Below are 272,120 nucleotides of genomic sequence, written 5' to 3' on the forward strand. Positions count from 1 at the left end.
CATCAGAGAATTTCACTAATTACACCTGGGCAGCACTGTGGCTCAGTGGAAAGCAGTGGTGCCATAAGCTCTTAGAGCCCTGGAATTAAGCCCACATCCATGAGTTAGCATATTCTGGCAGTGTCCACAGAGTATTTTATCCAGCTAACTTCCACATCACACAAGTAGAAACGTTATACTGATTAAAGATTTTAAACAACCTCGTGTTAGTCAAACTGGAAGTAGAATTGAAAGAGTCAGCAATGGTTTCTACACGGAAACAAGGGGATTAAGAAAATTAATGAATAAGTCATCAACACTAAAAGCCAGTAAGCTTAATCTGATTCATGGATAAATTAATGGAAGAAATTAAGGAAATGATTGAGCAACTTAAATCAAGAACAAGAGTATTAATAAACAGTGTGGGCTTGCAAGGGAAGATTGTGTTAGACTATTATGGTTGAATTATATGAAGAAGCAAGACAAGCAGACAATCAATCAGACAGGCACATATGATGCAACTTATATGGGTTCTTAAAAGACTTGGAATAAGAGAAGTAAAAAAGTGGGTAATCAAGGTGCAATGTGTAGATGGAAACAAAACTGGCTTAACCACAAGAACACAAGGGTTATGGGGAGAGGAACTTTAACAGAATATGGGTAAATTATAAAAGTGGTGTCCATAAAGAGCTACTGCTCTTATAGTTGTATTATATTGTATATATCCACTTTTCAGGGATGAGAGAGAGAGAGAGAGAGAGAGAGAGAGAGAGAGAGAGCGAGAGAGAGAAACACACACAGGAAGAGTTCTTCATATGTAACGCAGTAAGCCGCAACTGACAGCATCATCGCAGCTTAAAAGTGAGAGGGGATGGACACCATACACTGTGCACATGCATAACACTAAGGGGGACACCGCCCTCCAAAACCAACCCCGTTTGATGTATTATACCCTAAAGCAAACACATGGACAATACAAGAGGTCTTTCACATGTAGCCAAAAATGCTGGCGTCTACACTGACTGTACATAAATAGTAATACCATGAACTACTGTATATTTTCTATATGGTGCTGTTTACAACGTAATTAATTTTTCACAGTAAATACACTATGTTGTGCTAATAAATAACAATGAACTCTATTCTCTTTGCCAGGGTTTTTTCCCAGTAATCATAATATATATAACCTATCAAAATCTGTTCATTGGCATGTTACAGAAAGGTTCCCTTAAACACAGCAATACAATTTTTTTTTTTTTTTTTTAAAACATGTAATTCCATTCTCAAAATCAACTTTTATTGTCTAGCTATAGGGAAAAAAGAAAATAAATTGAAGCTCAAACGTACAACTGACGAAAAACATGAAAAGTAACGCTAGAGTGTACAATGTAATCTAATGAAAATTAACATAATAATAATAATAATAATAAGTAATAATAATAAATTCCATCCATACATTTATCTTTTCTAAAACTTGCTTTATCCTGAGCAGGGTTCTGTAGAAGCTGAAGTCTATCCCAGCAAGCTTAGGGCTCAAGGCAGGTAGACAAATACTCTAAACTCCCATTATTACTACTGATAATCCATTTCATTACAGAAATAATACAGTTCCCTGTAAAACTGTGTTTTGCATTGATCATCAACAAAAGCCAAAGTGAGTCACTTGAAAAAGCAGGAATTGATCTACTGTAGGAATGTTTTCTCTCATGGCCAATTGAATGTATAAAAATATTTACATCAATTAATTGACATCACTATAACTGAGGCCTATTGGTTTAGCAAATTCCCAGCCAAAGCCAGGATCATAGCTAGTGGACATATACACACACACAGTACATACATTATACACATACATATACACAGTCAGGTGTCACTTAATGGTTTCAATCAGAGTGTCAGTTGATTACATTGTTAAGCGATTTGACGTATATTAAGGGTCTAGGGGCATACCTCTGTATCTGACGTTATTTTCATTGCACTGACTTAGGACACAAGGTGCTGTGCCTGCATCGCTGCATTTGGTGTGCAGGATGTGACGAAAACTTAGCCGCACATCAGCAGGAAGCAAAGGCATGCTTTTGTGCCATTTTTAATGCAATGATGTGTCAATTATACACTTGATCTGATGTAAACTACCCTAGGATAAACTAACAATATAATAATACATAAAATTATCACGGAAATATAGTACTACTAATAACCACATTAATACTGTAATACAACCGTTTACGACGGCATTTTGACCGTATGATAGATATTTTTATTACACACACACACAAAAAACCCATAAGTGTTGAGCATAATCTGAACAAAAAGTGTTAGAGAAAGTAAAGAGGAGAATGACCAGGCACAATAGACGAGGTATGAACTGTCATAAAAGGAGTTGACCCATCTACAGTACATGAATAGTCCAATAAATGTTCATTAAAGAAAGTGATTTTAAACTAAGTAAACTCCATGGAATTAAAAGTTTAGTGCAAGAGGTAAACTGCACACCTTCTCAGCCAAACAAAGTGCAATTAATATAAAAACAGACCATTGCTAGTTAGCTCATCCCTTTACGGTGTCAGATACAAATACCTCAGTCATGGATTCCTCCTTAGAAATTAGTGTGCATCACAAAACAGGCAAACACAACCACACTTAACTCTTAACTTCAAACATTCAAAATATGACAATATTCTTTCAACGAGTTTTAGTTGCATATCACAAAGTCTTGCAGAAAGGCTCACCAAGCTGGATGTTCCTGATCCAAACTGACTGCTTGGTTTCCTTCAGGATTTTCTCAAAGTAAACACCTGCAAATCCACTGGAGAAACAGGCAACCAAAACAGCCATCAATCCAACCACCTGGGATCCTGCCGATAGGTCTTTTTGAGCTTTAGCTGGCGGGTCTGTAGGCCACTAGATGAGAGACAGGAAGACAGGAAGCAATTCACACTGGTCCTAATGTGGTGTCTTGAGTAAGAATCTCACCCTCAACTTCTCATAGGTCTTGCAATCATACATAAAGCCAAAAATGTGTCCTCGGGGGAAATTTACCTGAACAAATGCCACACCAACCATGAGCACAAGCAAAGATAGCCACTGATACAGACTTAGTTTTTTCCCAAGCATCGACACAGAGAACAGGGCCGTGGTGAGAATCTTCAGCTGGTACGTAACCTATGGAGACCAAGAGACATTGAAGAGCATTTTGATTATGATAGGTTAACACTAAATTACTGGGCTTTACACAATACCTGGTAGGTGGCAGCATCCAGGTTGGACAGGGCTACATAGAGCAGGTTGTTCTGCAGTGTATAAATCCCAGATGGAATGGCCAGCTTTAAGGTCTCCATGGGTTTGTGCAAAATCTCATCTTGTAGAACTCTGCGTAATGCTCCAAAACTGCAACCTTTAGAAGTCATAAAAAGAACCAAGTCACTTAGAATATCCTACACATTCATCTAGGAGAGGCAGAGGATTTTAATGCCACACAAGATCTGCATCAATCACAGCAACCCTTCTGATGACAATTATGAACAGAAATACCCCCAACAGTCTTTTGATCACCAATAGGCCCAGCAAAGCCAAAGGAGGCCGGCAGAGGGCAACAGACATGCATGCTACTTGCAAACTTCAAAGGAAAGAAAGGTGAAATCATACCATTGGCCTTGAAGACTAAGAGTATGCAGGCGGCGATCTTCATCACCTCAGCCACTACCACTGCAGAGGAAGCCAAGTAACGAGGGCCTTCCTCATTGAGTGTCCGGGAGTAACGCATCGTTAAAACCAGGCTGGTGGTCTGGAAGACCAGGATTCCAAGGGACAGGTACTTAAGCTTCAGTGTCATGCTGCTGTCACTCTGGTCCTGTTGCAAAAAAACAAATAAAAACAAAAAAACAATAATACACAATGAGGTGGAGGGGAAAGGATTGACAGCCAGTTACTCGGATCCTCCAAGGTATCTCACTCAAGTTTACTCAACCTATGCCTCTTGTGAATTACAGAAAGGGTAAAAACCAAGAGGTATTCGAGGTCCCTGTCACTTTCATTCAACATTAAATATTAAGGTACGGGAAACACTGTACTTAAATGTTCATCTGTGTAACAATTTTAGGTTTCCAATTCCATATCTACATTATTCCACTATTTCACTTCAGTCCACTAAAACTCCTTCTTGATCTAATGTCCAATGTTTTCCCTTTCCTTTATTAAATAAAACCATATATAAAATATAATTAAAAGATAAATAGGTTAAGTTGCATTGATATTCAAAATCAGCCATAGTTTACAATGGAATTCCATGTGTCAGCATCATGCATTTAATGCGTGCACCTCACATTACCTTAGAGCACAATACACTTTTCCCTACAATAAACTTGGACTGTTAGACCACCTATCAGGACTTCAGCTGCACATTCACACCGTGGGGGAGAAACAAAAAAGTAATGTTTAATGCAGGAAGAAAAACTGTCAAATTGGTTTGACTCTATAAACTGTGAGAGGTTTAAAGATTTCAATTCAAATCTGAAGGAACATACAGCCATTGTAATGGGATTCATCAAAAAATATCCATCCATCCATCCATTTTCCAATCACTGAATCCGAACACAGTGTCACGGGGGTCTGCTGGAGCCAATCCCAGCCAACACAGGGCCGAAGGCAGGGAACCAATCCTGGGCAGGGTGCCAACCCACCGCAGGACACACACAAACACACCCACAATCCATAATACAGAGTTAATTAAAATTTAAACCAGTATCTATGGAAACCTTCAGAATGAATTCATATTATATACATGTTATTTTTTAACAAATAATAAACTTATTACTGACTATGTATGCACATTAACATGTCTCTCATCTGTCAAAATGCTTGTAAATGCTCTACTACTTAAATTTTACAGCAGGTATTCACCTCTCTCAGGCTGATAGAAGTTTTCTATTTCCCCCCCCTCCTTGTTCGTTCACTGCCAAGCTATTACACCACAACACGGTGGGATGGGAATCAATTAAAAAAATTGACCAATTACATAATTGTATGGAATTAATCATGATTAATCGCATCTAACATTAAAACATGCAATCATAAAATACATAAACAATGAAGTAAATACACACTGAATCAAAAAATTAATGTAGAATCAACACAAAGCAATTTTTTTTTTTTAATTCAATGGCATAGTTTAAACTTAAACAATGACCTGAAACCCAACCTTTTAACAAAATACTACTTGAGTAAGTACAACCTGAATCTGAATGCCTTTCTAAAAGGCTAGTTAAAAAGAAGGCAATAAGAAAACAAGGTTAATGTATTACATTTTCAAAATGGTATGGCATATGAGATGCAGACATGTTAAAGTGAAATTAAACAATCAAAGTGACTGTATAGTTTGACTGCACTGCCAAAGACTGATTTAACTGAAATAAGTATCTTTTAAAATGGGCATACATTAAAACTTGTGTTAAAACTTTGCAAATGCCAACCACAATTGTACATTACCATCAACAACTTTATAATTATACTCTACATTTTTTTTTTAAAACTAGTGCATAAGGAGAGCTACCCGGGTGTGCCACATAGGACCATCTCTATGAGTGGGTAAAGGGAGGAAGCAGATGGGGAAAATGCGTCCAAAGTGCTCATTAAAAGTAGAATTCCTGAAGGCTATGACAAAAATTCATAATCCCGGCCCACCTTAAATCCCTTCGCACCTCTCTATCAGCGTCTTTTGTGTTGTAAATGTGTCAATCGGCACAAGCAGCCTGCTGTACCATGTCCACCACCCCATGTAAATGGAGCTCAGCTCAGGTAAAAAGTTCTCCCAGCTCAAGCCCAGGCACCTAATCTGCAAGTGATACGCCTGGAGTTGTACATGGTAAATATCACAGTACAGTATATCGTTATTTGGAATAGATGCATTTCATGTGTGTTTCGTGTCTACAAAGATCTGGGTAAGTGTAGGATGAAAGGAAATGCGAGAAATGTAAGAAACGCTGAACACATACCTAAAGCAGAAACTTTTTCCATGTTATACTAATAATGACGTGAAGTGTATAATGTGTGAAGACTTTAGTCTAAATATCAAATAAACATGTGTGCTTTTATTCAACAGTATAACCAAAGACGAAAAAAAAGAAAAGAAACAAGCATTCAATTTACATGTTGCTGTCAAGGAGTTTAAAAACTCAAGCTCAAATGTCAATCGACGGTAGTTTACATGTATTCTTGAATAGTGCAGAGGTAAGAACTGCTGCCTTATAACCTGAAGGTCCCTGGTTCAAGACTGGCACTCCGTGTTTTGAGTAGTGAGCTGCTATTATTATTATTATTTCTACAATAATAAAAACACACATTTGATTTGAGTCTGTAACACTCGGTGTAAATATTGGTTACCTGTAAAAGTTAGTGCTTTTTTTTTTTTGTTGTATTATTCAGTTTAATTCTCTCAGTGACGTTCACGTGGTACAACAAACTTGCCTCTCTCTTTGAGTTGATGGCGTTTACCTCCATTCTTTTCACAACAGCAGCACTGTGGTTGATGCCTGCTAAGAACTATCTGTTGTACTGGCAATCAAAGATGTGATGTTCCGTGACCGCTAACAAACTGAACAAAGGCAGGACCGTAACAGACAGGTTCTTCACAGCACTTTCATCAGCTAATAGACTGCTGAAACTCTGCTTGGCACCATAGTTAAAATGGGACTTCCACCTGCAGCTAAAGTCACTTCAGTACACGAGCAATACGCCACACTAGTGTTTAGATCAAACAGCGCTGTGTGGACGGTGTATGTGCCCAAAATTTACACCGGCTGTTAGACTGAAATCAAAGGCTTCTTCTTTTTGGGTTAGTTAGTTAGTAGAGGGGCGGCACAGTGGCGCAATGGTAGCGCTGCTGTCTCGCAGTTCGGAGACCGGGTCCGCTTCCTGGATCCTCCCTGCATGGAGTTTGCATGTTCTCCCCGTGTCTGTGTGGGTGTGCTCCGGTTTCCTCCCACAGTCCAAAGACATACCTGTACAGGTTAGGAGCATTGGCAATTCAAAAACGTCCCTAGTGTGTGGGTGTGTGTATATATGTGTGTGCCCTGCAGTAGGCTGGCACCCTGCCCGGGGTTTGTTTCCTGCCTTGCACCCTATGTTGGCTGGGATTGGCTCCAGCAGACCCTGTGTGAACCTGTGGTTAGGATATAGCGTGTTGGGGGATGGATGGATGGATAGTTAGTTAGTTAGGTTACAGGAACAGAAGTGGCCAATAAAAAAAAAAGGGGTGCAATATTACTTGGAGGACATCCTTGAAAGAATGAGAGCAAAAGGAGTAAAGGAGGTACCAGAATTGTCAGCTGGAGGTGTGAGGTGACTGAGAAAAGCAATCTGGTCAAGCAACCTACCCCATCAGGATCTACAAGGCAAACCCAAACCTGTCACATTCACAGATCTGGGAGCGGGTCTGGTCAGGCTGAAGGGTGCCACAGTAGGACAATCACTTTATTGTGAAATCCTCCTTCAGAAAATAGTTCTCATGTACACATTCCATGCTTTTAATTCATTTTCATCACTCTGTTCTCTGCCTGGATACTTTAAGGACTAATATCCACTATTAAACAGTCTACACTTACAGGATTGGTAGGATTGTTTTCTTCATTTTTGTAAACAGGGAAGACTTTGCAACACTAGAGTGTTTCATATATTATTGCTGTGGTGGACACTTAATATCGTTAATATACCAAAACCTGGCAGGATCTGATCAATATTATTTTAGAACAAGAGAAATAACTATTACCGCATTTAATTCCCTTCTCCATCTCTTATTTACATATATATTTATTTCTCCATTTCCTTTGCTTATTGTTGTCTCATTATAAAGCCCTAAGCAATTCTCCTTTAGCTAAGCTCTCCTTCTCAGCGGTGGGGTTTGATTTGTCTTTAATTTGTTTGGTTATAAATTGATCTATTTGTATGGAATGATTACAATAAAAATTAATTAAAAAAAAAATATCGTTAATATACAAGTTTTTCTATTTTCATAACTTTGTTGTACAGTAATCCCTCGCTACTTCGCGGTTCACTTTTCGCGGATTCACGACTTCGCGGGTTTTTAAATACAAGTGATTGCCCGCCTATCGCGGAAGTTATGTTCCAGACCCATCAGCAACAGAAGAAAATCCACGATATAGAAAGACCATATAAATAAACATTTTTATAGTTTAAGCCTTAAAATACTCATCCCACATGCTTTAGACACATGTAAACTTATAAAACACACTTTGTTAACACATATGATATGTGGATGTCGGGCTAAGGATATGAGTAACATCTCACTATTGTAAAACATTTTAACTTCACGCAAGACAAGACAGTGAGACAGGAAAATTGGTGATGTACAGGCTTAAAATTATTGACACGCAGAGCGACAAGCAGCACAAAGCCAGCACAAAGTCCACTTCTCCTTAGCGTTCATTCAGCTCCCCACCCCCTTGACAATGCGAAGTGGCAGGAGCGTACTGCGCTTCCGGGGAGGCGGGGGTTTGAGCGAAGGTGCGTTCAGCTCTCACACACCCACACACACATACACACACACCCACACACACACTCCTCCTTCCGAACGCGCAGAGTGACAAGCAGGCATTTTGGCAGAAGCAGCACAAAGTCCATTTCTGCTCAGCGTGAGTTCAGCTGCCCCCCCTTCACAAAGCGAGTGCAGACACATTGACGTCTGATCGCTGCGTGCAGTGTGCAGTGTTGGTCTGAGGTGTTTAAGAATGTAGGAAGTGTTTAAGAGCATAGGAAGTGTTTATAAGAGTGTGGGAAAGGTTAACAAGAGAGTGAGAAAGGTTTATAAGAGTGTGGGAAGGGTTTATAAAGCCTTAAAATATGTATAAATAATAAAATAAATATAGGTCGCTACTTCGCGGATTTTCACCTATCGCGGGGGGCTCTGGAACGTAACCCCCGCGATAGGTGAGGGATTACTGTATTTTAATTTTGTTGCTTTGTACTAGTGGTCTGTAGAGAAATAATATTGGCCATCTGCAGATATGAGGAGGAGTGCTGTAGAACAATTATGGTTATTCTTTTAATTGATTTCACTGCTTAAAATTATCAGTCCTATGATAGTTTCTATGAAATTTATAAATTTGTATTTTTCAAAAGTTTTAAATGTTTCCTTATTTAGATGTTCTCTTTTTAAATTGCATTTTTATGTGAAGTTTGCTACCTTAATTGTGTCCAAATTCTGACGATTAATAAGGAGCACAGCATATTACTGAATACTAAAGAGCAGCCGCTACTTCAACACCATTTTTCACGTCTCTTCTCATTTAAGACACATTTAAAAGGAGAAGATCTGTAACTGTGACTCTGAAGTCAGAGCTCCCATTTCTGGGTTGTCAATACTGAGATACAATGAAAGGACAAAACTCTACAGAAAAGAATGAATAAAGGAAATTTAAAAAGAGTTAAAAGCTGTGACAAAAACTTATCTGCTTCAACATTGCTAATAAAAACCAAAATAAAAGGGCATACCACCAAAACAATGAGACTAATTAAAAGTAAGAATAAAGGGGGAAATTTCTTCTAATTTCCTAACTCACTCGCACGCACGCACGCACACACGCAGCAAGACACTAAATGTTAAAAACACAGCAGTTTAAGATGACTGACTGGTTATATGACCACAGTCTAAAATATCAATCAAGCATTTTTATTGCTGAATTCAGGCTACCACTGGATACAAAGAGCAGCAACAGTAGCTTTATATTTCATCTTTTGTCTTTAGAACAGCAGGATTTACTATACAGTATTTTTAAACCAAATGTATAACTCCCACAATTCCATGTTCAAAAAGCACACTGATACAGTATGCCAATATGAATGGATCCAACACCAAGTACCAGCCAGTGGCAGTCCACCCCATGCACTAAAGCGCCATACTGAGAAATACAAGAGACACAGCGATGCTACAGCAGAAAAAGCACCAACAGGCAAAACCCACACATGCCGTTGACCACAGCGTCCTGGGTGAATCAACTGTTTTTATAAACAGATAAACAAACAATTATTTCCCACCATAAAGATCATGCATATCATCTAATTAAATCTGATTGCTCTGGGAGCACAATTTTTTTTATACACAAGAAATATACATATACAGTATTTATGTGTGTAGTCCTTACCCGAAAGCAAATACTGTACACCTGGCTCTACTTTCATTAAAATCCATTTTATTTATAATGCATTGCTCCAATTTTTGAGGTGGTCAAAGCATTCATCAAAATAATAAATCCAGCCTTTCACATCAATTAGAAACGGCGGCAGGGACAAGCACAAAATGACCATCAGTTCAGCAGGGCAGAGGTCACTCAATTCAACTTTAAACCTCTTTCTTCTTGAAAGAGTTGAATTTGAACGCTGGTTCAACGTGCACCTGGCATGTGTCCCAGTCTCATATCCTTCTGGGCTTATGCTTAAAAGCAGACACTGTTAATTTATTATTCACTATGATAAATGTATTTATTTTATATAACCCCTTATGAGAAAAATGTTATATTTATGGCATTACCTTTCTTCTATAATACTAAGTTTCCTGTCTTGGTACCCGGCTGGATCAGAATATATATAGGCCATTGTTCTTTACTTTTAAACCATGAAAAACGGTGTGTGTGTGATAAAATTCACACATCTCTTAAAATAAGAATAAAAATAATACATTTAAAATGTCATGTACATCCTAAGCAAACAGGACTATCAAATAAATTGTGGTCATCTAAGGTATCAACATCTGCCATGTTCCGATAGCAACTAGGTGTAACCAACCTTGTTAAAGGTTTTCTGAATTTGTAATGAATTCCTTTTAAAGAATAGTGACCTACTCAATGGATTGTATAAATAGAGTGCAGAGGACACTTTTCTCTTTATAAAAACACTGCTATGATGCTTTTTGCCTCTTTGGAGATTTAGATAAAGAATAACAATTGACGCTTTTTCCTGCCCGTGTTTTATTGCTTAAATCGGGGCATTCCAGTGGGGGGTGTCTGTATTCATAATTTTCTTCCACACCCTCAATAGAGGACCTTTTATTTCAGGTTTGTCATGTGCATAAAGTACCAAGAAGGTCTTTCTTGCAAGTCACCCAACAGACATGAAATAAAAACTACCACATTTAGCATCATCTGTAGGCCTTTTATCAGGTTAACTGGGCATGCCCTGATGATGCAATGGCACACACACCTGGCCAAGGAACAGCAATGTGGCCAGTCATCCAACTACTTCTGGAGACTACATAGGAGTGCTGCAGTTCCTATACAATTCACCCATTTTTATGTAAATACACTTGATTTAATGTGGAAAGTCTATCATAAAAGCTACGGTTCTGGGGATTTTTTCAATTAATTTGCTTAAATCAATGCTTAATTAATCTTCATTTAATTCATGAAAACATGAAATTTCCATGTTTATTCCCCCCACCCCCAAATACCAAAAAATACAGTTAAACTGTCAAACAATGAATTTGCCAGTTCATAAAAAATGATATGCCTACCAATCACCTCAGTTTGTTCAGCTGGTCACATTTGTACTGTCAGAACATTAATTCAAAGATGGAGATAAGCGTTATTTTTTGGGTGAATTAGCTTACTGCAAACAAAGGCTGTACCTTTAAATCAGTTTTTTGCAATTGTTTTGGATATGAAAGATCTGCTATTGAACAAACTAATGTAACAGGCAAAGTCTGCAAAATGACAACAACAGTTTAGAGTGGCAGCAGATCCATTTTATTTCAGCACTTAAAACGGAACTACACAGCTACTGTAAATGAAATGTGGTGCTGCATGGAGCAAAGATAAAGTCTGTCCACAACTGACAGCTTCAGTGTATTCTTCTCATTTCTTCAAGCATGCGCCACATGCAGCGGAGACGAGGCTATGGTGTGGCGAAGAACAGCCACACTGCCCGTAGCAGGTGGTCAGAAGGCTATTGATGTGCATTTGGAGGAAGGGACTCCTCTGCAGGATGACCACTCCGGAGACCTGTACTTGTAGCAGAGGGAAGAAGCTGGCGGGTGTGTGCTGCAAGCTAAACGGTTTGAGAAAGAGAAAGACTAAGAAAACGCACCTGGGGCTGTGGAGGAAGGCAGTTCTGAACTACAGGGAAATGCAGCGAGAGATGCAACAAAAATAAAATAAATAAATAAAAAGTTGTAAAGCAAATTTCAAAGTTTAAGGAAAGTTCTGTGAAAAGAGTGTGGAGGCCACAGGGAGGATGAAAGAAGGCTGCATACATAAAAACAAAATGTAAAAAATGCACAGAAAAGTCTGCACAGAAAGAAATTTTATTTTGTAATTTTCCTCATGGACAATGAAAGAAATAGATTTGTTTTGTATTACTAAGGAGGTTACAGCTGTGTTTTCAGTTAGAAACAAAACCTAATCATTTTCTATTTTTCCCCGCACAGGAAATGGTCTATGTTAAAATATTTTAATAATTTGTGAATCATCCATATATCAAACACTAAAAAAATTTGAATTTATTATTTTTTTTCTTGCCGTATCATCTAGATCTTCTAAAAGCTCACATCATGTATTCCATCTCATCTCCATGCTTGGGTCGAAAGCCACACTAACACCAATCACGTCACATTCCAAATACTTATGAACTGCCCTGTACGTCACATTACAGTCTGCCGTCCACGGCTATGACATGACCATGTTGACAGTATCTCTTGATGTCAAAGGTCCTCAAATGCTCAGACACCTCATAACACATACAGGATGACAAAGGGACAGGAATATCCGGCAGCAAGGACAGATATATTCCATACCAAACAGGATGAGCTTAAAATGGAAGTGTGGTGATGGGGTCGAAAGTTCACCATCAAGTGACATTCAAAATGTCAAGGAAAGTTTAATTTGGCATGGTGCGTGTTGAGAGAAAAAAAAAAAAATCGTAATCCATCTTAATATCATAAAATTACAACTTCAATCAGAAAATTGCGTTTTTTGTGTTGTGTATAGCTCCTGGATAACTACATTCCAGCAAATACTGAACATTTTTGAACAAGTGGCTTCTGAGAGATCTGCCCTAAATGCTAAGCCCAATGTACAACAATAACTTTTGAAAATATTGACCTAAATTCTTCAAACAAGTTTCACCATGTTTGTCTTGTTAAAGGCTACATGCCTATTGTCTTTGATCCAGTAGTTATCTCCATATCCTTTCAAAAACAGTTTGACTTTTGTCCTATGATGACTTACTTAGAAATTGATTTATTTAGCCAGAATTTTTGCAGCCTGTGCCATTAATTAATGGGACCAGGAATCTTAAGTAAATAAAATGTATAATCTAGTAAAAGTATACATGTAAGCACACTTACACACAATGTAAACTTACAAAGTTATTTTAGCATGACAATGAATTTACAGTGTAGCACCTGTGAAAGGGAAAAAATTCAAACCAACTCAAAAGTTGTCATGTTCAAGGCTGACTGACATTTCTAGGGGCTTTCTTAATAGATGGTCACTCTTGTAGTGACCAAAACATGATTTTAAAGATGATAATATGGTCTGCTTTCTCCGTGTTTCACATTATTTATGACTTCAGTGATGTTCAGCCTAAGACAACCAAATAAAATAGAAGTACACAAAGGAGAACACAGACAGGTGTCAGGGTGTGGCATGAAATACCAACCAGAGTTGAGTAACATAGCAGTAAGCTACACGCTTTTAACGACAGCTTTACTCTGCAATTTCAGCAAGTAGCATTAAAAACAACTGTTCTGGAAATTACACAACGGTACAAACACAACTCTGACTAAGTATTTTTTTCCCCATCAATGCTTAATGAACTCCTGCTTTGTATATTTATTTTAGGTAGAATGTCCAGTGGGGGGCTGTCTGGTCTATTGTCCTGGACCCCTACAGATTTTGTTTACAGATTTGGGATTTTTTTCTTCTCCGGCTTAAATGGAGTGGAGTTGATTTTTTTTTTCCCCCCTACCCATCTGGCCTTGTGACCATCAGACTGTCATTGAGACAATTTAAATATAGAATTGTTTTTTAAAAGTCTCTATTTCAATTAATTTGACCCCTATCTTATCTGTGCATTATTTGTTGTTGCATACTATTTATTTATTATTATTCTTATCTAATTTTAATTAGTCTTTCTTTGCACATAACTTATTTCACATCTTGTAAAGCAATTTGAGCTATTGTATATCCTAACTAATAAAAACTCACCATGACATTCCATGCTATGCATTACCACTGCATCTTCAGCTTTGCATGACACAGAGAAAATAATCAAAATTACCAAATAAAAATGAAAACTATTGTAATCCATGTCTGCAATACTGAAACAAAAATGGCAATGGGGTATAAATTAAATGGAAAACTCCTTAAAATCTCAAATGTATTCTAACACAACAGCATGGAACAATTTAATCTGGTCAGTAAGCCAAACAAACATTCACTAAATAATAACAATAAACAAACAAACAATTTGACAACCAGATCTCTATTTTTTTTTTCCTGTTGTTCTCATTAAGCTGTGCTTCTGAAATTAAACCTCACCTTTGGCTGTATTATCTGAAATAACGCAGAAGGTTTATGTCAACACAGATCCCTTTTTAACTTATCTTTCTCATCCGTATTCATATTACAAATACCCTTTAGTCAACCAATTTTAAGATCTCATTTCAACAAAGGAGTGTTCTGTTGAAACAGGAATTAGAAAAAAAAAAAAAAAAAACAAACTAGCAAAGGAACTGCAGACTATCAGACTGTGACGCATGTAATTCAGGTAAAGAGTATTTAGTAGCACTGTGGTCAGCTCACAAGTATATAGATTTCCCGATAATCGCTATGTGTTCCACTTACACAATGATAAAAATGCAGACGTTGGAGAGATTGACTGATGAAGAGGTGGCTTTGCTACAGGAAGAGAGTCCAGTGGAGAGCTAGCAAAACTCCTTTAAACTCTCTACGTATAAGCATTGACAAAAAGTGTGAGGTGAATTACGGTCTTCACAAACACCTAACAAGATGGAACAATTTCCAGGCCAAAGTGGGGTAAACTAAGATCATTAAAATGGCTTCATACTTTAGACTGCCAGTATCATTTTTGGACGATTTACATATTTTGGGGCGGAGTGGTGGCTCTGAGGCTAAGGATTTGTGCTGGTATCCCGAAGGTTGCCGGTTCGAATCCCCGTCACTGCCAAAAGAGATCCTGCTCTGCTGGGCCCTTGAGCAAGGCCCTTAACCTGTAATTGCTCCAGGGGCGCTGTACAATGGCTGACCCTGCGCTCTGACCCCAAGGGGTATGCGAAAACTACCAAATTCCTAATACAAGAAATTGTATAAGGCAAAATAAAGAACAAAAAAAAAAATTGATCATTTCTGTATAGCACATGAGAAAGAGTTGTGTAAATGTGAATTGTTAGTTACAGACACCCTACTGCTAGTTGTTTTTTGTGGGGGGTCTAGGACTAAAATATTGTCAATAAATGTATTACATTATCTACCTTGTGTTCTGTGAACTCCTGATGACATTTGAAAAACTTATGGATGAACTCGGAATGCGTGAATATAAAAACATCTGCCACATGCCACACTGGCAAACCCAATAAGTAAACGAATCCATTAAAACGAATGCTGTTAAATTCTGCAAATGCAAAGCTGTTTAGCTTTAAAATAAAGCTTTTGTTGAGGCTTATAAAATTGGAGTTCGTCCTCAATTGATTACTCATCCCAAACGGTATTAAGCCCATCCACTCACCCGATGGACATTCCTTCACAAGCCGCCTATCACTTTTGATTTTTTAAATCTGCCATCAGTGCAGTTCCATCCGAGATTTACGTTACAGTGAAGGGCAAAAGGGATCACTCGCAAACCAGACTAGGAGGCTTTTGCTGCCAGCCCTTTCCTCCTCCAAACATTTCTATAAAAAAAAAAAAGTGTTTACCTCTAAAGCCGCCGCACCGGTTGCCCCTATCGGCTCGAATTAGCCACACCACTTGCCGCGACCACTTCTGGGCAACCGAGTTCCCCGGAAACTGCGTGGCCGCCGAAGCGCCCCACCAACAAGGGCATCGCTAGGCTTTGGTGGGTCCCTCACGCAGCGATAGCCCCGAACTCCTCCAAGTTAAGGCCACGTGTTAGGGGCGTGTCACTGACGTGGACCCGCGGTAAATGAAAAAAAAAAAAAAAACAATCCGGCATCTCGAACCCCTGGAGATCTACCCGTCGTCGCCCGCGTGCTTGTTAATGCGGCAGACCACTCGCGTCCCCCAAGCCGAAGCGCAGTTCTCACCTCCTCGTCCACAGCTTTGGTGACCATGTGAAACAGTGCGTATCCGTCCTTCTGTTATAGCGTCCGAGACGCTCACGTCGGAGGAGATACTGTGCGCATGTGCGGGCTTCGTACGCACAGCCAGAAGAGGCGAGGCCACCACTGAAGGGCCACTGCCACCCGAGCCCCGTCAAGCTCACCTGACGTTATCGACTTGCAGGGACGACATCGCGCGCAGGCCTTCCTGGCGGGGCTCCTGCGGAGAGGGGCGGAGCGCCGCACGGTGCATTCTGGGCTTTTCCGGTTGCGGTGCCACTTGACCGTTGTAAGGTGTGGCGCTCGAGATACTTTTTCAAGAAGACGAGTAATTAAAACTGACCCAGCGATATGTGTTAATATTATTCCTATAGAAACAGAACCTCGGTACAGCACTATGGTCAGTCACATAACTAGAAAAAAAGGTTTTAAACCTAATGAAATTGGCAACTCAAAATTGTAGTGTAAATAAAGTAATTATTTTACAGATATACAAGATATATGATGAGATCAATTCTACTGTAGTTACCCCTGTCAGGTATATTGATCAACATCTGAAAGGTGGTTAAAGAAATTGGAGGCAATACAGTCGTCAGCCTTGAGACTGTGGCCTGGAGCTTATTGTGTACATCACAAACGTCAGCGTTGCAGGTGAAGCAAAATGACACCAGCTGAGTAGATTAATAATAATAATACATTTTATTTATATAGCGCCTTTCCCATGCTCAAGGTACTTACAGAATATAATAAAGAACGGCAGTGTATACAGTATAAAGCATTGTACAAACCAGATAAATAAATAAAGAAGATTAAGACAGTGAATTCTGAAAAAAAAAAGAAACAGACAACATAATTGATGGTCTCGCACACACACGCAGGTTACATGAGCATCTTGACAGAGAAGTAAACTGAGAGAAGGGTAATAAAGTCAAGTAGAGCTAAAAGCCTTCCTGAACAGATGAGTTTTGAGTTGTTTTTTAAAAGAATTCATGGAGTCAGCTGACCTGATTAATGTCGGTAGGTCATTCCAGAGTCTGGGCGCTATACAGCTGAAGGCCCTGCTATCACCCATGGAGTGTAGATTAGTGACGGGCACAACAAGATTGCCAGAATCAGAGGACCTTAGTGGGCGGGCAGGCACATAGTGATGGAGAAGGTCACTGATGTAGTTTGGTGCGAGGTTATTTAAAGCTTTGTAGGTTATTAGTAGGATTTTATATTCGATTCTGTAAGGCACAGGGAGCCAGTGGAGACAAAGCAGGATGGTGTGATGTGCTCACTGCTGCTGGTTCAAGTAAGGACTCTTGCAGCTGAGTTTTGAATAAGCTGGAGCTGTGATATAAGATTAGAAGGGGCACCTGCCAGTAGGGAATTACAATAATCGATGCAGGATGTGATAAAAGCATGGACAAGTTTCTCAGCATTAGAGAAGGAGAGGAAGGAGCGAACACGGGATATGTTACGGAGGTGAAAGTAAGAAAGTTTCTTAATGTGATTTATGTGGGTGGAATAAGAGAGGGAGGAATCAAAAATGACACCAAGATTTTTTACAGTAGAGGCAGGTCTGATGAGATCACTGCCAAGATGGACTGGGAAGGAGCTCATTTTATTAAGTTGCATTTTAGTCCCAATTTGCAGGAGTTCAGTTTTATTGCAATTTAATTTTAAAGAGTTCTGCTCCATCCAGGTTTTAATTTCACTAAGGCAGGTTGTGAGCTGAGAAAGCTCTGATGAAGTTCCACTTTTAACACTGAAGTAGAGTTGAGTATCATCTGCATAAAAATGATAACCCAATCCATAGCTACAGATAATATGGCCAAGGGGAAGCATATAAATACAGAAAAGCAGAGGACCGAGCCCTGAGGAACTCCTTGTGTGACTGGCACTGAGCTGGATCTGCTGTTGCCAAGACTAACAAACTCTTGCCTATCAGTCAGATAGGACTTGAACCACTGGAGGGCAGTGCCAGAGATACCCAGCATGTTCTCCATTCTGGACAGTAGGATGTCATGTCTGACCTGAGTGTCAAATGCTGCACTGAGGTCTAACAGAATTAATATGCTGGTTTGTCCAGAGTCTGCTGCCATAAGCAAATCATTGGTTACCCGTAGCAGAGCAGTTTCACAGCTGTGCCGCGCCCTGACACCAGACTGAAAGGGTTCCATCAAATTATTAGAGGTTAGGTAATTGGTGAGTTGGGAAGCTACAACACGCTCAAGAACTTTTGACAGGAAAGTTAAGTGGGAAATAGACCGGAAATTGTTAAGATTGTCAGCATCAAGACCAGACTTTTTTAACATTGGGGTTACAGAAGCAATTTTAAAAGTGAGCGGCACAGAGCCAGTGTCAAGGGATGAGTTTATTATTGTTGTAACAGTTGGGATTATGGCATGAAGGCAGGATTGAAGTAGTGTGCTGGAGATGGAGTCCAGTACACAAGTAGTCGGCCTCATCTTACAAAGCAGGTTATTAACAAACCCAGATGTGACTGGTGAGAACTTAGAGAAGGAGCTGGATGGAGTGGGAAAACAGGGAGAGATATAAACAGATGATGTATTTATGTTAGTTGAATTATTTAGATCGTTAATTTTGTTACGGAAAAAGTGGAGGAATTCCTCACAGACTTCAGTAGAACAGGTAGTTGGGCCAGATGCGGGTTCGAGTAGTTTATTAACTACAGAGAACAGAACCCTTGGGTTATCATGGTCACTTTCTATTATTCTGCCGTAATGGGTGTTCTTGGCAGAAGTTAGTGCTTCTCTGTAAGCTCTTTGGTGGTCAGAGAAAGCCTGGATGTGCACGGTGAGGCCAGTCTGATGTGACATTCTCTCAAGGCGTCGACCAGCTGCTTTCATAGATCGCAATTCTGAGTTATACCAAGGAGCTGAGCGCTTAAAGGAAACCTCCTTATGTTTTAAAGGAGCTGTTTTATCTAATGCTGAATGAAGGGCTGAGTTATAGTAGTCAACAAGACTATCTAATGTTGATGGAATAGGTGAAGACAGTAAAAGATCAGAAATGGATCCAGAAAGGATAGAGGGACAGATATTTTTAAGGTTTCTGTAAGAAATTTGTCGTTTACAGGTAAGAGGAGGGAAAGGCAGTGAAACAGTGAAAAATACTGCTTTATGGTCAGAGAGTCCCAAATCAGTGCTGTAAATGTTGGCAACAGATAGTCCAGAAGTGCAGATCAGGTCTAATATATGACCGCCAGAGTGGGTTGGAAAATCAACATGTTGTGTCAAGTCAAGACAGTCCAGGAAGGATAGGAATTCATTTCTCAGTTTAGATGTAGTAATGTCAATATGGATGGATCACCAAGAAGGATAACTCTTTGAGAGTAAGAGCTTAGGTGGGTCAAAAGTTCAATCAGATCAGATAAGAAGGATGCATTGTATTTTAGATTACAACATGGAGGGCATCTTCAGGCAAGGCCCCTGAGCACCTGACTAAACAAAGTGCCAGGAGAAGAGTGGCACATCGATGTAGTAAATAATTTATTGGATATGGAGGCAGGATTGGAAGAGGTGTTAAAAAAAACAACACACACACACACACACACACACACATATATATATAAGGGATATAGAATAAGGGAGAATGTTGAAGAGCACATTTTGAAAAGCATATTGTGTCATATTGGCATGATTATTTACAGATTTATACAGATGGATATAAATTTCCAGATTTGGGGAAAGTGGGAGCAGCAGGATACATGCCCCAATTCAATATAAACACCATGAAGAGATATTCAGATCAGTCTTTTCAGATTAATTCATGTCAATAATTTTGGCATTAGCTTGAACAGAGGAAATAAGACCATACAAAGTGGTAACTTTTTCAGACTTAATGATCACTAAATGAGGAAAGTAAGTCAGGACATGTATAATCATGGAAATCCTGTATACATTATGGGTTATGTACTGGCAGAGTATTACAGTAGGCAGGGCTCTTGTGGGTTCAAGCACATGTAGATATCGTGGAGATGGAGCGGTGGATGGACTCTTTACGAAGCCTTCAAGTAAAACAGATCTATATATCACTATGTTACTGAGTGAAGCAAATGTAAAAAGTGTCTTTAAAAAGGAAATTGGGAAACTATGGCAAGAAAGATGGGAATCAGGAAATACAGCTAGGCATTTATTCCGAATTCAGTTTATGGCAGTATCTTTGTAGAGAAGCACAGCAGGGAGGATAGTTTAAGTGTGTTAAATATTTATCTACATAAAGTTAATTGAAAAATAATAAATGGAAAGTGAAAGGAATGTGTAGACTACAGAACCATCTTACATGTTTTACTGCAGTGTAAAAACTATAAAATGGAGAGAGGTCTCATGGAAAAGACAGTTAATGTCTTTAGGTATACAAGTTTTAAAAATATATTAGGAAAAGAAAAATGTATGGTAAAGTATTAGGATTTTTAAAACTGTCAGGACTGTATGAAAATATATAGGGCTATTACATCTTCAAGACAGGAGATGGCAGTATTGCACCAGAGTGTAAAAACCGCCGTGAAGAAGAATATGGAGGACTATTTCGGACAAAATTTTTGTCCGAAATAGTCCTCCATAGTAGAATACTTGGGTGATGTTCAGCACTGTGACCTAATGACGTAAAATGTCTGGGGACAGGGATGCAAATAAGAAATAAACTGACGTTATGTTTCAGTTTGTAAAGGCACTTTATAGACTAACCTTGTAGTTCCCATGAAATTCCACCACCTTGTGTTCACACCTGCGTCAGGGTGTGTTATAGTTCTCACTTGTGGCGTCTCACCTTCGTTACATTCCTCTGAATTTCCTGACTTGTTTTAGGAGGAATGTGGGGATGGAATAGGACTCTGGATCAGTTTGTCACTTTTTAAAATTTTTATTGTTGTTCATATTTCAGATTGTTTTGCTTGAGTATTGAACATTTATTTAACGTGTTCAGAAATAAAAGTGAGGCCTAACATTCAGGTGTATTTGAGGACTTAGTTTTCTGATTTGAAAGTTGAAATAGTTAAATTGATTTTATTACTAAATCAGATTTTAAAAAAATTTGTATTAAATATTTTTGTAACAGTGGTAATATTCAAAAATAACCAATGATAAAATACAATTAAATGTGATACTAGACTACATTAAATTCTGTGGCTGCAGGCTTTGATTTTACACCCTCACTCAAATTTTTTTGCCCTAATTGATCTCATTTAATTTGCTGATGTTTTTTTTTTCTCTTTTTCAAAAAATCATAGCAGTTTGGCTTTTTTTACATTTGTATTTGTAAGACATTTGTAAGTACCTGTATTTTTGAGATTTTGGGCTATTTAGTGTTTCTCTTCTGGGTGTTTTTTAAATATCAAAATGTCCTTTGCTAGTGGATACCTGGGGCTTCATGTATAAGCGGTGCGTACGCACAGAAATGTTGCGTATGAACGTTTCAACGCTCAAATCGCGATGTATAAAACCTAAACTTGGCGTAAAGCCACGCACATTTTCACGGTACCTCATACCTTGGCGTACGCAATTTCTCCGCTTGGTTTTGCAGACTGGCGGCACCCAGCGTCAAAGCAGTGCTACTGTTCCTGTGTGGTCACCCTTTCTTTCTTAGATCCACATTCCTGACGCAGCTTTATAAATACACTGAAACTAACTGCATATTGTTTATTAGTGTAATGCATCTGATTGTAATTAACCTGCAGCAATATAATGTCCAGGGAAAAGCCATAGTATTCCAAACACCAGAACTGCTTTAGCATTGTTACTCTCAATGCATCTTCTTCTTCTTCTGTCAGCTACTCCCGTTAAGGGTTGCCACAGCAGATCATCTTTTTCCATATTACTCTCACTGCACCACTCGGAGTATTTATATCACTGTATCTGATTGGGGAATCACAGCAGCAGCTGATCGGAAAGAGAATTATCGGTATACAGCATGAAGCAGACGCTGCCTCAGCCACGGCAAAACGCTTCAGAGACTTTCCTGTACTGACTTCGTGGTTTAGAAAAAGTTTCATCCCAAGAACTCTAAACGCACTCAATCAGTCCATCAAGTGCTCCTTGTAGAACTGTCTGGACTCATAAGTACAATCACCTCACTGTAAACTTGCACTACAGTTATAATATTACACAACCTGCGCCAGTTTATAAAGCGCGTATTTACATATGATGACGATATCATTTTTAAGATGAAATGCAGCAAAATATGTTGATTATATTATACAGATAAAACTTTAACTTCATTTAAATAATCTGTATTGTTAATAATTAAACATGTGAGGACACGGTGCCGCAGCGCTAGCTAGTTCAGGGATTGTTCCTGCATTGCGTTGTATTATTGCTGGTGCTGACGCGACACTGGAAGGATAGATGGATAGAATAATTAAACATGTACTATGAAGATATTTCAATGTTCCTTAAAAGTTTTGAAGAATCGGCATTCTAAGCTTACAGATGGCTTCACGTCTATTACAGAGCTGATTGTGTGGCGATTGGGTATTTGGAGAAAGAAAAGTAAGGACAGGAATTGGAGATTAGTTCATTTGAAAGAGACAGTACTTATGTAATAAATTATTTCATCGAAGGTCGCGCATGGCGCAGCAAGCCTCTTGCGTGAGATACGAACAATCACTGCGCCACCGTGTTCTCATGTTTAATAACATGCTTTAACTCCTATCATCATGAAAAAGATATCACGTATACATCTCAGTATTTTAATTATTCAGAGAGCTGTAATATCATGAATGTAATGGATTCTGTGTCCTGTCGGAGAAAGAGAAAGTCAGTTTAAGAAGCAGGTAGTGATTCACACACATAGAGCACATAGAAGATCAAATACAGAACAAAGCATTTAATGTGCCACTTTAGTTACAATGGGATTTGAGAAACTAGTAAATTAAACGATTTTAAGATGAAGTTTATGATGTTCTACTTTAATGGCAAAATAAACTACGTGATTAAAGTGGAAATTTTGAGATTAAAGTTTACATTTCGTGCTTTTTTCCCACTGTGTGCCTATTTTTTTTGTCTGTACCCTAATAAGCTTTCATATGACACTCAGACGGTGGGCTACGACTCGCCTTTTCACGGCGACTTTGATATGTGACTTCTTTTTTATTTCGGGCACTGTGCAACTTTATGAACTTGAGCCTTCGAGTTTCTCTGACACTCTGTCACTCGATCAACTTTCTTTTGTTGATTATACCACTGTTTAAACCAACAAATTGTACGTTTTTCCTTTGCCTCCACTTAGTATTCGCTGAAATTCTTATATTTTCCCCCGTGCTTTTCCCATTGTCTTTTCACAGAAGGCTATTTATATTGATTTGCATATTCAAAGAGGCGTAATTCTGGGAGGAGTTGGGGCGGGACAGAAGGCACGTGCACATGCGTTACTTTTCACGCTGATCGGGATTTATGTAACGGAAGAACGTGGAAGTTTGCGTACGTACAGATTCCTGCATCTGGATTTTTCTGTGTGTACGCACATTCCCGCTTTTGTGCTTACGCCATGTTATAGTGTGAGTTCTACGCACGGCATTATACATGAGGCCCCTGCTGCCCCAGATGTGCAGAAATGTTGTCTTTTTAACTACGTAGCAAATAGCAAGTGAGTGAATGAGTCAGTAAGCTCCGCATTATATCTATTTTCTGTATATCAAATCCTAATCCTAAAAGTGCAATGATTATATGTGATGTTTTTATGTCACATTTTTTGTCACGCTTTAAATCGGGCTTATTTTAAAACCTACATATATATGTTTGGTATCATTCTTTTCAGAATTTATCGAACTTTAATATGATGTTGTTAGATTTTCAGATTCTTATTCCGTTTTTAAATTATAAACTAAAAAATATCAAGAACTCACGTCCCACGAGACAAGACTTTGTGCCAAGAAATTTAACCATGTCCAGGGAAATAAAACACAAAGAGTAGGACAGCTGCTGTACAGGCTTTTAAATGTTTGGAGCACCATGCAAGATGCAGATCATGCGGCATGGCGGCGGCAGCACCTGATCGAGCAAAGAGGAGGTAAAAAAAACTTTGTTTCCCATTGTATCACCATTTAAGAGGGGGTTTCAGAGGAGCAACCAGGTCTCCTTGGGGTGCGTTCAGCCCCCCTCTTCACAACGCGAGCGGCAGAGACGTGAAGTGGCTGGCTGGCACATAGCGCAGGCCCGGGGGGTTGGCGAGTGAAGCGAGCAGGGAGTGAACCCCCTAGTGTACATATATATTTGTAAATATTTGTGTTTTACTATAGCTTTATATGCTTAGGCTTCTTTTGTTTTTTCATAATTCATTTAAATTTTAACTGTCGTTTCCTAGTAATGGCAGCCCAAAACAAGCAGAGCAGACACCTGGAAAGACAACACTGAGTTCTTCAAAGGCAGCAACTCCTTCACTCCTAATGGATAAAATAACTGCAACACCTAGAAAAACAAAATAAAAATGTTGACGGTAGTAAAATGTCAAAATAGAAGTTAAAAAATGATCCCCATGTGACATGCATAAACACACATTTTAATAAACATTTACCAAACTTCTGCGGTGGGCTGGCACCCTGCCAGGGGTTTGTTTCCTGCCTTGCGCCCTGTGTTGGCTGGGATTGGCTCCAGCAGACCCCCGGGACCCTGTAGTTAGGATATAGTGGATTGGATAATGGATGGATGGATAGTTTGTAATTTCTACACTGACCTGAAAACAAACGGGAAAAAACAACTTGCTTAATTAGGCTATGAGTCCAAATAAAAAGAGAAGTTGGCCTAGGGCTGAGTTTCAGAATCACTGCCTTATAATGTAAGCAGTTCAGATTTATTAAGCACAACATTTTTCAATGAACTTCCTAACTGAGAATTAAATCCCTGTTGAAGTCTCAAGTCTCATGGTAAAATTGTTGGCTCCTTTGGACCATGATGGACTCCTCTGAGGTCTTTTTAATATGCAGGCGATGCAGCTGTGAAGTTGTTTTCAGTGTAATGTAAGTACCAAAGACATTTTTTTTTACATTTACTTAAAGACTTCATTGCCTTTTCATTTATTTTTAGATTATATTTAAGATATTTTAAGCAGCAGGAGACGTGAACTGGGCTACATGTGGCTTGTGCCCGCATGCCAGTACCTGGCATACTGGGGGCTTGTTGGGAGCAGTCATCAGAAAATTTCCAAAATATACAAGATGAAGTGACATTTTATCAAGTTGAATTGAAATGATAAACTAATCTATAGTTGAAGTCAAACAGAATGTCCCTCCTTATTTAAGGCAGAAAATGTGTCGATAGTTTTTGATGGGAGATTTTGTGTTTTCAAAAATTTGTACTTCACACTGTACTTGAGTTATGCCAGCTAAAACTAAACTTGCACAACAAATTTCCCTGAAATATAATGGTGCTCGGGGCTTAATTATTTCATGTGGGCAGATAGATGGACAGACATGCATGATGATGACAGTTGTTGATGCTTATGGAATTAATGCAGAGGCACCTAAAAAGGACCTCAATGAAAAAAAGTACTGATTATGGAAAAAATTATGTAGAATTTTTACATTCTTTATGGAAAGTGCTTTATTCATAAATGCAAATGGTCAAGAAGAACCAAGGATACAACAGTTGAAAATGGAGATTGGAGTTCTACCCATTACACAGACTGAGAAATGAAATAAAAGTTATAAAAACATTACACCAATAATAACCCTTGAAAAGTAGTTTCTTTTTGTAATGAACTTCTCTATTTTGTGTTTTATTTCTTTACTGTAAACATTTTTCTTTGTGTAACAAAATGATTGAATCAAATAAAAACTTGCTCTACACAAAGCACAATTAAAGAAAGCAAACTAAACACATTTCAGCTGTTCTGCATTGCTTCCTTTAACATTCAACCACAAAAGAGATTCACTTACTGGCCCCCTGCCTGCAGTCTCTGTCTTATCAGCTTCCTGGGACCTCCAAACAGGTCAATGAACATTTGGCCGTGCAGCAGGCAGCGTTATCCCTTAACATGGAGAGTGTGGCTCACTTCTGCATTGCTTCACAAATGGTCTTATAACCAAATGCAAGGACCGGTGGGCAAGAAAAAATGAACCTTTTTAAACCATTCGTGGCAATCAAATCAAAGGGTCAAATGCGTTTGCACCCGTGGGAGCGACATTCTACTAACTGCTTCAGGCTGTAACATTCCAGGCTGGCTGCTAACTCACTGCTACTGGAATGTGGTGACCAGCATGGCGGCCAAACGTGATCTGTTAGAGTGATCCTTTAACCTAAGAAGCTGCAGTTACAGGACGTCTCGGTTGTGGGATGTTGTCACCACTCTTTTGTTGCTCTCTTTGGCACTATAATGCACCACCATCTGCAGTGCAGGAGAAGATGAGGAGCAGGTTTAGTGGAGACAGGCTTGACGCTCAGAGGCCTCTTTCTGTTTCCCATTTTACCTGAGGTAGCAGTGATGCCGCAGACACGTGTTCTAGTCAGGGCTGGCATATGGCATTTTGCCACTCTAGGCAAAACAATCACAAATCAGAAGCAATGGTCCAAACACATTGATGTGCTTTGGTCCTTCCACTTGAAACTCTTGTTAAGTATGCAATGTGTACAACATGGCTGTATGTATGTGTGCTGCACATCTACTGTACATTGTTGTTTACTTCATACCATCTGGCACACATGAAAGTCAAGTTCCAAAGTATGTTTTGTATTTTTGTAAATTAAAAGTATACAATTGTGGGATTTCTAAGTTTTATTCCATATCAATGCTCACTATTGCTTATACACAAAAAATTAATAAAAAAGTGTATATAAGAAAAGTTGAAATTCAGCTACGCACAAAACTATCCATAACAACTTGTTAAACCTAAATAATCGTTTTGGGCCGATAAAACAATAGCACCTTTAGTTTTACATAATAAGAGTTCAGCCCTTGACATTTGAAGACTGACAAAAGGTGCCACTTTGTAACTTTTCAGTTCCTGGGGGGGCAACTTCAAGACAAAAGGTTGCGAGCGTCTGTGTTAGAGGACAGCATGAGCCCAGCTGGATTTCCAAAGCTTTAATGGTGGCCTGATGCCAACATCCTGCACCATTGCAAATCCCCATTCAGTGACTCTGGCGAGTCAACAAACTCAGCCTGAAAGTCTACCGTGAAGAAATGGCATACAAAGCAGACTGACAGCTAAAGGCACATTGTCACATTATTGACTTTAGTTCATTCATTAACTGCGCACCCTGGACCTTCATGACGCAAAGATCTTAATATCATAGACACTGCTATGGGTGCTCTTGCCAGGCCGTTAAGTGGGTCTGGTGCTATCATAACATGCTGATCTTTGTTTTTTTGTTAATAAATATCAGTTTTTGCTTTGAAAAAGCATGAAGTCATCAAGTGGAGAAAGCCAATGGCCACCCTGAATGCTGCTCTCCCAACCTGTGGATTTCAAAAGGAGCCCTAGACTTTTTGCAGCACCAGCTCTTTCAGGTCTCCTCTTTGGGTCACTTTAACATGGTGCAAATCTCCACTGATTAAAAATAATAATACATTTGATTTATAAAGCACCTGTCCCATGCTCAAGGCGCTCCACAGAGTCTCATGAAGAAACAGTGGGTATATGTAACATTGGATACAGATGTTTCCTGAATAGAATGCTGAAACAGATAGATAGAGGAGATACAAAGGAATTAAAAAGAATAAAAGACACTAAACTAGAGTAAAATCCAAGATTCAAGACTAAAAGAATAGCCTAGCAAATAACATCATTTGTGATAAAACACACACACACCAAGTATCCTGAGCATATAGACAGAGACGAGACTGAAAGAGAAGACCGAATGTCAGGTGAAGTTTGATGCCTTCCTGGGCAGACGAGTTTTCAGTTGTTTTATTAAAGAATGAATGGAGTCAGCTGATCTCTTTAATATCGGGAGGTCACTCCAAAGTCTGGGCGCTATACAGCTGAAGGCCCTGCTGTCACCCATAGAGTGTGGGTTAGTGAGGGGGACAACAAGATGGCCACAATCAGAGGACCTTAGTAGGCACACAGGAGCAGAGTGATGGAGAAGGTCGCTGCTGTAGTCCGGTGTGAGGCCATTTAAAGCTTTGCAGGTTAATAACAGAATTTTATATTCAATCCTGTGAGACATCAGGGGGCCAGTGGTGGTCAAGCAGGATGATGTGATGTGCTCGCTGTTGGTGGTCCAGATCAGGACTCTTGGAGCAGAGATTTGAATCAACTGGACCTGTGATTTAAGATTTGAATGGAGGCCTGCCAGTAGGGAGTTACAGTAATCAGTGAGTGACGAGTGTCTCAGCATCAGAAAAGGAGAGGAACGAGCGAACACGGGATACGTGGCCACTTTCTGTTATTCTGCCGTAATGCATGTTCTTGGCTGCAGTTAGTGCATCCCTGTAAGCTCTTTGGAGGTCAGAGAAAGCCTGGATGTGCACGGTGAGGTCAGTCATATGTGACATTCTCTCACGGTGTCAACCAACTGCTGTCAAAGACTATAATTCTGAATTGTACCTTGGGTGCTTATTCCAAGTGTCTATCGTTCTTTATGTAAAGAAAAACTTCCTAATGTTTGTGTGACATTTACCCTTCACAAGTTTCCAATTGTTGTCCCAGTGTTCTTGATGAACTCATTTTAAAATAACAGTCTCGATCCACTGGACTAATTCCCTTCATAATTTTAAACACTTTACTCAGGTCACCTCTTAATCTTCTTTTGCTTAAACTGTAAAGGCTCAGCTCTTTTAATCTTTCCTCAAAATTCAACCCATGTAGCCCTGGAATCAGCCTAGTTGCTCTTCTCTGGACATTCTCTTGTGCTGTTATGTCCTTTTAGATAGATAGATAGATAGATAGATAGATAGATAGATAGATAGATAGATAGATAGATAGATAGATAGATAGATAGATAGATAGATAGATAGATACTTTATTAATCCCAAGGGGAAATTCACATACTCCAGCAGCAGCATACTGATAGAGACTGTAGCCTGGAGACCCAAACTGCACCCGGGACTCCAGATGAGGCCTCACCAGTGTGCTTTAAAGCTTGAGCAGAACCTCCTGTGACTTGTACTCCACACATCAAGGCGCTATATAACCTGACATTATGTTAGCCTTCTTAATGGCTTCTGAATACTGCCTGGCAGTTGATAGCTTAGAGTCCACTATGACTCCTAAATCCTTCTCATAAGGTGGACTCTGGATTTTCAGACCCCCATTGTGTTTTTAAACCTCACATTTTTACTTCCTATGTGTAATTCTTTACATTTACTGACATTAAATTTCATCATCCACAAATCTGCCCAAGCCTGTCTGCTGTCCAAGTCCCTCTGTGATGATATAACAGATTTCAAATTATCTGCTAATCCACCTATCTTGGTATCATCTGCAAACTTAACCAGCTTGTTCCTTATATTCCTATCAGTTTTAGAGCAACCTGTGCTCCCATCCGGATGACGTCTTTTTCAGGGAAGGCCTGGCACATTTCAGCAAGACAACGCTAAAGGGCATACTGCATCTGTTACAACAGCATGGCTTCATCGTGCAAGACTCCAAGTGCTGAAGTGGCCAGCCTGCGGTTGAACCTTTCGCCAACTGATAAGAAAGACGAGCCACGACTGTTGAGCAGCTCGACTCCTCTGTCAGGCAAGAATGTGACGCCAGTCCTCTCCCAAATGTCCAGCAAATGGTCTCCTCGGGTCCAGATGTCTATGAACTGTTGGTTGCTACCCAGTGTTCAACATGGCACTGTCCCAACGTTTTTGAGCAGTGTTTCTGCCAGCAAATTCAAAATGACTTTATTCTTTTCTTCCAATGGTACATTTTCTCAGTTTAAACATTTGATATGTTTTCTGTGTTCTACTGTGAGTGAAGTATGAGTTTATCATTGCAATCTGTTTTGATTTACATTTTACTCGGCATCCCAACGTTTTGGAATTGGGGTTGTAAATTAATAATTAGAATATGCAATTATCATAGAATATCAAAATTCAAAAACAAATTATACAAACTGACACATCTTAAAAGCTTAACGCGACTGTGTCACCTCTCCAAAACGGAGCTGATTCTGGAAACATAAAAGGAGTCCTTGGGTGACTGCCACCTCATAATTGACAGTTACTAGACCACTGTGGAGTTTTTAGATTCAGCATGAGTCGTGTTCTCTGACGTCACTCTCTGGCCTCTCGAAAGGGCCATTCTTTATGTCAAAAACCACTGGGGGTCCCAGACCTCATGATGTCACACACACCCCACCACTCACCCGCCCTGGAAAGTGACAAACACAAAGGTGCCAAATGAGGCCTGGGCCACCAGGAGGGACGCTGCCAATAAAGAAAGAATTGAGAAGACAGCAGTTGTGCTTTGGCAGGGAAATTCTGGTGGGCTGAGCGTCTACAAACTGTCAGAAGGGGGCCGTAAAAGGAGCTGTGCAGAGGGTGTGTGTGTGTGTGTGTGTGTGTGTGTGTGTGTGTGTGTGTGCGTGTGTGTGTGTGTGTGTGTGTGTGACAGCAAGAGGCACAAGAGCAGCACTGAGGAAATCTGCTCCACTACTTCAGTCCACCAATGAGTCTCAGGGGTGTCCCCGATTTACAGAGTTGGCGCAAAGGGAGTGCAGATGGTATGGCCTGTAAGCCCAAGCGTGCCAGTGATGTGTATGTGCAGGCATTGGACTTGGCAGAGTAAAGACCAGTGGAGCTGCTTGAAGGAGCTATGAAACGTCACAGTGGCTTCCGACATCAGCAGTGATAAACATGTCAACTGAATCTGTCACACGAAATGAAGATCTAGAAACAAAATGATGTTGTCACACAGTACAACCACCAAAGGTCAGCACTGAAAGGCATCTCAACATCAAATGCAAAGTCGCTGAGCGTTTGGTGGAAGACGGAGCCGCGTGGCATACAGGACTGGAGGCTAAGCTCATTAGATGAACTTCTTCTCAAGTCCCACTTGACATGGCCATCTCTCGTCTAGTGGTTTGTACTCGGTAATGACAAGGGTGGCCACTGGAGCCAAGGCCATTCTCCTAACTGTATTGTCTCTCTGGGGTTTTGTCTTCTATGTGTGTCCTTGTGGGAAAAACCTTCAATTTCTGAACCACATACTGTTTATGTTAAATTTGAATTATTTTGCTCGAATGAGCTAAATTTATGGTACTTTAGTTACAGGCATCGCAAGCATCTCTTCCAGTTGTTTTTTCTTTCAATGATTTTATTAAGCTGTGAATGAGAATTACGTACAGGTGGCACATAACTGGTTTTAATTAATTTCATCCAGAGAATGGATGGACACCATAGGGCTAGGAATTACAGAATTAATTTACCACTCAAGAAAGTAAGGATTGCAGAGACACTTCAAAGATGAGACACTTTGCTCAAAGTCAGTCGTCTTCAGGATGAGATAGCCAATCAAATGTGTGCAATGTCCCATGTCCCAAAACCTCACATGTGCATTTTAACATAAATGTCCAAAGGACCAAAAATGACAGAAGGGTGACATAGGAAGAGACCTGAGACCATCTGATTTGGATGTCAACGCTGATTGCTAAACCAGAAGTCACCCAAGGACAACATCCACCTCTGACCCTTCAGATTTTCAGTAAGCTCTTCTAAGACCTTCAGACTCTGCTGTTTTATTTTCGATTTGATTTTCTTCTCTTTAATATTGTTATACGTCAATAAGTACCACACAGCTTTTATGTTTTCTGTGTTTTGTCTTTTATTGAGACTGATTGAAACATTAAAAGGGCCCCAAGTGTGAGTTTGATGGCCACTGTCTCATTCACAGGCTTTATCGAGTCTATGAAGGTCGTTCCTCAACAATCAGAACAGCTGTAGTACACGTGAGACATAGCTTGGTGGGCTGGTGACATATCACCGACGCCTGCACGTCTCTCAGTGCTGCTCATCGGGAGTCCCTATGTATGAAGGCTTATGTGAAATATGGCGGGGTGACTGGCACTTGGCACCACTCGTGTGTGTTAATGTTCATAGGAGACGAGCCCAATAAACCTTCCTGGTTAAGTCTCACAAACCTGCCGAGAATACAACACTAGATAGATATCTTAAATAGATAACATAAAATAAAATAAAAAACATAATAGATAACATCTTAAATACAAAAAACACACAGAGAAGGACACAGAGAGATAGATAGATAGATAGATAGATAGATAGATAGATAGATAGATAGATAGATAGATAGATAGATAGATAGATAGATAGATAGATAGATACTTTATTAATCCCAAGGGTACTAGGGTGTTGCACTTGCCTGAAGAAGGGGCCTGAGTTGCCTCGAAAGCTTGCATATTGTAATCTTTTTAGTTTAAAAGGTGTCATTTTGCTTGGCTTTTCTCTTAATCCCAAGGGGTAATTCACATTCTCCAGCAGCAGCATACTGATAAAGAGTAATATTAAATTAAAGTGTGATAACAATGCAGGTAAAAACAGACAATAACTTTTTATAATGTTAACGTTTACCCCCCCTGATGGAACTGAAGAGTCGCATAGTGTGATGGAGGAGCGATCTCCTCAGTCTGTCAGTGGAGCAGGATGGTGACAGCAGTCTGTCACTGAAGCTGCTCCTCTGTCTGGAGATGATCCTGTTCAGTGGATGCAGTGGATTCTCCATGATGGACAGGAGCCTGCTCAGCGCCCGTCGCTCTGCCACAGATGTCAAACTGTCCACCTCCGTGCCTACAATAGAGCCTGCCTTCCTCACCAGTTTATCCAGGCGTGAGGCGTCTTTCTTCTTAATGATGCCTCCCCAGCACACCACCGCGTAGAAGAGGGCGCTCACCTCAACCGTCTGATAGAACATCTGCAGCATCTTATTGCAGATGTTGAAGGACGCCAGCCTTCTAAGGAAGTATAACCGGCTCTGTCCTTTCTTACACAGACCATCAGTATTGGCAGTCCAGTCCAGTTTATCATCCAGCTGTACTCCCAGGTATTTATAGGTCTGCACCCTCTGCACACAGTCACCTTTGATGATCACGGGGTCCATGAGGGGCCTGGTCCTCCTAAAATCCACCACCAGCTCTTTGGTTTTGCTGGTGTTCAGTTGTAGGTGGTTTGAGTCGCACCATTTAACAAAGTCCTTGATTAGGTTCCTATATTCCTCCTCCTGTCCACTCCTGATGCAGCCCACCATAGCAGTGTCGTCAGTGAACTTTTGCACGTGGCAGGACTCCGAGTTGTATTGGAAGTCCGATGGCTGAACAGGACCGGAGAAAGTCCAGTCCCCTGTGGCACTCCTGTGTTGCTGACCACAATGTCAGACATGCAGTTCCTGAGACGCACATACTGAGGTCTGTCTGTAAGATAGTCCACGATCCACACCACCAGGTATGAATCTACTCCCTAATAATTAGATAACACTAATCATATCGCCAATTTGCTCATTTTCAGCCTACAATGAATCACACTAAATCTTGGCTGCTTTCTTTCGTTCCTTCTTCATTTATTTGCTTTACATTGAAGAAGAATGAGAAGTTGGAAAATGGAAAACACTGACACAGCACAGAATGGATAGCCTGGTCCACCTTTATCACTTTGTTATAAACAGGCTGCTGCCATCCTTGAGACGCCACTCTGGTCTTCCTCACCTTGAAAGCCACCAATATGAACACTCGGCCCGGCCAACTGCTTGCTCCTGGGGTTTTATTTGGCGTCTGTTCACTCCTGGCAACTACGCACTACGAGGATAAGAAGGAAGGGCGAAGGAGAAGAGCAGAACGCCAAACTAAGCCCAAAGTCGAGGTGGCTGAGTGTCAAAGCCTAAGCCTTAGGCGACAATTGTTTTAATTAACACTTTTATTTTGTTTTTTATCCTGGGACACAATTCATAGACGTAAAACAGAGTGTTGAAGTCCAAGGTGTTCATTTCTAACATTAGTTTTAAAAATGTCAAAAAGGTAATCCCGTTCTCCCTCTGTGGCATTTTGTTTTTTTATTTTTCATGACAGTCGCTATGCAGGGACGACTGGCGAGTGCGGTCCCTGCTGTGTGATGTCACCCTGGGTGTCCAGGATTGTGGATACAAAGCAAATGAAACTGTGGGCACTCTTTGGCATCAGAGCTGTGATGACTTGTTGGGTTACGACCTTGAGTTTGACTATTCTGTCGTTCAGATGTTTTCGAGGATTTTCTTTACGTTGTCAGGTTTCTTTCTATTTCTGGGATGGCGCACCATCTTGGCAGCTTTTCCCCGCATTTCTGATGCGTCTTTCGATTGAAGCAGCACGACTGTTCATGTCCAGGTCATATTTGCAGCCCCTCGATCCTTGTTTGCTGTAGCGTTCACTACACGTAATGGAGGCACCCAGGAATAATAAAATGGCGTGACATCATTTTAACTACTAAAAGAAAATTAAAAATTAGAATGGAACGTTACAAGTAAATACAAAAAACACACAGAGAAGGACACAGAAAGATACGTGAGAACAAACGAGAGCCTAACAGATGAGGTATGACGTGAGGGGAAATTCGTGAAAAGTGGCGCCTCCCAGACCCCCGTCCTGGCCGCTTGTGTACTTCTCGTTGACGGCCCCCTTATTAATGTTGAGGGTTTTCTTCTTGCTACTTTGTGTCATGCTCGACTGTGCATTGCACTTGTTCTTCTTGGCTGTCGCTTCTGTCCTTGGGTGGGACCACACAGCACTAACTGTATGGCCCATGGAGGCCCAGGCTGACCAGCACAGCATTGTTGCTGTGTTGTTGTTGGCTCAGCTTTCTTCTGGTCAGTTTTTTTGGCCTTACCTCCTTGCGGAGTATCTCTGTTATCTCCGGGCCTTCTCACAGTTGCAGTCCAGTGCACCAGTCCACTGGTTAAGCCGGTCTGCCTCGGTCAGGTGAGAGGGTTGTGAACTTTCATTCATTTATCGTAACTCTGCTCTTTCTGGTCAGGGCTGTGGGGCCTTCCTGGTGCTCCATTGCCATTTGAGAACGTCAGTCTTTCTGACAATTGTCTCAAGTGGGCTCTGCCTGCCACCTCACCATGGGACATCCCAAAAACAGGACCCTCATTTCAAGCACACGTAGTCACAATGTCAGTTTTTTGGTCATCATAAATCACGACCATTGGGAAAGTTGGGATGGAGGCTGACCAGAACATTGACAGCTTCTTCTGAAGGATTCACTTACTGAGAACATGGCCACCTACCTGGGGCCCGCCGCTCATCCCTAATCTCTACCCTTAACCTCTCAAGTGGAGGAGCGAATTCTCATCCCGAAAATGGCCTTGAACTGTCCCAGTGCACATCAGAGATCTCAGTCTGAAAAGGCCAAAACTGAAGAAGAAGAAGAAACTATTCTTTATATTTCTGTGCCACTTTTCTCAGTCCTCAGGGCTCTTCAATCAGCACTAATGTGTAGCACTTACCTGGATGACACGATGGCAGCCATTTTGTGCCAGTATGGACACCACATGAGCTGGCCAATTACAGACTGGGGATGGTGGAATGACCAGGCCATGGAGGACAATTTAGGCAGGACATCAGCCCACCCGGTCAGGAAGGGGGGCTTCCTGTTTAGGAACAAGCAGGAGACTTTGATAGGAAACAGATGAGCCCTGCTGCCCGCGTGATTTGTCCGAGTGATGACGAGAGTTTGGTGACGCTGACGTGGCTTGAAGGACACTCGTACTGGTCGGTTCTGGAGGCCAACACCAACAGTTCATTTAGGTCACGGCTATCGTTAGGCGCCTCCTCCATTTCAAGGCCGCTTTTTATTTCCAGTCTATGACCTTCTGCCAGCCTGTTTGGCCAATTCCTGTTCTTTCAGCCATTTTACCCTCGGCACTTGAGCCTTTTGTGCTCGTAGCTGGAGCTGCACTGTTGGTCTGTGGTGGCATCTCAGCCCACAATCCCCTCCGTCACTGTGATGAGGGGGCTGCTTTGCAGGAGCACAGAGTGCCCTTGTGTGTGACGCTGGTCGGGAGTACAAGGAGGCGTGGTGCCTATGCCAAGGGTGTGCCTCCTCCATCATTAAGTAATTGAATATTCCAGGTGGAGTTCGAGCGGGACCCCCACACACATCAACTCGGCTCTGCTGGTATCAGGAGACGTCAGTTTCACCATGTTGAGCTTGAACTTGCCACGTTGCTCCTCTGTGTGTTTTTGGGCCCACCATTTGCCATGCGTCACCACCTGTGCCTGCTGGGACGCAGCGCCAGACAGAACCCCGCAGCACAACAGTCCAATAAATGAGAGACACGCAGGCTCCTTATGAAAAGATTTTATTTCAAGGTAAACATTGCAGATTCCTTCTGATAAACGGCGCTACTTCATAGGAGAGGATAAGCACATGGCAGCGACTACACCCGTGGACGGCGGGCATGCAATGCCCAGCACAGACGTGTCTCGGCAAGCAGGTGGTCAATACACATAAGGCAGCAACGAGACCAACTGTGACGCTGAATGACCCCGCAAAGTTCTGCAAACAGCAAAGTAATACAAAAACCAAAAAATACAAATATAGAAAGTGGTTATTAAAAAAGTGGCACTTGGATAAAAAGGCTCATTTCATAAAAAGGCACTTGAGAATACATTTACAATAAAGGAAATATATATATATATATATATATACTGTATTTATGAAAATAGAATGTCGTAAACAGCAACAATGTACAAAACAAGGCGCACAAACACTGCAGCCAACGGCCGGTTTGGTTTAACACTGTGATTCGTCACCTCTGAACCAATGAGAAGCAGTAAAGCCCACCCAAAGGCCCGCTGCTCACAATCGTACCGACAGGCAGGAAAGCCAAAGAGTAACCGTACCACATCCACAGCTGGGCTGCCTGCTTTGTCCATCATCGTACCAACATCCACGGCACAGCCGGAAACCCGGGTGGTTACAGTGCCAGGTCCGCGGGCGGGCAGCAGGCAGGCTAGCTGGGCCATCGTGGACCGAGACACGGCATAGGTACTGTACCAACATCCATGGCATTGCAGCCAGATAGCTACCAAAGGTGGCGCAAGAGATGGGCAATTACTGCGCCAATGCACCAGGCACGAGGGCCAAGTAACATAGGAAGACAAAACTCATTTCATTGCAAAAGTTCCCTAGAATGCCACCTGAATAACACAGGCTGGTGACAATTTAAAATACTTCAGTTTTCTTCCAGTCCCAAGGCACAAATTCTTCACTGGCAGGACTGGCATTGGCACATGTGGCGCACACAAATCCTTCAGAAATTAAGACTTTGAAAAGCTGTGCTTCACAGAAGCTCCTGGAAAAAATTCTTCATTCTGAGATCTTCATGCAAAAACCTGCATGCCATTCCTCTGCTGCTCAGGAATGTGCAGGACGCCAGGCTGGCGCTGCCCCAGAGGTGTGGGGCTCGTCGTGGGGACATCCGACCAGTCAGAGGTGGAGTGAGGGGAAGAGCTGGACCACTGGTCGGGGGATTCTGGGGATGGGGTCAGGTAGGGGTGCTCGCTGGTGGCGGGCTTGTTCTGATTAGGGGAGCCATCAGAGGTAGACACGTAGCTGTGCTGAGATGGAGGGGTTGGGTACTTGTCTACCGAGCTCTGGAAGCTCTGCTGGGGCACCAAGGTGCCAGGGTGGCTCATCTCCGTGCTCTGATACATGCCAAGGGCACAGTGGCCCTCCACGGATTGCTGTAGGAGCCGTCGCTGGGCCTGCGGCTGGCTGCTGGTGCTGGGCATCATCTGAAAGGTGACAATGGGGGGTAGTGGTTCCCTGGCGACACTCATATTGACAGGAGTCGCCATGCCGCCCTGCTGGAGCATTCTGGGATGCTGATGCAAGACACCAAACATAGGGCCGAAAGCGGACTTGGGTCTGCCCATCCACTCGGGTGAGCACCGTGGCAAAGACGGAGTCAAGGCCCCACCTTGGGAGAGCATGTGGCTGACAGGGGGCAGGATTGTGCCCGTACCCTGGGCATATGCCAGGGGCAGAGCATGCAAGGGGGTGGTAGGAGAGGTTAGCAGAGGTGGAGAAGTGCTGTCTGAGAAGTAGGCATGTGGGGACTCGAGGGAGTCTACCGGGGAAAGGGTGACCGAGCTCTCTGACAGGCGGCCCTTCTTCTCTCCTGGGCATTTCTTGCGGCGCCGCCCTTTGGCATCTTTGGTCAAGCTCTGGATGTTACCAGGCCCTTTGGGGTTATTTCTTCTAGGCTTCTTGCCCTGAGAGGCCTGGTGCATGGAGACAAAGGAGCCATTGGGACCACACACGATGGGAGACAAGGTGGAGCCCATGCCATGGCCTCCGGTGCCATGAGGGCTCTGGACCAGGTTGTACTCGTCCAGAAGCTGCACGATGTCATGGTGCATGCGCTCCTGGGCAATGTCCCGTGGCAGCCGGTCCATGTGGTCTGTGATGTCACGATTGGCAAAGTGATCCAGCAGAGTCTGGGCAGCTTCATAACTACCCTCCCGAGCGGCCAGAAACAGAGGGGTCTCCTCCTGGACAAGAAACAACAAGAAAAAAAATGTTACATGCACAGTGGGGGGGGGGGGCGACATGCAGAGTTTTTACATTTCTTTTCAGAAGTGCCCCATAAAAAGGGTTGTAATGGGACAGTCAAAGAGACCAAAAGAGAGTAAGCAGGAGACAAACCGATATGGAAGTGGTAACCCACTTAATTCTTAATACACATCAGGGGGGCAGCGAGAAGGTTCAGGTCACAGTGACGGACTTTCATCTTGAACTCCCTAAAGCCCCTACTCCTTCATATGTAACCCCTCTGACACTGGTACAGTATGAGGGCAGTAGAATAAGGCAGGCCTGGAACCCTGACTGTGCCAACTTACTTAAGGTGACCAAGTCCTCACGTGCCAATAGGGGCAGGAGCGACACATTCTGACTCATTGGTGTAATTCCATTTTGTTCCAAACTGGTATTTCCCCTAAGTGGAGGGTCGCCCCAATTATCTGACACGCTCACTAATTAACAGGAGCCAACCCTGCGGCTGGAGAACGTCTCCTCAGTGGCACAACTTATCAAGGGTAACTAACAGGTGACACTCATACTGTTAAATAATTACACGTGCCACAACTGTCAGATTCAGCCATTTTAAAAGAAGACCAATGCGCCACCCCCTCAGCGCTTGTCTCCGTCTGCCATGACCTTTCACCTCGGTGGCGTGGTGCTGGAGCCACGTGCTTGCCGTCATGTCGACTGAACTTCGCATTTACGTGAGAACTCCACCCAGAAAGGCGACTGCGAGCAGACATTCCAACAGAAACTGAGACAACGAGCAGCAGGACTATGGGATACGGTGACAACTCCAGGGTTTGTTTGGTGGCCACAAACATTCGCTGGAAACACGGGAGGCAGGTTTTCTTTTGCCAATTCAAGTTTTTAGGCTTTTATTTTCCGGTGGGGCTCCACATCCCACAGGTTACATTATAAAACGCTAGGACTGGCTACGTATTTTAAAACGTCTTGCAAACCGCTTAACTTTCGAACACCAGTTTGTGTGACAAACGCATACATACCATGTTTGTGAAGAAATAACTTCAACCTGAAAAATCCCAAACTAATTCTGGAAGACAACTGATATTTGATTTTGTTTTTCACTTTTTCTGATTAAAAACATAAACTGTAAGTCTACAGCCACATCTGCTGTTGTATGTCTGTGTGTTTCATGGCAGGAACGTAAAGCCCAACTTACAACAACGTGACAAAACCTTTGAAACAATGCAAACATCAAGAGTATACCGAAGCAGAGCGAGCGCACATTAAATATAAAACATAATAGCAGGGTAGCAAAAACTGCAAGTATAAGATTAACAAGTTAAGAAGGAATTGTCAAGAAAAGCGAACAGCCTTTGTCCATTTTGAAGGTTTCGTTGCGAAGTGCTTTTTAACAACACTTATACGGTCACTAAAATTGGTTTTAGAAAATGAAAGGACAACGATGGCATAGCCGGTCGTGTCACAGGAAGGAGGTTTACCAGTCAATGTGTCACTTCCACATTTTGAGAAAAGGGCCATTTGGTGACTAATTAAGAAAGCGGCCAAAACAAAAACCAGCAGCTACTGCGGCCCCCTGGGATCCGAGTTTGACACTCCTAGCTTACATATAACATTTATTTGATTTTATCCAAAGTGACATACGAAAAAAGTGAATATAATCAAGTAAACTTAGACTGGGGGACTGTTTGAAACAAGTATACTACAAGTGATAAAATATAAGATAGATATAGCGGGTTGGATAACGAATGGATGGATGGCTAATAAGTAAAATCTGTTAGAAGATCAAAAATGAGCTTACACACAAAGAGACAAAATATGGAATGCAGTTACACATCAGGTGGTCCTCGGATTACAGAGTGTAATTATGAGACAGACCCAGCACGAGACGACGTCAGGCTAACAGGACACAAACCGAAGCCTTACGGCACACTTACGAGGCGACATTCAGAAGACTCGGTGAAGAAGTTTAGCCTCGACAGAAGCACAGATAACCTTGAGAGGATCTTAGAGACCGATTTCTGGATGGCTGAGCCATGATGGCAGACTGAAGGAGTTCAATCTTATTAGATAACACAAAGAGAAGCAACGTAAGCAGGAGGAGGAGCCTGTGCTGCCACGCCCACCACATGACGAGCCACCTCAGGATCCCAAATAAGGACTTGAGTGCAGTTGTGGAACGGGCGACGTCTCAACATCACACAATAGAAAGCTATGAATGGGAATTTGTATGGAGGAGATAAGTGTACTTAGATATTATATCTAACCCTTCCATAGTAGCACTGATTGAAACTGTTTGAAAGTGTACCTCTCACTCACACACACACACACACACACACACACATTAGAGAAGAGTTCCCCATGCACAGAACTCCAAGACACACTTAGCATCTTGAGGACCTTGACGTTTATCAGTGCTCTTGCACTTTTGAGGCCAGCCAGTTTTATACTTGTATGTCACTGATGTTATTTCACACCTTGTTATCCTGCATGTCACGGTTAGCACCATTCTTCAGCAGAGCCACTGTTGCCTCCACGTTGTTGACAGCAGCTGCCCAGTGCAGAGATGACTTGCCTACAGAAGAGAAGTCGAGAAGTAAACTCGATTGCAGTCTACTTTGTGCCAAACTGGAAAAACACACTTTCTCGTAACGTGTATCTATATATAAATAAATATACGCACAGAGGGATACATGCGCACAAAAACAACATTAGGAACACTACTGACCATGGTCATCCACTGCATTAACATCTGCATGGCAGCCGATGAGCTCCTCCACCAAGCCCTCCACAGCGAGGCGCGCAGCGAGGATCAAGGGAGTGGTGCCGTCATTCATGCGTGCGTCCAGATCTGTGGCCCGATTCCGGGTGAGGATCTGCAATGCAAACAGTTTATTCAGCACATGTGGTTGGCTTAGTGGGAAGCGTCTACATCACTAGGAATATTTCCAGAGAACTAAAGGATGGCTAGAGAGAGCTTCTAGAACACTGAGACTACGGAGAGGCTGTCCAACCTGAAAGACTCCCTGGGCATCAGCTGCCACTGCTGAGTGGAGTGCGGTGCGCCCCATATTGTCCTGCGCATTCACGTCAGCACCAGCATCCATCAGGCGCTTGGCAGCGTCAGCTCTGGCGTATCGCGCTGCAAGGTGTAATGCCGTCTCGCCGGTGCGATCAGTCTGTGCCATTAGGGTAGCTCCCTGGTTGATCAAGTCTATGATGACGTTGCTAGATGCATCTTCACTGTCTTCTTCCTCATCGGTGATGGCTTGAGAACCACCTTGCCTCAGAGAAGCCAGCATGAGGGGCGTGAAGCCATCTTCAAAAACAAAGTAAAGCAGTCAAGTCAAGTTTGCTGCCAGTTCTACTCAGTACAATCAAATCCTTCCTAGAATTTCACCTCAGAACAGTTGACAAGTGTGTGATAAAAATGAATTACATACACATACAGTAGAACCTCTGGCCACAAATGTTTCTGAACACGTACAAATTGGGTTACGATCAAAAAGTTTGCCAAAGTTTTGCATCTGTTCACAAACACATGCTCTGGTGGCGGCCAGTTTCCCTACCGCGCCAATGATTTGCCATTCTCCGTTTCCCATTTTCTTTTGTTTGCGTATACAGGGCCTAACAAAGCAGCTGATTTTGCAAAAGGAGTTACAATGTTAGCCAAGCAGTGCTGGAAGAGGTGGAAAAACTGTTGCTAGTGTGGTTGAACGAGAAGCACCTTGCAGGGGATAGCGTGAGCGAGGTGATCATATGTGAGAAAGCCAGGAAGATTCAGGGCGATTTGCTGAAAAAAAAATCCTTCTTCGAGTGGCGAAGGTGAGGAATTTAAACCAGCAGAGGATGGTGTGAAAAGTTTCACAAGAGAAGTGGCATTTCATTTTTTTTTCCCTGTGCTTAAAACTCATAAAAAAAAGTGTTTACAGCGAGCGGATCGTAAGGGACAAGCGCCAACTCTTACAATGTTAGTTTTCTCTGTTGTTCAAGGTTTTTACATTTAGTTTACTATTACACTGTGTATTCTATGGTATAATTAACTATTTTTGTACTTAAAAAAAATATATATTTACAGTTATACAGTATATACAGTTCATATGGTCTGGAAAGGATTAATTGTATTCACATACAATCTTATGGGGAAATTATGTTTGGGTCACATCCAGAGTTTTGGAATGAATTATGGTCGTGACCAGAGGTACCGCTGTAGCACACAACATACATATATACACAATTATATGCTATACAGGGATACCCGAGTTAATGAAACATTTTAGTTTGTTATCAGGCGGAATATGGATACGTATCACAACAACCCAGAGTCGGAGGGCACAGCGAGGAACATACTATCTGCTGTCTCAGTCCTTAGGTGTCCCATATCACTGCTGTCATGTGGTTCAAAGCCTTAACCACTACACCACAGTACCTGTCCAAAAACACAGGAAGGCAGTGCAAGACAAAGAGCACAACTCCGAAGCTGAAGAGGGCTCAAAAAATGGCTTTCCCATCTCCAGAGTCAAAGAATCCGAACCGCCTGGGTGAAAACTGGGAATCCTGAGCGCTACATACATTCACGCCGCTAGCTGCACATCTTACTTGGACTCAAAGGGATCACCATTTACCTCACTTTCCTCCACTCTGAGAGAGGAGTTTGGCCTGATTGCTCAACTGGTCAGCATATACTTTACAAGCACAGCATTTCTTGAATGGCACATTTCATACTGGATATGTACTGTATACTATGCCTGTTTATTTTATTATTATTATTATTCTAGCTTGGTATTTATGTGACTGGTTTGAGAATTTACTGAACATTATACAAAACCTCTGATCACAACATACTTGTCATGTATGTTCTTTTTAATTTAGCATATTATTACTTATGTCTTAAAGCTGGTATTCTGTTTGTAAAATTGAACTATCATCACTCAATTAACCTACCCATCATGTTAACTGTTATATTCATAAATTCCTCAGTTGCTAAAATGCTAAGTCAAATTTATATTCATCTGCTCAATATACAGTATGTAGTAAATGTCTAGTTTTCTTTGGCATCATTTATTAAAAAGGGACAGAACAGGGGCCACGTATAGCTTCGCCTAAGGCAGCAAAAATGCAACACACAACATTATTTTTCCACTCAATGCTCTCTTTGGTTCCATGGCTCTTGGTATCTTTCTTAACCCACTGCAATGTACAAAACACGAAAAGCTGACAAAGAGTGAAGACAAAGAAAACAGTTTCAAGACAGACGTGACACAGAGTATATGATTGTGTTGGGGTATCTGTGTGTTTTGTTTGTAAAGAAAATGTGACAGGAGTTGTGTGCTGATATGTTCCGGACACATTGGGTGTCCTCAATAAAATGGAGATTGACACAAATCATACAAAACACTGAAGGCAGAACCTGCAAACAGCTGTGAATCCCACCTGGTCCTCTGACATTGACATCCACACAGGTCACTTCTTTCTCTGCCCGAGGTGGTGTTGGGGCCAAGGATGGCGTAACTGGAATATCAGCGGCCTCCAAATGTTGTTGTGTCCACTGACGCCTGTCCACTGCTGCCTCAGTCTCGGAGAGCAAGGCCTGGCCTTCAGTCTGCCAACAATTCAACACATCATCAAGATGGATTCAAAACACCTTAGTAGTTTGCCTCACCCACCTCACAGTCTTACCTTTAACTTGCCAGGATCAGATGTCTCATCCATCCATCGGGTGCTTGGACTGCCATCTACAGTGCTCAGGTTACAGGGGACTTTAGCAATGTTTCTAAAAAAAAAGAAAAAAAAGAAGATGGCATGAGAGCTTGGTACCAACAGAAGACCCATGAAACACAAAGGAAAACACACTAGAACTGAGCGACGTACTTCATTCCAAAGTCATCCTGGCCAACAGGATCTCTCCGCTTGCGTTCTTTCTTTGGCAGGAATCCCTCAGGAAACCAAAGTGCTCCATGCTTACGCTTCCTCTTAGCTACAATGACTCCCAGTGCAAAAATCACCAGTATAATGAGCAGAGCCACTGCCAAGAGGTACAAGAAATGCTTATTCTGGACTTCACTGGGCTCACCTGGCAAAATCACAAAAAGAATGAATTGTGGCAAAGCAAATGACAGCAGTACAAAGACAACCAGTGTAGATAGTAGAGGTGTTGGACACATTTATTACTTAACCACATCATGTAGCCATTTAGAATTGGTGTTCTATGTTTCCTCTAGTTCCCTTTATCTAGTATTACATTTGCTATCCATTGTGATAAATACACAAAAACAGGACATCAGAAAGGGGCAAAAACTTTTTCATAGCACTAATCTGCACACCAAGACTCTGAATATATAATCGGCAGTTATGTCAAGCACTCCAGAGTAAATCCTACTAGCACTTTCATGTCTAATCTCCTAATTGTTTCATACTTCTTGACCATCATATCACTGACCTCCAAGCTCTGCCCTCCTCTCTTGAGCAGAAGAAGTGCCTGGCATGCTGCTTTGTGTTTATGGGAGACAGGCAGACTTCCACAAAACTGAATATCCACAAAGGGGTTCAAAAACTGGTTTATCGGTTGTAATGGACGGCCAGGACTCTTAAGGAAAGGACCCGTGGAAGGAGCTTGCATGGGACAACAAAGGGCAGTCCCCCTGGCTTGCAATGGTGCCACAGGTTTGGAGTGTGGGAGCTCAACCCTGCTGGCTCTTGTGGCACACGGGGAATGGCTGAGCCCTGGTGCAGCACCCAGAAGGAGATTACGGGACACCTGGGGCACTTTTGGGTGCTCTATAAAAGGTGTCACCTCACTCCATTGGAAGAGGCAGAGTGAGGAGGAAGAGCACAAAGCTTGAGGGAGGAGTCGCGGCGGGTTAGACAGCGAGAAGACAAAGTTCTGTATTGCACACGTTGTTAAGTTGCGCTTTATTGTACAGTATTATTTAATGACAGGGAAGTGTTTCCCCACGAGAAATAAACGTGTGTGTCGCTGCGCTTGTGCCAGGGGTTGAGGAGTTGGTGCACTCCCTGCTGGTCACACAGTCTAACTTAAAAACGTGTGCCGTGTAAGCCATGAGGGCTCGCACATTTTCTGCCTTCCGAATGTGGCAGAAAAGACGACGTTTAGAAGACCAGAACTGATGACATGGCCTCTGCAACCTCCTGGTCTCTCAGCCTTCTGTTGATGTGGAGAAAGGGCAGGCCAGTTAGAATTTCAGAAGACTGCGAGCATCTGACCCAACGATGATGGCAAAACATGAACACAACTCGAAGTCTGTGACAGTTTCTTACTTGACACTTTAAGCACTGGGTATGGAAGTCTGTCGATGATAGCCTGGGAGGCCACAAACACAGCAGCCTCATCAGTGGTTGGGAAGCAGTCCTCGGAGCTCTGGAGACATTGGCGATTATCAATCTGTAAGTAAACGGTGGAGCTGAGGAGAGCAACAGAAAAGGAAGGCCATGAGTGTGGGGCAACATACCAGCTTACAATCCAATCTTGGAAATACAAAGTTAAAATTAGCTGGGCAATGAGGGAGACAATGATAAAGTCGCCTCAAGTCACTCCACTGCCCGGCTACTACAAACCAAACAGACACATAGTCAAGCAATGCCAGAAAAATGAAAGGAGCACAAGAAGCTGTAATTCACCAGAATGTTGGCCTTTAGGATCCTAGCCATAAAAAGACAAAGGCTGCTTGGCTTTAGCAGCAATTGCACTTCCAGAGCAGGGAGTTCAACAGCTTTGATGTTGTTTCGAGGTGATGCCCTTTGGTGCCACCAGCCCGTACTCGCCCCCGCTCATTCTTACCCGATAACCTCCTGGTTCAACTCACGGCTTCTCCTCGCCGTGTTGCTCGCATGGCCACCATCCTGCCGATAATATGGAAAAATCATGGCCTTCCCAGTGGAATCTTTCTTGACACGCAAATTGGTGTGCAACAGAGTACCCAGGGTTCGTAAAAACTGGGTCAGGTCCTTCTCAAGCTCGCTAGGCTGCAGTAACACCACAATGACCAATGTGCCCTCAGCCAGGTGCTCCGGTGTGTCACCTGCACAGTCCAGGCCATCCCAGCCACAGGCCTCTGTGTTGCAGCCCTGATCACACACACCATTAGCGAAGTGGTCAGCACAGTAACGGTCGTACCTACAGGACATTCAAAAAGAAGCAATTAGCACAACAGAGGACAGACCACCTCCTGACCAGTCAGCCCCAACGCTACAGGGCCTAGCAAACCAAATAGTGTGTGCCAGTGACTGTAGTGCCCATGGTACCTGCACTGCCAGAAACCAGAGAGGATGTATGATGATAAAGGCTTTCTGCATTGCCAGTGCAAATAGAAAACGGGGGGCGGGGGGGGGTTGGGGGGTTAGGGTTTCATGCAGTGCCCAAATTTCCTTATGTGGGACAGTCTGATGGTATTTCACAGCCAGTGCTCCACAAACTGGTAATCCGTGTCAGATTTTATGACTGCCATGGCAGACCCAGGTATCTATGATATCAGCGGGTGCAGTTTGTTTCTCTGGTATTCCTCTCATTGTGGAAATGCAGCATTGGCACTTAAACCCTACCCATTTTCTCCATTCTGCCCAGGTGCTACTTACTTGCACACTTTCCCATTCTTCACACACTGGAAGTTGTCAAAAAGGCAGGGAGCCGTGTTGCACTGTTCGTCACAAACATTGTTGTTGAAGAGCTCCCAGCAGCGCAGTGCTGGTGTACAGTTCTGCCAAGGGTCCTTCCAGTGAAGCGAGCAATCGCCACCATCCCACTGGCACTCCCAGATGTTGCAGTTTTTGTCACACCAGCTGTCCCCTGCTTTGTTACTGCACTCTGGAAAAGGGCAGGTCTGGAGTGCCTCGCAATTCTGCCCTTCGAAGTCCACCGGGCACCTGCACTTATAGTATGGCTCATATGAAACAGGAAAGCAAGTGGCCCCGTTCAAGCATGGCTGACTGCTGCAGGCACTGCTTTCACAAAACGCACCCTCAAAGCCCCGAGAGCAGATGCACTTTGCACCAGACTTGGTCACCACACAGTAGCCATTGTTCTGACAGCGGAGGTGGCAGGAGATGTTGCTGTCAGCACAGGTGTTCCCAAAGAATCCCTGGCAAAAGAAGAAGAGGCATTGTGAGTCCTGCCCTATGTATGTGTTCCCCATACAGTAAGCCCCTGTGCCACTTACCGGTGGGCACCTGCAGCTATAGCCTGGTGGGCTGCTAATTGTTTTGCACTGGCCACCATTGTGGCAGCGGTTTACAGAGCATGGTTCCTCTCTTGATTCACAGTGACGCCCTGTCAAGAAGGACATTTAAGTTTTGATATGGCACTTGGCAGCGTCCAGAGAAGATGGGTGGTACTGCTGGCAGTAGTGACCTCACCTGTATAGCCGTCTCGACAATAGCACTTGTAGTCATTGTCTAACTGCATGCAGTCCCGGCTGCCACTGGGATCACAAGGGTTAGATAGGCACTCATTCACATCCCCCTCACAGTGGTCACCAGCAAAGCCTGGAAAGCAGGCACAGGTGTAACCTCCAATGCCATCGACACAGTGGCCTCCATTCAAGCAGCGAGGGCCAGAGACATCTGGTGCACAGTCATCAATGTCCTCCTCACACAAAACCCCTGTAGATATGAAGCACACCCCATAAATCCACTTTCAACAATAACAATGCCCATTCCAGCACCTTCAAGGAGGCTCACCTCGTGTTCCAGTCGGGCAAGAGCACATGAAGTGGTCCAGCTGATCGAAGCATGTGCCACCATTCTTACACGGCTGGGACTGGCACTCGTTAATCTCAAATTCACAGTTGACGCCCTGGAAGCCAGGCAAACACTGCAAGAGGAGAGATGCCAATGAGCAAGCCGTGCCCAACGGGGCATATGCTCCGAGCGCTTAACTGGACTGTGTACTTACCTCACATACATAGCTGGCATGGTAGTCCCTGCAGCGAGCATTGTTCTGGCAGGGGTTTGAAGCACACTCATCTATCTCCACCTCGCAGTAGCTGCCAGTGTACCCAGTGTGGCAATGGCATCTGTGGCTGTTTCCCACATTGGTACAAGTCCCATGCAGATTGCACACACTCTCCACACTGATCCCTGCTCTCAACAAAACAGAAGAGCAAGATTAGTCTGCGAAGGCCAACGATCAACTCCGCTCACCATAAAGAGATACCCACCTTTCTTTAATGCCACTTCCTGACATGACACCATGGGCACATCACAGTAGGTGCCTACCCAGCCACTGGGGCACTCGCACCGTATAAAGGTGCCCTTTTGCACGCATCTCCCACCATTCTTACATGAAGACCAACTACACAGGTTTACCAAGGTCTGTACAAGAAAGAAAAGACTGAGCAGCTGAATTTTGTCGACCACGACCTGTAAGACTGCCACGAGGCAAAGTGCTACTCACCTGGCAGTTGCTGCCCGTGTAACCTGCTAAACAGTTGCAATGATAGGTTCCCAATCTGTCAATGCAGGTAGCCCCATTTTTGCAGGGCTGGGATTCACACTCATTGATCTCATTCTGACAGACAGAGCCGTAGAATCCAGCCGGGCAGAGGCAGTGGAATGAGTTGATGCCATCCACACAAGTTCCATTATTGAGACAAGAGCTGACAGGAAACAGCATGTTAGAAAAACTATGCGAAGAGGAATGGCATCTTGCCAGCACTGTCCAGGACAAACGCTGCTTTCCTCCGATATGACCATACCGTCTCAGCCCCTTACCTTTCTGTGCACTCGTCCACCTCATTCTCGCACTGAATGCCACTGAATCCAGCTGTACACTTGCATGCATAGCTGTTGACATAGTCGGTACATGTGCCTCCATTCTGACATGGATGACTCTCACATTCATCAACTTCCAGCTGACACTGGTCACCACTGAAACCCGGCAGACATGAACACATGAAGTGACCAATCCCATCCCTGCAAGAACCGCCATTCTGGCATGGGTCTGGAAACACAATCACATTAAGTTGTAAGACCTGCGCACAGGGCATGACATTCAAACAGCACACTGCAATTCAACTTACTTGGAGAGCAGTCGTCAATGTTGACTTGGCAGTTGTTCCCTGTATAACCAGAGCGGCACTGGCATTTGTAAGAACCTTGAGTGTTGTAACACTGGGCTCCGTTCAGACAGGGTTTAGAATTACACTCATCCACATCTAGAGAGCATTGGGAACCTGCATGGAGAACAAAAGACAAAACTTTCAGCAAATGGCTGACCCAGACAAAGAGAGGTAGCATGTACAACATACAAGGAGCTGCGCTGTGCACCCATGTAATCAGCGGGACACCAGCGTGTGCGAGGAAACATCCACAATGTGTCTTTGCAGTGCTCGCCTACATATAAAGGGAGCGTTTCCTGGGGTCTGAATTATGAAACTTGCGTATGCACTAAGAGAGGCCAGAAATGTGCGTACGTAGCTTTCTATGCAAAAGTTGGGATTTATAAAAGAAAACCTGATGGGGGAACTTGCATGTATTCATAGCAGCTCTGACCCATCTGGGCACAACATTTCAGAGAAAATGGGAAATGACATCATCCTTGATCAAGTGGGGAAATGCAGACTAGCTAAATGACCTGCCTGGGTCAACGCACGATTCATTTATCTTGAGGCAAAGCAGCTTTGGCACACATGATGGTACTGTATGTGGTGGCTGGCCTGCTGGTAAGGTAACCTACTGAACCCTTAGTTGCTCAGATGGCCTATGCTATTCATTTTAACAGCAATCACGCTGTTACATGTGCCAGGTTATAGCGGGTACCTGTTCAGACGCTGGCACCTTACGACTTCCCTGACCCCTAGAACTCCGAGAAGAGGTGCTACAATGCCACGCACGCTCTGGCGCTCATTGCTTTGGTGTACAGCATAGGACTTGGTGTCAAATGGGAGGCTGCCCTACCAGCCAATGAAGTTCTGCAGCTTCAGAATTGCATATGTAAGAGGCCGATTAGCGCAATCCATGAATGTTTGTTTGAGGGTGGCAACCAGGCAGGTTTGGGGTGCGTTCACGGACACACATTTACAAGATGATTGTGATTTATAAAGGGTAAATTGATTAGAAATGTCTGTGTGCCAGATTTAAAAAAAAAAATCAGATTTATTTTTTTGTCGCACGCATCTTCCCGTTTCTTGGCATATGCATACTTTCACGTTAAAATCCATGCAAAATTTTACAAATGAGACCCCAGGACAGCTAAAATTGTCATTTTAAAACTGCAGGAATTCTTCTGGGATGGCCACAACAGACTGCTTTAGTTTTAGTCAAATGAATTATGATGAGCTGGACTTGAACTTTGCAGCTTTACACACAGATGTTCTATAAAGAACATAATGGTGAAATAGTGTTTTGAGTCAATGATTTTTGGTTATTTTCCTTTTTGTGTCACACAAGTGTACAACTCACAATATAATGAACCTTAATCTGTCCGTCTGGTTGCTATAGCTTTGTCATTCCAACAAACGGCACATCACAAACACGTAGTAATGCATTTTATTATCACCGATATTTGTGATTTGCCATCTGTGGGATAATAAAATGGAGGTTGTGGTGTTCAAAAGTTCAGAACCTTTGAGTGTCCCTGATGTTGCTCTTGGACCCTTTGCCATGTACCATAAAGATTCAGTTAGGAACCCACGCGTAGTTACTGAGAGCTCAGTCAAACTCGACAGATACATTTTGTGGCTAAACGCAGCTTTTCCATTTGAGGCTTTCAGCTAAGGTAAAGGCTTTTCTTTCTTTCAGTAATATTGAAAAGGCCATCCATGCCTTTATACCATCTCGTTTGGACTGCAGTATTTGATCAGGCCTTGTTATGATTCTTACAACTAGTCCTGAATGCTGCTGCTTGATTATTGACTGGCTCTTGTAAGTGTGACTGTATTTCACCAATACTGACCTTGCTCCATTGGCTTCCGGTTCGCTTCAGAATTGATTTAAAAATTCTATTACTTCTTTTTAAATGTTTGAATGGAACAGCCTCGCCTTGCCTTACCGATCTTCTTCACTTGTACGTGCCAACAAGAGCACTGCAGTGTACTAGCCCGATGCTCTTAGTTGTGTCGAGGTTGAAGCAAAGGGGGGATCAGGCTGTTGTGGTGGCTACTCTTCTTCTTTGGAATGGCTTGCCCTGCAAGAGGTTGACATTATGTTGGCTCATGTACATTCATGATTATAAATATATGGGTGTGGGTACTGAGAGTTTATCTTTTATGTAATGGTTTGTTACGTTTGCAATTCTGTGATGTGTATATATATATATATATATATATATATATATATATATTTATATTTATATTTTACTGCCTCTTTTACCCTTTCTGGTACAGCATTTTGGTTGAGTTTTGGCTGTGGTAGATGTGCTTTATGAGGTAAGATTGCTTTGACTTAACAAATGTAATACATTTTATTACTGCTTGCTTTAGGACAGCGTTTCTCAACCTTTAAGTATATGCGACCCGAGTTTTCATAACAGTTTTAATTGCACCCCCCTAACATTTTTTGAAACCCTAATAAAATTTATTCCTATATTTTTTGCTGCTGATACACTGCTACAAGTTTAAAATTTTCCTACAAATAGCGAAATTACGCCACATATGGCAACATTCGCACCCCCTTTTCTGTTACTTTACGCCCCCCTAGGGGGGCACGCCCCACAGTTTGAGAACTGCTGCTTTAGAAAATACATTCCAATAGAAGGTGCACTACAAATATGAACACTTAAGTCTACGTTGATTACTTAGCCGTAGGTCTTACACTGCTAGCCGGAGATTAAAATGAATGGTAAATTTACAACTTAACGCTAGAGGAGTTTTCCCAATGGAACTGGAGACACCACAAACAAACAACCCTGACAAGTTTAATGACCAAAGCTTCAGACACAACTGCCCATCACCAGAGTAGTAAGCCAATTATGTCTGTGTATCATAACAATGACTGAAATCCCAAGTGGGGATTTTGGTATAAAAGGACGGACCACCCAAAGGTGAGAGAGAGAGAGAGACTCCATCCAGCTGCACATCGCAGACTACCTCCGTGCATCAGCCTGACTTCTGAACCTGAAATTCATCCAAGACGATGGTCCTTCTGTGATGCTAATGTTTGCTGATCTTCAGCAGGCTTTTTCACTTTGAAGCCACAATGTATTTTTATTAGGTCTTTACAAACAGACTTCACTGTTTTCTATCACGTATTTCATTATTCATTCATTTGCTTTTATTCGGTTTTAATAACTGTACTTTCCTTTTAAATTTCTATACTTTGTCTGAATATCTTGACTGACTAGAATAATCAAGTAGATACAGGACACCTGGTGTGGAGGGACCATCACTTTTTTCCACAGGGCTAGCAGATTGAGGGGGGATGATCTAAAACAGAGAATGGCATGGCTGGGAGTAACGAATCATTGATTGGTAAGTGGCATTAACCACAATGCATCAGTTTCCATGTTATTCTTGGGGACCACCCATCAGCGTTTACATCTAAGTTATATCTGGGAACACCTGTGTGTTGTTCACGCCAAAGCTAGCGAGTCTCTATGAGGAGTACCGAGGAGTGATATGCTGCACTGACATCACTCAAAATCAGTGTTTAAGTAGATAGGATCTGTCTGTGTGTGTTAAGCTTACAGTAATGAACTTGGTGAGTCCCACACACCCCACGGCAATACACAGAGTGAACGGAAAGTGCTTCCTATCTGTGTGTGAGTGAGCAAGTGTTGTAAACCTTATGAGAAGGATTTAGGAGTCGCAGTGGACTCTAAGCTATCGACTTCCAGACAGTGTTCAGAAGCCATTTACAGAATGTCAGGTTATATAGCGCCTTGATGTGTGGAGTACAAGTCACAGGAGGTTCTGCTCAGGCTTTATAATTCACTGATAAGACCTCATCTGGAGTCCTGGGTGCAGTTTGGGTCTCCATAAAGACACAGCAGCACTAGAGAAGGTCCAGAGAAGAGCGACTGGGCTGATTCCAGGGCTACAGGGGTTGAATTATGAGGAAAGATTAAAACAACTGAGCCTTTACAGTTTAAGCAAAAAGAAGATTAAGAGGAGATCTGAGTGAAGTGTTTACAATGATGAAGGGAATTAGTCCAGTGGATCGAGACAGTGACTTTAAAATGAGTCCATCAAGAACACTGGGACAACAATTGGAAACTTGTGAAGGGTAAATGTCACACAAACATTAGGAAGTTTTTCTTTACAAAAAGAACTTTGTGTAACCTGCTGTTTGGTCGAAGTGGACAATGAAATGTTTAATGAGATCACAACAGGGGTCATCAGCCCTCTGCTCTTCTGTATCTCTAGGCTTCCCCTTGGCCATATCATTCGTAGCTTTGGACTACTGGGTTATCGTTTTTATGCAGATGAGACTCAACTCGATTTCAATGTTAAAAGTGAAACTTCATCAGGGCTTTCTCAGCTCACAACTTGCCTTAGTGAAATTAAAACCTGGATGGAACAGAACTCTTTAAGATTAAACTGCAATAAAACTGAACTCCTGCTAATTGGCACTAAAGCACAACTTAAGACAATGGGCTCCTTCTCAGCCACTCTTGACGGTGCTCTCATTGGACCTTCTTCTAATACAAGGAATGCTGGTGCCATTTTTAATTCCTCCCTTTCTTATTCCACCCACATAAACCACATTAAAAAAAACTTTCCTCCTCTGCCACGTATCCCGTGTTTGCTCGTTCCTCTCCTTTTCTAATGCAGAGACACTCGTCCCTCACGGATTACTGTAACTCCCTACTGGCAGGTCTCCCTTCTAATCTTAAATCACAGCTCCAGTTGATTCAAAATTCTCTGCTCTAAGAGTCCTGACACAGACCACCAACAGCGAGCACATCACATCATCCTGCTTGACCTCCACTGGCCCCCTGAGTCTTGCAGGATTGAATATCAAATTCTGTTATTAACCTCCAAAGACAGCAGCGACCTCCTCCATCACTCTGCTCCTGTGTGCCCACTAAGGTTCTCTGATTCTGTCCATCTTGTTGTGTCCCTGAAAATAATGAGATCAGCTGACTCCATTTATTCTTTAATAAAACAACCGAAAACTCGTCTGCTCAGGAAGGCGTCGAACTTCACCTGACATTCGGCCTCCTCTTTCAGTCTTCGTCTGTCCATATGCTCAGGATAATTGGTGTGTGTGTGTTTTATCACAAATGATGTTATTTGCTAGGCTATTCTTTTAGTCTTGAATCTTGTATTTCACTCTGGTTTAGTGTCTTTTATTCTATTTAATTCCTTTGTATCTCCTGTATTTATCTGTTTAGTGTTCTATGCAGAAATATTTCTACCCAATGTTACCTACACCCTACTGTTTAAATAATTGCTTTGGGCATGGCAAAGGGGCTATATAAATAAATGTATTACTATTATTATCTCTCTATTATAAAAAGAAATCCTGTCCTGGAAAGCAAATACAAGGCTACGATACGTGATCATCTCGGAAGACATTTTAAAGACCTACAAGACCAAGAAGACTTGCCATGGTGCGTCTCGTGGGGACCATAAACATGAGACTTGGTGCCAAGAGATTGTCCCAGGGCCGTAGCAAAAAGGACAGCGGCTGTACAGGCCTTAAAAAGATCGAAGGGCAGCGCAACAGCAGCTACCCCCCCCTCCCCGAACGCGAGCGGCATTATACATCCTGCAAGAAAGAATTCAAACACACCTGGGGCCAGAAATAAAAGACAGGTATTGCTTTTACAACGTCACGCGAGACCAGGCAGTGAGCCATCATTTAAAACAAGTCAACAGACCTCAAATCTAGCAGTTGTTGGATTGCTTTTGGCAGACAAGCATCGTGTGCTCGGAGCTCTTAAAACAACGACATGCGACAGGCAGAAGAGGCAGCTAGCAAGCAGCAAAAAGACAGCAAATGATCCAAAGGCACATCCTTAGCGTACGTTCAGTCGCAACACCCTTCACAACACAAGCAGTATTATACGTCTGGGAAGAAAGAGATGGAACCTCACGCGGGGCAGGAAATAAAGAAACAAGTATTGTTTTTACAAAAGTTTTTAAAGTAAAAGTGAAAATAATGCATATGTAACAATTCCCAAGAAAACAACAATCTCTTTAAATTGTAGGTTGCCTGCCGAAGGTAAAGTCATCCCTGATGAATGGGGACGTGGGAATGAGGGGTCCTTTCATCGGATTAGCGCTGTTTCAGATGTGGAATGGCAAAATGGGGGAGGCAGCTTGATGAATGAGGTCTCCAGGACTTAAAACAAATCCAAATCATATTATGTGATATCATCTAATGTGAAATTCTACTCAATATTTGTATACTGTATTGAGGATTTATTCTGTTCTGTGTATTGTATTGACCCCCTTCTTTTCGACACCCACTGCACGCCCAACCTACCTGGAAAGGGGTCTCTCTTTGAACTGCCTTTCCCGAGGTGTCTTCCATTTTTTTCCCTACAAGGGTCTTTTTTAGGAGTTTCTCCTCGTCTTCTTAGAGAGTCAAGGCTGGGGGGCTGTCAAGAGGCAGGGCCTGTTAAAGCCCATTGCGGCACTTCTTGTGTGATTTTGGGCTATACAAAAAATAAATTGTATTGTATTGTATATCCAGTAAACCAAACACGGGGGTTGGCGAGCGAAGCAAGCAGGGGGCGGAGCCCCCTAGTTATTATTATCATTAACATATTTTTTTCATGGACTATATTCATTTTTCATAGGGACAGTGACAGACTGAGAACAATTCCTTGTTGTGTTTCACAAATGTCTTGTATGTTTATTGTATTTCCGTATATAAGCAGTTCTTTGTTAACTCATAATGTTGATTTGTTTCCCTACACTTTCTTTTTAAATAAAGGTTATTACTGTTACGGTACTCAGTTGGTCAACTATGGAAAGTGATTAAGGCGGGGAGTTCTACAAAGTCCAGAGGTGGAACTAAAGGAAGACTTTTAAAGAACAATGGGGATTTCGGATATTTACAAGAAGCTTTTGCACAGCTGCGTGTTAATTAGTTACACAATACATTCATATATTATACATATATAATAAACGGGTCAAGTCTACCTTTCCAGCCGGGTTGACACTGGCACACATAGTGTAAGAAGTCAGCGGACTCTTTGCAGACACCAGAATTCTCACAGGGGTTCGGTTCACAGGGAGCCAAAGAGTTTTCACAGTTCAGGCCTGTAGATGAGACAAGAGATGGTGAGGCGGCCACGGCGCTCCTCACACCAGCCGCACTAATCCCCTCCAGAGCTACTGTACCTGTGTAAGGCAGGGAGCAGATGCAGGTGTATCTGTTCACCTCATTGAGGCAGGTGCCCTGGTGGAGGCAGGGGTTTGAAACACACTCATCGATGTCGCTCTGGCAGGTAACACCTACAGGAGAGTTAAGAGAATAGCATCGGAACATAAGAATAATCTGGACAAGCCCAACAAAGCGTGCCATTCCTATCCACTTCATTCTTCAACAACAACATTCATTTGAGTTTTTCAGGTCCCTAAAGTCCTCCTGTCTACCATACTACTTGGTCGTTTAATCCAAGCGTCTGTGGTTCTCTGTTTAAAGAAAAACTTTGTAATGTTTGTGTGAAATTTCCCCTTCACAAGTTCCCAACCATCTTGATCCACTGGGCTAATTCCCTTCATAATTTTAAATGCTCCTCTTAATCTTCTTTTATTTAAACTGAAACATTCATTGAAACGATACGAGGAGAACCCGGATGAGAAGCCACCTACCTGTGAACCCACTTGCACAAGCACATTTGAAGCCATTGAGGAGGTCCGTACAGGTGCCTCCATTGCGACATGGGTTTGAGTTACACTCGTTGCGTTGCAGCTCACAGTTCTCTCCGGTGTACCCAGGCTCACATTGGCACTTATACCTGTGGAGGACATACTCCACATAATCAGAAATCAACTTGTTTGGACACAGCAGAAAGACTCCTAGAAGAGCTGCCACCTACCCATTTTCATCATCCAGACACTGGCCATGGATGCAGGGGTTGCTGTCACAGTTGTACATTTCAGAGTAACACACCGGGCCATGGTAGCCTTCGGGGCAAATGCAATGGAATGCATTGAGCTCATCCACGCAGGTGCCACCATTCTGACATGGATGTGAGGCACACTCATCAATATTGTCGGTGCACTTGGGACCTACAAGCAGAGATCATGTTACCGGCATGGCAGAAGCTACTGCCAGTGGCCTTGCGATGGGCATATCACACATCTCTAACCTGCTGAGCCTCACCTGTATACCCTGGGGAGCAGACACATTCGTAGCTGTTGATGCCATCTTTGCAGATGCCAAAGTCACATGGGTTGCTGGCACATTCATCAAAGTTGTTTTCGCAGTTGACCCCTAGAAGTGCACAAAGCATTTGAGGAGGCTTTTCAAGGCTAAATGTCTGGGCAGTCAAATGTTAGGAAGGCTTACCCGAGGTACCCAGCAAGCAGTTGCACTGGTACATGTTGACTAAGTCAACACAGCGTGCTCCATTCTGACAGGGCTGGCTCAGACATTCGTTGATCGGCTCACTGCATATGGGTCCCATGTAGCCGGGGTCACAAAGACAAGTAAAGGTGCTAATGCCATCCACACAACGCCCATGGTGACACTGCTTGGGTTCACAGTCATTGATGTTCTCCTCACACAGCAGACCAGTGTAGCCTGAAAGGAAAGGAGCCGGCGTGACTTCCAGTTTCTCTTAGCATGACAAGAGCTGCTGTTTGGGGAATTTAATGAAAGTACACAGAGATATGCAGAATAAAAAGGGCAATGGGGTGATCAGCTAAGAGGCAAGACCAGACTGTTACCTTCAGCGCAGATGCATTCATATCCATTGGGTCTGTCCAGACACTTGGCACCATTGTGGCACGGTGTGCTGACACATTCATCAACATCGACCTGACACACAGCCCCACTGAAACCTACAGCAATAAAAAGTCTCAATAAATTCTACTTATTCAGACACCCCGGGCTACTGACTGGCACACAACTTCACTTACCAGGAGGGCAGTGGCAAACAAACTGGTCCACCTGGTTCTCACACTCGCCATTATTCAGACAGGGGTTGCTGTCACACTCGTTAATGTCAATGTCACAGTAGACTCCGGTGAATCCTGTGGGACATAAAGCAGGATGAGCATGGCTGCCTACCCCTGGTGGGCTTCTTGTGCTATGACAGTCTTACCTGGCATGCAGATGCAGGTGAACTTGCCAATCTGGTCCAAGCAGGTGGCTTCATTCTTACAGGGCATTGCTGAACACTCGTTGATGTCTATTTCACATCGCGGTCCAGTGTAGCCTTTGGAACACTCGCAGCGGAATGAGCCCTGGGTGTTCATGCAGCGACCACCGTGCTCACAGGGGTTATTACCTGGGAAAAAGGAGACATAACCAATCACCCACTGGCCAAGTGACACAGTGGAATACAAGGACAAACTGTCCAATCCCTAGTACTACCCATAATGCCTGTGAAGCTTGAGCTAGAAAAAGAAAGGTGGCCTTTGACATACCAATGTGTTGACCATTAAGCAGAATAAAGAAGATGGCACAACTGGACCTATAAGGGACCTTTACACAGAAGACCGAGCACATCCCTCACAAACCGCACACTCAAAGACGTATTAAAAATAAATCATATCAGGTCAAGCATCACAAATTCATCAAAATTCTTCATTCCAGTCTCACTAGAACCAAAGCCAAGCTGGACAGCAACAAAGTAGATTTAAAAGTGGAGCTCACATACAGAGAGAGATCAAGAATGGATGAGAGGTTTAGACAAGGACAGGCCCTTCAGCTTGTCAATCCTTACTCAGATCTTGGCTTGATGACATTATGCAGATGTTAGGTGCACTTATTCTGTGGATTACTGGTTGTTTGTCTGAATAACGCTTTCTAACAATGTTACACCACTTCCCCATAGCCAATACTCACCCCTGGCATTGAGATTCATTTAATAGCCGCTACTCTAAACAGCAAGGAACAGACTGGCCGCCATATTTCTTTGAGAGATGTGAGTAACGTAAATGTGTTTCTAAAATTAAAACATAATACGAAAGCCATGTAACCAACCCCGGTTAAGTGTGTCAAAGAATGTGATATTCTCATCTTTACAGAGCTTTCAAATCTGTCCCTGGTCTCATCCCATTTGGCTGCAGGAAAAGCCCACAGGGGGATTGCTGAAATTTCTCAAAGCACATCTCCTGGTTCCTTTCACTCTGGAAAATATCTGAACAATTTTGATGAGAACAAGCCATCCAGCCATCTAGCTCGTCAATCCTCTTCACCTATTTCATGCATCTGCGGTTCTTTGTGTGAAGAAATATTTTATATGAAATTTGCCTCAAACATGTTTCCATTTGTTTCCCCTGTGTTCTTGTTGAATTCATTTGAACGCAACAGCTGGATCCGCCTTCTAATTCCTTCATAATTTAAAACACAAACAAATCTTTCCTCGCACACTAGAACAAAAGTCAAAGAGTAAAATAGAGTAAATAGAGAAAACGATTCCCGAAACTAAACTTTTTTAAAAAACAACTTCTGAGGTCATCCACTGAGGGATGCTGAAAACGCCAATCACCGCCAGTTACTGTACACTTGGATGTATAAGAACACACCGGACTGTGACAATCGCACTCACGTGGGAGCCTCAAAGTTTATTCAAAATTGTGGCGCCCATAATGTTGAAGCAGTAATTAAGGAGCGTATATATATAGTTTATATATAAAAAAACCCAACAATATTTATTTATATAGCACGTTTTCAAACAAACAATGTAGCTCAAAGTGCTTTACAAAATGAAATAAATGGAAGATAATATAAAATAACATACAAACAAATGAGATTATGTAATAATATTACACAGTTTGCAAAAAAAAAAAAAAAAAATTATATATATAGGGACACAACTATTTTACAAAGATATGAATACCCACATCTTTTACAAACATCCAAACCTGCTTTCCTAAATTGTGTTGTGACTCAAACACCAGCAGCCATGTTCTCAAGTAATCATCTTTCTCGCCGCGTTTCAAGCAATGAGAGTTACAAAGCCAATGTAAGACGAGTTTGACTCCTTTGAGCCCTAACCCTGTAACCAGCCTGTAAAAGTCCTGAACACGCAGTGCAGAAAGGGTGTTGCTTAGGGTTATTAACGACCTGCATGCCAATGCCGATGCATCAGTTCTTGTCTTAGACATTGTCATGAAGTGCCTTATCAATGGCTCGGTACCTCTGGCAGTGCCATAAACTGGCTTCAGTCTTTTGTAGCGGAGATCGTATGCCAAAAGCCCTGATATTGCATAGTGTGTATCACAGGGATCAGTTCTAGGCCCACCGTTTTTCTCCATCTACGTTCCCAGATTATTTCCAAACACAAGGTGACCTACGGCAGATAAGCAGATGACACCCCACTTTGCTTATCTAAAGCACTAGGTGACTTATGTCCAGGATGTTAGAAGCATAAACGATGGATGAGCAGACACTTCCTCAAACTAAACAAGGAAAAAAAAAAAGATTTTTTTCTTTTTGGCAGAAATTAAAAATGTGAGGGAGTTAGAAATGCAGTTTATCACTGAATCAGGCCTTATTGTGGATCTAAACTTCAAATTGCATATTAATCATATTACTAAGATGGCATGTTTTCACGTTAGAAATACAGTATTACGAGTAGTAACAGTAGTTAGGGCTTCAGCGACAGAGTCCTCATCACAGGCTGTGTGGAAAGTCCCTGTGCTCCCCACATCTGCGCCGTTCTTCTCTGGACGAGACCAGTGTTTTAGGTCCACAGTTGAATTCACCCGGATTAGTATTCTAATGTGTGGACGTGTGCAGGTGCGCTCTATAATAAAAGGGGGACCTGTCTGGGTTTGGGTCCCACCATGCCCCCAGTGCTTCTCGGATAGGCTCCAGCGACATGACCCTGAGATGGACATTTGGGTCACAAAATGGGTGGAAATCACTGTGGTCAATTTGATTGTTCTTGTGAGGCATGCTTCATCTTTGGGCTATTCAGTATGATGGTCCTCACCAGATACAGTGCACAGCCTTATTCGCTGGAACATCCTGCCAGGAAGGTTGTCCCACATGTCTGAGGGCAGATCCTACACAATGTCCACCCTGACCCCACCAGATGGGCAGTAGTGGGATAAGCTGAAGAATATGCTGCTGGAATTCTGCCTGTGCCAACGTTAAATCTCACCGCTTTCTAAAGTCTGAGAAGTTACTGAAAACTTTTTTTTCTTTTTGCATATGTAAATTTTACAATCAATATAAGGCACCATTAAAAAAATCACAGTAGGAAATTTCAAACAATTTTGCAGAGAATGTAACTAAATTCTCAATTAACAGACGTACTTCACATCAACTGAGCCTGTGACGGCTGCCATAGACGCGCGATCTGTCGGAGTCCTCTATCGAGTCCCTGTATCTCCCTGAGCAGCTAACAGCTGTGATCAACACGGCACTAATCCAAAGCGACTTACCAGACTGGTCTGGTTCAAACCAGACAATGTTTCCGAGTGTAGATTCGCATCTTTGAGAATGTGTTCACACTAAATAAGCATTTATGCCAAGTGTTTACTCCAAGATGTACTCCATTTTTGCGGAACTGTGCTGTTACTGAGAGAAGCTCTCCACCATACTACATGAGCCTTATTGAACCCGGTAATCTAGTTATAGGTAGTGAGATTCTTGGAAGAGAACGATACAAACTTCAAGAATTTGTATACTTATTTTATTTCATTTTAATTGAATTTTTCAAAGCTTTAGGTGTTTTCACTTCCAGTTTGTTTGGAGCAATTGTTTCAGATTCTGGAACAGATGTTTGGGTAGATCTGCGGTGGGCTGGCGCCCTGTGTTGGCTGGGATTGGCTCCAGCAGACCCCCATGACCCTGTGTTAGGATGTAGCGGGCTGGATAATGGACGGATGTTTGGGTAGATGTGAACATCCCAATTACACTCCAGGCAGACCAAAATGACAAGATCAAGGTCCTTTGAAAACAGTGCTCCCAGCGCAGTAGTTCACGTGAGGTCCTTGTCCGTGAGACCTATTGTTTCAGCTGAGGGACAACACAGTGGGGTCTTTCAACCACAGCTCCTTCCAGCTGCCACGTCCACAACGGCCTTGTAGTCTGAGAAAGACCTCTTCATATGTGCAATGGCCCCTAACATGGATGATCTGCACTCGGGGAGGTGGCTGACTGGGGACTCAGCTGAAGTCACTGGGAAGCCCACCGCTTGCAGCAGGTCACAGGCGGGCTACTCCTGCACAGAGGTGGGAGAGACTTCTTTCTTGCTCAGAGCGTTAAGGAGCAGCTTCTTTGTGTGTCTTTGCAAGCCTCTGCGATTCCCCATAAAACTGCCATTCACGGGAGATACTCACCACTAGGGCTGTCAGAACGTATGTCACTTTTGGGATACAACTGACACGGCTTAGGGACTACTGTGGCGTTTTCCATGTCACTTCCATACCTATTCTGCCTCGGCCCATTAGTGACACAGACGGCCCCCCGCTTGTTAAACTTGCCCCTCCACAATGCATTTTGGCACAGATTTTCCTACCCCAGTGCTTTGCTGCTGGATCTAAAGTTGCACACACAGCAGATGTCCAAATGCTCCTCCAGCACCCGAAAACTGTCATTCTGCCCTGTTTGCTCCTTAACCCGAGATCCCACACATCCTGCTCTTTAACATTAGAAGCATCCATCACCTTGAGCAAATGCTGGCTCTCTTTCTCATTAAACATAACAGAAAATAAAAGCCGTATTGCTGATATTCCTATTTTTAGGAGCAGAATGTAAGCTTCCTCATCTGATACTCTGCAGGGGGCTTGCTGCTCTGTGAGAAGGGCAGCCCAACTATGTCTAGCTGTTGTTTAGCCGACTACACAAACTCCACCACGGTAAACACATTTCATTTCCCCACTGGCGTGTAGTTCTTTACAAGCTGCTCCAGAAATGTTTGCACCCAAATGGCACCTCACTTGTCTCGAATGAATCCTCCTTTTTAGAGGAATTAGGCCCTCAAAGATACTCCAAGTACCCTTTAAGCCAGGGGTGGGCAAAGTCATTCCTGGAGGGCCGCAGTGGCTGCAGGTTTTTGTTCCAACCCAATTGTTTAATGAGAAGCACTTATTGCTCTAGAAATACTTCAGCTTCATTTTAGTTTTCTCCCTCATTAAGATTTTGAACCCTTATTGCTTATCTAAGTCTTAAACAGCTGCATTCTCGTTTTTTAATTGCTCCTTATTAGCAATAAGATGCAAATGACAAAAGAAACCAGCAGTTATCCATTTTGCTTGTTACCCTTTACACCTGTGTGTATTTATCGTGCACTATTTGGTTTAATTAAATACTTGGAAGGAAAGAGAAGAGAAAAAAGTGAAGGATTGAGAATTACTCATCCGTTTTACACTTCAAAGTATTTAGATGATATCCTTAGAATGGAAAAAAAATTTAGGATATGAGAATGACTTGACATAGCAGAGGTAAAGCACTAAGGTACAGCCATGAAATGTAATTATTGGCAAGGATTGTTTTCTAATTAAGCAACTGGGTTGGAACAAAAACCCGCAGCCACTGCGGCCCTCCAGGAATGACTTTGCCCATCCCTGCTTAAAGCTGATCCCACATGATGATGCCCTGTCACGTCTACCTGCAGAGGTGGTTCAGCTCAAAGTACCCTAATTCAGACGAGGTTCACTTTTTGTTTTTTGCTTAAACTGTCACAGGAATCACAAATCAGTCAATGCCTGGCCCCTCTGCCAATGGCGGTCCTACCAATAGGAGCACAGAACGCTTAACAACATAGCGTCACTGGGTGGGCTTTCTACTGTCTCACAGCAAACTCCTCTGGTAAGGCTAGTCTTGTGCGACTCAGAGGTTTAAGCATCTCATTCCACAGTCGTTCTGTGACATATTGAAAATGGAAGGAGGAAGCTCACTACCACAGAACCACAACAGTAAAACTCAGCCAGCAAGGAATGCGGCTTGCAGTGCAAAGCAATGTGGGAAAAAAAAAAAAAAGGAGTCCTGGCGGATTCTTTTGTATCAACCACACGCTAATTTGCAGGTGTGGTCTCCAAATAATTAACTGAAAAATGTGAGACTTGTTCCATGTAGATTAAGAGAAACTATTGGTAACACCTGCAAACAACAGCCACCATTCAGGCAGAAGGCAACACGCTGTGGGGAGTGGCACTCTTTTCTTTATATACTGGAATGGCGGGGAGGCTGGTCCATTACAGGGCACACTTGCTCTCACTGAGGCATTTTAGAGCCCCTAAGCTGCATGGAGGCAGATATGCAGAACCCACAAAACCCACCGCAGCAGGGAATCTCAGTGCCAGCATGGCTGCCAGCTGCACAGTGGCACCACCAAGGGGGAGTGAACTGCTTGTGTCTTTGAAATGTTAAAGAGCATGCATTAATACCTGCTGCCAAAAAGAAAAGAATTTAAGAGGCACCCAGACATTTAGTCATAAATGTGGGTCAGACATGCAAGACATAATTTCACTGTAAATGTGAACTCTCAGCTTGAACACCACAAATATCCAAATGTCCATTTTCAAGGCACAAGCTTTTAAAAGTGACACTGTATGCTTCGGTGAAGTCCCCCAGACACTCCCGTCAGTAAATGGCCCCTGTTACGATGACTCCCCTACTCTGTATGCTTGCTTATTCCCTTACGCAGATTTGTTTTATGCCAAGCATGTCTTTAGTTCATGTTTTATTCACACATCTTTGTTCTTTAATTTCAGCTCCACTTACCCAACGCACACTCGTCAATGTCTTCATTGCAGGCTGTGCCCTTGTACCCAGAGGGGCAGGTGCAGATATATTTGCCATTGACCGGGTTGGTGTCACACATCGCCCCAGTCTGGCAGGGGTTGCTATAGCAGGCATCATTCAAATGACACAGCAGGCCTGTGACAAAAAGAAATGTACTTACAAATCCCAGCACCATTCCATTCAGATTCATGCATGTACTTGTACTTCTGCTCATGCTACTGCTTCAGGTGAGCCATTCACCTCCTACCTGTTTTTCCAGGTGGACAGATGCAGTAGAAAGACGCCACTCTATCAATGCATGTAGATCCTTCTGTGCAGGAGGCCTCGGCACAATCGTCAAAATTTATGCTGCAATCATCACCAATCCAGCCATTGACACAGACACAGCTGTGCTCACCATCTTGATTGTGGCATGTGCCACCATTTTGACAAGCGTTGGGCTGCAGCTTGCACTCATCCACATCCTCATCACAGAGCTGGCCTGCAAAGACAGTAGGCAAAGTTTTAAGCACAAGTCAAGAAAGGCGCGTCAGCAAACAATCAGCATGGGTGCAGATGGGAAAGGTTGTTGTAAAACCCAGTCTTAGAAAATTAATGTTAATGGTAAGTGTTTGCGTAATTTGAGTAAAGTTTAAGTTTCACATAGTTACACAGATAACGGGATACTCTGGTTTAAGCTAACTAAGGCTCCAGAAAGTGCCACTGCTGTGGAAAACACCCTGCATTGTTCCTGTTCCAAAGAAGGCAGGTGCCACCTCACCTCATGACTACAGACCAGTGGCACTCACGTCTCACGTTATGAAGACCTTTGACAGACTGGTCCTGGACTATACGAGTCCTCTTCTGGTAGACCACCTGGACCCACTGCAGTTTGCCTATCAGACAAAGACTGGTGTGGAGGATGCAATTATCTATCTGCTCCACATGGCTTACCGATACCTGGGCAAAGCTGGCAGCACTGAGAGGATTGTGTTTTTGGACTTCTCCAGTGCTTTCAATTCCAGCCGGCCATCCCTGTTAAGAGGTAAGCTTAGAGATACGCAGGTGGATGAGACTGTGGCATTCTGGATAATGGACTATCGGTTGGGCAGACCACCGTTTCTGAGACTCAAGGACCGTGTTTCTGCTACAGATGTGAGCAACACTTCAGCACCACACGGAGCAGGCCTGTCTGCCTTTCTCTTCTCACTGTACACCTCTGACTATCAATATAACAGCCGCTCAGGTCACCTGCACAAATTCTCTGATGATTCTGCACTTATGGGGTGTATTGAGAAGGATGATGAGATAGAGGAGAGGAGACAGCTGGAGAGCGTTGTTTCTTGGTGCAAAGAGAATTGTCGACATCTTAACATCAGCAGAGCCAAGGAGTCAGTTATTGACTTTCGCCACACCAAAGAGCCTCTATGTCCGGTCCGTATTATGTGAGCCAAGTTTTGTATTAACTTCTTTTATGTTCTGTTAATTAGAAGATATGTTACTTTTATTTTGTAGGTCAAGACCAGTTTATGTTTTAAGAATAGAGGTAGATAGTGCTTCAGTTTTAACGGGCTATTATTTCTTTAAGAAGGGGTGCTGGGTTGCAGCGGTTAATGGGATCCAGGAAGTATTGTAAGTGTGTGCATGGATTGATAAAGCCGTGGAAATGCACCGTTTTCTTAATGTGTCCGTCTTAAGTTTCATTTTATAAATGTGGAAATATATAACATTGTTTAATTTACACAACAACAGAGTGGATAAATGTGAAACAGCAAGGACTGGACACATGCAAGATACTGCTGTTATTTTGCAGCTACAGGTATTCAGGGAGTGGGAGTGGAGGTGGTCCGCATTAACGACATGTTGGACTGGTCTCGGAACACACAGGAACTGTAGAAGAAGCAGGCAGGAGACTGCATGCTTTAAAACAGCTTCTACAACTCTGTGATGGCCCGTGTGGTGTGCTGGGCTGGTCACATCACGTCAGGAGCGAACCACCGCATCCACAAGCTAATTAAAAGGGCAGGCTGAGCTATGAGACACACTCTGGACACCCTGGAGGTCACAGATTAGCAGAGAATGAAAGCAAACGTGAGTGCCATCATGAACAATGCTGGACTTTTAGACAATGAATTATTCAGCAGATTGGTGTTGAGAAACGCCACTGGGGCTTCTTTATACTGACAGGAATACACCTGTATAGCGCCTTACTGGGACTGGGACTGCCAAGGCAGACGTTTTCTTTCTTTATCCTTTTCTTGCTTTTTAGTCATTCTTGTGTGTTTCCTGACCACAGTGTGTGTTTTTATCTACCTACCTATTTGACACAAGGCACATGTGGCTAACTAAGCAGTGTGGTGGACAGGAGGACTTTATGGACCTCCAAAACTCGGCTTCATGTTATTTTTACAGAAATCAGGTGAATAGGATTGGTGACCTTGTGGGGCTTAATGGCCTCTTCTCATCACAATTGTTCTGCTATATTCACACATTGACCCCACTATATAGAACATTCAATATGGCAGCTTTCTACGGGCGGAGGGGTGTTCCATTTATGAACATTACACGGCTTTTACAGTCGTAGACTTGATTTACATAATCTTGGCGAGCTGGAGGCAGTTGCAGCTGTGCCTGGGATCCCCAGTTGTGTAGTATGACATGCCAAGTGACTCAGATGAACTCGTCTTAGACTTACCCCTACAAAATCGGACAGGTTTAATTAAGTCATGGGGATGGGGTCTGTATGCATGACAGCTGACAACCAATGAGTGCTCACCCAGAAGTACAATTCATATAATGCAGCAGTAAGGATTAAGGAACACGGATGTTATTGACCTCGCCAAAAAAAGAGAGACTCGTTAGTCAGATGCTGCGTGTTTTACTTATCATGACAGAATGGAAGAAGGAAATAACAGATCAAGACTGTGGCTGAACTCGCCATACCAGTAAGCCATCACATGGTTACCAGCTCCATCAGGCAGCACGTTATTGGCTATCAGAAAAAGGGGAGAGTTTGAGATACTGTGCTGAAACAGAGTCGTCTAATCCGATATGCCCTGAGATTTCTAAACAGATAACAGGACATTCTCTGGCTATGAGATCCTCAACTGAAGCCACCAAATTTGACATTCTCTTCGACTAGATTGCACGTAATGTGACATCAGCTTAAGTAACACTTAATGGGTTTGTTTAAGTGTGACAAGGACAGGATATGCATGCGTCTTGACAAGTGTACAGTAACACAAGGCAGGGATAGCTTGGTGTTTTCATATGTGGGTGGCTAGCCAATATAATGGATGGAAAGTGTGAGAATGTCTCACGGGGCCACGTGTTCCCTGGTATGTAGACTAGCACTATCATATCTGGACACCTGCAGGCCTGCGTGGCTGTTGTTCTATCAACTGGTAGCCCTGCTCGGGTTCCTTCTGTGCCACTGGAGGGAGCTGTTGGGAGGAGACTTCAGTGTCACATGAAGATTTTGCCTGACCTGGAAGTAGGGATGTCACAACAACACAATTTTAGTAATCGAGACCAATATCAGTGACATTTCCCGATACTCAATACCGATTTGATGTCAAAAACAGAAATCCCATTCAACCGTTTTTTATTAAAAGCAGCTCCATTATTAAAGTGAATAATGTTGTGCCTTTGTCTGTAATAGAATATAAAATATTTAAATAAATGTATGTATTTGTCAGTTACGCCTTAATCCAAGGTGACTTGCCACATCTTCCATTTCTTTTGTTTTTCCAACTGAAGCACTGAGAGGTGAAGTGACCTGCTTGTGCTCATTGGGAGTCAATAGCAGGACTGAAGTCCAAAGCCTTCACCACTATGCCACACTGGTGACCCAGTTACCCAGTCCTAGCACTGGCCTTCATAAATATCAAATTACAATGCAGGCTTCAATGTTATTGTGTGATGTCAAAGGGGGAAATTGAAAATTGAGGGAATTTCAGCTTAGGGTGAATGAAGGGTGATATTATCAGGGCCTACTTGATTTATCTTAGCATGTGCACATTCCAAATTTATTCTCTTGTTATTTTCAATCCATTAACTGACAAACAGTGCTTATTAAACATAAACATTCTAACATTATTATACCTGTACTGCTGAATTAGTGAAATAGAAGATAAATCAGGATATAAACAAACTCTGCAAAGCTGTTTTTGCAGCATTGTACTTTTGAAATATTCTTTGTTCAAGAATCACTCTGTTAGGTTTGTAATGTTTGCTATTGTAACATTTACTGTACACGTGCATCATTAGCTGGTTAAACATGCACTAAAGACGGACAGATGAATTTTCAAATGAAAGCAGGGCTTTACATTAATCCATCATTCCTGAACTCTGTAAAACACTCTTTGTTGAGCTGCCTGGCTGACCACACTTGCATTACACTCACCAACGTCTCTTTGAGGTATGTGACATATGGGCTTTCACTGCATTTGTCACCTTTTAGGGATTATATGAGTGGACATTAGTTTGGCTTCAAAAACCAAATGAATGACACAGCATTAGCATATCCATATTTAGCAATGAAGAATGTTGTTTTGCCCGTCCTGAGAGCTGGCATAATCGCATTATAAATACATTTCAATTTGGAAGTAACAAATGGAGCAGCTCATCACATCGCCAGGATCGTCAAGCCAAATAGCCGCTTTGTTTAGAAACGGGCCTGGACTTTCACATTGCTGGTGTGCACAGTCCTATATGCAGAACAGCGCCTGGTGAATGCAACGTTTCCTCTATGACCTTGAACTGTACAAAGCGTTTACAAAACAAATGGATGTTTAAAAACACACTTCAGTGGATGTGCTCAGCGTATTCAGAGAATGAATGCAAAGCCCCCGTTCCTTTCTAGGGTCTGCGTAGGACAAGGCATTAAAAAGCATTTTGTCTCCTCTTATAACTCTGTGACATTACAAGTTGAACCCCCGATCAGTCACATCACTAAGCCCACAAAGCACGCATGAAGCTATTTATGAACTCACTCCGCAATGGAATAAAAGAGGTAATAATGAAAGCTTGTGTGTGTGTGAGTGTGTGAATGGGTTTTAAATAAGAAGCATAATTCCCTCAGTCACACACTGAAATTCTCCTACCTTGAAGACAAAGTATTTCTAGACAGGACTTGTGTTTTTCTTTTCAACACGTGGTGCCAGAATCATTCACCACCATGAGACATTTTTGTTTTAGTTCTTAGTCACGATTTTCTCAAGAATTACTGTGCTTTCTGGAGTAATTCCTCTTGGTATCGAAAGTATCAGTTCTTTAGACATTCCTACCTGGAAATGCTTTCCAGATGTGCTACTGTTGTAATAAATACAGTGCAAAAAAAAAAATCCCAAAAAGTCCTCTGCCTCAGTCAGGTGAGTTGGGGTCAGGAGACGAGGAGGACAACACTCAGAGTATGTACAGCATGTCTGAAAATCAGAGTGACTGCGTGAGGCAGACATTGAAGTCGAGTACAATGAAGGCAGGCGGTCAGTCAGTGTCAACAGTACACACAAGTACACACAATATGGAGTTCTGTCTGCGTCTGTGAAGAAGACTACACAGAGCCAGGGTGTAAGCACCGGCAGACATGTGACTCATGGCGCAGGACTCACTTGGCACGCTTATGTGAAAGCTGCTATAGGATTCAAAGAGTATGTGAAGTGATGCCAGGCCCTGAACGCCACTCCTCTGTGCACATCACTGAATGTGTATGGAGGAGACAGCATGCACGCTGGACTCACACTGATTTTTAAGAAAGGTCATCCAGTTGCACATTTGTTCTCTTAAATAACAGCTGGCACACAAACCTGCCATTCTTTGCCCTCATGTAAAACAGTATGGAGTAGACTGGACTGTGGACGAGATAACGTGACTATCACCTGAAGCATCACCACTCACCTGTCCACTGTGGTGTACACTGACAGTTGTACGTATTCGGTCCATCAACACAGGTACCGCCATTTTTGCAACGGTGCTGCACGCAGTCATCAATGTTGATTTCACAGTCTGTCCCATTAAAACCTGGGGAGGGAAAGTGTGGAAATGTGTGTGAGAACAAAGTCATCTATTTAGACACGGCTGCCAAACAGCATCAGTCAACTGTGCCTACCCACTGCCACCACTAGGGGGTACCCTTAGATCATTTCATTCAACTGTGCTGCGCTGCGCTCCTGGGTTACTCGGGACGGGACACTATATGAAGACAGCTTCTTGCACAGCTTTATTCCTTTATGTAGATATTTGATAAACCAAACACAGTGCACTCAACTCATTTTTGACCTTACTTTATCTGCCATACACTACTATACAGGCAACCAGAATTAAAAAAGTGCATGCAGACCCAAAACACTTTCCCCCAAAGCCTACCTGGGAGGCAGTGGCACTCATAGGAGAGGGCACCAGTGGAGCGGCACGTCCCACCGTTCATGCAAGGTGAAGGGGAGCAGGATGTGAAAGTTTCCTCACAACGTCTCCCTGTGAATCCAGGGGGGCACTGACACATGTAAGACCCCGGCAAGTTCACACATGTGCCCTTGTTGCGGCAGGTCACTCCGGTAGCACATTCATCGTAGTCCACCTCGCAGCGCGCCCCAGTGTAGCCGTCAAGACAGGCACAAGTGAAGCGTCCCCCAGAAGCGGCAGAACAAGCGCCGTTGTTCAGGCAAGGCTGAGATAAACAGGGGTCCTCCAATTTACACGGTTGACCTTAACCAGAACATAATAGAAATAGGGTCACAGTGTTGCTGGAGGATCTACAGAACACAGGATAGAAACAGCACAGGTTTAGACTGCCTGGGGAGTTATGGAGACATGCAAGAGTCTTGGGGAGAAGTCGCTTCATTGCCAAAGCCTTCAACAGGCAGAGACAACAAAGAGCAGCAAAGTCACACAGTTGAGAAAGTTGAGTTTTTTAAGCCATATAATATCAAAAGGGGGAATTCAGTCTTAGGAAGAGTAATACATGATCATCAGAGATGACTTGATTCACCTTAACGTGTGTATATGCTAAATTTAGTCATTTACATCCTGTATTCAGTAAAAGAAAAAGTGCTAAATCAGTAAACACAAAACCCGCACATATCAGGTTTGGAGCTGCGTCTTATCCAGGTTCCCAAAATCAAGCAGCTACTGAGTTGGCAACGCAGCATCCAGTAGGAGTCAAACGTGTAAGGAAAGAAATTTCTCTGTCTAATAAAAGGGTTAGTAAAAATTCAAAGCAAACAGTTCGCACAAAAACAGAGAAAAAGTTCTTACACAAGCAGGATAAAAGGCAAAAGAGGACAAAAATAATAATAATAATAATATTCATTACATTTATACAGTAATCCCTCCTCCATCGCGGGGGTTGCGTTCCAGAGCCACCCGCGAAATAAGAAAATCCGCGAAGTAGAAACCATATGTTCATATGGTTATTTTTATATTGTCATACTTGGGTCACAGATTTGCGCAGAAACACAGGAGGTTGTAGTGAGGCAGGAACGTTATTCAAACACTGCAAACAAACATTTGTCTCTTTTTCAAAAGTTTAAACTGTGCTCCATGACAAGACAGAGATGACAGTTCTGTCTCACAATTAAAAGAATGCAAACATATCTTCCTCTTCAAAGGAGTGCGCATCAGGAGCAGAGTCTGTCAGAAAGACAGAGGAAAGCAAACAAATCAATAGGGCTGTTTGGCTTTTAAGTATGCGAAGCACCGCGGCACAAAGCTGTTGAAGGCGGCAGCTCACACCCTCTCCGTCAGGAGCAGACAAAGAGAGAGAGAGAGAGAGAGAAAGTTTGTTTTTCAATCAAAAATCAATACGTCCCCTTCGATCTTTTAAGTATGTTAAGCACCGTGCAGCATGTCGCTTAAAGGAAGCAGCAGCACAGAAGGGAGCAAAGTGAAGATAATCTTTCAGCATTTTTTGACGAGTGTCCGTATCGTCTAGGTGTGCAAACAGCCCCCCTGCTCAATCCCCCTACGTCAGGATGAAAGAAAGTCAGCGCAAGAGAGAGAGAAAAGTAAGTTGGGTAGCTTCTCAGCCATCTGCCAATAGCGTCCCTTGTATGAAATAAACTGGGCAAACCAACTGAGGAAGCATGTACCAGAAATTAAAAGACCCATTGTCCTCAGAAATCCGCGAACCAGCAAAAAATCCGCGATATATATTTAAATATGCTTACATATAAAATCCGCGATAGAGTGAAGCCGTGAAAGGCGAAGCGCGATATAGCGAGGGATCACTGTATAGCGCTTTTCTCAGTACTCAAAGCGCTATCCACACAGGGAGGAACCGGGATGCGAACCCACAATCTTCCACAATGTTTCATCTACAAACGTAGCTCTCTCTTGTTACACTTCAGTTACTTTCTATGTATAAAGGTTGTCTTATTCCTCTATGGCAAACTTACTTAAGCTTTACTTAGTACATTCAGTACGTCCTATACACGTGGTATATTCATATGATACGGTTTGAAAACCGTGTGCCCGCCATGCCTTACCAGCCGACTCTAAGGCAGATCATAAACTGGGACTAATCGGAAGTCAGAGGGACAAGAAATAATGAGAATATTTCACTTCAGTTTGGCTTGTGGGGTTATAATAGAATCTCCCATAGACAAACATTTGAACATAACCAAGAAAACACAGCCTTACTAACTAGCAAATGGCTCTTACAGGGTTAATACCAGAGCCACACAAACCTGCACACATGGAGATCGCTCGGGACATAAATCAGCCTGTTTGACACGACACCCTCTCTAATGCTAAGTCTAACTTGCCCTGCTAAGGACCGAGTTATCAACACTGCTGTGGACTGTATGTGATGCCAGATTAACACAGCAAGCCGTAAGGCTGAGAGAAGAATCAGGAAGGGAAGACTTGGGGATCAAGATAAGCGGAATGACCCGTCCCAGCAGCCAACCAGCTCCCCAACAAACACTTCTCTGTACTGGAGCCTGATGATCCATTGATCCACGCAGCCGAAAGTTCCAAATTAGATTAAAGTAAAAGAGATTTCCAGAAGTTTACAGATAGAATTCAAGAGAGAGGCTGAGATTAGTTTTGTGGTGAAGGCCCCCTCACAGAATAACCTCTGCTGGATAAAAGTCAGCGTAAGAGCAGAGAGGGCCAGGAGGAGAAACCCAGGAAACAAAAGGGAATCATTAAGAGAGAGAAGAGAGGAGGAACAGTTAGAGACATCAATCCAGCAAACAGAGACTGGGGACAGCGCCAAGGACCTTAGTGGAATACAAGTGACAGAATCCGTGGCCAAATTCTTAGCACCTTTATGAGAGGTCAAGTCCAATTTGGGTTTTTGGAGAATGGGATGCCACTGGGCTAAAGTGTGAAGATAACAAGTGAGAAAAATTATAAAGGAGGGGGGGATGAAGTACAAGGATATTGGGACCTCATCTGCTTTCAGAACTAACGTGATATGAAGGGAGAAAAAGAAGGAAGCAGGAGGAGCAGAAACCCTGGACCTCAATTACTAGAAGATTCTCAGTCTGGACTCATCATAAATGTCACCTCAATGCCTTGACCGGCCCATGTCTTAAAGGACAACGAGTCAGGAATATGGGGCTTTGGTTGTACAAAACCATAGATGTGGCGAGATGTTTCTCGGATTTCTACCAGATCTGGAGAGTGCATATGACTGTGGGACGTGAAAGTGTAGTGAAATATTTTGTCTCACGTTTGTCCACAAGATGTTTGCTTTATTCGCAGAGTAATGTAAGCATTTGCACTTTCAGAAAATAATCATTGCTCAGTCACACTTCAAGGACAAGGGCACAGGGGTTACGGTGAGACAAAGGCCAGAGCCTGAAAATTGGGACAAAGGGATACGCAGAAACTACAGTAACTGAAACAACATGAAAAAGAGTGCATGCAAAACTTTGAAATGATGGCTCAGTTTTAAATGCTTCTATTTGCTGCGATAAATGATATTTAACTAATGAAAAATAAAATTGTGTTAATTCCATAACAATGAAAATTCTTCCTTTTGTCTTCACACTATGAAAAACCACACAGATAAATGACAGCTAGAGAATAATCACGTAATCAAGTAAAAGCATGTTAACTAAAGTGAGACTGGTGCCCTCAAACAAGTGAAATGCACGGCCTAACACTTCCTCACTCCGTCTGGGGTTATGAAAAAGAGAATTTCTGCAGCGGCTCTAACGGTTCATTACGAACGTGCCTTCGGTGATCTGGCAGCTTTGGACCCAAGTCAGTGATTGGCCGAGTCATTAAAGTAAACAGCAGCTCATTCTTTTCAAGATGTCTGCTTGCACACATTGTGTGGCACTGATACGGCGAGAGCTCTGGTGGCAGAGGCGTGTCGCTACTTCAATGTCGATGCTAACTGGAGAGCACCAGTAACTGCCCTGAGCAGGCCACGCTCTTCCAATGCTGCATTCATGAGCTATCAGACCAACAGAAAATACGAGTTTCCCAGACTGAAATTTTAAAGTGAGTGCCTTACAAAGTGGGCGCTCCTAATGGGGTAATACAGTAAAAATCTGAATTTTCTGACTTGTAAGGTAACATTGACCTTTTACAATCGTATAAAATAAGAACGGCACTCTGTTTAGTCAGAAATTCCTTGTTTGGGGTCAAGTTTCTACTAGGAGCTATGCGATACTTGCCTAACGTATTTAGTTTGCATTTTATTTTAGGCTTATCTTTCTTTTCTAACTAGCCAATCAACAACCACCTCCCACAAGCCTGAGCAGAAACTCCTGTGACCTTAACAGAGCGGGAAAGTCACAAGTGGGAACTTCAAAATGTCTATAGAATGTCAAAACAAAAGCTGGGTGTATTTTACGCGTGGCACTAGGTACCAAGACAATGTTCTTCATCGGCTTCTTCCTTCCCCCAAGCCCATCATCCTTTATTTTGTCACTTTTTGTATTCAACTCCTTAAACCAACTTGAATTTCAATTCTGAATGGTGCATGCAGCATGGTCACAAGCTCAATGATGACAGGCTAACGGACCACTCAGCTCACATACCGCTCATACAGTAACTGTGAGAATACTACTCCACGATTGGGGACAATGTTTCTGAAACAAATGCCCGCATTGCTGCCACTTCACATGGATGCGGCTGCTTTAATAAATGAAGAACATTAACTATTGTCAGAAAACGTGAAGGCATGATAGCGTCTGCCTCTCCTTTCATTATTTCAGACCGCAGTGTTTGCTCACATAAGTGGCCGAGTGTTTTTTTGGTCTCATCTACAAGAAAGTGGCCTTAACTGCAATGGTGAATGCCCTCTACCAGCGTACGCACAACTGACACTTCCTGACTCTTCAAATCTGTGCCAGTTGGGCTTTCACTGAAGCTGCTGTACGCATGGAGGCTCCAGAATCCAAACAGTGTGACAAACTGGGTGTTTTGCCACTTGGTGTCCAGCAGTTCTACGTAACGAACACCTACACAGTCTTAGTGTTTCAAAGCTTCCATGCTGGCTCAGCTCCTAATGTTGCTTTGAAATGACCAACTTATGACTTTTACTTTAGTACAGCTACGCATGTCAACAGGAATGACAGAACTTTGCCTCCATTTTTACTTGCCACTACTGAAGGTCCATTCCACTCAGAAGAAGAATGCAGAGACTCTTGTTTCCGTCTCGAAGCTGAGCACAGCATTAGTTCCTTAATAGTCAGTCATCCATCTCCCTAACATTTGTAGTCCATCTCCCATCCTGACTTGCCAGCTTTGTTACAATAAAAGATAAACTGTCTAGCACTCGCAAACCATTTGTTGCTTACTCTGAAAACATGCACAAATATTGCATTTTTGTTTCTAAACTCACACTATCATTGAAAGAAACTGCAACAGAGCTGACATTTCATTTCACTTTTTGCCATTTTTGAAGTCAAACCAAGTGGAATCTTTAACTAAAATGGGCACTTCTCAAATTCACATCCTGTCTGCTGCATAGAAAGCTGGGGCTTACCTGGCTCACAGGGGGCACTCACGCGGATCTCACAGTAGCGCCCTGTGAATCCCGAAGTACAGCTGCAGGTGGTCCTCACGGTGCCCTTCACTTCAACTGATGAGCAGCTGCCGCCGTTCTGGCAGAAGTCAGGACTGCAGGGGTCTTTGAGTTTGCAGTCTTCCCCCAGACTTCCTGGCTCACACCTATGAAGGGAAGAGAAGTTGAAGCAGAGAAGAGACTGGGTCCTCGATGCCGATGCCTGACGTGAGCGGACTGACTCTCGCAGTCAGCACGCCTCCTGGTGCCTAGTTCTTTGACTCAAAACACTTCCTGATTCACTTTAAAAACGTCAGCAAGCAAACGTACAGGAAGTGACACTCAGCCACCCGCCTATGGGCAGAAGGGCAGCTGTTGGGTAAAAGGCAGTCTGGAAGTTCCAGAGAAGAGGAAATGAACATGCGTAGCAGCTGTGTGACGCAATAATCAAGCTGGCCTGAGACTGAGAGACACCAAGCAAACCCTCTGACTCTCATGGCAATAGGTCTGTGTGCCAGCCAAACCGCTACTTACCTGCACTCACTAGTGCCATTGTCATAGGTGACACATTTACCATAGGGGCACACGCCATCACGACACTGCAGACCTGTGGAAAAAAGAGACAGAAACACTTCAGACCCAGAGATGCCTACACTGGAAGGGAACAAATCACAACAAGCACACACATGTCATCCATGATGCATAGCAAGGCAGTGGTGCTCCGGTATCAAAATGTGACCTCTGACCTGAACCCCACTGAGATCAAGAGGCCTGCCACACTGACCTCAAAAGACAAATCAGATTACACTCCACTGACCCCTCTGAGTTACTGATCACTGAACTTTTGGTGGCGGCGCCGTCGTTAATGTTACCATCTCAGCAACCAGGGGCCTGGGGCTGGAATTCCACAACACGTCGTGATGTGTGTGGAGTCTGCATGTTCTCCGAATGCTTGTGTGAATTTTCCTCTGGTTACCCAGGTGCTCCTACCCCACTTGCCCCCGTGTGAGTGTGCCTTGCCCTGCCCTGTCCAAGGCTGCCAAAAAGATCCATCAGCAACCCGCTTTGGCAAAGTTATGCTTATAAACAGTTCCATGTATTCTGATAAAGTAAGCCATTCACTGGGCATCCACCCAGTCATCTTCAGGACTGGGCCAGTCCAGTTAAGAGCCCATCTTATTCTAGCCACAGCATTAGCAAGGTGGAAACATTGATCCACTGCAGGGCCCACTCATGTAATGTGCTCACACACACACACACACACACACAGACACATACAGCTGACACGGCATCCAACAATCCATATAGTCGATGCAGAGAGACCACTGAATGCGCCGTGCTCTCCATCTCCCTCAACAGACTGTGCACACAGACACAGAACCTCCTCGCCGCCCCTCAATTAAAAACACACAAGCATCTGGAAACTGTTCCTCTCTAATTACACTCCTCAAGGATCCTCCTAAGAAATAAAAGAAAAAGGAAATTTCTTTTCAGATGCCAACTCCTGGGGTCGGTCAGCCTACAGGGGACACTGAGAAGAGAAAGTCTCACTAGCAGCCCATGAAAACATTTGCGACAAAGCAAACAGCGTCTAACATTTCTCTCCTCTCTGCGACTTCCTTTCTCTGCTGCTATTTTCACTTCACTGTTACTTCCTGTCTGAGGGCTCATTTGCTGCATGCCAAGTTCAACTGCAAACATGACAGAAAGATGCATCTTGACAGCATTGGGAACTGGGTGCACTGCTTCTCACAAGATCCAATTTGAGGGGCAGATTGAGGCGAGACAAGACCAGGCTTGTCACACAGAGCTTCGGGCAAACGCACCCCGGAGTGCCTCCTGACCGGTTGTGAAACACGCACAACCGGTCTCTGCTGACAGTGCCGGAGCAGCGTCATCGGCTCACTGCAGAGCTGCTGAAGTTACCACCAGGCCTACAAGCACGGTCAGACTGCTACTGCATCGGAAGAGAAGCTAAGAGCAAACCAGAGACGGGCAGTGCTTTCATGGAGATGTAGGCTAAGGCCGCACAGCCACTCACCGATGGGAGTGTGCCAGTGCCACCGCATCCGCCTCTCCTCTCACTCCTGCCAGATCCCTGAACCTCAGCCCTGATGGCTCCGAGAAGCTCATCGTCTCAAGGCTGATGGAATCCTGACATTCTTCCCGTTACCTGAGCCTCAATATCTTAGCAGTGTCAGTGACACCCATGGCTGTCTGGCCCACTAATTCTCAGTTGCTAATGAGCTTCCCAAGATCCCCATTCCTCAACTGAGCCAAACCAGACTGGACTATTTTGGTCCAATTCAAGCTATTATTGACTCCGGTTCCCTGTATTTCCCACTACTAGATAAGCAACAATCAAAGGCCTTGCAGCTAAACAAAACACCAAGACAGTTTGGCTTCACCACATGCAGGGTCACAGGGAAAAAAGTCAAAACACGCTGCCAACTCTCAATCAATCAATCTGTCATATAGCACCTTTCTCAAGCACACATTACATCAAGACACCTGAGGTGTACAGATAGCAGTTCTAACTGTTGTTCAGGCTGAAGAACACCCAGGTAAACTGATTTGCTTGGGTCAGACTGCACATGAAGGCAGCAGTTGAAGCAGCAACCTTCACCACCACAACACAAGGCCTGCCTAAAAGACGTTTTAAGTCAGCAGCAGCAGCCGCCACTGCCACTATGGCACTAGATACGAATGAAAACACAGAGCTGCAGTGGGCCACCCTCATTAATTCCTACTGTAATCCCCCATGCTCATACTACACCAATCAGTGTCGAGTGGATCAAGATTAGGACTCCATAAACAAAACTAACATTTACCACATCCAGTCTGTTAAGTGACAAACTAAATTTCCACTGCATTTCATGGCAAATGAGTAAGAGAAAAGTCCTTGTTGGGGCACTGCCTCGTTCAAGACAGGTATGGCCACATTTAGTGGTCAAGTTCAAGCCGTACTTCACCTGGAATAGCACCTGGGGGCACAGGTCAAGCACACTGTCGCTCCATGCCCACCTACTCTCTCACTGGTCCTCAGTGCCAATGTGTTCCCCAAGGACTTATTCATATTCCGCAGCGAAACTCTTTCATTTTGGGCCCCATACATCTTACATTTCCATCATCTCTAACAGATCCCCTGAGCTACCCATCATCATCATCATCTTCCTGCTCAGGGTTGATCCCCTGGAGGTTCTGCTTCTTGTCCTGAAGCTCTTCATCTCTCTCTAGCCTCACACTTGGTTAGCACTAACGGCTCTACTGAACTCCGTATCGTCATTTTCTTTCTTTCTTTCTTTGCTCGGTCCCAGAGGCTCTGCCTCTTCTCAAATCTGACAGTGGCCGAAACTCCTCATCTTTCTTTTCACCAGTGATGCGTGCCAAAAGTTCCACGTATCTCCGGCGGCCCGGCTCTCTTGTCGACGGCTTCACCCCGACGCTGCGCTCATCCAAACGGCCCCATCCACTCGACGGCTCACAATCGACGCCCGTGACAAACACCTCCAGCGCCGATGGTGTCCCCGACCGTCCAACGACATCTGCCACATCTGGGCCAGCACAGCCCCGCGCCCGCACACCCGTCGGCCCCGCGCGCATGCAGGGCCTGCCTCGCTCGCGCCCCCCCCCCCCCGCCTCCTACCCGCGCGCCTCGACTCGCGACAACTTCTTCACTCACCGACGGCCAGCCAGATCGCGCTTAAAAGCAGCAAAAAGTGCCTCAAAAGCAGCCCGGGATGGTTCATCGTCTCCGCGCTCGCCTCATAGGGCTCCTGGGGCGCCGCGACTTCGCCGAGAGTCCAGTTCCGCAGATTAAGCGCAAATCTCCAAAAATCAGTTTTCACCCAAAAGAAAGTCAAAGCGAAGGCGAAGTTTTGGGTGCTACGGCTTGTGGCGTCTCCTTCCGCGGCGACAGGAGGGGCAGCCGCGTCGGGACAGGGCGAGGGAGGGGCGGCAGGAGAAGGAGGAGCCGGTGGCTCGGGTAGGGGGGGTCTCCTGTAGGCAACGAGGCACGGACCGCCGCTGACCACGAGATCCACCTGAGGCGGCAGCAGGCCGGCCAGGGCACTCTCCACGGGATACGCGCACTACTTTGCCTCTGCGGAGGAATTTCGATTGTGGCTTGTCGAAGTTGTGGCTCACGTTTAACCCGTTAAGTCGCGCAGTCGATTGTTGACGAGCTCCCGCGCTGCCGGACAAAGCGATAAGACGGCGGACAATCAGCGGGGATCGAGGAAAGTCTGGACGCGGTCGGCGTCAGGTGAGAGGCAAAGCTGCCTGTAGCTGGATATCCGGACGCGTGTCTGGACGGCGCTGAGCATCTTTGAAGTCACCGCTGGACATCCGGGCAGAGGAGCCACCGACTGCCTTGAGCCTGGAAACGATGAGGCGCAAATATTCTTCCACCGAGTAATGAATCCCTGGCTGGACCGGGTAATAACATCCGTGGACAGCAAAAGGCCGCTGCTGGACAGAACGATGCCGGTTTCTTAAAAGACGACACTCCGGCCAACTGCAGTCATCAGGGGTGACCTGCCAAAGTGAATCTCTTCCTTAGTTAACCGGCAGGAGACAAAGAGTACTGATAAGAGGAGAATGGACTCATCATTGGAGTCACTTGCTCTTTAGACGGTCTTTAGACCGTTACGTTTTCTGATTTATTTAATGATTCAGATTCCAATTCTTAGTTAACTTGTGAAATTTGCAGATGGCTGTAAAATTGGAGGAATGGCAGATACTGGGGAGGCCGCAAGAAAATAAAATAATAAAAAAAAGATCGGGAAAATTGTCAGATTTGCTGGGGGTGCTGAAGTAAATGAACCCTGGAGACACGATTGAGGAGATCGTTCCTCCCCCAAACTATGCGACTCTTCAATTCCACCCGGGGGTTGGGGGTTAACGTTAACATTTAACATTATACAAAGTATGTTCACCTGCATTATTATCAATCTTTAATATTATGTATTGTATCTGTATGCTGCTGCTGGAGAATGTGAATTTCCCATTGGGATTAATAAAGTATTTATCTATCGATGTTCATGGCATGATGACATCATGGATGGCACAGAGGCCATGGAGTAGCTGACCAAATCATATTATGTGATATCATCTACTGTTAAATTCTGCTTTGTACTTGTAAAATGTTTATTTTTATACAGTATTGAGGATTTGTTCTCTTCTGTGTATTGTATTGTATTGACTCCCTTTTTCTTTTGACACCCACTGCACGCCCAACCTACCTGGAAAGGGGTCTCTCTTTGAACTGCCTTTCCTGAGGTTTCTTCCATTTTTTTCCCTACAAGGGTTTTTTTTTTTTTGTGAGTTTTTTCTTGTCTTCTTAGAGAGTCAAGGCTGGGGGGCTGTCAAGAGGCCGGGCCTGTTAAAGCCCATTGCAGCACTTCCTGTGTGATTTTGGGCTATACAAAAAATAAATTGTATTGTATTGTATTGTAGCTGACCATTGTAGACTAAAGGAAAGAAAATGTGAGAAAGATGGGGAGCAGATCCTTCTGCCTAGTGTGTGCACAATGGCTGCTACCAAGTCAGCCTCCAACAGAAAACGCACATGTGTCAGAATTTGTGACGATTTCACTTGCATTTCCCCCAAAGATGTGGACTGCTGCCTGCCTCCACGCCACAGGGCTCATTTTAGGTCACCTATTGTCCTTTAATGGATGCAGGCCTGCACCCGCTTGCCCAGTTCACTCCCCTCCAGCGCAGCTGCACATTCCTTACTCCAAAGAGGCTCCCCATGCAATAATTCATACAGCACGACCTAAAGCCAAGAAACCTCACAGAAAACCAGCGTCTGCACCATGTCAAGGAAACCCTCAATCCATCCATTTCATTGTATTAGCATTTAAACTCAAACAAGGCTTTTGCCAAAAATTAAAGATCCATATTTAAGGATTGAGTAACCAACAATAATGCATATTTAAGAATCTGTGCAGTCAGAATGAAAGACATACCTGTACATTTTAAGGGTATAAAGCATTTAAAAAACAGTAAACGGTCACTTGAATGCAGTGGTTCTATTCACGCTTGTCGTAGTACTGCTGTGGACAGAACAGTGATGTTCTTACTCGCATGTTCAAGCTACATGCAACATATATTCACTGTTCAGCACTGTGAGAAACTTCATTTTATTGAACAGAAAACACCAACCGGTTCTAGCTGATGTTCACTGTCACTAACACCTACCAAGTATGCACCCTTGGGGTGGCGGTTGATGAGCAGTTGTCTTTTTCTGAGCACATTTCTACCGTTTCTCGTTTATGCAGGTTCACGCTGTACAACATCCACAACTTCACACCTTATCTGACAGCATGCAGCACAACTTCTGGTTTTGTCGCATCTGGACTTCTGCAACTCACTTCTGACAGGAGGACCCGCATGTGCTATCAGGCCGCTGCAGATGATCCAGAATGCAGTGATCCGTCTTGTATTTAACCAGCCGAGACGGGCACATGTCACTCCTCTCTTTAGGTCGCTACATTGATGACTGCGTACAGAGTAGTCAATGGGTCAGCACCAGAGTATATGGAGACACTGGTGAAGTGCTGTGCTGCTTCTCGCCCACTCAGGTCTGCCAGGGACCAGTGTCTGGTGATGCCATCTCTATGTGGCATTAAGTCTCAATCCACATTGTTTTCCTGTGTGGTTCTGGGTTGGTGGAACAGGCTGCCTGCCTCCATCTGTACTGCTGACTCCCTCAATGTATTCAAGAAGCAGTTGAAAACCCATCTGTTTTAGGAAACAACTGAATAATTGAAAGAAAAAAAAAACTTTGTACTGTGATCATTTACATTCTTCTCCGTTTACAGTAAGTGTAATTGCTTTATTGATTGTAAATATATGAGTTATTCCATCTTTTCACTTGCGGCAATTAATTTTTGTTACCAGTCCTATTACCTTTGCCGAACAAACAGGCCCAGGCCTAATGTTACTCGATTGTTTAACTTTTTTGTAAATCGCTTTGGATAAAAAAACGTCTGCCAAGCAAACACATTTAAATTGTACCACTCCATGTATTTAATAGGACCAGGCTACGTCATGTGCGTGCGCGCACCCGATGCGACTGACGGACACGCGGACGTCGCTTCTACGTCAATTCCATACGTGGTGCAGATTAGTTGAGGAGGTACGCCACCGTTTTGTTAAAAGGTTCTGTGAAAATGGTCCGCAAGTTGAAATTCCACGAGACTAAGCTCCTTAAGAAGGTTGATTTCATCAACTGGGAGGTGGACAACAACCTCCACGAGTTAAAAGTGTTGCGGCGGTATCGCATTGAGAAGCGAGAGGACTACACGAGGTAAGAGCGGTCAGCGTCCTCCTCCTCTCCCCTGACTCTCGGCTAGTGGCCGGGCCCGTCGGTGAAGAGAAGCGCACACTTGGCGAACGTCGAGCACAGGATTTAGTAGGCATTGCTTTTTATAAACTTGTTAAGGTCGTTTCCGATTTTTTCCCCAGGAGCTATGATGCGGTTGTAGATGTGTTAATGAGCGGCAGCAGCTCCCCTTGAATTTGGTTTAGTACGCTCTTACTTGTAAACTTTCTTATTCGGCTTACCAAACGAACCTGTAGAGCTCACCGCGGGGCTGTGGCCAGTATGGCCTCGTATGCAGGTGGCGTTCACGTGTGTTCATGCCCAGTCGAAGCGCATTTCACCGGGGTGAAGCTCGGCCGAGGTCGCCCCACGTGTTTTATTAACGCGCTTGTTCAGTTCAAATCCAGAATGCTTCGAAAGACGTTGCTGTTTTTGTTTAACTATGTGTTTAGGGCAGATTTCAAAATCCTCTTTTTAACATATAAAGCCTTAAATGGCCAAGGTCCGCTTACTTGTCTGAAATTATCATGACCTGCAAACCTGAGTGCACATTAAGATCTCAAGATGCCGGTCTGCTTAGGATTCCAATGATTAATAATGAGAAAAGCCAAGCAAAATGACACCTTTTATTGGCTAACTAAAAAGATTACAATATGCAAGCTTTCGAGGCAACTCAGGCCCCTTCTTCAGGCAAGATAAAGTTGTCTCGAAAGCTTGCATATTGTAATTTTTTTAGTTAGCCAATAAAAGGTGTCATTTGCTTAGTCATTATAGATAGATACTTTATTAATCCCAAGGGGAAATGAATTATGAATGTAGAGAAAAGCCAACACAGAACACCCTAGTACTAAGGATTAATAAAATAACAGTGGGAGATTGAGCTTTTAGTTACAGGGCCCCCTAAACTGTGGAGTGGGGTACTTGCTACTATAAGAGATGCCCCTTCGGTCTCGTCTTTTAAATCCCAGCTGAAGACTCACTACTTCAGTGTAGCACACCCTGACTAGAGCTGCTGATTAACTGTACATAGTCATTGGCACTAAAACATAAGTAACATGATCGTTAGAATTTGTTACTAACCCTCACCTATTTGGTTTCTCTTCTCGGTACTCAAATGTGGCACTCGGTGCCATGGCCCACATGCCAAGTTGTTTTGCCTGCCTAAGGTAAAGTCATCCCTGATGGAGGGTCGCAGGAATCATGGGGTAGAGGGGTCCTTTCATTGGATTGGCTGGCCCAGCGCTGTTTCAGCCGTGGAATGGCCAAATGGGGGAGGCAGCTTGATGGATGAGGTCTCCAGGACTCCAAACATATCCAAATCTTATTATGTGATGTCATCTACTGTTAAATTCTGCTCCGTATTTGTACATTTTTTGTTTTTATACTGTATTGAGGATTTGTTCTGTGTGTTGTATTGTATTGACCCCCCCCCCCTTCTTTTTGACACCCACTACATGCCCAACCTACCTGGAAAGGGGTCTCTCTTTGAACTGCCTTTCCTGAGGTTTCTTCCATTTTTTCCCCTACAAGGGCTTTTTTTTTTTTGGGAGTTTTTCCTCGTCTTCTTAGAGAGTCGGGGCCTGTTAAAGTCCACTGCAGCACTTCTTGTGTGATTTTGGGCGATACAAAAATAAATTGTGTGAGCTGTCGTTGTGTTTTTAGAAACCCGTCTTCTCACTGTTTGTACTTCATTTGCCCAACACAGCCGACTGATTGACGAGCCGTTTGCAAGTTTGGTAAGAATACTTTTTAAAAATGTGAAATGTTGTTTTTTGTTTATTCTTTGCAGTATATTTTGTATGTTAGCCCGTGATGGCACATGCCATGCAGTGTGTAATGTGGGCCGGTGTTGGCTTTTCAGTTGCCAGCTTTTTGTGATGTCTGACCCCCCCGGTGGTCTTGTAGTCGTCTAGTGTAGTGCTTTCCAAACTCAGTCCTGGGGACCCACTGTGGATGCAGGTTTTTGTTCTGACCACATTCACAATCGGCGATAATAAACGGTATCAACTGATCTCATTTAATTAGCTGATCTTTGTTTACTCTTCTGTTATTCTGCATTCAGAAAAACACAACAGTATGGTTTTTATATTTATAAGACATTTACAAATTTTTCTATTTTTTTTTTCTAAAGCTATATAAATACTTAAGTCTCTTTTATTGTTTTCCTATTATCTTCCCCTTTTCCTGTGTAGTTTGCTCCCTTCATTCCCGGTTCCTCCCTGTGTGGATAGCGCTTTGAGTACTGAGAAAAGCGCTATATAAATGTAATTATTATTATTATTCAACCCTAATAGTGACAATTAACAGCCAGCATATTAGACACCCAGGATGATGAAAGCCGCAACAACTTCAGTGTCAGACTTGCTAACTCGAAAATAATCAATTAAATAACCAGAACACCCTTAAAAGCAGAATGAAAATTAGGTTGAAAATACTGTTAACAACTTAAAGAAAACTGCATATTCCCCATATAACTGCTCATTACATTTTAAAAAAATCTACCAAAGTGAATTTGTGTTTTGGAGTCAATGTGGAAATTACAGAGACTGGGAAATAAGGACTCACTTAATTAGGCTAAGAGTCCAATGAAAAATGGAAGCTGCTTGGAACAAAAACCTGAAGCCACAGTGGGTCCCCAGGACTGAGTTTAGGAGCCACTGGTCTAGTGGATATGTCTGTGCAAAATGGCAGCAAGGCGTTTACACAGATGGACGTGCTTTCATTGTTTTCTTTCAGTCATTGTAAACTCTTTCAGTTTTTCATGTTGTGGATTGGGAGGAATTTGCAGTTTTTTGCCTTTGCTTGGGATTCTGTTGTTCATTTTGCTTTGTGTCACAAGGATAACAGAATTGTGAAATTGCACTTGTTATATAAATTCAACACACACAATGTCTGCAGTAGCTAGCAGATCAAGTAAATACAGTAATAATAATAATTCATTACATTTATATAGCGCTTTTCTCAGTACTCAGTAATAGTACTTCAGCAGTGGAATGTCACTGATGTGATCCCTATATGAGTAAAATGCCCCCTGTTCATAACACCTTCGGCGCTGACTTGGGTAATTTGACCAAGTGGTGACCCATTCAAGGTGTCAACTTGGAGCTCATCAGACCAGTGAGCCCAGAAGCGGCCCGCCATCCCCCTTGGATGCAGATGTGCCTGTAATTCACAAAGTTTGGGGAGATCTCACGCTGTGTGCAGCTGTTGCAGTCGGGCTTGTGTACGTTTGCTGTAGTCGTCCCAGTGTTTCCAGTTGGACTTCCATGCAGATTAAGGGAAATGCCACGTCTCCCGAGCACTTGGAGTGAATCATTGTTGGTTGCTCCAGATGTTTGATGCTGACACACCGCTTGAAGAAATCTAAAGCAGGTGTGTGTCACTCAGTTGTTCATCTTATTTGAGTGACAAGCACAAAAATATACTGAGGGCACATCCCATAGTTCTACTGGTGAAGTAGTGTCACATTTTGTGGTTTTAGGTAATGATTTGTGTGTTGTTCATCTGAACACACAACACTTTCATTGAAATATTGCAAAACCCTTTACTCGACAGTAGCTTACACATCAATAGAATATGCAAAGTACAAGAGACTTTTTACTTTCAACAACATTTTTGTGCTTAAATGCCCATTTACCTTTAAACAGACAATTCACTGTAAATAACAAATCGATAAAGGCCTACAAGTTGTAACCGCATAGTGCAATCGGACATTTTCAAAGCCCACAATACCCAACAGGCCGCTCTACACTCGTGTTCAGACTGTTTGCTTGTGACGCACGTGGATTTTTGACCGCCCTGGAAGTCTGTTTTTGTGTTCTTACAAGAAGGGAGCTCCGTGTTGTATCTGTTGTCATTGTCATCCTGTGACTATTTCACGTTTGTGGTGTAATGAGCTCTTGAGTAGTGCAGGTGACGTCTGGATTTCTGTGGTGTTCTGAAGTCTCTTTTTGGGAGGAGAGTTAGTTGTCGGAGCACATGTGGCTGATTTTCATTCCTCATTTTTATTTAGTTTGTAATCTTCATTTTCAGTATTTATTAAGTACCTAAGAAATGTTCCCCAAATGTAACTACGGGCAGAAACTGTCCACTCATCCCTCAGAAGAATATTTTCACAGCTTTGGAAAGCGTGAGGAGCATTAGGGTGCTTCCATTAGGCCTGATTGGTGCAACACAGTAGTCTCGGTGACACATTTGGGGATTGCTTTGTGTTGGTCACACTTATAGAGGTAAAGCTTTATTTGTTCTCGGGGGGGGGGGGGGGGATTTGACATTTTACAGAAGCTTTTTAAATAAATTTACACATAGACAAGTAAAAATAAATATACACAAACGTTTTCCTTAAAGTCTCAAGTCTCCTAAGAGGGGAGAAAAAAAAAAAAAACCTGCTCTGGCCTTTCTTATAGCGTCCCTCGGTGTTCAGAGACCAGTCCAACCTGTCATTAATGTGGACCACCTCTTCACTCACTCCCTGCATAGTGACCAGGCGTAGAGGGTCTTTGGTGCGGTGAAAGTCAGTAAGCCATTCCGTAGTTTGGCTGCTATTATGATGCAAGCAATTCTTTTTGTCCCACGAAACAAAGTTCTCCACCTGACCGCTCTCCTTTGTCTCGTCCCCCCGCTTATCAGTACCCTCCTTGTGGTGCTGCAGGGCTGACATCTCCATCCTGGAGTCTCACAAAAGGTGGTCTGCCCCACAGAGAGTCCGTCATCTAGGACACCACAGGCTCGTCCACCTTGGAGTTTACCTCTCAACAGGGATGGCTTGATGGTATTGAAGGTGCTGGAGAAATTGACAGCCATCATCCTCACAGTGCGCCCAGCTTTGTCTGGGTGAGAGCGAGCCTCGTGGAGCAGATATATTAAGAAAAGGATCTAAAGTCAAGTCAATTTAAGTGTTGCTGCATTTTGTTTTTTGTTTTTGCATTTTCCACACCATCACAACTTTTTCTGATTTGGTGGTGTAGTAATATGGAAGGGCCAGTGTCCGATTGTTACTGTATTAGCAGATGTCACCAAGGCATCTCGGTGAACATTGATATAAAATGCCACCTCTGAAGTTGAGTGTTGTTTTCTATTGGTGAGAAAAACCATGGAAGATGGAAACCTTTTTAAATAAGTGACACTACTGACAGGGCTGTCATTCAAATGTTTCGATGGATAAACGGCAACCATTTATGTTGTCTGTGACTTTTATGGACGCCCACTACCAGTAGCAGGTCATCTAAATTAGCACTCGGTCTTCGTTTTGGCTTCTTGGGGCCTTTAACAACTGTTCTGTTTTACTTAACATGTCTTATGAAAGGAGTAATTGATGCATTTATTGAAGGACAAAATATTCAGCACCAGCGCTAAAATGAGGTGTATTGGCGAACTTTGGTTTAGACAGTGGAGATTGCGTTTAAAAAATGTGCCAGGATTTTATGACAAAGCAGAAAAGAGATTTAATTCTAGTGTTGCTTACAGTGCTGTTTGTTTCAATTCTCAAAAAGTTTGTGAGAATCTGGTGGTCAGATATAGATGTGGAAGTTCACGGTTCGGTGAATAGACAGGAGCAGAATTGACTTAAATACAGAAAGCAGAGTTATAATGCAAAAGAGCGATGACGTTAAAGTGCCCTTCCTTCAATTTCTATCGATCCAATGGCTAGAAGGAAGGTAAATGTGGCCATTTCCTTTTAATGCTGCATTCACACTCCTGGTTTGGACATTTTTCCATTCAAGGGTTGATCTTACGCAGCAAAGGTGAGCTACAAATAATCAAACACAGTGGGACCTGTTAAAGTTTACTGCATTCATTTGGTAAAAACACGGCAGACATTTCATTGGGAATACTTTCAGTACGTTATGCTGATCAGAGTGTGGTAGCAGGGCACCTTTTCATCTTCACCTACTGCTGATAAAGGTGGTGGACCCTGGCTGAAGGAACTAAGTAGAAACAAATCAAAGAAACTCCACAAATTGCAAGTTGCATATAAATTAAAAAGAGCCAACAGGGGACTACAACAACCCACAAAAGTAGCTTGGGTGTGGTGCCCCATTTTAAAAGAGGTGCCAAGTCCTGGAGTGTAAGTGAAAAGTCAGTGGGCCGGTAGACCTTAACGGTTTGCTTAGGCACATTACCGCAATACTGCGCCGGCGCCCGAGTACAAGTCATGCACTCGGTGTAGTTTGTTGGCCATTTCGTGGTGTTATTGTGGGTTGTTCTTTCTCCCCTAATAGTCGTGATTCTACATTCTGTGTGTGCTGGTGGTTCACTTTCAGCTGCTCGTAGCCAGGTTGACTCCCTTGTCAGCAGGTGGCTGCAGCTCAAAATACAGGCAAGTCTCAGATTATGGCAGTCCCACAGATATGAAAACGCACATAACCTCCAAATGTTTCACCTGAATTTCAATTACTTTTCATAATTTACATTTTTTACATATAAATAAAACCAACTAGTTTTGATGCAGTGAACATTAATGGTGAGGAATCGTGCTGCAGTATGAGGACTTGGCTATCATTTTGTACTTTTGTGCACATGTGCTGTTCAATGTCACTACTACTAATAATAATTTGTGCTTTTCTCAGTGCTCAGCAATTGCAGGTTAAGGGCTTTGCTCAAGGGCAAGGGCCCAACAGAGCAGAGTCCCTATTGGCATTTACGGGATTTGAACCGGCAACCTTCCAATTGCCAGTGCAGATCCCTAGCCTCAGAGCCACCATTCCTAAACATGCATTAAGCTCGGTCACAGATAAGCGGCTCAGTTGTCCACTGGCTGTAATTCCCAGTGTCCTCGGCATGCAGCTCAGGTAGTACAGCATCCCTCAGCAATGACTGCACATGTCGCCCAATGTAACCAGCAGCATTCTCCGCCATTCAGTCCGCTCTGGCACAGGTAAGCGGCTCGACTGCCAGCTGGTATTTCACTGAACATTCAGAGCTGCTGCTTGCACATCCCAGCTAGGAGATCAGTCAGTGGGGTCTCTCCGTGCCCTCATTCTGCTGCTTCCTGCTCGACACGGTACTGTGTCATTACCAACAACTGTAGGATGTTTAAGCAGAAGGCCGACATGCTGGGCATACTCCTAGTCCAGTTCAGTTTAATTCATTCGAGTTTTGTGTTTTTTAAAAGTAAAGTAGAATTTGCTATCATTTTATAAATAACTTTCTCTGTTAAAGTAATAAAGCAGTGGGCACAAATACATAATGCTTTATTTCCAGCAACAGACCTTTTCAGCCGAAGTTCTGACTTGCGTACCAAACTGGGTTACGCATGTCATCGGGAACAGAACTTGCTTGTCACCCAAAGGCCACCTGTATGTGCAGCATTCAGATATTTACTGGTCTGTTTGGTCAGATGTTGATGCCAGCAGAGGTCACAATATCCCGATGCAAATCGTGGTGTTCATAAAGCGACTGCACAGAAAGGAGGAGAGCAGGCAGAACACGCAAGAACATGTCAGGTTGCTTGTTGAAGCTGACCTCACGTTTGTGAAGTTTTACTGAGAATATCGGCAGCTACCCAGTTTCGTGTGCACTTTATGTAAAATTTATAAACAATGTTTTTAGCTTGCATTAAACCGCAGTGCGACGCTTTACAATTTCTTTTCAATCCTTCACAGCTGAGCCTAATACAGCTGGAATATTTTGCTGCACCTTCAGCACAAAAAAAACGAAACTACAGGCAACAGTTACTGCAGATTTTTCAAGTTAGAGCTGGAAGTTTTCTTGCACACTTTGAGAGTGCAGTAATCGGCTGGCCAAGAGGAACGAGGGAGTTGGAAATGGCAGTGAGACTGATCAGTGACAGCTCAAGTGAAGCTACGTAAGCAAACAGAATCTCCGAATTCATCCTCTACAGCCATGACAAGTAACAATGAAAAGGGAGCCGAGCCTGTCCTTACTCCAGGGCTGATTTCAAGGAGAAGCTCAAGAAGTTCCAATGAGCACATTCTGAATGTGTGAGCAGCAACTTGGAGATATGCAGCTGTAGGCAGGCCTTGAAATTCAGCATGGCATTGCTAGAATTGTCCTTTATTTAAAAATCCCACATGGTTTAGATTACAGTAGGAAAATTGTACTATTCTTTTAAGACTAAAAGAAAAAGAAACACAAGGCTTTTGTTAGTTGCAGTTTTCATCCATCCATTATCCACCACTTATCCAAAGTCAAGTCGGGTCAGGGGGGCAGCAGCCTAAGCAGGGAAGCCCAGACCTCTCTCTGCCTGGCCACCTCCTCCAGGTCCTCTGGAGGACCCTGAGGCGTTCCAGGGCCAGCTGGGAGATATAATCCCTCCAGTGTGTCCTGGGTCTGCCACATGGCCTTCTCCCAGTGGGGCATGCCCAGAACACCCCCCTAGGGAGGTGTCCATCCTAACCAGATGCCCAAACCACCTCAACTGACTCCTCTCAATGCGGAGGAGCAGCGACTCTACTCCGAGTCTCTCCCAGATAACTGAAATCCTCACACTATCTCTAAGGGAGAGTCCAGCCACCCTGCGCAGAAAACTCATTTCGGCCGCTTGTATCTGCGATCTTGGTCTTTCAGTCACTACCCAAAGCTCATGGCCATAGGTGAGGGTAGGAACGTAGATCGACTGGTAAATTGACAGCCTCGCCTTTTGGCTCTGCTCTCTCTTCACCACGATGGGCCGTTGCAGAGCCTGCATTACTGTGGATGCCGCACCGATCCATCTGTCAACCTCCCATTCCATTCTTCCCTCACTCGTGAACAAGACCCCGAGATACTTGAAGTCCTCCACTTGAGGGTGTACTGTACTCCCAACCAGGAGAGAGCATTCCACCCTTTTCTGGCTGAGAACCATGGCCTCGGATTTAGAGGTGCTGACTCTCCTCCCTGCTGCTCCGCACTCGGCTGTGTACCGCTCCAGTGAGAGCTGGAGGTCACTGTCTGATGAAGCCAACAGAACCACGTCATCCGCAAATAGCAGAGATGAAATTCTGAGGTCACCGAACAAGACCCCCTCCGCTCCTGGGCTGCGCCTAGAAATGCTGTCCATATAGCTTATGAATAGAATCGGTGACAAAGGGCAGCCCTGGTGGAGTCCGACTTATTACCGGCAATGCGGACCAAACTCCTGCTCCTCCTGTACTGGGACTGAATGGCTCGTAGCAACGATTTCCAGTTTTATTCCCCAGAAATAAAAGTTTAATAATAATACATTTATTTGTAGGCGCCTTTCTAAACACTCGAGGACACTAAACAATAGATAAGATTATAAACAAAACTAAAATACAAAAATTAAAATCGGACAGAGCAATTGTAATCAAAGAGAAAAAGCTGACTTAAATGAGTTTTAAGTTTACATTTGAAAAGTGAAAATGATTCAATATTTCTAAGCTCAGAAGGTAATGAGTTCTAGAGCTGGGGAGCAGAGCTGGTGGTAAGAGGGATGAAGGGGACAGTCCAGTGGATGGAGGAAGAGGATCTAAGGGTACAGGAGGGAATGGCAACATGGAGGAGGTCAGACAGATATGGATGCTATCCAGTGACCTGAGATGAAGATTGGACTCCTTTCAGCACCGTGTCTCTTCGGAGAGTCCTTGGGTACTGCTGGTTTGACTTTGTATTCTTTACGGAGTCCCAAATGAGGCACATTACCTGCATTGTGAGGGAGCGTCAGTTATGGCACTACGGTCATGTGGCGCGATTTCCCAAGGGTGATTTGGCTCACAGGACCCTCACCGTTCGGGACCCAAGTGGCTGGACTAGGCCAAGGTGACACCCATGTAACACCTGGCTGTGGCAGATAGATGGTCATTTCCGGAGGGTGGTAGTGGGCCTGCCTGGGGAGTTGTATGATGGGTGTGGCTGTACCAGTGCATGCTCCACACCTGACCTGACGAGGTGAGATAAGTGAGGTTGAGTCCATAATGAGGATGCCGTTCTTTATGAAATGCTCTCTGCAATTCAAGTCCTGATGCAGCTGCTAATAACGAATTAGCTAACAATCTTTTGGAGGTCCTTGAGTTTTTGAAGGTAATTGGCATTCATAAGTATGGCAAGTGAAGGCAAATAGGACATGTTTGAAAGTGACAGACAGGACTGTCACCTGATCCAATGGCTGATATTCGAGAGTCTCGTATTACAAAGGTGTGTTTGTTTAAAGATTGAGGTGACATTCACTGCTGTAATAATGAGGCGGTTCACATGCTTTTAGACATTTTATAAATATTTCTCAGAACTGATAAATTTCATGTTAACTATGAGAAAGTCAATCCTGTCTCCTCCTTTCCCCCCACCCCTCCCCCCCGCACTTGGAGTTGAGGACAAACCCAATCCCTTCAAACTCAAAGACCATCTTGGCTGCATAACAGAAGGTGCAGGCGTCCAAATATTTTATTTATTTATTTATTTTGTACTTCCATGAATGTTGTTTTAAATAAATTGGGCTGTAAAGCAGACTGAAATGTGACAAGTGGTATTGCACCTTGCTTATAATTTTGGTAAACTCACTCTGTGGACTGAACTGTGAATTCCGCAGAAGCTCACATGCTGGCCACATCAGGGGCCTCATGTATAAACGGTGCGTACGCACAGAAATGTTGCGTACGAACCTTTCCACGCTCAAATCGCGATGTATAAAACCTAAACTTGGCGTAAAGCCACGCACATTTCCACGGTAACTCATTACTTGGCGTACGCAATTTATCCGCCCGGTTTTGCAGACTGGCGGCACCCAGCGTCAAAGCAGTGCTACTGATCCTGTGTGGTTACTCTTTCTTAGATCCACATCCACGGCGGCGGCTTTATCAAATACACTGAAATTAACCGCATATCGTTCATAAATTTAATGCATCTGATTGTAATTAACCTGTAACAATATAATGGTCCACAGAATGGTCAAACTACTGTTCCTGTGTGCTCATCCTTTCTTTCTTAGCTCCACATTCCTGACGCGGCTTTATAAATACACTGAAATTAACTGCATATTGTTAATTAGTGTAATGCATCTGATTGTAATTAACCTGCTGCAATATAATGGGCCAGGGAATAGCCATAGTATTCCAAATACCATAACTGCTTTAGCGTTGTTACGCTCACTGCATCTTGTTCTTCTTTTTGCTGTTCCCGTTAAGGGTTGCCACAGCAGATCATCTTTTTCCATATTACTCTCACTGCACCACTCGGAGTATTTATATCACTGTATCCGAGTGTGAATCACAGCAGCAGCTGATGGGAAAGAGAATTATCGGTATACAGTTTCAAGTACACACTACCTCAACCACGGCAAAAGGCGTCAAACCCTTTCCTGTACGGACCTCGCGTTTCAGAAACAGTTTCATCCCAAGAACTATAAACGCACTCAATCACCTCACTGTAAACTTGCACTACAGTTATAATATTGCACAACCTGCGCCACTTTATAAAGCGCATATGATGACAATATCATTTTTAAGATGAAATGCAGCAAAATATGTTGCTTATAGTATACAGATAAAACTTTAACTTCATTTAAATAATCTGTATTGCTAATAATTGAACATGTGAGGACACGGTGCCGCAGCGTATAGCTGGTTCAAGGATAGCTCCTGCCTTGCGCTGTATTCTTGCTGGTGCTGACGTGACACTGGAAGGATAGACGAATAGAATAATTAAACATGTACTACGAAGATATTTCAATGTTCCTTAAATGTTTTGAAGAATCGACGTTCTAAGCTTACAGATGGCTTAACGTCTATTACAGAGCTGATTGTGTGGCGATTGGAGAAAGAAAAGTATGGACAGGAATTGGAGGTTAGTACGTTTGAAAGAGACAGTATTTCTGTAATAAATTATTTCATCGAAGGTCGCACATGGTGCAGCAAGCCTCTTAAGTGAGATATGAACAATCACTGCGCCACCGTGTTCCCATGTTTAATAACATGCTTTCATTCCTATCATCATGAAAATGATATCACGTATACATCTCAGTATTTTAATTATTCAGAGAGCTGTAATATCTCGAATGTAATGCATTCTGTGTCCTGTCGGAGAAAGAGAAAGAACGGAAGCACGTAGTGATTCACACACATAGAGCACATAGAAGATCGAACACAGAAAAAAGCATTTAACATGCTACTTGAGAAACTAGTAAAATAAACGATTTTAAGATGAAGTTTATGATGTTCTACTTTAATTGTAAAATAAACTACGTGATTAAAGTGGAAATTTCGAGATTAAAGTTGACATTTCGTGCTTTTTTCCCACTGTGTGCCTATGTTTTTTGTTTGTACCCTAATACGCTTTCATATGACACTCAGACGGTGGGCTACGACTCGCCTTTTCACGGCGACTTTGATATGTGATTTCTTTTTTATTTCGGGCACTGTGCGACTTTGTGAAGTTGAGCCTTCGAGTTTCTCCGACACTCTGTCACTCGATCAGCTTCCTTTTGTTGATTATACCACTGTTTAAACCAACAAATAGTACGTTTTTTCTTTGCCTCCACTTGGTATTCGCTGAAATCTTATATTTTCTCCCGTGCTTTTCCCATTGTCTTTTCACAGAAGGCTGTTTATATTGATTTGCATATTCAAAGAGGCGTAATTCTGGGAGGAGTTGGGGCGGGACAGAAGGCGCGTGCACGTGCGTTACTTTTCACGCAAATCGGGATTTATGTAGTGGAAGAACGTGAAAGTATGCGTGCGCACAGATTCCTGCATCTGGATTTTTCTGTGCGTACGCACAATCCCGCTTTTGTGCTTACGCCATGTTATAGTGTGAGTTCTACGCACGGCGTTATACATGAGGCCCCAGATGTTTTGTTCACTTCTCAGGTTGGTTGAACACTTGTGTGGTACTCTGCCCGCCCTGGAAGGAAGTCTGAATCTCCTTAGGCTGCTGATATACTTAACGCTACGCTACGCGGACGGTACTGCTACTCGAGCCGCTAGCAGGGTGTTGACCATAACTGTGTGTATCTTTATGTAAGTCTGAAGGATTCTAATGAATGGCAGTGTGAGAAAACAATGTCGGGTTTCTCTGTGTTGTAAGTTGACAGTAGAAAGATGTTAAATATAAAAACTCTTTGTATTCTGATGCTGTTGTGAAGGGGGGGAGATGGCCACAGAGACCCTGAAGATGGTATGCGAGACCTTTAAATGTATTGTCATTACAATAGGGACTCTGCAACACTTGTGTTTGCCTAAGTAGGGCAGAAAACACGAAGAGAATCACGGAATTAATGCATAAAACCAGAGTTTAGATTTAAAAACGAAATTTGCAGAATTTAGAGACTGAAGGGGTGATTGTCACAAAACGTCTGAATAAATGAAATGATTGAGTAATATGTAGTTCTGTCATTCGGACAGTATTTTCTAGTTTGTTGTATTTCAAGTGAACGCAGGTCTTTGTAGAAATTCAGTCGTGCCTCCATCTGTATTTTTTCTCGTTAGTCACGTGACTTAGCCTGCTGTATGAGGCAGAAATGTGAAAGCGAACAGAATCGGATACCCTAAGTACATTGAAAAAACTAAAACACCAGCCAAACTGCAAGTTGAGGGCACAACAACATCCCGGTGACACTTACAGATCTGGACAGCAACTTTTCTGCAAGTTTTGCCAGCACACCACAGACTTGACATGAAAAGATCCTTGCAATGACTACGTCAAATGTAAAACCCATCTCAAGAACAAGGAGACGTTAAGGTCAAAAAGTGAGCCCTTCAGAAAAAAACAACAAGAAGGTCCGATGAAAGACGCCAGTTTGTAGAGGGCTTTGTGGTCATGTGAGTCAGACATCCCACTCAAAAAATGACGAAGATGCGTCCTTTCTTTATTAAGCATTGGAAAATGGGAGGCGCACTGCTAGAAAATGAGAGCCATCTTCATCAAACTCCTTTTCGCCGCATCTTTGAACAACATGGACGCCGTTCTTCAAAAGATCCGTGGCAGTAAAATTTATGTTGTAGTTGATGAGACCACCAATAGGCGAGTAAACATTTGGCTGAATGGTAATTCTTTTATGTAGGCAGTTCTAATTGTACGTAGAATTATATTTAACTGCTATATTAACAGTCTTTCCCTTAGAAAAATGTTATTAGTGAACGGCCCTGGTTAACGGGTTCCCTTTTAAGAATTAACAACGATGTGTTTGGATTTAATAAACGTTTGGCCTGGCGGTGATGAGGCACACAAGGTCCACATTCGACTCATCCGTTATAAACTCGGCCCTACAAACCTGTGCAGAAGAGCAGACGTCTCCTCCGATGCAACAAGCCCTTTTGTTCTGTTTCATTCCCGGATTTAGCGTCTTGCAGATTAGTTTGCTTTTGCTTTGCAATTAATAAGATATGCAGTAGATGAAGCTACAGATGTAGTGATGCACATTTTCAATCTGTGAACATTTAAGGGTTAAGAATCATTACAAATACAGGTACTGAAGACCAGGGGCCTCATGTATAAACAGTGTGTACGCCTAGAAATGTTGCGTACGAACGTTTCCACGCTCAAATCGCGATGTATAAAACCTAAACTTGGCGTAAAGCCACGCACATTTCCACGGTACCTCATACCCTGGCGTACGCAATTTCTCTGCTCGGTTTTGCAGACTGCAGGCTTTATAAATACACTGAAACTAACTGCATATTGTTTATTAGTGTAATGCATCCGATTGTAATTAACCTGTAACAATATAATGGTCCAGGGAATAGCCATAGTATTCCAAATACCATGACTGCTTTAGCATTGTTACTCTCACCACATCTTCTTCTTTCAGCTGCTCCCGTTACGGGTTGCCACAGCAGATCATCTTTTTCCATATTACTCTCACTGCACCACTCGGAGTATTTATATCACTGTGTCTGAGTGGGGAATAACAGCAGCAGCTGATCGGAAAGAGAATTATCGGTATACAGCATGAAGCAGACGCTGCCTCAACTACGGCAAAACGCTTCAGAGACTTTCCTGTACTGACTTCGTGGTTTAGAAAAAGTTTCATCCCAAGAACTCTAAATGCACTCAATCAGTCCATCAAGTGCTTCTTGTAGAACTGTTAGTACTTAAGTACAATTACCTCACTGTAAACTTGCACTACAGTTATAATATTGCACAACCTGCGCCACTTTATGAAGCGCGTATTTACATATGATGACGATATCATTTTTAAGGTGAAATGCAGCAAAATATGTTGATTTATATTATACAGATAAAACTTTAACTTCATTTAAATAATCTATATTGTTAATAATTAAACATGTGAGGACACGGTGCCGCAGCACTAGCTAGTTCAGGGATTGTTCCTGCCTTGCGCTGTATTTTTGCTGGTGCTGACGCGACACTGGAAGGATAGACAGAATAATTAAACACGTACTGTTCCTTAAACGTTTTGAAGAATCGGCGTTCTAAGCTTACAAATGGCTTCACGTCTATTACAGAGCTGATTGTGTGGCGATTGGGTATTTGGAGAAAGAAAAGTAAGGACAGGAATTGGAGGTTAGTACGTTTGAAAGAGACAGTACTTCTGTAATAAATTATTTCATCGAAGGTCGCGCATGGCACAGCAAGCCTCTTGCGTGAGATATGAACAAGCACTGCGCCACCGTGTTCTCATGTTTAAAAATAACATGCTTTAACTCCTATCATCATGAAAAAGATATCACGTATACATCTCAGTGTTCTAATTATTCAGAGAGCTGTAATATCACGAATGTAATGGATTATGTGTCCTGTCGGAGAAAAAGAAAGCCCGTTTAAGAAGCAGGTAGTGATTCACACATATAGAGCACATAGAAGATCAAATACAGAACAAAGCATTTAATGTGCTAGTTTAGTTACAATGGGATTTGAGAAACTAGTAAATTAAATGATTTTAAGATGAAGTTTATGATGTTCTACTTTAATGGCAAAATAAACTACGTGATTAAAGTGGAAATTTTGAGATTAAGTTGACATTTTGTGCTTTTTTCCCCCACTGTGTGCCTATTTTTTTTTCTCTGTACCCTAATAAGCTTTCATATGACACTCAGACGGTGGGCTACGACTTGCCTTTTCACGCCGACTTTGATATGTGACTTCTTTTTTATTTTGGGCACTGTGCGACTTTGTGAACTTGAGCTTTCGAGTTTCTCTGACACTCTGTCACTCGATCAACTTTCTTTTGTTGATTATACCACTGTTTAAACCAACAAATAGTACGTTTTTCCTTTGCCTCCACTTGGTATTCGCTGAAATTCTTATATTTTCCCCCGTGCTTTTCCCATTGTCTGTTCACAGAAGGCTATTTATATTGATTTGCATATTCAAAAAGGCGTAATTCTGGGAGGAGTTGGGGCGGGACAGAAGGCGCGTGCTCTTGCGTTACTTTTCACGCTGATCGGGATTTATGTAGCGGAAGAACATGGAAGTTTGCGTACGTACAGATTCCTGCATCTGGATTTTTCTGTGCATACGCACATTCCCGCTTTTGTGCTTACGCCATGTTATAGTGTGAGTTCTACGCATGGCGTTATACGTGAGGCTCCAGGACATTTTGGCAGATGTTATCTTTATGGAGAGCTGCAACTTTCCCTTCGTTTCAAGGGCAGCAGCACTTCAGTCCCTTCACAACAACCAGCTGAATCTTAATGACATTTCAGCAGAGCTTACAGACAACGCACCATACCAGCCTAACCGTATGTCATGTCATCACTTTGGTGGGAGAGACCTGACAGCACTTGAAATACTTTAGTGAGGCGGTCAAGACGCCTGCCAGGGACCCCCAAGGAAGGGAATAGCAGCTTCAAGTCAGTAGGGTACCTCGCTGAACGTACTCACCTCTACAAAGAGTTCTTGCTGGCTGAGGACACATCAGCTCAGGCTGTAAGAAATATCCTAGGCCTTAAAAGTGAAGTTCACCATCTCGGAAGGATTCGTCAAACTAGTCCGAGCTCTTAGGGCTCATACAACTTACTCTGGAGGGCACTCGCTGCCCAACAAAGCCCGCCAGTCCTATCCACTTTAATCTTCCAGTCTTTGAAAGTCTCCTAAGTCTTACTGTCTGTCTGCTGTCCACCACACTACTTAGTCTCTTATTTCAAGTGTCTGTGGTTCTCTGTGTGGGGAGAAAAAAACTTCCTAATGTTTGTAGAGAATTTACCCTTAAAGTTTCAAGTTCTGTTCCCATGTTCTTGATGAACTCCTTTTAAAGTCACCAGCTGGATCCACTGGACTAACTCCTCTTCGTCATTTTAAACACTTCAGTCAGGTCTCTTTTTCATCTCTAAGAAGGCTCAGCTCTTCTAATCTTTCTTCATAACTCATCCCCTGTAGCCCTGCAATCAGCCCAGTTGCTCTTCTCTGGACCTTCTCTAGTGCTGTTCTGTCTTTATGGAGACCAAAACTGCACACAGGACTCCAGGTGAGGCCTCACCAGTGTGTTACAAATCAACGATGCTGATGTCACGTACCAAAACGCAGACGCGGGGGCCTTTATCCAGTTTATAGCCAAAATACAAAGGAGTTGCCACCCTCAGCCCCGCTCCTGGCTATCTACAGCTTCGCTGATCGCACCTTTCACCAGCCACCTTGCACTACTAAAATATGGAGGAATATTTCCGACAAAACGAATGTAAATAAATAAACTGCATGAAATGAGTGCATATAAATGTGTCACAAAATGTTTCTTGCTGCTTATTTAATTTTATTGATTTAATATTCTTCCAAACACATTATGAAATATGGCTTAAAAATTAACTCTCCTTCACTCCTCAGTTGACTCGTCTTCTGTAGATTGCTAACTCCTAATTCAGTATGTCCGTGTGGGAGATGGAGGTAAATGAGAGCGTTAATTAGAACAATGCCACGTCTTGTAAGACGCTCCGTGCTGCTGCTGATGATGATTGTAGCTGCATTTTTCCAAAGTTCAGCAGTTCTAACTTAAAAAATGGGATTCAACAAAAGCCTGACGACGTGCCGAAATGATTCCACAGACAAAATATCTTCATTTTTAAAAGTTTTAGTTAAAATTCAAAGTAAAACTGAAATAGCAAAACAAAGAAAAATTCTTAAGAAAAGTTATGTTCAAAGCTTAAATCTTGTTCCATTTCAAATCGTTTCAACTCACTTTCAGAAAACTGTCTGCCTACCCCATTTCTAATTTGAAAATGGGTCTTTCACGTCCCTAGGACCACCAGTTCAAAACGACGACAGACAGATGGACTGACTGACTGACTCAATTATCAAACTGTATCTCAGTTCTAGCAAGAAAGTTCTATCTTTACTAACTTGTAGGGGGAAAAGAGACTACACCATTAACGACGACTATAGAAGAAACTGATGTTCTATTCAAACTACGCAAACGCGAATAGGAGTTGAACTTTCAATGAAAGTGTTGTGTTTTGCGGTGCCACAGCCTGACTACCATCTGCCATTTTCATGTGTAGTTCTTCTCTACCAACTTGGATTCCCTACCACTGAGACCGTAAAACCCGACCATTGCATTCGGTACCAAGTTGATAGTGAAATTCACAGAAGTATCAGTTCTTGGGACCGCGGTGGTCGTTTGTTCACGTGGCTCAATTTTGATGAAAGCGTTTGATGTGCTCATTTAACACGTTGGCTGTTCTCAGAAGGTCGCGTCCTTATTTATAAGCTTGCTTGGACCCCCCCATGTATTGTGGCATAGCAAATATGACCCCACAAAAACGATGGCAGCTTAAACTGAAGACCAATGCAAATGCAGGAGAGAGACTGAGAAGTGGAAGCTGGAAATGTCGTTGAGATTCGTGTGTTGAATGTCACTTTTGAGTTGGCGCTTTAATGTTTCTTACACTTCACTGGTGCAGACGCAAATCTCAGAGGAGCAAACGTGACAGAGTGGCACAGTGGAACACAAGCGGCTTTACAGAGCTTTGTGCTCTCGATGGAAGGTACAGTGAATTCCGCTGCCGTGTTCTGATTCTGATTCAATGAAGTGTGGTTGTTGATTTCATTTTTCTTAATTTTATTTTTTTATTATATGTGCACAAATTACTATTACTCCATGACATCTTGCCACAGGTCCCCAAGCCTCTACAAATCCCATTTTAGGGGTCTGGTTACATTTATTTTGCTCCTCACCGGTCCTCCATCATTGGGCAATGGTGGCACCGCTCACTCTGGTGTGAGAGGGACCCTTTGACATTAGTTGTCCATCCTCGCCGTAAGCCCCCCTACCAATGCAAGCAAACAGCCTATGGTGTCTCTCACCAGCTCAGACGCGAGTAAAGCCAGATGGTACACCCATTAGGAGGAGGGCAGCATGCCACAGGACCATACTTGGTGTAAGGACAGCTTAAGTGCTTGGAAATGGTCAGACATCGGTGCTTTGGGGTCCACACTGGAGTTGTGGCAAGTGAGATCGGTTTGTCTTCTAGTCGGGTGAGGACATTCACAGATGGCACCTTTTATAAAGTGCCCTGTATTTTGCTTATTTGGGGTGCCATCTTGTTAACACTGCAGGTTGTGATGTTTTAATCACTGACCTGCATTGACTCCAGCCCCCCCGGGGGGCTTCTCTTGACATGAAGCCTCAATGACATGTGCCCCCCCCCCCCCCCCCTTGTCTTCTGCAGGTACAACAAGCTGAGTCGCAATGTCCGAGACCTGGCAGTCAAGATCCAAGATCTGAATGAGAAAGACCCCTTCAGAGTGACCTGCACCCAGCAGCTACTGGAGAAACTGTAAGTGCATAGAGGGCACACGCGTGGGTGTTCGTGTTTGGGAAGGTCGCACGTTTGCTCATTCCTGGCGAGGGGTAGCTGTAAGCAGAGCCGCTCGCTGTGCTCTGACACCGGAACGCCACTAATAACTGGCAGCAGGCGGTGCAATGGGATAGGAGAGCGGAAGCGGCTAAACTTAGCCTGCATGTGAGCCACTTCAGTGTCTGTGCCTGCTGGCCTCCTGCTTGGCACTCCTTGGGGGTTCACATCTGTTTGATGGCAGCTGGCCTTGCACTCACCTGAAAGGTGAGAATGGTCTTGGCACCACTGCACACTCTGAGCGCTTCTCCTGTCACTTGGGGACGTTGTGCTATTTATATTGACCTTGTAGGGAAAAAGCCAGTCCATTTGTGGCAGGCACAACACCGGCCGGGTGCGTGTCTCACATTGCAGGCAGACATGACATGACATTTCCGGGCCATCTTTGTTTACGTCTCGTGAATATAGTGCCCAGCTTGTCCCATACAATGCCTAGCTTGACCCGTATGGTGCCTTGCTCAACTCATTGTACTTCTTGCCTTTTTTTTTTTTTTTTTCTGTTTCCTGTCCCCTAGCTATGCTTTGGGCCTGATTCCTACCAAGCAGAGCCTGGCACTCACAGAGAAGGTGACGGCCTCCTCTTTCTGCAGGTACGTCTGTCGCACACCTCTGCTTGCTGTTCACATTTTGCCACTTTACCTAATGGATGCCTGCTTTCTTTCCTTTTCTGTTCAGGAGACGTCTGCCCAGCATCATGGTGAAGCTGAGAATGGCCCAGAACCTGAAGACCGCCATCACCTTCATCGAACAAGGCCGTATCCTTATGCTCGCGTGGCGTCCGTCCCTGAGGTTTTCTTGGTTTCTGAGTGGCCGCTTGCCTGCTGGCCGCGGAGGACGTAGAGGCGCCGCTGTTCTGGCAGGCTGGCTGTCGTCCTGAGGCTAATCAGGGAAAACATTTTAATCCAATCAGCAATGTTTTCACATGACAGTCATGCAGTGCGGTTGCCATGGCGCTTGGGTGAAGCCGTCCATCATGCGCACCTCGAGGTGCTTGCGTGTGGCGTCAACTGGCTGACTGTGGTTTAATGGCAGGTCTGCAGCTTAATAGTCAGGAGCCTCTTTAATAATTGAGTAATTGAAGAGCCGGCCTGATCTCCATGGGTGTGTGTCGATGGAGTAACTGGGGTGAGACGCACCTGCATGCGAGGCCGCGGTCCGTCTCGATGGCTTCAGTGGCTTTCTGCATTGCATTATTGAGGCACTGTGCCCACGGAGGCAGATAAAAGTGAGTCGGCATCGTGAGAAAGGAGGACAAAAAGGAAAAGAAATGGAGGTTAAAAGATGCGAGAGAAAGTGAAGGGGGGGGAGCCGGTGCTGTGAGGAAGTCCTTCAGGGTGGCATTCGGCTGCACTCGGGGGCTCATGGACACTCCAGCTGAGCGACTCTACAGAAGGCCGGGAGGGAGCTGTAGAGGTAATTGAAGGCTGAGTGAGGCGTCCTGCGGGTGCTGCCGGTGACCACAGGGACACGAGCTGGGCAGCTTGGGGTGTTGTCCTGCTGGGACCCAGAGACGGCTACAGGGACCCGAGGGCACAGAAGGTTGGCCGAACTGTCGGGTGTCTCTACTGGGGGGTAAGCTAAGGAGACCCCCGCTTTTATTAAAACTGTATGTTTGAAGGGTGGATACCCGCCTGTGTTTTAACCTCCACTGTCGCTGTTTTTTTTTTTTTTATTGGACCGACTATTTGAACGTTTTTGAACTTTTGCCTGTTTGTGCGCCTAACCCTTGCTTTGTGCGAGTGTCATCTTCCTTGCGTAGGTTATTGGCGGTAGCGGGTTCAAGGGGCTCCCAAGATGGAGCCGACTCACACTGTCCCCCTGTGCTCTCCTGAGCTCCTTAACTTTGGGTCTCAGATGTGCGTGTCGGGCCAGAGATCATCACGGACCCCGCCTTCCTAGTCAGCAGGTGAGTGACGAGTAACGCCAGACCAGTTTTGATCTGAAAGCCACAGGGGTTGGTCACCCTTAGCCGCCCTCCTCCTCCCAGTCAGTATGAATCATCTTGTAATGAAGAGTAGTCGGGTGAGCCCATTAACTGCTAAGCCACCAGTACCAGGCAGTATTTGGGTCTCACAATGATGAGGGTGTCCTGGGACAGGCGGCCTTGTGCTCTCATTAGTTGTTAAAATTGACCTGTATTTGGGAAGTGAAGGGCAGGACCTGTTTATTCAGACTTGCTTCAGTACTCCAGGATTTGTGTTTGGACCCCTCTGGACAGCAGCAAGTGGTCAGGTGAGAGTGGCTGACCTGTGGTGGAGATGGGTGATGGCGGAGCAAACGGCGATCAGGCCTTGTGCCATTTTGTAGGCCAGTGTGTACGGTAAGTGTGATGGCCGCTCTGTGACACATCCTCTTGAGGTGCCTCCAGGACATTCTTACTATTTTATTTTTTGATAAACGCCAATCGAAGCAGCTGCTTGTTAACTACAGTTGGGCCTGTTTGCTGTGTGCCACTTGTGCCCTGACCCTCTTCAACTCTCTAGTGGCAAACGCCATCCTTTATATGGGAACCATCAAGACTGTGTGTCTCTTTTCCTGTTTTAGGAACCTTGAAGACTTCATCACTTGGGTGGACTCGTCCAAGATCAAGCGTCACGTGATGGAGTACAATGAGCTGGTAAATGCCATGGGAGAGGTGGCCGTGGGCAAGGGGGGTGTCTTTCTGTTGCTAACTGGCACTTTCGTCTCTCCTTGCAGCGTGATGACTTTGACCTTGCCTCCTGAGGTTGGCCCGCCGGCAGCATCTCACCATGGTTTGCCCACCTGGGTGTGGATCTTCTCCCCCCCTTTTTTTTTCTTTTTTTATAAAGCCAGAAGCCGTTAAGTGCAGAGACCTCAACCTGTCTGGGGTGGCAGACACACAAGTTTTTAATTTAACAGAAGGAAACAGAACTAAAGATGGCTGACCTACTCCTTGGTGTGGTTGATACCCCACCCCACCCTTGCCTTCTATGTCCCTCACACTGAGGTTGTAACCTCTGGCACACCTGTGTGCCCACAGTATCGAGCAAGTCAGTCTTCAGCGATATGGCACCCACAGGGGCACATTGTCTCTGGTAGAGGGGGCCTGACAACAAAGCCAAAAGCAACGCCGCACAAACCCATGGGTGTTCATAGCCACCAGAAGCGCACGTAGACGATGAGCATCACGAAGAAGACGGCTACCGCTGCAAGCTTGGCGTACGTAGAGCGTGTATTCAGGTACTTGGCATCGGTCCGGTACTTCTTGGATAGACTGGACAAGTTGCTGGCCTTCGAATCCAAAGCTGCAAAACACAAAGACCAAATTTCAGAGAGGGCTCGGGGTGGGTTTCATTCTAAGTTGTGGTCGTCTTCCAAGATGTGAGAGGACCTCAGCCTGTAACTGGTAGCGAGTCAAACAAAGAGCCCACTGCCATGAGCAGCCTGGAAAAGTTGCCACAAAGTGAATGGCACTCCAAGTTGGTATAGAAAGGCAGAAGGGGGGTACGTCTTCGTCTCGGTGTGTAAATAGTCTGATGTTTCACCTTGTAAAATAGTTTTAATAAAACTGAAATGCCATTACTGGTGTCAGCAAGCAAAAGATGAGTCATGGCATGGCTGCCTGGAGGGTCTTTGTACAGGAATGGCACAAATCCCAGTAGTGCCAAGGCTCAAGATGAGGTAACTGCCAGGCTGTGGGACCCAGGGGTGCTGGCCACGTCTCTCATTGTCCCTCAAGTGACTCACTTTTAGTCTGCCACTCTCATCCCAACTCCACTGTTTCTGTTGTCATGCCAGGGCTGGAGGGCATTGAGGTGTGCCGACAATAGTGAAGTCTGTGCAGAAGTTAAATGTTATGCTGCCAAACGAGCTGGGCCACCTACGTAACTGCATCTGTCGGCAACTTGGGAGCAGGTGTGGCACTTGTGGGCAGAGCCACTTTCAGACACGCGGTGACGCTCCTGCTGATAGTGTGACTCATAAGCAAGCAGCAGCCGCCATTGCTAGTGGGCACAGGCACAATCAGTCTGTCCTGCCCCTGCTCTGCTCAGGCTTTTCTGAAGGGCACCGGCAGACATGGTGACACAGCACTTGACTCAAAAGTCTGACTGTCTGGCACCCAAATCACTGAGGTGTTTCAACTGAAGGCAGGGTGCCTTACCTAGACGGGGGGGGGCACTGCACCTGCCACCTCCGGTCAGCATCTTAGACTTTGGGGTACACCCTTCTGTTTATGAAAGATGAGCACAGAGAAGCCGCAGCTCAGTCCAAATCTAAGTGGGAAGACCTGCTCGTTTTGTTCTCCTTAATCTGTACCCCTGTGCCTCTGCCAGGCTCTGCATTCAGCGCCAGTGTTGGGGGGCAATATGTTAAAAGTAGTCTGATTGCCTTTTAAAGAGTAACCTAACGCCACACTTACTATACTGAAGTAAAATGACTACCTGGCTCTCCGTGCAGACGTCATTCTTTATTTTACTGTCACCATTTTACTTTTAAAACACTCCGTTTAGAAATATGGGAACAAAGGGCTTTATTTATTCCACCACCCCAATGGTGCCCACCTGGACTACCACTCTGAGGAGACAGAAGTGGAGTAAGAGAGCGGGCGTCCACGCCGGACTAAAGAACTCCCCGCACATGGCAGCTGTGCCCAGTGTACAGGATCGACAAGCTGAGACAGAGGATTTCACCCCCAGGATGACCAGCTGTGCCTCTTTTCACATTGAAATCTGAACGCCAACATCCCCAATGCAGCTACTGAGTTTGGGGACTGGACTGTCTAAATCTGGTAAGGACAAAGGTGGCACAGTGTGCCAATGTATGCTGTATAAATAATGCTTGGGGCACAGCTGAACAATACGGCTCTCGGCACTTTGAATTGATAAGCCTGAAGTGCCAACCTCCTTATCTGCAGAGGGAACTTACAGTCGTGTTCCTCACCGCAGTTTACATCCCATCGCCAAGCTGGCATTGACCAAACTGCTACCAACCATCTGCAAAATACTCAGCCAGCCACAACAAACACGAGGAGCCTTAAGAAAGCACAACTCCCACGGGGGGGGGGAACTCGGCCTGGACCTCCGGGAGCAGGAAGACCCTCCAGCGTATCATCGAAACGGCTCGCTGCAGCAGAAAAGCAAAGAACATCTGGAAAGATCCAACCCACCTGGCCAGGGCCTCTGCTCTGTTGGGCCCTTGAGCAAGACCCTTAGCCTGCAATTGCTGAGCACTCCGAGTAGTGAGAAAAGCGCTATATAAATGCAAAGAATTATTATTATAGTGCCCAGGGGCAGGCCCACACTAGCAGCCATCACTGCCCCTTTCTACACAGTGGCACCACTGCTTGACCTGAGCTGGTGCTTCAGTCGCAGTGTAACTTTCACGGGGGCTTCATTTATTATACCCAAGTTAATATCTGGAACTGTCCAGGGTGCCTACTGTGCCCTCCTAGTTTATCATCTGCTCTTACAAACTTATCAGCTATAGCTTTGCTCCAAACGATATTGCAACTTGCGGTGTTACTATGGGGGGGGACACAGTGTCATCTGCCCTTCTTCATGAAGACGTTGCCCGCCGGGGTTGGCAATAACGTGCACACGTGTGAAAGTAAACTGAACTAAAGTGATAACTAAATGTGTAATCCTGCATGTGCTGAGGGAATCTGCCCAGTTTTGGGGCACAGCACCATTGAGCAAATGTGGTGAATGGGCGTGCCAGTCCTTGGTGAGGCTAAGTGGCTCAGCCATGCAGAAGAGTTTGCTGGGAGAAATCACAAACCTGAAAGTAAAAGGCGTCTGTTCAACCCAGCCTTGTGAACCCGTGGCGGGCAGTGCCCACACTCAGAAGGTCCACATGTGGCTTTAGAATTCAAGAACAAACGCTGGCCGGTCGAGTGTGCAGACTCTTGTGAATAAGAAGAATAAGCCGCAAAAACGTAACGCGGCATTACGGTTTACAACAAGTGACGTGCTTGGATACTTTTACATAAATAACGAGGAATGTTACCGAGTTACTCCCTAACACGACAGTCATAGCCACCTCTTGTCACTTCAGTGTCCGCTCTCTTTAGAAAGGCATGAGGACAATCAATGACCCTTACAAGGGGCAAGAGCACAAAACGAGGTGTGTGGACGTCTACGAGGAAGACTACTGGAGGGATGAGCCGAGCTGAGCCTGGTCCTTAGCAGCTTGGCCAACAAAGAGCTATGGCACCAGGTAAAATTCATCTCTGGGATACGTAAAGTGCCACCAAACACACTGAAATACCAGCTCTGTGCCAGCCAGCCAGCCAGGAGTGAAGAGGGGTCTCTTCCTATGCGCGTTTTACACTCGACTACATTCAGCTGCGCGTTTGGTTAGCTGATGTGTGGTCTGCCAATGGACGCCATCATCCCTTTACTGCTGGAGGATTCAAAAGGCCGCCACGTCAAGACAACATCGAGCATACAACCCACAGGCTGCCCCAAAATGATCATAAAGCGCTGCTGGCCTTGCTGATAATCCCTAAATATTCTCAGAGGCAAAGGGGAGATCCCAGAAAGCAACCGTATCTATTAGGAGACCAGGCGGATGGTGGCCAGTAAAGACCAGTTAGGTGAATGAAGACATGGAGCAGGGCAGAGCAGTCACTGGGCCATCAGCATGGCCTTGTTTTGGCAGAAAGTGGCAAAGTGTGGTTACTGGGGGCTTGGCAATTAAGACATATGCCAGCTCTCAAAAGGCTATGGATGTGGGGCAGTTAGACCACCACAAGAGCAATGGGTTCAGCTGCTAATGCCACAGAGAACAGCGGGTGATGGTGTTGGCAACTTTAGAAGTGAACTTAAAATGGAGTCCTGTAGGGACGAGTGCAGCATACGCAGCTGTTAAAAATGTGGATAACAAGTTTTTGAAATCCAAACGCGTCAGAGAATTCAGAGCTACTGCCCAGTCAGCACAGAGGCGGGCGTCAGGTTTAGCGCCCTGAAATCAAACTGCACTTAACGAGACGGGGGAGTCCTAATGGGCAGCCATGTCATGCGTGATCTGTCTAATGTGGAGTGTGCGGGAGGACGGCGTCCTCAACATCCAGAGAGTGGCAGTCAGTCAGGTCTCAGGACAAGCCCTGAGGACAGCCTGAAACACGTGGACCTTTCACGACAGAAGAGGCCAACCATCCGGCTTGAAGCAGCACTTGGGGACTTTCAAATTGTGACAAAACATTTCTGAAGTCACACTCTCACGACATGAGTTCCGTCGGGCTCACTGGCCTGCTGCCTAAATTATTCACTTGAAACTTGATAGACCGCCAGTGGACTAGTCGGCTCTTTCCAGTGTGCAAAAATCTGCGAGTCTAAAACGACCTTCACTTCCCAGGAACACGAAGCACGTGAGACCGGGTGCTGTGTGAGTGGCACCGGTCAAACGTAAAGCCCCATCCACGCCAGTCACCTGAGAGCGCCTCTCCTCGCTGCAGGACCTCCTCGATGTTGGCCACCATAATCCTCTGCACGTCCTGCAGATCGCTGTTGATGCTCCCCAGGTTGCGTCGGGCACGGCTGTCAATGTACGACTTCTTGGTCTTCTGAATGTACGTGTCTGCAAAGGAAGCAATCCAGACGCTTAACAACGGGCAGGCGTGCGACGCAAACCACCGCAGCCCTCCGAGGATGCGCATCGACTCACCGAACTCGATGAAGGAGTACGGCCGGGACACCGTGGACACCTTCTTCCCGTGCTGCTCGTCGAACTCGGCCTGCAGGTCCTCGAGATAGGCGAATGCCAGTTTCTTGGCGAAGCTCGCCTCGCAGAGCACCAGGTAGCAGACCCCTTTCTCGATGGCGTAGCTGAAAGACAGACAAGAGACAGCGACACGGCGTCACTGGGAGCGGCCGGCGCTCGCGAAGCCGGCGACCGTGCGGGGCCGGGGGCCACTTACTGGAAGGTGACGGGCCCGGCTTCCAGCGTGCACCGGGTGGGCGAGTGCTCGTTGAGCTTACGGAAGAGCTGCTTGGCCTGGTTTTGGTACTGCTGGAGGTCGCGGCCGGACTGCAAGAGAAAGAAAGAGCAGCGCGTCAGCACCACAGGGAACACAAAACAGGCAGGCAGCCGGCAAACCACACCGCCCCACCAAGCGCACCTGTTCGTCCTCCTGCATGGACGCGGCGAGCGGCAGTCCGTCCGCAATCCTAGCGATCATTGTCAGCAGAACCATAGTGATGGAGCACAGTGACACACAGCGTACCGGAGAGCAGCCGAGTAACGGAAAGCCTGCGGGTCGTCTATGGCGGCCGGAAGTCCAAGATGAGGCGCCCAGGTGAGCTTAGCGCGCCCTCTTGTGGTGCGGCGGGCGGCCTGCGCGCTGTGATTCTAAGGCAGGAGATCTTCAGTTCTGGTCCTGGGTATGTGTGTTTCATTCCAAGCAGTTTTGTGTTTAGAAGGCACGCCTAGCAGATAATGAAACGTGTTCTTTTAATGATATGATGCATTGGTGCTTTCATTCTTCCAAGACAAATCTTTGTCACATTTTAGATTTGTCATTTTTGGAGGATAGTATTCCTGTGTTTTGTACTTCTTGGTCTTGTCCTCCTCTGTCATTTCTTTAAAAACCTCGTCTTTACGCCGTTCCCTCCTGATGTTTGTGCTCAGGTTTAAATGTCACCTGTCATTTATCACTGATGGCTGGTTAAGGCAACAGGCAGGCAGGCAGTAAACCCGAAATGCAGCAGTTTACAACTAAAATCGGCGAGTAAGGGCTCAGAATCACAACAGTAGGCCCAAAAACATTCAGCTGTAGTGCTAAATCAATGGGTCCTAACTGACAATCTGGTTAAAGCGCATGGATACGTGTGTGTGAGCCGCACTCACTCTCAGTGGACGACTGAACGGGACAAGAACGATCAGGTGAGCCTCTGTGGACCGTGGGGCACTTACCAGATTCTCATTTTATTGTATTCCCAAGATTAATGTATAGAATATTAACCTCTATTATTACTATTTTGTTATTCTTTTCTTTATTGTATAAATACTGCTCAAAGAAATGAAGGGAACCCTTTTTAATGAGAGTACAGCATCAAGTCAATGAAACTAGTGGGCTGTTGATCTGCTCAGTGAAGTAGCAGAGGGGCTCATCAGTAGGTGCACTGGGGGGGCAAGAAGGAGACGACCCCCAAAACAGGCATGAATGGGTTAACAGCTGGAGGGAGGCCACATTTGGCTCCGGTCAGTGTCACTACTGGTACCATGAGGTCATACCTGGACCCTACAGAGCTGGCACAGGTAGGATGGCACATCAATACGTGGCATTGCCAGAAGGTTTGTGGTGTCTCCCAGCACAGTCTCAAGGGCAGCATGGAGGAGATTCCAGGAGACAGACAGGCAGTTACTCAGGAGAGCTGGACAGAGCCCCTCGTAGAAGGTCCTTAACCCACCAGCAGGACCCACCGGAGGAACAGGATGAGCACCGGCAGGCCACTGGTGTAAATGTCTCTGAGCAAACAATCAGAAACAGACTTCATGAGGGTGGCCTGAGGGCCCGACAATGTCCTGTAGTGGGCACCATGGAGCTCAATTGGCATTTGCCATAGAATACCACAATTGGTGCCCTGTGCTTTTCACAGATGAGAGCAGGTTCACCCTGAGCACATGTGACAGACGTGAAAGGGTCTGGAGAAGCCGTGGAGAACGTTATGGTGACTGTGACATCATTCAACATGACCGGTGTGGTGGGGGGTCAGTGATGTTCAGTCTGGGGAAGAAGGCATATCCATGGAGGGACACACAGACCTCTACAGGCTAGACAACAGCGGGCACCTTGACTGCCATTAGGTATCGGGATGAAATCCTTGGCTCCATTGTCAGAGCCTGTGCCCAGCCAGCCTCATGTGACGAGAAGATGAAGGACTTGACACCATTGACTATCCTCCCCCCCCCTCCCCCCCCCCCCTTTACTCGCCTGACCCCTCTGGGTGGGACGTTATGTTTGGGTCCATCTGACACCTCAGTCTGTGCAGGAGCTCAGTGATGCCCTGGTCCAGATCTGGGAGGAGATGTGGTCTGCAGTCTCTTTAGGACGTTGTCAGGCCTGGGGGGGGGGGGGCATACAAACTACTGAGTACCATTTGGAGTTGCTGCAATGACATTTCACCAAATGGACTCGCCTGCCTCCTCATTAGTTCCCTTTGATTTTTGGGGGTCCTTCTGTTGGTTGATCCTTTTCATTTCCATCCTTTCATTCCTCACACATCACCACATCACTCCAGACCAGTAGAGATGGCCAGCAGGATGTTTTTCCCCATTGAGATCTGATGGTTTTCAAAGTGGTCCTTTCATTTTTTGGAGCAGTTTATTTGTATGGAATTCTTTCATTTAATGTGTGGACCTGGTTCAGCTGCACCATAGTGTCCATGGTAAATCAACAATGGAATATCTGTGTGGTGCCCCCTACCCTACCCTGCCGTACCTCTTATTTTGCTTGATGGTAAATCCAGCGCTGCTCTCGTTCCCCATCTCCTTCACACATCCAGTTTCTTTTCATGCACCTTTGTGTGCAGCGCTGCTGGTCGGACCCCTCGCTGTTTTCGACGTGTTACTCTTTCCTCCACTTCTTTGGTGGTGACACTCAAGACCCCTTTTTTCACCTTTCTCCAGCCGGAGTGTATTCTGTGTTTTACTTCTAGTTGAATATCTTCACCCTCTTAAGCTTTTCTTCCTGGCAGTTAACTTTGCCATCTTGCCCTTTTCCGCTACTAATCTTCAGGTCCCTGTCCTCCCCAGGGGCCTCATGCATAACGCCATGTGTAGAACTCACACTATAACATGGCGTAAGCACAAAAGCGGGAATGTGCCTACGCACAGAAAAATCCAGATGCAGGAATCTGTACGTACGCAAACTTCCACGTTCTTCCGCTACATAAATCCCGATCAGCGTGAAAAGTAACGCACATGCACACGCCTTCTGTCCCGCCCCAACTCCTCCCAGAATTACGCCTCTTTGAATATGCAAATCAATATAAATAGCCTTCTGGGAAAAGCACGGGGGAAAATATAAGAATTTCAGCGAATACCAAATGGAGGCAAAGGAAAAACGTACTATTTGTTGGTTTAAACAGTGGTATAATCAACAAAAGGAAGTTGATCGAGTGACAGAGTGTCGGAAAAACTCGAAAGCTCAAGTTCACAACGTCGCACAGTGACCGAAATAAAAAAGAAATCACATATCAAAGTCAGCGTGAAAAGGCGAGTCGTAGCCCACCGTCTGAGTGTCATATGAAAGCTTATTAGGGTACAAACAAAAAACATAGGCACACAGTGGGGAAAAAAGACACGAAATGTCAACTTTAATCTCGAAATTTCCACTTTAATCACATAGTTTATTTTGTCATTAAAGTAGAACATCATAAACTTCATCTTAAAATCGTTTATTTTACTAGTTTCTCAAATCCCATCGTAACTAAAGTAGGACGTTAAATGCTTTGTTCTGTATTTGATCTTCTATGTGCTCTATGTGTGTGAATCACTACCTGCTTCTTAAACTGACTTTCTCTTTCTCCGACAGGACACAGAATCCATTACATTCGTGATATTACAGCTCTCTGAATAATTAAAATACTGAGATGTATACGTGATATCTTGTTCATGATGATAGGAATGAAAGCATGTTATTAAACATGGGAACACGGTGGCGCAGTGATTGTTCATGTCTCATGCAAGAGGATTGCTGTGCCGTGCGCGACCTTCGATGAAATAATTTATCACAGCAGTAGTCTCTTTCAAACGTACTAACCTCCAATTCCTGTCCTTACTTTTCTTTCTCCAATCGCCACACAATCAGCTCTGTAATAGACGTTAAGCCATCTGTAAGCTTAGAACGGCGATTCTTCAAAACGTTTAAGGAACATTGAAATATCTTCGTAGTACATGTTTAATTATTCTATCCGTCTATCCTTCCAGTGTCGCGTCAGCACCAGCAAGAATACAACGCAATGCAGGAACAATCCCTGAACTAGCTAGCGCTGCGGCACCGTGTCCTCACATGTTTAATTATTAACAATACAGATTATTTAAATGAAGTTAAAGTTTTATCTGTATAATATAATCAACATATTTTGCTGCATTTCATCTTTAAATGATATCGCCATCATATGTAAATACGCGCTTTATAAAGTGGCGCAGGTTGTGTAATATTATAACTGTAGTGCAAGTTCACAGTGAGGTGATTGTACTTATAAGTCCAGACAGTTCTACAAGGAGCACTTGATGGACTGATTTAGTGCGTTTAGAGTTCTTGGGATGAAACTTTTTCTAAACCGCGAAGTCCGTACTAGGAAGTCTCTGAAGCGTTTTGCTGTAGCTGAGTCAGCGTCTGCTTCATGCTGTATTCCTGATAATTCTCTTTCCGATCAGCTGCTGCTGTGATTCCCCACTCAGACACAGTGATATAAATACTCCGAGTGGTGCAGTGAGAGTAATATGGAAAAAGATGATCTGCTGTGGCAACACCTAACGGGAGCAGCTGACAGAAGAAGAAGAAGATGCATTGAGAGTAACAACGCTAAAGCAGTTCTGGTATTTGGAATACTATGGCTATTCCCTGGACCATTATATTGCAGCAGGTTCATTACAATCAGATGCATTACACTAATAAACAATATGCAGTTAGTTTCAGTGTATTTATAAAGCCGCGTCAGGAATGTGGAGCTAAGAAAGACCACACAGGAACAGTAGCACTGCTTTGACGCTGGGTGCCGCCAGTCTGCAAAACCGAGCGGAGAAATTGCGTACGCCAGGGTATGAGGTACCGTGGAAATGTACATGGCTTTACGCCAAGTTTAGGTTTTATACATCGTGATTTGAGCGTGGAAACGTTCATACGCAACATTTCTGTGTGTACGCACCATTTATACATGAGGCCCCAGGTCTTCTCCTTCCCACCATATTCTTACCACACGATCTCATCTGCACACAGCCTGACCTGCCATTGCTGTAGCGCTAACATCCGTAATTACGCTAAAGAGACATGTGTGGGCCTACCAATGTAACCAAATCCATCGGTTATTCCTCCACTGCTTCTCCCCCCTACATATTCGGAACTCTCTCTACATTTCTCTTCTCTGTCAGTGCCCCACCTAACTGAGCCCCCTGGCACGGACAGCCACAGCATGGCACCTCATAACTCAGCCCAGGTTCCTGCCCCTACCGGAGAACATGCTCTACAATGAAGCACACGTACAGTAGGTGGGTCAAAAACATTTATTGCAAGGAACAGAGAGCAGCCGGCTCCAAGGCACATAAAGTCAGATCCACCCGCAGCACTGAGAGTCCCTAAACAGACAGTCCAAGCCCACACCCCTGCTGTGCCCTCCAGGGTGTCATTGAGGCCCCAGAGTTTCCTGGATCTTAGCCTGAACAAGCCTAGCATCCTCCTCGGAGCAGGGAGCCAGGGGGAGGCGTGCAGGGCCAAGGGGCAGGCCAGACAGCAGACACATCAGACGCTTGCTGAGGGACAGGTTGAAACCTGCAAAAGACACAGAGCGGCCATGTCTGGTACTGTGCTTGACGGCCGAGAGGAGCGGGCAGAAGGCCGGGATACTCACCATGCTGCATGGCGAAACCCATAACATCCTGAACTTTAAACTGCAAGGAAACAAAGAAAGAAAAAGGTAAGAGAAGAGAAGAGCAGGAGACAAGGAGCCCAGGCGGTCATGTTTCTCTCTGGTGTACCTGGAGGATCTGGGCGCCGGCAAGGTCTCCCTTTGCAAACGTATCCAGGATCTCATTAAAAGTCGTTCCCAAGTAGTTGTAGGTGCTGCAGATCAGAAGACAGCGACACAGTTTAACACGAGGTCATCTGGACCCACCAACAAGGTGTCAGACCATACATAAGAGAGACCAATAAATGATGCAAGGTCTACCTGCCAATGGCACCATGTGCCCCCAGGGCCAGGCCAGCCAAAAGTTGCTGAAAGACAAATCAAATCATTTGGAAGGATACAGTGGACCTCCCTGGGCCCGGTCTATTGCTTTACACCACGTGGGTCATCTGCCTACCTCATCCACTCCATAAAGCATGGGCCAAGACTTTGGGCTCTTGTAGACACATAAGCCAAAGTCCAGCAAGTCCTTGTCACTGAACTTGAGGCCCTGGAATGAGGGAATGGACTTCTGTATTCCATCCAGGACGCTGGCGGCCGGAACTGCACAAAAATGGGACAAGAAGGTCGGAGGGCAGGTCGGCTTATGCGGGCCAGAAATGCACAGAAACGAACGTCTTTACAGTTTGTCAAAGGTGGCAAAGCCTTACGCGAGGGGGCAGAAGGCGTCCCCAGCTCACCAACTCTTTGCAGCTTTCATTTGGTTTAAATACGCACCGACTGGCATATTCGTGTTTTTATTCACACTTGTGTTTCAGAGTTTGTACTGTAATTGATAAGCAGAGCACTATGACAGCTTAAGGAAAGTTACAGCCTACAAAGATGAAAGCAAAGCTCGGCAGGAACTCACTGTGGACTCCAGTCAGGGCTGGCAGGTGGTAATAGTAGAAGGGCAGATGGGGGGCTGCGGAAGTCACTTCTTTCAGAAACTGCACCAGGCAATCTGGCAGGGGAGGAAGAAATTGGCATGTGAAGTTCAAAACCACAGCAGCGGGCATTCTAGAAGGCAGCAGGACTCACCTCGGCTAGACGGCTTGAAGAAGGACGGGGCAATTAATGAAATTCCATCAGCCCCAATCTCGGCAGCGTGTCTGGCCTGCGGCACAAGTGATGAGCTTCTGTTACGGTCGTTATAACCATCAAGACCACTGCTAAGGAAATGACAAAGCCTGCAGCACCTGCCCCCCCCTAACACATTACAAGTCCCCTTTTTTTACATCTTCTTCTTCTTATAGTCATTCTAATGTGTGCTCAGGCCATAATGTGTGTATATTTATTTATTGATGTATTTAATGAGCTCCTCTAAAAAGCCAGATTTCCCCCTGGGGACAAATACAATTGTGCCTATCATTTAAAAGGACTATACACAAGCCATGAACGTCACCCTAACAAATGAGCGGAGCAAACCTTCATATCCACCCCAACAAGACTGAAACATGGTAAATGGAGGGTAAAAACATAGCTAGAGAATTCTCACTAGGGGGCACCGTCTGCACACAAATGACCAAAGCAAATCTTCCCATTGAACTTCCCTATCTGGGCCACATTAAGCAGACTCAGCAGAATGACTAACTTCTTGAGACTCACCAGCTCCTTTGAATCCGAGACGCTCAAGCATCCGACGTGGATGATCACCTGCTCCAACCTGACAAGACCAGCACAGACCCCTGGGTCACTCCTTTGTACACTTGACCCACCATTCCACATCCCCTCAGGACTCATCCTCCTTACTTATTTTTGCTTTGGCGACACCATTCTGCCGCCAGTGCCTTCCTCTCGTTCACGCTGAGCGACATTCCTTCTCCGGTGCTCCCATTCACTGCCAAAGACCAGGGGCAACGCTTTAGGGATCAGTGACTGCAGCAAAGCAGCACAACAGGCGAAGAACTTACCGAAAACGTGCTTGATGCCTTGCTTGTTCACCAGATAGTCCACATATGGGCCGATCACAGACACGTCCACCTCCCTTAAAATAAAAGCGGCATTTTGAGCTAAGGGCAGAACGGTAGACGGCGAGGCAACTCGTCAGAAGCTGCTTACCCATGAGGGGTGAGTGGGGTAAAGGTAGCTGCAACCAGACCCGTCAATGGTCGTTTCACGGAGGAAGTCATCTGAGAGAACAGAGCACACACGGGCAGGGCAGTCATATGTTTGTCCAGATCCCTCTGCTTAACTTAACCCAACCCGTAATCCCTGTATCGATGTGTCCTCCCCGTGTGCCCCACAGCAGATCCAGGATCGAATCGCTCTCCTAAGGACTGCACACCGTCTTACCTTTCCGTCGTTCCTCGCGGGTTCTGTCTCAGTCACTTAGAGCCGACAGCTCGGTCAGATGACCCTTTTTTCAGCTGAGTGACCAGATGCATTGTGGGAAATGTAGTTCGGTACTAATAGCGAACGCCGAGGGCGGAGGAGTCCGTTAGTGCGCCTTAGCTTCTTGCTGCACGTTACTCCTCTGCACACTTTAATCGGTTGTGCAAACAGCCCACGCACGCAGCATGATTAGCTGCCACAGAGGCGTGGGGCACTACATTGCGATACACTTGCGCTGCAGCTCAGTTACTTAAACGGAGTTATTGAAAGGCTGCTGCAACGTGTATCTGCAAAGGCAAACTAGACAACACCAGCCACGAGTATCCGTCCGTATTCACTTTTTAATTTACACTTTAACCGTGTTGGCTTAAAAGGCGGGCCAGAGCTGACAACTACGGCAAGAGCGACGCGGAACCGAATGATCGCAACTTTGGATTGGTGCATCCCTCTGTGAGAGCCCGCCCAGCTGCCCGGGTTTTGACTTCAATGGCCTTCCTTCCCGCCAGTCTCCGTCCTAGTTTGATGCGATACGCTGATCTTCTTGAAATAAAGACCAATTGCCGAAAAAAGAGCGTGTTTGACAACTAGTTGACCAATCAGAATGGCGAGCTGCCTAACGTTGCCGTAAGAGCCCGCCTCAGCAGGATGTTGCCGACGTCAGTACGGAGGAGTCCAGCGTCATCACCATTAAGAGGACGATGGCGGTGAATCGAGGAAGCTGCCGTATAGGCGCCAGTGGCTGTCATGATAGCGTGGCCTATAGTGCCTGACAGCCCTGGGGAGAGGGACATTATTGTGGAGCGTCGAGGCCAAGGCCTGGTACCGTTAACGGCAGCGCAGGAGCAGCAAAAGGGCCTTCTAGGGCCGGATGGCTGTGTTCATGAAAACAGAAGGAGCCCCTGGCAGCTTTCATGCCCGACAACGGGGGTGCACGGCGACCTGGGCATTGACTTTGTTTCTGTCGCTGGTGTTTTCGCTATCGGGACTCGGGCACACAATGACCAAAGAGGACCGGCACAAACTCAGGTAAAATGGGGTGGGGTCGTCGGGTGGCCAGAGGATTGGCATCATACGTACCGTGTAGGAACTGGCGGATGATGGGGCTCTCAGTTGTGGGGCTGCCCTTGGCACTATTCATCATCCCTGTGAGCACCGGACCCATGCCGGTCCAAGCTGAGCTCGCTGGTACGTGTCAGTGCGAGAAGGACCGACGAAGTGTGTCAGGGATGGAGAAAAGCAAACTGGGCTTTTGAGGGGTCAATGCCCACTCGCCGGAGCTACGAAATGATGCCCAGAAGTAAAGTCTGCCGCCCTGTAAGCCACTTTTATGTCTTTTTGCAGGGATCAAGTGCTTGAGATGTTCGATCACGCGTTCAGAAATTACATGGTGAGTTACTGAGGAGATGAGGACGGCTACTGACCCCGTCATGGTGTGACCGGGCCGGAGTGACCGATACTGTTGTCATCTTGTTTGTTCACTTCAGGACCACGCTTACCCAGCGGACGAGCTGATGCCCCTGACGTGCCGGGGACGGGTACGAGGGCTGGAGCCCAGTCGGGGTGATGTGGATGACGCCCTGGGCAAGTGAGTATGGCAAAGCCAGCCTTCTTGTTGGGCTAAAGGAGTGAAAGTAACGAGCGGGTTAGGAAAATGGAATGATGGATGTTTGGGTTAAATAGTGCTTTATATTGTACAGAAATAATAATAGTGCTTCTTTTACGGAAGCGTATGCAGTAAGCCATTATTTTATAACATTTACCACTAAAGAAATAGCAGATTGTGAGAGGAGTGCTTCAACTTCCAGCACATGTAATTATCTTTCAGTAGTCTGCAAATAGATGGCAATCCCAGTTCAGTGTACTTAAGTGGTTTGCAGAATCCCAGTGTGACCTGAATGTTCTTATTTGCCTGAAGCTGTGGGTTCAGATGGTGAAAGTTAGTTAATTCTGTTATTGAAGTTACCAGCTGGGGGCAGCATGGTGCTTACAATTGTGTCCTCGCAGGTCCTGCTGTCACTTGCTGTCTCTGTCACTCGCTGTCTCTGTCTAGAGTTCACCCCATGAAGACTTGTGTTTCTTCTTCTATGGGTGCTTTGATTTTCTTTGTATCTCCTCAGAAGCAAGTGGCTAACTTTGGTAAACCCGGTTGTTGTTGATATTTTGTTTTTTTATGGTATTCACAAATATGTGTAGCTTAGGTAAACTGGTACATCTAAGCTGGCTCCATGAGGGGTGTGTGTGCGCACCCACCGCTGCACGTATGGCCTCCCCACAACTCTGAACTGAGACTGAGAAAGTGTGTGGGTCAAAGGGTGATGTTCTGTTGAACCTGTAGTACCTGAGACTGGGGCTCCTGTTACAGATATTTCCCTAAATGATGCCCATCACACCATGGACAGTGTGGCTTATATGGCTCAGTTATGACCATGACATCAGGATGTTCCCTTAAAGATGGACCAAATGACCCAAAAAAGACCCCAAAGCCCTATCGAGCATGGCTACAGCGTAGTCTCCAGAACTGCTCTGCTGACTCTTCATTGCTGCTGCTGCTGCTGTTGCTTGCAGTTCCATACCTGTGACCTACTCAAGCAGCACCCATTAGAATTAACATCCGTCTTTGAATTGCCATTCACCGAGCAGTAAAGAAATTGAAATGTGCACAAGTTTACTTTATGTGGCACCACTCCCAGTGTGTACCCAGTGTAGGCAGGAGCTTCCTTGATCTTAAACAAATAACGTTTAAGACGGACGCTGTCTGTAGCACATTCAAGTGAGCATTCCTAGCACTGCACTCGGAACACAGTCCGGTACGGTGACTTGCTGAGGTTTTGTGGGGAGTCGGAGATGGCAATTACATCTTATGGTTTACCTTCCAGTTCTTGGGCTACTAAAGCTCCCTGCCTGTAAATACACTGACCTGGAGCAGAGGGCACACAGGCTTGGTAAGAGATGGACAAGTTCTTCGCTAGACACGGGATTTAAAATGTTCTGGCAATCCTCTGGATTTCCAGTGTATGGCAGATTTGGATTCATAAAAGTATTTACTGGCTGGTTCTTAATATAAGGCAGCAATAAAGGGGTTGGTTAAAATGTCTCCAGTAGCAGACATGCAGGGTGGTCTTTAAACTGATCCTCAAAAGGGGGTTGAAGTTGGTTATGGCAGTGAAGGACACTGGTGTAGTAGGGAGGAGTGTTAAAAAGAAATGGTCTCGTTTGGATGAAGAGGGTGGTGAGTGACTGTGCCATGGCGCGTTTGGGCACAAATCAAGCTTGCATGAACATTTTTGAGTTACCCCTTGTGACTTCCCCACTTGAAGTTCATGTAGATTTTCCGGTTGGGTTTTAGGAGGCACACAAGGTCACTTTTGTTAAGAGCAATCTGGACGAGAACGGGCCATTCAGCCCAAGAAAGCTCGCCAGTCGTATCCTCTTAACTCCTCCACAATAACATCAAGTCAAGTTTTGAAGGTCCTGCTGTCCACCACACTACTTGGTTCTTTTTTCATATGTCAGTGCCCTAAACACACTTGGCATATATTGCATAGCCCCAAATACAAATCAAGCAAACGAAAAGCACATTTTGATGAATCTGGTTGTATTTTTATTGTTGAAAGGTCAATGTCACCGCACTTCCCAGTCGATTCATAGGAAATCCACGTATCTCAGGGGAAATGTCCCATTTGTCCAACAGTACACGAATGCAGCACGAGGGACTGGTATGGCATGACGCGGGTCATATGTGCAGGAGCATCAGCCACACATGCAGTCGGCACGTCCGTATGGCCGCCTGTGAGACTTACACTTGCTGACTTGCGTGGAATGTGTGGACTCTTGTGAGATTGGTATTTTTTAATCCAAAAAGTGTCAGGGAATAGTCAAAGCGAACTTTATTGTTAAGTATACAGATAGACGAAATTGCGTTGCTCAGGGTCCAGAGTGTAACAACATGAAGTGCAAATCAAAAATTAAAATTGAAACACAAACCAGACGAGACAAAGAAGTAGCAGCAATATGAACATTGATGCAATGTATGGTATTAGGCAATCTAGATACATAAATATAGTAAACTAGCCATGTGCGCCCAACTACGTTGCGCGTGTTAAAGTTGTCTGTGAAGAGCTCCCTGTTTAAACATGGCTGCCACTCGTGAACTGGGCCCTTCGTTGCACAGCATTATGATTTTTTATAAGGGAAACAAAATTACAAAAGAAAACCCTTGGACATTGATTTGATAGGAACGGCCTACTCTGAATCACTGTCCGAATAGTAATTATGTGGTGGTGGAGGAGCATTTCTGCTTCTGTCCGTTCACAGTCTGTCTCGTTTTCACAACGCTGTCGTTTCCTCTCACAGTCTCTTCTCAACCTTTCTCCAATCTTGCAGGTTGCTTTGTGGCAATCCAAAGAGTAAGGCAATATACACGGAGCAATGGTTATAAAAGGGGGACACATAGGTATCCAGGCTCTTTAAAGCATAAATAGGGATCACTTCACTGACATGTGAGCAAGCCACGGTGCAACTGTGCTGTTACGTTGTCATTCATTTTACCCACTGTCTGTCTTTCATTCATATGTAACGTAGGCACGTACCTTTTATCTTCGGCAATCTCATTCTCTAACCAGGCCTCAGGAGCTAACCAGCGTAACACTGTCCACCACCCCTTTTGTTATTCCGGCACATTGTTGACATCCGTGAGTAACAACAACGGCGACAACAACTAAACTGGAAGGTGGTCTACGCATGTGTGGAATTCGCGGACAAACAAAGATCAAGATCCAAATGAAGATTATATATAAAGATTAGTTAATTTAAAGCACAACAATTTGTTTAGTTTGAATGTCTGTGTTTTGAGGTGTGACTGGAGTACTACAGTCTTCAGTAGTATAAGCCTGGAGGAGATTCTTAATGCAGTGCCTATGTTTTAGCTGTCTCTCTACTGCCATCTAGTGCTTCTTCTAATTCAGGGATGGGCAACGTCATTCCTGGAGGGCCGCAGTGGCCATGAGTTTTTGTTCCAACCCAGTTGCTTAATTAGGAAACAATCCTTGCCAATAATTACATTTCATGGTTTGTTGGTGCTTTAACTCTGCTTTGTCAATTCATTCTCATATCCTAGATTTTTTTTTCAATTCTAAGGATATCATCTAAATACTTTGAAGTGTAAAACAGATGAGTAATTCTCAGTCCTTCACTTTTTTCTCTTCTCTTTCCTTCCAAGTATTTAATTAAACCAAATAGTGCACAATAAATACACACAGGTGTAAAGGGTAGCAAGCTAAATGGAGAAATGCTGGTTTCTTTTGTCATTTGCATCTTATCCATATTACTAACAGAGAATAAACCGGATATGGACGCAGGAGACATAGTGCGCAGGCGCCGACAGTGAGCACTAACAGAAATACGAAATAAAGCAACGAGCACAGACAATACGGAACCTTAACCATCCACACTACACAGCATAGTCAAACCCGACATAGTACGGAAGGTGCTACAGTAATACAATAATATGAGTACTCACAGACAAAACAAACACAACAGGCTTCGGCGTCCCGCCCCACAATCAAACCGGAGAGAGTACGGCATCCCCAAACGTCCACAAAACACAGCATAGTCAAACCCGAGATAGTACGGAGGGCGCATGCGCCTACAACGATACCACATGAAACACACACACGGCACCGCAGGTATAATATTAGCTCAACTAACGTAAATAAGCGCCTACAATGCGTCACGGCTCAAAAACAAAGGAGCTCAACTAACGTAAATAAGAAATGAGGCAACGCGCCCATAGGTAACGACACAGCCACACAAAAAAGAGGATTCAGCCCCCCGCCCCAGAGTGAAATGGGAAAAAGTACGGAGTCCACAAAGGTCCACCATACACAGCATAATAGTACGGAAGGCGCGAGTTAGTACGAAAGCCAAAGGCGCCTACAACGCGTAATAAGAATAAATGAACGCTCTGTTTTAAACGTACGTCATCCTCACACGTCCAAACTATACAGCATAAGTGAATCAAATTGCAGTGATGCATTATTAACAGTACAACCACAGAAACCGCTCCGTATTAACAGTAAGTGCAATTACTCATATTACTAACGGTAAACAACGGAGAACTAATGGAGTCACGATCACGGCTCCAAAACTGTACAGCTCCACTAACGGAGCTACAAACACGAGCCCGCATGGACAAAAACAATAGACGTCGGCGCCTACAACGCGCATCTGAAACCGCGGAAGCAAAACTGTCTCGGCTCCAAAACCAAACAGCTCGACTAACGGAGCTACAAACATATCTCATACATTCATCAATGTATTTCGGGTTACCCAACACCGGGGGTAGGCGAGCGAAGCCCCCTTGTTGCTAATAAGGAGCAATTAAAAACTGAGAATGCAGCTGTTTAAGACTTAAATAAGCAATAAGGGCTCAAAATCTTAATGAGGGAGATAACTAAAATGAAGCAGAAGTGTTTCTAGAGCAATAAGTGCTTCTTATTAAACAGTTGGGTTGGAACAAAAACCTGCAGCCACTGCGGCCCTCCAGGAGTGACTTTGCCCACCCCTGTTCTAATTCATTCGCAGACAAACAAAGATCAAGATCCAAATGAAGATTATATATAGAGATAAATAATAGAGATAGAGAATACAGAAACGATCAGTGTGTGGTAACAGTTGTGTAAGACGTGTAGACGATGACAGGTCAGAATGTTTCACAGCAGAAGGATATCAAGAGTGTCAAATGTGTGAGATTCCCAGTTGTTTTCCACCTGCACACTCGTCTTTACGGGACAGTGGCCGTCATGTATAACGTTCTGTTTTTAGAGGAGCTTGAGGCCATGTGGAAGATCCCAGCCAGCAGCCTGACAGCTTGGGGGTCAAACTCTCGTGCAGCCTGGCAGATCTGGCTGTGATGCTGCAGCGTCTTCTCTTGGATGGCAGAAGCCCATGTGAGGGGTGTAAGGGGTCCTGCTCAATGCTGCGTTTGTGTCCTGTAGTGTAGTGAAGGGAGAGGCACCTCAATAATGTTCTCTGCTGTCTTCACTCTCCGTTGCAGGCGCCAATAACAGACGTATGCACTGGCCTTCACTGTTTGAGGACGTAAATTGAAATCCCTTTCATGACTTCCTTAATAATCCCCATGTAGCTTTGCTGCAGTCGTTTTCTTCATTTATGTTGTTGCCCTCTCGTTTGTTTCTTTTCGTAGCTGTGAAGAGATAAGGACAAACTGCACAGGCGTCACAGTAAAGTGCAGCGCTTACATTATTTGTGTCCTGCAGAAGCTTTGACAAATTGAGTTCCATGTTATTTCTGCTGTTGTGGTCCAAAGATTCGGGCTCAGGACTTTTATTTTTTTTTTGCTTGACCCCCTCAGATGTGGGTGGGCAGTTTTCAGCTCTAAAAGAGACACTCGCTGTGTTGTGTTGTGTTGCAGGAACTTCTACAGAAGAAATGTTTTCCTGTCCTGAGCACATTGGCCATTCCTGTGTCCCCAGTGCTTTCTGTTATTTCATCTCGCTTGTTGAAATGTTTGTTTCTGATGCCGTATTTGTAGAAGTGGCCCTAGAATCGCTGAGGGCCTGAGCCGCGGAGAGTGACACGTTCCGTGTTGTACTTGGTGGCCTTTGATCAAATCACCCCCCCAGACCACTGAGAATGGAGCACATGGAGGTCCTCCAGATATGCTTCGTGAATACGCCTTCAGATGTAAGCAACATGGCTTGTCGATTTGACATTCTCTTCATGTTCTGATCTAAACGCCCATCAGACTACAGAGCCTCTGAATTTGCTTTGATTGTGGGAGCTTCTCAGATTAAGTATTGAGGGTGTTGTCTCTTCTGTGCCTGTGAATGAAACTTCAATGGCTGCTGTTGGCGTGAACCGTGACCATGCATTCAAGGGTGGACTGGTGAGTTGGCAAGCCGTTCCAGCATGGTGCCATTGACCAAAAAGACCACTCTTGGCACCCTCTTCCAGCATTAGCATTTGTTAACAAGTTTCTGTGAAAATAAGCACAACATGTCCTTTTGTGTCTTATCTTTATTGTCACAAGTATGAATTCTTGACAAGTGCAAAGCCGTCCACTCTAATTAATAATAATGATTCTTATTTGTATTTACATAATGCTCTTCTCACTACTCAAATGCTTTAGTGATGGCTGACATTTCTCCCCACTCCCTCTGTAATGTTTAGCATCCTCGTGCATGATGCAACAGCTGCCATCTTGGTGCCAGTGTGCACACCACGCATTGCTGTTAGGTGATGAAGGACTGAGAGGTAGTTGGCCAACACCCTTCAAGGCGTCTGCCCTTTTGCTAAATTTTCAGCTATGACTCATAATTCAGATTGGTTTAGAAAAGCATTCCATTCTCTAAATAAAGCTAAAGCGAGCTGGGGGGCTCACCAGGGTGTACAAAGAAGCATCGCTGTGGGCAGCGTAGGCCCCAGTGGGTGAAGTGTAAACCACGAGAGTGCAGGTCTTTGATCCTTCGGTTTGACTTGCTGTGAAAAGATGGAAACGGTTGTGTGGTGTGCTTTGGGGAAAAGTTTTAGCGTGGAGAAGACTAGAGGGGTGGTGATGAATGGCGCACAGGGGTCAGATCCTGCAGTGAGTGCCGTCTGTCCGTCCATCCATGTGTTTACGAGGTCAGTTCTTCAGAAGCAGGTTCTTTCCAGTAATGTGTGGTTTTACCCTCCTCTGTATGCTTGTGCTGCTCCACCGCCCAGAGACGCCAATTCTTCATTGCACTAAGGGGTAGGAAGGTCTTGTCGTAACCCTTAATGTCCGCCAGCCTGCAGTGTCTAAAGCTGGCACTAATCTATAATAATAAAAGGCAAAGCCCTCACTGACTGACTGACTCACTGACTCACTCATCACTAATTCTCCAACTTCCCGTGTAGGTGGAAGGCTGAAATTTGGCAGGCTCATTCCTTACAGCTTACTTACAAAAGTTAGGCAGGTTTCATTTCGAAATTCAAAGCGTAATGGTCATAACTGGAACATATTTTTTGTCCATACACTGTAATGGAGGAGGCGGAGTCACGTATCGTGTCATCACGCCTCCTACGTAATCACGTGAACTAAAAACAAGGAAGAGATTTACAGCACGAGTCACACGCGGGAACGAAGGTAAATGACGTTAATTTTTGACTGTCTTTTAATACTGTGTAAGCATACATATTAACACGTGCAATTAAACGTGTGCATTTACGGGGTGATTTCTCAGGCTTAAAAGCTCACCTTTTATCAAACGCGGGAACAAAGGTAACTGACGTTGTTCACTGTCTTTTAATACTGTGTAACCATACATATTAACACATGTGCAATTAAACGTGTGCATTTACGGGCTGATTTCTCAGGCTTAAAAGCTCGCCTTTTACTAAAAAGGTAAATGCAAAACTATTTTCAATCAGTTTATTGAAACGCTCCCGTTAAGGATTGCAATAACATATTCGCGAGATAAAAGAACGAAGTAGGGGGAAATGGAGGAAGAGCCGCGAACAGCTAACAGCAAAAAATTATAAACGAACCACACGCCGTGGCGCAACGTTAGGGGCAACAGTTTCAACCATTCTATGATCTGCTTCTCGCAACTGAAAGACGGCACATGGCGGATGTTAGCCGACTTGCTGACCGCAACGTTAGGGGCTTCAAGTATGGCGCTGACGCCACATCTCAGTGCCAACACTTTGCAGACTGTACTTAAAAGACACGCCCTCCTCACTGGACAGTTAAAAACACCAATCAAACTAACGATGACATCAAGTATTACCCAATCAAAAGTAGGAAAGGAGGCATCTTCATAAAATGCGTGTGGGATGATTTGCATGAGACGCTGCTTTAAAAAAAAAATGATAAAAAAAATACGGGATAAATCCCGTCCAGTATTGATTCAAAACGGGACGCGCAATTTCATTCTCAAATGCGGCACGATTCCGTATTTTAAAGGACGGGTGGCAACCCTACAGTGCCAGGTAACCACCCATACAATCACATTGTGATTCAGACTAGGAATGCAATGAATGTAATTACCCCGATCTACATACAAGGCGAAAGTCTTGCAACATTCAAAGATGATGGTTTGGGATAAGTACAACATAAAAGAGCTTATGAAGCCTTGAACCGAAAAAAGCAAGATCTCAGAGATCGTAAAAAAAAAAATAGGAGGTAATGTCGTTTTACTCGCTGTAGATTTTAGTCAAACATTACCAGTTATTTCACGAGGGAGACCAGCAGATCAACTCAACGCGTGTTTAAAATCCATGCTTCTCCCACGCTCGGTTATATGTCGCGTGTTCTCGGGTAGGTGCACCAAAAAATGTATACATTTAAGCATGTAATGGGCAAACAAAAAATGAGGTATACCCGAAGGCACAGCAGTAGTACTTAATGTAACTTTACTTCTTAAATGTTAATGTTTTACTGTTTAATAATTTATACGCTTCTTATATGTTGTTCAAATTCTTTTATCAAAATACCACTGACAGCGCAATGCACGATAACATCGAGTGAATACACCATACGCATCCGCCCACGGCTGCCCTGCTGTGCGCAGATAGGAGTTGATTCTACAATAAAATAAAATAAAGATAAAAAGACTAAAACAATCATCACCCATAAAGCGGATAGTAGACGTGACGTACTATATGTGTACCACATTTCAAGTGTATAGGTGCAACGGTTTGCGAGCTACAGGTCATTTAAAATCCTGGACAGACACACAAATTGCCACGGTAGCAAATTACAGAAGAAGATTTTACTGTTTAATAATTTATATTTATATGAAATGTGCTTCTTATATATTACTTCATATTCTCATATGATAATGATGTTAATGTTTATATTGATTTCTGTGTTATTAAAACTGCATGTATGTGTGTATATGTGTATATATATATATATATATATATATATACTAGCAAAATACCCGCGCTTCGCAGCAGAGAAGCAGTGTGTTAAAGAGGTTATGAAAAAAAAAGGAAACATTTTAAAAATAACGTAACATGATTGTCAATGAAAGCCCGTTTCACTCAGTAAGTCTTATGTGTGTGTTTATGTATGTGTGTATATATATGTAGATGTGTATATGTAGATATGTATATATATGTATATGTATATAAATGTTTATGTGTGTGTGTATATATATATATATATAATATATATATATATATATATATATATATATATATAAAACACAGCAACAGTTATAACAATGACAACACAATTACATTGACAATCATGTTACGTTATTTTTAAAATGTTTCCTTTTTTTTTTGATAACCTCTTTAACACACTACTTCTCCGCTGCGAAGCGCGGGTATTTTGCTAGTGTAAGATAAGTGAGAGAAGGGCCGCATTCGGAGATCTTCATCAGAAAAAGGGGAACAAAGGTGATGTTAGCTAACTGCACGCTGAAAATGAGCCGTCACACGCCTGATGAAGCGCCTCTGCGGCTTTTGAGATTCTTTTCGTGAGATGAACTTTGGCCTGCTGTAGGCCGTGTTCACACTGCAGCCCCATTCACAATTTTTGTTTGAATGTTTAGGTTAATTTTGTAATTCATGCCAGTTCGATATGTGGGGGTCCAGATGTGCATTCTGCATGTGCACTGCAAGTTCACAATGAACAAAAGCAAATGCATTTGGCAGATGTGACCTAGCAGAGCACCAGGAACACCCGCAACATGCCCGCTATGGTGCCTCCCCACATGGCATTCAGTGCAGGACCTCATGATGGCAGGGAATTGAAAGACAAAACGAAAAGACTTGCAGTTGTGACCGTGAGTGTGCAGTCATCACTGCCAGATGAGTACGTAGGAACCGGTGATGTGAGAGAGAAGCTGCGACTGGAGTGACTGTGTCCCGGGGGTATTTCATTACCAATGTCCACATGTGTCTGCCACACTTGCATCATAAAAGACCCAGCAACTGGGTGGCACAGAGTGGCAGTGGTTCCACCAAATTTGTGTTAAGTCCACAACCTCACTTACTTTGCATTGACACGTCATGCAAGTTTGGGAATCCATCTTTTAATATGACGAGGGTGAAGTACCTTAGTGGAAATGTCCGGGTATTTCTGATTCAAGCATTCAAACATGAGTGACATTCTGGTGCCACGTCTCTGTATCAAATGCTTGCATTCTGATCTGAAAGGTGTCGATACTTTGTGGGTTTTATTTGCTTATTTAGTTATTGGTTTTGCTGAGCACATTGTGGGTGAAGGAATCGGAGTTGATTACTCAACGGTACTCTACATTCGGGTCAGGTGTTGGCGTAGCGTAGCGTATGGCGATGGGCTCTCTAACGGCACATAGGACCGCCTGTGAAAATCCAGAAATGCGTCAAAAGGAAAGTAGAACTTCTTGGCTTGGGAATGTGCTGAAATATCCTGTTATGTCTGTGCAGCCCACGGGCAAATGAGAGAAAGGACAGACGGAGGAACGAGATGTTGAAGGGGCAGGAGGGACGCACACATGCCAACACACACCTCGGTGGGAAGGCTGATGTAAATGTCCCCCCGTTCATTTCTGTGTGCTGCACACCGTTGAACTTGCTGCTTTGGGTACTTTTTTTATTCGTTTTGGCCAGGTATAAATTTACAAATGGCGTAGTAGTTACAGCTTTGGACTCCTAACCCTGAGCCTGCCTGCGCTCCAACTGGAAAAACGAAAGACATGGAACCCCTAATATCTGGAAAGTTGTAAGTCGCCTTGGATGAAAGCATCTGTCAGACAAGTAAATGCATTCTGGTCGTCTGTCTCCACTTGTGAGCGTGCGGACCCTTAAAGGGAGGGTTCAGGTCCTTTATTTGTGGGTTTAATGGGGCTCGTGTGATTCCTGGCAGTAAGACCCATACAGGAGTGTGAAAGTGGGGGTCTCTTGTGCATCATCTCTAGACTCCATTGGCTAATAGGCTGACCATGCTGCCTTCTTTAATTGCCTTCTGGCCTGTTTTGTAGGTTCTCCCTGACGCTGGTGGACACGCTGGACACCCTGGCGGTGAGTATCCTCTTAGCTTCCCTACATTTGTCACCTCGTGCGTGGCAGCCAGTCATGTGCATCATATCGGGGCTAACAAAGAAGCACATGGTGGACTGTTGCTCCGTCTTGTTGGCTGAGCACTTGGCTCTGTGAGCATACCCCTTTTCTCCTGCTCATCTGTCCAGGTCCTGAACAAGCCAGAGGAGTTTGAGGAGGCTGTGCGCCGAGTGCTGCAGGATGTCCGGCTTGATAACGACATTGTCGTGTCTGTGTTTGAGACCAATATCAGGGTCCTTGGGTGAGCTCAGCACTTGTACACCCTTCAAGAAGGTAAGGTGTGCGTGAGGACAGATATTAACTGCTATGTCTGACCACAGGGGTCTGCTGGGAGGCCATTCTGTGGCTCTAAAACTTCAGGAAGATGGTCCGTACATGTCTTGGTACCGTGGCGAGTTGCTGACTATGGCCAAAGAACTGGGGCTGAGGCTGTTGCCGGCTTTTAACACAACAAGTGGGTTGCCGTACCCCAGGGTAGGTGTCTGTAGTAAGAGGGGGCTCCCTCGATGGCCGGCCGGATTGATTTGTCTCATAGCATCTCCTCATGCAGATCAACCTGAAGCATGGACTGCGGAGTCCTGAGGCCCGGACTGGCACAGAGACGGACACTTGCACGGCCTGTGCAGGGACCATGATCCTTGAGTTTGCAGCACTTAGTCGATTCACTGGGGACCCCATCTTTGAGGTCAGGCTGCCTGAGAGGCTGGGATGGTGACCAGGTTTTGGACAATGTGGCTCCATCTTTATTCTGACTGTTTTCCTGTAGTTTCAAGCTCGAAGAGCTCTTGACTTCCTGTGGGAGAAGCGGCAGAGGAACAGCAACCTGGTTGGGACCACAATCAACATTCACACGGGTGACTGGGTGCGCAGAGGTGAGCAGTGCTGCTATGCTGGGTTGCTTTAGGGATGAGACTGGAGGTTACCAACACACATTTGATCTTTTCTCTGTAGACAGCGGTGTAGGAGCTGGCATTGACTCGTACTATGAGTATCTGCTGAAGGCCTATGTCCTGCTGGGAGATGAGCTCTTTCTGCAACGCTTCAACACAGTGAGTGGCCAGCCGGTTGTTTCGCGTTGGGGGAGTTGCATGGTACCAAATGGAAGCTACTCTGTCTTCTCAGCACTACACGTCAATAATGAAATACATCAGCCAACCACCGCTTCTCCTGGACGTTCACATCCACAAGCCTCTGCTCAACGCCCGCACCTGGATGGATTCGCTGCTTGCCTTCTTCCCAGGATTGCAGGTATGTGCGGGCATTTTGTGCCCAGAGGATTTGGGGTTATTCGGGTACTCACAGGTACACCATTGTGCTTCAAGGTGTTGAAAGGAGACATCCGACCTGCCATCGAGACTCATGAGATGCTTTATCAGGTCACCAAGAAGCATAACTTCCTGCCAGAGGTAGGTCATTTCCTCAGATGGGCTGAACCATCTCTGAGCAGCCAGCCGATCACTAAGCGTGTTTCTGATCTCTCCCAGGCCTTCACCACAGATTTCCGTGTCCACTGGGCGCAGCACCCCTTACGGCCCGAGTTTGCTGAGAGCACTTACTTTCTGTATAAGGTGAGTGGAGCTCAGCTCGGTGTGTGTTGTACTGCAGTTGTTGTGACACGAGCGCTCACAGCACTTCCATTTGCCAGGCCACGGGGGACCCTTACTACCTAGAGGCTGGGAAGTCCATCTTGGACAATTTGAACAAATTTGCACGGGTGCCTTGTGGGTTTGCAGCAATGAAGGACGTACGGACAGGGAGCCATGAAGACAGGTGAGATGAAAGGAGGTCTGGGGGTCGGTGGGACCGGGGAACCTGGCCTCAAATGAATGGCCTGCTCCTTTTCTTCCTGTCACAGAATGGACTCCTTCTTCTTGGCCGAGATGTTTAAGTACCTATTCCTGCTCTTTGCTGACAAGGAGGACCTGCTGTTTGACATTGAGGAGTTTGTTTTCACAACTGAGGCTCATCTGCTTCCACTTTGGTTGTCCACCACTACCCGTGCCTGGAGGCAGACTAATGCGGTAAGGGGAGCAAGAAGCTTGACTGCGATGTCAGTCAAGCCCCTCTGGCTTGGTAGCAACATCTCAGGGTTTCACTTTCATTTGCTCAGACCGCACAACCCCCTGAAGCGGCACCACTGGATGACAGCAACTTTGACTGGTCCTGCCCCAACACACGAGTGCTGTTTCCAAACGACCCTGCCTTTGCCCAAAACATCAGGGAGCCAGTGAGAGGAGTGGTAGACAAGAACTGCCCACGGAGTAGCCAGCAGGGGTATGTGAATGGGTTCAAAAGCGTGTACCGCTGCTCCATGGCTGAGCAATCAGCCACTGGGTTCTTTGACGACGCGTTCTTCTGCCACACAGGAGCGCCCCGTCTCCCTCTGCAAGGTCGCACCCACCACTAAGGGCAAGGGACTTCATGGCCAACAATGCTGAGCATCTAGACATCCTGAAGCGCATGGGTGTCTCTCTGATCCACCTGAAGGATGGCCGCGTGCAGCTGGTGCAGCATGCCACACAGGTAAGGAGTGGTCACTGTGGGATTTACCAACTTGGCCAGTTGTTGGCACCACTCAAACATACTTGATGAACCCTACAGGCAGCAAGTGCGCTGGATGCTGAGGATGGCCTTCGCTTCATGCAGGAGATGATCGAGTTGTCCAGCCAGCAACAGAAAGAGCAGCTGCCTCCTCGTGCTGTCCAGATTGTCTCCCAGCCCTTCTTCGGGCGAGTGGTGCTCACTGCCGGCCCTGCCCAGTTTGGTCTGGACCTCTCCAAAAGCAGTGCTGGGGTGAGTCGTTTGTCTTTTTTTGGCACATGTATGGTGTGCCACCTCACGGTCACCTTTCTCCCCTACCCTCAGGTACGTGGACTCGTGGCCCTGGCCGAGCCCATCAACGGCTGTTCTGAAGTAACAAACTCTGCCACCCTAGCAGGGAAAATTGCTCTAATGCAGAGGGGCCTGTGCATGTTTGCTGAAAAAGCTCGACATGTGCAAGAGGCTGGAGCCATCGGGGGCATCGTCGTGGGTAAGCAGAAATGACGTCACTAGCGGGGCCTCGTCTCTCATTAAGTGGGCATGGCACTTTCTCAGCTCTCTTTTTCGGTCTATTAGATGACAATGAAGGAAGCAGCAGTGACACAGCCCCGCTCTTTCAGATGGCAGGAGATGGCAAGAGCACGGATGACATCACAATCCCCCTGCTCTTCCTGTTCCATAAGGAGGGCTCAATCATCCTTAATGCTCTGCAGGAATTCCAGGAGGTGGAGGTGCTGCTGTCGGACCGGGCCAGAGATCGGGGAGAGGCCCCTATCAGTGCCAAGCAGCCACCTGCAGCTTGCACACCCCCAAGTGATATGGTGGGTGTGGAGCACAAAATCAGGGAAGACTGTTCTTCTGGTGAAGACAGTATGTCTGACCCAGGTGCCCACACACTGCACTCTGAAGACCTGGAAATGAAGGATAATAACCCAGTGGCAGAGCCGAGACCAGAGGCCAAGGACAAGCAGGACAAGAAGGGCACTAGCCACACAATTGAGTCGATCCTCTCCGATTGGAGAGAAGACATTGAGGCCTTTCGGCAAATGGAAAGAGATGAACTTTGACCTCTGCCATGACTTTTTCTTTTTTACCAGATGGATATAGTGCTGGTGGGTGGGGGGGGGCCCAGTGTAGGCCTAGTCATCCCCAGACCACGAAGTCCATTTCTTGGCTCATCTGGCTGCCCTTTGGATGTGGGGGGGAGAGAAACATTTTGCTTTTGTACCTCGTGTGGTCACCAAGAGTGCCTGTCCTGCTGATGGCTGTGGATAAAAACTGAGCCCTTGGTGGGCAGAACCAGACTCCTAGCCATCGGTGGGGGCAAAGGAATGCAGCAGTCATGGGCATGGCCAAGGCCTAAGGGAGCAAAGAGCAGGCGTCTGTTGAAGCCGTAATTTATTGAACTTTAATAAAATGATGCACTGGTGTAGGGAACATCGTGTTGGCTCAGGTGCAGTTGGGACGGGGGTTGGTGTGTGTCCTGGGGCAGCTGCCAGGGGACGTTGTGGTGCGAGTGGCCTGCTGCATACTGGAGCGAGTTTACGAGATGTCCATGGGATGACTCGATGGGAGTCATTTGTCAGCTGTGGCCTCCACTCCTGGGCATACCATCCAGCCAGAAACACAAAAGGTGCAAACACCCGGTGCCTCTTTTATTATGGGCGATGCAATGAGACACAAGGAGGCCGCCCTAAAAACAACACTGTTTATTTCAATAGAAAGTGAAAAGAATACAACTGTGTACATGGCCCCCTTTGGAGCCGTCAGGCCGGCATGTGTGCCCCACAGGGCCCAGTCCATGGCACGAGTCCCAACATATGGCAAGAAGCAGCCCATACGCGCCGATTCCAGGGACACCCAGGCCGTAACCCGTTAGAAAGTCTTTATATACAAAGAGAGGCCCGCGGCCCGCTTCTTATGTCACGTCCTCCTCCTCTGAACAGTAGTCGCGCCCCTGAGGAGAGCGAGAGGGTCAGTACCGCTCCCAGTAGCGCTGTACGGCGGTCACAGCTACACCCCAGCTTACCTTCTCAATTTTCTCATCCAGCATTCGAAAGAATTCTTGCTGACTCTCAGACGTGTGAATACTGCAAAGTAGAAGAAAAGAAAACCTGAATGGGGGCAAGCAGGAGGCAGCGGCGTGTCCCACACACTCTCACAGCTTATGACCACACATATACACACGTCCAACTTGCCAGGACGGCACACACTTGGATCTCTGGGAGTTGCCTATCCCCATGCCATCCTTCTGGCTTCTGGCCCGGTTGGAGGTGGCACTCTTCTCCTGTAATGGACACAAAGAAGACGGGTAAAGCTTTGCCGCCCTTACCAGCCCGCACTTTTCTCACTTGCTGGCCAGGTTGTGGCATGGCTTTTCCTAATCGGTACCACCCTGCCCACGGCCCTCGGTTCTTACCAAGTTATCCTGGTTCCGTGTCGCTACCCGCTCCTCTTCACAATGCATGTACTTGACTTCCTCCACCGTCTTAGCCTTGTACTCGTCTGCAGGAGGCAGAAAGGTCAGTCACAAAGGCAGGCATGGCACACTTTGGGCCAGGCGTCTCTACATGCCCAGCTCTAGCTGCAACTGTGCTTTCGTCAGGGGGTATGCAACATCACCATAGCAACAGTGTGCTCAGCAGCATTGCCATCACCCAAGAACATGGGCACTGGTGACGTCTGCGGCACTGACCTCTTCATATGCTTACCTCCAAAGACGTCACCATTGTGGTAGGTCTTCCCTTTGCCTCCCTCCTCGTCACTTGGCACTGTAGACACATGCTTGGCAGAAGTGCAGCCCATAGTGTCAGGCGGGCAGCTGCAGACGGACGGCCAGAGATCGGTAAATCATCTCCTACTTGTTCCAAACAGGACGTTGGATGAGGGTGGCCTACAGAAAGAAGACATCTGTGAGCTCATCACCCGTCGACTGGTCATTCTTGCCATGTGATGGTCACTCTACAGGTGCCCAGTACCACGGCACGGAAGCACACGCCAGACTGGCATCCCGCCCACCAGAACCCTCAAATGAGCCGTGCTAACGAGGGCCGTGGTGGGTCCGGTAAAGCCCCGACCACGCCCACGCCGACCCTCGCCCCCTCCCGGGTCACTCGCGGCTCATACGTGTGGGATGGGGGGGGAATCGGACCGGCAGGCGACTTCACGCCGCCTCCTAACAGCCGCACCGAAGCGTACCGTGGGGCGACAGGCGCCCCCCGACCGCGTCAGCCTTTCAGACTCCTCGGTGAAAGCTCCGGAGCTACGTTCGTAAGGCGCCGATCAAGAAGAACGGCAGCCGGGAAATCTCAGGCACGGCAACAGGCGACCACAAGCGAAGCCTCCTCCCGGCCTGCGTCTCCCACACAAAGCCGCCTCCCCTGTCGCCCACCGGGAAGCACAGGCCGCGGACGCAGCGAACAGACTGGAAACCGCCGCGCAGCCCACAGCCCCAGACCGCCGCCCCCAGTCGTCACCGCGCCCACGAATAAGCAGCCCCTTGCCCTTCGGCCCGACTCACCTCCGTTTGGTGCGCTCAGCTCGGCTCGGCGGCGGCCGCAGCCGGACACTCGTTCCGATCCCAGCAGGAGCAGGCAGGCTAAGCAGTCGAGCGCTGAGTCAAGTGCAGTAATCGAGCGCCGAGTCCTGATGCGCCATTGGGCGAGACGAGTGTGCGCGTCTCGGTCACGTGGTCGGCGGCGCTTGCCGCTCGACAGGCGCTTCGAACGCGCGAGGGGAGACCGCGAGCTCGGCATCAGTTTGGTGAAGCGAGGCGAGGCGAGGCGAGGCGAGGCGGGCCGGGCGAAACGTCAGCGTGCGCGAGGGAGGAAAGGCGGACGGGAACCAAACGGGCAGAAACGGCGAGGAGCGCCCGGTAAAAGTTTCAGGACTCCGGCATCCCACAACCCCAGTAACACCAAGAGGACCCCCCACCCCGTTTAAATGGTAGTAAGTGTGACATAAGCAAGATAAATAAGACCGTTGCAGAGAGGTGCAGGGTACGCGGAGCTCAGGGCTAGGAAAACAAAAATATAAAGAGAAAGATCGTGAGACTAACATGGGGCTGCTTTTCCTCCTAAGGCAGGCAGATTGCAGCTCCCGTTTTTCCGGCTGGTTGGTGGCCTAAAGAGGGCCCCGTCTTGATCTGAGGATTCTCTGAGCACGGCATGCCAGCGGTGCGGTCTTGTGGATGACGAGCCTCTGCTGGGCTTCTTATTTGTATCAAGCGGCCTGTTTTTGTGTGTATTTCTGCACCAGGTACCCAGGACCACCAAGTGCGTGCGGCTGCTCACGGACCAGAGAAGAGGCAGTGTATATGGCGATGGATGTGCACAGCTATGAAGAAACGGACAGACAGGCAAAGCGAAACAAACACGTGAGGAGTGGGATTGAGTTTCTTTGTGTAAGTTTTGTCCTTTAAACCAAACATACAGAGTTGATACTTCATTTAATTTGCATCTCATTATTCATAAGATGGAGAACAACGTGGTATGTAAAAGTGACCTGAGTGCTTGGTGGGCCAGTGCTGGCGCCAGGGAGCCCATGAAGGTCACGTCAGGTTGTAACTGAATGACACTTGGTGGTCTGGCCCAGTTACTGAGCTGAACCAAGTGATTCTGATTACTTTGAACAGTGCCAGTCACAGGGCAGCTCATTAACAAGACCTGCGTGCCAAGTGTGTGTTCTGAAACTGCATGACACAAGTGACAGTGAGCCCGTCAAAAAATGGTCGTGGACTTGTGGGAGCTAGGGCTGTGGTTGTAGCATCCTGGCCTGGATTAGGATCAAGTGGCCTCGTGGGCCGTCCCACCATTCACATGCACAACACTTTCAATGTTTATTCCCTTTTGTGTGACCCTGGCGTCCACTTCAGTGTTCATGGCCTGCCATCAAGTCTCCTTTTTTCTCATCTCTGACTTCTTACATTCTGGTTATTTGTTTTTTTTTTTTTTTTTTTCAGGCCCCCAAATCCATCACAGGTGGGGTGTGTGCAGATGTCTGCCCTGAACGTGGCCTGCATGTGTGTGTATCCGATCAAAGTAGGTAGCAGCAGGCAAATGAACTGCAATAACATCAAGATACAATTCAAGGGAGTCTGTCTGGAAATAAAGTCAGCTCAAGATGGCAGAGCGAGAAATCAGAAATGACTGCACAAGTGTGCCCAGCACATCTGTTCACAGAATCACCAGAGAGGAGCAGGACTGGTGGGCACTGGTGGAGAACAACTTGAGGAAACCGAGGGGCACTTGGGGTCTGGCTCTTGCAGAAATACAAGCCTTGGGGACACACGTGTTGTCAAAGTGTGCAGCCGCCATGCAGCGGCGTGTGGTCCTTCAGCAGGACATTCTAGACGTTTGAGTCGTTTGTCCGCTTTGTTTGCATGCGTTCAGATGTGTCTTGTGTGCTCGCCTCGGATTCGGTACAGCTGTGAGCAGAACTCGAGCTGAAGACTTGTCATCCTGTTGACACCACCATGAAAACATCACATCTGTGTGAGAAAAACTGGATTTGAGTGTCAACTGGAGTTGGACTTGGCCTAAACGGGACACAGGTGACCCTGTGGCATTAACTAAAAATTCAGATGGAGTTGGTGTATCGTACCCTTCAGTGGCAGCTTGTAGCTAAAATTAGTTGGGGTGCTGCTCCAGAAAATTTTTAGCCTTTGTTTTAAAATTGTGTAAAAGGAAACAAACTTGTATAAAAAGAAAATTTATTCAGAAACCGAAAAAAAATGAATCAAATAGAATAGCTGGAAGCAGGATAATAATCTAATTCTACACTTTATCACATTCAAGAATATGGTACACGGTTTTATTAAGCACACCAGCACGCCAGGGTCAGCACAGCAGGAGTGCCAGTCCTCTCTCCTTCACAGCCTCGCGTGCGCACAACAGCCAAACACCACGCCGCTGGAGCTGTGAAGCGCACACTTCCATACAAAGATTTTTGTATCTTTTTCATAAACTGGGGGATGGCTACTGACATTAAGCTTAAGGATTATATATTGTACAAGTATAAAGAAAGAATTAAAGAAAAAAGGACTCATTAAATTAAATGTTATTGATAATATCAAGTGGAAATAGGGGGTGCTGCAGTTCCACAGTGTCTATACGCGAGCCGCCACTGGCGCCCTTCGCTGAGCACTTGTACCTTAATATTTACAGTTGTAACGTATTAAGAGTAAAATTTAAATGATATACAACATGATCAATACACAAACGTGACCCCCAGTGAAACAGAACAAATGTCAACCATTAATACATAAAAATGAGCCCCTTCCCATGACACCGGAGACCCGAAACCAGTTGGCATCAAGTGGAGAGGGTAATAAAGCTGGGTTTGGTGAATTATTATGATATATTATTATAAATTCTTTTTAAGTTGCACAATGCCCACTGTTGTTGGGCATCAGTAGCAGCCTGTCACCAAGTACCACCACAGGATAGTAACACGACAGACAGGACACAGCAGCACACTTTTATAATTGTTTGTGCAAATGATTAACACTCGTGATATGGAGAGCCAATCAGGGCACTGGACTGAAGTTGCCGCATCCCTCCTGAGGCTGATGGATATCCTGTCCCCCCCAAAGCCACCTGCCCCTCCTGGGGTCCCCAGAGGACTAGGGTCATGTGTATGCCTGTCTGTGTTTAGGTAATGAGGTGCTCGGCCATTAAGAGCTTTAGATGGAAGGAGGAGGATTTTAAAATCGGCCTAAAAAGAACTAGAAACGAGTGTAAAGACACAAGCACAGGGGTTACTTACGTGATGGAGCAGAGCTGTCATCTGTTTGAGAAGAAGAGAAGGGTGACACTCTCTGGAGCCTCCATACGGAGCCTTCACCATCTTAAAAATAGGCGCCAGCTGCTAATATCAGACGGTTGTGTGATGTGTTCTGACCAAGATGAAGTCAGACTATCCATCCATTATCCAGCCCGCTATATCACAGGGTCATGGGGGTCTGCTGGAGCCAATCCCAGCCAACACAGGGCGCAAGGCAGGAAGCAGACCCCAGGCAGGGCGCCAGCCCACCGCAGGAAGTCAAACTAGCAGGCCCTTTACACCAACGGCAATAAACTGACTGGGAACTTTTATTAAATTTCAGTTCTTTATAGTCATTCAGGTGTGTGTTCAGAACAAAGTGTGTGTGCATATTGAGTTATTTAAATGGCTTCTATAAAGAGGCTGGGGACAAATACAGTTCTATCTATCTATCTATCTATCTATCTATCTATCTATCTATCTATCTATCTATCTATCTATCTATGTTATATAGTGCCTTTCACTATCTATCTATCTATCTATCTATCTATCTATCTATCTATCTATCTGTTATATAGTGCCTTTCACTATCTATCTATCTATCTATCTATCTATCTATCTATCTATCTATCTATCTATCTATCTATCTATCTATCTATCTATCTGTTATATAGTGCCTTTCACTATCTATCTATCATATAGTGCCTTTCACTATCTATCTATCTAATTTAGAACTGCTGAGCCATAAAGTGACCAGTGTTTGATGCCAGCTGCGTCTTTCTCCCTCCATTGATAACCTTTTGGTGTTTTTTTGTCGTTTTCAGAGACACCTTCCTGTCACTCGTTCATCTTTTACTGTGTCCTTAATAAGACTGTGTAGGGAAGCAGTGCTGGGTGTGAAGGGAGGATGGAGCTGCATGTGACAGTGACGTGTTATAACGATATCGGTGAAGTGAAGACAGTGAGTACTGAGCCTTGGGGACATCGTGTGTTAGACTGGGATGGCAGAGTTCAACCATTGTGTTTGTGCACAATCAATGTGTTCAATAAGCCAAACAATACACCATTTATAGGTGATACGTGTGGACCCCGAGTCGCGGATGATGATGATGAAAATAATGATTACCCAAAAAAGGCGGGCACCCCTTAAAAGACCCCGCTGGCACCTGACAATACACACCCACGGGTGCTCCTTCTCACGTATCCTGATTGACACTCAAAGTGCTTTGGAGTTTCAGTTTTATTGTGGACGTTACTTTCTCTCGGTGGCTGTGAGGTTAGGGATTTGCAGTGTTAATCGGAAGGTTGTCAGAAGTGACCCTACTCCATTGGGCTCCTGAGCAAGGCTCTTAACCTGTAGGGAACCCTAACCTGGGGGTTGGTGGCAGAATTGGCACTCCAGCCACTATAAAGAACCTCCCACTGTTCCCACTCCATCTGAACTGGTGTGGTGCTGAGGTGTCACCCGTCACACATCTTGTCTGAACTTTGTATGTCATTGGGAAGTTCTTATGCGAGGGGCCATTTGCTTGGTTTTGCTTTGTGATGCCCACGTGTGGACTCTGCTCAGACCGGACTCATCCTCTCCTGTGTGCCATCTTGCTCAAATATAAAACTGAATACCTTGTGTCTTCCTTTCACATGAAACCACGACAAAGTGGGCACAATAAAGGACACCAACACAAGTAACTGGCTAAAGCCAGGAGCAGGTAGGAAGTGACTGTGCATGAGAGTGAAATTTAGAAAACATTGGGTGAGATTAAGAATTTATGGGGCTTTGACCACAGCACTCAAGTGGGTACCAGACGTGCCATCACAAAGAACAGAAAACCTGCTGGCATCTGCACACATGGCACACACCATCAATTGATTAAAGTTCAATTAAGGTCCAATGAGGATCCTGTGGTGGAAGACAAAACAACAGACAGTAGGCACTGATGGAGATTGATATGATGTAGAAGTGAGCAAAAGATGAGCGGCCATCACAAAACGGAAAGCTGGTGTGCCGTGCGACATGAACAGCCAGTGGGCCAGCAGATTGAATCTAAATGGTGTAAGAAGCACCAAAGAACTGGGAAAACATGGTAGGGTCAGATGAGGGGATTACGTCCACCGTCCATCCTGGCACTTCAGACTGGTAGTCGCTGCAGAGCAGCATGGAGAATGGAAGTGCCCACTGGCACAGGATGTCCACTCTGTAGTGAACTGTTTTCTGGGGGGCAGCCATTTTGGATCAGTTGGCAACAAACAGTCACAGACGACATCAGAAAAGGCTCCTTGTGGGAATCGTGTTGGAATGAATGATCTGGTAGACATTCTGTCCTACAACAGCCCAGGCAAAGTAGTGAATGAAGTGAACGAGTAGTCGAGGACAAAACTCGAAAAGCCAAATCTTCAAGAAGGTGAAAAAGGAGAGCACACCGCCACCTTAAATAGCAGCGATGTGTGGATGTCATGCCGTGTGACTTCAGTGGGACAAGAGCCACGGCGTTTGGTAATGGGGGCTGCAGCTGATCACAAAGCAAAGCTTGAAAATGTCAAATAAAAGCGCATGGCAGTAAAATCCAGAAATCACAACGCCCTGGTGGCAGCACCTTGGACCTTTTCAGCGGGACGTCTGGGACGGCTCCGGGACAAACCAGGAAATTCACGATCATCCGATCGATGACCAGTGAGCTGCAATCCACGGGGGTCCACATTTGCACTGAACAGGTCAAGTGTGTGAGACGCGGCAGACATGGGGTCCCCAGAGTGAAGAGTCGAGGTGAGCAACGTGACGGCAGCCTGTCTCGGAGCAGGTGAACCTCTAACCGTCAGGCTCAAGAATGAGGACTTCAAGAAATGTAAAGATGTCCTGCAAGTGCTCAGGACTGATTTAACAGCCAGTGAACCCAAGGAAGTGCAAAAAAGGCAGACAGAGAACATGAAAGAGAGAAGACAGGGGGGGTCAGTCCTGAAATGTACAAAGAAATGTGCCAGGGGCATTTAAGGGCCAAAATGACAAGCCGGGTCAGCAAGGGGCGAAGTGCAGGAGATGTGCAAATCTGAGTTAAACCCACAGATACGTTTTGAAGGATAGTGTCCCAAGATGGCAGAGGCCCTCCATAAAGCTGCATATGAGGACGTCACTCGTCTTGACAATCCAGTCATGAAGGTTTGTGGAGCTGGTGGCCCAGAAGTGGAGAGGGAGATGAATGAAGATGTCCAGCACAGAGAGGGGCAGGAAGTGAACTCCAGTAGGTCAGCCAGTGAAAGTGACAAGAATGAGAAAAGACTCGTGTGGATGTTTTACTGGTACGCCAAGGACTGTGAATGGAAAATAAAATGAAGAAGCCACAAGCTCCATGGGTTCAGGGTGTGAGGCCGTTCCCCAGTCTGCTCTCTTCTTGAGGGGCTCAGTTTGCCTGGTCAGGCATCCTCTGCTTTGAGTTTACAGGTTTGGAATTTGAAGAAGGCCCAGTTCACACTAAGGCTTAGGGTTATGTGACGACGTGTCTTTTTAAATTTGCTTTGGCCTTCCAACCACACTGAGATGGCATTTCTGACCACCGGCAACAAGTTAGGGTTAGGGTCTGAAAAACGGCGAGTCTCAGGCGTCGACGTGGATGGGGAGACACCACTGTCCGATTGTCACGCGATCAGACGTGAACTTCCGTTTGGGCCTCTCCTAACCTCTCACCTAATTTCTTATTTTTTGAGATTGTCCCCAGGAGGTCCCTTAACACAAAGGAAAGACCAAATGAGCGATGGGCCGTTGAGGTGTGTGGAGGAGTACGGCGGCGTGAGCCGAAGCCAGTAAAGGATCGTGAGCGCCGTTACCGTCTCTGCCAACGACTGCCTTAGGCTCGGCTCAGGGTGGGACGCTTTTAAGACCAGGGGTCTCACAAAGGTTACCCTGTTTGCTTTAACACAGCTTCGTACCTGCAGATTAGCTCACTCGGCTCTCGCAATCCCCGATAGGCTGAAGCCCTTCTGAGTGAGCGCTGAAGAGACGATCAACCGCAGAATTCAAGTCTGAGAAACGGACGGAGCGACTTTGGTGGCGTTGGGGGTGAAGATTACGGGCACATCTGACAAAGGAGGAGCAACGCAGTGGCAGGAAAGGGTGATGGCACGGAGGGTCTTCACCGACGGAGCGCTAAGACCGGCGATCAGCGCAAACGCTGTGTGGTAGACTGTGGCGTAGTGCTAAATGTGCCACTGACGATGTTACTCCACTTGAAATGTGACATGACAGTAATAACAATAACACAACATTTTATTGAAGGCACATCAATCACATCAAACAGTCCAATATACAAACAGAAAGTGAGGCACACACATGGAGCTACAAAGGCAGCCTGTGCCCATAGTGTGCCATCTGGGTAATGGAATGGCTAACAGTAAGGAGCATCAGGACGAACACAGAAGGGAAGAGGCGGCCGGTGCAGTTTGAGAAGCGTAGGCCTGATCTGCTCCCGGCTTTTCAGTGGCTGCCGAGTTCTGTACGTATTGCCATTCATTTACAGTTGACAGCAGTGCAAGAGTCGAGTCGCTAGGTGACAAAAGCAATAATAAGTGACGCAGCAATGGAAATGCATCAGGTGGAAAAAGGCAACCTCGGAATTCCTTATTAACGTGAGGAGAGTGTAGGATGGAGAATCACGCGAGACGCAGGTAAGGATGTAATAAAGCTGAGGAATTCTCTTTAAAGAGCCAGGAGACGCCTCAGCTCTGTCACAATTTAATTTGAGAACCTTTGATGTAACAACGAAACCGTGGACCACATGGAGATGATGAAGAGCCGAGGGAACAAGTGAGATGGGTCAGAGCTAAACCTGCCAATGGCAGCAAACAATCGGAGCCGTCCCGCGGCGTTTAGCATCTTCAGAGTGCAACGTAACGACACACCAAAGACGCACTTCCCTTCATGTAGAGATTTTCTAAAGAAGACTCTTTGAACGTTAGACCCCCGGATAAACATTTGTAAGTGACATCTGTCGGTGTGAGCCCACCACATGTGCCACAAGTGACAGAAAATGGGGACTTGAGGTGCGCGGTGGACGAGGCCATCGGTCACATCACCCGTAAGCCAGCGCTCGAGTCGCATCGTCGGCGTATTTCAGTTCAGACCCCCAAAGCGAATCTGCATTAGTGAGGACCACAGAAGGGATGGAGGTGGGCAGCTGGTTCTGTTCCTGTTAACTGGGGCTCTCAAAAGGCTGCCTGCGATTCTGTGGCGTCCCTCTGTGATTTGTTTCACTGTTTGTGTTCAGAACCCTCATCAAATTGTGGGCCACGTCTGCGACTGCTTTGCTGACATCTGAGCTTCTCCATCTACCATTCATGAAAAAATAACAAAGAAAGAAATCAAATGAAAAAGGGAAGCCCCGGATGGAACGGTCAACGCATGCAGGCCGCCTGGTGGGGACTCCGGAATGTCTGACTCGGTGAAAGATTTGTATTGACTGTGTGATCAGGACGGGGCGGACATCTGACGGGGCTTCCTGTGCTGGGATCAGCATTTCGGCTCTTTGATTTGATTGGATGCTCAGCCGCTTTCAGGTTACGGTCACAGCATTGGTTGCCCCAATAACTCTGGAACTGGACTTCATCAAATCTAGCAAGTTATCCGCATCTCTGGGGTCACAGATCATATAATTTGGCTTAATTTGTTCCCAAAATGCTAATTCATAAGCATCTGAGTTTTCTGTTTTCCTGACTTTCTTGAAGTGGATTAGAGCCCTGGCTGGGGACACTCTCACCATCATCATCATCATTTGGTGCCATCTCCCATTATGAGGGCTGGCTGTTGTGTTTCTCCACTCTTGGTGGTCCTGACGTGTCCGCACCATTCTTACAATCGATGTGCTAATCGACACGTCCCCACTCGCTGGCACCTTCATTAGTGGGTGAGGCCACATAGCCATAAACTGCGTCCCTGAAGGGCCGACATTCCCAAAGGTGACGTTGTTTATGTGTACCTGACTTCATGCGGTTTGTAGTGATGGCCAAGACAAGTGTGAAGTCTTGTGCTTTCATGGAGTTTCTGATCCGTGGAGACCAACGCTGGACGACTGAAAACAAAGGTAACGACGCCCATAAAAAAACCTCCCAGACTCGTGTCACTTAAGCCACACGTCAAGTTGTGGAGTTGAATGTTCACCGCTTCCTAAGGAGGTGGTTCACTTCTGGGAACATCAAACTGTGACGAGCATTTGGACTGAAGACCCTCATCTCCCGTCACTCTCTGATCAGCAGTCCAGCTCAGCTGCGGCTCATTGGCTGGCTGGCTAACATTACACATCATGTGACACCAACAGTGCAAAGTTCACCAAGAGATGAGACCATCTAAGGCAGGGCTGTCGTTCTCCGGTCCTGGAGGGCCGCAGTGGCTGCAGGTTTTCATTCTAACCATCTCCTTAATTAGTGATCAGTTTTTGCTGCTAATTAACTTCTTTTGCCTTCGTTTTAATTGATGTGACTCAGACCCCAACAATAATGAGACACAAAACAAGCAGCCACATGAGCAGCTCACCTGTGCCCACCACACAATATCTGAAGGTCTCAGTAAAACAGAAAATCAACAGTTTTGGAAAGTCTGCTGTGGCAGAAAGAGAGCAGCAACAGGCCATGGAATTAAATGACGGGTTCAATTAACAGCAACAATCAGCATCTCATGAAGAAACTGGTTGGAGTTTGAATCCCCAGTTTAACTGATAATCTGTTGGCTCGTTCCACGTCTAATTTCTGTTTGGCTGTCATTTCATGAAGAAAAGAATCAATTCAGGGAACTGAATCCTTAAAACAGGACTAAAGAAAAGAAGTTAATTAGCAGCAAAAACTGGTCACTTATTAAGGAGACGGTTAGAATGAAGACCTGCAGCCACTGCGGCCCTCCAGGCCTGGACTTTGACACCCTGATCTAAGCTAACGAGAAGTCACCTCTGAGACGATCAAACGAGTGGACTCTCAATCCCGAGGTTCTCAAGTCCTCACTCGGTTTGTGTGTTCGGGACGTTGTGAGCATTCGACTGGACGCCACGAGTAACGTTTTGATGTTGTTTGCTGCTGTCCACCTTTGGTCACCGCACATCATAAATCTCCATGGAAACACGACACTCAGCGTTTTCTCAGCCACCACGATAGACCACATGGTGACACACATAAAAAACTGACTCGAGGGCAGATGTCCCTTCAAGGTAAGGCACAAATTGGTAACAAATGGAGGCTCTTTAAAGGTGGGCCTGGCCGTGGACCTCTTTGAGTAGACAGGACATCTGCTGACATTGGCACATTGGCATGAAGCACCAAAGCTCTAGAGTTACGTTGGCGTTCAATGTGATATTAATGTATGCGCCCTTGTCAGAGTGCAGACTCGTGCCCCTCGAAATGCAGGCCTGACACGCTAACCCTAACATGGTGGGAAGACGCCATGCGCCCTCCTGCCATGCTCTCCTGTTCTCTTAGACAACACAACTGGCGGTGGAACGAGAGAAAGGCAGACGCACGCCAGCAGAGATGGAAATACAGGCCTGCAGCGGCGTCACTTCAGCGTACCCGCTGGGACGCACCCCTGCCGTGCTGTCACTCTGCCCCGCTCCCTTCTCTGGTGCCGATCTCGCCTGGCAAGCTCTCATTTTTGGGAAGGCCGAGTGTGTCGGACTTGCAGAAAGCCCCACGTCTGACAGCAGTGCGGTGTCAGCTCGTCCACAGCGGTCCACTTCTATTGGTTTTTAAAGGGGAGACGCGCCTGAACCTAAGTGGCTCTTCTACGCTAAGGACCAGATGGGCACAAGTCAGCGTGGAGCAGAAGGAGAGGAGGACTTGGGTGCAGCATACTCAGGAGGGACAGGTGGCAGAGCCGTTGGCGAGAAGAAGCTCCGAGGTGGGCCTTTTGCATCTGAAGACATTCAAGGCATTTCCACCAAGTGCTTCCAGTTATGTAGGACGTAAGCAGGGTGGCTGTCAGATGTCACCTCCAAGTGACACCTTCCACTACAAGTGGATTTGGCCCCAGTGGCACACAGCTGGCACACACACCCAAATGTGGAGGATGTTGTAATTCAGAAATACCCAATCCTCTGCACGGGTGAGCCTGGCACTACCAAGGCGATTCCCTTCACTGCACAACCCATACCCAGGCTGGCAATTCATTTCCCGGCTGAAATTTAAATAAACCCACTTTGTGTCTCAGTTCAAATGAGATGCTCTCCAAACATAGGGGGTCTTTATTCTAAGGGGGCAGCACTGAATGCTTTGAGATACAAGGAATGTCACGGGAGACTGGCACTCAGATCCAGTACCACGAAGGAAGTCCAGTGTGCCCTGGCATATGAAATGACAGCCTACATCAGTCAGTCCAGTGGCTGAGTGCCCAGTGGCAATGGATGCCGCTCAGACCTGCGGCCTCTTTCTTCTGCCACTACGTTTGCCCGTGTTCAGGACATGGTCCGGAGGCTCGGGGGTCACAAAGCCGTCAGTAAATCGATGGTAGACCAAACTGGAGTCAGATGCCACAGCAACAATCAGCACTGACTGGTGAGGGGACCCATCTGGAGAAACCAAGGACAAGACGGACCGGAGCCTGGCATAGAGAAAAAGACACCAGTGAAATGAAGGAAGAGGGCACCAAGTGGCAGTCACTTCAAAGAAAGGAACTTACCATTGGTGGCTTAGCAGTCGTTGGCACTGAACTGGCACCACCAGCTGCAGAGGTGCTCCCTCACCCTCTCTGCCCTCAAAGTAAATCAGCTGGAGATTGTCACAGCTTTTACAGGTGACCTCGTGCCACTGTCGCACTGCCAAGAAAAAAACACAGTGAGGTCACCATGACGGGTCTCTCAGATGTCACCACTAAGCACGACAACAGGCCAGGCTGGGGATCAGCCAAAGATGGAGGCCTCTGCCATTTGATGAGTGTGTGGCATGGCAGGTAGGGAGCCCCTTTGACTGGTCTGTGGGTGGGCACCTGGATAGATGGCTGCCGGTTCAGACTACTGTATGCACATTAATACCAGTCACAAGATGGCATGGCTCTCACAATGTACCCAGCCAAGGACTTCAACTGAACTCCTGCTGGCACCCACGGCCATGGGATTTGGGCTTCTGAACCTTTGCCCACCTTCTCCTTTTTGGACAGCTGACTTCACTTTTCCTTTGAGTTGACCCTGGTAACCATGCCAGTATTTGTTTCATTGACATTACTAGGATGCCATCCTTTACTTTGCCACTGAGATAACTAAGAGCCAAAGAAAGGTCCAACTTTATTTTAATTTCACTGTTTTCTCATTGCCCACCCATAGCGGCACCCTGACCTGACCTGCTCCCCATCTCTCCAAATCCTGGCACTGCACGTCTTCCCATCTCCTGCCCGCTGAGCTACCCGCTCCTTCAGCAAGCAGCGCCCGAGCTTAGTAGGAAAAGCGCAAATCCCAGCGTCACCACTTCTCGTCTGCCTCACGCTTCCACTTACTGGAGGCGGTGCTGCCACAGCTCTAATAATAGCAACGCCTCTGCCATCTTCACAAGTCTTCAAAAAAGGCAGCTGCTCGCCGTACCCACACAGACATGATGTGACGCACAACCAGCCCTCCGGCCGGCAGAACTCGCCTTCTCAGGCTTAGCACATGGCCATCTTGGCGGACGTCACTGCGCCATTCGGGCAAACAACTAGAGCAGCAGACAACAACAGAAAGAGTCAGGAGCAGAGGGTGACGAGGATGGGCCACTGGTGCCACCTCGGTATGTCCTCTCAGCACAGAAAAGGATGTTCAGGCAAAGCATCTTGGGATGGCCCGAGTCCTTGTGCCCGCAGGTGACCTTGGCTTGGGCTGAGCTCGGGCAGAAGACATTCGGCACATCACTGAGCTCTGCGTGTTCGGTCCCCTCGCAAAGAGAAGCCGCTTATCACGTTAGCTGGTCACGTCCCGGAGACGTTTCATTTCTACTTGTTATTATTATTATTATCATTCTTGTGTCACACCGCTGGCTTCTCCTTCTTATTATCTGTGCTTGCCTTTTCTTTTCATGTCGAGGGCTTTGCCATGAGACACTCCCAGAACTTTCCATCAGAGGGGGCGGAGATGCCAGTTACACCCTGATTGGCACATTGTGCCAATCCAGCATCAGTCTGCCAATGACGACAGAGCAGAGGCCTTTACACCCCATCGAGAGGCTCATCCTGGACTATAAAGTCCTCTTGTGGTCGACCACCTGGACCTTCTGCAGATGGAGTGGAGGATTCGATCATCTGCCTGCTCCACGAGGCTTCTTCTCACCTCACGTGGACAAAGGTGGCCGCCCTGTAAGGATGATGGGTTTTTATTTCTGCCATTCGTGTTAAGGGGTCACCTTAGAGACATGGAGGTCCTGCAGACCACCTGTGTGAGCAGCACCGGAGCACCATGAGGGACAGGCCCGTCTCCTTTACTTGTCACTCTGCACACCTCAGACTAGAAATATAACAGCAGGTCAGGTGACCTGCCGAACCTACAGTGGGGATTAGGCAGAAGAGGGGCGGCCGACGGAAAACTTTCAGAATTGTCAGCAACTCAACATCAGCTCACCTGGGAATGAGCCTCCACACCTGGACACCATGCAGGGAGTGGATGTGCAGGTGGTACACTGGTGATACCAGTACTTGGGGGTCTACCTCAGCGACAGGGTGGTCTGGTCTTGTAACACAGAGGAGACAGAGAAGAAAGGGCACAGCAGGCGATCCTTTAAAGTGGGCACTGACATCCTTCACAACTTCTATGATGGCCAATGTGGCGGTGCCACTTTCACCAAGCGAATTAAAGGGACAGGCTCAGTTATAGGGAGCACTCTGGACCCCCTGGAGGTAGAATTAGAGACAAAACTGAGTGCCATTATGAACAATGCTGCACACAGGCATCTTCATGCCCTCACTAGCCCACCCTTAGGATGCCTCACTGTGACGGCTCTCTTAACTTTCGTCACGTCTCATCGTCCTTTTGTAATTCTGGTGTGTGTGTTTGGGGGGGCGGGGTGGGGGGGCTGTCATTGTAGAATATTTCAGACAGACGGACCGACAGACAGAGTGTGACTTGCACATCTAGCAGGCTCTCTCATTAAGAGACAGATGGGGCGAGCAGAGCACTGTCCATCTAAACCAGCTGAACCCTGGACAGGACAACAGGGAGCTCTGGGAGGTCAGCGCCTTGACCGCTGCGGCCACATTCGATGTGCACTGGGGTCCCCCGGCGGAGCTGGATGTGGACTTTGGGCTGACGGGTTCAGTAGCACAAGTTGGCCATCGGTGCTATGGCCGGTTTTGTTCTTGTGGTTATTTTGTCGCTCTTGTGGTTTGTCACCAGGATGACCTTCCCGACATTAAAGCCACGTAATCTGTGAGGCCAGCACTCCCTGGTGGACACGTTTGGACAAATCAGAGCTCCATTCAGCATTTCTCTGAGAGCTTACACAAGTTTCCAGCTGCACACATCCATGGACAGACAAGTCAGGCCAAACAGACAGGAACAGAGAAGGTCCCTCAATCTGAGCAGCAGGGACAGACCAAGACCATAAACAAGACATGGCCAGCAGATGATGGAGGAGAAGAAAGTAAAAACCAACACTCCGAATCAATGGAGAAAATAAACTTGTGGGCCATCCATGGTCAGTTGTAACAAAAACAGTCACCGTCCTGGAAACTTTGACCAACCACGGGACTTGTGGCAGGGGTGTGTCCCGGCGGGCAGCTGAAGTGACGCCGCTGCAGGCCTGCATTTCCATCTCTGCTGTCGTGTGTCTGCCTTTCTCTCAGTCCACCGCCAGTTGTGTTGTGTAAGAGAACATGAGAGGTGGGTGGGGAGAACATGGCAGGAGGCCGCATGGCTTCTTCCCACCATGTTAGGTCCAGTCCACAAGCGTTACGTTCTGTAGCTGAGATCGACCTTCTACTGCTGTGTGATTAGGGTAGGTGGAGTAGGTGGGCCGTCACACTTGAGTATATAAGGACCGATATGTTCAGACTGATAAGCAGGGCCTTGGCCTTCTTGTAAGGCTTAATATGTTGAAATCGGCCCTACATGTAGCGGGACACCAGCGTAATGTCTCAAGGACCAGGGTTCTGTGCTCAGACTGTGGGGAGCACTACGAACGAATCCTGAGGCAGCATTTTGAATGGACTCAAAGCCACCCTTCCAACAGTTTGAACGGCCCGTGAGCAAAGCGCTATATAAATGTAAAGAATTATTATTATTATTATTAATGTCATGCCAGACGCGCACTCACAGCACCTCAGACACTCTCCGTCTGCCTTTGAGTGTCTGCTGGACAGAATTAGCAGCAGACCAGGAGATGTGAGAGGTTTTGAGGGCACAGGCAGAACCACCAGATCTCTAAAGGGGAGCGGGACTGCCATTAAAAACCAGAAGGCCTAACCGTTATGGTAGCCAAACATGAATCGGCAGGAGCAGAACAAGTCAACTGGGCCACAGCATTAAACTGGGAATCCAACCGAGATTGATGTAGAAAGCTACCAGAAAATGAGAACCTAAGGCACTGAGCCAACACCTCTTCGCAGTTCAAATCCGTAATCTCGGACAAAGGACTGACGCTGCTATGCTGGAATTGATAAGCGAGCCTTCACGGTGCCAATCTCAGTGACACCTACAGACGTCCCTGGCAATCACATGGCACTTCCTAGCAACCTGTTAGCTACCTGCTGACATTCGAAAATGCTGACATGACAACGAGAAAAAAACAAAAGGCAAAAATGTTACATAAAAAATGTTACATAAAAACACAAACGAAAATAAAACTTATAAAGTCTGCATTCAAACTATTAAAGAATCACAAACATAACAAAAAGATCTCAAGCAAAAAACAGAAAACATTTAGTGGCGAGAACAAAAGGCGTTTCCAAATCGTGGCATTAAAGTCCCCGCCATAATCTGCGTAGCTCTCAATTTCCTACACTTGTGAGGTTTTAGCTACTGTTGTGAAGCACATGATTAAAGAATGTGCCCAAATTGTGCCCACACTCTGTGCCAACTCAGTGCAATTCCCACTATGCTTGCTGTGCTCCTCTTTGACTTTGGTCCTGCATGGCTTGTCAGCTTTGAACTTTCACATCACTCTGCGTTCAGGCTTATTGATGGAAGTCGCTTTGAATAAAGAGCAACAAACGGGAACGTGAGGAGAGACAACCGACTGGCCATCAATCTGATATTCAGACAGACAGACAGACATAAAAGGCACTATATGATAGATAGATAGATAGATAGATAGATAGATAGATAGATAGATAGATAGATAGATAGATAGAGCCATGTAAAGGGGCGCGAGAGACGAGGCTCCACCCACCTTCAGTGAGGTCCAGGTAGACGAGGAAGGCGCTATATAGCTGGTTGCTGTCTGCTACGTCCAGAGAAGTGAGCTCCTGAAACTGAAAACAGAGGCTTTTAGATGGGGATGCCAACACGAGCCTTGGCAGGTCGTCACACGTTAACAATGAACTGTGGCCCAGCCGTCACACTGCACCCCCTACTTGGCCTGTGGCAGCGGGCACTGAGGCCTCCATGGTGTGCCCCAGGCTTTCAGCAGGACACTGCTCTGTGGACGCCTTTGTGATGTTGAGCCTTATTCTGTTTGTCAAGCGGCACACCAGGGAGTTGAGGAAAAACCAAAGGCTTCATACCCGCTGTTTTCAGCCGAGACGTGCCAGGCCAACATGTTATGTGACAAGTGTAGCACACGGTCAGCATCGGCAGCACTGACATTACAGGAACCAAAAGCAAAGAAAGACTGGCAAGGTTTGCATGCTTTTAAAAAACTGGCATCCGCCAGGCACATCAGAGGGCCTCAGGACTAGGCCAGCTCTTGGCAACCCACTGTGCCACTGGTGATGTTTGACTTGACTTGTATGGCACACAGTAAACTGGGCCTCAAAAGGCAAGGCAGGCACTCAGCACATACTGCACGTCCCTAACATGACTCTTTGTCATTTAATTACGTTTATTTGTCAACGTTTTAATTAAATTCTTACTAAGTTCTGCGTCTTCTTAAAATGCCAATGATATGCCAGGGTTACCCCACAATATTAAAAGGCATCTAGAGCAGGAGTGAGAGAGGAGCTGGAGGCAGAGTGACCACAACCACCGCTCTTCAGGACTTGGCCATCCATGAGGGTGGAGCCCCCTATGGTGCCCACATCTGGCGCCATGAAGTTATTGAATCCCTGGCACTTATTTAGTTAAGCACTTAGCGGATCCAAACACGCAGAATTCATTAAGTCAAAGCGTTAAAATATTCAGTCAGCAGCGAGTGTCAAACGTGGTGCTAATCAGAAAATAAGATGCAAACACATTTTTACACAGTCAGTTTTAAGCCAATGCCCAAGAGAAGATGACGTCTCTGAGTTCAAGCGACAAAGTGCCCGGCCTTGCGCTGCCAGTTTTGTCTCCAGCCCGATTCATTCCTTCCTCCACTTGGATGTTAATTAAAGACAACAAATAAAAACACAAAGAAACAGAAGTGTGAGAAATTAAAAGACAAAAACATAACCCACCAATGCCCACCCTCCATGCTCACCCCTACCCGATCATTCAACAGAGGAAATGACCAAAGGCAGCCCGAGTAAAAAAAAAAAAAAAAAACAAGGGGGGGGAGGTGAAAAAGTAAAGCTGGCAAGGAGGATGAGGTGCTGTCACTACGGACCACCAGCCACCCATAAGACTGGTGACCAAAACCCACCTCTGGACAACCAGCTGACCCTCAGGGCCAAGAGCTCAAGGATAATCAGATAACATCCAAGAGCCACTGCCAGCTTGGCAAAGATGGCACCCAAGAAACACAACTTGGATTGGAATGGAAGCGCGAGGGTGAAAAAGAAGGAAGATGTGGGGGGAGGGAGGAATCGGGACAGACGGGAATGTGGAGGGAGAGCAGGAGACCAACGGGGGGCCACACAATCTTAAGACCTGAGCTCAGCTCAAAGCAAAAGAAAAGTGCCAGGGCGAGGGGCTTTAAGATAGCTGGCATCTGCACTTGTGTGTTTCTCGATTGTCTTTCGGCAGTTTGTTCTTCTCTTTTTGTCACCGTAGCCATGGTAGGTGATGTTAATGGCAGTAGGACATTATGTGGGTGTTTATTCTGCACTTTGTGACCGGGTGCCACCCTCAACTAGAACCCACTCATATCTGATCAAAACGGTTAAGGGGTATTAACAAACGTTAGGGCCATAAGTGAGAGAGTGAAACGCAAGAACATCTCACCAAGGGCCCCAAAGTCACCTCCATGGTCTCAGCTACTCCGCCGGGTCAGGGGCCGACTTCACAGTGCAGGCCAGGGCTGGGGTCAAGGTCATGATATGCTGGGCCCCCACAGCCCACCTGCGGTCAGCTCCCTGCCATTCATGCCCATCTGCCATTTTTGGCTTCCTGTTTGCTGCCCGCAGCCATGCCAGTTGCACAGTGACCCCGGGGCTCATCCTCGCCTGGAGACCACTGAGTGGTCATGACACACGGGTGTCACACGCGCCTCTCTCTTCACTGCTGCTGGCAGACGAGACTCTTTGGCTTCCTCTTTCACTGACCAGCGTGTTACGATTCCGAGTCTTCGTCGTTTCTCTTTTGCTTAACAATATAGAGCTGCGCCTGTGACTCGGGGGTCTTACACTGGGTCCCCCAGAGGGCCCTCACTTTTGCTCCCACCCCTTTTCAGTCTTGCTGTGGATGACACACGTCATGTAATTCTGTGGCCTCGTTCTGTCACAGCAGACATTTGTAAAACTGTTCACTGTCGGTTTTCGGGGGGCTCCATCCACATGTTTCGAGGCCCGCAGGAGATTCACAAAATGACCCACCACATAAGTAGTGCCATCACTCGTGTTCTCACACAGCCCCATATTACAAGAACGACATGGCAGTCCTAGAGACGAGTGCCAAGTCTGATGAGCAGGTGCCATTCAAGAAGGTGGCAGCCACTGCAGCCCTCCGGGGTCTGAGTTTGACACCCGAGCTCAAACAGACACAGACCTGCACTTTTACTGCCAGTTGTCTTTGCCTTGCTCTGCTTGCCCCTGGCACCGCCATGCCAGGCTGGCATGCTCTCCTCTGCTGTCCTCAGAGTTGTCATTTGCTCTGAGTCTCCACTCGGTGACAGGCCACTATGAGTTGGCTCAGTCTCTTCTGTCACCTCCCTCCAAACAAACGGCTTCTGTCATTTAAAGCTTTGCTTTGTTATTTCTAGGGTTTAATTACATGAGCTGTTAGTTTGGGGGCTTTGCCATAAACAGCCTATTGTTACTGCCAGTCATCATGCGGGTGACGGCCAACCCCACTGCCAAACCGGCCCAGGTGGCACAGCAGCATTGTCACGTAGAATTTCAGGTGACACCACCTCCTTTCCTGTTTGAGGTCTTCAAGTTGACCCCCATGGCTGCAGGTTTTCATTCCTGCCAAAGTCACAATCAGCAGACCGCTTTGAATTTGAAATCATCCGGTCGTTCAGAAATGCAAACAGCACTGCACACTGTCACTTGAGTGGCACACTACTGGGTTTCTCAATGAGCTGGCAAGTCACTCAGTGGTGTCACGTTTGGGTTCGATGAAAGGTGCAAACCCTACAGAAACGGGGGACCCAGAAACTCCAATGTCAAGACCCTTGTGACTGAGCCGTGAGGACGCCGACACGAGTCACACAGCAAATATGAGGGGCCCAACTCTTACCTTGGTCACCCACTCTGCCACCAAACTAAAGCTTGTGACATGTTCTCAGAAGTGGAGTTTTCACTGCCAACGTGTCGACTGGCGAGATCCGTTAAAGCGTTGCTTGTTTCCTAAGATTTTCCTGGACGTTTGCTTTGTGGTGAACAATTTTTTTTTTTTTGCCCCCAACACTCCATCATGCTTTGCGAGGCCAGCGTGGCATGTGGGCATACTGTAAGGTCGCTGCCAGCTCTGCTTCGCACACGTGTGATGTCACAGCTGGATTTGCAATGAGGGGACACTAGCTGACCATACTGAGAACATCAGGAGTTCTGCCACCGGATATGAAACACTGACAGCGTACCGCCGCATGGCGCATTACGTGTGTGTTAACTTGAGACCCTGCAAAATAACAACAGCACCTTCCTGATGGAAGACAAAAAAGACATTCGAGCTGTGCCCCTGACCTCAAACAACAGACCGTGCCAGTCCAGTGTCTGTGGCGCTGCCAAAGTGGACCCCAAGACTGGGACTCTGTGCGTGCGATGCTCTTTATTTGATTTGTGGTTGTCCTTCTGTCCGTCTCTTTACTTGCTTGATGCCTGGTGGCACGGTGGTTAGCACTGCTGCCACACAGCTCAGGTCACATTTATGGTCACATTAACCAGTCTGGCACAGTTAGCAGATGCATACAAGCCCACAGGAGCAATAAAACGCCACTCCACCATTATAATCCCCCCAAACTAGCGCAGCCCCTCCTTGCTCACTGACTTCGGTGCAATGGTGAAGTTCCCAGACATTTCAATGAACTCGAGGCAAAGTGAACTCAGAAGGGTCTGCTCGTCTCTACTCCACACAAATGTAGCAGAAACATTCCAAATTATTACAAAAGTGTAAAAACACGAAATCAAAAGACGCACTGAACCGAAGAAGAGCACACGTGAGGACCAAAGGGACACAACTGCCATGTCTGATGTTTGAGCTGCGCCCCCAAAGTCGGGCACAGCTGTCAGGTTCATGCAAAGTTAGAAAAAGTTCACAAAGAGCAAGAAAAACATTCAAATGGCGAATTTCACGTCACAAACCGCCACTCCTTAGTAGGGCTTATATAGCGAGAGTCACGCAGAGAGATGACGAGTGAGGGAAAGACTCGGAGGACAAGCTCCTCCCACCCCTTCAGTTCAGCGCCTCGCTCTGCCCCGCCCCCTGGAGTCGACTCCACCTACTCGGAGCTCCAGGGTGGAGGCTTCGAGCTGCAGAAACACCGGACTCTTAAGCCAGCAGCCAAGCAGCCAGCCAGCCGCCCCGTTTGAACTTTCCGTTTACCTTTCAGAGTTCACGTCACCTCCAGCGGCCCGAGGTGTGCCGGTATTTGTTTTAAAGCTGCGGGTGTCGCTGTAACGGATTGCGAGTTTTAAGCCCAAGACGCCGAGTTACAGTCGGGCTCACGGGAGCCGACTTGCGAGACAGGTATGCCACGGGGCTGCCTAGGCTCTAAAGACCCCCAGCCACAGTCCTTACTTTGGGATGTCGCCACATCCAGTTTCCCGATGAGCCTTCATCCATGTTGCGCGTCTTGTGCGCCGCTCGCAGCCGTCCGACGGAAACGCAACCCGCTTCAGAGCTGTCGTCCGTTCCGCCTGTGCCGTACGGCGCGTCTCAGGGCCGATGCCGGCCGCTCCTGCTGTTCCGTGGCTCCAAAGGACTGCCGTTAAAACGCGCCGGGCGCCTTCATAGAAACGTGAAATGTTTACAAGCGGGTTTAGTTTTTATCTTATTGATGGAAAGCTGCAGTCAGCGCGCTAAAGTATTAAAATGGCTCTTGTTCAGAAAGCGGACGCCACTTGTTTTTAAGATCAGGCACCTACTGTAAATATTTTAAGATCTGGGACCCTGGTGGACCTGTCCTTACCCCCACGAACCTTAAGTTCAGGGTTTGCAGTAGGGGTAGGCCGGTCTAAAACAAACAACAAGAAGGAGATGGCGTCCGCCTTTTGAACAAGCTGATGTGAGGACGAGGGTCCGCTTTTCTGTTAACATGCATGGGGTCGTTTCTAAGGTGGTATAAAAGACTGGATGGGTCTTAATGTCCGCGCTGACTGAGCTGTGACTTGGGGTCGTTTCTAAGGTGGTATAAAAGACTGGATGGGTCTTAACGTCCGCGCTGACTGAGCTGTGACTTCTGTTCAAGCCGGTGGCGGACCTGCGCGCGCTCGACTGACCTCCCGGATAGCGAATGCTGTTCAGCTTTAACCGGGCACCTAACAGGGCACCGCGCATTGCCACCCTGAATGGCTGCAGTTAATGGCATTTACTCCTCGGATTTACGCGACAACAGCACAACGTTACCTTTCTCGCGCCCTCAGGAAAGACACGATCTCCTTTCTGTTACTGGAAATGCACGGAGAGTGAGCAGAGCTCTGTGTTCGCCCATCACAAGTTCGGCTGGTGGGACAACAAGCGGATCGGTGCCAATGCTTCGTCGTTCGAGTCAAGTTCTCTTCACCTAAATCAGGGTTACCCTCTGTGGGGGCACTGGGGCTGAGTCAGGGGGTGCGGTCAGATCAGGCGACTTGTCACGAGGGGGAGTGGGGAGTGAAGATGATTATAATGGGCACTTGGTGGGTTCCCAAAGGCACCTCTCCTAAATCGTCCATAGCAGAGCCCGTCTGCTCCACAGATCCAGGTGGTCCTTTCCAGGGAGGCTACAGTTACTGACGTGCAGACAGAAGTAGGACCATGAAGCCAAGCAAGATATTTGACGTTTTATTTATAACAGTGATTTGTGAAATGAATGCGCACAACTTATTAAACATGCACCACTCTTGTATTTCTGGGATTCACAGCATTGAGTGTACTGCAGACGATTTAGCAAATCAAATAAAATTATCAAATTATCTTAGAAAGTGCAATTTCCGGACATTCCGATTCAGCTCCCGGAAGTGATTTGTACTTGACCGCAGATTCTCAATTCCATTCAACCCCGCAGGGCACTTCAGTCTCACGTGGCAGTGTCACTGCCCCCTAGCGGCTCTGCTGGCTTTATACAGCTGCGCACTTCTGCTGCTGCTCCATCCGATGATCTGCTTGTGCACCACACTTCACCCCCTGGGGCAGATCCCGTGCCCAGGCCCTCTGCTGAGAAGATGTGCCCCCTGACTGAAGTGACCAACGGTGCCCCCCTGACTGATTTTTTTTTCTCTTTCCTTTTTGCTCTGTTTTTGATGATTCATTTTATTTGCCTGTTCTTATTTCCCCCACGGCCCTCACCAGGGTGACTCTCTAAAGCGGGCATAAGGAGCGGCTTTGCTGTCTGCCAGTAGATGGCAGCAGATCTCCTGTCTTGCCTGCATTTACAGTGCGGAGCAGCAGCAGCGTCCTATTTGGCATGGAGTCCCCAAACAATTGAGGTCCGGTCACCTCTTGTGACTTCTATGGGCAGATTATATCAGCATGTACCTGCAGGTCTATACAAACATAAAAGACGCCTATAAGGTCATTCCACGCCCCCACCTCGGCCAGTCTGATCATCTCTCTTTGTCTCTTGTTCCAGCGCACAAAGCCCTTATCAGCAGTACTAATCCAATTAGCAAGACTGTTAAAGTTTGGCCTGAAGCGGCCATTTGCCAACTCCAGGCGTGCTTTGAACAAACAGACCGGAATATATTTTCTCATCAGACAGACTTAGAGACATATACTTCATCTGTGCTGTCATATATTAATTACTGTGTGGACAATGTCACTGTCAACAAAAGGATTAAGGTCTACCCAAATGAGAAACCATGGATGAATAGTGAAGTCAAAGAGATGCTCAGGGAAAGGGACAAAGCCTTTAAATTAGGAGACACCTCAGCCTATAGAGCTGCCAGAGCCAACCTCAAGAAGGGCATCGAGTCTGCTAAACTAATGTACAAACAACGGCTTGAGGAGGACTTTGACAGTAAGTCCAACTCACAGTGGATGTGGCAAGGCATCTGATTAATCACGGATTACAAAAAGAAAAATGACGTACAATACACACTGGCCAATAACAATGCCAGCCTAGCAGAGGAACTTAACAGTTTCTTTGCACGGTTTGACAAGGACAATAACCAGCGAAGCTGACCAGAGACTCTCAGCCTTTAGTCGTACACATACATGATGTGCGGTGGGCACTCGAAAACATCAATACAAGAAAGGCAGCAGGTCCTGATAATGTGGAAGGACGTGTGGTCCAGGCCTGCGCTGACCAATTAGCGGAGGTATTTACACACATAGTCAACCTCTCTCTCTCCTCAGGTGTGCCTGAAATCCACAACCATTGTACCTGTTCCCAAAAAACCGAGGATAACCTGTCTTAATGACTATTGACCAGTCGCTCTCCCCCCCTGTCCTCGCAAAGTGCTTTGAACGACTGGTAATCACCCGCATCAAAGCCTCCATCCCAGCTGATCTAGACCAACACCAGTTTGCCTGTCGGTCAAACAGATCAACTGTGTGGCTCTCGCACCTGGAAAAGCCCAACACCTATGTCAGGATGCTCTTCATTGACTACAGCTCTGCATTTAATCCCATCACACCTAACCAGCTGATCCAAAAACTATGCACTAGGACTTGCTCCGTCCATATGCAACTGGTTACTGGATTTTCTCACCAACCGCCCCCAGTCTGTCAGGATGGGCAAACACACATCCTCACCCTTACCCTGAGCACTGGTGTGCCCCAAGGATGTGTACTAAGCCCTCTTCTCTATGCACTCTTCATCCATGACTGTCAACCCATCCACCAATCAAACATTATTGTTAAATTTGCTGATGATACGACTGTCATTGGGCTTGTAACAGACAACAATGAAGCTGCATATAGAGAAGAGGTTCAGAATCTGACAGAATGGTGCAACACCAACAACCTGGTCTTAAATACCAAAAAGACCAAAGAAGTTATTCTGGACTTTAGGACCACTAAAAAGACAAATCACAGTCCGAAAGCAATCAATGCAGATGCTGTGGAGAGAGTTTCCAGCTTGAAGTTTGTAGGAGTCACCATCTCAGAGGACCTGTCCTGGGCTATAAGAGCCAAAGCACCACAACAGGAAGCTAAGGAGAACTGACCTCCCCCAGAAGCTGCTGGTTCATTTCTATAGACGCACTATAGAGGACATCTTAACTGAGTGCCTGATGGCCTGCAGGTACAACAGGTGCACCAAGGCTGCTAAAGAAGCCCTGCAGCGGGTCGTAAGAACAGCAGAGGCCATTACTGGGACAGAACTGCCATCACTCGAACTCTCATATAAGACTCACTGTGTGAGGAGGTCCAGAAACGTTCTCAAGACAAAACTCACCCTGGAAATTCCTTGTTTGAGCTCCTCCTGTCAGGCAGACGCTTTAGAGGTCGATCCGTGGACACACAAACAGACTAACAAAGAGCTTTATACCATCTGCCGTAAACTTTCTGAACTCTGAATCTCCTCAGTCTGAGATCATTTCTGATTGAACGTGTGCCATAAGCTCTATTGGTGATGTGCCGCATACTAATGTAATACAACATACTGTAGAATATGGAATGTACTATTCATTAACAATTTATGTTGCTGTACTTTGAACAATAATAATTTGCTTTGGTTACTTGATCACTTAACACTGAATGCGACATATTTGGAATTACAGTAATCCCTCCTCCATCGCAGGGGTTGCGTTCCAGAGCCACCCGCGAAATAAGAAAATCCGCGAAGTAGAAACCATATGTTTATATGGTTATTTTTCTATTGTCATGCTTGGGTCACAGATTTGCGCAGAAACACAGGAGGTTGTAGAGAGACAGGAACGTTATTCAAACACTGCAAACAAACATTTGTCTCTTTTTCAAAAGTTTAAACTGTGCTCCATGACAAGACAGAGATGACAGTTCTGTCTCACAATTAAAAGAATGCAAACATATCTTCCTCTTCAAGAGAGTGCGTGTCAGGAGAAGAGTCTGTCAGAAAGAGAGAGGAAAGCAAACAAATCAATAGGGCTGTTTTTCTTTTAAGTATGCGAAGCACCGCGGCACAAAGCTGTTGAAGGTGGCAGCTCACACCCCCTCCGTCAGGAGCAGACAAAGAGAGAGAGAGAGAAAAACAAAGTCAAAAATCAATACGTGCCCTTCGAGATTTTAAGTATGCGAAGCACCGTGCAGCATGTCGCTTAAAGGAAGCAGCAGCACAGAAGGGAGCAACGTGAAGATAATCTTTCAGCATTTTTAGACGAGCGTCCGTATCGTCTAGGTGTGCGAACAGCCCCCCTGCTCAATCCCCCAACGTCAGGATCACAGATAGTCAGCGCAAGAGAGAGAGAAAGAAAAGTAAGCTGGGTAGCTTCTCAGCCATCTGCCAATAGCGTCCCTTGTATGAAATAAACTGGGCAAACCAACTGAGGAAGCATGTACCAGAAAGTAAAAGACCCATTGTCCGCAGAAACCCGCGAACCAGCAAAAAATCCACGATATATATTTAAATATGCTTACATATAAAATCTGCGATAGAGTGAAGCCACGAAAGGCGAAGCGCGATATAGCGAGGGATCACTGTAGTTGACTTTTCTTTAAATGCACCTTGGGGCTGTCACAAAAAGTCATTTCATTGTGCCACATAATGACAATAAAGTGCTTGAACTTGAACTTCTTCAGCCATCTGGCCAGACCCTCGTCACTTCAGGTTTTGCCTTCTTCTTGTTCTTCTGACACCTTTAGAATCAACTCCGAGTGTGCCAAGCACTGGAAGCTGTAAGCAAATTGGCCAGCTAGAGGCCTGGTAGGCCTGCCCGGTGTGCCAGCGCTGTGCCAGTGGCCTCCTGTGGCACATCTGTAGGGCCACCTGCAGTTTGCACCACTGCTTCTGACTTTGTGAGCTGTGGAGCCCCCAGATGGGCTCAGAACCATGTGAGAATCCTTCATTTGTCACAAGTCACTTTATATAGTGCCATTCACAGGAGGACAAGAGCAGCAGTGCTGGCCCACATGAAGACTGGCTCCAGCTGAGGAATGCCAGCTGCTTTGATTTTCTTTGCTCAGTGGACACTGCAGTCATCTTGCCCCAAGCCCTGGTCCAGCACTGGTCATTTCAGGCTCCTGACCCGTCTCCCCGTCTGCCACTCCAGTGAGTCTCGTGACAGCATTGGGGGGTGACAATGAGGGGCACCACGCCACCAGTAGCCACAGACAGCAGCCCTGCCCTGTGAGGCTTCTGATGCCAAGAGGTAAGTCAGTTGGTCATCAGTCCACTGAGCCGATGTCATCATAGCCTGGCAGGTCCCTACTGAGGCTTCTCAACAGTTTAGGGGGTCTCCATGGTTTACAGTGTAAGTTGGGACAACTTGTTGTGAATTGTCAGGGACACTGTCACGTTGACAGACGGACTGGGCAATGGCCGATACATCACTGTCTGGCCACGTCCTTCCTCACTGACTGACCTGAGCACCCAAATGCGCCCCCCGGTCATTCAGGAGAATGTGGGACAGCAAAGAGTGAAGACATCTATGGCAGGCCGCTAAGACCACTGGACGTGATGGCCACAGTGAGACGCTCGGCTTGACTGGACGTCGTCACGGGCCTCACTTGCGTTCTTCTGAGCGGTGGGCCGGCGGTCTGCGTCCAGCGTGGTTCTGGGATGTTACTGAGACACAACATCCTGTTAAAATGTGTGGAATGTCAAGCGTGCTGAACGTCCTGAAAGGAGCACTAGAAACGAGTGGGCATGGCGCCAGGAGTCAGGTGACTAGGTCATGTGACCGTGCTAGCTGGCCTTTCAAACATCATGTCCTCCTCGCACCACAGCCACGATGAAGGAGCATGGAGTCCTGTCAGCAGACTCTAAATGTTCCTGCAGCTCCAGCGTCCACTCGCCACTTTTCTCTTTGAGTGACATTCACGTGAGAGAGAAGCACGACTGGCAGAGAGACCTTTACAGTTTTGGTGACATGGCCACTGCTGTTTGTCCGCGTTTGGCTCTGCTGGGATGGGTCCAGATGATGCCCCCTATTGTGCCCTATGCACTGTCATTTGAGAAAATCGGTGGATCTTCTTGATGGGCGTCGACATTTCACTCAACCTCCAAGGTGGCGTCACCCAAGTGTCTCCTCTTCTTACAGCAAACAGGAGGTGCCAGTTTGGCTCCAAACAAACGAGGATGATGGACTGAAGGGTCTCCTCCTGTTTGTCAGATCCGTATGAAAGACAGGAGCAGAATCATCAGGGTGGCAAAGGAGGCAAAGGGGCTTCAGCTAGTGTGCGTGCCCCCCCAATCGCCATGGCACATCCCCAAAAGTTAACTGCTGGCTTTGCCAGAGCGAGTGGCCCAGCAGTTGGCTGTTGTGCCGTCACAGTGGGCACTAGTTCCTGATCTACAGTGGGCACATCTGACGAATGTTGCGCATGTTTAACTCTAGAAATGTTGTGTGATTTTGAATTTAGTCCAAAAAAATTCTAATCAGAAATACAGTGTGTGGAAGAAGAGCGCCATTCAAAAATAATTGGGGTCTGTGGACATTCCAATCGGTCCCTGAGCTGCTGATAAGGACCCTCGGGTATCTCCGGGTGCCCTTTGTGTGGCTGTAGCACTGATGACGACCGACCGCCTGGATCACCGCTGTTAACGGACCCCGTTACTCACAGGGTGTGCCCAAGTGGCTCTCCAGAGAGATGCCATGGGTTCCATTTATTTATTCAGACCCCTTTCAGGCTCCTTAAACGGCCAGGAACAGATGACAACAGACTGGCGAAATCCCACCGGCCTGCCGACTCACTCAGCCTCACTGCTGGTCGCCTCCTTCAACATTCAAGGCTTCCATTTTGTGAAGTCCAAAGAACCCATCATGGGCTGCAATGGGAGGGGGGAAGCACACAACCCCGTAAAGTGCCACTAAAGAGCCCTCGTGTGTCTGCTGGAGGTGTACCCCCCAAATGCAGCAACTTTATTTTCACTGGCTTTTCTTAGGGTGGGCACTGTACACATTGGTATAAACTCCATTCAGGTCAGGATAGTGCTCGGCGTGAAAGGCGCTATATAAAACATACCTTGGAAGGGACAGTGCAGCCCCCGCTCTGTTACTCCAGATTGCCCGACATGCTGCCCGCGGCCCAGTCTGCGTTAAGCCTGTCAGTGCGGGCCCAGCTTGTCTCAGCCACAACGACCCGTAAATCACAAGTCAGGAATCTGAGGCGCCGTCCACAGTGGGCCTCTGGCCGAGGGGGGATGGACGAGGTGTGTAACGTTGGCACGTGCTGCAGTCCGGCACACCACACCTAGGGCTGGGGGGCGTCTTGTGACTTTAGGCAAAGCCAAAGATGAACAAATAATTGAAATAGGCTGCTAACAATAATCACATTGGCATGAATGTGCCAGTGCAGTGCAATGCATTCATTCTGGCATAACGGGCAAGAGAAACGCGAATAAGCACACGGCTAAAGATGAGGCCAACATGCCACCATTCTGAGCCTTAAACAAACAGCAGAGCCAATGAGGAGATGGCCAAGGCCTTTGATGTGCCAGCTTGTGGCATGCAGATGAGGTACACAAACACAAACTCTGCCAAGCTGGGACTGCATGTGGCTTTGTCCTGCATGTCTTGTCTTCAGTGAAGACCACCTGAGTCACATTTTGATCTTATTTATTAATAATTCTATATTAAATACCTGCAGTCTGGGGCCAAGTGCCTGTGGGCACCTGAGCCTGGTAATACATCGAGACCCCCTTCCAAAGCCCGCAGCGAGACAGAACTGCCCTGCAGAGACCTCAAGTGAAAGTCTGTTAGGCATCCATGTGCTGAAACAGGTCAATAGCAGGAAGATGCAGAATTTACACAGCAGTCATCTGCGTTGGGATTGGCGCGCCATATGTGAAGAGCTGGCAAAACCCTGGGCACATGATATGTTCACTCCTAAAACACGAATACCGTGAGACCTGTGATAACGTGCCATCCTGGCTAAAACCGAACTGGCAGAGCCCTGCTGGACTTCACAGCCCCTGTGCCTCTGGATTGGCAGACCAGAGTGGTGGTCCCCCTTTTTAAGAAGGGTGACCGGAGGATGTGCTCCAACTATAGGGGGATCACACTCCTCAGCCTCCCCGGTAAGGTCTATTCAGGGGTGCTGGAGAAGAGAGTTCGGGCAATAGTCGAATCTTGGATTCAAGAGGAACAATGCGGATTCCATCCTAGCTGTGGAACACTGGACCAGCTCTACACCCTGGCCAGGATCCTGGAGGGGGCATGGGAGTTTTCCCAACCAGTCCACATCTGTTTTGTGGATTTGGAGAAGGCATTCGACTGTGTCCCTCAAAGCATCCTGTGGGGTGTCCACCAAGAGTATGGGGTACAAGGCTCGTTGTTACGTGCCATTCAGTCCCAGTACAGGAGGAGTAGGAGTTTGGTCCGCATTGCCGGTAATAAGTTGGACTCGTTTCTTGTTGAGGTTGGACTCTGCCAGGGCTGCCCTTTGTCACAGAATTTCTAGGCTCAGCCAAGGAGCGGAGGGGGTCTTGTTCGGTGACCTCAGAATTTCATCTCTGCTATTTGCGGATGTCGTGGTTCTGTTGGCTTCATCAGACAGTGACCTCCAGCTCTCACTGGAGCGGTTCACAGCCGAGTGTGAAGCAGCGAGGATGAGAGTCAGCACCTCTAAATCTGAGGCCATGGTTCTCAGCTGGAAAAGGGTGGAATGCTCTCTCCGGGTTGGGATCACAGTACAGCCTCAAGTGGAGGAGTTTAAGTATCTCAGGGTCTTGTTCACAAGTGAGGGAAGAATGGAGCAGGAGGTCAACAGATGGATTGGTGCGGCATCCTCAGTAATGTGCGTTCTAAAACGGTCCGTTGTGAGAGAGAGCTGAGCCAAAAGGCGAGGCTGTCAATGTACCAGTCGATCTACGCTCCTACCCTCACCTATGGCCACGAACTTTGGGTAGTGACCGAAAGAGCAAGATCGTGGATACAAGCGGCCGAAATGAGTTTTCTCCGCAGGGTGGCTGGACTCTCCCTTAGAGATAGTGTGAGGATTTCAGTTATCCGGGAGAGACTCGGAGTAGAGTCACTGCTCCTCCACATTGAGAGGAGTCAATTGAGATGGTTCGGGGCATTTGGTTAGGATGCCCCCTGGACACCTCCCTGGGGGGGTGTTCCAGGCATGTCCCACTGGGAGAAGGCCACAGGGCAGACCCAGGACACGCTGGAGGGATTATATCTCCCGGCTGGGCTTAGAACACCTCGGGGTCCTCCAGAAGAGCTGAAGGAGGTGGCCTGGGAGAGGGAGGTCTGGGCTTCCCTGCTTAGGCTGCTGCCCCCCCGACCCGACTTCGGATAAGTGGTGGACAATGGATGGATGGACCTTAAATAAAATATTCATATGTTTCTCTCTCTCTTTCTCTCTTTTGTTAAATTGTCTATTAAAATTAATTAAATAACCAAAATTAAATTTTTTTAAAAGAACTAAATACTTCAATTAAGGTCAAAATTGAACCCCGTTCTTTTGTACACCACTCCGTACTTTCATTTGTATTGAAGGAGTGTGAATTGTGGACTCGCAACGGCAAACTGAGAACACGTGGAGGGGGAGGAGCTAATGCACGCGCTCTCTCTCTCTCTCTCTTTCTCCCCCCCTCTCTCTCTCTCTCTCTCTCTCTCTCTCTCTCTCTCTCCCCCTCTCTCTCTCTCTCTCCCCCCTCTCTCTCCCTCTCTCTCTTTCTCCCCCTCTCTCTCTCCCTCTCTTTCTCTCTCTCTCTCTCTCTTTCTCTCTCTCTCACTCTCTCTCTCACTCTCTCTCTCCCTCTCTTTCTCTCTCTCTCTCTCTCCCCCTCTCTCTCTCTCTCTCTCTCTCACTCTCTAAATATGCGCCTTACCTGTCTATGTGTGTGTAAAGAATGCTGATGAGATATGAAACCTAACCAGTAGCCAACTGAATAGTCAATCAGCGCCTCTTTGGGGTTCGCCTATTTGTAAATGTCACTCTGAAGGAGTCACCCTGCAGCCATGAGGCTCACCGCACGTCACTGCAGTGAAGGCGACACCTCCAGCGGGTCCGAATACAATTGGAAAAAAAAAACTAATAGTGAAAGAAAAGAAAAAGAGAGAAGAATAAAGAAGAGGCCCGCGGCTTCTGTTCCACTCATAAACTGAACTTCCAGGGATCCCAAAATCCTCAGCAGTGCACCCTGCAGCTTCAGCTTCTAAAACTCAGCTCGTTAAATATTAATGAGGCCCCCGGACTTTGAGCCCCCATAAACATCAGAACTATCCGCTGACGGTGACCGGCAGACTTGCTGCTTTACACGCCTGACGAGTCCATTCAAATTACAAACTAACGGTGCCGTTAAGGTGGGCGCTCTTCTTTATGAAGATCTGATAAACGTTCGTGAAATAAACGCAACGAGAATGAAAGAGACCCCCGCAGCTCCGTCAGCCTTTGCCCAGTCGTTCATCAAGGGACCCCCAAAATCTGACGTTCGCACGGTCGCCCACCAATATCGGCAGTCGCTGCCCTGCCTGTTCGTTTGGAGTTTTCGGTTTATTTTTATCTTTTTAACGATCGACTGGCGTTTGTGCTCGCAGGGCTCGTTGGCAAATTTTCCAGGGAGGGAGTTGGAGTGAAAAACAACTTCAGTGGGTCCGATCGAGGGACAGACGGAAAAAACGAAGATGGCATTAGGAAAGCAAACAGACTGACTGGCACAAGGCGGGCATCGCGTCACCAGGCCGGAATGGAGCGAGTAGGCCAACTCAGCCCGCCATTGCCAGGCCCCACGAGGGACCCCAGCAAGCCGAGAAACGCCCGAGTCCGGTGAAGGAAAAGCCAGGAGGGAAAAGAACGGGACACCTCGGGGGGGAGGATGGCGGCGTCACGGAATAAAAAAAACAAAGAACGACGGAGTGTCGAAGCGCTTCTCTTGCTCATTAATTAAACTCACGATGGTCACTGCGGTATTTATTTATTTATTTAACTTCTGTCAAAAAATAAATAAAGTTATCTTGTGCATGAACGACTTCATCGAACGAGCTCGTTTTTCTAAGAACGGTGAACTTAACGTAACGTGTTGAAGAACTCGAACGTCAGCTCTTTAGGTGACTTTGTGGATGTGGCGGCGCTGATTAAACGTCTTACATCGCCCTGTAATGTCGGCTGGGTATTCAGATTAGCACAAACTGTGGATTTCTACTAAGATTTATTTCGTATGAATGGTTTGCCGTGTATTTGTATTTGAAAAAAAATAAAGCCAACTCAGATCGGCGCTGTCTGTCTGTCTGTCTGTACTGAAGCCCTTGTGTTGACACGAACACGCGGTGAAGCTCCGCTTAGTAAAACGTTGGACTTCGTGAGGCCACTTTATAGTCTGCCCCGCTGGACATGCAATACGTGACGCGAATTTGAGGTCACCATTTGTGTCACACGGTGGGTTATAACAGAGCGGCCATTTCTATGGATACTTCATCTGTTTGATTTCTTTTTTGACCGGGAGGATATTAGCATATTTGGTTCTACATGTTTGTTGCTGGGTGTGACTCAATAAATTGTATTTAAATAAAAAAAGTCTTCATAATTATTGTATTTTATTCAAGAACACTGTGATAGCCTAATATAAGGCGTGCAAAACTGAAAAAAGTAAACTCCTGGGACATTTATTCTCACTCGTTAAAAAATACAAAATGGACTGAACATGAAATGGTGAACTATGACCGTGAATTGGTTCGTTTTAATCTGTGTGAACTGACCTTTAGGCTCGTTCTTGTGCGGTGTGCACTTGCACAGCACTGGTTCTATCTATCGGTTATATAGCGCCTTTCACATCCATGTCGCCATTTTTTTACACGGACGGTGGTCTCCATGTCCACCCATCTTCAGTCCACTCACTCCGACTCAACACCTTCTTTCGACTGTTTGCACGTCCAAGTCGTAAGGCAAGTCGTTTCTATGACGTCAGACTGTGGGACGTGAGGTAACAAACACCGCGCATGCGTGTATTTCACGCGCCCTGTTGTCAGTGTATGTTACGCACTGAATATTATTTGTTTGTTTGTTTGTATTTAAAAGTTGAGTTTTTTTCTATTTATTCATATATTATATTTCAGATTTAAGTTGTTCTTTTTCGTATCTTTTCATTCTCCCTCTGCATGCTGTCCTTGTTGAACTGTGTGTGTGTGACAAAGAAAGACATTGAGGTGAAGGGCATTTGATCTCGTCCCAGTAGTAAGCCCGCTGCCCTCCAAATACCCAAAGAGCAACGCAGAGATGTTTGGAACTCAAACGTTAAGTTCAATTCATTGTGTCTATAAAAGCTACAAGTGCAGACTTTATAAAGGGCTAAGTAACAGAATTAGCACGCATACGACATGTCAGCCCTAAACGACATCACAGCAACACTGGCACAGATTTGTTCGAGAAAGTCAAAGCAGCTTGAAACTGATGAAGATGAAGAGACCACAAATTCATCTTTGGGCTCTTAAAGAAAACTCAAAGAGAACCCCAAAGGCATCAGAGACGACCTGGCAGCGGACTGGCACACAAATCACAATCGGACCAGCGGTGTGAAATGTGAAGTGCCTGAAAATCCAAACGGGCCGCACGCGTGCTGATCAAAGCAAATGTGACATCCGAACAAATAAAGAAAAAGGTCAGTAACCGAAAATAATCAAAATGAAAAAATGTATAAAAATAAAATGTCAATAAATAAAGTTAAAGCAGCCATTTGTAGTCACGAGGAACTAATTGGCCATCCAGCCTCTGCCAGGGTGCCGTCGTTGTGCTTTTCAGTGACGGTGCCCAGCGCAGATGTCCGCTGCTATCAGCGGATTAACGGCTCGTTGGTGCCAACTGATCTGCCGGATGCCCAGTCGCCTCTCTGCTTTTGCAGATCCAGAGTTGAGGGGGCTGTTGAGGGTCTCCTGGACCAGAAGGGGGCGCCATAGCACAAGCAGAACCTGCGCTCCCGACATACCGGACATCAGAAGCCGAGCAAAGGAGACAAACTGGGGGGCTTAGGGACAGCCGCTGGGACTGAGACCATGAGGGGTGCGTGGATGTCGACTCAATGAGCGAAAAGGCGCAACATGAGGTTTACAAGAAAGGCCGCCGTCGGGCACAAGGTGGATACCACAGCAGGATGGGCACACCAGCGACATTAAACTGAGACGACACGAATAAGCAGCTGCGCATTTGAACCCAGGAGCTCTCACGACGTTCACTTTAAAGAGTCCCTTAAAGGGGGGCAGGAACCGAGGGTGGCATTCAGCTGGTACTCAGTGACTCGGGGGCTGTAGAGAGACAAGAGAACGCGTGGACGGGACGGGACGGGGCGCAGTCAGCCCTGAGTGCTCGAGGAAGTGTAGCGGGTGTCCAAAAATGCGACGTTTAGTTATTTGGAGCGTCACCAAATCCTGATGACATTCCCGATGTCACATGTGTTCCTCTTGTGCTCCTGTCGTGTTCCTGTTACGTCATCAGCGTGTGCCTTTCGCTGTGCCGTCATTTTAAATGCCTTGACTTCAGTTTGTATGCATGTGACAGTAATGGATATGTGATTGATCTTCGAAGTCACAATTGTTGTTTCGAGATGTTTTCAGCGATTTTCTATTCATTTGGCGCTCGACGGCCTTTCCTGGAGTTTGATTGTTAACAGGAGGAATTGCCTCAGGGTTAGGGCTTGAACGGTCATTTTGTATTTTCTCTGCTTGAACGTTTCAGTTCAGTCTGTTAATAAAAAGCATAAAGAATAAATCCAAATAAAGGAATCCATGGCGCTGTATTACCCCTTCGTGGCGGTTCGAGGGGCTCGTCGTTACAAATCCCAACGCAGAAGCTCCAAGACACCAGTTAGGAGCAAAGCTGTGAGACACACGAGCGGCCATAACAAGTCACTCCAGGCTGGGAAATTCCTGGCATTCCGGGCCGACTCCGTGTGGAATTGTGGGTGATTCCCATAAAAGACCAGATGGAGCGCCAGCTGGGGGTGATGGGCACAGTCCACAGGGGTTTAAGCACTGCACACCAAACCTTAATGAGCACAGCCATAGAGGGTAACCTGTGCCAACAGCTCTTGATATGCCAAGGTGCACATGGCAGAGATCAACATTGAGAATTTGGCATTTTGGGGGCCTTGGTGTCGCGAGTGCCAACTTTGTGCCTTCGAGTGTCCGTGTCTGTGACTCCTCAGTCAGGTCAGCTCAGTCCTCTTTAGTCCTAGAAGTTCACAACAGTACTTGCACCAGAGTCCCGTGTTGTGCACAGCCAGCAGCAAATCTGCCACTGACGCCTGGGCAACTCCGATGGATTCTGTTGGGCCAAAACGCTCACACGGCTCTCTGGTGCCCCCTGTTTGGGGCAATGACATGCAGAACTCTACTAAAACTCCCCTAGGATCAGGAGACCTGAGGCTCTGGGCTTCCATTTGGCCATCATCAACTGGGGTGCCACTTTGTCTGTCCAGGCACCAATGGGCAAAGCTGGCACAGCCCTGTAGCCTGCACTTCTGCACTCTGCTGCCTGGCCATTAGTGGTTCATGTGTGGAGGTGGTCTCTTTAATCCCACATTGGTCTTTTTCCCATCCCATTACATTCTGAAGACCATTTGCCCACCACACTGGTGTCACTCCTGTTGTCTTCTGTAAATCACATCTTGTGTTCTCACCCCTACTCTTGACTTACAGACCTTACCTGATGCGCTGATGTGATGGTGCCCAGTCAAAGGCAATGAGGGGTTAAGGTCTCGTTGTCGACCAACCGCCAGTTGCTCAGCCACATGATGTTGGAGTTCAGGGTGCCATCATAACACAGGCTGTGCCACTCATTTTGTATGCTTGTTGGATCCTTATTGTCACTTGTGCGGAGTCCAGTGAAGTTCTAACTGGCATTTGGTAATCAAATACGTAACACGTCACCAGTCACCTGCACCCTGATTAGTGAGAGGGGGATAGAAATACAGAAAGTAAAGGCACTATATAATAGATAGACAGACAGGCATGAAAGGTGTGATAGATAGATAGATAGATAGATAGATAGATAGATAGATAGATAGATAGATAGATAGATAGATAGATAGATAGATAGATAGATAGATAGATAGATAGATAGGCGCTATATGATCACACATTCACACGTTTAAGATTCCATTGCAATTCTTACTTGCCTGTGCTAATCAACATGTGACATGCCATCACTCACCCATGCCATGATCAGTGACAGGTATAGTAGAGTGGCTGACCAATTTGAAAAAAGAAATATTGGTGGGCCCCAGTGCCTGCCTGAGGAGGAAACAATGGAGGGCATCTCCAGTAATCAGAGGGGGCAATTCTGGGATTCCACCAGACTGGACATACTGACTATAACAGACTGGCACCACTGGGCACGTCTCAGTGACAGGATTGTAGTCACCTGACTGAAGACACTGAGGACATCTGACCAAAAGTTCCAGGGGTGTTGCAGACACCTGGCTAGGAGCACCAGAGACAGTTGAGGTGACCACATAAGATGAAAGATTTCAGACCCTCAAGGGGCTTGAGGGAGAGGTCAGCTGGAGGAGTTCAGGGGTCTGAGAAAAGACGCACGGGGCCGTACAGGAAAGGACATGAGAGCTGGCTTGTGGGTGGTGGGCTCAGGGCTGTCCCCCTGCAGGATGTCTGTTACTTGAGGGTCCCTGCGAGGTGCCACAGCTGAGTCATCTCTCCTGAATGTCATCAAAGTGCAATCTTGAACTTTATGCCATTAATGAAATCCCAAAGGATTTGTCCCCTGGTAGTCCATGCAGCGCTCATCCCCCAGCCCCACCCCAAAGCCCCCCGGCCAGCGCGTTGACCTGAAGTTGTTCAAAGTGGCGAGGCCTGCCCGGACAGGCGCTGTGTGACCATTAACAGCATGGAGGGTGTGGGCACAGTTTGACAGAAATCCACACGAAGCTCGGAGTTTGCTGTCCTGCATTGAGGTCGTGTTGAGTGTGCCAGGAGTCTGACGAGGCCGACAGCAGTGACCTGAGGGGTGACACGAAGGTCCAATCACAGGCCTGAGCAGTAACTCAAAGGAGAGAATTCCTCATCTGAACTTCATGTGACTTTTACGGCCCTCCTGAATGGGACAATCCATGATGTCTCACCAGACCGCTAAAGGGTTAAATGGCGTGAGTCTTCGCGAGTCGTTGACAAAAAGCGCCTTCGGAGTTTACTTCTGTTTAATAACAGCTGAGTGTTAAGAGGGAACGGGACGGGCTGCTTGGCTGTGGGCGCCATTGACAAGGAATGAGCAGAGAGCTGGGATTGTGAGCCTGCTGAGGTGAACGCCACGCCTGGAAAAGCCAAAGTGGAAAATAATGTGCTGGGATTCTGGCCAATGAGATGGGGGGGGGGGGGGGGGGGGGGGGGCTACAGAGTGTCGCGCTTGTTCAGGGTCCTCAACCTGACATTTACAGAGGGTCCTATTTAAGGCACCCTAACCCTAATGCTCGTCTGTGTAGTTAGTAGCTGAGAGGTCCAGGGGTCTCATCCGGGGGCTTCTTAGAGGTCCTCCAGGTCTCTGACTCAGTGGTTTTTTTCCAGACTGACAAAACTCTGAGTACTTCCCAGTTCTTCTCGTCTTCAGTCCTAACTGCACTTCCCCAGTGTCCTCCAGTGTGGGATTCACCATCTGCAGCATCTAATGAGGATTTTGAAGACCTGGACGAGGTCCCAACATTTATTTATTTATTTGTATTTGTATTTAATGATCGCTTTAGTCCCCTCCCCGCCGTAAAATCGCCACTTCGGCTCTGCAGGATTAAAAATGCCCGCGAGGGTACAGAAAGGCGCTATATGAATTAGGACAGCATACCACCCCCCCGCCTGGGACACTCTGCCGCCCATGTGCCTCTTCTTTTTGTTTTTTTGCCGAGGCCCGCGGACACATTCCTGTCTACATGCAGGTGGCACCTGGGCGGGCTCTCCCGCCTCCCCACCTCCGCCCCCAGCCCGAGTCAAGCCGCACGCCCCCCTCGCCGAGACACAGCACGATGGCCACAGGCACCGCTCTCACGCTCGGCTTGCTCCTGCTCTCCGTCGCTCGGGGGCTGCGGCCGGACGATGCCGGGCCCCCGGCGGAGTCGCCCCTGCAGAAGCCCACGGTGATGATCGCGATCCTGGCCCGAAACAGCGCGCACAGCCTCCCGCTCTACCTGGGCTGCATCGATCGGCTGGACTACCCGAAGGAGCGGCTGGCGACTCTGGTGAGCCCCTGCGTGCGCGGACCTTCGCTCTTTCGCGTTCATCTCTTCCTCGATCCGCAAGGTCTTCTCCGTCCCCCCGTTCCGAGGCTGATGTCCCCCGAGCTCACCGGTCGGAGCTCGGCACTCATCCACACCAGCCCTCTCCGCTCCCCGCTCGCTCGCCTTCTCCACATTCTTGACATTTTGGTGTTTACTTGCGAGGTGAGGGGAGGGGCGCGATGGTCACATGGACGTGGTGACTCGGGGTGACCTGCAGGCGTGAAGACGGCCAGCTCACCGAAAGGCGGACCTTCCGAGAAGAAGGTGAAGTTGAGCAGAGCGCCGCCAATCTGCGGCTTCACGCTGGCCGTCCGCTCCTGCTCATCCAGAGCGGCGTCCGAGACGCGTCCTGCCTCCCTTCGTGGCGCTCCTGTCCTGTCTGGTGACCCGCGGCTCGCGCTGCCTCCTTCCATTTGGCTAAGACGCTGCGCTCCCTGTCGGTCACGGGGTCCCGGCTGCAGTTGAAACCCGAGGCTGGACGCCCCCCCCCCCCCCCTCGAGCGGACAGCACCTGCTTTCGCCGTGGACGTGGAGCTGGAGCGCTGCCCTTACCCTGAGCTGGCCCACCCGGAGCGCACAGCGCTGCCATGCAAACAAAGCGCCATTCATTCCGCATCATCAGAATGGAGATTGATGTCCACCCAGCGCTCTTCACAATGATTCATTCATAGCATCTGAGGGCCTCAGGAATTCGAGATGGCAGTGAGGAGAAGTCGGCTCACATGACTTGTCAGGAATCCCTGTCCCAGCCCCTGGAAGCCCCTTGACTTTGAGCAGTCACATGTGGGCGCTGTTCTCCTGTGCCCACTGTGCCCCCGGCCCATCCGCAGAGTGAGTGATGCACGGCGCCCCCAGGAGCTGCAGTTACTTCAGCAGTTTATTAGCAGCAATGGCCCAGGAGCCAAGCTCATCATCAAAGCGCCGCCAGCCCAGCGTGGCACTGAGCGCCTCATTAAAAGTGCTGCCCGCTGCTCTCCACAGGGCATGCAACTCATTAATCAGTAATGAGTCTCCTGTGGCAGCCGGTGCCTGCGTGACCTGTCCTCGGCTGTGCTCACACTGGCGGGTAGAATATAGCGCCTTTCATCACTGCCCCATCTGTCCAAGCTGCTAGGCACAGTGCCCTCTGTGTCCCCTACTGTGGCATCTCCTGCTCCCCCTCTTCCTGTGCTTTTATTTCCAGGGAAACATGTGCGACCCCAGGAGATTCCTGGTTTGAGATTATTGGGAACTGCCTGTTCATTCACAGTTCCCATTTTATCCCAGTTACATTGTGCTAGACAACTGATAAGACATCCACTCCTCATCATCCTCACCTCATGAGGCCAGTGATGTGGTGTCGACGAGGTCTCCATGACAGTTTGTGGGCTTTTTGTGACGCTAATCGTATTCGTTTGATTGAGTTGGGTGTTGTTTTAAATTCATTGTCCTTCAAAAAAGGGGCAAAAAAAACTTGGAGGGCGGAGACAGCCAAGGGGGTGTGGTCTGATCACAAGGGGCGTGGCACTAGACCACATGGTCCAAAGCAGCCAATACAGTGGGGGTGTGGTCTCCTCACAAGGGGCGTGGTGTTACATTAAACAAGACAGTCCAAAGGATCACACGGAGGGGGCGTGGCCTTCCTGTTGTGTTCATTGGCATTGGGGGCGGGGCTCATTTAGTGCCTGTGTGATTCCCAGTGAGGCTCACAATTTCATGGAACCCTGGGCTGAGAAGGCGTAGTTATAGCGGGGAGAAGGGCAAAACACAAGCACCGCGCTCAGTAAACCTCGTGATTATATGTCACCTGTAGAAACGAAACTCGCAAAGACTGGACGCTGATGAATGAATGTCACACGAAAGGCTGAGCAGATCACCAGTTGGGTTAGCGTGTGTCACAGGAGACAATTATCAGTTGTACAGCTTCTTGTTGCTTTGTCTTTAATTGTCATTGTTATAAAACGTCTTCTGTAATTCATAGATTTGGAACAAATCCGATTTAAAAAAATAAAAATACAAAACTCGTGGACAATCCTTGTAGCGCTAGACAGACGTAAGCTAAGAATCGCACACAGAACTTGTAGAAACATCCACAAACTTGAGTGCCATCTTTAATGCCAGTGAAGTACACAACTTCCAGCTGCCATCAACACAACCCAACGCACAACACGAAGGTGCCAGGAGAACACCAATCACTAACCGATAAGAAGTCATATGACATTCGCACCGCGGCCATCCACACGCTAAGAGGGTCGCTGCACACACGTCTGTCATTTCTGTTTGACGTAATCAATGTCCCTGCAAGTTCTACCACTTGGTGGTTCAGAGATACAACTGGCACTTGTTCTCAACGCGGTTGTTACTGTAGCTGTTATAAGTGCCATCGAGTCTGTGCATAGGCACACCTTCGTGCCACATACATGGATTGGATCTTCAGTCAGGTGCCAAATCACTGATACTGTTAGAGTGTGTCGCTGGTCTTCTTCTGTAACACTGGAGGCGATGCCTCTCCCTGATGATCCTTCTCTTTTCATGATTGGTCCAAACATGACAGTCAACGTTTTAGTCTCCTCCAATACCAACTGAGAGTTCTTCACCAGCACTGTAATGCAAAGCCATTGGTTTTCTTCCCCTCTTGGATCTTCACCGTCTTTCTCTTGCATCAACACAACGGCGCTGAGATTAGTCGGGTTTGAACAGACTGGACAGATTTCTGTGTGCATCGGTGCCCCTGGAGGTCTCGTCTTGACTGAGAGCGATTGGCCGTTGGATTTCTCAACTGCTTGTCACCACCTGTCAGGCTCAAGTCCGTCTGTATTTCTACTTCTGCCCTGTCAATGATGTCATTACTGACATTTCCAGTTGCCTCAATCCTTGGACTCTTCACGTTAAGACTCGAGCTCATTCTCAGGCTCTGCTCTTTGATCTCGTGAGAGGAGTTCTCCCTCCAAGTTCCTCTGATCGGTTAAATGATTCAGAAGATAATTTGAGCGGGTATGGTGAAGTCTGTGGCTTTGTTAGACATCTTTGTAATTCTTTGCCTTTCTCCTTATCACTTTCAAACTGTTGCCTCTTGATGGATGAAAATCCTACACATAAGGGAAAACCATCCAATGTTCTGGCACAGCCATACTTGTCAACGTGGCCTGAGGTCTTCACGACTTTGAGCCAATGGCCTTGCTGTGGTCCACCTCATATTCATGGTGATGTCTCTCGTTCCTCTCTCTTTTCTTAAACTGCTCTTCTTCTTCCAGGTCTGCTCATACTCTCCCTCGAGTGATCTTCAGAGAGATCCTCCTAGTATGTGGAATCTGCAGCCCCAGTCATCCCCAGTCAGTGTAGTGGTGAGACGAACACAGGCCCAGTCAGCTGGCCAGAACGGGGTCTTTCTGACCTCCCGGCCCAGTCCTGTGAGTTAAGTGGCGGCTGATGTCACACTTGAGTGGATCTGCCACTGGTGCCCGGTGCTTTGTTCTTTGGCTTTAACGTCTTCTTCTGTCTCCTTTGGTTGTAATGGTCATTGATCTGCTTGACCGTCATGATCTGATGACTCGCCGTATTCTTCACACCTCTCCTTTGTTTTTTTTCTTTTTGTCCTCATTTTTGATTGAGTTTTGATTATTTTTATTTCAGGCTGGCACTTTGTGGATGTCACCATTTCGTGTGCCTTTTAATGGTCACAGTGAGCTTGGTCCTTATTGCTTTGAGAACTATTGACTCTTAAAAGGAGTTGCTTGACATCTTGTTGTTATCTACAGGCTGCTGCTCTTGTTTAATGGTGGCCTGCTTGTTTGTCACTTGCCTTGTTCTCTATGAAGTAAGGATGCTGTGTGTGTCTCAGGGAGCCGAGTAATCAGACCCTTCTGTTGGGACCTGGTGGCGCTGCTGGGCCTTCTGGCTTTCTGAACAAGTTTCTGCAAGGCCCTTAAACTTACAGACGACTACGCCAGCTCACGTGCTCGTGCATAAACACTTTAAACATCTATCCATCCATCCATTATCCAATCCGCTATATCCTAACTACAGGGTCACAGGGGTCTGCCAACACAGGGCGCAAGGCAGGAAACAAACCCCGGGCAGGGCGCCAGCCCACCGCACACTTAAACATGTAAACATTTTTTAAATGCCATTTGATTTGATATTTCAAGGCTTATGAATGTTCTAGATGATCAAGTTAAAAGCACGCTGTGTTGTGCACAGGAGTTTAAGAGCTGACCTTCAAAATGGCCATCTGCCTGCCTGCCTGCCTGCCTGCCTCCAGCTCCAGCAGCTCAGCTCCTCTCAGTGGCACCGCTGCCTGTCCCTTCAGTCTTAGGGGATTCTGGTGCATGAGGAGCAGTTCAGTTTCTCATAGGTGGGCCATCCTGACGTTATTAAAGCCTTCACTTTTTATTAGCTGAAGATTAGGAATGTGAGGAATGTAAATGATGATCAGGTGATGCTCATCTCTGGGCCAGGCGGCAAGCACGACCTACGAGTCCTAATGATTGTCATGAAAAGATTGACGATTATGAAGGGAAAGGAGTTTACAAGGTGAGGTCACTGGTATGAGATAACATGTCAAGTGGACGACAAGAAATATGAAGGGAACAGGGATGTGCTGGGATTAGAAGTGAAATAAAGACAAGCCGCGCCCAAACCACCGGGCTCACTCCATGAACTGAGATGGCGTTATGTGCTCCACGTTCTGACTGCCCTTCTGAAGACTCTGCTCGTTTCTCCACGGCAGTTTGTGGTTGCTGGCCTGGCTGCTCTTCCATAACTGGTGACAGCTTGGTGTCATTTCCATTATTAATGACTGGCTGTAAAAACTGAAATGCAGAGACGTCGGGTAATTGAAAGGAACTCCTCTGGGCGTCTGGTCTCTCCTAGGAGGAATTTGTTTTGCTGATGTGCTCGCCTCGCTTGTGTTATTAGCGGCTAAGTGACTTTGACTTTCTTCTGAGGTTTCCTGTGTATCCTTGGCCCGACTCCACCCTGTCACTTCTGGGCCGGACAGACCGACACACACACACACACACACACTTCCATGTGTAGACGCGTAGAGCAGATGTGACAAGAACAGGCCCGTTCACCACACAAGCTCATCAGTTCTATTCACTTAACTTCTCCAAAATGTCCTCAAGTGAGTTCTGAAGGTGCCAGAGCCCTCCTGCCCACTCCACCACTGGGCCACGTAGCACACGTCTTGAGTTCTCCGTCGTTTGTGTCCTTTGACCCTTAACAAGTTCCCATCTGTGTCCATGTGTTTCTGCTGAAGAACTCCTTCTGTCGTAATCCCCATCAGAATTTGAAACTCTTCCATTCGGTGTCACCATTGTTAGCTTGAGGACGTTTTTCTCTGTGCACTTTTGACTTGGTTGAGTTTGGGTTTATTTTGGTCACTCGTGTTCCTTGAGTAGCAACTCTCTGCCGTTCAGTGGTCCTGACCTTGTTCATCTCCCTTCCTGGTGTCCAGCTCCTTGTCCCCATTCCAGCGGGCCTACTAAAGTGTGGATCCTTCAGCGCCTTGTAGAGCCCCAGGCTCGTATGTCCCCTTTACCTCTCGTCTTGTCCTTCCTCTTTTATTTTTGGATTCCCTTTCCATGCCTGCGTCATTATCCTTCGTATCTTCTCATCGTGTTAACGTTCCACCTCAGTCCTGCAGCTTTGCCGTCTCTGTGTTTCTGAGCGGAGTTTCCATGCTGATCCCTTTTGAATGTTTCCACCTTTTCAATGACGGCTTTCTTGTTGTCTTCTTGACCCGTCTGGTGCCAACGTGTGGAGATTTGAGACTTTCTGGTGGTGTTTATTTAAACTCGCATCTCGCCCTCTTGCTCAATTCCGACTTCAGCACGAGTAGCCGATGACGTGTTGTGGTCTGCTGTCGTTGTTCTGACATTTTCATATCGGAGGACACGCGTCCTTCCGTTTGTGTTCAGAGTCAGAGTGTTTCCTACGCATGTGGCCTTTTTGGGACATTGCTGTGTATCGTTGCCAGTGCAGTGCTACCCCGGGATGATGTCAGTGTGGTGACAGTCCTGGTTTTCCGAGGTTGCAGATACAAACAGTTCTACTTGGTGGTTTGTACTTTGCTTGTCATCACGATTTACCGCTGACACAAGCTGTCTCACACAATAAGAACTAAGATGGCGTGATATGCGGTTTGACGACGTCTCGTCTTCTGGTCTCCTCCATTTCTGACGGTGGTTTACCTCTCGTGATATCGCTGAGCTTTCCCATGCCACTGTTGACTTAAACAGATGCCGCAGTTCAATGGCCCGTGTGCTTCCCACTTGTGTGAAGTCGCTATGTCAGATTCTTTCATTCTTTCCAGTGGCCTCATTTGTGTGCCCAGCCCCATTTCTCAGCCCCTTCTCTTTTTATCTCCAATGTTGCATGCTGCTCACCCTTTGCTACCAGCAGGTGGCACTTCTGTTGTCTTCAGTTTGTGTTTGTTTATCGTCTTCTGCACTTCTTGTGATCGGCTCAACCTACATGACGGGTCATGGATGCCACATGCACTTGAAATGATGGCGTGGCACCTCATTACTGTTCTGACAAGCAATGCCACTTGCTCTTTGTCTTTCATTCACAACCTGGCATATGAGGCGGTCATCCAATGCCCATCGAGCTCTGCATGTTCCACTTTCAGCTTTCGTGCATCCACCCCAAGTCCTTTAGAGTCTCCTTGAAGTCCCCCAGGCCTCTGCTCTTTCCATTCTACTTTCCTCCTGCTGTCCTCCCTTCGTCTCCAGCTGAGTCCACTCAGAGAAGTGCGTGAGTCCATCAGGTGTGGGCTCAGGTAGGTCCCATGAAGGTAGGTGGCTCCTCGCCTCCATCTGGCCCATTTCTGACCCGTTGGCCCTTTTTCCAAATGGCGGTGAAAGTGGTCAGAAAGTAGGAGCTGGCAAGATGCGGTCATCACAGTGCCCTCCCACTATTGGCAACAACTGGTGTGTTGGTATTCTGGGATTTGGCTGGACACGTGGCGCATGGTGAGAAGTGTGACAGCAGCTGAGATGCCACAGTGGTGTGTGTCCTGTGCCATCTCACTGCCACAATTCAGGCCTCACATCCTGATCAGACTTGGACGACATTGCACTTTTCAAAGAACAGTAACACAGTGCCCTCCAATAATGCCACGTCCCAAGGAGGCACTCACTGCTTGGGCTCTCCAGTCATTCCACCCTTGATTGTTAATTTTTTGCCTTCTCCACCAGGACTTTCTCTTTTCTTTCATTTATGCCATGTCTACCGGCTGTCACTTGTGGCTCTCGGTTCTGCAAGCCTCTGGTCAAATCCTGTCCTGTGCCAGGCTTGCTGTTGAGGACCCCCAGCCATCACCCATGTCATGCCCAGGGAAGGCCAGACTTGAAGAGCTGAAGTCTTCCCGACAGGTGCAGTGCCATTGTAATAACAGGCCGAGCGGCACTCACCTGCCTGAAACCCGTAATTACCAGGGAGACGGGCGGCAGACTGGCGAGTCCTTTGATTTTCATGCGTCTTAAGTGACGGGAGACATGGGCAGTAAACAATGGCTTCACGCAGAGGGCTTGGGTCAAACTGGCACCACTGCACAGTAGTGCCCATTACGTAGGGGGAGAGAGTTAACAACAGAGTGCACTTTGGCATTGGGCATCTGTGTGAGTGACACATTTGTCATGTTGTCATGTTTTGTAATGCTAGAGTCAGAGAGTGGGCTGAAGTGTGCCCAGTTTCTGACTGTCACTGCGTTAGTGTCAAATCGGCACTGGGTTCATGTATGAGTAGCAGGAAATAAACAGCCTGGCACGGGGCCCGATACTGTAGGCTGCCACAGAGGTCATGGCACAAGGGTGCCAACTTTATTCAACCACGGTGCTGACTTCAGATTGTCACATCTCTCTCTCCCTCCTTGTCTCTCGCTGTGCAGGGCCGCAAGTGACCACAATGTGGACAACACCAGCGTCGTGCTGCAGGAGTGGCTGAAGAATGTCCAGAAACTGTACCACCACGTGGAGTGGAAGAACGTGCAGGAGCCACGGTGGGTGGGCACGGTGTGGGGTGGGATGGGTCCTGCTAATGGGGGGGTCCAGTCTGACACCCGTGTCTTTACAGCTCCTACCCTGACGAGTCGGGGCCCAAGCACTGGACGAGCTCACGGTTCAAGCAGGTGATGAAGCTGCGCCAGGAGGCCCTGCAGTCGGCGAGGGAGCTCTGGGCCGACTACGTGCTGGTAGGTGTGACAATCCGCCACGTGCTCGTACCGCCGGCCGCACTCCCGTTTTCTTGACCTGAGTGCTCGTTGTTCAGTTTGCAGATGCTGACAACTTTCTGTCCAACCCCCAAATCCTGAATTTGATGATTTTGGAAAACCGTACAATAGTGGCACCGATGCTGGAATCTCGCAGCCTGTACTCCAACTTCTGTGTGGGATCACCTCACAGGTAAGGGCATAGCACCAAGGGCATGGCCATGGGGGCACCGATGGTCACTCACCATTTTCCTCTTTTCTCTTTTAAGGGGTATTACAAGCGGACGCCCGACTACGTGCCCATCAGGGAGTGGAAGCAAACCGGCTGCTTTGCAGTGCCCATGGTGCACTCCACTTTCCTGATTGACCTTCGCAAAGCTGCCACACGTTCCTTGGCATTCTACCCCCCTCATCCCGACTACACCTGGGCCTTTGATGACATCATGGTCTTCGCATTCTCTGCCAGGCAAGCAGGTGAAGGTCCAGATGAGTGCAGGGGTTGGCATCAGGTAGAGCGGACCATGGCGGCTCGACACACTGCACATGTGTGTGATGTTCATATCTGGCGGGCATGGTGTCTTCTAACCGCCGGCTCTCATGCCACCTCCTGGAGCCTCTCATACTCTTCTCTGCTTGTTGTCCTCTTGGTTCCTCAGAACTGCCTGACAGCCCAGGGTGGTCTCTGGTCACGTGTGCCTGTAAAGGCAGATGAGCCGCGGGCCCTCATTAATATAAAATGACTTCCTGTAACGCGAGACATCAAAGCAGCAGTGCATCGGGGGATGGGGGGTTTTGGGGGGGGGGGGGTCATGGGCTCACCGCTGGGCAGCAGAGCTGCTCTCACTGGGGTGTTTTTGAAGTGCAGCCTGCTGTCGTGGTAACAGGCCAGAGCTGCCCGATTGGCCAAAGTGCTGGCTGTGTGCCCTGCTTGACCACTGACCTCTGCTCATGTGTTCCTAGGTATTCAGATGTACGTTTGTAACCAGGTGCACTATGGGTACCTGCCTGTTCCTCTAAAACCACAGCAGACCCTTGAGGAAGAAGTAGACAGCTGCATTCACGTCCAAACTGATGCTATGGGTAAGTGCTACTCAGGCGCCACGTACCATGTGGCCCCTCACCTCCACTAACTGTCCAACACCAGGTGACATAAGGTCTGCAGAAGAGTTCTGAGGAGTCACCGCCGGTGTTGTACTGACCGACCCAATCATGTACTTGTATGTTGGCGTGTCCAGTAGCTGTGTGTGTCTTAATGTGCTGCTTTGGTCACGGGTAGCCAACACGCGCCAGGAGTAGCGGAGAAGTCAAGTCAGTCACCTGTCAGCAAAGTGAGCCCTCTGGTGGCCACCTGAAACCAAACATGCTGTGGGCCCTCTAATAGTCTAGTGAGCCCTCTGGCGGCCAGCAGGACATGCAGGACAAGCAAGCCCCTCCTTGAACTCAGGGTATGTCCTCAGGGGTTCTGAAATTCTGTCATGGCACCCCACTGTGGCTGCAGCTTCCACTTTCTCCTTTGAATCGGACTCCTGTGTTAATTAGGCAAGCGCTCACCTCCCACTTGGTGATTTTTAGACCCATCCAGAGATGGTGTCGATAAGAATTACTTCTGAGCGCTTTGAAAAGACTTCTGTGTTTGATGTCTGGTGCCTCCTAACTCGCCCGCCACACATATGGCACACCAGTCAATTCATCTTGATGTCTAGATAGGCAAGTCAAGCTTCTTGGCCCTTGAGACTCCAACAAAACAAAAACACATTTAGACCATTTTGGACAATTTGTCTGATAAAGAATAAACTGAAACTGCAGGTGTGTCCACCAAAAACGGTGAGGACTTGAACTTGTACACGCCACACGAACGGACCCCCTAATGGCGTGTGAGGGGTCAAAGTTACTCCATTTCACACAGCTTGGAAAAAATGAAGATCGGTAATATAGGCGTGCGGAGGGTTTTCTCTGCTATTGTGTGGTTAATGAATACGATCAGACTTCAGACATTTGATTTTTACTGGTGGTCTTAGCCCTCCAAGAGCCACCTGCAGAAGGTGAAAAGTGACACACGTCAAACGCAAGCTGTGGGCTTTCACTTCAGACAATTTCAAGGCCAGTGATTATGAATGTGATGTCATGTGGTGGCTATGGACCTCCAGCAGTGGGTGAAAAACGAGACGTTTCTGTGACAATCACAAAGACTTTCGTCACTTGAGTTGAGGCACCGACTTTAATAGTGACGTCGATGAGCGGAGCGTCAATTTGGACACTAGACAATTCAGTTTATCGTTTTAGTTTTCTAGTCATTTAGTTGTTTATTTGTTTGTTTTTTTAATATTCTAGTTATTTTTATGTTTTTTTAATATTCTAGTTATTTATTTGTTCATTTATTTGGTTTTTAATTTTCTAGTTATTTATTTGTTTTTAGTTATTTGTTTATTTATTTATTTTTTAATATTCTAGTTATTTGTTTATTTATTTGTTTTTTATTTTCTAGCCATATAGTTGTTTGTTTATTTTTAATATTCTAGTTGTTCATTTGTTTGTTTTTTAATATTCTAGTTATTTGTTTTTATATTCTAGTTATTTATTTGTTTATTTCTTTGTTTTTTAATATTCTAGTTATTTATTTATTTGTTTTTTATTTTCTAGCTATATAGTTGTTTATTTATTTGTTTTTTAATATTTTAGTTATTTATTTGTTCATTTATTTGGTTTTTAATTTTCTAGTTATTTGTTTATTTAATATTCTAGTTATTTGTTTATTGATTGATTTGTTTTTTTTATATTCTATTTATTTATTTTTTAATATTCTAGTTATTTGTTTATTTATGTTTTTTATTTTCTAGCTATATGGTTGTTTATTTGTTTGTTTTTAATATTCTAGTTATTTGTTTATTCATCTGTTTTTTAATATTCAAGTTATTTGTTTATTTATTTGTTCTTTAATTTTCTAGTTATTTAGTTGTTTATTGATTTGTTTTTTTAATTACTAGGAAGCACACAGTTGGGTTCAGCTAAAGCAGCTGCTGTCCTTCACCAGTTAGTGTCACTTGCTCTGGTGTCTGATTAATAAAATTAAAATCTAATGACATTGCAAGACAGACAAATATTTCTTGATTTATTAGGAATGTAAATCTAACAATAATGCACTTTTTGAAATGCTAAAGAGCAGAATAACCAGAACAGGACAGCTAAATAAGCAATGAGACCCAGTAAAGGTAAAAACAACTGATTGGACCCAAAACCCGCAGCCATGGGGGGGGCCAGGACTGCACTCTGGTGGTCTCCTTACACACAGTGTGTGCCCCCCCCCCCCCCTCCCCAGTGCTCTCTACTCTTAATGTGTGCCCTCTAGTGGACTGTGTGTTGGAGTGGTGGTGTGCCCTCTCATGCCCATTTTGCCCACACGTCCTCTATTCCGTGTCTGTTCAGCTCTCTTAATGTTCTCCAGTGTTCAGCCCTGCCAGTCCAGTGGCCTGTGACAATGACAGTAAGCTCCTTTTTTGTTTGTATCCCCACCTGGCAGGACACTGATGGGCTGTTGTTTTCTCTTTCAGTTGATCGCCCACCCATAGAGCCCTCGCAGTATGTGCACGTGCCCATGCCATCACTCGACAAGGCAGGATTTGATGAGGTAACAAGATGACCCCTACTGGCTGCTTGCTGTCTCTTTGGCACGTGGCCTGGCACTCAGTGCTTCTTACTGGCTTTCTCTGCCATCTTATCTTCAGATGTTCCTGATCAACCTGAAGAGGCGCACTGCTCGGCGAGACCGAATGCTACGCACGCTGGCCATTTTACAGATTGTTCCTAGCGTGTTGGATGCTGTGGATGGAAGGTGGGCTCTAGTAGGAAGTGGTCCATCACTTTGGCTGACATGGCAATTGCAGAAGTGCTGATGACAGAGCAATAACATCATCACCCCTCTCTTACAGCGCTCTGAACTCCTCGCAGCTGCAGGCGATGGGCATCGACATGCTTCCTGGCTACGAGGACCCCTACTCCGGCCGGGTGCTAACCCGAGGGGAGATCGGCTGCTTCCTCAGCCACTACCACATATGGAAGGAGGTACACGTTAGGTGGGCTGGGCAGCTCATCGGTCAGTTCCCCCAGAGCTGTGGGGTCAGAGACCGCATGGGCGACAGATAGCCAAACCTTAGCCCACCTGAGAAGAGGGCACAGAGGCCACGGCTCCTTCATTCCCTCTCGGTAACACAACACACAGTGCTGCACACTCGTCACTCAGGTCACTCATGTCACTCACACACCTGTAACTCCTGCCGACCAGTCCCACATGTTCTGGATGTGCCCAAGCAGTTCCAGTAGGTATTTGCCCATCTGCTGTATGCCCACTCGCTCACACTCATTCGTACCACACAATGTCACTCTCAGTGCCCTTCTGACGAACTCTGATGGTCACACTCACCCGCACACTCTGACGGTTGCCGAAGGCTCTCTTGGTGCTCTCTTCACACTCACACCCCCACGTGGCAAGTGCTCCAACTGGGTGTGTTTGCTGGACGTGAAGACACCCACTCATTCAGTTCTTTATCCCCACACGGTGCTGACGTCCCACCACCAGCTTGGCAGACTAATAACTGGGTGCCCCTTTTTCTCACAGGTGGTGCACCGTGGTCTGCAAAGTGTCCTGGTACTGGAAGACGATGTGAGGTTTGAACCACAGTTCAGGAAAAGACTGATGAGCCTGATGGCAAACATCCGGGAAGCCCAGCTGGACTGGGACCTGATGTGAGTCTCCATTTTGGACGTGAGCTCGGCTTTGTTCTCCTCCTTCCGTTGTCTCATAGCTTCTTCTTGGCTGCGTTGCAGATATGTGGGGAGAAAGCGCATGCAGATCAAGAAACCTGAAAAGTCTGTGCCTGCTGTTCGGAACCTGGTTGAGGCCGACTACTCCTACTGGACATTGGGCTACGTGATCTCACAGCAGGGGGCGCTCAAACTCCTCCGGGCAGAACCCCTCTCCAAGATGCTGCCAGTGGACGAGTTTCTGCCCGTCATGTTTAACAAGCATCCTGAGTGAGTGACACTTTCTCTTTCTCTCATTTTTAGGGTGTTGATGGAGCCAACTGAAGTGCTCAATCACACACACACACACACACACACACACACACACACACACACACACACACCTCTGCCAGTGGACTGCGCCATTGCTGACCCTTCATTCTGTGCTGGAGTTTGGGTTTTGAGGGCCGCGTTACATTTAAAGCAACTGGTGGGCAGTCACGACATTCTTGAACCTGCGAAGTCACAGCATTAGAGAAAAGGCCCACTCAGGCAAACACACCACGACAAAATGCCAACGTGTCTGGGATGGGCAGAGGCGGCCTTAGGGCTGTTACAGGTATGTGTGGACTCTATAAACTTATCATACAAGTAATGTTAACATGCACCAGATTTTCTCATTAAAGTATTCAGCTCAGTTTTTGCAAGATAACACGCAGACTTTATCAAAAAATATATGATGATATAATCAATTAAAAAAAGTGCAATTCGTAATTTACGACAATACCAGGACAGTGCGAAATGCGATGCGGTGTCCTGTTGAAATTAACAGGGCCTCTTCTAGAAAAAGGACCCAAATTACAAGTATCCTCGGAGTCTCGATGTGCAGGATGTCGACAGAAGACATGTGTGTGAATGACAGGAAGGTCAGTGGAGTGGTGAGGATGAGGTTAGTAGAGTTGGTGAAGGTGGATGAGTTTAAATACTTGGGATTAACGGTACAGAATAGCAGGGAGTGTGGAAGAGAAGTGAAGAAGAGAGTGCAGGCAGGGTGGAGTGGGTGGAGAAAAGTGTCAGGAGTGATCTGTGACAGATGGGTATCAGCAAGAGTGACAGGGAAGGTCTACAGAACAGCAGTGAGATCAGCTATGTTATATGAGCTGGAGACAGTGGCACAGCAGACAGAGCTGGAGGTGGCAGAGTTAAAGATGTTAAGATTGGCATTGGGTGTGATGAGGATTTATAGGATTAGAAATGAGGACATTAGAAGGTCAGCTCAAGTTGGACGGTTGTGAGACAAAGTCAGAGAGGCGAGATGACGTTGGTCTGGACATGTGCAGAGGAGAGATGAGGGGTATAATGAGCGAAGGGTGCTAAGGATAGAGCTGCCAGGTAAGAGGAGAAGAGGAAGGCCTAAGAGAAGATTTATAGATGTTGTGAGAGAGGACATGCAGGTGATGGGGGTGACAGAACAAGATGGAGAGGACAGAAAGATATGGAGACAGATGATCCGCTGTGGCGACCCCTAATGGGAGCAGCCGAAAGAAGATTTGAAATATTCGGACATGTTTATGGCCTACAAATAAAATGTGAGTTTCAGTGTTTCAACAGAAACTGTGAAATTAATGTAGAGGTATCATCATGAAATCTCTCACCGGTTTCCAGGTTCAGAGACGAAAATCCACTTTTCTTGCCTTCCGATTGGAAAAGTCGTTGATGCCATCTTCGTCATCTAATCTGGATCTGCAATGTCTTTTTCTTTAGTTAGGATCGCCAGACCGCAAAGCCTGTCTTGAGACATGTGGTGGATCTGTACTGGAGAATATAACTTGACAAATCTGCTCAACGGGACACACAGACCTCAAAAGCGGGGTCCCCTTAGGTGTGAGGCATGGGGCGGTCGCCCCACTTGCCACCCCCAAATGCCGCTCTTAGGGATGTGGGAGAAACGCTGGACACCCTGCAGAAATCCCACGCGAGCCACGGCCGACTTGGGGCGTCCATACCTGGATGACAAACCCACTCACAGTCACCGCTACTGTTTTTTAATTCATATTCTGCTTGTTTCCATTCAGGTCCTTGAGGTGGAAAAAACTTAAGGGGGAGTATTTCTGACAAAATTAATAAATAAAGAAATACACAAATAAATAACAATAACTTAATTAATTGTAACAACATCAGATGTGAGTGACATAAACATGTCACAAAACTATTCTTGATGCTCATTTCTTTATGCATTTAATTCTGTTTTCATTTATTTATTTCATTGACACAGCAAGCAACATGAAATACGCCTTGAGATGAAAACTGTCACTTTCACTCATCAAAGTCAAGGGGGCGGGTTCTAGGAAGTACTGTGTTTTGATTGGTGAATCGTTGGTAAAGCAACCTTAATGAACCCTTTGGCCATCGAGTGCCACATTTACAGCAGACACTCCAGCAGCAAAGTCCTGTTGATGAATCATCAGTTTCTTCTTCTTTTATTCGATGTGCGCGATCAGAGCTTTGAGCCACCGGAGGATTCAAGCAAAGCGCATCTGTCCGCACAGCAGGCGATTCACTTGTCACAGCACAGGACTTGCCCTCTCAGCTTTGAGGAGTGAAAGTGACACTTTGTATTTCAGGGCTCAGTTCATGTTGCAGGAGGCGTCATTGAAATAAATAAATGAAAACATAATTAAACACATAAAGCAATGAGCAACAAGAATAATTTGAGTGACGTGTTCATGCTACATCACTGCAATAAATAAATGAAGAAATCGATGGCCGTTTGGGTGTCTGTTTGCCAGTCATGCAAAAATAGCACAGTGTATGTCAGTCCAGAAATAAAACACAGGCTGCATGGCCTACCGGGGAGAGGGGCTGTGATGGGACGGGGCGACCCAAAGCCAGCACTGTGGGAACTTCAGGCCGATGGCAGGACACGCAAAGTGAGGGGGATCTCATCAGAAGAGCACAAGTACAGCAATACAATAGCTGCGTAACTAATCCGGATAAGAATTGCATGAACTTGCTGGGGTTTTCTCACATCATTTTTGCCATCCATGTTGAACTTCCAAAGACAGTTTGTTTAAGGCAGAGCAACGGCGGGAACTCCAGCTGGTAATTAAATACGTGCATAAAGAAAAAAATAAGCAACTTTAATTCCTGGCCCATTTCATTATTTATACTCACGCTTCATGTTGTTAATTTGTATTTACTGTCACATTTCACTGTACTTTTTATTTTTCTGCGTATCCATTTTTGTCCTCCATACACACCCGCCTGACTCGGACGCCGATTGCTTCCGAGCGCCAGCCACGACCAGACAGACGTGCGTCACGGAGCTCCAGGTCTAGAAAGTAAAGCGAGCCAACCGTCGGACGCGTGCCGTTCTATTCGGAGTCTTAGCACCGCCAGTCCTCGTTGTAATCCGCGCGTTCTGCTGCCTGACACGCTGGGTTTACGCGGGCTGCTGTGAGGTGACGTCACCGTCAGCTTCTCCTGCTTTGTTCGCGCGTGCGCGCGCGCAGCCCTCCCTCCCGCCCACATTCTGATTGGCTGCCTCTCTCTTTCAGGGTGAAGTACCTGGAGATGTTCGAGCCGCGGGACCTGAAAGCCTTCTCAGCGGAGCCGCTGCTCGTCTTTCCGACGCACTACACTGGGGAGCCGGGCTACATCAGCGACACGGAGACCTCCACCATCTGGGACAACGAAGGCGTCACGACAGACTGGGACCGGCAGAAGTCCGGCAAGATGCAGCAGCAGGCGCACATCGGCTCGAGCGCCCAGAACAGAGAAGCCCTGCAGACGCAGCCCGTGGGCGGCAGTGCCGCGGCCCGGGAGGAGCTCTGACTGGTCAGCGGTCCATCGGACTTTACTGCCGGCCGCTTGATTGTACATAGAGAAGAGTGCGGGGCCGGCAGTCAGACTCGTACAGTTACGGGATTTGCTCAGGGATTGATGGCTACTCGGCGTCGTGCGTGAAAGCAGCAGCAATTAAAGTAGCTTGTGAAGCCACGGCGCCGCGTGAGTGTTGTGTCTTTGCAGGGCCGACGGCAGGCTGAATCTCACGCCGCGAGCCTCGTACCTTCTTAACGGCTGCGGTCGCCCCGACTCTCCTGCCAAACTGGGCCAGGGCCGCTCCCGCGTGTGTGTCATTGACGTGTTTAAATATGAAGGGCATTAGTGCAGTGGGTGGAGGCCGTCACTTTAAAATGAGTTCTGTACCAAGAGCACAGGGCCACTCGTGTTAAGGGGAGCTTTGACACAAACGTTGCTCTTCATCCAGAGGAATTGGTGGCCAGTAGGATCTTAGGGACTTTCAAAACTCGACTTGACCTTCCATTAAGTGGATAGGATTGGGGAGCCTTGTTGGGTTGAAGCGTCTGTTGATGTCAGTCTTCTAATATAGCGTCTTTCTGCCTGAACACAACCAAATCATCAGTGTATGCTGTGAGTGTAACTGTGCGACTGTGTATACACTGGCCATTTGGCTGTGACCCCTCCACTGCCTGAAAGAAATGTCCACCTGCTGCAGAATATGGATGAGACCCCAGAGTCGGGCTCTGGGCACCCAAAACAGCTGGCCAGCCAAATGTAGGGGCCGCTAGGCATTGCTATTGAGAGTCACGGGAGACTGGAGCCTATCCCACAACATAAGGCACAAGGCAGGAACCAGCACTAATTTTAGCCACGTGTGTCTGGTGTGAGACGAGTCTGAGCACTAATGGCACATCTCTCACCACGAGCTTCAAACTGTGGCTTAACAGATTGTGAAAGGCGCTATATGGGATGGAATGAAGGTGAGTTGAGCTTCACTTATCTACCGTACCCTTCACCCCTACAATGAGTGCTTGCCTGTAGTCCCAAAACCCATCAGCATTTTTAGCATATTCTTCTTCTCCAGCTGCCCTTTTCACTTCTGATTTCCTGTTGGTTGCGGCCATCATTATGGTCTCCAATCTTTCTGGTTTTCCTCAGTCATCAGCTGTTTTCACTGTGAAGTGATTTTGTCTTTTTCCTAGAGGTTTGCCCCTTCATACTTGCTCAGGTTTGTTCCTCCATTGCTTACATTTATTTCCCTTTTTATAATTTGCACTGCCAGGAGCGTCGGGTCAGGCCACTGGCACCTGCTGGCTCATTATAGAAGGGCAGGGGGTTTCCAGTTCAGTCCTGAGGACCCCCATGGCAGCAGCATTTCATACCAAAACCAACTTCACATTCCTACTTTAATCGGATCTGATAGTTTAGTTATCTGGAATATTTGGATTTTATTCCCCCGTGTAACTGGTTTTCTTGCCCAAATGTTAAACGCTTGCCTTTGCTTTGTATCTTTTTTTTTCATGCAGAGTTGGTTCCCTTAATTTTATTCAAATGCTGGCGACAAGGGGAGCAGCAACCTGAGCACCGTATTGACTGGGCTGCTCATCTGCAATTGACGCGTCCCACCTGAGAAAGCAGACGACGATGGCAGTGACGTGGTTAGCGCTGATGGGCTTTGGCTGCTCATCACTAATCCTCAGCATTTGATTACAATGAAGGGAGCAAACTTTACAGAAAAAGAAACGGAAACGTTCAACACCACGGCAAGGCGTACAGAATGAAAGAAGCCAGCAGGCTACGCAACAAGAGCAACTAACGCTCAGGATGATGTGCCCGTTGATTGTGACAGTGCTTGGGATGAAGACCTGCAAGCCACATGTTGCCCCCCCCCCCAATTCCGACCTTGGGACACTTTGATGTAACAAGCTACAGGACAGTCGGGCACTCTGTTTATTTGGACGTGATTCAGTCAGGACATTTAAAAGTCTCTTTGTGTCACTCATAAGAAACGTGATGCCATTCACATGGTGGCCCACCCCATACCCCCATGTTGTGAGGTCCGAGGGTGGTCACCTGGACTGCCAATAATATAAAGGGCAGGGGGTCTCACTCTTTACCATAAGGGGCACTAAAGACCCTTGACTAGGTGTGTTTACAGTAAGGGGACAGTTTGCTCCCAGCCTCGCCTCTTGTTGTCACCAAACCTCTTCACATTTACAGCCAGGTTTGTCCCAACAAGTATTTATAAAATGAACTTTCTTTTTCTGCTTGCCTTCCACAGAGGACCACTGATTCCTTAAGACCCCCCTCTCTGCCCATGTGGCCCTTGGGTGTTTGTCCTTCTGGTCTCCCTGCTGTGACCAGCACAGGTCATCAGTGTCTCCCGATTCAATGGGGCTGGTGACACAGAAATGAAGTGGACATGACAAGCCAGCCTGCCTGTAAGAGGAGTTTTAATGGAGGAGCCGATCACATCCGTTGTTCCTTCTGTCAGCCAGGTTACTCGCCCAAAATGTCACCTGAATGACAAGAGTCATCCTGTCCAGCTGTGCCACCTCCAAATCCCCAAAACATCCATTTTAGGTTAACTAGCCCAGTGCCCTGTGACAGACCCACTGCTGCCAGGTCAGGTTGGCTCCAGACAGGGTAGGGAGTTCTAGAAATAAAACACGTGGTTATGAAATAGATGAACGGATGAGACTCAGCCATGGCATACTGTTTATGTGGCTCAACTTGGCACACAATTATCCAGCAGATGACCCCAGTAAGAGTCCTATCAAAGACTGACCATCAGGGCGCGCTGCCACCTCACTTCTTGTTCATCCTGCTCTTTTCTCTGTGCTCTTCTTCCTCCTCTGCCTCAAAGGGTCTCTCACCACTGGCGAGGCTGGGCAGCTGGATGTGGCGCACCACCTTCTTGGGCCGCTCCGGGATGTTGACTGTCCTCCAGGGGGGGTACCACTCCATCCTCCTGGGAACGGATGCCCACTGGGGCACTGGGAAGGGCCAGCTGTGGTAAGGCTGCCTCAGATAAGGGGGTGGGGGTGGCGGGGGCAGCTTCTGCGTGGGCGGCTCCGTGTGGACACTCACGGGCACAGTATCGACATAAACTGGACCAATGCCAGTGATCACTCCAATCTGATAGGCATTAATGCGGTCAGCAATGGCCCTGCCATGCAGTGGTAGATAGGCGGTTTTAGGAGTGCCCAGAACAAACCGGTCCAGTAAGACTGACCATCGAGTTCCTGAAAGGGGGGAAACAGTTACCCGTGGCCAGTGGCTCGCCAGCTCTCTCAGACCCTGCCAGTTCCAGCAGGACTGGGGGTGCTCCTCACCTGTGTGGTATAACTGGGAGAAGTACAAGTCCATGCGGGCCTGGGGAAAGTCCTGCAGGAAGTGGCCGATGTGACTCAGGCACTGGTGAGCAGCCTCGTTGCACGGCGTGTGGCTGCAGTAGAGCGTCACGTAGCCCACGTTGGCGTAGACAGCCATGACCGAGCGCAGATACCCGCCTCCTCCGAAGAGCAAAGTCTCGGGGTGCAGCCCGTGCAGTGGGCAGCTGCTGGACTGACCTTTCTGCAGTAGTGTCCCCGAGGGGGTCCGGAGTTCATAAAACAGCAGCTGAGTGGCCTCCTGGGGGGCGTGTCCATAAGGAAAGCCAAAGCTGTCATAAAATTCCTTGTAGGTCACCCTCGCCTCTTCACCCGTTCGTATATGGTGGGGGCACCGCTGGCAGCCGGGGGGCTCAGGCCAAGAGAAGTGTGCCATGTGGGGGTCCAGCCTGTTCCAAAACAAAGAGAAGAAGCCAAACAGGAGGCGGAGTGTTCAGGTTTATGGTACTGGCAGAGACCAGCGTGACCAGGTCCTTCTCACTGGACGGAGACTTGAATAAGCTGTTCTAGAACACTGCGTTGAAATCAGAGCTTCCAGGTCCCTCGGAGCGGGGGGGGTCTCTTTTGCACCTCAGTTTAAATGTCCCACAGCCCCCAAAGGCCCTGCACCCTGTGGTCCTTCCTCTATTAGCTCACCTCAGCCACTCTCCAGTAGTCCTGCAGCGGTCCAGCGTCTGTCCACCTTAAGTCTGAGCAGCTCTCACCAGGAAGGGCCCTGACAGCACCATGGCAACCGTACAACAGAAGCCGGACTCCGCCCACCGCAACGCTTCACACAGGGAAGTCCGCCCCTCGTATGCACACCGGGGACATCTGGTGGCCAACATGTTGAACAGCAAGTCAAGTAGCCAATGTCGGGGCGTTCAGTCTGTACATGTGGCCACGGTCACCTCACTGCCCCTCACCAGGCGTGTCCTGTTTCAGGAAGCTGGTCACATCCTGATGCTCAGCAGCACTTCTTCCTCCAATTGTTCCCGAGTTTGCGTTCCTCCTCCCAGCACTTCAGAATCCAGTACCAGTCTGCTGACCACACGCTTCAGCAGAACCAGCATGAAGCTGAGCTCAGAGAAATGCCAGTCCTTAACGGCCCCACAGCATGACTGCTAGCAGGTGTCCTCCACGTTCTGGCTATGGCATGGTGGCCCACCCAGGTGAGTGTTGGGTGAATCGAATCGGGCAAATCCGGACAAGTGACGGGGGGGGGGGAGGGGCGCCTGGCGGTGACTGACCGGAAGAGAGGCCTCATCTGAGATAACTGAGCAGGACAGAGTGACATTGGCTAGCAGAATGACAGACGTGTGGTGCTGTAAGGGTCCATGGTAGTGGCTGTTCTAAGGACAGGTCATGTTAGGGACAGCAACCATGCCCATGTCAGTCTCCGCTCTCCACATTTACTGCTACTGTTTGAATGAAATGGCCATGTCCCTCATTGGCATCCCACCTAGTGACCACTGTATCACACAAATGCAGACAAGTGCAGCTGGACGTGAGGCAGCCATCCCCTGTCCACTCACTGAGCATTCTGTCCTTCTGGCTCAGCCTACCGGGCACCACAAAAACAAGAGGGTCCATTGGCCCACCCTTTGACCACCTGCCCTTCTTCATTGCCGCCTTCCATCCCTCATTCTCCATGGACCCAACTTCTAATCCTGCTTTATATCTAAAAGTGTTCCTGGTCCCATGACCTCCATCGGTCACTTTGGGGTCTCCCTCATCCTGGACCTTCTGAAGTGTGCCTGGGGCGGAGCTAACGGCGCAATCCGGAAATCTGCAGGAGATTCCGCATGGGATTTAAAGTGGCATTAGTGGCAGCACTGGCAAGCAACAAGATGGAAGAGATGAGACGCGCACCCTGACGGACCGCCAGCCACCCCATTCCACAACTGCTGGCCGGCCAGAGGCGAGTGACCGTGAGGGACAGTAGGAGGCGCCTGTGAGCCGTTCACGTCAGAGAGCGGCTGGGCTAGCATGTTACGCCAGCCGCTGCCCCTGCTCTTAGCTTGGTATTCGTACCCACCTGGCCAACTGTCATCTCTTCAGCTAGCCGGTCACACTCCCTGCCCAGCCACTGCACATTTCATGCTGTACTCAGCCTGGCTAGACCTCGGTGCACTGTGCCAGATGGAATGTCACCTGAGACTTGCAGAAAGGCTACAAGATCACGGGAGGTGACAACATGGAGGGCACACATGTGCCAGCTCTTCTTGAGCACAAGCAGCTGCCGGTGATGAGACTGCCACCTGCAGGCTGTGACAAGCAACCAATATGATCTTCAGCTGCCTTCTCAGTGTGCCAGCTTTGCCATGGCCATCCCTTTGCACACAAGCCCTTAAGAATCCCCAGACCCACCTTCCCAGTGCAAGGAGTGCCAGTCTAATCCTAGTTTGTCTCCCCTGACAGAGTGCCACGCAGGACTGGGGCGAGGAGGTGGAGGAGGGTGCCATCTACAACGTGACGCTGCGTCGGGTGCACATCCAGCAGGCTGCCAACAAGGGGGCACGCTGGCTAGCGGTAGGCCATTTTCTGTAGCATCAAGGGGTACAGGTGATGCAGTGGCGAGGCATTCATGCTCTTTGTTTGGCAGGGAGACGCTGAGCGGCTGCCACCGGGTCACATGGTCAATCAGCAGGACACCCACAAGATCCGCATCATCAAGGCAGGGACACTGGAGCGGCTGGTGGAGACGCTGCTGACCTCCCCTGGGGACAACGACTCCATCTACGCCAGCGTCTTCCTGTCCACCTACCGTTCATTCGCCAGCATAGCCCAGGTCCTTCACCTTCTGCTGGACAGGTAACACCGGGCGGAGTGGGGCAGGGCAGTCTGATGGTGGGTCGGACATCACGAGTAAGCTTTAAGTGTTTGCAGGTACGGGGGGCAGGAGGATGACCATGGAGACCCCAGCCAGGCATTGGTGCACAGGTGAGGGGTCGGTCGGTCCGGCCAGCTAGCTAGCTGTTTTGTCCCTGGTGCTGGTCACTTTGTGTGCCACATGTTGCTCTCTTTCTCTACAGTGCCATCAGTTGCGTTCTCAGAACCTGGCTTGACCAGTACACCGAAGACTTTTCAGAGCCCCCGGACCACCCCAACCTGCACAGGGTGCTCAAGTACCTCCAGAGGGCTCTGCCTGGATCAGACACCGAGAGACACGCTCAGGCACTGCTGGAGCAGCTGCGACGAGCCGAGAGTGGGCAGGGGCATGGTGAGGTGACCAAAGTGGGGTTTGGAGGGAGGGATAACAAGGGGGGCTTATACTTGTCATTTCAAACCTGTGCCTTCCCAAGCAGAGGTCCTCTACACAAGTGACGCAGACAAAGTGGATGCCGAGACACCACTGGACTTTATGTCCATTCCAGAGGAGCTGGTGGCGGAGCAGCTGACGTGGATGGACGCAGTGAGTGGGCTGTGGGGAGAGGCTGGGGACCCTCGGGGTATGCTTGACTGGACACGTGTTTCTGACTCAGGAACTTTTCCGGAAAGTGCTGCCCCATCACTGCTTGGGGTCCGTCTGGTCACAGAGGGACAAGGAGGATAAGAAAGACATTGTGAGCACCATCAGGGCCACCATCAGCCAGTTCAACGCTGTCACCAACTGCGTGGTGGCCACGGTGCTGCAGGGTAAAGACCTCAAGCCACAGCAGCGGGCCAGAAGTATCGAGAAGTGGATCTGCATTGCTCAGGTGAGAGTGGGGCCCGCATGGCACAAGGGGTTTAGGGGTCTCGGGTACTCATGCCAATGGCCTCGTCCCCTAGGAGTGCCGCATTCGTAAGAACTTTTCGTCGCTGCGAGCGGTCATCTCGGCACTCCAGTCCAACGCCGTGTACCGTCTGAAGCGCACCTGGGCCTGCGTAGCCAGGTGAGTGTGGGCATCTGCCAGCTCGAGCGCCTGTGCCCTCTGCACATATGGCCCTGACGTGTCCTCTCCTCCCCCAGGAACAGCATGCAGGTGTTTGAGGAGCTCTCCAGCATTTTCTCGGACCACAACAACCACCTGACCAGCCGGCTGCTCCTGATGAGGGTGAGCCCTCGTGCGATCTGACCGCCTTCCACAGGGGGGGCTCCACACTGTTTTGGCTCACGGTGTTTGTCCGCAGGAGGGGACATCCAAGTTCGCAAACCTCGAGGGGGGCCGGAGAGAAGTCCAGAGGCGCATGCAAAGAGGACAGGTAGGAGCGGAGCGCCAGCCATCGCTACGAGACCCGGGCACTCCCCAAGCCCCGCACTTGGTCCTTTGGTGGTCACAAGATACTTGAGTAACGTTTTGTTGCTGTGTGCAGGGCACAATGCAGGGCACAGTGCCATACTTGGGCACATTCCTCACTGACCTGACCATGCTGGACACAGCGTTACCGGACTACGTCGAGGTATGTGGCCATCTCTGGGCCCACCAAGGTAAGTCTCTGCTGCTCCTTCTGGCCATCACTTTCTTCCCGTTTGCTTTTACAGGACGGCCTCATCAACTTCGAGAAGCGTCGGCGGGTAAGTCACGCCAACGGACTGCGCTGGCACGCCAAAGACACGTCGGCCCTTAAATGACCCCTTGCTCTCCGTCCACAGGAGTTTGAAGTCATCATGCAGATCAAGCTCCTGCAGTCGGCCTGCAACAACTACTGCCACCGGCCGGACAGGGCCTTCCTCAGCTGGTTCGGCGGTCTACCCCGATGGTCTGACAAGGAGAGGTGAGTGGCACCGACAGCACGCGTGCATGCCCGCCCCGACGCCTGACATCTCTCACTGTCTTCCCATGCAGCTACCTTCGCTCGTGCAGCATTGAAGTGCCGCCAGACGCCAGCCCCACATCCCTCAAAGCCCCCCGGAGCATGGTGAAGCGGCTGAGCTTGTAAGTGGTCGCCAGTCAGACCCCTGTGCGACTCCCGACACCTGACTGACGCTGCGGGTCTCTTCTGTCCACCTCATTTAGGTTGTTCCTGGGCACAGATCTAATGACCAGCCTGTCGCCAGGGAGGGATGGCACCAAGCCAATGCCCAGCAACAGCTCCGGGGAGAGCATGGATTCCATCAGCCTGTCGTCCTGCGACTCCAGCCCCTCAGACCTCGATCTGTCAAATGTAGATTCTGCTGAGGGTCCACCAAGGAAAATGGTCAGTTGGGGGGGCCCTGGTGGGGACGAGCATGGAACTGCCCGGTGGTCCACACCTCATCATCTCCCATGTGCTTGCAGCCCTCCACAGTGCCAGCTGATGAGCCCCATTGTGATGCCACCACAGTGCTACAGTCCCCGCCAAGCAAGGAGAGGCGAATCGTGCGGGTCAGTGTGCCAGACAGCCTGGGCAACGTGTACAAAAGTATACTGGTGTGTGCCAGTGGGCATCTCAACAACATAGCAGCTTGTGGGTACCTTCCATGCTCTGACTGCTCTTTTACAGCTCAACAGCCAGGACAAGACACCAGCGGTGATTGCGAGGGCCATGGCAAAGCACAACCTGCAGGAGGAGGGCAGCGAGGACTACGAGCTGGCACAGGCTGTAGCCGAGGATGGAGGTGCGGGTTCTGTGAGGAAAGCTGTGCCAATCAAGTCACGGCGCTGGGAGCAATGCTGTAGTTGTGGTGTTGGGCATGAATGCCTGGGTGCCACTCAAGTCACAGTGACAGCACTTGACACTGAGCTACTGGGCACCACACTTGTACAAGTATTGGAGGGTTTGATTAAAGTGTGCCCCCTGCTGGACAGATGCCCTGTCCACAGCTGGATGTAACCTAGATACATGCACTGCATTAAGTCTGTGGTCTTATCAAGTGCTGCCCCCCCAGCTCTTAGCGCCAGACTCTGCCCTATAAGAGGCTGTATTGGTAGGTGCCACCCCAGTCTGCCAGCAGTTTACCAATATGACCTCCAACTCTTCTCCTTTCAGAACTACTGATCCCAGATGATGCCAACGTATTCTATGCCATGAAGAGAGCAGCCAGCTTCAACTTGATCCTGCGACCCAAGGGCTCCACTGCCATCTCTGGAAGGCCACGCACTCAATCCAGCTGCACTCTGCCTCAGGCCAGGCAGAGGGCCAACCTTGGCACCCCTTAAGCATGATGCCCACCCTGCAATAAGAGAGACTTCTTGGGGGGCCGCATGACAAATGCATAAAGCATTTTGATTGGCCGATAAGCGCAGAGAACTCTGCCACCTGGCAGCGCATGGCAGGCACAAGTAGAACCTCCCTGGGAAATCAAATGCCAGTCATGGGAAGGAGGATGTGGATCAATGCCAGCAAAGAGCCACCCCTTACCGCCCGCCCGCCCAGTTACCCCCGACGAGCAAACACAAAGCTCCACACAGCACAGGGCACTGGCTTCACAGCTTTATTGACAAGTGATGAATTAGTGCAAAGTGCCAAGGGTAGGCCAGGCAGCGCAGCCCTGCGATTGTCACACAGTGTCCCTTCGTCCCCGATGTGCTCGCTCGCTCATGGCTAGGGCGTGTAACGCAGGTACTTCTTGCCAGAGGGCAGGTCTTTGGGGAAAACTCCGTCAGGGAAGAGCGCCTTGGCCTCCTCCTCGGAAATGTTCGGAAGGACCATGCAGCGATCGCCAGGCTGTGGAGAGAGCAGAGGGGTGGGGCAGAGAGGTCAGCCAACCACGCCACCAACACGGGGCCTGGCACTACCAACACTTGTGGACGGACTTTGTCGTCACTTCACACAGATGATGTCGTTTTTGCAGGTTGATTTCCGTGCCACGGCGTGGCAGCAGCTGTGTCTGTGGCATGTGGTTGACCATCCTGGCAGACACTGATGGGTGAAGCTTCACCTGGCAGTCCACAATGGCGGCTGCCCAGTCGGCTTTAGACTTTTGTTGCATTTGTACAAATTGAACTTTAACATATTGGCTCAGAGCCTCGCCAGTTCTGCCAGGGCACTCGTTTCATGCATGCCAGGTATGCCAATGCGAATGTCAGTGAGCAGGGATGAATGGGCACTAGAGACCCCCCTGCTCACCAAGTCCTGTTGTGAATTGGGTGTATGAAGAGTCCACTCATGTCAAAGATTTACCAAAAAATAAACCGTGGAACACACTGGCATGGTGTCTTCGAGCCTTTTGTTGATGACTGTCACCCTGTGGTGGTGAACGGGACTGGCAACGTGTTTGAGGTCAAGACAGAGTAACGCGACGTTTATGTCATGAAGCCACTCAGAGACGCATCCACTTTTATTAATGGACCACCTGAGCTACTCGTCTAAGACGGGCTGAAATTGAAGGACCGCGCCGTTAGGTACGGGACTCATACAAGCTGTGTGAATGCCTGAGGTGCCATCTGTTGGAATGACAAATGCAATGCATTGTATTTTTAGAAGATATTGGTGATGTGCCATCTTTTGGAACGACAGTCAACTCCATTTACTACGGTGGGTAAGGGTCTGTCATTCCAACAGATGGCGCATCACAAACACTCACCCTGCTTTTACCAGTCTGGGACCAAATGACAGAACAGAGACACAGGCACTAAGTTTGTTATTACAAATGTTTGTGATGCGCCATCTGTTAGAATGCCAAATGCAATGCACTTCATTACTGTTTGCATTACAAAATCCATTCCAGCGTTTGCATTGCACGCGTTAACGCCGAGGGCATCTCAGATGTGAAGCTCAGATGCTTACAGAACAGAACAGGAGACACCATCGAGACCAAATACATAGGAGGGCACCCCCGAGCTAAATGCCAGACCACCCCTGGAAGACAAGGGGATAACAAGACAGGCGCAGTGACGAGATTCTTTAAAAAAGTCGAGGAATTTATGAAGGAGGACAAGAATCCAAAAAGTCGACTCGGTCCTTAGCTGGGCAGCCAGTGGGGCGACGTCACTGACTTGGGGGACCTCAGTCTGCCACTCGGTAAGTTCAGCTGGGACACATGACAGTAGACTGTCCTCGAGGTGACAAAGGCAGTACAAGGCAGCAGTGCCATTAAGGGAGTGGCAGTGCCATCAGTGCACCACCAGAATATAAAGAGGCCGGTGTGGCTGACGTAAAGCAGCACAGCCTCAAAGGGTGACCACGGATGGGGCAGAGAAATCGGCTTCATCAGAGTGCCAATGGGCAGAAGACAGGAAGGAACCACCAGCTTCACCAATGGCCCCCCAGTCCTGCCCTGTCCCTTACTAACAATGCTGAAGGCAGGTCTCGGACCACCAGGAACACCTCTTATCACCAAAAGGGCACAATCTGACCACTGGCAGAAGCCCTGGGCTATATGGTGCCCACAGCTCTCAGTGACGCTGTCTGGTGGGTGGGGAGGGGGTTCAACCTGTGGCATACGGCGCACTGGGGTGGTCACAGTGCCAAACCTTTCAACTTGATGCCATTTTATACCCAATTCTGTATAATTGAATGCAATACAACAATGAAATTATGACTTTTGCTGTCATAGATGCCAACGACTACTCCAGTGGCTCAATGAGTCAACTTTCTAACTGCTGAAGTAACCTTAAGGCGCATTACGGGCCGTCCCAAAACCTGCAGCCCCCTACACGGTGGTCCTGACCCTCCAAAGACAGACAACGAAATGAGGCCAAAGAACAGAAAATCATCCAATCACAATCAGAGCCGAGTGGCACTTCATCACAAGACGTGAAAGAAAAAGTCAAACACCCCACGGGCCCCACAGCCAATCAGCTTCCACCGAGTTACCTTCCCACAATTCCCTGTCCACCACGAGATGACATGGAGGACGAGCGGCGCTGCTGGTGGCAGCTGAACGCTAAAAGCTGTAGAGCCTCCCACGACGGGGACAGTGAAGGTGATGAAGCTGCAATGTGCTACGGCAGCGGGGACGATTTCAAGATGGAGGTGTGACTGACGGACCCCCAGGTACAAATAAACGCAGAGCCGTCTTAATGTGTTGACACAAACGTCACATACCAGCTTCAAACACAACAGCTTGTAGGCTTACGCCGATCATCACTGGGGGGTCCACCACTGGTGGTCTACGAGGCTCAACGGGCAAAAGCCGGAAGTGCGCTTGCCAGCACGAAAAACGACTACTGGCACCTTGAAAAATGTTATTTAGACAAACACTAAACTGAAATAAGGCGTGTATAAAAACGACGTGTGACCCCCACCCTGACCCACCCAGAGAAAGCAAATTCAAAATCAAAGGCGAGCAAATGAGACTCAAACAGAAGAGGAAGAGCAGCACACGGCCCACCGGGAGTCACGAGGTGCCAACTCCATCGGTAGGCAGCCTGACTGAATTCATTCAGAGGGTCCGTGGAGTCGGTGGGACGACCAGCAGATGCCGCTCCTGCTTTCTACTCCTGTTCTCATCCCGTATCCTCCACCTTCGCTACTCGTAAAGCCCGATGGCTCCAGTGCCCGAGGAGGGGTTGGCGACGCCATCCCACCTTCACCCCGAAACAAACGCCTTCCCACACTTCTCCAGCGCTTCCTAGAACTTTGCGTGTCAGGCAAGTGGACCCCAGAATGCGGACTTCCTGCTCATTTGCACAGTTCACCGAATGTGGGCGTCTACACCGGGGGGCCGCAGGTTTGCTTTCTCACCCTTTTCTTTATTAATTGGTGTCCCGTTTTTGAATTCCTTTGAATTGACTTGCATTTCAAGACTCGGACCCCACCATCGTTCCTTGTTCCTTAATTAGCAGCCAAACAACAACGAGATACAAAACGAGCCAAATCAACCGGGGTCCGTCATCTAAAACCTGAACACAACGAAAGAGGAGGGTCTCAGGAATGTCGATGTGCTCAGGTCACCAAGTAACGTCTGCCAATGTACAACGAGAGCAGCAAAGCGCCACCGAGTTCAAGACGGGCACCTCACTGAGCAGAGTTTGAGGTCGTGACATGGGTGGTCTTCTGTTGTGTTCTCACTCGCTTCACACTTCACTTCGGTTTGAGGAAAGAAACTCCGGGGAACGAGGAAGAGAAAAAAAAAACGAATTCCAAAGTAGTGAATGAGCAGCAGAATTAAGAAAAGGGGTGCAGCCCCCAGGACCCCCGGTCTTGAGTGTGTCTGCCTTCCCTGTACGTACGTGGGAAACGGATTCTTAGTGCTACACCCCACCCCACCGGCACCCACTACTATGAGGGGACACTCCAGTGCCACCAGGCCGAGGTCTGCAGGGCCGCTTTGCTCCCTTTGGTGCTGCAGGCCATCAATGTCTTAAAGAAATCACGAAAGCCAAGGACCACCCGAGTATTTGAGTGCTACTGGGGGTCAGGGAATGAGGTGTGTGTGTGGAGGACCCTCCAGCAGGCCAAGGACCCCAAACACACACACACTAAAGCAACGGACAGAGCAGAGTCCCGATCCTGAGCTCACTGAGAACCTTTGGAAGGAGCGGACATCTGCCATCTCAGAGGGCAGGACCAGCAGGGTCTGGAGGCCATCGCCACAAAGGATTAAGGGCGGGGGTCTTTAACTCTGTCGAGGGCGGATTTAGTTTCCATACAAGAAGAAAAAAAAAAATGAACTTCAGAAATCAAATTAGAAATCTCCTGACAATTAAAACGCGAGGACGCTGAACCTGACAGACCTCAAATGCCAGGTGCCAATCAGCAGCTCTACCACCCTCGTCTGGGACTCCCACCGTGTGTCACAGGTCTCCTTCTGGAACACCAGTGTCCTCCAGCAGCCCACATGTGCAGTCACTGCCAGCTCAGTCGTCGTCAGCCTAAAAAGACCCGTCAGCTCCGAGACAATGCAACTCGACGAGGCTACCTGGAGGAGAGACCTCGGGGGGGGGGGGGGGGTTAATGATGACACAAGCGAGCCCCAGACGGTGACCTTGACTTGTCACTCAGCACCGCCAAGCTCTCCAGGTGAAGGCCAACTCCGCACACTCACCTTCCAGTCCACAGGGGTGGCTACTCTCTTCTGTGCCGTCAGCTGCAGTGAATCGATGACCCGCAGAATCTCATCAAAGTTTCGGCCCGTGGTGGCGGGATAGAGGATGGACAGCTTGAGTCTCTTATCCGGACCAACAACAAAGACCTGCAGAAGAGAAGGGGGGGGGGGCCATGAAATGGGGCCATCACTTACCCATCATGCACTTGCGCTTCACCCCACGTGTACTTACACAGCGAGCGGTCAGTGGGATGCCATCCTTGTCCCGCTCATCAGGGTCAAGCATTCCTAACTGGATTGCCAATTCTCTCTTGTCATCAGCAATTATTGGGAAGGGCAGAGTGGCGCTGGCCGGCTCTCCATTATAGAAGTTAATGTCCTGTGGACGAGGACACACCTCATTCAAACCAAACAAATGCCATTTGAGAAGGACACCTGAACCCACCGCCACCACCGTTACCTTGCTCCAGCCCAAATGGTCCTCCACCGAGTCGATGGAGAGTGCAATCATCTTGACATTGCGCTTCTGGAATTCTCCGGCCAATCGGGCAGCACGGCCCAGTTCAGTCGTGCACACTGGAGTGAAGTCTTTTGGGTGCGAGAACAGGACACCCCACCTGTAAACACACAAGCTCACAAATGAGGTGGCCACCCGGGCATTTTCATGCAGACCACCTTCACAAACAGAGCCACTTGGAGACGGGCAGAGAGAGGAGGAGCAGGAAGACATGCGCCTCACTCCACGTCATCGCTCCTCTTGGGAAATAATAATCCACGCGCCAAGCAGCAGCAGCAGCTCCCCTGGCACCAATGGCACGGCACCATGGATACTCGACCTGGAGCCGAAAACACAAACTCTGCACAACTAACCACCTGAAGAGGAGGAGCAGCCGCAATGACCCACATTTCAGGCTCGATGAAGAGCCTCGTCAGCACAAAGGCAGAGTTCACTCTCCACCTCCACAGAAGGCCCATGTAACCACAGCCCACCCGACACCAAGTGTGCAGCCTTCTCCATCCGGATACACACTCCGGGGGCACAACGCAGTCCACTCCACGTCCGTGCGAATCGCCCTCTGCCTGCCCAGCACCGTCCACATTTACCTATCGGACATAAACCCACCCAGTTATTACTGCTACCCTCTCACCCAAGCGGTGCTCCACCGTCCACAACACACCCAAATATCTGCTGTGCTCCATTTGTCTCAGTGCCACCGGGCGGGCCATTCCAGCCACATCAGCTCTGGCGTCCCGGCCCGTCTGGACTCCGCGAAAGGCGACAAACGACCTGTCAACTCTGACACGGAGACCGCACGCGCCTCCCAGCCCCGCCGCCACTAACGCCTGCGCCCACGTGAAGGCAACACGACGCCGACTCTCCAATTCCTACTTCCCGGCTTCCCAAGCGGCTAGACGTGGAAAGGCACGCGAAGGCGCCCACAAATGACAAGACTCACGAATCTTCCAGATAGTCGTGGAACTTGATTTTTCCTAACGTAGTGTTGGCTTCGAAATTGGGGAAGACGTCCCCGAGCAGAATCCCTGGCATGTCGGCGACTGGGCTACTCGTGTTTCTCCGGCGTAGTACGCGACTGGCAGGCAGGCAGGCAGGCCGTCGGCTTGGCAGGGCGCAACTAAACCGTCATCGGCGTGACCGGCGAAACCCCGCCCACTGCGCCTCACCCAATCCGTACCGAGGAAACAAAAAGCAGAAGCTACACCCGCTCAGCTCGGGGGAACGGCGGCCACGCCTACCACACGATGACCAATCCCATGGGGTTATGACGTCACGATGCTTCGCTCCAGCACCCGTGCAGACGTCTAATTAGCGGCCCCCTGGCCTCGGTTTCTAGAACCCGCTTAACCGCGACAAAGAAGAACGTATGGCGACTGATAAGGGAAAGAACTGAGTAAATAAGTGCAAGTGCAAACGATGGACCGACTGCTAGACTCTCGGGTCTCCTTACGATTCTCTGCAGACACTCGCACGTTTATAGGGTCCTTATTGTTGCGTGTGCAGGGTACAGAGAACTTACTGATCGTAATCCCAGCAATTTATTTTCCTGCTTTTTCTAAATGTTTACGTCCCCTTTAAGTTTAACTAACAAAGACCCCAGCCCAGGTGGTGGGGTTAGCACCAAGCTGCAGAGTGGCAAAGGGCACACTTGCACGAAGTATCCGAAGTGTAGCCGTTCACAGCCGAATTCGAGTCCGCAGCCAATGACGCGCAAACTTAAAATTCGATCGGCGCAAGTGACAATCAGGCGTCTGACTGCGAGGGCGTCTCCGTCGCATTAGAGCCCCGGCGACAGCGCCCTCAAACCCCGTCCATGTTTGTTTGTCTTGGCGCTCAGATGAAGGAGACAGCCGAGGTTCGTGTCCCGCATCCACAGTTCATAGACCACGTTGGTCCGAGTCCCGTTTTAACGCTCATCTAGTCTGCTACGGTGTTCGTGTCCTTCAGTTCTGCATGGGGCGGAGCAGCCGCATCGACACGCTGGACCGGCCATTTTCAAGGTAATCTTTAATACAAGAAAAAGAGCAAATACTGAAACATAATAATAATGTAAAAGCATTAAGGAAGAGCTACTGTATTAGAGGAAAGTGGGCTTTGTGTACACCAGGGTCTCCAGTCTCACCCCGGATCTGCACGTCGTTGGTCTCTAATCACAAGTCTGCAAAAATGAAACTCATAACAAGTTGTTTGAACAAAGCAATGTCTACAAAAATACGACAAAGAAATGAAAAGGAACACAAAAAAATGAACACGGAAGACACAGAGAAGGAGAACAAGCAAAAGACCAGGGAAGACGTTCTGTCTGAAACACTCGACACTCCAGCCTTGGGCGGTGATTTCTTTGCTCTTTAGTGCTTTACTGGTTTACAGATTTAGTGTGACATCTCCTGGGGGGTATTTTTCGTACGTGGATTACTCCTTTAGCCGGATGTAATTGTTGATGATTTCGCCTGATCCTGGATCTGTCGGTTTTTCGAAACTCTTGCTGGATGTGTTGTCATAGCAACACATCCTAATCCTCAAACCTGTTCGATGTAAACAAGGATTAGTTTACACACGTGATCAGTGTCCGTGCGTGGAATTCATTCAGTCATGGCGTCACCGTTCATGAATGAGCGACCAATTGATATCCGTGCGCAAATTAGAAGAAGAGAATTTCATATAGAGAGGGGTTTGCGCGATCGGCAAGATCCTTTATTGCTCCTGGAGGAAGTTCTTTTCGAAAGATACCGCTTTAGCCAGGGGGGAATATTGTACCTCAAAGATTTATTAGCACCTTATATTCGAAGTCAAACTCGGCGAAGTCGGGCTCTCACAACCACACAGACAGTTGGCATTGCTCTGAGGTTTTTTACAAGTGGCACTCTTTTTTATATACTGTAGGCAATACGGAAAATCTAAAAGTGCAGTTTGCCAGGCAATTCGTAAAGTCTGTTTGGCTCTGAAATATTTCCTTCAGGTTTTCATTGTGTTTCCTGGACACCTGCGTGTGCAGACCATAAAAGAGGCGTTTCATGCCATTGCAGGTAGGCAACACACAGGCTAAAACACCCACAGCTCCATGAAGAATCTCACAATCAGCCTAACATTCTTATTACCAGGATTTCCAAATGTGATTGGGGCACATGGGACTGATCAGAGTGGAGTTTGATCAAACATTATTTGGAAAATGTACCTCTCCTCCTGATGAATAATCAGACACAGTGTCTTCATCAAATATTTGACCTTCATCAATATCTCGTTGGTCATACACAAGTTCAAGGGATATGACATTACCTGCAACTGACCCAACAAAAAAGAGGGCTATATGGAACATACCTATGGCACACATGGAGGACAAATATATGCTATGACCATCCTTTACCTGAGATGAAGTGACCACTGCATCCTGCCACTGGTTCTGAGGAGGAGCTTCCCCCTGGAATGCCCTCAGAAACAGGGCAATGGGCATTTTGCTGGAGAGCCAACACTTCTGCATGGGTTAGGTCTGGACCGCGTGGACCTCCACCTGTTTTTTTCTTGTCTGCCTTCTTATTAGCTTTAAAATTAATGTTTTTTATATTATATATGATTCTTTATGTCAACAATTCTTTAAATAGTTATATACCAATATTTACCAGTTTGAAGTTTATTCTTGTACTTCACTTTAACCTGTTCCCATGTTCTCCTTGTGCTCACGTTTGATCTGGAATTATGACATATTAAATAATAATTAATCTGACACATAGGAAATGAGTACAATGCACACGTGTTTAATTCGACGGCCACTTTTTGCCAGCCATCTTTTCTGGTTTGGGCTGATTTTGCAGTGTTACCCTCTTGTGCATATTAAATCTTGAAATTCTTCATGTCCTTCAAATAAAAGGTCTTGGTCCGTGTGTGTGAAAAAAAAATGCGTCTGTTCTTTCGTCTTTTTGTTACAGCCTATCAACGACTTGCTGATCATGTTTTCTAGACTCAATATATATGGGCTTTTCACTCAGCGCGGGCGCGCGCATTCATCTCGTATGATTAGATCCAGCTCGACTAATCTACTGCACGGCTGCGTTTGAAAAACCGACTTATCCCGGATGAGTGTCACCGACATTAACTCATCCAAGATGAGGCACCTGATCTCGGATGATTTAAGCGACGTATTGAAAATATCCCCCAGGTCTTTGCTTTTTGCTTATCGTATTCAACCAGATGAAGGTAGAACAGAGTTTTGGTTTCAAACTCATCCTGACAAAACAGTAACACTTTCTCTCCAGGCTCTTGATGGCTCCTTTAGAGGGGCCCAACACCGTCCAGCCCCGTCTGACCTCTCTTACCTGAACAGCATTTGATTCCTCTTCTGTGTTTCTTCTCTCAGAGCTATCATTGCTGATAAGAGCACCCACACTTGCTCTGAGCCCACTGCTGTTGGCACAAGCTCTGGTGCTACAGACAGGTGATCCAAAGGTGGCTGTCATTTGAGGGCATCAGCCAGTCACGGTGGCACAGGGTCATGATGACAGAAGTGTCAGTTGGCTCAGTGGCCAATGACTGGCAAGAGACATCCACAGGCTAACTGGCCACTGAGGAGACAACATGAAAGCAGATGTAGGTGAAGAAGTAACCGACACGTCAGCTCTGTCCTCCCATGTTCTCGAGACGGCCTTCACATCAATCAGTAGGTCGCTCTTTGTGCCCTCCACGTCCTCATGTATATTCATTAGTGATGGACCTGTGGTGTGCCACAGCACCGTCAAACTCACATCCTTCTGGTTGTCTTCACAAGTTGGTTTTATGCTTTAAGGAAAAAACTGAATAGAACCATCATCAGAAATAACCAGTGGCCTACATGCCAAACAACATACAGCATATTGGGGCATCTGACAGCAGGTGCCTCCCACTCAGAGGTACCCGCAGGGCAGCATGTGGCCGTCTGTCAGCTCAGCTTACGTCCAGTGTTGAGGGCATTAGGCTAACTGAGTGTGGTGTCTTTAAGAGTCCTGGCACAAACATGAGTGGTGAGGACGACAGAGGTGTGAAGGTGAAGAAAATCTGCCTTCAAAATCTGGAGAGTGGCACAAGTCCGGAAGAATCTCACTGTGCTTCGTACACGGGGTAATAAGGAGCCTCTGAACTTATATAGTGCCTTTCACTCTATCTATCTATCATTTATTTGCCTTATCTACTCACTTATTGTTTTGCTGAAGAGTGGCAATAAACACATGCAAGCAAGTTAGAACTTCACTGTACCCTGTACAAGAGACAATAAGAATATTATATTATATTATATTATATTATATTATATTATATTATATTATATTATCCAGCCATCCATCCATTTTCCAACCCACTGAATCCAAACACAGGGTCACGGGGGTCTGCTGGAGCCAATCCCAGCCAACACAGGGCACAAGGCAGGAACCAATCCCGGGCAGGGTGCCAACCCACCGCAGGACACACACAAACACACCCACACACCAAGCACACACACTAGGGCCAATGTAGAATCGCCAATCCACCTAACCTGCATGTCTTTGGACTGTGGGAGGAAACCCACGCAGACACGGGGAGAACATGCAAACTCCACGGAGGGAGGACCCGGGAAGCGAACCTGGGTCTCCTAACTGCGAGGCAGCAGTGCTACCACTGCGCCACCCTATATTATATTATATTATATTATATTATATTATATTATATTATATTATATTATATTATATTACAGTAATCCCTCCTCTATTGCAGGGGTTGCGTTCCAGACCCCCCCGCGAAAGGTGAAAATCCGCGAAGTAGAAACCATATGTTTATATGGTTATTTTTATATTGTCATGCTTGGGTCACAGATTTGCACAGAAACACAGGAGGTTGTAGAGAGACAGGAACGTTATTCAAACACTGCAAACAAACATTTGTCTCTTTTTCAAAAGTTTAAACTGTGCTCCATGACAAGACAGAGATGACAGTTCCGTCTCACAATTAAAAGAATGCAAACATATCTTCCTCTTCAAAGGAGTGAGCGTCAGGAGCAGAGAATGTCAGAGAGATAGAGAGAAAAAAGCAAACAATCAGAAATCAATAAGGCTGTTTGGCTTTTAAGTATGCGAAGCACCGCCGGACAACGCAGCTGCTAGGAAGGGAGCAATGTGAAGGTAGCCTTTCAGCATTTTTTAGAGGAGCGTCCGTATCGTCTAGTGGTGCGAACAGCCCCCCCTGCTCACACCCCCTCCGTCAGGAGCACAGAATATCAGAGAGAGAGAGAGAGACAGAGAAAAACAAACAATCAAAAATCAATACGTGCCGTTGGAGCTTTTAAGTATGCGAAGCACCATGCAGGAAGCATATCGCTTGACAAAACAGCCACATTTAAGCCCAGCAAGGAAAAGAGCAATGTGAAGGTAATCTTTCAGTGTTTTTTGAGGAGTGGCCGTATCTTCTAGGGGTGCGAACAGCCCCTGTGCTCACAATATATTTGAGGAGTTTTATTTAATACGTAATACGCGCTCTGATTGGGTAGCTTCTCAGCCATCTGCCAATAGCGTCCCTTGTATGAAATCAACAGGGCAAACCAACTGAGGAAGCATGTACCAGAAATTAAAAGACCCATTGTTCGCAGAAATTCGCGAACCAGCAAAAAATCCGCGATATATATTTAAATATGCTTACATATAAAATCCGCGATGGAGTGAAGCCGCGAAAGTTGAAGCGCGATATAGCAAGGGATTACTGTATATATATTATATTATATTATATTATATTCTTCTTCTTCCTCTTTCAGCTGCTCCTGTTAGGGGTCACCACAGCAGATCATCTTCTTCCATATCTTCCTGTCCTCATCATCTTGTTCTGTCACCCCCATCACCTGCATGTCCTCTCTCACCACATCCATTAACCTTCTGTTAGGCCTTCCTCTTTTCCTCTTTCCTGGTAGCTCTATCCTTAACATCCTTCCACCATTATACCCAGCATTTCTCCAAACCAACGCAATCTCGCCTCTCTGACTTTGTCTCCCACCCTGAGCTGACCCTCTAATGTCCTCATTTCTAATCCTGTCCATCCTCATCACACCCAATGCAAATCTTAGCATCTTTAACTCTGCCAACTCCAGCTCTGTCTCCTGTGCCACCGTCTCCAACCCATATAACATAACATAGCTGGTCTCACTACCGTCCTGTAGACCTTCCCTGTCACTCTTGCTGATACCCGTCTGTCACCAATCACCCCTGACACTCTTCTCCACCCATTCCACCCTGCCTGCACTCTCTTCTTCACTTCTCTTCTACAATCCCCATTACTCTGTACTGTTGATCCCAAGTATTTAAACTCATCCACCTTCGCCAACTCTGCTCCCCTCATCCTCACCATTCCACTGACCTCCCTCTCATTCACACACATGTATTCTCTCTTGTTCCTACTGACCTTCATTCCTCTCCTCTCATATCTCCACCTCTCCAGGGTCTCCTCAACCTGCTCCCTACTATCGTTACAGATCACAATGTCATCAGCAGACATCACAGTCCACGGGGACTCCTGTCTAATCTCATCTGCCAACCTGTCCATCACCATTGCAAATAACAAAGGGCTCAGAGCCGATCCCTGATGTAATCCCACCTCCATCACTCCTACTGCAGACCTTACCACTGTCACACTTCCCTCATACATATCCTGTGCCACTCTTACGTACTTCTCTGCCACTCCCAACTTCCTCATATATTATATGGATATATAGCACTTTTATTTCTACCTATCACAAGTCATGTCGATGACCAAGAATGTCACAGCCTTGTGCACACTGTGACATTTCAGACCCTTTAAACTGGTCAAGATGAGGGTCTCCCATCAGGGCCATCTTAACAGCATCATAGGCTGCACAACCACTCAGCAAGTCACAACATACACAGATTAACATGGGGCCCAGCTGCCCAGTGTGCCCACGTGTTAAGATGGCCCAGCCTCTCATGCTGGTAGCACCTGCAGGTCTCCATTCTCACAAATTCTCATATGACAACTGGCTATTACTAACATTTTGTACAAATGCCCACAAATTGTCTAAATTAAAGTTTAGTCCATCGATGGCCAAACTGCAACATAAACATGCAAAAGGCCATGGCACACAATGTACCAAAGCTCATGAGAGCCGTGTCTCCTGCGTCTCCTCATATTAATTCAAAATGCTGCAGTCAATTTCACTTTACACTTGTCTGAGCAGGTCGACATTACCTGACAAAACAGTGAAGAGAAATCTCAGATGACATTAAAGCTAAATATCACAGGCGGGAACTGAAACCCAGCTCTCTGCTTGAATGGCAAGTGTACCATCCACTGCACTGGCACCTCCACATTTGTGGTGCTGTTTCTCTGTTGATTGACCACACCTTGGATTTACAGATTTATAGCATTCTGGAGGGTCATCTGGGTGATCCTGCTGTCACATCTTAGGATAACATGTAAGATCACCTCTGGTTATGATGGACACCATCTCAATCCCTCAAGTATTTATAAAGGCTGTCCTTTTATTTCCACTTCAGCTTACTAATGGCAGTGAAGAGTCCACACCCAGCCATAAACCACATCCCTTCTGCGTCATCTCGGTAAAGGGCCAGGCTTAAGTAGATTCTGACTTTTTCTTCTAGCTTCAGTGTTCACAGATATGAAGTTCCTCTTCTACTATGTCAGACTGCTGCAAGATGATGTTGTTAGTGCTGACATGTAGCAGTAAGACAGACACTTCATCGATGGCCAAAAAGTCCAATTTAATCGAAATGCCAGATTCCTTGGCACCTTGGAGGTAACCACTTTAACAGCTGGGCTTACATGGTGTGGAATTCAAATGCTCTGCTCTGTGGAGGAACCAAAGCGGAGCACTTTGTTATTATCGGCCTCAAGAGAAGCACTGAGGAGTGCAGAGTATCACTTCTGGGACTCAAGTGGCTCATAAGGATGGACTTGTCAGATCCCCATCTTGTTGTCATCAGACTCCTCAGAGAGGCCAGAAGCCAAATCAGAAATGGTCCAATTATCTGAACGCACCAAGTCAATCCAGTCTTTATTTTCTTGATGAGGTTCATAATGGAGGCCGCCAAGGCAGGTGTGTTTCCCACCAACCATTTTTGTAAACTATAAAGATTTAGAAGCTTCCGTTTACAGAGTCCACTGAAATTCTAACTTGGATGTGCTAATCAACATGCAACATGTCGCTACTTTCAAATGACTTGATTAGCAAGAGACATGAAAGGCACTATATAATAGGAGTACAGGGTCTCCTGTGAAATTCTTTCAGCACCAGGACTAGTGACTGGAACTGCCTGACCTCGAAACTTTTTTCTACCATACTTGAAAAGCCTCTAAACAAGTTTGCCATAAATGCATACAACATAAATTACAGGTAAGTGATGATGATGAGGAGGAGGAGAAGGGCTACCAGTAATGCAGATTTATATGTCTGAGTGGCAGCAGAATAGCTGGAGCTAGAGATCCTTAAAGGGTCCATATTGTCCCGTGTACAGAGTCGTCAAATTCTTACTTGGATGCACTAATCAACACACAACACATCGCCACTCTTCAACGCCGTGATCAGTAATAGATATGAAAGGCACCTTTGGATTTATAATATCTATAGTACTGGGGGGCTCCGCTCACCCACCCCTGGGTTTGGTTAACCGGATATACAATTTAAAGAGATTGTTATTTTCATGGGATTTGTTACATATGCATTATTTTCACTTTTACTTTTAAACTTCTGTAAAAATAATATTTGGAATTAACTCTTCGTCAAGATCGCATTGAATTTTGATTCCGTGTTTGGACTTACATCGTGACAACGCAACGTATAACTGCCTGTGAGTGAATATCATTTCTTTCTCTCTAATAAATAAAACGACTTTCTCGAATGTTTGTCCCTGCTCTTTCTTCTTCGCTTAGTCGTTGATGTGTCATCTTGAACGTAGTAAATTATTGTCCTGTTAAAATTTACAAGAGCGCAGGAAGTGTGTCTGACAAAAGCATTCACACGACTGAGAGGTTAGATGACGGCGGTCCTGTTTGAAAATAGGGCGTGACTTGAAAGAATCTCACGTTAAAACTCTCCGTCTCAGGGGATTTCATACGCGCCAACATTTTTGGAATCTTTCAATTCTCGTTGGCAAAACAAATTAGACGATCTGCAAGTCTCCGGCTTAAAGTTTAAATCCAAACAATATATTTGATCTCTTTTCGCTCTTCCGAGTAATAATTTCCATTTGTTTGCGCTAATGTGATCTTTACTATCAGTTTTTTGAGACTTTTGAATTTTCGTACTTCCATTATCTCTAACCGGGCGGCACGGTGGCGCAGTGGGTAGCGCTGCTGCCTCGCAGTTGGGAGATCTGGGGACCTGGGTTCGATTCCCGGGCCCTCCCTGCGTGGAGTTTGCATGTTCTCCCCGTGTCTGCGTGGGTTTCCTCCGGGCGCTCCGGTTTCCTCCCACAGTCCAAAGACATGCAGGTTAGGTGGACTGGCGATTCTAAATTGGCCCTAGTGTGTGCTTGGTGTGTGGGTGTGTTTGTGTGTGTCCTGTGGTGGGTTGGCACCCTGCCCAGGATTGTTTCCTGCCTTGTGCCCTGTGTTGGCTGGGATTGGCTCCAGCAGACCCCCGTGACCCTGTGTTCGGATTCAGCGGGTTGGAAAATGGATGGATGGATGGATTATCTCTAACCTGCTCTGTATGTGTATCACGCCAACGTTTTTGAATTCTTTACAACGTTCTACTTTGTCATCTACTCTTTGTCCTTTATTTCCGGCCTCAGACCTGCTTAAGTCTCTTGGAACAAAGTCTCGTCTCACAGGACGTGAAAATGTCTCTCTGAGAAAATCACTTCTTGTCTCCTTCCAAGATTTATTTCATAATAGAGAAATAATACAGTAGAACTACGGCGGTAATGTGGACTGATGCTACCTTGGATAACTAAAATCTTGGATAAAATGGATGGCTGTTGCCATTTTGGATTAAAAATTACGGATTTAAAAGACTTCCCAATATATAAGGCACAGAATCCCTTTGCGGACTCTTCCCATACCTGAATGACATTAATGCCCCTCGTGCAGCAATGTTACGCCGTCGCCAGGTGTCGTGTCTCCAGAGGGCACTAGTGAGCTGAAGTATCCTACTTTACCAGAAAGGTCTCAGAGTTCTTGTGAGTAGTGAAGTGTCGCCATACTCTCAGCAGGACCACCGCCATGTAGGTGTGCCCTCACAGGTGCAGAATGAACTGACCTTTCATTGAGTGCTTAAGCTCACTGCTGTTGTCACTGATGTCCATGAAGTTCAGGGTCTTCTCAACGCCTTGCCAGTTGGATGTTTAGGCTCCGTTTGCACTTCAGGTTGCTTTTGTAGTTTTTTTGCCTCTCCTTAAGTTCACAGCTCCTCATGATTGGCAATCAGACCCTGTGATGTTGAGAGTTTGTATCACGCTTGGCACACAATTGTGTGCAAAGTGAGAAAACACTGGGGGTCTGAGCACGTAGGCCTTGGTGTTCAGTCTCTGGCCTACCAGCCACCATTGTGGAGTTTAGTCCAAAGGCCCTGAGCTTTGCTGCAAGCTTCAGGCTGATGATTGTCATGGAGTGCCAGGCAAATGTTTGTTTTGTCAAGGTGGGTTAATGCTGCAAGGATGGCTGTAGAAACCTTACCCGTCTTTAATCTATTTTTGCAATAAGCAAACTGTTGAGCAATCCAGTGCTGGAAGTGATGTGTGCCATGAACCACTGCTGGATCCACATCCTGATGACAGGGTGGCTGTGCCAGGCCAGAAGTCATTCAGTCACATAACTGGAAATTTCCTTGGCACTGAAACAATGGCAGTCATTTTAAAGCAGGTGTGGACTGCAACCTGAGCCAAGGACATACTGAAAATGTTACGCGGGTTGCCTTTCACCTTATTAGGACCTGCTGTGAGCGCACTGCCAGGAATGCCATCTGGACCCACCCACGGCTTTGCAAACATCCAGTCTCATCAAGGTTGTCTTCACTTTGTCCATGGGTCCTCCAGCTTGAGGGTTGGTTACAAGATTGGCACTCCAACCAGCATAAGAAAAAAAAATAAACCTCTGAGGTGTCACCTGTTGCACAGCTGCACTCGGGTCTCAATCCAGGTGGTCTGTCATGTGGTGGGTGTGGAAATGCGCTGTATCACTGCATGCTCCCAACCTCCCCCTACATCTCTCTGTCCAAAAATGATATTTTATGTGTGCTGCTTACCTCATGTACTTTGTACTGATGGCCAAGAACAAGTTTAAATCTTGTGTTTTCATGCAGAGTGGAGACTTTGTGATCTTATGAGTGACAAATGCTGTACAGCAGCCAAGCACGTGAAAAACGTCCATGGAAAATGAAAAACAAATGTTCATGTTACTCGTGTCACATCATACACATGTCATCTACATGGGTAGATGACTCTACTTTTAGGTAGAGTGTTCTTTTAAGCCATTTCTCGTGTAGTCTTCCAAGTGCCAATGGACACCGTCTTGTGCCCGATGTGTTAAAAAAAAAATGCAAGTTCAGAAACTCAGTTAGAATCTCAACATGTCTCACTGACACTGTGGCCTGGATGGAGGGACACCATCTCCAGCTGAACCTTCTTGTTATCTCTGTTCAGTTCAGCTCGTAATCGCTAACTTCTGCCAAGTGGTGACTGATGACCCGCTGCTCTTCAGCATCTGACAGAAGATGCAGCACAGCTCCTGGTCCAGGCTTTGGTCGAGTCACATCTGGATTACTGCCACTCTCTGCTGGCAGACGAGGCGGCACATGTCACGTGTCCCTTCAGATCACTGTGCTGGCTTCAGCAGCAGCATGTGTTAAATTCAATTCCTTGATGCTTGCATACGGAGTGGTCAGTGGGTCTGCACCACTATATACGGAGACGTTTCTGAGGTCCTCTGCTTCTTCTCGACCACTCAGGCTTGCTGATGATTATCGTCTGGTGATGCCACCTCTACATGTCATCAAATCTCCGTCCAGACTCTGTTCATGTGAAGCTCCTGGCTGGAGGAACGAGCTGCCCACCTCCACTTGGACCTCAGCATGTTGAAGAAGTGTTTGCAGACTCTTCGGGTTTGGTGACTTTCTGACGCTCTGATATCAGCTGTCAGGTGTTTATAACCTAGGAATTGTAACCCACTTGGATTTTGTTCTGAGCTCCTCTCTCGTGATGATCAATTTAGTCCCCTTGTCCTGTAAACGTGTGTCCTCCAGACTGATGTTTGCTCGATTTTGTTGATCTCTTTTGTAAGTTGCTTTGAACAAAAGTGTCTGCTTGGCAAATAAATGTAAATTTTAAAACATTATCTGAAATAAATATATATATATATTTTTTTTTTGGCATACTCCTTCTCTATTAGCGTAAGGAACATTGCCTTCCATGCCTGCTGAACTAGGAGTTCAGAACAGGTCACTGTATTTAAACGATAATATTGTGACAGATAGACACAGTCGATTCATCAAGAACACATCTTTACTGTACTCTTTACTTAGTACTGGCACACAATCACTAAATGGCAATATTCAAATGAAGCCTCCACCCTTTAGCCCCGAGGCAGACTCGATTAGTGATGGGAGGCAAACTCAGAGCATTTAAATGTGAATAAAACTCTCCAAAATTAAACACAACTCTTTGAAACCCAACATGAAAGAAATCATAATTAACAGTCGAATTCTAGGTGTCGCGCCGCAGAGCCTCAGGGACGTTGATGTCGCCTGTCGCTTCCAACACAACTCGGAGTCCTGCCACGTGCAAAAGTTCACTGGTGACACTGCAATCATGGGCAGGAGGAGGAGTATAGGGACCTCATCAAGGACTTTGTTAAATGGTGCGACTCAAACCACCTACACCTGAACACCAGCAAAACCAAAGAGCTGGTGGTGGATTTTAGGAGGACCAGACCCTTCATGGACCTCGTGATCATCAGTGGTGACTGTGTGCAGAGGGTGCAGACCTATAAATACCTGGGAGTGCAGCTGGATGATAAACTGGACTGGACTGCCAATACTGATGCTCTGTGTAAGAGAGGACTAGGGAATCCATTCCCGGACGGGTTTATCCATTCCCGGGAATTTGGGAATCCTGCATTTCATTCCCGGGAATCCCGGGCTCCCGGGCATCTCACATGTGAATGACTGACATTTATTTTTAATAAAACTACTACAATATGTTGATACAAATAAAAGAATAACCTTATCTACAAGCAGTTCATGCTGTCATATAAGCACATGTATCTTTAGTTGTGGTAATAAGAGCATAGAAAGCACAATGTCCTCACAGGTGGCGCAGTGCTAGAGCTGCTGCTTTGCAGTAAGGAGACTGTGAAAAACTGTGGGTTTGCTTGCTGGTTCTTCCGCGGACAGTTGACACAGACTGCTCAGCCAATCAGAGCGCAGCAAGCCCACTGTGCCTCAGAGACCCGAGTTTGATTCCCTGCTGGGGAGAAAGTGTTATTTTTTTTTTTATCTTTTTAACCTCAGATGGACATAAAATTTATAAATTGTTATTCACTATCACTCAATCAGATCGTTGTATTCTCATGTGGGATGCTCCTTTTAAAATATTTTTAACAATAGAGACTGCAATTAACATGAACAAGTGTCCTTATAACTTATTTTTAAGATGCATAACACACAGACAGACAGACAGACAGACAGACAGACAGACAGACAGACAGACAGACAGACAGACAAGTCACTAGATATATACAGTAAATAAACAGGGAAGGCACTGTATAATAGATATATAAAAAAAACAGCTAAGGGGATAGATATATAGATAGATTGGAAAGAAAGGCACTATATGATTGGCAGACAGGGAAGCTGCTATATAATAATAAAATTACTGTTATTACTATATAGATAGACAAGGAGACTGCGGTGGGTTGGCACCCTGCGCAGGATTGGTTCCTGCCTTGTGCCCTGTGTTGGCTGGGATTGGCACCAGCAGACCCCCGTGACCCTGTGTTCGGATTCAGCGGGTTGGAAAATGGATGGATGGATAGACAAGGAGATCACTGTATAAAAGACAGACAGAGAAAGCACTACTAAATGAAAAATGGTACAGCCTTTTTATTAATCAACAGATACTTTAGGAAGCCAAGCAGATAGTGAGAGTACATGTAGATGTGAAAAGCACTAGACAGGCAGATAGATATGGAAGGCACCGTATAACAGATACAAAACTGTCATAAAAAACAGGGTATACCGTAAATAATATACAGGCAAAGAAGCCACTAGATAGGTAGATAGATAGACAGACAAGAAAGGCATTAAATAAGACAGATAGATAGGAAAGGCACTATATACTAGGCAAAAAGGGAAACCAAAAAGTAATAATACTATTATTACTACATAGACAGGAAATTCACTGTATAATAGGCAGACAGCGAAGGCACTATATAAGAAAACAGACAGAGAAAGCACTAGACAGGTAGATATCAGCATTAGCAATATATTAGTTTTATTTTATATATATATATATATATACAGTATATATATTATATACAGTATAAGTGTGTATCTGAGATTTATGTCAATAAAATAAATGAAAAATGATTCAGTCTGTTTATTATTCAACACATGCTGCAGGGAAGCTAAAAGGCCATTAGAGTACATATAGATCTGAAAGGCACTAAATAGACAGATAAATAGGAAAGTCACTGTATAATAGATGTGGGATGCTCTTTTTAAAAAAATAAAAAATTGAGGCTACAACTAACATGAACAAGTGTCCTGATAACTGTTCTTATTTTTAAGTTCTGTAAGACATACACTGTCAGACAGATTACTGAATAATGCACAGACAGAGAACTTACTAGACAGATAAACTGGGAAGGCACTGTATAACAGAAGATATAAAACTGTCAGGAGAAAAAAGATAGATAGATAGATAGATAGATAGATAGATAGATAGATAGATAGATAGATAGATAGATAGATAGATAGATAGATAGATAGATAGATAGATAGAGTGAAAGGTACAATATGACAGGTGCTGCAGAAAGGCAAGCAGGCAGTGAGAGTACATTCACATGTGAAAGGCACAGATAAACGGATAGATAGGGAAGGCACTAGACAGATACATAACAGTATTACCTATATATATATATATATATATATATATATATATATATATATATAAAACAACTCGTAGAATTATGTCAAAAAGAAATACATTAGATCATATATCAATCGACACACGCTGCACGCAGGCAAAACATATAGATGTGAAAGACGCTAGATTGTATACAACAGGCAAAAGTAGCGACCGACACTTGATAACAGTATTAGCTATAATCAATGAAAGCATGAATTAACCAACAGAAATAACCGTGCGATCTACATTTTAAACTTAAAGATTTACTTAAGAAAGAAAAACGCTCCAGCACGTCAACGAAGGCAGACGCTGCAGGCAAGCAGACAGGCAGCAGACCGGCGAAAAGCGCAGAACAGCGCCCCCCGAAATGGAAGTGGCAGAAAATAGATTGCATCGGTAGTGGTTTAACACTACCATAGAGAATGAATGGGAAACGGTGTAGGGAGTTTTAGCTAAAGATTACTCGGCGGCGGCTAAAAGCGCTATATAAATATAATGAATTATTATTTTTATTATTATTATTAACGTGTCCAGGGTGTGGTCGTCCGTGCGAGAGCGCACCTTCGTGCAGAAGTATGCCAGCCGCTGAGAAAGCACGCTTTGCCTCCACTGAAGTAGGCGGCACAATCATCAGATACTGATACACTTGTTCTAAACAACGCCCGCGCTGGCCGTTGCGCTGAAACACAGCCATTTCAGCTTTTCCTGATGCATCAAGTTTCTTGGCACAGATAATGCGGATGCAACAGACTGACGCATTGCAATTTCAAGTTGCAGTTCAAAGCTGTTGTCTGATGAAGTGCAAGCTGCAGCAATGGCGCCTCCTTAATTATTTTCAGCTGTAACTCTGTTATTTCTTGATCGATTTTTACACTTTTATACGCTATATATGCGAGCTTGGCCGTTCCCGTTTTCCCGGGAATTACAGCAGTTTCATTCCCGGGAATGCGGGAATGAAAAATGTCCGGGAATCCCGGGCTCCCGATTCCCTAGAGAGGACAGAGCCGACTATACTTCTTTAGAAGGCTGGCGTCCTTCAACATCTGCAATAAGATGCCGCAGATGTTCTATCAGACAGTTGTGGCGAGCGCCCTCTTCTACGCGGTGGTGTGCTGGGGAGGCAGCATAAAGAGGAAAGATGCTTCACGCCTGGACAAACTGGTGAGGAAGACAGGCTCTATTGTTGGCATGGAGCTGGACAGTTTAACATCTGTGGCAGAGTGACGGGCGCTGAGCAGACTCCTATCAATAATGGAGAATCCACTGCATCCACTGAACAGGATCATCTCCAGACAGAGGAGCAGCTTCAGAGACAGACTGCTGTCACCGTCTTGCTCCACTGACAGACGGAGGAGACCCCACACTATGCGACTCTTCAATTCCCCATGGGGGGTGGGTGGGGGTGTAAACGTTAACATTATACAAAGTTATTGTCTGTATACCTGCATTGTTATCAATCTTTAATATTGTTTTTTTTTTATTAGTATGCTGCTGCAGGAGTATGGGAATTTCCCCTTGGGATTGATAAAGTATCTATCTATCTATCTATCTATCTATCTATCTATCTATCTATCTATCTATCTATCTATCTATCTATTATATAGCGCCTTTCTATCTATCTATCTATCTATCTATCTATCTATCTATCTATCTATCTATCTATTATATAGCGCCTTTCTATCTATCTATCTATCTATCTATCTATCTATCTATCTATCTATCTATCTATCTATCTATCTATCTATCTATCTATTATATAGCGCCTTTCTATCTATCTATCTATCTATCTATCTATCTATCTATCTATCTATCTATCTATCTATCTATCTATCTATCTATCTAATATATTCCTGTTTAAGTACAAGTCATAAAACAATAAAGAGCCGTTAATGCCTTGAATGCTCTGACGTTCAGCCTCATCGAACACTAATCGCTACCTTCGTGACACTCGGGCTCACCCACAACCAGCCGCCCTCACTAAAGATGGCCGAAGTTTGCTGGCGTGCCTCTTATGTTTCCAGCGGCCCTCAGTATTAATGGCCGAGGAAGGCGGGGCTTCTAATACTCTAAGGCGCTGCCCTCCCTGAAAATGGCCGAGGAAGGCGGGCTTTTTCTGGCTCCGCCCTCACGTCACACTGTGAAGATGGCTGGCAGGTTGTAGCGGCTCAGCGGTTGTCGTCTCCGCGACTCGTCTCTCAGCGGCAGGATGCCGTCCCCTAAAGCGCGAGGTAATGGCAGCCGCCACGAGTTCATGTCCCTCAGCAGGACCAATTCGCCGCAGCAGCTCCAGCGACAAGGTTCAGACCCGACCTCAGCCCGCATGCGAGCCTCCGAAAGCCCGACTCGGCAGCGAGGCTCCGGCTCCGGCTCCTTGACTTCCGGGCAGACGATGCCGGAGGAGGACTGCATTCGCCTGAACCCGTCGTTCGTGGGGATCGCCCTGAGCTCCCTCCTGGCCGTCGACCTGTGGCTGTCCAAGCGGCTTGGCGTGTGCGCCTGGGAGGACTCGTCTTGGGGCAGCATTCGGCCGCTCATGAAGCTGATCGAGGTGTCCGGCCACGGCATCCCGTGGATCGCGGGCACGGTGTACTGCCTGTGGAAGAGCGACAGCGCGGCGGCGCAGGAGGTGCTGCTCAACCTGCTGCTGGGTGAGTGTGAGGGGCGCGTTGGGCCGGCCTAGGTGGCTTTCCAAGTTCGGCGTACTGATGGCCCTCTGTTCTTCTTTGGCAGCTCTGCTCCTTGACATCCTCCTGGTTGGCATCGTGAAGGCCCTGGTGCGACGGCGCCGGCCAGCCCACAATCGGATGGACATGTTCGCCACTTTCTCCGTGGACCGCTATTCCTTTCCCTCTGGACATGCCACACGGGCTGCCATGGGGGCCCGATTTCTGTTGACACATTTGGTGTTGGCGGCACCTGTGCGAGTGCTGATCCTCCTGTGGGCTGCGATGGTCGGGCTATCGCGGGTCATGCTGGGAAGGCATAATGTCACCGATGTGGCCTTTGGCTTTCTAATGGGGTACATGCAGTATGGTTTGGTTGAAGCTCTGTGGGTGTCACCTGCCAGTCTGCGGGGCATCCTGGGCTGATGGGATAACAAACTGTTGTGGAAGGACATTGGTCAGTTGGGGGTGGGGGTGGGGGTTGATGCCACATTGGGGGAGCTCAGGACCGGCCCCCCTGGATCTGACAAGGTGACTGCAAAAGAGAAACACCTTTGGAGTGACCTCTGATATCCTGGGGCATACTGGGCAGAGTGTGCCAGGGGAAGCTCTTGTCACTTGAGCCTCCCTTGTGGCTTTGTCACTTTGATTGGGGTTATTGCTTCCTGCAGGATGGGAGGATATTAAAAAAAACAAAATGAAACAAAGCAAATTTCATAGCTGAACAATTGGGTGACAGTGATGAGCCTGGGCGCTGTGGCCAGTCTAGAAAATTCTAACAAAAGGACTTTGAACTGGACTGCAGCTAAATGGCGAGACACATTCCAGTAGTGAAAGGTGCCACGTGTTAACATGTCTGTCTATCTGTCTGTCTGTCTGTCTTTTTTGACCATTAGAGCTTTTGTCGCAGTCTGTATTACTGACCAGAAAGGTCTGTAGCCTGCCTTACTTGTGTCCACCTGCCTGACCAGTGGGTCAGGATGGGGGTCCTTGTGTACGTCATACTGAGCGGTGGTATTTCCTGCCACCATCTTCATTTGTAACGTGGGGCCAAATTGTCTGCATGCTAAGTGTGTCCAGCTGTTTTTAGTGGTGCCCTGTTTTTCCATGAAATTATTTAAGGGGATTGTGGGGACTTGTGGTGTCTTATTTAATAAAATCTCATGTCCACTCTTCCCTCTTGCTATAGTTAGTCTTGCCCTTCGCCTTTTCTTTTTCTTTTTCAGATGATGGCCAACAGCCTTTACCTCCATAACTTCAGCTTCTGCTGCCAGTCCATTTGTTGCATGAAGCGAACGACATGCAGAAGTTGCACCCCTGGATCTTTTGAAATCAAAGGGATCAGTTCCATTTAAAATGCAGCAGTAAGTGACAAGCAGGTCACTAGCCTTCATGGAGTCACAATGCCAGGTTTTAGCTGATATCAGCAAAGCGTTTCTTCATTCAGAGATTTTGTTGGACATGTGGCACAATGCTTGGACCACAACAGTTGGTTGTTCATCTTGTGTTTCATTCGGTGCTGCAACCTTCTTCTGCGCTTCATCTGTACTGTGTTGTGCATTTCAGAGTGTTTAGAATAAGCCGCGGTGGAGGAGTGCACTTTAGTTGGCACACAATGCAAGGCGGCAAAATAATTTGAATAATTGTCATTATTGTAAGTTTGGCTGCCGCCTTTACCCAGGGCCACTTACAAGATGTGAAATCAGTTCAGCTGTGTCCAAACACAATCGGCACTCGCCTCGCTTACATAACTTACTCACAATGGCGCAGTGGGCTATAGGCGGGCACTGAACTGGCAAGCAGTCGATTTAAAGTGACACTACTGACTGCACTTGCACAGACTCCTCTTCTTGTCTTTATGGTAAGTGACTAAAAGTTTATGGGTGCGAAAACCATAAGCTAATGGAAGGAGAAATGAAGGGCAGGAGATTCAGGCCTGTGGTGCTTAGCTCACCGGCTGGACCTTCTAACATTGACGTTTCTCAAATTCTGGTCGGGGTTGTTGTCCCCTTTTTTTTTCCTAACCTAATGGCTGCCATTAGAAGTGTGAGGTAAGTTGACAGGACACACATCTTAATTTTATATAGTGCCATTGATGGTGAGTGCTTTACAGTCGACCAACACAAACAGGACTTGGCTGGCATGACTATCCAGTGTTCTGCTGCCATTTATTAAATGCCACTGTCCTCTGCAATGGCATCTTTAACATGCTGGCCTGCTTCTGATTGGCACCATTTGCAGTGTGGAGACAGAGGTGCTTAGCAGAGCAGGTGGGCATTGGGCACATAAATTGAGACCCTGTTCATACAGATGCCACTCTGTGAAGGGCGCTATACAGACTAAACAGCAATTCATCCTTCATAGTGACTGACGCCTTCCTTTGTGAATTTGGGTCCTGCATGTTAATTGTATTTTTTTGTTTCCTGGACTTGGCTGGAATCTCTGTTACCTTCTTGATTTGAACTTCATACATACAGTGCCATGAAAAAGCAGTGGTGCCATCCTAATATCGTTTGTGGGCCACCAGGGTGTGTACAGCCGCCTTAACCTGACACACACAGGCAGAGACACGGGTTCCAGCACACTTTATTTCAGTGGTGGAGCTCTTTGTCTTTGGTCCCACAGCACAGACCAACAAAGTGCAGCTCAGTCAGTTCTTTCTTTCTTTCTTTCTTTTTCTTTCTTTCTTTCTTTTCATGGGAGTGCTCGGGTGCCTCATTAGTATTACCTGGAATCACTCCCAGGTGTGGTGGAAGTCCACTGTAGGGCTCTGCAGCTCCCCTTGGTGGCCCCAACAGGACTGTACCAGACTCCAGGTCCCAGCATGCCCTGTGGAAATCCGTGGTGCCAGAGCCGCCCAGGAGGGCTGCCCTCTAGTGTCCCAGGGGTGGTAGTGCCTCAGAGACCCTGCTGGTGTCCTGGCCGGGTAATGGCCAAGATTGCCAGTCACACCTTCATTATTTTAAGAAATGGTGAATTTTCAGGTCTTCAACCAAAATGTAACGCTGGGGCAGGAGGCACCCAAGTAAACAAATGACACACGTTATATTTTTTTGTTTGTTGTGTGTTTTTATTTATTTATTTTAAATTTAAAAACACAAGAAATTTGACAAAGGATAGGAGACCGTCCAGTCTAACAAGCCCATTTGTTTAGCTAATAGCTCAGCTGCCCTGGCATCTCCTCCGGATTCTTCTTGAAGGTTGTTGAGGTCTCTGCTTCAACTCCATGTCTCTCAGTTGTTGGTGTAAAGAAGTGCTGCCTGGCTTCAGTCCTAAATGCACTTCCCCTTCATGTCCAGAGTACCTCATTCACCCTCATCACTGCCTTTGAGGACTTTAAAGAACGGGATGAGGTCCTCATGTTGTCTCCTGTGCTCGAGAGTAATTCTTGGAGTCTGTCACCACTCCAAGAGTCATTACCCCTCTACATACATCAACAGAGGTGGGTTAACTGACTTGGCCCAGTTAACCAGCCCCAGGCCCCCCATGGCTTTTCTGATAATAAAATCGGCCCCCCTCTCTGCACGTTACCTTCCAGCAGTGACCCCGACCCACCACTAAATGCAGATCACTGTGTGCTTTGGGGTGGCATCATAAATTGGCCCTGCACTTTTGCCCAGACGCCAGATTGCCTGCACCCTTCATGCCATGTGCCCGTCTCACTTCCTGTTGTTTTTTTGTGCACTGGTGCTCGGCTTCAGCCTGGCAGGCCGTTGTTTCTGCTCCTTTCACAGTCAGTGAGTCGTTTTTGTGTCCCTAAGATGCCCCACCCCCTTATGCCAGATGTCGTACTTTTTAGGGTTGCCACTTTTAGGACATTTTTGGATGGTGTTTTGTGCAGGACATCATACCCTTATGGTAAAGAGTAAAGCAACGGGGGTCTTCAGCCAAAATCATCACAAGGGCTTGAAAGTTGTGTGTCGACCAACTCTAGGGGTCCACCCCCCAAAATGGGATATGAGGTAAAGTGACTCCTTCGCTGAAAGCTTTGTGAATGTGATGCGCTGTCTTCTGCTGATTACAGACACAATCCCACTTTTGATAGTTGATTTTTCTCCGGTGGTCCTAGCCCCTCTAAGCTTCAAGCAGGAGCACGTGAGGTGTTGTTTTGGAGTATTTTAACGCTGGTGACTGTGCACTTGATGTTACTTTTGATTTCTGAGCCTGGAGTGGGGATCCAGCTCCATATGGACCTTATCACAGGGTGAAAGTGACCCTCGAGAATATTTTGACTTTAAACATTGTGGTACCCAGATGGGGGTGGTACCCAGCCGGGACGCCCAAGAAGACCGGAGGAGGGCTTGTGCCTCCTCCAGACCACAAGGGGGCGACCGCCCTGGGGGCCACGGGCTCAGAGCTGGGAAGCTTGACCCTGTAGGGGCCTGTGGTCACCGCCAGGGGGCATCCCAATACCTGCAGGACCCTGGACCTCAGCACTTCCGCCACACTGGGGCGTGTTGGTGGGAGATTACCGGGAACACACCTGGAGCACATCTGGGGGATTATATAAAGGGGCCGCCTGCCTTCAGAGGATGACTTGAGTCGGGAGAGAAGAGAGGACGAGGTCTCAGGAGGAGAGAAGGAGGCGGCCTGAAGAAGAAAAAGCCATTGTATGTATATTGGCCAGGACTTTTGGGGTGTTGGGGCTTGTTGAGAAGTGTTGTGTAGAGATGGAAGACCACAATAAACGTGTGTGGGGTCATTTTAACGCATCTGCCTGTCTGTGTCCGGGTCATATTCCACATTTAAATTGAAGCCCACATTTGAATTTTACGAATATCGGACGCGGCTGTACCTGTTTACCGTCTACTTCTGTGTCATGAAGTCAATTTGTGACTCGGGCGTCTTCTGCTAATTCAACCTTTGTATTAAACTCATCGTTTCATTATCTCGCCTTTTTTCCTTCTCTCGTTTTTCAGTATTTAAAGTGCAGTCACAGTGTGCTTACAGAACACGTGCAGATGTTTCTTAATTGCCACGTCTTCATACTTTGTGGGTTTGCTCTCCTAATTGTATCCAAATACTGAGAATGGACGACGAGCACAGCAGACCCCGGGGACACAAGACTGAAAGGCAAAGGACATTTCTGCTGATTTACAGTATAAAGCTCTCCTTGAATTTGTATCCCTCTAACTCACACACATCCTTACGTAGCGTAAGCAGCTTGTACTTTCTGGACTGAAACCTAAAAAGACAGAAACCTGGAGTTGGCATCAAATTAAAATGCCAGGGAGGATGACCAGGACTGAACTTGGGAGCCACTGCTATGGAGGGCCCGCTGCTGTGATGCCACCCTGCCCTCTTCATCTTAGCAGCGGCTGCTGTTCATATGTGTGGGGGTCCAACGTGGACACAAGGAGGTCTTAGGCCTTTTTAACGAAACGCGTGTTTGCAGCTTGCCAGCTAACGTTAACTGTTTGAAAGTTGAAGCCCAAGACAGTTGAGGTACACAACAGAAAATAAAATTAAGGAGAAATCTTCCGACTGTGCTGTCATCTTATTAACACGACCTGGACGGCCCGAAGCTTTCAGTTTCCCCTTCGCCACTGCAGTCGCTGATCATTAAATGACTTGCCGTATGCTAAGAACTTTTCATACTGCATTTCTGTCCGGTGCTCAGCAGAGACGTGCAGGTACGCATTTCGATATACTGAGCTCTTGTAAAGGCCGTCCCTGCTGCAGTGCCTTGTTCATAAATCACTGGGTTGTTTATTTCATTAAAGCTAAAATGATCTCTCGTCTCGTCTCTGAGCGTTTGTGTGATCACATGATTGGTCAGGGGCCGAGAGGAGGCCCAATCACATCACGTCTCTCTCTCTCTTTTACAGCTCGCTGCTCGAAGGCTCAGCACACAGAAAGCACACGCAGTGGCGCCGGGGGTCCAGCTGTCCATCCCTGCAGGTAACGTGAGGCACTTCTGTAACGATAATGTCACTGGATTCATTTCTTACTTTTTATTTTTTTTGCTGCTTCCAAGATGGGGTCCTACATTTGGTCAGAGACCCCAGGCTGCAGCCTAAATTCGCCTTTTCATTAATCCACCCCTGCACATCAACCAGTTAAAGGTACAGCTTCCCACCAGCCCTGCTCACGTACGCCTCACTTATTTTGAACCTCCAGTTGTTGGCACCACAAGCAAATGAAATTCTTCAAGACCAAAGTAGTGCCAAGTCATTCACTCTGGAAAGGCCTACCTAAGGCGCAGGGGCTCCACCGGACCCCCCAGAGGGCCATCATCTCCGAATGGAAAACACTTGGAAGAGCAGGGAGAGGCCGACCTCCCCAGGTGAGCCCAACTTTGGGGTGTGAAGTCATCAAGAAAGTCACAAAGCATCCTAAGAACATCCAAAGTGCTGCAGGCTTCAAGGCCACACGAGATGTGTGTGTGTCTGACTTCACAATGAGAAAGACAGAAATGGGCTCCTCTGGGGAGGATGAAAGCAGAAGCCATTGCTAAGCATGAAGAAGGGAAGTGCCAGGAAGCAGCAGCGAGATTCGAGTCCTTGTGGTGACAGATGACACAAAAATGGGACTTCCGGGATGACACGTGGGGGCCCTTGTGTGTGACATAAGAAGGCAAACTGAGCATTTCAGAGTAAGGACATCAGAGCAGCAGTCAAACAACATGGCGGCAGTGCTAGTGGGATGCTTCACTGTAATTGAAGTAAATGTGAATCGAGCCCTGCACCAGAACATTGAGTGTCTGCTGTCCGTCCTCGAGCAGAAGTGTAGACGTCAGGCAGGAAAGTGAAACACAACAGCAGGTCCTCGTCACAATGGCTGAAAAGAAGCTGAACTGAAGCTTTGACTGGCCGGCCAAAGTGCAGAGCTGAGCCCACCTGAGCGGCGGCGCCAGGACCCGAGGTGAGCCGTTCACACGCTAAACCCTTCAGTGTCTGCCAAGTAAAAGCAGTTCTGCAAGAAGGGGGGCTTCTGATATCGAGCTGGAGGACATGTGGGGTTGGCATTGCAGTGGATGGTCCAGCAGGTAAGTGAAAGGGAGCAGCTAGTGGGTGTTGGGGGACTTTGGTAAAGTGGGGTTTGTTCACTCATATGACTTTGTTCTAAAATTCAATTTTGGTTGATGACCTGAAAACATTCAGTGGAAGTGAAGCAGAGGAAAGGGGCAATGACATTGTGACATAGTCTAGCCAATGAGTGGCATTAGTGAAATGCCACTTCTTCAAGCAGGTGCCCTTTTGTCAAGAATTTGCATAAATACTTTGTCACTGAGTAGCCTTCAGAATCCAAAGTCTTTATCGATAAAAACTAGTGGCACACACAAAAAAGGATTGCTGGCAGTGCAGCGAGTGGCCATAAAAGGGGCGAAGTCCACCATCTGCTGCCCGCCTGTGTCTCCGTTGGCGCCCTTCACAACTGCCAGTCCAGTGCTAAACCTCCTCCGGTGTGCCCGTTGTTAGGGTTGGTATTGAAATTCCTCCCATTTTGCACACTGATGTGTTGTTCTGATAAGCTGACTGAGACAAAATGGACGCTGGGCCTGTGAACGTTTAACGTAGTTGGATTATAAATTTCAATCTCGACAGGCCTTAAGGGTGAGGATTGTGATTCAGGGACTCCGTGGTGCGTCACTTGGCTGTCGTCTTCTGCTCCTTCTCGTTTTGTAGCTTAAGGTGTGTGTTGGTCACAAGTCACATGCACTTTAATTACTATTTATATTCAGGTGATGGCTTTTATCAAGTAGCCTACAACACGGTACCCACATTTATGACGTCTGGAACACAAACAACACTCTCATTCAGGGGCACACGATGAGGCACAGGTGGGAATTGAACTGGGGGTCCACTACACCACAAGGCCCATAATGAGGGTGAGACAACAGGAGACGCCGATATTAAAAAGACGCGGGCTCAGCCACATGCTGGCTCAGAGACCCCAGTTCAAGGCCCCCTCTGTCCCCAGAGTCAAGCGGAGTGGAGCTTCCTGAGGCAGTGGGCTAATGTGGGCCACCAATTCATTTTCATAAGGTCCTGGAACACATACTGTTGGGACATCCATCTTCTTAGTCTGCCATTTGGGGCACCGTGGGGCTCAAGTCAAACAGCAGCTGTCTATGAAGTGCCAGCTCTGAGTGGGTTACACACACTGGGCCCAGTTACATGGCTTAGTCCACCTGACCTTTATGTCCATGGAAAGAAATAGAGTAGCTGGAGAAACCAGCATGGGCAGGTGAAGAACACGCAGACCCCGCAGACAGTGGGCACAACACTGTGATTCAGACATAGTAACCCACCAGCACGACCGAATAAACTCAAGTGGCCCAACAATACAACAGCAGGAATAACAATCCATTTTATTGATATAGCGCCTTTCTGATGCCCTTCAATTGAGGAGGGGATTGATAGGCTGAGAACAATCTGTGAAGCCCACGGCGATTGGGAGATGGGCTGCCCACGACTGGCACGGCCAGCTGCATCGATTCTTGGCATTTTTCAATTTCTGCTGCTTTTCTGGCCCGGGTAACGTGGGGCGGCTGTCTAAGCGATGATGCCCAGGCATCTCTTTTCCTTACCACCTCCTCCAAGTTCTCCAGTGAGGTGCCAAGGCATTCCCTGGCTCTTCAGTGTGCCCCAAGGCCTTCTCCCAGGAGAGGTGCCCTAATCAGATGCCCTAATCACCTCGAGTGGCAGCGGCTCCACTTTGAGTTCCTCATTTTATCTCTGAGGCTGAGCCGAGACATCCTGTGAAGGAAGCTCATTTCTGCCGCTTGTATCCATGGTCTTGTTCTTTCAGTCACTACCCGCATCTCATGACCATAGCTGAGGGGAGGAATGTCAATTGACTGGTAATTCGAGAACTCAGCTCCCACTTCACCACTTCTGACCAGTATAACAGCTGAGAACTATGACCTCATACTTGGAGGTGCCAATCCCCATCCCGGCCGCATACCACTCAACTGCCAGTCTGAGGTCATAGCCTGATGAAGCCAACAGAACCACATCATCCCAAAAAGCAGAGATGCGATCCTGAGGCCACCAGACTGGACCCCCGCCACTCCTTGGCTGTGCCGACAAATTCTGTCCATAGAAATTCTGAACAGAATTGGGGATCGAGGGACGTTCTGCTGGTCATGTGAACCAAGCTGTGGCTCCAGTTGTACAGCCTTCTGAAGACCCCCCCCAACCCAATGGACCCCCCAAGAGATGCAGTCGTGTGCCTTTTCGATGTACGCTGCTTGAGTATACTCTCATGAGCAGGCTAAAAAACTGGTCCAGCGTTCCACATCTGGGATGAATTCCTCCTGAATCCAAGGTTCAACCAACAGCTGGACTCTTCTTCCCAGAACACTGGCGTAGGCCTTCCCTGGTAGGCTGAGGAGTGCGATTTTCCCTAAAACTGGAGGACACTCTCTGGTCCCCTTTCTTCAAGTGGGGACCACCACCCCAGTTTGCCAGTCCAGAGGCATTGTCCCTGACCTCCATGGATCCTGAGCCTTCAAGAACTAAGGGCGTCCACCCCCAGAGTCCTGTCACCGATGGAGGTTTTAACAGTGATGGATGGGTGAGCCCCTCAAAGGAAGGCCTGTCTGTGAATTTGCTCCCCACTATGGCCTGATTATGTCCTCCGGCGAGGTCAGCAGCACTCCATCCCTGCTGGAAATGGATAAAGCACAGCTTGGCCCTCCTGAGTCGCCTGACAGTTTGCCAGAATTGCTCACTGAAATTAGGTTTAGACTTTAGGGCACTCCTCCAACTTCCTGGGCCGGTCGGTACCCGTAAACTGCCTCTGGAGTCCCACAAGCTTGCTGAGCTCGAAAGGCCTCCTTCTGTCTGATGGCTCCCTTTGCCGCTGGTGCCCACCACCACCACCACTGGGTTTGGGGATTTCTGCCATGACAGGCAGCTGCCTCAGCGACATGGCCTGTTCAGGTTCAGCGGAGTGCAAGAGAAATTCATCCAGAGGTGCGAGTAGAAGGTCTTCCTAGATGGAATCAAATGCCAAACATTCCTGGCACACCCTCACTAGACGTTTGGGTCTGCCAGGTCTGTCCGGCAGGTGGTGATCAGCTGACAACTCAGCCCCTCACTTCACCCAAGTGTCCAAGACGTACAGTCGTAGATTTGATGGCCCAACTACAAAATCGATCATCGACCCACGGCCTACGGTGGTCTGGTGCCAAGCGCACTTATCAACACCCTTCTGCTCGAATGTGACAAGCACAGAGGTCCAATAACAAAGCACAGCTCAGCTTCAGATCAGGTCGGCCAATCACACCCTTCCAGCTGTCACTGCCCACCTGAGCACTCGGGTCCTCCAGTAGGATGACTTCCAGCACTCCCCCCAAGGTCTCCAAGAAGGCCAAATACTCCGACCCAATTATTGGCACAGAAGCACAGACGAGTTGGGGTGCAGGGTGATGGTCTTCTCATCTGCTGGGGTCAACTCCATCGTGTACATGCTGAGCCCAGGGGGCCGTAAGTAAAGTCCTCACCAGCCCCACGCCTCCCACTCTGGGGCAATGCCAGCCCCTCTCCAAGGTGTTTGGTTCCAAAGGCTGTGCTGGGTGCTGAGGTGAGCACCGGGAGCACAGCGAGATGGCACCGCTCTAACTCCTGCACCAGCCCAGGGTCCTTCCCCACCCGAGAGGTCACACTGCATGTCCCTAGTGTCATTTTTAGGGATCGGTCTGCCCGCTCATTTCTGATGGCTTATCTTTTCATCGCTTCACGCCACAATTTCTCAAAGCACCCCCATCAAAGAGCACTTGGGGCTGTTAAAGGACAGAAAATGTGTGGCATGACTGGCAAGCAGTGATAGTTCGATGTTTATTATTATGTACTTATGAATGTATTGTTTTTATTGATCTGTCCAAGGCGACTTACAAAGCAAGTCACGATACATACAAGAATGTCAGAGCAAGCATCAAAGCAACAGAGAACAATGGCAAAGTGAGCACAAAGGAGGAGAACTCCGTCCTAACTCTACGCTCATCAGCGTCCCAACAGCAGCAGATGTTTAATGGAACGACACCTAAAGACGAAGAGACGGGGAGCCGCTTGATTAGCCAAGCAAGATCATTGCACACTTTTAGAGCAGGAACGAAGAAACTCTGACCAGTCCTGGCATGCCTGGCAAGAGGAGGGACGGTCAGCTGATAGGAGCACAGACCAAGGGTGGGAGAAACTGAGGAGCAGAGCCATTCAGAGAGCTGTAGGTCAAGACGAGAGGTTTGAAATCAGTCGATCAAAAGCAGTCAGTGGAGGAGCAGGAGTGAACCCAGCAGTGGAGAGGTGGGTGAGGGTGAGGGTGAAGGTGAGGGTCACTCAGATACTCAGACAAGCAACAGCATTCTGGAGGAGCTGGAGAGGAAAGTTGAAGGAAGTTTCACCAGAAAAGAGTCCAGCTGAGAGAGACTTGTGTGTCATAATTAGTGAGGAAGGGAAGAAATGACAGAATTAGGTCATTGGAGAAGTGTGTCTGATGAATGAGGAGTCACATTGAGATTCCTGACCGCGCCTGATGGTGAAAGGGTGACATCTTCAAGGCCAGCCCTTGCTGACAAATCTGAGGAGGGAGAATCAAAGGTCAGGTGCCAAATCTGTGACTTTGAAAGGATACGTTTAAGGTGATGATCATTCATCCATGACAAGATGGCAAGGAGACAGCTGGAGATCTGGGCTGAAGAATGAGAAGATCTGTGCATCATCAGCACCGAGGTAGGAGCCAGCGCTGATCCTTGAGGCACACCAGTGGAGAAGACGAGAAGCTCAACCAGCAGGCGGACAGGCAGGACTTGATGAAGTCCAGAGCAGGACTGACGATTCCCGAGTTCCTTACAGGAAGAGATACGCAGGGAGTGGTGAAAGGTCCAGGAGAGAGAAGGAGCTCCAGTGACTGAAGTGAACCTAGAAGGTTGTTACCCGAGGGACATGAAGAGAGAGCTCCTTCCAGAACATTCCCAGTGACAGATGCATGCTGTAAGTGCGTAGCCCCAGTTTGGACCCCCCGGATACTCCAGGATCTGTTTATGCCATCCAGAGCTTAACTGGTTGGCAGTCAAGTCCACTCCTTTAGTCACCTCTAGTGGGCAGCAGTAGCAGCTCAGGTTATTACGGTGCTGTCCATCAAAGTGAGTGCCCTTGGACTGAGGACTGGCCACGGGTTCAACTTGCTTTAATGAGCTACAGTCCCCGTCACATGCACCGTCGAGGAGTGTATTTTGGATGATGTTTTCTATCCATGCATCTATTGCAGAACTGGGGGTCTCGGGGCAGACGTCTGTCCTGACAGCAGTGGGCGCAAAGATCAAACCAACAATAATCATGTAAACAATGTCAGCTGGTGTAAAAATGACAATTAATGAAAACACAAAATCAACGCCCGAGTGAGAGCCTGTGCAGCACCAGGGGGTGTCTGATATTTGGTGGGGTGAGGGTCTTTTCAGGTTTAATTTAATCTTCATCACCTTCATCATCATCATCATTGCTATGTTAGCGCCATGTTGAGTGGGGACCCCACACTGCCATTCCACGGGTCAGCTTTCAGCTCTGCGATGCCCAATGCTCTTTCCTGCTTAGACATTCTCAAGGCCGCTTACCTGGTCCAGGACTGAGGGGTGGTGAGGCCCACCGGGCACAAGGCAGGAAACACGCCGAGTGGGACGCCAGCTCAGGTCGGACCAGGAGAACGTGCAAAGTCCACACAGGCCGTCCAGGGTGGGATTCAGTGACACAGTGAGGCTACCTGCTGGTCTGGGCTCATTGAGAGAAGAGGAAGAGGAGGAGGAGGTGAGAAAGGTGGACTTATAGTTCAGTTCAGGTCTGTCTCATTTGCCGCAGCACAACTCAGAGTCACAGAGAGCTGTGACAATGTGACACGTGAGATGGAAGGAAGATTCAACAAAAGACTAAACGCAGAACGAGCACAGCTAAGGACACAAATCTGTTTAAAATAACAAGGAAGCAAAGCAGAAAGCATAGAAGAACCCGACGATGTCTGTCCATTAATTCATTTATTTGTATTTTAGGTTTATTAATTGGTGCCAGCGTGCCGCTGCCCTCCTTAAACCGTCACCTCGCGCCTCTTCTGTCTCCTGGCCATGCAGTTCACCCTGTCAGACATTCAGGTGGACAAGAAAAGCCAAAGTGCTTACAGGTGAGCCTTCTGAGGTGGGGTCATCGGGCGCCAGCATAACCAACATTCAAAGCCCTGCCATCCTCCTTCTGTCAAGCAGTAAGTGAAGACACCTCCATAGTTATGAGGTACACAAGGAGACAACAGAAGCCGATGCAGGGACCTGAGCTCCACAACCAGCTCACATTAAGTGATGGAGACCATGCAATCCACAAAATGGAAGACCCCAAGGTGCTCCTCCATGGATTATCACATGGGCCTCACCCAGTCCTGAGCACGGAGGGCGAACACAGGAGAAGGTACAGGACCTGGATGGAGGACACACACACACACACGCAAGGTTTTATCAACGCCATCAGACTTCACTGGTATGGAGAGAACATGCAAAGAGCACATGGCCAAATGGAGCAAGGAGCGGGCGCGGCATTTACTGAGAGACAGTGTGAGCAGCTCCTTTCATCTGACGAGCTGTACCCACTTAAAAAGAACTGGTTCTTTCATGGCCCTTTACTGTTTTTTTGTAGACCCTTTTCATTGTGGGGGGGTTGTTTGTACTTTAATAATAATAATAATAATACATTTTATTTATATAGCGCCTTTCCCATGCTCAAGGCACTTTGACAATAATAAGTGGACAAAGCTGAAATCTTTAACGCCTGGATGGCCGCCTATCAGGATACAAAAGATCAAGAAAACCTGAACTGGGCCTGCGTGATCGCGTCCCGTTAAAATCGCGAATAAAATTGGTGGGGTGCAAATCAGTCGCCAGCTGCTCCGGTCTGTTTGTGGCGCCCTCACAGAGCTAAAGGTTCTTTCTGAAGCCTTCATACCGAAATGCTCGTTTACGATCCAAGGCCCCGACACGAGGAGCCGCCCCGACGCCCTCATCTCTAAAGAGTGGGCGAAGGTCGCTTGGGCGCCACGAGATCCTCAAGGAGCGCCAAGTGAACTGAAGGCCGTCCAGGCGCAGCTGACTGGCATGCGGCCCCGCCCACCGTGGCGCGTGCGCACAGACGCACACTGAGAGGCTGAACTTGGCTGAAGTTCGCGCAGCCCGGCGTCGCACGTGAGGTGACCTGCAGTCTGTCGCCAGGCGCCGTCCAGCTCTGGTTAAACGTTTCATGAAGAAAGGCGAGTAAACATCGTGAGCCGGTGGGATGGATTGTTTGGGTTTGGGTCGGGGTTGGGGATTGTCATAGCGGAGCTCCACTTTCAAGGCTTTCCGTTCCATTGAGCGAATTCTCACCCGTTACGCAATCACGCAATAGTCCTACTGGAGATGCGAGACACAAAATTAACAATCAAAAGTCGGAATGAGCGCCAGCCGCCCTAATTCGGGATGTTCATAACACAGAGGATGATTTACTTTAAGATGTCCGAAATCTGAAATATTAACATGGGTGCTTCAGTTCCTTTTGCCAGCAGTGTCACCCCAGGGATGGGCGGGGCTGCACAGGTGATTGACGGCAGGGTATTCACAGGTGGGCTGAGCTCTGCGTTTCAGGGCCCCCAGGAACTCCCAGGGCATTTTAAATACAGACTCGCCGATGATAATGGGAAGACGGGACAAGGGACACCACGCGAGACGCTGGGCGACCACCGGCAACACTGCAAGAGCCAAGTGACTTCTTACACGGCAGTGCTGTTTGACTCAGCTAGAAGACCACTGTAGTCATTTGTTGTGGAATATATGCGCCCGTCACTGGACTCAACTCCCATTCAGCCTTTCCATCTGGGTGCTCGTTACAATATTCTCCATCGATCGTCACACACTGTAAAGAATGTCAGTAAATTGAACGGTAAAAATACTGTAAATTCTGAAAGTAAAAGACCTTTTCTGAAAAAAAGTTTCCTTATGTTCTACTGAAAATTACCTGTATATCGTAAATAATCCATCCATCCATTTTCCAACCCGCTGAATCCGAACACAGGGTCACGGGGTTCTGCTGGAGCCAATCCCAGCCAACACAGGGCACAAGGCAGGAAACAATCCTGGGCAGGGTGCCAACCCACCGCAGATCGTAAATAATACATTTCATTATTTTTTATAGCCAAGTTCTGTAAAATCGATATTTTTCTACCTTCAAAATACACTAAATACTGTTTACTGGTGCATTAGAATTACACTGGAAACATCTGTTAACAGTGTAAAAATGTTAAATAGCGAAGGTAAATAACCGGAAAATGTAAAACGGGAAAGCGCCGTTTCAGTAAAACCGGTTACGATATTTGCATAAGGACACGCCCCCTTTTACCGTATTGTGCCTGGTGAGCCGCATACCTTTGAATAGTCGGGAAGAGAAACTTAAACCCAGTTAGCAGATTGATTTTTGCTGAAGGTTTTTTGAGGTTGTGGAAGCGGATTTCTGGTGGGTTGTATTCGATAAGTTGGCACACCTGTAGGCCACCAAACACCACGAAAGCAAACTTTACTTCCCCACCAGACAAAGTGCCAGAACGTCGTTAAACACTGAATTGTTTTCCATGTGTGTAATTCAATGGTACGCGTTTGCTGTTGGTTGTTGTTACTTTACTGATGCCAACTGCGTACTGGGGTTTGACCCTGACAATACTGTCTAATGGTTTATTAATTAGCATATTTATTACACAACATGAATTTCTGGTTAGGGTTAATCATTTCCTTCTGTTGGAATGTGTTGCAAAGAAAAACAGTTTTTACTACAAAATTATACTGTAGACCTAAAAAATATTATAATCTTATTTATTACAGTAAAAGTTTGGCAACCCAACTGCCAGTTTTTTATCGTAAATTTAACATATTTTTTTGCAGTGCAGAAATGTCATTTGTCACCCTCTGATGGAGGTCTATTAAGGGCTAGTACAGGATCGAAAATAATCTCATATTCGTAACCAGTGACCTCGAAATGATCGAAAACGACAGTCCACGTCTAATATTTGAAATGCCTCACTTTGAGCCTCGTGGAGTGGCACTTGGACCACCGGGAATGAATCAAGTATGCAGAATATGACCATATTCATAATCAGCAACGTCAGCATAGCGGAAAACGACATTCCACGTGTCCGTTATACCGAGACCCGTTTTTTAGAGTAACTTTGACCCCTCGTGTCCCATGGCAGTGAACCCCCCGAGGGTCAGTGCTGGGTTACTTTTTGTTACACTCGCGTGATTTCCTGTAAAAAATGTGATTAAAGGTGTCCCAAAAAGAAGGATTTTATGAAGGGAGAAGGCTGAAGTGACTTCAAAGCCTTCACAAGGAATTCTTACAGGAACACAAAAAATCAACTCCGATCTCCTTGAACCCCTGAAACCGAGCGGGCGGAGGGTGATATGAGTACACGGGGGCAGTGTGTGCGCGGGTGGGCTTTGACAGTCAAAGAAGCACTTGGGGGGCACCCTGAGTCAGAACCGACCACTTTGGCTGCGAAAGACAGTTTACGGAGCTCACGCATCGCTGCGCTCGCTTGACGTTAGGGTTGAGTTTTTGGGAGAAGCTCCGGGTCGCTGCTGATGTCCATTTCGGTCCTCAAGAAAAGCAATTCAAGATAAGCTCGCGCGTTTCGTGAAAATAAAGAGCCGACTAAACGCATTGGAGAGGGTCGCAGCTCTGGATGGCCAGCTTGTGTGGTGATATCACTGAGGACTGCGCGCCGGCTCGGTCGGGGAGTCTTCTTCTCTCCTTATTGGCCCACTGCAGGGCGCGCCCACTTCGAAAGGCAGCGGCGGATGTGTGACGTCACGTGAAGCGGCACCGAGAGGCCCCGCCCAGCGCGCGCCGAGCCGCAGTCTGTGGAGCCGCCTGAGGATCGGAGGAGCGCCGCGAGAGGAGTTGGTAGAAGTCGTCGGCCACCGCGGGCTTCACTGACGTGTTGTGTTGAGTTCATATTAGGGCACAGCTGGCGTGTCGCGGATCTTTTAGTTGGGCAGTCAAACGTTAACAAGAAGAACAACGTGAGTGTCGGAGTCTCAGCAGCTTCGCGGCGCCGGTTTACCTTACAAACTTTGAGAATCTTCCTCGTTTTTATTACTTTTATGTTTTCTTTCTATTGTTTCTAACATTTTAATGTTTATATACAAAGGCGCAATCGAAATTCGGACATTCTGAAATTTAGACTGATGTATGTGATTTTTGCCAAGTAAGGAAAACTTATTGACTGCGTTTGCAATCACTTTATCGTCTGTTTAGTTTGTGTTGGTCATTCTAGAAAGTAATAAAAAGAAATATTTTCGAATAGGTGCAGAATCACACTTTGGGCACATATTAATGTTATACTGACTAATGAATCGATCAGTCGCTTAACATTTATTCATCATTTAGTGGGTGACGACTTTAACGTCATTTAGTACAAAAAACGTCCACCACTCGGAGCGGGCCGCATTGCAACTGACAGAACTGCAGCTAACGGGGCACCGGAGGTGGCATCGCCCTACAGAAGAATGGCATTCCTGATGTCTGCCGTATTAAACTGAAACAAAAATTTTTTGAAAGAGTTGGAAGCTTTGACTCAACCTGTAAATGTAAGAAATGGGATTTTATAAATCATACAAAAGTATAACAGTCAGGAAATGTTGAAGCTTAACTACAATTGAATGCTTGTCTATAAATTCATTAGTGCGAGTTATAAACACACTGCTTACTAAAAAGGTCAGACGCCAAGCAGGGCCCTTTATAAATCTGAGTAATCGACTTCAACCTCAGCATTAACGTGTGCGGGGCACCATGCAATGGTCATGTCTCTGTTATTAGCCATTTAGAATGGGATTCAATAAAGCAGCATTAATATTTGTGATGCGCCATCTGTTGGAATGACAGATACACAGACACTTGCCCTTTTATTAAGGTGGATAGAGAGAGAGATGGGAAAGGCAGGGCATAATAAATAGACATGAAAGGCACTATATAGTAGATAGAGAGACATGAAAGTCCAGGCATCTGCATGCCAGTCCTCAATACAGAGCCTGTGATTTGCTGGTTAAATTATTTGAGTATACGGGGGCTTCAGGTGGTCTCAGGATGCGTTTGTTAAGGATTCACAAGTGTCATTAAGACCAGAAGAAGGCTTTGCCTTTAGATGATGTGACCTCAAACAGATGGCAGCAGATCTGTCAAACTGCGATGGCTTCCCGTGTTGCCAGGGACTCTTCTGATCACCTGGGCTCAGGGTCTCTTCATCATCTGCTCATGTCCTGTGAGGTAGCCCACTAGACTTTAAAGACCTCGGTGCTGTCCACAAATTCAGAACCTTTTCAAAGCCCAAAGAAGCCTTCATGAAATGTCAAGCAATGGAACTGCGAGGAGCCACAGAAGAAGTTTGAGTGCAGGTAGCAGCCAACTGTTGTCTTACTGGACACAGAAACGACGTCAAACAAAGTGACAGCAGGTGACCAAGGGAGCAGCAAAGGCAGACATGCTGAGCCACCAGCACCAGAGGTGACGTCACTGGCCGGATGGCATTGATGGGATCACACAGGGACAACACACAAGGTACAGGGGAGCTCTGAAGTTCTCATCCATCTTTACATTTAAACCCTCCACAGATTTTAGACTCACAAACTCCAAAGTGCCTTATCGTCTAAGACGCCTGCTTTGTGTTTTTATGGACTTGGTCACAATGCCAGAGGGTCACAAGTTCTCACACACACACTGTTCATATTTGGTGACGTCGCCTTCATCAGGCGTCTTACAGTAAGTTGCTGCAGACAGGACTGGTGTGACTGGGACAGGCTGGTAGGCCTCCTTCCTCACACACAGTGTCTCAGTTCAATCAGTTTAAGGTCAGGGCTTTGTGATGGCCCCTCCGATACCTTGACCTTCCTGTCCTTAATCCATTTTGACACAACTTTGGGGGTCTGCTTGGGGTCCTTGTCCATTTGGAAGACCCTTTAATGACTGAGCTTCAACTTCCTTGGTGAGCTCTTGAGATGTTGCTGCAGTATCTCCATCACTGTCCTTCCTCATGATACCATCTCTCTCTCTTGTGAAGCTCACCAGTCCCTCCTGCAGCCCCCACTACACGATGCCCCCCCATGTCTGGTGGGTGAGATGGTGTTCTTTGGTTTACAGGTCTCACCCTTGTTCCTCCACACATACTGATGGTCATTATGGATTCCTCAGACCAGAGGACGTACCTTCAGAAGGTCCGCTCTTTGTCCCCATGTGCCATCGCACATGGCAGGCTGACTTTTTTATGGCGTCTTTAGAGCAGGGGGCTTCTTCCTATCAGGTGATGTCGATGTCAGACTCCTAGCTACTCGCCTACCTCAGTCCTCCATCATCTTCATAAGGCCCTCTGCTGCTGTTCTGGGGTTGTCACTTTTGTGACAAAGTCCATTCATCTCTAGGTGACACAATGCATCTCCTTCCTGAGTGCTGTGACAGCTGGGTGGTCCCATTGTGTTTGTGCAGATGAACACGGCCCCTTCAGACATTTGGGAATTGTTGAACCTGACTTGTGGAGGTCCACATTTGTTTTTTGAGGTCCTGGCTTATTTCTTTTGTGTGTCAAGTAAAGTGGCACCGAGTTGGAGTTGGACGGTGGGCCTTCATGCCCGTCCACAGGTCGACTCCAGTTAGGCCAGCAGGAGTCAATTATCTTGGTGCCTGAAGCCTTCACGTCACTTTCTAGAATTTTCCAAGCCCAAGTAACAAAGTGCATGTCAGCTTGTGACCCAGTCAATCAGAGGTCACATTCTGTGAACATCGGTGGAGAAAATGACTTTGGGCCGCACAGCGTAGACGTCTCATACGATAAACCTGCGTTAAGAGTTTGTGGGGGGCTTAGAAGGGGACTTTGAAAGAATTCACCAGACGTGTATGGAAACGGCAGACTTCAAGTGTAAAAGAGTGGACTAAATAACGAAGTGCGACTGGACACACCTGAACCAGTTAGACCAGCAGAACAGTCAGGTGGTCAGGAGCAAAGGGAGCAAAACATGGCAGACATACCAGAAAGTCCCAGCGCTCATCAAAGGCAGGAACAACAGAAAAAGAAGGAAGAAGGGTGGGCCGTGCGTGTAATTCTGCTAGCAGGCTTCTGGGGTCTGTAATGTGACATGTGACATTTGCTGGTCACGTTTTCATGGACGACTGTACACGGAGGGCTACCTCACATAAGCGACGCGTGACAATCAAGTGAGCCGCCGTTTCAACGTCAGAAGGAGTTGTGACAACGCGAATGGCAGCCGTCCTGATGGCCGAGAGGCACGCGGGGATGAAATGACAAACTGCAGGCCTTCAAGTCACAAGCCGGATGCTCCACACGGAAATCGAGTTAATGCCATTACTGCGTCTCGAGAAACCGAGGAGCTCGGAGACAAGCAAACGGCAGCCGCTCAGACGAGGAAGCGCTGCAAATGGACTTTGGCTAATCTTATTTATTTCTGCTGCATCAACAGTCTTAATGGAGGTGACAGCAAACGTGGACATGCTGGAGATCCTGGAGCACAACCTGAGGACATCTTTGGCTCTTTTTGTCCCAGAAACCCCTCAGGCATCAAGAAGTGAAAAGTTTAGAATAAATGGAGAAGCTGCCTGAACCCCTCAAAGTCCACTGTCAGGAGATGCTGGCAGAATTGAAAAGAAAAGACAAATAAAGTGACAACGAAATGACGTGCATCATCAGGGGGTCCTCACCAGTCACTTGACGGGTGACAAAACGTGGGAGGACATCAGCAAAGTCTTCAGGCCGAGACTGAGGGGCTCCCCGTAGAGTGGCAGCAGGTCATTCCAACCCCCCCCCCCCCACACACACTTTGGACCACCATCTTGAGATCTTAATGTGTTGTAACTCAGATAAGTAAGCAGGGCCTCTGAGGCTTTACAAGTTAAAAGGAGGATTTGGTGACATGTCGAGCAAAAGGAGCCCCTTAAACGCTGTTAACATTACAACATGGCGGCTTTGGGGCGTCTCGGGGCCCCACTTCAGGCAGATCTTAATTAATTACATTTGACCTGAAGATGGTGCCCGAGCCGCCCAAAATATTGTAATCTGTTTAGTTAGCCAATCAAAGGGGTCCTGTTGCTTGACTTCCCACTACATTCATAACGGCTAACACAGTGCGACACCCCAGTACAGTACTGAGGGGGATCTGGAAATCTGCACTAAACTGAACTGGGCACCAGTGCAACGACACCAGGACGTGTTTGCATAAAGAACGGCTTGAGGAGACGGTGAGTACCACTGTGCATATGCTGAGTGGCACCTGTGCACTGGTCAGACTGACTGGTTTTGAACTCGGGGCATTCATGGCACTGGCCAGACTGGCGTAATGAAACCCAGCGGAGCAGACAGTCCTGGCCGACTTCACGGCTTGCACACATTAAGACGTACAGCATGAGAGCGGCGGGCTGCGCGTGTGGGTGACGCAGGCCAGGGGTGTCTCTTTTTTTGCACACCGATGTCTTTCTTTTTCTGTTTTAATACAAACGTTCATGCTGATTGTAGGAGTAAAGCCAGCCTGGTCACACTGAGGGTGGCAGGGACCATGGGAGGGGTGGCACCCTGAGGGTGCTGGTGGTTTTATTGTCCCTTTGAGTCTGATTGTTGTTTTTTATTAAGCGCGTGAAGCCCCCCGATCACAGCATGCGGCGTTTATCTTGCATTAACATTTTTTCTTTGGCGTCTTTGACTCCTTCAAGCGTCTGCTGAAGCAAAGGACATGGAGGAGAAGCGACAAGTGGCCTGAATGCCCTCCTCTCCTCTCGTTTCTCACATTTCTTATGTTCTCATGTAAGGTGGGCACATGTGGTGGGAAGTCGAAGCTACAAGCCGATTCTTTTTTGAGCAGCAGCTATGAATAGTTTACCACAGAATATCAGTACATTAAATAAATGTCAAAATGGTTCCACAATGCTCTGTTTCAGCAGTGCCTCTTCCTCCTCGTGACTCCCCTCTTCACTTGCTCAGCCACACTTTTGCAGCGGCTCAGCAGCCCACAAGCCCCCAAATTAATTAAAATATATGAATAAATATTTGTTGTTTGTTGTTCAGAGAAGCATTCCTGCCACTAGGCTGACCAATCGAGTCCTCTTTAGCCAGAAATGCCCACTAGAGGGGGAATTCCCATCAAAAAAACCCAGCTAGATACTTAAAGGGCCACATAGAATCTTTGTGAAAGTAAAGAATTCTTATCATAAAAATGCTCCATAGTCCTGCGGTGGGTTGGCACCCTGCCCGGGATTGGTTCCTGCCTTGTTCCCTGTGTTGGCTGGGATTGACTCCAGCAGACTCCCGTGACCCTGTGTTTGGATTCAGCGGGTTGGAAAATGGATGGATGGATGAAAATGCTCCATAAGTTCACGAAGCTCCACACAGAACACAAAGCAAGAAGACGTTGTCAGCAAAGGCAATCAAAGTGAACAAAACCCAAAACACAATCCAAAGGCAAAGACAGCAAAATGGTCAAAGAATCCAAAGAACCAAAAGAGCAAAAGCGCACCAAAAACACAAGCAGTCCTCACCAAACCCCCAGCACATTTGAAACGGACCACCAGAAACTCTGGCAGTGATTTAAAGGGTGGGGGACAGTTCCTGGTGGTGATTGGCAGGTGGCTCCGCCTCTGGGGGACCATCCACAAAACACATGAAACCTAACAGGGACACAGAAAACAAAGCAGACAATAACCAGAAACCCCAACAACATGACTCACTGTACAATGAAGACACAAAAGAGAACTTTGAAGCCCAGAGCCTCATCTGAGGTGCTGCACCTTCATGTTCCTCCTGAGCCGACTCATCCACCGCTGGTCACACCATCCCTGCCAGTGGTCAAAATGGTGGAGCAAAGCTTCTGGATCAGCATGTGTGACAACAGGAGTGCCAATGTCTGCGCTGGGCATCTAGGCAAAGGTGACGTCGCCATATTAGGTCAGACACAAATACACAGGCATAGGGCAGCAGAAACCAAACAACAAGGAGCAGCCTCACAGGGCAGAGAATACCGCCAATCAATCAATCAATCAATCAATATGTAAATAAATATAATAAACTCATGTGTATTGTTCAGACATTTCAAAAGAAACTTAACAAGTGCCCCAGAAGGAAGTGTTGAATTGCCTGATAGCAGCGGGCAGAAAAGACCCCCAGAGGGAGGAATGAAGAGCGCCTCCTGGAGGGGATGGGATCCAATTTGCCTCCATCCTCCTCTTTTCTGCCACCTCTTCCAGTGTGCCCAGGGTCCACCCGGTGATGGCACAGAGTTTCCTGATAGGTCTGTTCAGCCTTTGTGCTCCCCCTCAGCGCAGAGCACCACACAGGCTACTATGGACTGGCAGGCCACTTGACCTGAGTCTCCTTAGCCCGCAGATGATATAAACGCATTTCATTATATTCTACAGATTGTCATCAGACCTGTGCGTGTGATACTGTGGAAAATAAGAAAGGATTTTATTCATGAATTAGCATAAATAAATATAGAAAAACGTATAAGCATTAACCTTAGTGCAAATATGAATGCAAGTCAGGCCTGCTAAGCGAATGGTTAAATAACGGCACACGCCATATTTCCTTATTAATTGAACCACCAACATATCTTGTTAGCTCGAGGACCAAAGCAGAAGGAATGATAAGATAAAGAGGGGAAGAGGGGAACATCTGCAAGCTGAAGGCCAAGCAAACAATAAGCAGCAGAAAATAAAGAGGATCAGTAAAAACAGCGTCTTGAGGAGGTCAGGATGATAAGAACTGATTATATAAACTGCGACTCTTGGCCTGTTCGGGGCTCGGCTCCATTTGGCCTAATTGGCTTGAGTCCGCATTATTATTTATTGCAATAAATCTAATTATTCTGTTTGCTTATCCTTCGAGTCCCAGAGCCTTCATTCAAAGTGAGAATCTTCGGCGTATTTTTTGCTTCCACAATACGCTGATCTGCAGCCTGTCAAGTGAGCGTGCCAGCCGCCGTGGTGCCCGTCTCAGGTTCGATCCTCACAAGAAGAAGCAAAGATGATGAGTCCCCCCATTAGAGTGAAACACGCGTCGTGTACTCTTTGTATTACATGACAGGTATTGTGTGTAGAAGAGTGACAGCCACCTCGAGTGACGGGGATGATTTTTTAATGGCGTACTGACTGAAAGTGGGCAGAGAGTAAGGGTCAGTCGAAAAGTGGAGTGTGGATTCAAAGAGCAGTAGTCAGAAGTCGCTACATCTGCTCCAACGTCAGACATCAGCGGGCTGAACTTCATATCAGCTGTGATATTTGCCCGGACACCATCAGACCGACCCCACATCTTTATCAAATCCATGCTTTATTTTTCTTCCACACAACACAACTCAGTCCCGCCAACCACACTGTGCCTCTACCTCAGTCACCTTTTTCCTGGGCCTTCTCTCTCCGCATCCCTGGGCCACCTGTCTCCTCTCTCCAGGAGCTTCATCCTGCTCCTGCTCCCGACTCCAACTCAATGACAGGAGGGAGGCGGCCCCATTTATCTTCACCCGGATGAGCTCCAGGTGCCCTACCTGACGTCACGTCCTGGTGTGGCGGAAGCATCAGGAGAGCACACGGAAGCACTCTGGGTGACCCTGGAAGGATCGTCCTCCATGGGTGTGGCAGAAGTGAATAAGTCCCGGGCTCCATGACACTCGGGGCGCCCCCTGGCGGCGACCAGAAGCCCCAATGGTCTGGAGCCTCCCTGCTCCCTTTCCGTGGGCCTCTTCTACTCCAGGGCGGTTGCCCCCTCGTGGCCCGGAGGATAAATACGCCACGACCCAGTCCTTCCAGGCGTCCCAGCCGGGTCTGACCCCCAGCCGCGTACCACACAGCACAACTCCAGTGAATCAGGAGAATCAGCAGGGAAATGAAGGATGCAAAAGCCAAAGTACAGCGGTGCCCACTGGCAAAACCAAAGGGCATCGGGAAAGATGGTTCAAATGAAGTGACTTCTAATGCAAAGCTCTGAATGGAATTCCGTCTGCAGAGTTGGCTTCCTTGCGTGTTAAAACTTCCAAAATGACACAAAGATGAGTTTTAGAGTTTTGTGCACGTGCCTGGTATGGCAGGAGTGTTGGGCGACAATCAAAGCCGCCATCCACAGTCCTGCAGGGCGCAAGGCGCTTGATCAGTCAGACGAGGCCTAACAGCAGGCCGGCGCCCCCTGTGGCTGCAGCTCAGCCGAGTTTTGCTTTTCTTTTGACTCGCGTCTTCATTAAGAAAGCTTTTACTTCACAGCTTCTCTGTCTTGGTGTCGATCCTGAAATTACAAAGCTGAATTTTCTACATTTTAATTGGAACACAGCGGGCATTTCTGCACGTCACATGGAGGTCATTTTTAAAGGCGTCATCTCTGTCTTGATTTTTGAGATTTTTGTTTAATTTCAGCCTCAATAAGCTGCACGACCTGATGCTGAAGTAGCCGTGACTCCCCTGCATTGCTTGCCCAGGGGTCTCCTCTCCTCATTTTGAATTGTCATTCAATTGAGATTAAAGGAGGCTTAAGCACTATGGCAGAAATACATCCATCCATCCATCCATTTTCCAACCCGCTGAATCTGAACACAGGGTCACGGGGGTCTGCTGGAGCCAATCCCAGCCTACACAGGGCACAAGGCAGGAACCAATCCTGGGCAGGGTGCCAACCCACCGCAGGGCAGAAATACAAATATTTCCAAATCTGTGATAAATGACAATGTAATACTGGCTTGAACCAGTATGGGGCGCTGGTACTGAGCATTGGATCCTCAGCCTTTGAGTGTTTCAGTCTGCTCATCAGTTACTGAGGCCGGCAACTGACCAGCAGCACACAATCAAGCCAAGTTCGAGGGGCACAGGGGGTCAGCGGTGCATCGTGATGGCCCGCGGCTTTTGTGGCACTTCTTGAAATGAAGGCACCATAACAACCTGAAGTGTAGTGTGCTGTCAGGCACCCAAAATCTCACCGCAGGTAGAAATGCCCGTCACCATGTGACATTTTATATCTCTGTTGTACAGTGTAACCTGTGACAGGTGAGGTGGCCAGTGGTGGTCTTTCACTTTGCTCTGCCACTCGGACCCCCGCACTGGCCTTCAGTGTATGTGAGGTTAGTGAACACCCAGTCCAGTCCCAGTCCAGTCCCAATTATAAATCACATCCACGGCGTCCTCAGGGTGAGAAATACTCGCAGCAGCAGGACATCGTCTTCATCGTTGAGCTGTTTTCACCTGAAATGTCATCTTCAGGCGTTCACTCATCCACCTTCATGGACCTCTCAAGAGGCTGGTGGGGCAGGTGCCAGTCTGCCATGGGGCAACACTCTATATTTTGATCTAAGATTAACTTTAATTCCTTTTCTGAAGTTCACGTGTCCATGAATCCATAGAATGCTGCTGTAAGACATGACACTTTATGTCATTTTGATTTGTTTTGGGCACAGCTCTTTCTGACGGTGTGGCCCGTGACGTCACCCCAGTGAAGGTGGGCAGACTCAGCCCTTCAGTATCCAAGGCGGGGGGTGAGAGCAGTAGGAACGGCGACCCTCTTGGCTTTTGGTACTCGGACCTTTGATTTCTGAACTTGGCGAGCTCGACGTTTTCGCTGATCTGCAGTTGGCACACTTTGGGCTGAGGGAGGAGAGCAAGAGTGGCTGGGATTTGAACCCATGAGGCAGCGTGCCGAATGTCTGATCAGCGTACACTTCACACATATTCATATTCCCCACATTTTAATTAATTACATTTCACTTGAAAGAAGGTTTGGGGGGTCAGGCCACACCGGGGACCCCAAGGGACTCACGAAATCTGCGAGTGATTTTTGAGAGAAATCTGCTGCATAAATAAAATAACAGTAAGGCGCGTGGGAGCAGAATAAAGTGGGCGGCCCCTGTTCAAGGGGGCGGGGCCTGTCCAGTCTGTGCCGTCCTCTGGCCCTCGACTGTCAGATGAAGGCGGGGTCTCCTAGCCCCTCATATAAGGTGACCGCACGCTCAGGCTGTCTGACCACAAGTACCAGGCAGACATTTTTATGCTCCTCTTTCCCACTTGCAGGATTTTCTGAGCAGCAGTGTGCCCAGCCCTGATGAAGCGGCGCGTGGCGGTGATTGGCGCAGGGCTTTCGGGCCTGACCGCCATTAAGTGCTGCCTGGAGGAGGGACTGCAGCCGGTGTGCTTCGAGCAGAGCGATGAGATCGGTGGTCTCTGGAGGTTCAAGGTGAGTGCAGGCCACTGGCCTGAGGGGGCCTGGCGCCTGAGCTGCCCAACCATTCGCTCTTGAATTTTACTGCAGGAGGAGCCTCAGGATGGCCAGGCCAGCATCTACCAGTCGCTGACCACCAACACATCCAAGGAGATGATGTGCTACAGCGACTTCCCCTTCCCGGCACACGTTCCCAACTACCTGCACCACTCCAAGGTCCTCGAGTATTTGCACTCGTATGCCCGCCACTTTGACCTGCTCCGCCACATTTGCTTCAAGGTCAGACGTCAAGCCCCCTTTACCAACCCCCCAGGTCTTTAGTGCCTTACTGAGCTCCTGCTGACTACCTCTCCTCAGACTTTGGTGCGCAGCGTGAAGAAGCGCCCTGACTTTACCCGCTCTGGCCAGTGGGAGGTGGTGACGGTTAACAGTGAGGGACTGGAGGAGTCTGCCATTTTTGATGGGGTGCTGGTTTGCGCTGGGCATCACACATACCCTCACCTGCCACTGCAGGACTTCCCAGGTGAGTAAAGGAGTCCTGTTGTCAGCTGCTGCCACCTAGAGGTGAGTGCAAACACTGAGCTTGTCTTTCAGGAGTCGAGACCTTCGAGGGGCAGTACCTCCACAGCCGAAATTACAAACGTCCAGAGAGGTTTCAGGGCAAGAGAGTCGTAGTGATTGGCATGAGGAACTCTGCAGTGGACATCGCAGTGGAGCTGAGCCGAGTCACAGAGCAGGTGTGGACATTGGGTCACACTGAGCCACTACAGCAGGGTGACAACATGGTGGGGTTCAGCCTGAAAGAGCAGTTAGCAGCCACATGGCATGGAACTTTGTGGGTGGGGCCAACAAGCCAGGGCTGAGATGGGAGGCGGGGTCAGCGAGGAGGCAGGTGTAATCAGGAGTCACTGAGTGCTTGTGGGGAGGGGCGGAGTCAGTAAGCAAGAAAGTGGGGGGGCGTGGGCAATTGAAAGAGATGGGTGGAGTCAATGAGTAGGGGCGTGTGTAGGAGGCGGGGTGAATGAGGAGTTAGCAGGGGCGGGGCCACTCTGCCTTAGTCTGCCTAACCCTGGACTCCTCCCTCCCTGTAGGTCTTCTTGAGCACACGTAGCGGCTCTTGGCTCATTTCCCGTATCGCCGGCGATGGCTTCCCGACAGACGTCTTCTATAACACGCGCCTCGTGAATCTGCTCCAAAGGTTGCTGCCCTTCACTTGGGTGAACTGGCTCGCTGAGCGGCACCTCCAGCAGCGTGTCCAGCATCGCCTCTATGGCATCCAACCTCGGCACAGGTACCCCCGGCAGGTCTCTGGCCTCACCTGGCCATGCTCTGGTCACTCATGTCCACCTGACTCCTAACTCTCCTGCTATTTGCCAGGGCGCTCAGCAGAATCCCCACTCTGAACGATGAGTTGCCAAGCCGCATCATTTGCGGGGCGGTGGTAGTCAAGCCCAATGTAAAGGAGCTGCGGGGCTCCAGCGTGGTCTTCGAGGATGGCACTGTGGAGGACAGAATTGATGTGGTCATCTTTGCCACCGGCTACAAAGTGTCCTTCCCCTTCCTTGATCCCTCTCTTGTCCCCGTGTCCAAGAGCTGGAAGTGTCTGTACAAACATGTCTTCCCTGCAGCTCTGGAGCGCCCCACGCTGGCCTTCATCGGACTTGCCAGCCCACGTGGCTCCCTCCTGCCCGTCTGTGAGCTGCAGTCTCGCTGGTCAGCGCGGGTCATTGCAGGTGAGAGCGCTGAAGTGGCACCTCCTTTAATGGGAGGAGCCAATGGAGTGGGTGTGGCGAGTGGGGGGCGGGCCTGGGAGGTGTGGCTGACTGCTGCTCTCTTTTCAGGGTCACAGACGCTTCCTCCTGCAAAGGTGCTGAATGAGGACATTGAGAAGAAGTCCAAAGTGTCCAAACTGAGGTGTGTAGCTGCCAACCGGTGACCTCTGACCAGCTGTGCCCAGTGGCACTCTATATTTGACTCTGACCTTTGACCTCCCGGCAGGTTGGTGGCCTCACAGTGGGAAACCCCTGAGGAAGACTTCATCTCCTACATGGATGAGCTGGCAGTGCAGATTGGCGTGCGGCCCAGTGTGCCTTGGCTGTTTCTTCGGGACCCAAGGCTGGCAAAGGCTGTACTGCTGGGTCCCTGCACACCATACCAATACCGGCTGAGTGGGCCAGGGAAGTGGGCAGGGGCACGAGGTGCCATCCTGACACAGTGGGCACGGATCAAGGAGCCGCTGAGGGCACGCAGGTGTTGTGATGACCCTCAATCCTTCTCTGGTTTGCTCTTTGGGTTGACCGCTGCCACCGTCCTCTGTGTCGCGGTCACCTGCTATGTCCAGTGGCAGCATCCGGCACTGCTGCCAGGGCTGCTAAAGATGGCTGGGCCTTTAGCATTGTGACCTTTGGCCTCCAGTACCACCACAAGATTGGATCCTGCAGGCTGTTTGGTGCCCGCCGTTGTTTTAACAATAAACTGCCATTTGTCAGACTGACTGCTGATCTGTGCCATGTTTCACATTGTGACAACTGGCTGAGCCTTGCTGATGCCACAGCTTGAGGCACTTGTTCTCTCAGTGGGCTCAGTGCTCTCCACTTTATGCCACAGTTACCCAGTGCCCCTGAGGTATGTTTTGGGTTGCTCTGCTTTGCCATGTTGGACATGGCTTGGGTGCCCCACACCTGGTCTCTTGGCCAGTACCATTTCCATTTTAGGCAGGCCAGCTGCTGCATTGACTGGCATGAGCTTGTGGTGGGGGGGCTCATCTTGGGTGTGCCTGACTGGCAGCAGTAAGGGGGGCAGAGGTGTGGGGCAGCAGAAAGGGGCAGCTGGCATGCATGAAAGCAACTTGGGTGTCAGTCGTTAAGTTTTATAGTGACTTATGTGATGTGCCCATCAAGGTCACCATCTGAAGGTTCACATGGCTCTGCAGAGTGCATTAGAGTGAAAGGCGCTATATGAACTTGGGGGTGCTGGACCTCAGAGACTGGGTGGTGAGCTCTCACTTTGCTCTGCTGGTTTGGACAATGCAGACATGACGCTGGCAGGGCATACAAGCCATCTGACACCTCTGGTCACCCTTGGAGAGCTGTGCCAGTTGGGTCACTAGGGCACCATGTGAATGGAGCTCAGCTGTTCTGCCTATGACATGGGCAGTTTGGGTGGGCCACACGAGAGTACAGGATTAGCACAGGAAGACACCATATAATGCTGCTCAAACAAGACCTGCTCATTCCCATTCCAACTTGGAACTCAACTGCGCCACCTTCAGGTTACCATTCGGACAGCCCGGAGCCTCCACCCAATGAGTCTCAGCTGTAGACCCCCAGAGCGCTGCTCTTTGACATGATGGTTAGGATTAGCGTTGTGAAAGGGTCATCTGACTCAATAATGCCAAGAACTGTCGGGTAAGTTAGTGCCACCTACTTGGAGCTCCTGGGTGGAGGCTGCAGGCTGCACAGAAACACACCTGGTTCAACCGAATGGATAAATGAAGTCAGTCTGACAGGTTTGGGTGTGGATCTGGGGATCTGAATGGCGGGCTTGTGCTGTGTTGTCTGGATGCTCCCTGCATGAGAAAGGCGCTATATATGATAAGAGCTGACACAACTGTTCAACTGCAGCACAAGGTGCGATGTCCATTTAGACTTGAGATTTTTGAGAAAACTAACATTTAGATTTTCAAACAATCAGTTCAATCCTGAAATGAACAAATAAGAAGATGATAAAAACTGACTGGAAAATCACGAAGACCAACAGGCGGAGGAGGACTAAGTTGGGAGGACATGAATGGCCCTGCATGTTCAGGAGGTAGCGAGATGAAATGGTGGATTACTGAGTATTTTTATATTATGAGTGAGACCCTCACAAAGGGAAATCTCATCTCATCTTGTGGAGAGGACGAGCAGAATTGTTCATAAAGGCCACCACTTTTGTCCACTAACACCTCCAGCAGAACCAGAAGGCGTCCCATGACAAGCAAAAGGAGAATTTACTCCCAAGTGATTCCCATGGACTTATTCTTATCATTTCAGAGCGTCAAAGTGTGAATGTCGAACGAAATGTCAACCTAACGCTGTCTTCTTAATCTGCTTGTGGATTTGGTGGGCTTCTCTGGACGTTATGTGGCCCACCAAGCAGACCACACTGGCCGTCACAGCCACCTCAGTCTCCTAAGAGTGAAGAGTCTGCTCTGCCCCTTCTTCTCCCTTTGCCTGTCACTGATGTGGACCCCCAAGTGCTTGGCACTGCCCACCGCCTCCAGATCCACTCAGCAATGACCTGAAAACAAATCATAACGAGAAATGGCGACCAAAAAAGGCGAAAGTGAAAAAAAAGAAAAGTCTGAATGGTAAACCAACGGAGCTGCCATTAAAAATAACCTGCGGGGTGAAGCGGAAAGCCCAATGAACGGGCCTCGCACTCCGCTGCCGCCCACCAACACGAGGCCGCTTTCCGACATCCACGGGCTAAGGGGGGGCGTCGCCCCCTCGACTGAACTGTCGGGTTTTAACGGAGAGTCTGAGGACACGTCGGCTCGCCGAACTCCAATACAACTGCGCTTTGTCGCCGGTCCCTAAGCACACGCGCCCCGATCCCCTAATTCACACCGAGCGCGACACGCCCCTGCGGCGCCGCTACACCCCAGTTGGCCGCACCCCCATCCCGGTCTCCATATTTAAACGGCAGCCTTCGCTGCCTCCGCGGCGACTCCTCACCATCCGCTCCTCAGGTAAAGCGCATTGCTGCTCTTGAATTCCCTGCGCGTGGCGCGTGCGGGTTTTGCATTTGCACGAGTGGGGTTCTTGGAATAGCCGGGAGCCGTTACACGTTTGAAGGGTCCTTATTGTCACCTGCACAGGGTCCGAGGAAAGGTTTACTTGAGTGTGCAAATCAACACGAACCACGTCGACAACGACGTTTGAGTAGAATAACCGAACACTCAATCGCTTCAATAAAAGTCCTTCACGCGCGGTTTATACACAGTCGAGTATCCCCGTAATCCGAAACGCCAGCTCCGTTCTGCTCCACCGGACGCCACAAAGCTACGACTCACGGTTGACAGCCACACCCGCTCCACGAAGCATCATAACACGACCGACCCGTGGGGAGAAGGTGGTCCCACGGCAAGCGCCATCAGAGCCGGCCACCTAGTGACTTAATCACCTGCCTCAGGTAAGTCAAGGGGCGCGCGCTCCGGACATTCACGGGGGGACCCAAAGCCTGGGGCTCCGCATGGGCTTCCACCGCCCCCGAGAGCCTCGGCTTCAGCATGTCGTGCATGGCGGGAATCAGAAACCAAAATAGCGACATCATCTGTGGGGCGCAGCCCGGGCTCAGATGTCTAACCCTGAAGGTTTCGCTGACAGTCGCGTTCGCACGTCTCGGTTCTTCACTCCAAATGCGCGACTACGGAACTAAGATTTGGGTCCGTGCGTCTCATTCGTCACTTGTGAGGTTAATTTCGGTGACATGAATGATTTTTGCGCGCCTACTCGATCAAGTGCCCCTGCAGGATATCTCATTATGATTTGCAAATATTCCGAAATCCTGCTGGTCCCGGGGATTTCAGATTAGGGGAGTGAGCGTTTATTGAGAGAAGAAGTGAAGGCCAACTTGAACTTGAGTATTTGTAACGACTCTGCTTGTGCTCCCGCATCGCCCACCCTCTAAATTCTTGAAGCCCCCAAGGACTATTGAGGAATTGTTCTGTTCTGTGTATTGTATTGTATTGTATTGACCCCCTTCTTTTGACACCCACTGCACGCCCAACATACCTGGACAGGGGTCTCTCTTTGAACTGCCTTTCCTGAGGTTTCTTCCATTTTTTCCCTACAAGGTTTTTTTTGGGAGTTTTTTCTTGTCTTCCTAGAGAGTCGAGGCTGGGAGGCTGTCAAGAGGCAGGGCCTGTTAAAGCCCATTGCGGCACTTCCTGTGTGATTTTGGGCTACACAAAAATTAATTGTATTGTATTGTATTGACTCCTCCCTGCCGTCAGCTCCGATCAAGATAAACGTTGGGGCTCCGATCTGGAAGAATGCGCAGCCTGAAAGGAGTCGAAAAGTCAAACGCAAGGACAAAAATGTCCCAGCACTCCCATGTACCCCCTGGCCGTAAGGACCCTGTAAAGGCCGTGTATGGGTGGTCCGCTGTTCTCTTCCAAATTCACGCCGTTGATTTTCTGTGGCGGGAGTGAGGCTTTGATTATCACGGCTTGTTTTGCTCGGCGAGTTATATTTGAGCTATTGGGCTTTTCACTTCATCTTGGGGGCCTGTTTGTGCGAGGTGCCCCACTTCTTATGAATTGTAAGACTATATTGAAGAGTTTATTGTATTTGGGTTTTAAAGTGCTTGATCTCTCAGGCTCAAACCGGAGCTAACCGGTAATAACTAAAGGCGGTGGTAGCGGGCGCCGTTGTGCGGCGGTGAATGTCGCCTCCTGTCGGGCGATCGCAGTCTGACTGCCCACACTGCCTTACATACACCCAAGTCCTCACACTTCACACACACACACACAGACACACGGCCCGAGATCTCGGCCGCGCACCACAGCACGTGAAACTCCGCCCATTAATGGACTGCGTGATAAAATCACGTATATTTGATATTTTCATTCATCGATTTCATTACCGTCCCCAAATGAAGTTAATCAATTGCATTGTGGATTCAAATTCTCACCATTCGGTCAGTGTTGTTATTTCTTAAAAACAAATTAAATTACTCAAATATAACGAAATGCCAACAAAGTCATTTCATTTAAAAGAGGTGACGGAAACAACAGAATTCTGTAAAAATACGGCAGTGACATGAGTGACCTGCCCAGCGTCCACGTCCGCCTGGCACTGCACCCTCTGCTCCAAGTGGCGTTTGCAGCCTCCATCCGCGTCCCTCGTCTCCTTTGGAAGGTCACCTGCTGTCACACCTGATGGCGTACCTGTGGTTTTTGGGGACAGCGGTGGCCCTTTTTCAATGGCGCTGTGTCTTTGCCTGGCGTTGTCCTTCTTTGGCCACCATGAGGGTGAGTTGGAGGAGAACACAGGTGTGCATGAAGAGGATGCCCACTAACACTCAGCCATTGCCCACCAGCAAACTCGGCTTTTCTTGCCTTCCATAAGGAATCTGAGAAGCTAGAGGAGGCCGTTGAGTCCATTTGTCATTCGTTTGTTTGGCTGACTGCTGCGCCGCCTCCAGAAGGCTGTTGAGGTTTCTGCTTCAGTGTCTCCGTACGGTTTGTTTGACTCCCATCTCTTTGCGTAATGCTGAATGCACTTCTCCTTCATTTCGTTAAGCTGAAAGAATTCTGCTGCTTTGACGATCTGAAAGACCCGATGAGGTCTGATGACCAAACGGGTGTAAGTCTTCGAGACTCTCCGCAAGTCCCATGATGCACCAGGCTGCTCTCCTCTGCACAGCTTCAGGTGCTGCGCTGTCGTTCTTGTACTGCGGTGACCAGAACTGCGCACATGCGCTCCAGATGTGGCCTCACTAGTGCCTCCTGCAGTCGGAGTGTAGCATCACCAGTCATTTTATGTACACTTCTGTGCTTGCTCTCCACTTGTTGGAGATGCTCATGCAGGGTCTTGAGTGCTTTTCCACTTTGACGATTGTGCTTAAACTCACACGTGTGGCGCTTTGCGCTCTTCTACAGTGAACTCCATTATCCAGGCGTTTGTCCAGTTTGGAAGCTCGTCCTGTGTCGTCGGGGGTCTGCTGTTCCTCCAGCTTTGGTGTCCTCTGTGAATTTCACAAGTTTGCTGACTGCAGTGGGCTCAGTGTCTTTAATGTAAATAAGAAGTAACAGAGGGTCCGAGGACAGACCCTTGAGGGTATCCACTGCAAGGGCGTAGCGTAGTGGGGGCGGCAGGGGCGGCACTTTTAGGGGGCGGCAAAATTTCACAATAAATAATAATAATATCTTGTAAAAATTTGAACCACACCTCAATAAGGGGGCGGCGGAATTTTCCTCCGCCCCGGGCGGCTGACACCCACGGCACGCTACTGCTCCAGTGATCTTCTCTGTTCTCTTTGTCCCCTGCGGGTAGCCGACTGGGGCTCCGCTTTTGTAGGTCGCGGCTTTTAGTTTCTGATTTAATCTTCGATGTGCGACGACAAAAAGAAAAAAAAAACCTCATTTATCCGTCCATCCATCCATCCATCGTCCAACCCGCTGAATCCGAACACAGGGTCACGAGGGTCTGCTGGAGCCAATCCCAGCCAACACCGGGCACAATAATAATAATAATAATAATAATAATAATAATAATAATAATAATAATACATTTTATTTATATAGCGCCTTTCCCATGCTCAAGGCACTTACAGAATATAATAAAGAACGGCAGCGTATACAGTATATAGCATTGTACAAACCAGATAAATAAATAAAGAAGATTAAGACAGTGAATTCTGAAAAAAAAACAGACAACATAATTGATGGTCTCGCACACACGCACAGGTTACATTAGCATCTTGACAGAGAAGTAAACTGAGAGAAAGGTAATAAAGTCAAGTAGAGCTAAAAGCCTTCCTGAACAGATGAGTTTTGAGTTGTTTTTTAAAGGAATTCATGGAGACAGCTGACCTGATTAATTTTGGTAGGTCATTCCAGAGTCTGGGCGCTATACAGCTGAAGGCCCTGTCACCCATGGAGTGTAGATTAGTGGGAGGCACAACAAGATTACCAGAATCAGAGGACCTTAGTGGGCGGACAGGCACATAGTGATGGAGGAGGTCACTGATGTAGTTTGGCGCGAGGTTATTTAAAGCTTTGTAGGTTATTAGTAGGATTTTATATTCGATTCTGTAGGACACAGGGAGCCAGTGAAGACGGAGCAGGATGGTGTGATGTGCTCGCTGCTGCTGGTTCGAGTAAGGACTCTTGCAGCTGAGTTTTGAATAAGCTGGAGCTGTGATATAAGATTAGAAGGGGCACCTGCCAGTAGGGAATTACAATAATCGATGTGGGATGTGATAAAAGCATGGACAAGTTTCTCAGCATTAGAGAAGGAGAGGAAGGAGCGAACACGGGATATGTTACAGAGGTGAAAGTAAGAAAGTTTCTTAATGTGATTTATGTGGACGGAATAAGAGAGGGAGGAATCAAAAATGACACCAAGATTTTTTACAGTAGAGGCAGGTCTGATGAGATCACCACCAAGATGGACTGGGAAGGAGCTCATTTTATTAAGTTGCATTTTAGTCCCAATTTGCAGGAGTTCAGTTTTATTGCAATTTAATTTTAAAGAGTTCTGCTCCATCCAGGTTGTAATTTCACTAAGGCAGGTTGTGAGCTGAGAAAGCTCTGATGAAGTTCCACTTTTAACATTGAAGTAGAGCTGAGTATCATCTGCATAAAAATGATAACCCAGTCCATAACTACAGATAATATGGCCAAGGGGAAGCATATAAATACAGAAAAGCAGAGGACCGAGGACAGAGCCCTGAGGGACTCCTTGTGTGACTGGCACTGAGCTGGATCTGCTGTTGCTGAGACTAACAAACTCTTGCCTATCAGTCAGATAGGACTTGAACCACTGGAGGGCAGTGCCAGAGATACCCAGCATGTTCTCCATTCTGGACAGTAGGATGTCATGTCTAACAGTGTCAAATGCTGCACTGAGGTCTAACAGAATTAATATGCTGGTTTGTCCAGAGTCTGCTGCCATAAGCAAATCATTGGTTACCCGTAGCAGAGCAGTTTCACAGCTGTGCCGCGCCCTGACACCAGACTGAAAGGGTTCCATCAAATTATTAGAGGTTAGGTAATTGGTGAGTTGGGAAGCTACAACACGCTCAAGAACTTTTGACAGGAAAGGTAAGTGGGAAATAGGCCGGAAATTGTTAAGATTGTCAGCATCAAGACCAGACTTTTTTAACGTTGGGGTTACAGAAGCAATTTTAAAAGTGAGCGGCACGGAGCCAGTGTCAAGGGATGAGTTTATTATTGTTGTAACAGTCGGGATTATGGCACGAAGGCAGGATTTAAGTAGTGTGGTGGGGATGGGGTCCAGTACACAAGTAGTCGGCCTCATCTTACAAAGCAGGTTATTAACAAACGCAGAGGTGACTGGTGAGAACTTAGAGAAGGAGCTGGATGGAGTGGGAAAACAGGGAGAGATATAAACAGATGATATATTTATGTTAGTTGAATTATTTAGATCTTTAATTTTGTTACGGAAAAAGTGGAGGAATTCCTCACAGACTTCAGTAGAAGAGGTAGTTGGACCAGATGCGGGTTCGAGTAGTTTATTAACTACAGAGAACAAAACCTTTGGGTTATCATGGTCACTTTCTATTATTCTGCCATAATGGGTGTTCTTGGCAGAAGTTAGTGCTTCTCTGTAAGCTCTTTGGTGGTCAGAGAAAGCCTGGATGTGCACGGTGAGGCCAGTCTTACGTGACATTCTCTCAAGGCGTCGGCCAGCTGATTTCATAGATCGCAATTCTGAGTTATACCAAGGAGCTGAACGTTTAAAGGAAACCTCCTTATGTTTTAAAGGAGCTGTTTTATCTAATGCTGAATGAAGGGCTGAGTTATAGTGGTCAACAAGACTATCTAGTGTTGATGGAATAGGTGCAGACAGTAAAAGATCAGAAATGGATCCAGAAAGGATAGAGGGACAGATATTTTTAAGGTTTCTGTAAGAAATTTGTCGTTTACAGGTAAGAGGTGGGAGAGGTAATGAGACAGTGAAAAATACTGCTTTATGGTCAGAGAGTCCCAAATCAGTGCTGTAAATGTTGGCAACAGATAGTCCAGAAGTGCAGATCAGGTCTAATATATGACCGCCAGAGTGGGTTGGAAAATCAACATGTTGTGTCAAGTCAAGACAGTCCAGTAAAGACAGGAATTCATTTCTCAGTTTAGATGTAGTAATGTCAATATGGATGTTGAAATCACCAAGAAGCATAATTCTCTGAGAGTAAGAGCTTAGGTGGGTCAAAAGTTCAATCAGATCGGATAAGAAGGCAGGAGCCAATCCCGGGCAGGGTGCCAACCCACCGCAGAAAACTCATTTAGTGAAATTAAAAAAGAATCCAAAGACGGAATCAAAGGGGTGGGTGGGGTGGTATGGGCGGTTGATTTCAGGCGGCGTTTGATTGGAGCAAACCCAGCAGTGACGTTCAGCGAGCCTCCCGGGTCTCTTTGGAGCGAAAAGCAGAAAAGACGGCAAACGCACAGCCGGGCACTTTTAATGTCTAAAATCTCACAACTTGCTCTTTTGTTTTAAAGAATAACATAAAAAGTGCGCCTTCTTATTTGAACTTCATTTCCCTCCTCGTAGGGTCACTGCACTCCCAGTGTTCCCAGTGTTCCCAGTGGCGTCGTTAGTTTCCTTGAAACATGAACACAGTCGTCTGACACTTCTGACAGATCGGAGTCGCCACGTTTTACCAGTTGGTGCTTTGGGGCTTAAAGTGCGTTGAATTTTCTCAAACAGAAATCCTTCATCAGCCACGTAAACGAAATGTGGGCGGCTGTCAGAAACTCTGTGCTTTCAGTGTGTGCTTTCTTCTTCTTCTTCTTCTTCTTCTTCTTCTTCTTCTTCTTCTTCTTCTTCTTCTTCTTCTCCCTCTTGTGTGTGGGCCACTCAGCTCGTCTCTGCACCTCCTCGCTGTCAGATCTTCTTCTGCTTCTTTCTGGCTTTCTTTTCCTCCAGACCTCCACTCCCATCACTCCTTTGTCCACATATTCCTGCTCTCTCCTCATCACGTGTCCAACTTTGCTGTCCTTTCTTAGATTTCTCTCCCACTTTGGTTGTGCCTCTCATGTCCTCATTTCTTGTTCTGCCCTTTTTTTCCATCTCCACCTTCTCATTTCTGCCACATCTAACTTCTTCTCCTTCTGTGCCCCTCCATACATCATGGGTGGTCTTGCTGCTGTCTTAAAATAAGGAAATGTTCAGGATCTCCAACTTTCCGTTAAGAGTTGCTCTTCTGAATGATGGTCAGAACTTTCAGATGTTCTATGATGTAATTCCCAGAATTATCAATTTGCAGCATTAACCACATTGGCTTTTCCTTGTCGTATGGTGTGTCCTGTTTGGTGCTTGTTAAATGTCGGAGACATCGCTCGTAGCTCTAGTTATGGGGTCTGTGTCCTCAAACAGGTTTGCATTGATGCACAGGGGCCTGTGGGGTTGGAGTGTCTGGTTGTCCGCTCTGAACTCATAAAACAGTAAGAGAGGGATGTGCTGGGACTTTCCTTTTGACTTTTTCATTGTCCACCAACTTCGTCACTGGCAGCACCCAAAGACCCTTCATGAAGTGGACGTTTGCGGCTGAGGAGGTTTTTGCCTGGCCATCGGATGCAGAGATGGTGTTGGGTTTTTGTTTTTTTTCTCAGTTGCTCTTTGTGAGGTGGTCCGCCTCAGAAGGTCTGGTGCTAGGATTGTGTTCATTAGCCACTTTTCCAGGAAGCAGCTTACAAACGGGGGGCTTATCCCACCATGTCTGGCCTTCTGTTGACCGTAGTTTGTGTTTCAGGTTCCACACTCGCCACTTCCAGTTCAGAGTTGGTCGGGGCTGGGAATGTCGTTTTGTATGTTTGTCTTTCCATTTGTGTTTTGTGTTTCTGTAAATGAGTTCCATATCTTGACATGTTTGTTGTTTGATCTCATTCATCTCTTTGGACATTTTTCTGCTGTGTCTGGTTAAATATTCGGGTATTGGGGTGGGACATACCGGAGGGCTTCGGCGTTGGTCTGATTCCACCCGTCCCTCGTTTTATGGGCACAGCGGCCTCATCTCATCACAAACCTGTTGGCACCCTCGGCCCCCCAGAAGTGGGGGTCCACTGCAGAGTGAATGTTTGCAGGTCACAGCCGACCATAATAAGTTTAAAGCAGCACATGTGAAATAATTGAACTGACAGTCGAATGACAAACTATGGCACCTTCACACCAAACAGCAGCGAGCCGCCAGTTTTGATGTGACGACACACTCAGCTCTTCTCTTAGTGGCCGAGGAAACGTCACCCCCAACGTGGTCACTGCTGTGCCTGCAATTCCACGAACAACTTCATGGGGTTTTGTCAGACGTCGTCACACGTGCAGCCCGTGTAGCGCCAGGAGTCCCAGAGCCACCGCTCATACACTGCTCCTGTGGTCACATTGCCTTCGTTTGTTACTTTTACAGACTTGTCACTTGTCACTTGCCTGCTTCACCTTCAAGGATCAGCAGCATCAGGTCAGCAGACACCCCTTGGAATTTTTAATTAGAACATTAGAAGGATTTAGATGAGATGAGGCCAACAAAGCTCGCCAGTCCTGTCCACGTAACTCCTGCAAAATTACATCAAGTCGACTTTCAAGGGTCCCTACAGTCCACCACACTACTTGGTCACCCATTCTATGTGTCTGTGCTTCTCCGCCTAATGTTTGTGTGACATTCACCCATCACAAGTGTCCAGCTGTGTTCCCTGTGTCATTTTAAAGTCACCGTCTCGATCCACTGGACTAACTCCTCTTCATCATTTTAAACACTTCACTCAGGTCTGCTCTTCATCTCCTTAAGGCTCAGCTCCTCTAATCTTTCCTCATCATTCGTCCCCTGTAGCCCTCAATCAGTCATGTCGTTCTTCTCTGGACCTGCTCTAGTCCTGCTATGTCTTTATGGAGACCAGAACTGCACCCAGGACTCCACATGTCACATCACATCACGTCACATCACATCACATGACGTCACGTCACATCACATCACATCATGTCACTCACATCATGTCACGTCACATCACATCACATCGTCACATCAAGTCACGTCACATCACGTCACATCACATCACATCACGTTGTCACATCATGTCACATCACATCATGTCATGTCACGTCACGTCACATCACATCATGTCACTCACATCACGTCACGTTGTCACATCACATCACGTCGTCACATCAAGTCACGTCACGTCACATCACATCATGTCACTCACATCATGTCACGTCACATCAAGTCACGTCGTCACATCCTGCTCACTTTTACTGCAGTTCCAACTCTCATATGAAAGTCAGCGACTCCTCACAGTTACGATGTGCTAAACCTCCGCGTTTTTTCAGGGATTTTAATAAGCTGGCAGCGAAGATGAAGATTTCTCAGTAATTTCTTTTTTCTTCTGTCCCTTTTCCTGGTTTCTTTCTGGATATCTTGGCAGGCTGGCAGGACCACCATTGGCACCAGTGCCGGTTATTTTACGCCGTAGGCCAAGCTGATGAATGCACCAACCGGCCGTTCAGGATCTAAGCGCCTTAGGCGGATGTCTTATAATGGCGGCGCCAGCCCTGCTAGGAGGGCAGTTTCCACATACCAGCTTACCATCCATTATTGTTTAGTGAGCCCCCACGAACAATGCAGATGAGCAGACATCGCTCTCGAGGTGTTTGTGTGGCGCCAGTCTGCTGTTTCATGTTGAGATTCACTCGTATGTATGCCTTACATAAATAAACGTAGAAGTGCGAAAACTTTCTTGTGTCATGTCTGTCACATTTATTAGTGCATGCCCAGCTCTGTTTAAGGTTAAGTCTGTGGCTTCAAGACGAACCTTCAGCTGGACATGTTCCCTTGAGTGAGAACGTCTGTACCTCCATTAAGACACCCACTGAGAATAACCAGAAACAAGGGCTGGAATGATCGTGAATACAGAAAGAATAAACGCAAATAGAATGATGAAGATTCAGCACTGCTGCAAAATTCATCAAATTAACAACCGCACTTCGTCTTTATGGGACTTGCAGCCTGCTGGCTATGTGAGCAGAAGTGAACTCGGGGTGGCATGAGAGACGGATGGACGACTGAGCAATGTCTATACGCCGGAGGGGCAAACCGAGTGACAGGCACTATATAGGGGATAGACAGATATGTGAAAGGCACTATATAATAGATAGACTGGTGCTGCATTAACATAGATAAAGCACTATCTAGAAGATAGATGTATATGAAAGGCACTATATAATAGACATGAAAGACTGAGAGGTATTAAATGTATTTATATCATAAGTATGTAAAGTACTGTACGGCAGATATGTATGAAAGGTGCTGTATTATGATAAAAAGATAAGACACAATGTAGTAGACAGATGAAAGGGCATGACACGCACAGGAGAATAAGTAAATAGATTATAAAAAGACATTAGATTACTAGATATGAAAGGCACTATATAATAGATCCTAATGAAAGATACTGTGTGATGATAGACAGGGCACTATATAGAGGACAGAAATATATGAAAGATGCTACAGTACATAATAGATAGATAGAGAGATAGAAAAAGCTCACTCACATTCAGGAACTGAACTTTACATCCTTTAAGTTTTGTGTTGTCAACGCTAGCACTGAACCACCAAAACTAAGGACCAGACACACAGACAGATACACAGACAGACAGACAGACAGACAGACAGACACACACAGAGACAGACAGACAGACAGACGGAGAGACAGACAGACACACACACAGGCACACAGACAGACAGACACACACAGACAGACAGATAGACACACAGACACACACACACACAGACATAGACAGACAGACAGACAGAGTGACATACAGACAGACAGACAGACAGACAGACAGACAGACAGACAGACAGACGGAGAGACAGACACACAGACACACACACACACACACACAGGGTGGGGCTTCAAGGTCACTGCTGTCTTCCCCAGAGTTTCCTCCTCCACAGGCGCAGCACAAGGACAGGGGATGATGGCGGGGTCAGCATGACCAGGCCGTGGTGGGCCCATTGTTTATGAGGGACCTCTTGTGACCACACTTCATTTTTAGGTCTCATCTGAACGATGTCACCATTTTTATAGTAGAGTGTCGCCGTCACTGTGCTGGGATCCACACTGAGACCCTAAGACCATTGCCCCCCCGCTGGCCTCACCAGCACCTCTTCCAGCAGCACCCCAAGCTTTTCTTGCTTGGTCTCCCATCCAAGGACTGGCTGGGCCTGAACAGGCTTAGCTTCAGGTGGACGAACTGCTCTGAGGTGCCACTGGTATGGCTGCTGCGCCTGAGATACATTGAGATCTCCATACTGGTCAAACTGGGGTGTATCGCTGTTGGACGCTGACCTATGCCCAGCAGTGTCTGGTGCCATTAGATATTTGACCCTCCGCTCCTCACGGACCCTGACCCTCTGTCCCTGCGTG

At 47.0% G+C, this 272,120-nt stretch overlaps 14 protein-coding genes across 19 annotated transcripts in view; 6 read left to right on the forward strand and 8 right to left on the reverse strand.

The window, feature by feature from the left end:
• The window catches only part of slc35a3a (solute carrier family 35 member A3a), a 22,384-nt gene extending 5,869 nt beyond the window's left edge, over positions 1-16,515 (reverse strand). The window contains exons 1-5 of one of the 3 annotated variants that reach the window (XM_028810692.2): positions 16,268-16,515; positions 3,628-3,832; positions 3,222-3,376; positions 3,022-3,144; positions 2,712-2,883 (exon numbers count right to left, since the gene is read on the reverse strand). In XM_028810692.2, coding sequence (XP_028666525.1) covers positions 2,712-2,883; positions 3,022-3,144; positions 3,222-3,376; positions 3,628-3,832; positions 16,268-16,294 — 682 coding nt within the window. In that variant the 5' untranslated portion in view covers positions 16,295-16,515. Of the gene's footprint in view, positions 1-2,711; positions 2,884-3,021; positions 3,145-3,221; positions 3,377-3,627; positions 3,833-15,919; positions 16,112-16,267 lie in introns of those variants that run through there. The other 2 variants (XM_028810694.2, XM_028810693.2) reach the window with 2 other exon arrangements.
• A 19,969-nt stretch (positions 16,516-36,484) lies between these two features.
• On the reverse strand, positions 36,485-81,513 carry notch2 (notch receptor 2). Its single transcript, XM_028810695.2, has 34 exons — positions 81,115-81,513; positions 77,967-78,039; positions 77,415-77,599; positions 71,834-72,172; positions 71,366-71,488; positions 65,736-65,969; positions 65,468-65,623; positions 58,887-59,072; positions 58,702-58,815; positions 58,510-58,623; positions 58,130-58,363; positions 57,944-58,054; positions 57,657-57,849; positions 57,430-57,575; positions 56,956-57,069; positions 56,755-56,874; positions 49,744-49,896; positions 49,436-49,664; positions 49,119-49,320; positions 48,883-49,036; positions 48,618-48,802; positions 48,404-48,536; positions 48,080-48,325; positions 47,884-47,993; positions 47,303-47,805; positions 46,509-46,844; positions 45,989-46,131; positions 44,582-44,783; positions 44,390-44,483; positions 44,144-44,312; positions 41,725-42,029; positions 41,439-41,586; positions 41,188-41,285; positions 36,485-38,697 (listed from the first exon to the last, which is right to left on the reverse strand). The coding sequence occupies exons 1-34, from the start codon at positions 81,179-81,181 to the stop codon at positions 37,525-37,527; spliced, it is 7,092 nt and encodes a 2,363-aa protein (XP_028666528.2). The 5' UTR covers positions 81,182-81,513; the 3' UTR covers positions 36,485-37,524.
• LOC114658628 (putative C->U-editing enzyme APOBEC-4) lies at positions 67,933-199,406 on the reverse strand. Of its 2 annotated transcripts, none has more exons than XR_007936130.1 (2): positions 198,057-199,151; positions 67,933-67,942 (listed from the first exon to the last, which is right to left on the reverse strand). XR_007936130.1 is itself a non-coding variant. In XM_051933082.1 (2 exons), exon 2 carries the CDS (start codon positions 199,080-199,082, stop codon positions 198,123-198,125), a length of 960 nt encoding a protein of 319 aa, XP_051789042.1. In that variant the 5' UTR covers positions 199,083-199,095; positions 199,343-199,406; the 3' UTR covers positions 198,035-198,122. The 2 variants fall into 2 exon arrangements, 1 of the variants encoding a protein (XP_051789042.1); XM_051933082.1 differs by lacking the exon at positions 67,933-67,942 and adding an exon at positions 199,343-199,406 and having other exon boundaries at positions 198,035-199,095.
• imp3 (IMP U3 small nucleolar ribonucleoprotein 3) lies at positions 84,519-108,024 on the forward strand. Its single transcript, XM_028810697.2, has 7 exons — positions 84,519-84,747; positions 104,277-104,384; positions 104,978-105,052; positions 105,138-105,217; positions 106,317-106,368; positions 107,007-107,079; positions 107,160-108,024. The coding sequence occupies exons 1-7, from the start codon at positions 84,611-84,613 to the stop codon at positions 107,184-107,186; spliced, it is 552 nt and encodes a 183-aa protein (XP_028666530.2). The 5' UTR covers positions 84,519-84,610; the 3' UTR covers positions 107,187-108,024.
• On the reverse strand, positions 107,277-112,709 carry LOC114658669 (vesicle-trafficking protein SEC22b). The gene is made up of 5 exons (XM_028810696.2): positions 112,543-112,709; positions 112,342-112,451; positions 112,089-112,249; positions 111,855-112,001; positions 107,277-107,728 (listed from the first exon to the last, which is right to left on the reverse strand). The coding sequence occupies exons 1-5, from the start codon at positions 112,615-112,617 to the stop codon at positions 107,574-107,576; spliced, it is 648 nt and encodes a 215-aa protein (XP_028666529.1). The 5' UTR covers positions 112,618-112,709; the 3' UTR covers positions 107,277-107,573.
• npl (N-acetylneuraminate pyruvate lyase (dihydrodipicolinate synthase)) lies at positions 117,645-120,769 on the reverse strand. Its single transcript, XM_028810698.2, has 12 exons — positions 120,329-120,769; positions 120,095-120,165; positions 119,947-120,020; positions 119,786-119,873; positions 119,642-119,699; positions 119,075-119,150; positions 118,905-118,997; positions 118,452-118,597; positions 118,316-118,362; positions 118,125-118,209; positions 117,998-118,037; positions 117,645-117,918 (listed from the first exon to the last, which is right to left on the reverse strand). The coding sequence occupies exons 2-12, from the start codon at positions 120,163-120,165 to the stop codon at positions 117,773-117,775; spliced, it is 924 nt and encodes a 307-aa protein (XP_028666531.1). The 5' UTR covers positions 120,329-120,769; the 3' UTR covers positions 117,645-117,772.
• On the forward strand, positions 121,017-137,371 carry edem3 (ER degradation enhancer, mannosidase alpha-like 3). The gene is made up of 19 exons (XM_028810699.2): positions 121,017-121,393; positions 121,709-121,754; positions 121,852-121,952; positions 133,324-133,363; positions 133,531-133,643; positions 133,723-133,876; positions 133,953-134,087; positions 134,169-134,274; positions 134,354-134,451; positions 134,525-134,650; positions 134,725-134,808; positions 134,887-134,970; positions 135,048-135,172; positions 135,258-135,423; positions 135,513-135,676; positions 135,769-135,925; positions 136,004-136,195; positions 136,268-136,433; positions 136,520-137,371. The coding sequence occupies exons 1-19, from the start codon at positions 121,236-121,238 to the stop codon at positions 137,008-137,010; spliced, it is 2,706 nt and encodes a 901-aa protein (XP_028666532.2). The 5' UTR covers positions 121,017-121,235; the 3' UTR covers positions 137,011-137,371.
• On the reverse strand, positions 137,638-139,610 carry LOC114658674 (uncharacterized protein C1orf21-like). 2 transcript variants are annotated; one of them, XM_028810703.2, is made up of 6 exons: positions 139,464-139,610; positions 138,655-138,836; positions 138,363-138,448; positions 138,157-138,230; positions 137,973-138,033; positions 137,638-137,900 (listed from the first exon to the last, which is right to left on the reverse strand). In XM_028810703.2, the coding sequence occupies exons 2-6, from the start codon at positions 138,746-138,748 to the stop codon at positions 137,862-137,864; spliced, it is 354 nt and encodes a 117-aa protein (XP_028666536.1). In that variant the 5' UTR covers positions 138,749-138,836; positions 139,464-139,610; the 3' UTR covers positions 137,638-137,861. The 2 variants fall into 2 exon arrangements, with proteins under 2 accessions (XP_028666536.1, XP_028666534.1); XM_028810701.2 differs by having other exon boundaries at positions 138,131-138,230.
• Positions 150,882-160,988, reverse strand: tsen15 (TSEN15 tRNA splicing endonuclease subunit). Its single transcript, XM_028810704.2, has 4 exons — positions 160,882-160,988; positions 156,017-156,098; positions 151,350-151,485; positions 150,882-151,271 (listed from the first exon to the last, which is right to left on the reverse strand). Exons 1-4 carry the CDS (start codon positions 160,924-160,926, stop codon positions 151,082-151,084), a joined length of 453 nt encoding a protein of 150 aa, XP_028666537.2. The 5' UTR covers positions 160,927-160,988; the 3' UTR covers positions 150,882-151,081.
• colgalt2b (collagen beta(1-O)galactosyltransferase 2b) lies at positions 178,162-195,585 on the forward strand. Its single transcript, XM_051933084.1, is given in 14 exon segments — positions 178,162-178,540; positions 181,901-181,902; positions 186,453-186,563; positions 186,638-186,755; positions 186,833-186,944; positions 186,947-186,966; positions 187,043-187,247; positions 187,734-187,853; positions 190,322-190,398; positions 190,496-190,602; positions 190,700-190,832; positions 191,386-191,513; positions 191,595-191,801; positions 195,068-195,585. Coding segments are annotated over 14 exon segments (1,923 nt in total). The 5' UTR covers positions 178,162-178,234; the 3' UTR covers positions 195,345-195,585.
• Positions 199,407-199,624: 218 nt separating the features above from the next.
• Positions 199,625-205,027, forward strand: rgl1 (ral guanine nucleotide dissociation stimulator-like 1). 2 transcript variants are annotated; one of them, XM_028810705.2, is made up of 18 exons: positions 199,625-199,857; positions 201,107-201,217; positions 201,291-201,499; positions 201,575-201,628; positions 201,721-201,908; positions 201,991-202,100; positions 202,171-202,386; positions 202,460-202,563; positions 202,641-202,725; positions 202,802-202,873; positions 202,985-203,071; positions 203,154-203,186; positions 203,265-203,386; positions 203,458-203,547; positions 203,629-203,809; positions 203,890-204,021; positions 204,095-204,209; positions 204,581-205,027. In XM_028810705.2, the coding sequence occupies exons 1-18, from the start codon at positions 199,837-199,839 to the stop codon at positions 204,748-204,750; spliced, it is 2,100 nt and encodes a 699-aa protein (XP_028666538.1). In that variant the 5' UTR covers positions 199,625-199,836; the 3' UTR covers positions 204,751-205,027. The 2 variants fall into 2 exon arrangements, with proteins under 2 accessions (XP_028666538.1, XP_028666539.1); XM_028810706.2 differs by having other exon boundaries at positions 199,628-199,857; positions 201,994-202,100.
• Positions 205,012-211,172, reverse strand: prdx6 (peroxiredoxin 6). The gene is made up of 5 exons (XM_028810707.2): positions 210,980-211,172; positions 209,983-210,139; positions 209,755-209,901; positions 209,523-209,669; positions 205,012-205,258 (listed from the first exon to the last, which is right to left on the reverse strand). The coding sequence occupies exons 1-5, from the start codon at positions 211,069-211,071 to the stop codon at positions 205,136-205,138; spliced, it is 666 nt and encodes a 221-aa protein (XP_028666540.1). The 5' UTR covers positions 211,072-211,172; the 3' UTR covers positions 205,012-205,135.
• A 17,052-nt stretch (positions 211,173-228,224) lies between these two features.
• plpp6 (phospholipid phosphatase 6) lies at positions 228,225-229,491 on the forward strand. Its single transcript, XM_028810708.2, has 2 exons — positions 228,225-228,769; positions 228,852-229,491. Exons 1-2 carry the CDS (start codon positions 228,328-228,330, stop codon positions 229,208-229,210), a joined length of 801 nt encoding a protein of 266 aa, XP_028666541.2. The 5' UTR covers positions 228,225-228,327; the 3' UTR covers positions 229,211-229,491.
• A 26,299-nt stretch (positions 229,492-255,790) lies between these two features.
• LOC114658682 (dimethylaniline monooxygenase [N-oxide-forming] 2-like) lies at positions 255,791-258,720 on the forward strand. Its single transcript, XM_028810710.2, has 8 exons — positions 255,791-255,982; positions 256,058-256,246; positions 256,325-256,490; positions 256,562-256,704; positions 257,059-257,258; positions 257,345-257,700; positions 257,809-257,881; positions 257,966-258,720. Exons 1-8 carry the CDS (start codon positions 255,851-255,853, stop codon positions 258,366-258,368), a joined length of 1,662 nt encoding a protein of 553 aa, XP_028666543.1. The 5' UTR covers positions 255,791-255,850; the 3' UTR covers positions 258,369-258,720.
• Positions 258,721-272,120: the final 13,400 nt, after the last annotated feature.

The sequence above is a fragment of the Erpetoichthys calabaricus genome, chromosome 10, assembly GCF_900747795.2.
Source record: "Erpetoichthys calabaricus chromosome 10, fErpCal1.3, whole genome shotgun sequence".
Lineage (NCBI taxonomy): Eukaryota > Metazoa > Chordata > Cladistia > Polypteriformes > Polypteridae > Erpetoichthys > Erpetoichthys calabaricus.

Coding starts and splice junctions, on each gene's coding strand:
- edem3 (XM_028810699.2), top strand. CDS start 121,236: ATGGCTGTGTTCATGAAAACAGAAGGAGCCCCTGGCAGCTTTCATGCC. Junction 133,644..133,722: donor ACCAATATCAGGGTCCTTGG/GTGAGCTCAGCA, acceptor GTCTGACCACAG/GGGTCTGCTGGGAGGCCATT. Junction 133,877..133,952: donor GTGGGTTGCCGTACCCCAGG/GTAGGTGTCTGT, acceptor CTCCTCATGCAG/ATCAACCTGAAGCATGGACT.
- imp3 (XM_028810697.2), top strand. CDS start 84,611: ATGGTCCGCAAGTTGAAATTCCACGAGACTAAGCTCCTTAAGAAGGTT. Junction 106,369..107,006: donor CCCGCCTTCCTAGTCAGCAG/GTGAGTGACGAG, acceptor TTCCTGTTTTAG/GAACCTTGAAGACTTCATCA. Junction 107,080..107,159: donor TGATGGAGTACAATGAGCTG/GTAAATGCCATG, acceptor CTCTCCTTGCAG/CGTGATGACTTTGACCTTGC.
- tsen15 (XM_028810704.2), bottom strand. CDS start 160,926: ATGGATGAAGGCTCATCGGGAAACTGGATGTGGCGACATCCCAAA. Junction 156,099..160,881: donor GGATGTGGCGACATCCCAAA/GTAAGGACTGTG, acceptor CTCTGTTTTCAG/TTTCAGGAGCTCACTTCTCT. Junction 151,486..156,016: donor CTACCTGGACCTCACTGAAG/GTGGGTGGAGCC, acceptor TTTTCTTGGCAG/TGCGACAGTGGCACGAGGTC.
- LOC114658682 (XM_028810710.2), top strand. CDS start 255,851: ATGAAGCGGCGCGTGGCGGTGATTGGCGCAGGGCTTTCGGGCCTGACC. Junction 256,247..256,324: donor TCCGCCACATTTGCTTCAAG/GTCAGACGTCAA, acceptor ACCTCTCCTCAG/ACTTTGGTGCGCAGCGTGAA. Junction 257,882..257,965: donor TCCAAAGTGTCCAAACTGAG/GTGTGTAGCTGC, acceptor ACCTCCCGGCAG/GTTGGTGGCCTCACAGTGGG.
- LOC114658628 (XM_051933082.1), bottom strand. CDS start 199,082: ATGGCACACTTCTCTTGGCCTGAGCCCCCCGGCTGCCAGCGGTGCCCC.
- LOC114658674 (XM_028810701.2), bottom strand. CDS start 138,748: ATGGGCTGCACTTCTGCCAAGCATGTGTCTACAGTGCCAAGTGACGAG. Junction 138,231..138,362: donor CACGGAACCAGGATAACTTG/GTAAGAACCGAG, acceptor TGTCCATTACAG/GAGAAGAGTGCCACCTCCAA. Junction 138,034..138,130: donor GCCGTCCTGGCAAGTTGGAC/GTGTGTATATGT, acceptor TCTACTTTGCAG/TATTCACACGTCTGAGAGTC.
- plpp6 (XM_028810708.2), top strand. CDS start 228,328: ATGCCGTCCCCTAAAGCGCGAGGTAATGGCAGCCGCCACGAGTTCATG. Junction 228,770..228,851: donor GCTGCTCAACCTGCTGCTGG/GTGAGTGTGAGG, acceptor CTTCTTTGGCAG/CTCTGCTCCTTGACATCCTC.
- npl (XM_028810698.2), bottom strand. CDS start 120,165: ATGACTTCCTCCGTGAAACGACCATTGACGGGTCTGGTTGCAGCTACC. Junction 119,874..119,946: donor AGGCATCAAGCACGTTTTCG/GTAAGTTCTTCG, acceptor GGTCTTTGGCAG/TGAATGGGAGCACCGGAGAA. Junction 118,363..118,451: donor TGCTTTATGGAGTGGATGAG/GTAGGCAGATGA, acceptor TTTGTCTTTCAG/CAACTTTTGGCTGGCCTGGC.
- rgl1 (XM_028810705.2), top strand. CDS start 199,837: ATGGCATGGTGGCCCACCCAG. Junction 202,387..202,459: donor AGTGGATCTGCATTGCTCAG/GTGAGAGTGGGG, acceptor CTCGTCCCCTAG/GAGTGCCGCATTCGTAAGAA. Junction 203,548..203,628: donor ATGGTGAAGCGGCTGAGCTT/GTAAGTGGTCGC, acceptor CACCTCATTTAG/GTTGTTCCTGGGCACAGATC.
- prdx6 (XM_028810707.2), bottom strand. CDS start 211,071: ATGCCAGGGATTCTGCTCGGGGACGTCTTCCCCAATTTCGAAGCCAAC. Junction 210,140..210,979: donor CACGACTATCTGGAAGATTC/GTGAGTCTTGTC, acceptor GTGTGTTTACAG/GTGGGGTGTCCTGTTCTCGC. Junction 205,259..209,522: donor CCACCCCTGTGGACTGGAAG/GTGAGTGTGCGG, acceptor CTCTCTCCACAG/CCTGGCGATCGCTGCATGGT.
- notch2 (XM_028810695.2), bottom strand. CDS start 81,181: ATGAACCATCCCGGGCTGCTTTTGAGGCACTTTTTGCTGCTTTTAAGC. Junction 59,073..65,467: donor CATTGACGAGTGTGCGTTGG/GTAAGTGGAGCT, acceptor CCTTTTTCCCAG/GTAATAACCCCTGTGAGCAC. Junction 44,784..45,988: donor CCCAGTGCTTAAAGTGTCAA/GTAAGAAACTGT, acceptor TGATTTTGCCAG/GTGAGCCCAGTGAAGTCCAG.
- LOC114658669 (XM_028810696.2), bottom strand. CDS start 112,617: ATGGTTCTGCTGACAATGATCGCTAGGATTGCGGACGGACTGCCGCTC. Junction 112,002..112,088: donor GTACTCCTTCATCGAGTTCG/GTGAGTCGATGC, acceptor CTTCCTTTGCAG/ACACGTACATTCAGAAGACC. Junction 107,729..111,854: donor GCGAGGAGAGGCGCTCTCAG/GTGACTGGCGTG, acceptor TGTGTTTTGCAG/CTTTGGATTCGAAGGCCAGC.